Raw genomic sequence first — 288,358 nt, 5'->3', positions numbered from 1 at the left:
TCATCCTACTGAGGAACGCCACTTAAGCTCAAGACTTTGGCGCAGGGAAGGGATTCGGCCAGGATTACCTCCTGGCGTGAGCTTGCAGATCGAAACGGCATTCTGAGAGTCTACAACAGCCTACAGAGAGCAGTGGTATTTTCACTCACCTGACCGTCTTGAAATGAAAGACCCCCATTTCCAACGTGCATGTGCAGACGAACGGAACTTTGCCATGGATTACATTCCTGCACGATGCACACTGGGATCAGTAGTTCGTGATGTGCGGTCACGTGATGGACCTATTTAATTCTGCTTGCACATACCTGGGCGCTTGTATTCCAGTCTGGGAAAAAGGCATGACGCCGAAACGTTGACTCATGGGAGCAGGCGCTTTTGAACTCAGAATTGAAATAAAGCACGTTTCCTGCATTGGGCCTCACATTGTTTTTCCCGCCGTGATGGTATCTAGGGGGCCACCCTGTGCTCCTTCGTGAGGCCGCCCTGTAGGGTCATAAGCTCCAGTAACAGGGAACGCTTGTTGCGAGTTTGCAAAAAAAAAAAAAATATATATATATATATATATATATATATATATATATATATATATATATATATATATATATATTTGTTATCTACTGGCAGTTGCCAGTAGATAGTTATAGTTAAAACATTTTTCCGTAGGAAATTCGCAACATTCTATTTGGAATAACTTTGACACCGGTTGATGAATCTTCGCGAAATTTTCAAAACTTATGGTCAGCTCCTGTCCGCTCCTATCCTAAAAGTTTCACGGTGATTCGTCAGGCAGGGGCCGATAAAAAACGTTTTCCCTATGCAATTTCCCATAGGACCTTTAGCCGCAGCTACAGCCCGAACTGCTGAACGGAATTACACCAAATAAGGCAAAGAGGTAGTCCTTAGTTCAGACTCGCGCCTTTTGCTTAAATGGTGTAAATCCGTTCAGTAGTTCCTGAGAAAATGACATTTAAAAGTATATATATTTCTATGGCCTCTGAGGGTCTGCATACCCTATGCGCAGCCTAAGCGCACCCTGCCCTGCACGAGCTGTATTCTAATTGGCTGTCAACACTCCAAATTAGGAAGTGTTGGCAGCCATCTTGTGTCTCGGTCGGTAGAACCGAGGCACAAGGAACCTGTAAAACAAACGTGCAAAACGTGAAAAAAGGGCAGGGTAGAAACACCCTGACCCCTTAGGCCTGCTCAGGGGGTCCCACAACTTCTTTTTTTTTTTTTTAAATCTGCAAAATCCACGTAGAATGCGCCGATCTTGCCGATAAAAAAAACCCCAAGTGCGGGCTCCCGCGCTTCTTTGGTAATTGGCCCCCAGGGGCAATAGTTATGTGGAGGGGGCCCCCGCACCCCAGAGACCGCCACCCCCGGGGCTTTATTTAATTATGAGGGGGGCTCTCAAGCCCCCCATCCCCGGGACCACCACCCCCGGGGCTTATTTCAATTGTGTGGGGGGCTTATTAATATTAGTTGGGGGGGTTCTCAGGCCCTCCCAGCCCCAGGGACTGCCACCCCCGGGGCTTGTTAATATTCATTGGGGGGACTCTCGGGCCCCCTCAGCCCCGGGAACTGCCACCCCCGGGGCTTCTACTTCTTTGTTGGGGGGCTCTCAGGCCCCCGCAGCCCCAGGGACCGCCACCCCCGGGGTTTAAAAAAATGAATGGCGGGGGGCTCACGGCCTCCCGCGGCCCCGGAGACCACCACTACCCGTGGCATTTTTTAAATTAAAAAAACATGTGTGGGGGGCTTGAGCCCCCCCACACGCCCTGGAGACCGCCACTTCCCCGGGGCACTACGTTTATAATGTGGGGGTCCATAGTCCCAGTGACCACCACCCCCCGGGGCTTTTCAAATGATGGGAGGGGGGCTGCACGGCCCCCACTCCTGGAGCCCTTGATGGCCCTGGGTACCGCCACCCTCCAGGGCCGGCTCCTGCAGTGTCCCGGGTGCCCACCCCTAGGACAATGCTATTTGCAATGACAGGGCGGGAGCCTCGGGGCTCCCACCCTGTCATTGCAAACTTGCTCTCCCTTCTAAATAACAAAGCAGATTGCTTTTCTACATGGGGAGCATCATGTTTGCTGCTCCCCATGTGGAAAAGCAATGCCGTCTCCCACTGGGGGAAAAAGCCTAAAAGAAAAGTATTGAGCATTAGAAAAAATCATGCGCCAGGAAACAGCGAAGTGGTGGGAGTCCAAATCGTTACAAAACTATTTGGATGTTGGACGTATCCCTAGGAGGTTGCGAAATATGATAGCGCCTAGGTGTGACACCCCCAACCCCCTGATGATGGCTGAATGGGCTTAATGTAACTTGGATTCTTCCCGGAGGCTAGTAGAGATACTGGTGAAATATGCTGACATCGACTGGGGGGGATCTTCTAATTAAGATTGAGGCCCTAAATGATTAACTCAAGCGCTAAGTGACCCACAATAACAAAAAACTAAATTGAGTGAAGAGATGATGCTTAGGCTCCAAAAGGAGGAAGACAAGATTAAACAACGTAAAACCTATAAATTTAGGAAGGACAAACAGGACTACGATAATGGGCAGATATTTACATTGGCCCGTAAATATGATACATTTCGCAATGCCACAGCCAGTAAACGTCACCAAGAAGGGAGTCACCCAGCACAAATGTTGCCTGAACAGGCAGCGCCATCAACCTCAGATCTGAGCTCCGCGGTCCAAAGTGAGTCGGACGTAGAGGGCAGGGATGATCAGCAAAAGCACAATAAAATCAGGCTCACAATGGGGGAAGAACTTGAGTACCTGAGACGGAGTAGGAGAGAAACCCTATGTCCAAGAAGTCAACCGGCAAAAAACGGCACACAAGGAGCAGGAGGGAAAGAAGGAGGGCAGCCAAACAACATAGGGAGCAAGCTGGGAGGACGGGGACGGGGATCATGGAGAAACAAACAGACTAATTAATGGTGATACCCTCCCTCAGCCCTGTGAATGCTAACACAATTATCAACTTGGCGCAAATAAGTCTAACCGCAGCTGAGGAACAATTGATCACTTTGGGGTTAACATGCTGTCCCGAATCAGATTTTAATTACACCCAAACACTGGCAGATGTATACTATTCATTAGAAAGCTAAAACTCCGCAAGTTCCATAAACTCCAACCACAAACCCGGATGGGATTGAGGCCTGTCACTGACGCGACCGGCACATCTAATTTAGTAGTGGGGGACTATGAACTACTAACAGATCTACAGACACTGGACAATGGAACTCAGCCCTCTCAATATTCTAGCTACTCAAGCCAGCAGGGGATGGGCACGGAAGGATTTCCAAGATAGCCAGCCCAGGGATCTGGTGCGATGAGTTGGAAGAAACCAGATACCCCTTTTAAAAATAAGTCTAAATTCACGCCAGTTACAGTGAGAGGCTCAGTTGACGCTTTTAATGAATTGGTGTGGCTCAGGTAAAGAAACTCAACGTGACAATCAACAAAGAGAAAAGAAAAATTACTAATCATGAAAGAATGTACAGACAGAGGCTAAACTTAAAAAGGAAGGAAATACAGTAATCAGAAATTCAGACAAAGGGAGAACATAGTGCTATGGACCCTAACCGATTAAATGACGGAAGCTTATAGTCGATTAAACAATATTGAATGTTATCGTAAAAGCACCCCTCTTGAATTCAAAACTATGCAGGACCAGCTGCACACTAAATTCTTGGCATGGAAAAGCTTGGGTCTTCTTAATCTGGAAGAATTTAAGTTTTAAAAAAAAGATCACCTCAAAAATCCCTGTCATCTACTTCATCCTGAAGGTAGATAAGAACATTGAGAGGTCACCTGGTAGGCCCATTATTTCAGCCGGTGATGGGCCCTTAGAGAACTTATCTAGGTATATAGACTTCTTCTTACAAGAAGACGTTCATAGCTTGGAGTCATACATACAAGATACCAGTGACTTCATATGCAAGATCCGTAATGTGGTATGGCAAGAAGGATATCATTTAATTATCTTAGATGTGTTCTCCCTTTATACCTGTATTAGAAATTGTGACAATATGAAGGCGGTGGAGCATTTTTTATCCGGAAGACCCATCGAGTACATGCAGCACAACAGAATGTTAATGGATATGTTGGTTTTTTGTTTGTAAAACAATTACTTTTTATTCAAAAAGTAGATGTTCCAGCAAGTGCAGGGTGTGGTTATGGGGTCCACTTTCTCCCCTAGCTACGCCTGTATGTTTATGGGCTGGTGGGAGGAGCTGGTCCTAAGGAAGAAATATGATCTAATTTATAGTGGGAAGGTGGTGTCCTGGTTATGATACATTGATGATTTGATTATTGTATGGAATGGAACTGTGACGGAAGCTAAAGAATTCATTGACCAAATCAATGTAAATAATGTTAATCTTACATTTACATCTTGTATAAGTGATCAGAGTGTTTCATTCTTAGATGTAAAGGTCACAGTAGCCAATAATACCATAACCACTTCCCTATTCCGAAAAGAGACAGCTGGCAATACCCTGTTACATGCATCTAGTACGCATCCCCCTCATTTAATTCAGAGCATCCCCTATGGGGAGATGCTGCGGTTACGCAGGATTTGCAGTAATACCTCAGATCTGGAAAAACACCAATCTGAAAGCAAGATACGTTTTCTGCAGAGGGGATACAGCGCAAAAACCATTGATATAGCTATTCGCAAACAGAGGGCCTTAGCCAGGGAAGATCTGTTGCTAAATAAAGGCATGTCTCAAAAAAACTTGGGATGCAAGTCTTACAGCCTCCACTGAACCAGTAAGACTCATCTTGTCATTCTCCAGACAGGAACAGCAATTGCGCAAAATCATCCAGAGCAATTGGCCTATAGTCAAGGAAGACACTATCATGTGCAGCTCCCTTCCTAGATTTCCCTCAATCACATATAGGAAATCAGTTTCCATGGGCAATGTTCTGGTAAAAAGCAGTCCAGAACATAAGGAAGGGGAAGGTTGGTTAACTGCGAGGAAGGGGTTCTTCAAATGTTCCAATTGCAAAGCCAGTGAATATGGAAGCAACAGAACCTCGTATTTGACTGCTTTCAGTGACAAGCCTCAAATGATTAAATACCATCTTACATGTAGAACTGACTTTGCGGTGTATGCCTTAGAATGCAGCTACAAGCTGGCATATATCGGGAGCACCAAGCTATGAGCACACAAAAGGGTTCTACAGCATATTAGGGCAATCACAAACAATGACCCTAATTACCCGGTAGCCAGACATTTCAAAGAACACCACAATAGTAATTTAAAACATCTGAGGTATTACGTCATTTACACTGTTCCAATACAAAGAGAGGCGGAGACAGAGAAGGGAAGCTAAGACCCTTAGAGACTCACTATATCCTCGAGCTCGACACCAAACAACCAGGGGGGCTCAACATCCGCGAGGACTTGTATACATATCTTTGAATAGTGAGGCCCTCTTCCCTATGAAGCAACATGATGAGAACAACCAGTTTTAATTACATAGAATTTATTATATTACTAGATGTCACTCGCCATTTGGTCATAAATGGTATAAGGAATATGTCCCAAAACTTTGCACCTTTTCTTCAATGAAATGTTTTGATATGAGTTTTAGAATGGAACAACATACTTTTAAACATTCAGGTTTTTGTACACGGTTTTAGGACACATGAATTATATTGATAGATTGTATATGTTTTTATTTATTAATTAATTATTTACATATTTAAAAGAATATATTTATGATTGTGGGAATCATTTGTCTCAAAACTATAAAAACCTTTAGGGATCAGACTCCATGAAAAACTCAGTTTTGCACAAGCTGTCGTTTGCACATGTTTCTGTATGCCAGAATAGTAATACTAAATGATAATGTATTCACATTGTACTATTTGCAGGCAATAGTTATGATGTCTTCTATTTTTTGCACTAGCACTTTACAATGGAGGCACTGGTGGGCATGGTTACAATATAAGTTAAAATTTAGGGCACTTCACTAATCATTATATTTTCTTCCTTTTTTGTTTTTTCTCCCCTTTTGTTTGCTTTATTGATTATGCTGGTCTTTACATAGTTCAGATAGAGGCAATTGAGAATATACCATTTGAGCTAGAAATTTTTACCTCAAAAGAACAAAATACTAAATTGGATTGCTCAGAAAGAAATGCTATGCATTAATTTTATTTCAAATAATATATAACACAAATGTATTTTTTTTTATAAAAGATATTTTTATTGTTTTGTTCAAAGGAAGAGGGGAAGGGAAAAGGGGAGAGAAACATAAAAGAAAAGAAAAGGCGACAACCCCGCCACAAATCCCACACAGGGGAGTAAAATATTCCGCAAAGAAAAGTGCTGATGGCCATCCACAGTGGTACATGCTACATCAGTTAAGGTCCGACACTATACTCGTGCCTTCTCAATTGCCCACATAAGAATAAAAGTCTGTCCAGGAGCAATAAGGGATGGGCATCCGAAGTCATCGTAGGACCAGACCCCAAGCTAAGTAGAGTCGCAACAATGAACAGTAACAACACCCCAACTAGGCCTCCCCCCACCCCCACCCCACCCGGTGGTGACGACACAGCCACCCTCCCACCATATCCGGAGGGAGGACACACAAAGCAATCATACTTGAAATAAATGCAAGGCACGAAGCGTGGGTGGACAGACCGCCGACGGCAAGCCAGATGACAAAAAGCGGACCAGCGGGCCCCATCGAAAGCGGAAATTTTTAAAGTCTCCCAGGAAGATGTCCGACATCCTCTCCATGCTCAGAAGGCCCCACAACCTCGAGTGCCACAGCGATATAGCCGGCGCGTGCGGCTTCTTCCATGCCGCTGCCAGGGTAAGCTTAGCCGCCCCAAGACACAGCCACTGAATACGCTTGTCAGCTTTAGTCTGGTGTTCCAACAATGGATCCCGAAGGCCCAGTAGAACATGAGCCGCCGAGTCCGAGATCGGGTATCCCAAGATCTCTTTGATGTGGGAGAGTATTTCCGACCAGAAGGGGCGAATGATCGGGCAATCCCACCAAATATGGTGGAAGTCGCCCAGCAGGCCACACCCTCTCCAACATCGGTCCGACGATGCCGGGAATATCCGATGGAGCCTGGAGGGATACAGGTACCAATCATACATCGTTTTCAGGTGAGCCTCCCGAAGGCTAACGGAATGGTTGAGCGCCACCACATCTCTCCAGAGGTGTTTCCATTCCGTATCAGAAATATCCCGTTCCAGAATGCTCTCCCACCGCTCCATGTATCGAGGGCGAGGGGCAACCGCCGTGCGCAAGAGCAAGCTATACAAAAACGAAATCGCCCCCCGCATCGTCGAGGTGTGAAGCAAGAAGGATTCGAAGAGAGAGAGTGGACGAGTGGCAGCTTCACGCACCCCCTCTGATGTCGCCCAGTGAAGGAGCTGGGCATGGCGGTAGCACTCTGTAGGCAAAAGACCATAGTCACGCATACAGTTCTGGAAGGTGAAGGGCACGTTCCCATGAAACAAGTGCGTAAGTGCCCGACAGCCCCCCTCACGCCACAGTTGGTAGGGGCCCTCCTGGGCGGCCGGCGGGAAGGCCGGGTTAAAGTGAATGGGGGTGAAGGGGGACGGGAAGGTGGTCCAGCGATCGTCCCCAGACACCGTATCCCACACCTTCAGGACCGTGCTAGTGGGAGTGCTAATGTAAGCATTCTTAGGTCGGTCTATCTTAGGCTTCCAGACCAGGTCCCAGATCGACCTACCCGCCACTGCCCGATCCATATGTAGCCAGTGCTTCTCCGAAAGCTGTTGCGTCCACTCCACTATCACCCGTAACTGTGCGGCCTTGTAATACAGCAGCATGTCCGGGAGCCCAACTCCCCCCTCCCCTCTCGGTCGACGAAGCGTCGTGAAGGGTACCCGAGCCCGGCCACCCTGCCAAACAAACTTCAGAACCATCGTCTTCAGGCGGCGGAAGAAGTCCGCGTCTAAGGGAATAGGTAGGGCCTGAAAAAGGTAAAGAAACTTGGGGAGGAGGACCATTTTAAGTGCATGAATCCGACCGAGCCATGAAAGGTATTTCGGTTTCCACCGGTCAAGGTCAGTGCGCACCGAAGCTAGCAAGGGGGGGAAATTCGCTGCAAAGAGGGAGCCCACAGATGGTGTGAGGCGCACCCCCAGGTACATTATGGATGAGGGGGCCCAAGACAAGGCCGTCAGCAGGCGCAGCCGATCCTCCTCAGCTGAGGAAAGGGTTTGGTTCAAAATCTGCGACTTATCCAAGTTAACCCGGAATCCCGCCACCGCCTCGAACCGAGACAGCTCCTCGTGGACAGGTGGTAGGGACTGGGCAGGGTCACCCAAAGATAGAAGGACATCGTCCGCAAAGAGAGATATCTTATGTTGCTCCCCCGTGAAGGGTATGCCCTTGATGCGGTCGTTCTCCCGAATCGCCAGTGCCAGAGGCTCAATACTCAAAGCGAAGAGGAGAGGGGAGAGAGGGCATCCCTGTCTCGTACCTCGCGAATGGAGGAACGCAGCCGACCGATGTCCGTTAACCAACACCCGCGAGGTCGGTTGATGGAAATTCGCCCGAAGCATCGTAAGAAATTGGTGGGAGAAGCCAAAAGCAGCCAGGGTGCGGAATAAAAAGCCCCAATCGACTCGGTCAAAGGCCTTCTCCGCATCCAGACCAACCAGTACAGCAGGTAACCGGAACCTAGAAGCCTTTTCGATCAGGTGAATCACCCTCCGCAAGTTGTCGTGAGTCTGGCGCCCCTTAATGAAGCCGGACTGGTCCGGGTGTATAATGGCCGGCATCAAGTCTTGCAACCGGCGGGCGATGAGAGAGGAGTACAGCTTGGCATCCACATTCAATAAGGCTATAGGGCGGTATGAAGTACAGCTGGAGGGATCCTTCCCCTGTTTGGGGAGCACAGAGATCAGGGCCTCAGCCATAGTGCCCGTGGTTTTCCCGTCCGTCGCCATACTATTGAAAAGGGAGACCAGGCAATCGACAAGTTCCGAGGCAAATGTCTGATAAAAGTAGGCTGTGTACCCATCAGGCCCAGGGGCTTTATTAGGTTTCAGTGCCTTGATCGCCATCAGGACTTCCTCCCTAGTAAAGGGAGCAGTAAGCTGGTCATTGCTATCAGCAGAGACCCGCGGGAGGGGAAGGCCAGACAGAAAGGCGTCCTGCGCCTCCGCATCTAGGGAATCGCATTTATAAAGCGACTCGTAGAACCGTCCAAAAACATCCGCCTTATCCCCATCCCGATGATGAACCGTACCTCCCGGATCCCGGATTCCCCCTATATAGTCCTTCTCCCTTTTTTCTCGGAGTTGGCGGGCCAAGTGGCGGCCCACTTTGTTCCCCTGAGCGTACGACCCCCGACATAAACGCAGGAGGGTAAGTTCAGAGCGGTTGGAATAATGTGCCTTCAACTTCCCCCTGACCGCCGACAGAGGCCGGAGGGTCATGCGCGAAGGGTTCAGTTTGTGGGCCCGCTCAAGTTTTTCAAGCTCAGCCTCCAAGGATTCCCGCTCCGCTCTACGGAGGCGGTTAAGAGCCGCGTTGAGCCCAATGCAGGTACCCCGTAGCGAGGCCTTACAAGCATCCCAGGTGTTGAACACCGAAGTGTCCGAGGCCGGGTTAAGCAAGAAGAACTCCCTGATAGCTTTCCTGAGCTCCTTACAGGATGCCTCATCGCGCACCACAGCTGCCGGAAAGTACCACTTCCGATACCCATCCCCCCCCACCAACCACTGAAGCTGGAGCGTCATGAGGCCATGATCTGAGACGGAGAGGGGAAAAATTGTAGAAGACCGGACATCTCCCCGAAGGGCCTGACTCACAAAAACATAGTCAATGCGCGAGTAGGTGTGGTGCACATGAGAAAAAAACGTGTAGTCCCTGGATTGCGTGTTAACAACCCGCCAACCATCCACAAGACCCAACTCCACCATCCTTTGTTTAGTTACAGCAGAGAAAACACCAGAGTCTGTCCTCTGGGAACGGGAGCTGTCCAAAGCCTGATCCCACACCATATTAAAGTCCCCCATGACCACCAGGTGACCCTCCACGAAGGCCCCCACTGTATCCAATAGACCCTGAAGAAAATTATTCTGCTGTGCATTCGGTACATACACTACCACAAACGTACACAGGCGTCCATGAAGCAGTCCCTTAACCATCAACCATCTACCCTCCTTATCGCTCTGCACTCCCAGAGGTTGGAATTGAACGGAAGACCTAAATAAAAGCGCCACCCCCCTGTGCTTGGTAGAAGCGGAGGACCTGTATATGAGGGGAAACTGCCTATGCCGGAGCCGGAGCTCATCCTTACGGGCCAGATGGGTCTCCTGGAGCCCAACCACATCCAAGTGGTGATCCAAAAGATATTTCCACAACTTCAGGCGCTTCTGCGGGGAGTTAAGGCCCTTCACATTCCAAGTGCCCAGGCTAACAGGCATGGGAGCAGATCAAGTCCCCCAGCTCTCCAGCAGCGCAACCCAGCCGGTCCCCCCCTCCCTGGAGCCCCCCCCCTCGGGTACCACCCAGGTTCGGGAAGCCTCTCCCCCCTTCACAGTGCTGGCCCCACCCGCACTCTGCCCCGCTCACGTCCCTGGACCAGCAACCAACCCGCAAGTCCCGACACAAAAGAACCATCGCCAACCACAGCCAACAGGAGCAGCCCATCAGGTCAGTCCACATACATACAGTCAAACATTCGTCGTCACCACCCCTCCCCTCCCCTGCCCAACACCCCCCCAACCCACCCCAACCTGGTCCCCCCCTACCCACCCATTCCCCAACATCCCAAAACACCCAAACAGTAAGGCCCAAAATGAGCAAATCCCGGAGAAAATTCCCCAAGGGGCGTAGTTGGAGACCCAAAATCGAGTCTCCCAAGGCCAGAGAACGGGGTGTCTTCTCGAAAAGTACATACATAACCCCGTTACCTGTAAGGGCGTGCCCCTCCGGCACCACAGCATGCGGCATGAAGATCAGGGCGCCCCAGAGCTCTGCTGCGACGGTGTGAGCGTGGCCGAGGCCACAGAAGCCACTGCATTACCCCGCTCCTGGAGGCTAGTCGTGCGGTCGGGCCTCCTGCTATTCTCCGGGCCCACTCTATGCCAGGACGAGGAACGGCGTCGTCTCCGCGGTGAGGGGCTCCGACGCTCGGGAGTCGGGGTCTCTTCCCCAATCCCCAACAGTTCTTTCGCCTCTCGGAGGGAGCGAACCTGGGCCAACCTGTTCTGCCAACGGAAGATAATTCTGAAAGGGTGGCCCCAAGAGTAGGAGATATTGTGCTCACGGAGGTAGGTAGTGATGGGACGGAACTCGCGCCTCTTCTGGAGCGTCGTTGCGGCCAGGTCCTGGTAGAGCTGAGGCCGATGGTCCCTAAACTGCAGTGAGGGGATATCACGCGCCTTCCTCAGGATCCTCTCCTTGACTTGGAAGTCGTGGACGCATACCAGGATATCAGGTGGGGGTCCCCCGTTCCGTCTGGGTAGGCCCACCCTATGGACCCGGTCCATTCGAATCTCCGTCACGTCTTCCTCGCCCAAAACCTGAAGTAGGAGAGCCTGCACATATCCACGGAGATCCCCCGCCTCACCGTCCCAGGGGACCGCCCGAATGCGGATGTTGTTCCGGCGGGAACGGTTCTCCAGGTCTTCAGCATGGGCCTGCAAGTCTATATTTTGTTCCATCAGGCGGAGCACGTCCTGCTGCAGCAAGTGTACATCGTTGGCCATAGTGAGATCGTGATCCTCCAAGGTGGCGACCCTCTCCCCGATGCCGTCGACATCCCGCCGCACCTCGCGTAGATCCGACGTAAGCTGTGAGCGAAGCTCCGATATATCTTCTTTGATGGAGGAAAAGAGTTCCTTCATAAAGGCCTTAGTAGCCGGAGCCTCATCATCAGACCTCCCCGACGACGAGCTCTGGCCCGGGGAAGCCGGGGCCTGGGAGTTCCTGATAGCCCCCTCTTTCACAGTCTTCCCCTTGCGAGAATGGTTGGGCATCGTCGCTCCAAAGCGCTGCACCCAGGGGCCGGAAGAGCGTCCCTCAGATGGATGGTGGGCAGGCGAAGCAAACCACAGGGACACCAGGTGCCGCGCAATGCCGCAGGTTCCAGTGGCAATCTTAGTGTCCAATGCCCCTAGGCGTCCGCGGAGGGGGACGGGCGGTGGCGCCAAAGAAGCCGGTGTGATGGGCCCTCAGTCTCTCCTACCAGCGAATGACCACCACCCAAGGCGCCGCACACAGGGCCAGCCGCCCTCCACCAGCTGCACACCAGGTCCGCTACACCACCGGGAGTCCGGCCGCCAGAGAGGCCCACCACCAGGGGGACACCTCGGAAATCAAAGAGGCAGTGGGCGACGGGACTGCAGCTCACCCGCAGCTCTCCTCGTGGCTGCACCCACACGTGGACCCTCTTCCAGTCTGCTCCCGGCGCTCATGCCGTATGGCTCTCCCCCGCTCTGCCGCCATCCACAGCACACCTCTCGTGGGGGGGGGTGGGGGTTTAGGACGCCCCAGCCGCAGTAGCGAATCAGCCACAGAGGCGAAGGCCGGGACCCAGGTCTAGGCCTCGATCCCCGGCCTCGAGTAGACCGCCGGCCACCCACACACCCCGGCCGCCGCGGCCGCAGTCCCCGCCTCCTCCCGAGGCTCCAGATTCGGCGCCGGACCGGCGTCCGCCCGTGACTCAGGGATCCGGAAGGCTTCCGCCGGGCAGTGCAGGCGCCCACCCCTCACCACAGCCGCCGGGCTGCGCCGAAGTGTCTCCGGCCGCGCCGAGTCGCCTCCCGCCTCAAGGCGGCGTCCAGGCCGGAGCGCCGTGCAGGGCCGGGGGTCAGGCAGCTCCGCAGCCTCAATGCCGCGTCTCCCGGGACCAGGGCGCTCAAGAGTCCGTCCAACGCAGGTTCCCACTCCAGGGAGCTCGGGGAGCTATTTCCCTGCGAGAGAGACTCCGGGAGCTGCCGCTACACAACTCTAAGCAGGGCCAGGCGCCGGAGGGGACACACAACACGTCCTACTCCGCCGCCATCTTGGCCACGCCCCCCACAAATGTATTTTAACATTGTATAAGTGTATGCATTGAGGCACAAAATTACTGAGTATGTTTTCTATGTTCAGTACCAAGTAATTGCACTGTCACTTTAAAAAGGAGGTTACACAAGGCAATGTTGTCATGTGACCAAGACAGGGATCTGCTGAAACGCGTCATGGTGACTCGTGGTGTGTTGAAATAAATATAATTGCACCAAACCTGGGTCTACGCTCGTTTGTTTTGAAGAAGACAGCAACGCGAGTTTTGTGGCATATATATATATATATATATTGCACCAAATCCTTCATATATTTTCTGAAAGAACGTAGCCCAAACTCCATATGCGTGTAAGTTTTTTTTAACTTAGACTTATTTGCATATAGCTGGGTCTGAACTGAGGTGCCGAAGTGAGATAAAGAACGATGATGGATTCAACCCAGATCTGTGACTGGGATGAGTGTTTAAAAAGTTTCAGCGCTCTGTCCATCATCTCCTTGTGTTTGCTTTGTTCACCCTAAGTTGGCAAGGTATGCACGGCCATGGGTCCCTTGCTCACTTTGCCACTGGACACAACCTATCCTGGCTGAAGAAGGGTGTTACCTCGAAACTGGTCCCATGATGCTTGTTTCTGGTTCACGACCTGGCTTGGCAGTTCTGGCTGGACTGTTCCCATGAAGTACAGGGTCAGGACTGATTTGCATATGGCTGGGTCTGAACTGAGGTGGCCAAGTGAGATAAATAATGATGATGGATTCAACCCAGATCTGTGACGGGAGTTGAGTGTGTCTGAAAAGTTTCAGCACTCCATCCATCATCTTCTTGTGTTTGCTTTGTTTGCCCTAAGTTGGCAGGGTATGCTCAAACATGGGTCCCTTGCTCACTTTGTCACTGGATTTAATCTAGCCTGGCTGAAGAGGGATGTTACCCTGAAACCGGTCCCAAGATGCTTTTTTCCGGTTCAGGGAAGAGCTGTCTTGACAGTTCGGGCTGGACTGTTCCCATGAGGCACAGGGTCAAGACTGATTTGCATATAGCTGGGTCTGAACGGAGGTGGCAAAGTGAGCTAAAGAAAGATGATGATTCAACCGAGATCTGTGACTGGGGTTAAGTGACTGAAAAGTTTCAGTGCTCTGTCCATCATCTCCTTGTGTTTGCTTTGTTCGCCCTAAGTTGGCAGGGTATGCCCAGACGTGGGTCCCTTGCTCACTTTGTCACTGGATTCAAGCTAGCCTGACTGATGAGGGCTGTTAGGCCGGAACCAATCCTAGGATGCGTGCTTCTGGTCCAGGAAAGACATGGCTTGACAGTTCGGGCTGTACTGTTCCCATGAGGCAAAGGGTCAACAATGATTTGCATTTGGCTGGGTCTAAACTGAGGTGGCAAAGTGAGCTAAAGAACGATGATGGATTCAACCCGGAACTGTGATGGGAGGTGAGTGAAAAGTTTCAGCAATCCGTCTGTCATCTCCTTGTGTTTGCTTTGTTTGCCCTAAGTTGGCAGGGTATGCTCAAACGTCGGTCCCTTGCTCACTTTGCCACTGGATTCAAGGTAGCCTGTCTGAAGAGGGGTGTTACCCTAAAACCGGTCCCAGGATGCTTGTTTCTGGTTGAGGGAAGAACTGGCTTGGCAGTTTGGGCTGGACTGTTCCCATGAGGCACAGGACCAAGACTGATTTGCATACAGCTAGTTCCCAACTGAGGTGGCAAACTGAGCTAACGGACGATGATGGATTCAACCCAGATCTGTGACTGAGGGTGAGTATCTGAAAAGTTTCAGCGCTCCGTCCATCATTTCCTTGTGTTTGGTTTGCTCGCCCTAAGTTGGCAGGGCATGCCTAGACGTCGGTCCCTTGCTCACTATGCCACTGGATTGAAGGTAGCCTGGCTGAAGAGGGGTGTTACTCCAAAACAGGTCCCAGGATGCTTGTTTTCAGTTCAGGGAGAACCTGGCTTGGCAGTTGTGACTGGACTGTTCCCATGAGGCACAGGGCAAGACTGATTTATAGCTGGGTCTGAACGGAGGTGGCAAAGTGAGCTAAAGAATGATGATGGATTCAACCCAGATCTGTGACTGGGGGAGAGTGTCTGAAAAGTACACAATCAAGTAAATACCGGCAACTGAGATTCAATCATATGCCTAACTAAAAGGTCAAACAATAAATACAACAGTGACCCCCCAAAAACAAATAATTGAAATACAAATATATAAAGATTTTATTACACAAGATAAATACCATTCAATACATAGATATCAGATCATATGGTTAATTCTTTTTAAAAAAAAATACAAAACTCATGTCATCAATGAAGTCCCAGAAAACAACTCCATATATTCCTTTCATACATCATACATCCCTCAGACATTCCAGGTTAGGAACGATTCCAAAACCATGTTGGGGTCTCTGTCCAATCAATGTGGAGTATACAGGGAGGTAAATGTTGCTGCAGCATGGGTCAGTGATTTGGGGGCAGGCTGTGTGCATAGTAGCAACATAGCATGGTGGTAGCCTGAAAAGAAATAAGGACTTCTGGCTCATCAACAAGATTACAACACCGGAGCCCTATAGAAGTAGCAGTATTGCAACAGTATTGGCTGGTCTCCTCACACACATGTTGATTGTATCTGCTTTAGTCTGTTCAGTCTTTCTTATAATTCCATAAACATATCTAGCTTGAATATCTGAATACTGGCATCTCCCTTCATTTGAAAGCTTTGGGTTGTTTATCAGTCTTATCCTGGGAAGTAAGAATTGGTTCCTTGCCAGTTTCGTGCTTTCTTCTAAACTGTATCACCCTGTATGAACTTCTTTGGCTTTCAGTGCTGTATAACACACAAGTAGCAAATCTCCTAATGTCGTCTACAGCAAAACATCTCTACCTAGGAAAACTACAGACTACAAAGGAAGTAACTCAGCTGCCCAAATTAGAGTGTATTAATGATCATCTAAGACACAGTTTGATCAAATATGTGCACTGAGCACTTGTTTATTGCCAGTGGCACTTCTCACTAGGCCATTATTTCCCCATATTTGTTGTATCAGTAGCCAATATGGAGTCAGACAACTTAAATCCGACTTTTAGCTTGCTGTCACAGTTAGGGCGCAATGTGCTCAAGATTAAATAACCCCTAACTTATCTGAAAACACAGTAAAAAACTTCAAACAAAAACGACTCAAGTAGAACCCTGAAATGCTCATTTTTTTATACCTACTTCTGACCCAATATAGGAATGGTGGTTACTGATTTTACCTTCTTCACCAATAAAAGAGCACAATGGAGGAGAGCCATTGCCTTAACACTCCAGATTAACACATCCAGGAAGAACTGCAAGCCCTTCTAACACCTATAACCCCTCTCCCCGGTCTTCATGGTCAAAGCTACCATCTCCCTCTACAACAATGGAATTTTCTCATCCATTCATTTTGGCTGATAACCAAGATCTTTTTGACACAATATTCATGAGGATCAAAAAGACGATGTCGAGTGATGTCCCCATCACCTCCAAAAGCCTACGTCTCCCCTTCTGCTCCTTGAAGGAAACTAAGGCATCTCCCAGACCTTCCTCCACTATGCCACACATCTATCATCATGACCTCTATCTTCATAACACCGGATCTGTCGCTGATGACCCCATAGCACCCACTCCAGGAAAGGTCTCTTTCCCTTCCCCGTTAATCCAACTATCAGATACATTGAAAATTCTCCAATCTTGAACAGGAAAACTCAACCCTATTGCAATCCCATTGCCGGACCCCAGAGGGTTACTGACCACCTATCTGATCCCAACATCCACTACTTCATCTGTCTCTATTAACAGTGTTTTGCCATCAGTGCCAAAGCTATCCAGACTATTCCCTCCAACCCACTTAGAGAACCAAGTCAAAACTACGGAACCTTAAACAGGTACAACTACTTCATGTTCCCACTTCTCACTGTGAAGCTTTTGAAACCAGAGCTCATCTAAGGTCTATGCTTCTCAACTGCATGTCAGTGGTTAAACATGCAGCTGACATTGCAGATCTCATTCTCACACAGACCTCCTCACCTAGCTTGGACATCCTAGTCCCCCCTACTATGACATCATCAGGCTGTATAGATCTGTAAAAGCAGGGGAAGGCATGCATTTACGGCTGCACTCTCGCCCTGAAAGAACTGAAAACTAGGCCAATGCCGTGAATTACTAGGTATCAAAATTTGTAGCAATAACAATTTAGGGGCCGATTAGGATCGCGGTTTTCCCGCATCCTCCGGGCCGGCGGAAGCCACCGCCGGCCCGGAGGATGCGGGAAAACCGCTGGGGAGGCACAAAAGACCCACCGCCAAATTAGGATGGCGGTGGGTCTCAAAATCGGTCCGCAGCATTTCCGCCGTGGTCGCCTTCCGACCGCGGCGGAAAAGCTCTAACATGGCTGGCGGTGTCTATCAGACACCGCCAGCCATATTAGGATGGCGGAAAACAGATGCCTTTCCGCTGCGATTCTCCGCCGTGGAAAGGCATACGGTGAATTCTTTGGGGGCCCGTTGCGGGCCCCCATGGTGAGTGGGGGTGGGGGTGCACATGGGGGTACCTATGGTACCCCCCCTGCATTTGCGTGCACGAAGCAGCAGGCACCGCGCGGTGCCTGCCGCTTTGTGCATGCAAATGCTAAGCATGCATATTTAACCTTGCGGCGGGTGCTTCTTGAAGCAGCACCCGCCGCAATGTTAAATATTGAGGATGTGACCGCCAGGCTGGCGGTCACATCCTAATTGCACTGGAGGGACCGCCGCTGCCCCTGCGGACGGTCCCTCCTCCTCTAGGGTGGCGGACGGACGCAGGTCCGTCCGCCATCCTAATGAGCCCCATAGTTTACAAACTCCACATGATTTACCACCTCCTGGGATTTACTTACTTTTTATTGAACAAATACTAGAGACATTTTCCTCTAACTACGATAAATATACCAATCCAATCTTCCTCTGGGATTTCACCATATGCTAGAATGTCTCTAATGGCCCCATATTGAACACATTGAAGGCCTTCCTCATTGACCTCAACTTTACTCAGTTTTGTAAAGGCCCAACACACCTCAAAGGCTCCTCCCTCGATCTAATCATATCTAAGGACAACACCATCTATCTTGAATCTATAACCCCCTGTGACTGGTCGGACCACCACCTAATCTCCTTCCTAATCTTGGAGAAGGTGTTAATAAGAAAAGCCAAGCTCTTCAACTCAGACAATGGTCCAGAAATTTGAGAAATATTAACCCTTACAATCTAATCTCTACTTGCAACATTGCAACACCATCCTGATGCCTCCCATTAAAATGACCAATGTTAATTATCCTACTGGACACTGCATCCAATCCATGACATACATTTTGGATACAAACGCTTCTAATTAGCTAAAAAGAATAATGTGCCAACAATGCAAACCCTACGTCATGGACAGCTTCAATAAGGAAATGTGCAAATTAAGGCTTGCAGAAATATGGAGAAGCTCTCCCTTAACCACACACCTTAAGCGCCTACGTTTGGCAAGATGCTCATACAAAACTTCCAAAGCAGAATATTTTAGGACACAAATAGACAATGCCAAAAACAGACCCAGAAAACTCTTTGAAATCATCAAACAACAAATGGCATGCAACTCTAACCTACATTCAACTGACAATGGATCCTTGCCAAGTGGCAAGGATTTCTCCTCCTATTTCATTGGAAAGACAAGAAGAATTGAAACTGATCTACACTGTGATTCACAGCTTCTAGTAACGCTAGACTAGCCTTGGCTCCTACCTGTTCAGCACCAGGATAGTTCCCCTCCCTGTGGCTACACCACTAAAAACAATGCCTTCAAAATCCCAGATAAAGCAGCTTTAATCAAAATACTAACTACAATAAACCCCTCCAACCATTTCATTGATCCTCTGCCCACCAATCTCATCACACAGCTCAGCCCTTCCTTACTCTCTCTTTGGACCAAGGTTATCAATGCGCCTCTCGCACAGGGTATTGTTGTGTAGTTCCTAGGACCCACCCCAGGACCTGCGCCTTTTGGATGACTTAAACTGAGGACTTGGTGTGCAGAAAGGCTCTGGAAACCCCCACAGGATGAGTCAGATGTTATACCAGCAGGCTCTACGGGTCTACTACTGTGTTCTACAGTAGTGTGTGTAGTTTCTGGCAACCATTAAACATGACAACCCTGATTCCTCAGGTATCACGGAAAACAATACAGTATCTTTCGCTCAGTCACTCGTGCTTAATTTTCTCTGAATACACATAGATTGACAATTGGAACGGTTTTATTAATTATTTATTGATCAAGCATCAGTCTAGTGTGAAACATATTTGCTGCGACAATTAAAATACAGGAGCAGACAAATGTGATCACTGGCACCAATATCATAAATAGTAAATACATTTCTACCATAGTGCTAATAAGATGAATATAAACAGATTATATAAAACAATAGCATTGGCGTACTCCTACTATGCATAGTCTACCTAAATGTACCTAGCTCAGATATGAAGGTGAAACATGTTTATGTAAATGCCAGGATAGATACAAATGGAGGCAAGAAACCCCTGGGGAAGTACTAACCCCTCACCTGATGGTTCTGAATGAAGGACCCAGTCTCTGCATCGAGGATGGCACCCCGCAAGAGATGTCAGGTCCCTGCCTGTCGAAGGATCTGCCTGCAGAGTCTTGGTCCAACCTGGAAACAATTCTCCTCTGTTCTGTAAGGGGGGGACAGGGTATTTTATACTAAAGAGGTCACTCCAGGGTTTCTTCTAGAATTGGTATGTTTTTAAAACGTTTGCTAATTCACTGCTAATCCTTTTTCTAAACAAACATGATAATGCACAACTGGCTGTTGGTCATGGATGAAAAAAGTGGTGACCCTTATACAGAATAAGTCTGCTGTGCCTGGGGACTTGTTTATGCACGTCAAGAATATGGATTAAGGAGGAGGAGCCGAGACTGCGGCCAAAATGGCCGCATAGACGCCCAGCTCCGCCGCTCGCCCTCGCCTCCAGCAACATCCTGTTCATTATCCTGCACCCCAGCCGTGGTCCCGTGCAGCGGAACTGTGGTGGAGCCCGACCGTGTGACTCCGGTCCACGTACTGCCCCGAACGACCGAGAATCGTCGTCCTGAAGTTTCTGGCCTTCGCTCTGGTGTGAGCCGGGACCTTGGGTTGCGTCACAGCCGCCCCGCAATGGATAAACAACGGCCTTGATCGACCATGATGGTCCGGTGCCCCGAGTGGTGAAACCGAAACTACTTTTTGCCGTAGCCCCTGCACAGGGCGCGGCACCGGACCACTGATCTCTGCCACACATGTTTCCGGCCGGTACCTTTGGCTTTGGGTAGGGTACTCCGTGAGGCAGATTTGCTTGCCCGGACCGGACTTTGGCCGAAATGCGGTGAGAGGCGCGTGGCGCCGTGTTCGTGTGAGGGCTTGAGTGTGACTCTTTCCAACTCCTTCACAAACCGTACACTGTTTGTTGGAGCCGGACCGCCGCTGAGACGGGTTTTTTGTGTTTTCTGAGATCCGAGGTCTTGGAACACTGGCAGAGAGGAAATGGCGTTTACAGTGAAAGATGTTTGGCTGGCTCTTCGTGACTGGCGCATTGACCTGCAAGGTCTGTGGATGGATGTGCATACCTCGCAGTTAACCGCCTCTCCTGCTACGGAACGTTTGGGCGCGGCTGTATGCACTGAGGACTGTGAGCCCGAATTCACCCTGGTTGTTGCAGCTGAGGACTTCCAGGCGTGTGTGATTCTGGATGACGGGACCAGGGAGCGCAATGATCGAGACTGTGCCATTGTTACTCCTCTTGCTCTCCTACCGGCTGATTTGTTTTCTGACTACCATCGCCCTGCCTTACTGCGGAAGATTGCTATATCCCTGGGGAACGCTCCTGAGTTCTTACTATGGTCTTTGTTATGGACCTGTGTGGCACCATCTGGTATTGTCGATCTATTGTTACTACCCGCGCTTGCTTTGGGAGGATTGTTGACTTTCTCTCGGACTGGTCAGGGCTGACCACGGCCTGTGTACGACCCCTTTTCTGTGAACTTGGTGCCGCGGCGGAACTTTGTTTGCACTGGAGACCTTGGGTGGCTGGGATGACTGTACATTAATGCCCACGTTCCTTCTTAGTGGGCTTACGCTTTTTGGGGGTGGGGGTGAGTAAGGGGCTGGAGCTACGGCCCTCCTCCGTTATTTCCTACTTTTGGGGTTCTTCTTGGGGCGACAGGCATGCCTATGGGGGGGGGTGGGCCGTGGCCTTCCGCCGGTATGCAGGGTGGGGGGATGGGATGTGTTTTATGTTCTTTTGTGTTTCTATGGCCCTCTTTCTTTCTTTTCTTATCGCGTTTCTACTCTTCCTTTTTCTATCTACCTTATAGTTGGAGTTGGGGGTTTGGGTTCCTTGGGAGGATCATTGTTTGTGCCCCTTTACGCTACGAAATCTTGTTAACATTGCTTGCTTCATGAGTGGGTCACTGTGGCTCGGTGGATTTGTTCTCAGACTTATGTTTCCTATTGCTCTCCCATTGGTACGTTTAATTGAAGGCTCATATCCTGTCAAGTAGATAGCTCTGTAAATGATATTGTGATATTGCTTTTCGTTTGATCCTTCAACTTTATTATAAATTGGACTCCTCATGCATCCTGTACCACTGTGAACAATTTTGGTCGCTTATCCTGATTTAATGCTGCCAGCCTGGCTTGTGACCGCAGTGTAGCTATCCTTTAATACATGATATTTTGATATTTGATGTTATTGTATGGTGGCCTTTTGGCCCTTCCTTGCTTGCACGTGATGTATTCTTGAGGTTTCCTAATAAAAATATTTCAACAAAAAAAGAATATGGATTAAGATAGGGTACCAAGAGCCTGATGTCTGAGAGACAGAAGTAAGCTACTAGGTAAATGGTCACCTGTGGTAAAACCATTATGTCATGTGGATGGGACAACATGTATGTAATTGGTATGTACATGATGGGACTATCCTAAAGGATATTACAGTATGTTTCCAGACAGCTTAAAGATAGTTCAGGACACCAAGGTTCCAAAAAGAACAAATGCGCACCGATCAACATTTCCAATTACTGCCCAATCACCAACTTCCTGATTCTAGCAAAGTTATTGGAGAAATATGTACACCTTCAACTCTTCACTCACATTGAGCAATTTCAATTCCTAGATCACCGCCAATCTGGATACAAAACTGGTCATAGCACTGTAACAGCTCTAACACATATTGTCAATGATGCCTTGAGAATGCTGGACCTAAAAAAACCCTGCCTGCTTATACTACTTGATCTCTTCTCTGCATTCAATTCGGTAAAACATGATAATATGATTGACCTTCTTGAGAAGAGGATGGGGCTATCTGGTTCCATACCAAAGTGGCTTATGTCATTCCTTCACTGTTGATTACAGGGAATCAAGGTAAATCAAAACCTATCTGACACCACATCAATCATGAATGGTGTTCCTCAAGGATTCATGCTCTCACCCACTCTATTCAACCTGCTCATGGAAACTTTTACTGAACTTCTCAAGATCTCAAACGTTGTCTACCATATGTACTGTGACGATACACAAATATACATGAAAATGTCCTCACCTGAAGACATTAAACTTCTCAGCTGTACCCTACTCAAAACACAAAAATGGTTGACCTGCAATCATCTCAAGCGTAACACGATCAAACCTAATTCCTTCTGATCGCTCCTCACAATCACTCTGACCCTGTAGAAGAATGACTCAAACAACTCACTACTCTAAACTGCACCCTAGACGTGATTGATTCCACTAGATCACTAGGTATAACACTGAACAAATACCTGAATATGTAAGATCATATCAGTGTCACAACCAGGGGACCCAATTACCAACTAAACCACTGTGGAAAAGTAAACTCTTCATGCCCACGGATGGCTTTCAGCTAGCAGTACAATCCTTGGTCATCTCCCGCTTAGATTATGGTAGCTCTATATTGGCAGGTCTACCCAAAGTAAGACTGGCCTCTTTACCGGTGACGTTGATCTCAGCTGCTAGGTACATCACTGAATCCAGGAGATTCAACCACATTACTCCAAACCTCATCCATTATAATTGGTGCCCATTTAAAGCTAGAATCCAGTTGAAGATAGCATGAATGACACATAAGGCTCTTCACTACAACACACCTGTCTCCCTGACCAAACATCTTGAACTATCTAGGGGTAGTCTCTCCTCAAGGAACGCTAACTTCCTACTGCTGAAGCCACAGAAGTTCAATAAAAAGATGACTTACAGCTGCTCCTTCTCCGATAGTGTCCCAAGGATATGGCGCGCACTACCACCACAAGCTAGGATAAACTCCTCCTCTTCATTTAAAAAAGTAAAAAAGCTTCTGTTGAATGGACTCCTCCACTACTTACACTTAATCACTGTACTTGATCATTTACCTGTACACTCCTTTTGGATCATGGATGTGTTTTCCTGTATTTGCTTTTTGTGTTTGCAATACTCCCTTCACTTTCCTCCAAGTATTTGTACCTTGTATGTATGATCTGACTGCTTTATGTACAGTGCTCTGATACCTGGCTGGGTCATGTGTGTGCTTAAAAGTACCCTGCAAATAAATAAATAAATAAATAAGTAGCACTATGGCATGTAGGTTAACCAAGTAACTTAACAACACTCTCAACTCCCAGTGCCAGGGTGGCATAGCAACATCTAACTGCCCAAACAAAGAACATAGTATCCTATCAGATGGGGTCTCCATGCATTATACCATGATGTGAACCAGAGTACTGTGATTTAAAAGGGGGTGTTAGAAAACCAATCAAAGTTGCAGATGCTTGGTGTTAGAAATGGGATTCCTAGTTGCCTGAGGTATGCACCCAGGCGAGGCAGGAACCACTACTGTAGTCAGGGTAAGCTAAATACACACTAAATGTTAACCTGTGCTCACCCACTGGCAGCTTGGCAAAGCGCAATCATGAATGGTGTTCCTCAAGGATTCATGCTCTCACCCACTCTATTCAACCTGCTCATGGAAACTTTTACTGAACTTCTCAAGATCTCAAACGTCGTCTACCATATGTACTGTGACGATACACAAATATACATGAAAATGTCCTCACCTGAAGACATTAAACTTCTCAACTGTACCCTACTCAAAACACAAAAATGGTTGACCTGCAATCATCTCAAGCGTAACACGATCAAACCTAATTCCTTCTGATCGCTCCTCACAATCACTCTGACCTTGTAGAAGAATGACTCAAACAACTCACTACTCTAAACTGCACCCTAGACGTGATCGATTCCACTAGATCACTAGGTATAACACTGAACAAATACCTGAATATGTAAGATCATATCAGTGTCACAACCAGGGGACCCAATTACCAACTAAATATACTGTGGAAAATTAAACTCTTCATGCCCACGGATGGCTTTCAGCTAGCAGTACAATCCTTGGACATCTCCCGCTTAGATTATGGTAGCTCTATATTGGCAGGCCTACCCAAAGTAAGACTGGCCCCTTTACCGGTCACGTTGATCTCAGCTGCTAGGTACATCACTGAATCCAGGAGATTCGACCACATTACCCCAAACCTCATCCATTATAATTGGTGCCCATTTAAAGCTAGAATCAAGTTGAAGATAGCATGAATGACACATAAGGTTCTTCACTACAACACACCTGTCTCCCTGACCAAACATCTTGAACTATCTAGGGGTAGTCACTCCTCAAGAAACGCTAACTTCCTACTGCTGAAGCCACAGAAGTTCAATAAAAAGATGACTTACAGCTGCTCCTTCTCCGATAGTGTCCCAAGGATATGGCGCGCACTACCACCACAAGCTAGGATAAACTCCTCCTCTTCATTTAAAAAAGTAAAAAAGCTTCTGCTGAATGGACTCCTCCACTACTTACACTTAATCACTGTGCTTGATCATTTACCTGTACACTCCTTTTGGATCATGGATGTGTTTTCCTGTATTTGCTTTTTGTGTTTGCAATACTCCCTTCACTTTCTTCCATGTATTTGTACCTTGTATGTATGATCTGACTGCTTTATGTACAGTGCTCTGATACCTGGATGGGTCATGTTTGTGCTTAAAAGTACCCTGCAAATAAATAAATAAATAAGTAGCACTATGGCATGTAGGTTAACCAAGTAACTTAACAACACTCTCAACTCCCCGTGCCAGGGTGGCATAGCAACATCTAACTGCCCAAACAAAGAACATAGTATCCTATCGGATGGGGTCTCCATGCATTATACCATGATGTGAACCAGAGTACTGTGATTTAAAAGGGGGTGTTAGAAAACCAATCAAAGTTGCAGATGCTTGGTGTTAGAAATGGGATTCCTAGTTGCCTGAGGTATGCACCCAGGCCAGGCAGGAACCACTACTGTAGTCAGGGTAAGCTAAATACACACTAAATGTTAACCTGTGCTCACCCACTGGCAGCTTGGCAAAGCGCAGTCAGGCTTATTTAAAGAGGCACAATGTAAAGTATTTGTGCAACACACACACATATACACTGTAACACAATGAATACACCACAAAAAGACTTGTCACATGTTTATAACAATAGAGAATATGTACCTGAGCAAACTGAGACCAACATTACAAATGTACTATCAGTAGTTGAGATATGAATATTTAAAGAATAAATTCAAAAACAGTGCTTAGAAGTCACTAGCAGTCAAAAGGTTACTTGAGGTCACTAAGGTCCGGTGCAAATCCAAAGTTCAGGCCAATCATGATAGCGGACCCATGCTGGGCTTGCTGAGAAAGAACCTTGGATGGAGCAAATAGTCAACAGTGATGGCACGGTTTGTCAATCTTTTCCTCGCAGTCTGTTAGCTGCGTCATCGTCGAGCTTCCTTGAGGTGAAGGTAATGTGTTGTTGTCATGCTGCTCAGAGTGTTGTCATCGAGCCATGCAGGCTGTAGAACTGCTGTCGAACAGCCTCTGCATCAGCATCAAAGAGCAATGCGTCAATTCCGATTGGCACAAAGGTGATGATGCGTCGGTTTTGTAGCAAAACAGCGGCTGATCCCACTTCTGAGGGTGGGACTTGGAGGGGGCACCTCAGGAAAGGGTAGGACTCATAGAAAGCAGAGTCCAGTAGCACCAGCAGAATTGTAGGAAGTCTTTTGTGTCCCTGAAACTTCAGAAAACATGAAGCAAGCCAGTAAGCCCTTGGCGATCACTTGGAGGGAAGGCAGAGTCCAGCACTCTTTCGGCAGAGTCAGGAAACAGGAGGCAGCAGGGCAACAAGCAGGTAAGCAGTCCTTCCAGAAAAGCAGTCCAGTTGAGGTATTTAAGAAGCACAGGAGTCCCTCTTACAGAGATTCACTTCAAGATCCAGAAGCGTCTGATTTTAGTGGGTCAGAGACCTTGTACTTATATCCAAAAGTGCCTTTGATGTAGGGGGTCTCTTCAATCCAACTCTCTGATGTGCACAAGGATCCTTTTCAACCCAGTTCTCTCTGCCATATGATCTGGGGGTGGGCTAGATCGGTGCTTTGTGTGTGGACAGGACACTTCCTACTGAAATGTAAGTGTCAGCCCCTCCCATTCCTCCCAGCCCAGGTAGACCCATTAGAATTCAGATGAATGAAAATGAGTGATCAGAATGCAGATTAGCCTCACCTTCCTGTGTTTATTGCTGTCTAGAGGGACTGCACAAAGTGTACCTGTCACCTACCCCAGCCGTGTATTGGAGACAGGATGTCAGGCTCATAGAGCAGTAATTACAGAGAAATGTCCACTTTCCAAAAGTGGCATTTCTAAAACAGTATTGTTAGGTCCAACTTCACAAGTAAGGAATATTTATTGCTACATTTCCAAAGATATGAAACATAAAAAAGCTACTCCCCTCTGATCAGGAATTATAGTTTAAAAGTGCATTAAGGAATTTATTTATTTTATTTATTAATTAAGCTTTTAAAGCGCGACAGCTACCCGAAAGGGTTTCCCGGCGCTGAGATCATGCAACTAGCAGAAGATAGAGAGAAGCCACTCAGTTATTGATTAAAAAGCCAGGTTTTGATGGCCTTGCAAAAGCGAGTGTAGCAGTCCTCTGAGCGAATATCATAAGGGAGGGAGTTCCATAGCTTGGGCCCCAAATAGGCGAAAAATCTTCCGTCCATTCGGGAAAGTCTGAACTTAGGAACAGTAAAAAGAATTTGGGAGGAGGAACGAAGAGAACGGGCAGGAGAATAAAAATTTACCAAGGTTTGCAAGTAACTAGGAGCAAACTTTCTCCTGATCTTATGCATGTAACTGAGCGCCTTGAATTTCACTCGACTGTCCACCCTCAGCCAGTGAAGGTCACGAAGGTGACACGATATATGATCAATTCTGCGACAGCCACTGAGAAGGCGCGTCGCGGCATTCTGCACAAATTGGAGGCGTCGAATAACTGCCTTGGTCGCCCCCAGGTAGAGTATGTTGCCATAATCCAACCGAGATGTGACCAAGGCATTCACCACAGATCTCTGGATGTCACTGGGCAGCATCCATAAGATCTTTTTCAGCCAGCGCATAATGGTAAAGCAGGTAGACGAGACCTTGTTGGCCTGACAATACATTGTCAGACCCCTGTCAATAATCACTCCCAGATTTCGCACATGCTCCGCCGGGGAAGGAAGCAGGCCTAGCTCTGCAGGCCAGTGCCTGGAGGTCCAGAGGTCTGGCTTGTGCCCGAGGACAAGGACTTCTGTCTTCCCTCCATTCAGGAATTCCCGATGCTAGCCTATGAGAATGGTAGGCCTCACAGTAGTGAAAAACAAAATAGGCTGTTTGTCACTACCAGGCCATGCAAAACATAAAGTGCCTGTCCAACCCTTTACTTACATAGCACCCTGCCCTTAGGGCAGGGGTCTTCAATCTGTGGCGTGCGACCCCCAGGGGCTCGTGGGGTCCTCGGAAGGGGGTCGCAGATTGTCAGTTTGCCTTAGTGGCATCGGGCTGATTGAGGGTGCTCACGGTGGAGGCCTAATTCACACCGAGGGGTGAAAAACAACAAAGCCTCATTAACAAGTAAAAGGTCTTTTAAAGACCTGTGAAGTACTCGGGTGCGACTTTGTGTGTGTCCCTGAAGCTGTTTCAGCCCGGCTCACATACATGAGGAGGGGAAGGGATGGGGGGGCAGGGGAGGGTGGCTGGGGAAGGAGGCTGTAGCTCTTTGAGTTCTATGGACGTTGCGCGCCTGGAGCTGTGGGTCCCGCCTGTAAAGCACAAAGCACGAACCCTCATACCTGGCGCCTGTGCGGGAGAAATGTGCCTGAGAGTCTGTTCTTCAGGTGAGATGTTGTTACAGCCTGTCCGCCCCCCGCCCCCAGAAGGGAGGCACAGAGATGCCCTCCCATGGGAGAGGAAGAAGAAGGAAGAATACGCAGAGAGATACTGACCCCCCCCCCCCCCGCTCCACCCCCATGAGAGAGGCACAGAAAAGGTGGGTGAATGAATGGATGAAAGGGTGGATGGATGAAGGATGGATGTATGGATGGATAAAAGGTTGCATGGATCATGATGGATGGATGTGTGAAAAGGTGGGTGGATGAATGATGGGTGAATGGGTGTATGAAAGTTTGGATGAAATGAAATGAAATGAAAGGGGTTTTGTTGAGCGCGACTGCTGCCCTTAGACGTCCAAGCGCTAACAGAAAGGAAAGGGAATTGAGAAGAGTAGCTGGGGGTTAGTTAGTTGCTGAAAAGGAGTGTTTTAAGCTCCTTGCGAAAGGATAACAGATTGGGGTTCGATCTAAGGTATAGGGGGAGGGAGTTCCACAGCTTGGCGGCGTTGAGCGTGAAGGACCTTCCTCCTGCTCTTGACCTCTTGATCCGGGGGGCTACCGCTAGGAATGCGTGAGTGGATCAAAGTTGTTTGCCGGGGCAGTAGGGGGAGAGCCGGGAGTGGTTGATTTTGGGGCCGGTTCTCCAGAAGGCTTGGTGGGATATGCACATGGCTTTAAATTGTATTCTCTCCCTGACAGGAAGCCAGTGTAGGGTCCTCAGCCCGGATACCACTGATACTCTGCGTGGAATCTGCAGCAGCGTGCGTGCAGCGCAGTTCTGGGTCCGCTGAAGTTTTTGCAGCACGTATTCCGGTGCCCCTAAGTAAAGGGCATTGTTGAAATCAAGTCGGGATTGGATTAGGCCTTGTATGACAATTTGCTTGGCTTCGAAGGGCAGGAGTGGGAGGATTTTTTTCAGCATCCTGATGATCCCGAAAAAGGTTGCAGATGTTTTTGTGGCTTGGGTGTTGAGGGTTAAGGATTTGTCCAGCCAGACCCCTAAGCTTTTGATATTGTCTTTCGGAATTGGGGGAGTGCCCAAACTGATGGGCCATAGGTGGTCGATGGTGGACAGAGCTGGAGGGCCAAGCAACATGAGCTCGGTTTTATCGCCGTTAAGTTTAAGAGAAGATGCCGTCATCCATCTCCTGACCTCTTCCATACCGGTCGTTAGGTTGGCCTGTGCCGGCTCACTGTTCTTCTGTGCGAGTGAGACCACTAGCTGAGTATCATCTGCATATGTGATGATCTTAATGCCATATGGACGGATGATCTCAGCCAGCGGTCTCATGTACACGTTGAACAGCGTGGGGCTTAGTGAAGAGCCTTGCGGTACCCCACAGTCCAACGGTTTACTTTCGGAGATAGCATCTCCGTCAAAGACTTGAAAAGTTCTTTCGCTCAGGAAGGATCTTAGCCAGGCCAGAGCGTCTCCCGACACTCCTAGATCGAGAAGTCGACACAGCAAGGTTTTATGGCATACCGTGTCGAACGCGGCGCTTAGATCGAGGAGGATGACTGCCACTGATCCCCCTCGATCCAGGATCCGCCTGGTTTCTTCTGTCACGGCCAGCAAAGCTGTTTCCGTCCCATGTTTGGGGCGGAACCCTGTTTGTGAGGCATCGAGTAGATGGTTAGACTCGAGAAACCTTGTGAGATGGAGATTAATGTGTCTCTCCAGGATCTTGCTCACCCACAGCAGAAGTGAGATGGGGCGGTAGTTGTTATGGTTTTTGGGGTCCAGGTTGGGTTTTTTCAGGAGTGTCCTCACCATAGCCTGCTTCCATGTTGGAGGCACATTTCCTTTTATCAGGGAGTTGTTAAGCAGCTCCATGAGAGTAGGAAAAATAACTTTACTGGTGGCGGTCATAGTGCTGGGTGGAGCAGGGTCATTTGGGGAGCCTGACTTTACCTGTAATGTCAGGGTTTCCACTGACTCTAGGTTTACTAGGGGGAAGTGGTCCAGAGCTATTCGAGGGTGGTACTCCGCCTTAGTAGGGAGCTGAAGTTCAACCATGGAGGCTTCCAAGGTTGGGGCTGCAAATGTTACATAGATTTTGTTTATTTTCTGATAGAAAAATTACGCTAGGTCATTACAGCGCGCGATGGGGTTATCATTTGGGGCTACGGGAGGGGGCAACTTTGTGAGGGTTTTTACTATTTGATAAATCTCTCTCGGTTTAGATCTTGCCTTCATAATTTCTTCCACTAAAATAGGAGGATTGTGCCGTTTTTATTTCAGTTTTGTAGGCTATAATGGCTTTCCCGTACGTGGTTTTGTCTGCGGTGGCATACCCCAGACGCCACTTCCTCTCAAGTTTCCTGCAGATTCGTTTTTTCGCTCTGAGTTCATCTGAGTACCAAGGGGCTGTTTTCCAAGGTCTCTTTAAGGTGATTTTGCGAGTGGGGAGTATGGAGTCAATGGACTTCCGGATCCAATTGTCGAATTCCCTGCTGTCTGACGAGGGATTCTGGGAGAATGAGGGTCTTGAGTTTGCTAGGGACTTGGGGCCCGATGTAGGTCGGTCGGTAACGGCCGAAAATCGGTATTTTCGGCCGTTTCCGACCGGTATTCAGTAATCGGTATGTAGGGACACATTATTTTACAGATTCGGTAAATTTACCGATCGGTAAATTTACCGAATCTGTAAAATACCGAATCGGTATTTATACCTATTCGGTATTTTTGATATGTAGGTGGGACTCTTCTGAGTCCCACAAGCCTTACAGAATCGGTATTTTACCATGAAATCCAACTTCATGGTAAAAAACCGATTCCGGTGTGCATGCACATGTGTGCATGCACACCTGTGCCATATGACAGGCAGACCTGCCCTTAGGGCAGGTATGCCTGCCACATGGCCCCCGAATCTTTTTTGGGGGTGCTAGAGGGTGTCAAAGTGACACCCCCTGCACCCTTGTCAAAATCGGTATTTACCGATTCGGTAAATACCGACCGGTAATGCCCCATTCATTCCTATGGGCTTCAAAGCCCATAGGAATGAATGGGCCATTACCGGTCGGTATTTACCGAATCGGTAAATACCGATTTTTACCGATTCGGTAGCAGGAACATCTGGATGTTCCCACATCTCAACCCCTTAGATTTACCGATTTTTAATTACCGAATCGGTATGATTCGGTAATTTAAAATCGGTAAATCTATTTTACCTACATCTGGGCTCTAGTCCACTGTTCTAGTGGGAGCCTAGACCAATTTCTCATAGTGGGAGCCTAGACCAATTTCTCATTTTTCATGAGCAGGGAGTGCAGGATACAGATTTGTATGTAGACCAGGTAAGAGGGATTAGAAAGTGATCGGACCATGGAAGAGGGGTGATGGGGCCTACCCTAAGGTAGTTGCAGTTGCTGAATACAGTGTGATGTATTCCTATAGGTTCTGAATCGATCCCCCTATTCCTGACCCTATTCTGGTTAGCAAACTAACAAGTTAACTAAGTAATCAGCCCATGAGGCAGAAAACCCCCATGATGCAGATACCGTTATCTGACGCAGTCACACTACGGCACAGGAACGTGTTATCTGATTAGGTCATAACGCTTGCGATCTAATTAGACAAGCGATATTCCTCCAGCCCCTGATAAGGCATACGGAGTTCTCATAACAAATCAAACCTATGACAACCTGGGCAAAACCCTGCGGCCATTGTTTTGATTTCACCGAGAACTTCAGCAAAAGAATGTGCTAACGAGCAAGTCGTATGACATCCTTATTGACGTATCTATGTCCATCCTTACGTCAATCTCGGCACCTTAAAGGTATAAATATTACCGATCTTGCCCTATGCAAACACACGCGTGGTGACGAGACGGAGCAGCCATACTTGCCGAAGCCCAAAAGCAGAGCAGACCCCGCTGGCAGCAGCCCCGCCTTTCTGACGCGCTGAGAACGAGAAGCTGCTTTCTCCTGCCGAGAAACCAAGCACCGGCGCTTCCGGGTAGCCCTCGCAGGCAGCCTGGAATATCGAGACCAGAGAAAGAGATACCATTCCTCATTCATCCTAACTTCCAGGTACAGAACTGAATAACCCCTCACAGAGAATTCTTAAGTTATTTCACTTGGCAAAAACAAACTTAACTTAAACTGTAACTTTCTATTCCCGCCCTCGTATTAGACTTAGGTCAGGTACACGGGGTAGGCGTATCTAGAAACACCAGTTGAGTACGTTTAGTCAAATGTATATGTGTATGTAATATATTTTATTCATTTTAAACATCTTATGGCTTAGAAACCATATCAATGTTTTTACAGTATTATTTTATACTGCTGCTTTTAATGTATGCACTTTACTTAACTATAAGTATTGCAATAATATCGATCCATTTCTCTTGTATGAGAAAAGAGACTGATCAATAAATAACACCTTTTTATTGAACACGCCCGTCTCTTCCTTTTCTCTACAATCTGATGAGACTAAGAATGCACGTACTGACTGAGTAAAATAAATTGCCTTTTGTTCACACGACTCTCGAGATTTACTCTTGATTAGGGGAGAGCACAGTTGTCATGTTCTATGGTTGTCAGAAACTAAATCCCTTCTTGTCTAATCAGGGAAGTTTATTCTTTCCTGAACATTCGAGAAAGTTTCTAGTGAACTCTGAGCTAAGCTGGCAAACCCAAAACTTTAAGTCTAATATCGGCAGTAGTAGACCTAGTTAACGTCTGGTCTAGGCCTTTACTATTGTAGGTATTATTCCAATGCGCAGAGCCTATTGGGATGATAGGAACTACACTACATGGCGCCCAACGCGTTTGGAAAGGGCGATAAAACTAACGTAAGACATTTAGAGTAACTCAGTCGTGCTTTCTCACTCAGACCCCTTTTCCCACAATACTCCAAAGACGTCTGGAGTGGGTGAAAGGTAATATCCGCCAAACCTCGCAGGAGGAAACTCCTATGTATGGTACTTGGTTTAGTCAACGTTGAAGGATAAAAACAGTTCCAAAATATTGTGCATCTAATCTTTGTTTCCATAAGAAACCTGATCTACAAACAAACAAAATAACCTTTTGGACAGTAAAATGTCAGACAATGAGGAAGAAAGAGAGGCAGTTAGATTAGCAACTGAACTCGCAGCAGCTGATGCTACCATGCAAGACGCAGACCCGGATATAATACTCATCCCGGTCATCAAAAGGAAATCTATAACCATAAAACTTATAGAAAATGGACTGACACCTAGAGGTGGCACAGTCATATTCGTAATTGAGGCACACGAATATCGGCAGACAGAGGTATACTATTCATGGATACATTTTCCAGCAGCAAATGCTGTAACAAAGTACTTCCACTATTACAAAATAGAGGAACCTCCTAATGAGTACACTCCTTTCGAGGAGGTGGAAGTACCACTCAAATTTCAAGAGCATTTGCTCTTATTTGATGGCGCCCTAAAACATAACAATCACATCACCAGGCTCGGTCCTTTAGGAAGACCAGGAGCAACGTGGCCGGTCCTAGCCGGATACACACCACATCCAGACATCAATGGGATGTCTGCAGCAGAGCTGTTAACACAGCTAAAACAATTAACAAAAATACATAGACAATTAGTCCAGTATGTGATGCGGACTTCAACAATTCAGCCAGCGATTAAACTTCCACAGCTGACCCCTCACCAGGGGAACACAAATAAAATTACACCACAGAACATCCAATCCTGCCTAGGTAAAGTACCGACTAAACGGGAACAAATACCATTCTGGTTGGCGCAGAAAATCACCCAAATAGAGGCGGTGTTTCCAGACACCACCCCGCTAGAAAAGCACAGGATTCTGACTATCTGTCTCCCAATGGGAATCGCACCACACATAGAGGACTGTGACACTTGGGGTACAGTCTTTGCTTCCATCTACACAAAAACGCACGGTGTTCCATCCATTTCGGTAATACCAGATGTGCTAAAACAAATTCAAGACGAATACGGTCCAGAACCCGCTTTAACTCTTGGTATGAAATTACTAAAAGACTTCAAGCAGGTCTCGGCTATATTATTAGCCAACATAAAGGGAGAAGCAGCAAACGTGGCGATCCGCCAGAGGTTAAAAGAGACAGATATAGCAGACCAACCAGCTGAAATTGCCAGAATCATAGAAAAATCCTATGAGGAACTAGGTAGAGATAGTTTAGGTGGAATACCAGTAAAACCGCAACTAATTGAAAGTCCTGAAAAAATATTTTTTACTAATAATTCAACATTACCAAAAAAGAACTGGGATGGAAACAAACAATCCAATCCTAAAGAAAAGAAATTCCAGTCCAGAGGAAGGTCTCCTAGGCGAAGAGAAAAATCTCCGAACCAAAGACACAGGTCACCCCAGAGTGACCCCTCTGGGAAAAGATATAACCTTAGAAATAGGGATAATATAAAAAAGCCTGATAGATATCAAGACATTGATACGCGTCCCTCTCAATCTTTTCAGACTTCCTCGCAGAAATCGGAAAGAAGAGGACGATCAGAACAAAGAGAAGAGCACGCCAAGTCCAAAGACAAGGAACCTGCTCAGCTAAAAAAGAAATTACAATTTCCAAAAAAGAAGGTAGCCAGTATCAAGGTAGTTAACAATGCCGAGAATACTGAGGACACAACTGAAAAACGGGGAATGGGCTCAGACAATGCTAGACAGCGCAGCAGAAGTGAGCATAGCTCGCAAAGTCCTTATGAATCATCTGGAGACAGTGGACACGAATGAATATCTTCAAGTGGAAACTGCGGACACCAGAGTTAGCAAACCTCACAAAATATACGAAATAACATTGCGTATAGAGGGGGATAAGACTAGAAAAATAAGGGGACTATTTTGGGATAATCTCTCCAAGGGCTATGATATCCTTCTAGCTGAAAAAGACTGGCCACCAGAGTTTGTCAGGGAGTGCCCTCATGGCGAAGAAGTAATTATGCCTGCCTTCTCAAATCATATCCCAATTCATAAAAAATACACACTTGCCAGAAAGTGGGCAGTAGCTCTAGCTCCTGCTTTATATAAAAATCACGTGGGATGGGATGAGGACTCTCCTCCTCACAAAATCCAGTTAAAATCACAACCAACTGCACAAAGGCAGTACCCAATTAAGCAAGAAGCTAAAAAACAGGTAAATAAAATACTAGATCAGCTAGAATACCAGGGGGTGATTGAAACTTGCACCTCACAAATGAACAACCCTTTGTTTCCGGTCTCCAAACCAGACAATTCATATCGTCTAGTTTTGGATTACCGACACCTTAACACATGTTGCAAAACTTTTGCAGTGCAAAATTCACACAGTGCTGCACTAATGAATAACATAGTGCGCAAAAAATACAAAACAACCTTAGACATCTCCAATGGATTCTTTTGTCAAAACATAGCACCAGAGAGCAGATATTTAACTGCGTTCTCAATAAATGGCACTCAAAAACAATTCTGTCGGTTAGCCCAGGGGTACAAGAACAGCCCGGGGGTATTCTCAGCGAGAGTAACAGAATTACTACAACTATATGATGATGAAGCATTATCTTATGTCGATGACATTTACTTAACAGATGATGACTTGGAGACTCACTTGAAGACAGTGAACACCATAATACTTGGGTTCGCAGCAGAGGGTTACAAATTCAACTTTAAAAAATCCAGAATTGCCCATCTGACAGTCCTATTCTTAGGATATGAGTTATCAAGTGAAGGCAAAAGCCTGGCTGACAATTTCCTAGAGAAATGCGCCGTAATCCAAGCACCTAGAACACTAAAAAACCTACAGTCGATTCTAGGCTTCCTAAATTTCGGAAGAACATACATTGCAAATTACGCAGAAAGGGTCAAACCCCTTTATGATCTGATAAAACCAGATTTTAAAAGATCCAATTGGACTCAAATACACACAGAAATTTTGAGATCCCTACAAACAGACATGCTAATTAAAACAAAATTAGAAACACGTGATAACACACGCAATCTTGTGATTCGAGTCATCCCAGGAAGATGCGGATTCACATACCTGACCTCTAATGAGGGAGAAAAGGTACCAATTGCATTCAAATCACACTTGTACACAGAAGCTGAACAAAATTTCAGCAACAAAGAAAAAATTGTTCATGCAGTTCAAACCGCAATAGCTAGAGAAAAAGATCAAGCTGACGGTAGACATATCACAGTCAGAACAGCTGAATCAGCCTTTGAGGCACTAACAACACCGTGTAATTTACCAACAACAACATTGAATCCGGAATGGATACAATGGGTGAATTCAATTACAACGGACAAGGTATACTACTACTTTGATCCAGAACTAAAGGAATTGAAAAATCTAGAATATGAAAAAACATTCCCTCTGCCTATCGACATTCTGCCTTTACGACATTACGCCTGTGTAATTTATACAGACGGACATGCTCAACCCCCCGTTTGGGGAGAACAGGCATACAACCCAACATGTGGGATTACAAAAGAAGTGTGGCGCGGAGGTAAACTAAAACCACTATTAACAAAAACACACTCAGTAGAAACTAATTCAGAACAACAAACTGAAATATTAGCATTGAAAATGGCGCTAGATAATGCGGATCGCGAATTCCCGACACTTATAGTGTCAGATTCATATTACTGCGTCAAATCATATAACAAGGATTTGCAGACATGGATTCAAAACGGTTACAAAGATGACACAGATGCACCAATAAAGCAGAAACTGCTCTGGGAACAAATAGCTCTTTTACAAAAAGAACTACCAAAGACTCACGTGACACACTCACTGAGTCATCAGCGTGATGGCGTTCACGTTGCAGGGAATTCATTGGCTGAAACAGCCACAGCGGCAGCAACTAAAATGGCTCCCGTAGTTCGAAAAAAGCGTACATTAAAATACATTGACGGTGAAACAGTGCTGGCGGTGAAAACGTCATCAAAAGGCGACTGCTCAGCGTTACCGATCAACTATCCACTCAATTATACATACATAATCGATGCAAACTCCGTCCCTTTTGCTCGAATCCCTGGAGTGGGGGATAGAGTGATTCCAAACATGGACAGGAGAAACTTGTTAATCGCAGACGCACATATGGGCGAGGGTCTCAGACACCTCAAACTAAAAGATTCTCTGGAAGAATTACAATCACGGTACTGGTGGCCAGGCATGAGCCTGCGTCACACCATGTTTGTAAAAAACTGCCCAAACTGCAACAGAGATCGCAGTGGGGAGAGAAACAGTTTAATACCTCGCCGTTTTGCTCCAGAAAAAATCAAGAGTAAAAAGGAAGGGTTGCGATTAACATATACAGGCTAGTTTCCACTTATAATGTAGATCCTCAGCACTCGGCTGACGTCCGGACTGTTATACAAAGATTTGCGAGTCTAAATGGCATATACGCTAAGAGCATGCTACGTTTGACCATTGTTTTCACTCTAGCCCTCCAGCCTGAGGGGAAACATGACCAAATGAGCATAGCCCAGCGGGAATCTTCTCACTTCCTTCCTGAGGGTACGGGATGGTGTAAACAAAAAACCAAGGCATAAAGCAATCTATAACAGAAAGGATATTAGGTTCGGGAGCTGGGTGGGTCAAACATCTAATAAGTGTCCAACGTAGTCTAAATAACTTGCCAAGAAATTCTCTGAAGGGATTCAGTCCGTACGAATTATTATTCGGAACTAGGATGTTGATCTCTGACCTTGACAGTCAGACTTCAGTGGTGAAAGAAAAAAGCTTTGATATCAAAGACCGTTTGGCTATTTTGCAGGACTTAAACAAAACAAGAAAAGACCTGAGCAACATAAAGTTGAAACAACAGCCAACAACCACTGAAGAACCACCACCTGTCCCACGACCTGTCTGGATTCCAAAAGTCGGGGATCTAGTCAGAGAAAAGATCGCGGTAAAGAAGGAATTTGGGCCTTCTTACAGAAAAGCAGTTCCTGTCTTGTCTGTCAACGGGACAAGATCAGTTGTACTACCGCCACTTGCTGGAGAAAAGGAGAACCAAGTTGTATCCATCGACCTGGTAAAACCACAATCATGTGGCCAATAACAAACAGTAGGCCAAGTGGACTCCCAATAAGTAGCAGAACACCAAGGTTTGCTACCAGTACAGAGGTCCTAACGAAGAGGCTCATCACATTTGAAACGCCTACAGAAGAACAACAAGGACTATGCAACAATGCAATAGAACTCAGACCTCTGAAAACCCAAATAAAAACATTTAGCAGAGACACACCAATTTATAGTGAAGTACCAGGTGAACATGCAAGAAACAGAAATCCTGAAGCAATTGGAACAATTGACAGAACTGCATCCGGCTACTTCATAAACTTCGATGATTCCTCTGAAGGCTTCAGTGAATCAAAGACACAGCCATCATCAAAAACCTTTAAAGATAAAGCTAAAGAACTTTTGAAACAACTGAAAGAAACATATCTGATTTTCCCATGGATTGAATTTTGGGTGGGTTTTGGTGCATTTATCCTCATACTTTGGCTCATCATGGTACTAACTTTGGGACGCTTCATTGAGGGAAAATATGCTAAAATGGACACAGCAAGTCAGAAAATCAACTTGATCCTCAAACCACACACATCTTCACACATCGAGAAAAGAGAACTTTCTTCAGTCAACTTCACAGCCAATCCTATACCGGGTGGGGTAGCATGGGACAACACTGACTATGAAATTTATGGTCCGGTCGAAATCCTGAAATATCCACACCAAATTAAGATCTCCTTGAGTGACTTTGCAAAACCAAGCTCATTTGCTGATGATTGGGACTTCGAAAGCATTAATAATATGATGTCTGACTTAGTAATGTCTGCTAAATTTACCAAACATGATTATTTGCAGGGTTCTACCAATTATGATAGTATGTACTGTTATAACCACTATGGTAAACATTTTCTACATAAATCTGCACAACCTAGAAATGTTTTAAATTATAATCAATGGGAACATTGTGCAACACCTCCAAAGGGAAGCTCAAGAACCGTTTACGACAAATACTCATATTTTTCAGGGTTTAACACAAGTAATGCTGAAACATTTTATTTTAAATTATCAAACAAGACAGGGACAAAAACCATGATAACCAACACAAAATTGATATATTCTGACTCATTTTTTGAAAAAATGAATACTTTTGGTTTTGATTATTGGGACAAAAATGTTGAATTGAAAAGTGTTTGGGGTACAAAAGATTGGCAAGTACAGGGTATAGAAGCTTTGTTTAGAGCCTGCATGATCCCAGAACAAATGATATTTTTAAATGACACTGTTCAACAAACCACCTGTCTTGGCCTAGCCAAAATCAAAGATTTAAATAAACCGTCTATTCCAAAGCCAACAATGTTTAGCAACACTTCTACAGATGAAGAGATAGACGTAAACAATATATTAAACCAAAACAGAACACATCCTGATTGGAAACAATGGTTGATCTGGCCCACAGATACTAATAACTGTCAAGACAGATTCCTGAACAAAACACAGGGGTTCAAAATGACCAGGCCAGACCCTAGATATCCCCAAAGACATCACCCAGGGATAATAACAACCTACAGTGTGGGCAAATTATGCCTTCAATGGCTACAAACTTCCACACTGGCAGAAATTAAGCAACACCTAACTTTACTTACTGATGGTGCTGACTTGCGTGATTTCATAATGGGACCACGCAAACAGCATCAAAAACGTTTCATAGCCGCCTCTGTATATGCAGCATACAATGAGGCCTGGAAGGTTACTCAAATTGAGACAGCAGAGAGAATACGGGAAATTGACCGTATTAATTTGGAAAAATCACTTTCTGTAGTGGACAATGGGTTAATGACTCTGTCCTCCAGAATTTTTTCTTTGGACAGCATTGTGTCTTCAGCAATCGACATATTATCGCAGGACTTACTGTTATTACAACACGGTCAGTCTCAATTGCGTTCTATTGTACAGCTTGGCTGGACGTTACAAAATCTGCGTTCAGGCTATGTGCCTTGGCGTTTAATCAACACAACGTCACTATTCCAAATCTTTAACCTTACTGATAGACAAATCAGTATGGCGCAAAGGGGTGCTGATTATACAATCTTGAGCATTGAAAAACTAGAAAGATTACCAGTGACAATGTCAGAACGACCTGTCAGTGAATGGATAATACATGGGATAATTAATATTCCAATCTCAACCTTCAGGTTTCAATACTGCCAAAAATATATACAGGCTGGCATGTACGAGAAATTGGGAAAGGGGTACATTAAAACAACATGGAACCTGCCCTATTCACATGCATGTGTCAGTAATAAAGGACAGAAAGTGTTTCTTAGTGGCAACAATTGTGCGATGTCACTAAGTGGCACACTTCTGTGTAACGGAATTAGTTTGCATGGAGCCTGTGAAGGGAATTCATACAACCTTTCATGTCACCAGCAAGGCGCACCTGCAACAGAAATAGAACCATTCTTTCAAAGACTCTATAATGGGAGTTACATTCTAATTGTAGATCGCAGATGTTGTAGTCTTATGCCCGGGACTCCTTATCTCGTAACTACGACTGCGAAGGTCAAGTGCTGTGGACGCTCATTGTTCCCCAGCTCCTTTCCAGACAGGGAGGCAAGGGCATGGCCCAATTTGAAAATTACTTCTATTCGAATAGATACTTTAAGCAGAATGAAAACAGTGCTTCTTCAGACGCCTACCAGGCTCACGTCATCAAAAGAAACATATGATCTACAAGTCGCAAGGACGACTGCAGAGATACATTCATTGTTATCAACTAATTCCCCCATACATTTCGCAGAAATCCTGAATGAAATCTTAAATATTTCTGATACCAATGGGGTCTCAAAGGTATTTAAGACAGTATTTTCGATGGCATGAACACCATTCAAAGCCATACTGGGTATTTTTCCAGATTTCGTCCATTCGATTTTTGGTAGACTTCCCCTGATCTTGGGACTAATTGCAGGAATACTATTCTTGGTCCTTATTTTTCGTTATGGCAACCCATGTCACAGACAAAACTCTTGCGACAAGGGAAGAAACAATCCTAGCCATTGGATACCGGGACCGGATATCAAAAATCCTGGGACTCTCCCGGCTTAGAGACCTGAACATGACTTGGTTTCTATCATTTCGACCAATGTGGCAAAGATGTGTTTTACCTGTATTAAGGTGTCTGCTATGCGGAGAAGAATGCGTGTTAGACACCTGTCTGACGCTACAATCGGATGCGCCAATGGATGCAGAAACATTGTTGAGCCCGATCAAGGTTCATGCTTTGTGCTGCCCTCAAAGGCTACCAATCCTGATGACGGCATTCGTGGAAGCTTCACCACTACGATTGATGGGTAGTGAAGTTCAAGATGAAAGCAGCATCGATCAGGTACGACCTTCTGTCAGCAATGCGAATCAGAATGTCAATGGAAACAATCATGCGCACGAATGCATGATTACACCTATTTCCGAGTTAGTGGAACTTTCCCAGGAAGCTGTTGACAGCTTTTTCGAAAGCCTGAATGATATGATGTTCTCTCCAGAGCAGAAATAGAGATTTTTGAGCAAGCTCGCACATGGCGTCCCCTGAATTCGGCCTTCAACTTTAAAAATAAAGTCACATGAACAATTTTCCCTCCAGTTCACGGACAGCAAGTTTTTCAGCAGCCCCAAAATATTTTTGCATATTTTTCGGGACACTATCTTCTGCTTAAAGTAAGGACTATTCTTAAAGAACTAAGGTTTCTAAATTTTAGATAGCTTATAGACATAGCTTATAGACATTAGCTGCCCGCTGGTATGTTCATAAATATTTTAAATATTTTATTCTGTGATGGAATGGTCTCGAACTTTTTTTCTGTATTAAGAGCCATTTCATATGTAAATTCTCATATACCAAATAGCAATAATGTATACAATTGCGTGATTACCTTAGCATTATTATACAGCTTGAGTGCATACAATACATATGATTGCAACTTTTCCGTATATTTGAAAATTTCAAAATGCATTTATGTATTTTGGGGTGGTAAGGTATACACTATACTCTATAGTATGTTGTACTATGTTATACTATGCATAGATTAGTAAATATGACCATAGTTAGCGTGGAGTGGGTGTGATGTATTCCTATAGGTTCTGAATCGATCCCCCTATTCCTGACCCTATTCTGGTTAGCAAACTAACAAGTTAACTAAGTAATCAGCCCATGAGGCAGAAAACCCCCATGATGCAGATACCGTTATCTGACGCAGTCACACTACGGCACAGGAACGTGTTATCTGATTAGGTCATAACGCTTGCGATCTAATTAGACAAGCGATATTCCTCCAGCCCCTGATAAGGCATACGGAGTTCTCATAACAAATCAAACCTATGACAACCTGGGCAAAACCCTGCGACCATTGTTTTGATTTCACCGAGAACTTCAGCAAAAGAATGTGCTAACGAGCAAGTCGTATGACATCCTTATTGACGTATCTATGTCCATCCTTACGTCAATCTCGGCACCTTAAAGGTATAAATATTACCGATCTTGCCCTATGCAAACACACGCGTGGTGACGAGACGGAGCAGCCATACTTGCCGAAGCCCAAAAGCAGAGCAGACCCCGCTGGCAGCAGCCCCGCCTTTCTGACGCGCTGAGAACGAGAAGCTGCTTTCTCCTGCCGAGAAACCAAGCACCGGCGCTTCCGGGTAGCCCTCGCAGGCAGCCTGGAATATCGAGACCAGAGAAAGAGATACCATTCCTCATTCATCCTAACTTCCAGGTACAGAACTGAATAACCCCTCACAGAGAATTCTTAAGTTATTTCACTTGGCAAAAACAAACTTAACTTAAACTGTAACTTTCTATTCCCGCCCTCGTATTAGACTTAGGTCAGGTACACGGGGTAGGCGTATCTAGAAACACCAGTTGAGTACGTTTAGTCAAATGTATATGTGTATGTAATATATTTTATTCATTTTAAACATCTTATGGCTTAGAAACCATATCAATGTTTTTACAGTATTATTTTATACTGCTGCTTTTAATGTATGCACTTTACTTAACTATAAGTATTGCAATAATATCGATCCATTTCTCTTGTATGAGAAAAGAGACTGATCAATAAATAACACCTTTTTATTGAACACGCCCGTCTCTTCCTTTTCTCTACAATCTGATGAGACTAAGAATGCACGTACTGACTGAGTAAAATAAATTGCCTTTTGTTCACACGACTCTCGAGATTTACTCTTGATTAGGGGAGAGCAAAGTTGTCATGTTCTATGGTTGTCAGAAACGAAATCCCTTCTTGTCTAATCAGGGAAGTTTATTCTTTCCTGAACATTCGAGAAAGTTTCTAGTGAACTCTGAGCTAAGCTGGCAAACCCAAAACTTTAAGTCTAATATCGGCAGTAGTAGACCTAGTTAACGTCTGGTCTAGGCCTTTACTATTGTAGGTATTATTCCAATGCGCAGAGCCTATTGGGATGATAGGAACTACACTACAACAGGGTCCAGCAGATGCCCTTTGTTATGCGTGGGGGCTCGTACTAGTTGCTGGATGGATGAAGGATGAATGTATGGATGTAAGGATGAAAGGGTGAATGGATGAAGGATGGATGGATGGATATGTGAAAAGGTGGGTGGATGAATGATGAGTGGATGGATGGATGAAGGATGTATGGATGGATGGAAGGAAGGATGAAACGGTAGATGGATGAAGGATGGATGTATGGATGGATAAAAGGTTGCATGGATGAATGATGGATGGATGGATGGATGTGTGGAAAAAGTGGGTGGATGAATGATGGATGAATGGATGGATGAAAGGGTGGATAGATAAAGGATGTATGTATGGATGGAAGGAAGGATGAAACGGTAGATTGATGAAGGATGGATGTATGGATGGATAAAAGGTTGCATGGATGAATGATGGATGGATGTGTGAAAAGGTGGGTGGTTGAATGATGGGTGAATGGATGGATGAAAGGGTGGATAGATGAAGGATGTATGGATGGATGGAGGAAGGATGAAACGGTAGATGGATGAAGGATGGATGTGTGGATGGATAAAAGGTTGCATGGATCTTGATGGATGGATGGTAGTGTGAAAAGGTGGGTGGATGAATGATGGGTGGATGGATGGATGAAAGGGTGGGTGAATGAAGGATGGATGTATGGATGAAAGGGTGGATAGATGAAGGATGGATGTATGGATGGAAGGATGAAAGGGTGGATGGATGAAGGATGGATGTATGGATGGAAGGATGAAAGGGTGGATGGATTAAGGATGTATGTATGGATGAAAGGGTGGATGGATGAAGGATGGATGTATGGATGGAAGGATGAAAGGGTGGATGGATGGATGGATGGATAAAAGGCTGCATGGATGAATGATGGATGGATGTGTGAAAAGGTAGGTGGATGAATGATGGATGGATGGAAGGGTGGATTTTTAAAGGATGGATGTAAGGATGAAAGGGTGGATGGATGAAGGATGGATGTATGGATTGAAGGATGAAAGGGTGGATGGATGGATGGATGTGTGAAAGTGTGGGTAGGGGTAGCTGTCCCCTCACTTGCACATAATTGCTTTGCTCACCGCTGCTTAGCGGGCCCGGTTCTGGGGGTTTTGGGAGCTCAGCCTCGATCATTGTTTGGGCGCCATCTTGGGAGGGGTAGTGACGCTTTCCCAGCGCCATATTGAGCGTCCTAGTGGGGCGGTTCTCACCTCACCTGGCGGCCCTACTTAAGGCGGTCTGTTTTGTTGTTCTGCCCTACCAGGTTTCATTCGTCCTGCTTGGCAGCTTGGCACTGCATTTAGCGCTGTGTGCGAAACACGCTTGTTTTTAATTACCCGTTTTTCCATTTATTTTATTTTTGTTTCTTTTTGCCCCTGTTTTAGTGGGGTAGCCGTCCCCTCACTTGCACATAATTGCTTTGCTCACCGCTGCTTAGCGGGCCCGGTTCTGGGGGTTTTGGGAGCCCCTGTGAGGACACCCCGAGTAACATCGAAGCGGGTTTCTGCCCCTTGGTTTACGGAAGCACTGTCAGCTTCTGGCCGGCAGTGCAAGGTGGCTGAGAGGGCGTGGCGCTCACATTATGACCCGGCGGCCAGGCTGGTTTAAAGGACCGCGATTAAAACATACCATCGCAATATCCTCCTTGAGAAAAAGGGTTATTTTGCCTGGAGGATAGAGGCTGCCTCAAATTCTTGCAAGGAGATTTTCACCATCGTGAGGGAGTTTACGACTCCACGGTCTAATTTAACCCAGGCCGTGCCCACCGAGTCATGGGTTTCTGCTCTTGCGAATTTCTTCACGGCTAAGATAATGTTGATTCAGGACTCCTTTCCCTCAAGGATGGTTGAAGCGTGCCCCAGCTTCATGGATGGGCCAGTTCCATCGGCTCCCTTGGAGTCCATCTTGGCCGATTTTCCGCCTATTTCAGCTGCGTCGTCATTGGCACTTATGGCCAATCTTAAATCTGGGTCGCCTCTTGACCCATGCCCTGACAAATTTTTGGCGAAAATGGCGGCGGTGGTAAATCCTTTGGCAAATCCACTTCTGAATCTCTCTCTGTGTGAGGGGGTGGTCCCGCAGGCTTGGAAGCAGGCAATGGTGAACCCCCTCCTCAAGAAGCCTGGCCTAGACCCTGAGGCGTTGGCCAATTACAGGCCAATCTCTCTCCTTCCTGCGCTGGCTAAAATTGTGGAGAAGCACGTGCATACCGTGCTCTCTGGCTTTCTGGAAACCAACGATCTGCTTCATCCCACTCAATCTGGCTTCCGCCCCAATTTAAGCACCGAGACGGCGCTTTTGGAGGTGTCTGAAGCCATTAGGGAGGTACTGGATTCAGGAGGTAAAGCTATGGTTGTCATGCTTGATTTGTCGGCGGCCTTTGACACCGTCCCCCACGAGGGTCTCCTCGTCAGACTTCATGAGATCGGTCTGAGGGGGACGGTGTTCAGCTGGTTTAGATGATTCTTAGCGGGCCGTCGACAAACGGTCTGGGCCTCCTCATGCTCTGCCTTGATGCCGCCTTTGGGAGTCGGAGTCCCGCAGGGCTCTGTGCTGAGTCCGACTCTTTTTAACATCTTTATGACTCCATTGGCGGCACTGGCGGAGTCCTTGGGGGCCCAGATCGTATCCTATGCCGATGATACCCAGCTCCTCTTTACGTGTGGGAAAGGAGAGGAGTTTGACGGAGAGAGTATTCGTGAGTGCCTTGGGGCTATTTTCAATTGGTTCCAGCTGAACAGCCTCAAATGCAACTCAGACAAGTCTGAGGTACTCTTTTTTGGTTGTACTTCTGATACTGATTGGCAGGAATGGTGGCCGATTAATATGTTCCCTCCTGCACATTCGTCCCAGCAGGCAAAAAATCTGGGAATTAAGATCGACAATGGTCTGACGTTGAGATCTCAGATCCTCGGTCTTACGGGAACATGTTTTGGCCTCCTGAAGATGCTCCGGAAGTTTCTTCCTTTGCTTTCAGAAGAGCACAGGAGGATCACTGTGCAGGCCTTAATTGGCTCCAGATTGGACTATTCCAACGCCCTATATCTGGGCCTACCAGAGTATCTACTACAGCGCCTTCAGGTGGTGCAGAATTCGGCTGCTCGGGCCATTTTTGGCCTTCACAGGCGAGCCAGAGTGTCCGGCCTCTTGCAGTCGCTTCACTGGCTGCCTATCCGGAAGCGGATAGTTTTCAAGGCGTTGACACTGGCTCATAAGGCTCTTTATGCCTCGGGCGCGAAATATCTGCAACGGAGGCTTACCTTTTATCGCCCGGCCCGATCTCTGCGATCCGAATCTCTCTTCCTTGCGGTGGTGCCTCGAGTAAAAAGGGCCCGCGTAGGGGGTCGCTCCTTCAAGCTGAAGGCATCGCAGCTTTGAAATGCTTTGCCATTGGCTCTACGTAGCATTTCTAATTTGCTGACCTTTAGGAAGGGCCTCAAAACTTGGCTCTTTGCCCCTTAGCATGTTCCCTCCTTTGTTTTGTTGTTCTTCTTTTATCCCACTGTGTTATGTTTTTATGCTTACAAGCTGCCAATAAAAAGACCCCGGGACACTCCAATGGAGTAGCCGTGCGCTATAGAAATCAAAAATAACATAACATAACATAACATATGGATGGATGGATGTGATGAGGTCTAACAGGCGCATTTATGGTTGTCAATAGTTGTTGATGATGAGGAGTACCAGTTTCTAGAAACTTTTGTTGGAAGGGGGTCCTTAAGCCTAAAATGGTTTTACAAGGGGGTCTCTGCATCAAAAAGTTTGAAGACCTCTGCCTTAGAGTTACGTAGAGCCTACCTTAGGGGGTGACTTAAATGTAGTAAAAGGGAGAGGTGTGGTGCTGTGGCCAGAGCAACTGACTCCAGAGCGCGGGGTTCATGGTTCAGTCCCCAGTCCCAGCGATACCTCAGCCCAGCATCATGTGACTCTGGGCAGTGGCTCACCTAATCTCCCCGATGGCTCCCAGTGCTTTGAAACCCTTAAGGGGTGATATGTTTGCACTTTACAAATTGGAATTATTATCATAAAAAGGGAGTTTAAGGCCTGGAAAGCTGTTTTAAATACCACATTGAATGTGGCTGTAAATGCACACACTAGCACACTAGTGGCAGCCCTGTAAGAGAGGTATGAAAGGCTACTTGTGCAATTGGCACAATCAGTGTTGCAGCCCACTAGCAGCAGTTGAATTACAGGACCTGGTTATATGGTATACCAATTTACAAGGGACTTACCAGTACAACAAATATGCCAAGCAGGTATACACCAATGCCATTATGTTTAGGGGAGAAGCACATGCACTTTAGAACTAGTTAGCAGTGGTAAAGGCCAACAAAAAGAATCAGCAAAATGTAGAGACAAAAAGGCAAAAAGTGAAGGGGCAGACCACCCTAACGATACACGGTCTAACACTTGGCAACAGTGTGATTTAAGGAATCAAATGTTAAAGATGAAGACATCTGGGTGCGACTCTCCGAGCACCACACCATGATTATGTTAAGCAATGGCATCAGCACCATGTCGGCGGCAGTGCCTCCTGTGCCCGGGAGTGATCGACCTCCTACATGTGTCTGGTGTTCTAGCCAGAGGGGATTCATATTGCCGTTTCTCTACCCAGTCTCAGGCATCTGCATGTTCCGTGAAGAAGTAGCTTCTGTGGTTTGCTGTTACTTTTAGCTAAGCTAGGAACAACAGCGAGTAAGCTAGGACGGAGGAGTGCAGTTTGTTCCTCACCCCTAGGAATGATGTCCTGCGGCGCTGGACTTCCAGCGTGAAGTCCAGGAAGGTAAGTATGCATACATTGTCAAATGTAAGTGGTTTGGCCAATGAGCAGCCTGCGGGATGGTTCCCTTGTCATAGAAGCTCATGATTATGGCCACCATAGGCCGCAGCTCTGCTTTGGTGGGGGGACATTCTCCAGTATGAAGGCGGATGACAGTCCTGTTGGAAACACTGCCATGGATAGCCAGTTTTTGAAGAAATTGATGGGGTCCAGGCCCTCCGCACCCTGTGAGAAGCCCACAATGTAGATATTATTGCAGTGGGGTCTGCCTTCCACATCCTCCACCCTGTCCCGTAGGGCATGTAGTCTGGCCGAAAGGTCCTGGACCTTCCCCTCAAGGTCTGCCATGGCTGGTTGCAAAGTTTGTAGGCCGGTCTCAGTTTGTGTGACTCGGGTTGAAAGCATTCACTGATGATCGCGCAGCAGGCTTAATTCAACTACCACTGCATCCACTGAACTACTGTGGTCATGCCTAGTGCCAGCCATGGAGGCCAGGATCTTCTCAAGTTTTGTGTCTGTGGGTTCTGGGGGGGGGTTGTGGTCACTGTCGACATGTCGGCCTGTACTGACTCATGGCTGCCTCCCCCAATGTCCAGACACACCAAGGGTCGATTTTCTCCATTGCCCCAGTGCCCCATGAACTGCACAATTCTGCATGCTGAGCAGTCTTATTTTTGAGGGCTAAGGAAGGGCAGAAAGCATGACGAGTGGAGTCTGTGGGTAAGGCAGTAATCTGACTGTAGAAGGTAGAAATGTTGTACAGTCAAGACTCTGCTGGAGGGCCTACGTTTTTGCTTTGCGGAGGAAATTGGAATCACTTCCGGCTCGAGAAAGGAGATCGAGAAAGGAGCTCCGGGGCTGAGGACCACAATTGTACAAATATTCCTAGTTAGCACTAACATCCATCGAAACCTTGGAACATTGGAATAGCAAAATTGAATAAGAGCATTAAAGATTGAAGGAAAACATTGAAAATAACTAGTTTACTGTTGAACTGAAGGAAATAGTCCCAGATCAGAAATGGCTGACTAAATGCAGATCAGGCTGGATCAGAGTATCATTCAAGAGAGCCTTGTATGGATCGAGGCTGCAGTAAGAACAGCATGAGTCTTGGTACCCGGAATTGCCCAAGCTGGCAGCAAATAGCATTGCTGGCTGGGAGGGCCTAGTTTATTGCAGCCAAATTGGAGGAGTAAGTAGCTACAGCAGCTTGCCGGATTGGTGGTTGGTCTCCTGGTCTGAGAGGTAGCCTGGTTTAATTAACCACACAGGAGAGAAGTCGGCATCCTGCTCTCCCTGCTGTTCTGCTGCTGCGTGGCAAAGGGAGAGCCACACCAGTTTCTTGAGGAAGCCTGGCCGCCGCCTTCTCCCGCCACCTCTAAGTGAATAGAGTGGTGCTGATCCCCATGTGTAGGCCCTGAGTTGGCAGCCACATTCTCTCGCCACCTCCCTGTGGTAGAATGGTGCCGATACGCACAGAGACATCATCCTAAAACTGAAGCATGATCCACTCGCCTATTGGAGGAGAGGGGTGCTCACGAGACTCCAGTGATGATGAACTAAATATTTTCATCTCACCCCTCATTTGTTTTTGTTTTTTTGTAGCCAAAGTACTCTTTAAGTAATTCTTTAGTTAGACCTACTCAGTGAATGTACCTTATTAATTTCATGTGTATGTATTAATTTACATATTCTTAGGGTTCCCTTAGCTCTGGGCTAATTTTTGAAGCTAGGACCAGGTCGCATGTTGGCTTTATCTTTAGTTTGATTGCACCGGCCATCTTTTTCTCCACTTTGACATTCAGTACCAAAATGGCGGATGCCCGAGTAATTATTGAACAATAGCAATGGAGAGAGGACCACTTTGCTGGAAAACTGTAGTCAAAGTACTCTTTAAGTAATTCTTTAGTTAGACCTACTCAGTGAATGTACCTTATTTAATGGTCATTAGTGGTTTCATATAAGTAGTTGGAAGCAAGTGCTTCTATCGGAGAGCCTATTCGGGCTCACAGTATTGGAAGATTATACTAGACATTGGGAGCCTTGTGAATCCCTATTGAGTCGCAGGATCCCTCATGTCATCTACTATAATCTTTTCACAGGGTGGTGTTAATCCCTCAGGATGGCGGCCTCGAACAACTAGACTGCATGCCTATTTTGCCTCCGACTGGTCAATTCAGAAATGTTGTTTTTGTTCTCAGCTCATTTTTAATACATATATAGACATATGTGAATATAAGCTGGGGAACTGATAAGCAGGAACTCAGGTATGCAATGGTAACAACTTGACATTGTATGTAACATCAGCCAGGGTGGTTTCTGGAGTTGGATTGCCATTTGACTACTCAGTGCTTGCTTTAGTGCTGCCCTGCAAGTCATTTAACTGGACCATTTTACGAATAGCGATAAACCACGATGTGCACCACATCATTAATTATTCTTACTATTATTGTTACGCTAATTTGCATCCATTTTGCTCTATAACCCATATCTATTGCACCTGAGCTTACTATAGCTATATAGATATCTCATCACTTGTCAGAAGCAGGCGGGTAGCATTCGATGTCCCAGTAAGTTATTTTGACAACTCGCACTCTGTATATTTACTCATTAGGATGATATACCAATAATTATTACTACCCATCGAGTGATTATAAAAAGTGTATAAATATGTGTGGAACAGTTTGAAGTCAGCAGGAAGTAGTTCCTACATTATACTATACCCCTCTAACCTATCTAAGAACACGGCCAGAAACCTTAAACACACATTACTTCAGGAAAACCCAGAAACACTGATCTCCGTTCCATCCTTCAACATAAAAAAGGCATTATTGGAAATGATCTGATTATCTCCATGAGAAAAATTGCAAAATGGGGCATTGCCATGTCCAATATGTACAACATCCCAAAAATAAGAAATATCCCATATGATACTAAGCTTTCGGTCATCCCCTCACAAATCTTAAGAGCTGAATTAAAAATAACTACCTATTTGAATGGTATCATACTTATACGAGCATCCAATAATGTAAAGAAATTTGATGACTATTTTCCACCCTAAAGGATCAAGGGGCAGATTTATGTTAACTGGCGCATCCCCAGGGATGCGCCAGTTAACATGCGCCACAGTGCGCCACAGCTCCGCCACCCATGGTGCGCCGCATTTATGATGCGGCGCACCATGGGGCAAAAACGGCACAGATGCGTGACGCATCTGTGCCGTAAAGGTGACGCCTTGCTGGAGTTGCGTCGCAAGCGCGACGCAGCTCCAGCAAGGCTCGGGGGTGCCCCATCTCCACAATGCTGCGTCAAGACCTACGCCTGCTTCAAGCAGGCGCAGGCTTTTGACGCAGCATTGGCCTGAAAGTGACTGAGTGAAATCTTATAGATTTCACTCAGCCACTTTTGCGAGGCGCACCTTCCCCGGAACGCCCACCCTGCGCCGGAACGCCCACAAGCGGCGCAGGGCTTTACAACGTGACGCATCTGCCTAGATGCGTCACGTTGTAAATCGTTCGTAGGGATGCGCCACGTTTACGCTGCCTTGCGTGACGCAACAGCGGCGTAAACGTGGCGCAAGTGCCTCATAAATCTGCCCCCAAGTATCTAACAACTCCTTCACAAGGCCCAAAATCACACTCTTACACAAGTGAACTTACAGGTTAGCAGGCTCTCGACTAGGGCACATCTCTTGATCTCAGGAGACTCTCAGCAGTAAAACCCTACCCCAAAGAACACAGGCATTCAAGATACTAGTCCACCGTATATAGGAGATAAATCGATACTCCGTGCCAATATCTACTCGACACCAATTCCCCTGGGAAGGTTTGACCCTTTTGCACCCGGGTACATTCACGCTCACTCCGTGGCCACATGGTAGGTATCCCATAGCAGCAAAATGGGGAAATGGAATTAGCCCTTCATCTAGACATCATACTACAGCATTATCAACATTATCAGCACCTATACAAAATACTCATTGTTCAAAGACGACAACTAGATCTCCTGATAACCAGAGCTCTATGCAGATTACTCTCAATAGATTCTCATTCACCCTAGTGAATGGAGAAAGAACAAACATTAAAAAAAGACGCCAATAATAATCACTTGGATCTAGATGTCTCATGCAAAGCACACACTGATCATGTGTACACGTCCCATCAATATCCATCTACACATAGGGAAATCAAAATACTTAATTCGCAAAGTGCCAGGTTATGGCATGACATTAAAAACGCTCTACACGAAATGAGGAAAATATTCACTCTAAAATTAAACTTATTCAAGAATCAGTACATGATCTTCAACTCAAGCTAAAATGGACATCCATGCCTCAAACAAATAGACAAATAGACAAAATCGACGACTCAAACACCCTAATTATCTATCAGAAGATGAAACTAAGGCCTTACTTCTGTCCTATGAGTCTGCATCCACTGTCCCCATCACTAGATACAATGAAGTTAGATCTGTCCCAATCAATGCAAATAGAGGTACTCTGCCCAATAATAGGTAGCTCAACCTTAATAATTTGAAAAAAGTGCATATATCCTCCAGCATTCAAGACAAAAATCCTGGAAAGACAATGAAACTGCTAAACTTACTACCAATCAACTGCCGATTGTCAGTGAAACTTGCCTCGAACATTGCTGACCTCATCATTAGTCATGACGTCAACATTACAATCCTAACTGAACATTATCATACCAAATCATCTTCCCCTTGCATGGATTTATTGGTTCCTCCCAACTAAAACATTGTGAGACTAGACACACTAACCAAAAGAGGGGAAGGTATAGCATGCATACATCACTCTGATCTCTCAGTTACCCAACTACACACTGACCCTCTTGACTTGTGAATACATTAGAGCTTCTAGAAGAACTGTAGATAATCAATAAAGCAAAGTGCATGCAGTCTACCATCCTCTAGGTACCAATGCCCTTTTCATAGACTAGTTAATGGAGATCATTACTGAAAATTCTTCCCCTCACTCCAACAATATATTCTTATGTGACCTTAATCTACATTGGGATGATCTTAATGATAAACAAGCCTGCACACTGCGACACACTCCAAAGGCTCTAAATTAGCTTGGATTATCTCGAGAGGCAAGGCTGTTAAAATAGGCTTAATTGATCCATGCGATTGGTCAGATCACCACGTCACAATTTTTCAAATATCTGTCATGAAAAAGAAAAATGCTAAGTGTCAAACTTAAACAGTAGGTATGAGACAATAGAGACTTAAATATTGAGCAACTAGTAGCACTTTGTGGAAAGGATCTACACCCGCCTAATAACATGGTAAACTTTACCGACCTTAAGGAACATTATAATTAAATGATGTTGAATATAATTAATATTTTCTCTCTGATAAAAGGTAAAAGAATATCAGATAAAGATTAAAAAAACTTGATTTAATTGGTCGCTAAATGAAGAAGGGCGAAATCTGAGACTAGTTGAAAGGAAGTGGAGGCAGCACCTATCTTCCCTCCCGTTAAAACTCATTAGAAAGACTAGAAACGATTACAACAAAAGTATTCTTAGATCCAAAAAATCATTCTTTAGAACTGAACTGGATAATGCTAAAAACAGACCTCATAAACTTTTCAAAATAATAAAGCCTTAAGCTAATAAACCGTCCCAATCCATGCAAGAATCAATAAAATCTCAACTGAGCTGTGAGGAATTCTCATCTTTCTATACAACCAAATCCAACTCATTGTAAAGTAGGCTCAGTCTGGCCGCAGATAACCTCACTGGCCCATTGCCATGGAAAAATGATGAACTCATACAAGCCTCACAGATTAAGCCATGAAATAAAACACACTGGTCGGCCTACAAAATATATGACCTTAATGATATATCCAAAATTCTCCTGACATTAAAACCTAATAAGCACTACAATGATCCTGTACCCTCAAAATGCTTGACGATAGTCACTCAAATCGCTGTCCCCCTATGGACAATGAAAATCAATGCTTCTCTGTCTCAAGGTTCCATTCTAGACTGCCTAAAAACAGTCCTCCCCATCATTAAACAAGCATTTGCAATGCAATAGGTCGCGCATTAGGAAAGTTTGAGCTATTGGTATTGTAAATGACACATTTTGTATTTATGTGTTGGTTTTGAAAATAGCTAAATTAATAGCTTTGTCATTTACAATGCCAATAGTTTTAACTTTCGCAAATGTGACACCTATAGCATTTGTAATGCAATATGTGTTGTATTTACATGACTTAGATGTATTGATATTACAAATAACAATGGCTTTTATTTTTTTTTAATTAATACTTAAATAAAAGTTATTGTAATTTATAATGACAATAGCCTAAACTTTTGTAAATAACGTTTGTGAAGATTATGTTCAATGTATTTTATTGTGATGAAACTCCAAGAACAGAAGTGAAATAGTAACATCTTTTTGTGACATTTGTAATAAAGCTTGAAACATTGAGAGAACATATTTGTATCAGTTGTTGTTGAATGATTGCACAGATTGATGCTCTGGTGGCGCTGAGTGATGTTGTGATGGCGACGAATGATGCTGTGGCGTTCAGTGATGCTGTGGTAGCGCATAGTGATGTTGTGGTGCCCCTGAGAGATGCTGTGGTGGTGCTGAGTGATGCTGTGGTGATGCAATAGATAGATAGAGTGAGTGCGATAGATAGATAGAGTGAGGACGATAGATAGATAGAAGGAGGGCGATAGATAGATAGAGTGAGGGCGATAGATAGATAGATAGACAGATAGATAGATAGATAGATAGATAGATAGATAGATAGATAGATAGATAGATAGATAGATAGATAGATAGATAGATAGATAGATAGATAGATAGATAGAGTGAGGGTGATAGATAGATAGACAGATATATATTGTGAGGGGGATCGATAGATAGATAGATAGATAGATAGATAGATAGATAGATAGATAGATAGATAGATAGATAGATAGATAGATAGATAGATAGATAGATAGATAGATAGATAGATAGATAGATAGATAGATAGATAGATAGATAGAGTGATGGCGATGGATAGAGTGAGTGCGATAGATAGACAGAGTGAGGGCGATAGATGTTTAGACGGATAGATAGAGTGAGGGCGATAGATATAGTGATGTCGATTGATTGATAGATAGAGTTAGGTTGATAAATAGAGTGAGGGCGATAGAAAGATAGATAGATAGATAGATAGATAGATAGATAGATAGATAGATAGATAGATAGATAGATAGATAGATAGATAGATAGATAGATAGATAGATAGATAGATAGATAGATAGATAGATAGATAGATAGATAGATAGAGTGAGGGTGATAGATAGATAGAGGTGTAGAGAGAGAGGTGGAGAGAGGGGTGTAGAGAGAGAGGGGTGTGTAGAGAGAGAGAGAGAGGTGTAGAGAGAGAGAGGGGTGTAGAGAGAGGGGTGTAGAGAGAGGGGTGTAGACAGAGGGGTGTAGAGAGAGGGGTGTAGAGAGAGAGAGGGGTGTAAAGAGAGAGGGGTGTAGAGAGAGGGGTGTAGAGAGAGGGGTGTAGAGAGAGAGGGGTGTAGAGAGAGATGGGTGTGTAGAGAGAGAGGGGTGTAGAGAGAGAGGGGTGTAGAGAGAGAGGTGTAGAGAGAGAGTGGTAGAGAGATAGAGGGGTGTTTAGAGAGAGAGAGAGGTGTAGAGAGAGAGGGGTGTAGAGAGAGAGGGGTGTAGAGAGAGAGGAGTGTGTGATGTGATGGCGACGAGTGATGCTGTGGTAGCGCATAGTGATGTTGTGGTGCCCCTGAGAGATGCTGTGGTGGTGCTGAGTGATGCTGTGGTGATGCGATAGATAGAGTGATTGAGTGCGATAGATAGGTAGAGTGAGGGCGATAGATAGATAGAGGGAGGGCGATAGAGGGAGGGCGATAGATAGATAGAGGGAGGGCGATAGATAGATAGATAGATAGATAGATAGATAGATAGATAGATAGATAGATAGATAGATAGATAGATAGATAGATAGATAGATAGATAGATAGATAGATAGATAGATAGATAGATAGATAGATAGATAGATAGATAGAGTGATGGTGATTGATAGAGTGAGTGCGATAGATAGACAGAGTGAGGGCGATAGAGTGGGGGCGATTGATAGATAGAGTTAGGGCGATAGATAATTAGATGGAGGGCGATAGATAGATAGATAAAGTGAGGGCGATAGATAGATAGAGGTGTAGAGAGAGAGGTAGAGAGAGGGGTGTAGAGAGAGAGAGAGGTGTAGAGAGAGAGAGGGGTGTAGAGAGAGGGGTGTAGAGAGAGGGGTGTAGAGAGATGGGTGTAGAGAGAGGGGGGTGTAGTGGGAGAGGGGTGTAGAGAGAGGGGTGTAGAGAGAGAGAGGGGTGTAGAGAGAGTGGGGTAGAGAGAGAGGGGGTGTAGAGAGAGAGGGGTGTAGAGAGAGAGGGGTGTGTAGAGAGAGGGGCGTAGAGAGAGAGAGGGGTGTAGAGAGAGAGGGGTGTAGAGAGAGGTGTAGAGAGAGAGGGGTGTGTAGAGAGAGAGAGAGGTGTAGAGAGAGAGGGGTGTAGAAAGAGAGGAGCTTAGAGAGAGAGGTGTAGAGAGAGAGGGGTGTAGAGAGAGAGGGATGTAGAGAGAGGGGTGTAGAGAGAGAGGGATGTAGAGAGAGGGGTGTAGAGAGAGAGGGATGTAGAGAGAGAGAGGTGTGTATTGAGAGAGGGGTGTATAGAGAGATGGGTGTAGAGAGAGAGAGGGGTGTAGAGAGAAAGGGTGTAAAGAGAGGGGTGTGTAGAGAGAGAGAGGTGTAGAGAGAGAGGGGGTGTAGAGAGAGAGGGGTGTGTAGAGCGAGAGGTGTAGAGAGAGGAGTGTAGAGAGAGAGAGGTGAAGAGAGAGAGGGGTGTAGAGAGAGGGGTGTAGAGAGAGTTTGTTCTCCTACTCTCCGCTGCTGTTCCTTCTGTTATCGAATTACAACAATCCATTACTCAGTGAATATTGTTCTGTGTTACACAATTCTACATTGTGCTAATAAGTTCTCCATTCGTAAAAAAATATAGTCACATCTCGAATCTGCTACCATTAGATTAATAAAAGAAAAAAATGATATTTTTGTTGAACGATTACAATATGGTTTTGCTTAGACAACTCAGCGTTTGAAAAAGAGCGTTGAATCTTGAATTCAAAAGTGTGTCAGCTGGCTACTTAAGTACCTGTTAGTTGCTTGATATGCAACAGTTTCAATATTTCAAAGTTTTTTTGTGGCTGTGTGCATCTTAGACTTAAAACGTCTTTGCCCACACCGATTGAACGCAAAATGCGCCTTTAATAGTACACTCCAGAACACGGGTCGTTTCTCAATACATTCACGACCCTTAGGGCAACCCATGGCATCGGGGAAGTAAGTCCCTCTTTCCATTTCAAATTGTTTACTTCAACTTGCAGTCACTCAGATCGTTTACAATTTACAGATGTTTCTGTAGATTTTTCATGCTACGCATGACTCTTCCACAGAGCATGCACTGAACTGAACCTCTAGATGTCTAGATGATGTCAGGTCATGAGTGGCTGTTTATCAAAGGCCCCCATTAAGCGAGGCAAAAGAAAAGGCGTGTTTCATCAAGGGGTGCAGATTGCATGCTCATGCAATTATTGGCCTCTCAGAGCTATGTTCGATTGTGTGACACAGCGCGAGTCCGTTGCACGTGTTGTTAGTCTTTGTGTGTGTGCGAGGGCATAGTGAAGGGGTGACACAGGTAAGAGTCTGAAAAAGGTCCGAGTGATCAGACGGTGATGAAGAATAGGGAGCTGACGTGTGAAATATGCAGTGGCGCATTTCAGCAAAATAAGGATGCAACAGAAAGAGAGAATGCATGGAAAGAAGGAAGAACTGGAGTGAATGTTTAACTCCTAATTTGCCTCTTCCACAGAACTGTAAAATTCAGTGTAACTGGAACATCTTCTATTCTTGTTATTCACAACGTTGTGACTGGTGCTACTCATTCTATGATACTGACAGTAAGCATTGGTAAAGTCAATAGATCTGGCTTGTGTTAGGTGCATGCCATTGCTGTGCGATATATCTGATGCAATTAAAGAAAACTCCGGTACTAAATCGTGATCACGGGGCGCTCTGTCTCAAGGACAGGATTTTGGCTCAAATGTTTTAAGCTTTTTGGAAAGTAATTCTTGCTAGGCTTTTTTTAGCCAGGCCCCTTTTGGACACCCAGCCCCCACCTTTTTGATCCCTCTTAAAGCACTCAGAATGGTGGGGGGGGGGGGCAGAGATCACCTAGAATTCTAAAAATACGTCTGTGGAAGAAGCCTTTACTTGTACATTTCTGGCTGGGCTTTATGTTGAGCAGGGTGCATGCAGCTGGGGGCCAGCACTGGCAGTGATTGCACACTGGCATCACAATGTCTCTGCGAAGCATTATATTACGGTTGGTAACTTTAGAAAAACGAAGCACTACTTACTCACCACATACCATGGCCCCTCCGGTCTCGTACAAAAAGCAAAAGCGATAAATGCACTTGTTGAATCAAAATAAGGGATTAGGAGCGTGGCATATTGTAGCCCGGTTTTAGTGTTTTGCGAGCTGCGCCTAAGAAAAGAAATGCACATAGTTGCCATTGTTGATTATGAAGGGAGGCATGTCACGCTGCTTAGTAAAAAAATGATCAAATATAAAAAAAGAGAGTTTAGCGAGCCAAAGTTGAAGCACTAGATAAAACAAGCTTTGCGGCTAGGTAACAGTAACGTGCTATTGTTTCAGATAAAGAACAGCTTTAAAAACATGAGATACATCGTCTTCCGGGGCAGAGCTCGTTTATAGTATACTTCAAACTACGAAATCCCGGAATTTCCTAAATTTTTAATGATGAACAATGCATGGGAACATCTTGTAATGTTGGGACAGAATCAATCACGTGACAAGAAAAGCTTTTCAGGGCTTGAGAAAACAGTCTAACTTGCCTCAAAACAGTCTCGAGGGTAATACGGATTTGTCGAGTCCCTACATTTTAGGGAAATGCAGTATATTATTAAACTTGAAAACTCAGGTTTTTTGTTTTTGAGTGTAGTAAAATGGGGAGACGCCTGCCCTGTGGCTTTTAAAGGTCGCTGCACAGACGTGTGGAGAGGACACTGTCCTCAAGTCGCAGGAGGAACAAGTCACTGCGAACACGCTGTGTAGCCAATGAATTAGATGTCTGCCCACAAGGCTGTAGTCAGCAGCCTGTGACGATCCCGGGAGGAGACAAGCGCAGCTGCGAAAGTGCCGTGGAGCAAAGCCAGAAACGGTGGGGGAGCGGATTCCTTTGAAGTCTGATGCCGAGTCTCACAGGCTGCCAAATGGTGTGCGATGTGCACACGCCCGGCGCACATGCACTGTAGGCAATCCGCCTAGTGGGAGCATTTATTAAAGCCCCTACTTAATTCTCGCAAAGCATTGCTAACGCAATGGCTATAGCGTGACCTAAAAATAAACAGGGAACCCTCCTGACCCAAATAACTTTCACCAATATTTCCCTATTAGCCAAATTACTAGAGAAATGTATACAACAACTGAGCCAACACATTGCTAAATTTAATCTACTAGAAGGTTGCCAATCCGGGTTCAGATCAGATCACAGTACGGAAAGAGGAATACTACATACAATGGATGATGCCCTACTGGCAGTGGATCACACAATGAAACATGTCTATTAGTTCTTCTTGATCTGTCATCTGCTTTTGACACTGTAAATCATGAAAATGTGCTAGCCCATATAGAAAACAGGATGGGGTTATTGGAAATTGTGCTAAAAATTGTTTAAATCTTTCTTGCATAATAGAACTCAAAGGTTTAAGGATAGCCAGGAGCTATCATCACTGACCCCTAATACGATTGGGGTTCCGCAAGATTCAACACTATTACCATCTCTATTTAAGCTATATGTTGAACTGCAATGGACTAAACTTGTCAATGCTCTAAATTGTACCCCGGTCCTAGTGGACTCAACCAAATTGCTAGGAATTACTCTGGACAAGAATCTAAACATGCAGACCCACATCAACTCCATGGCAAAGTGTGCCCGCTTTCACCTGAGCTAGCTAAAAAAACTGAAAACACTCATCACACTCTCAGACCTTAAATTGGCAGTTCAATCCTTAGTCATCTTGAGGATTGAATATGGTTTTACAGTACTCATTGGATTACCCATGATCTCTACAGCTCCCATCAAAACATGTCTCATTACAGATTCTACAAAATGTGAGCAAATCTCTCCACATCTTAAGGCTCTAAACTGACTGCTGTATGAGGCCGGAGTACAACTTAAACTGCCATGTATTACTCACAAAGTGCTCCAGTGCAAAACACAGAAGCACAGAAAATTGAGATATCTGGAGGAGACAGATCTTCTTGTAGCACCAGGGACCTGGTGCTGAAACTTCCTATCATTCAGAAGAAGAAAACCTATGACAGAAGATCCTCCGGAACTGCCCCAACAATCTGGAACTCACTTCATCCAAACATTAGAAGAATTCCGTCCACTTCAGTATTCAAGGGAGGTGCAAAGATCTTTCTAACAAGCAAATTGCTATCATTATTAACTGCAGTTCACATACATCACTATTAGATAGCAAATGTGTTTGCTAGACCCTCTGGGCTAGGAAAAGTTCTCTCCAGAATGATTCATAGGTGTATCATAGCACACCTTTCCACCGGTCTGTCTGGGAGTTATTTCAAAGTGATCAGGCAGATGCTTATGCCCCAGGAGGTGTCACGTTACAGATAGGGACATTGTTCACATCGCTAAGTTAACATCATCCCAGCAAACATGATGCGGCTTTTGCACTTGTTACTACATGCCTTTGTTTTTGCAAGACTCTGTTTGTGCTTTTCACATGAGAACCGTCTGCTTGGTTCGTACTCTGACTGTTCCTGCAGTTAAGTCTGAACACTGTGAGCAAGGTCGACAAACAATGCCCTTTGTTATTATGTTCTGGTCAGTCCCTAGCACCTTGACAAAACATAATAACACAGCTGCTGTTGGAAACTCGTGCTTTGAAATTATGGGGAGCCATGTTTAGGTAACAAACAGTTTACAGGGAGAAAAACCATCCGGTTCCCATGATGTAGATATACCATCTAGGCGCTAAGGTATGGGGTCTGCTGACTAAGCCCAGAGATCTTCCATTATATAATAAAGCTTCTTCTTACCATGGGGAGGGTGTTTAGGCTGTATAGTCCTTTCATCCACTGTCTTTAAATGATGACATCTCTCTTTATGATATATAGCCTTGCTGCAATGTTAACTGTTTTAAGTTTATGCATTTTCCTGCTGGTTGTGGCTCGTATACTGCGTTTTAGATCACAATAGTTAAAATAAACATTTTAAACTATATTCGTGTTTCAGTCCGTTCTTGTTGTGGACATGTACGAGAGAGTGTGCGAAAAGGTGTGTCTTGTTACCGCGATTCCTGGGAGATCCGACAGTGTTGTGTTCTGGGGTGTCTAATCATTTACTTGTTTAGGAGAGCGAGTGAGAAACTATAGCTAGTTGGTCCTGGATTTGTGGGTACTAAGGTGGTGGGAAGGCTTTGCCCATATACACTGAGGTCCCATATTTCTTCTCATAGTTCTGTGTATGTGCAGAATCCCTGTAACAACGACTCTAAAGTATATTCATTCAGACATTACCAATTATTTCTACCTTCCTATACTCAGTCAGACTACGTTGTGTGTATTGGATAGAATTGTTTTATTAGTTGTATTCATTTTCATTGCGTAATTATGCCTCCTTATCTTGTTGTTAGCAACTGTTGATACAATGTAAAGGCCACTGATACCCAACAGGTCATGTTTGCGCTATAGAAAACACTGAATAAATAAATAAAAAATCCACTGGGACACCTCCTCTCCCAGGTCATCTCACGAATGTCCCCTATAGCCTGGATGGCATGAGCAGTCACGTGGAGGGAAGTGTGGCTTTGAGGGTCCAGTTTATGCAGCCCGCTCGTAAGTAGACAATTCACTGAGGAAGTTTCCCCCACACCCCTGTATCTCTCCCTCTGTGTCAGTCAGTGGAGGGGAGGCAGGTCACCAGCTGGAGAAGGGAATCAAGCAGGGGAGGCCATTGGGGACCTTTTATCACCTTCCTAGGGCTGTGCAAGGTATAGGCCACTCTCTCTGCGGCCTACTTAAATCTACCGGGACCTGCACAGCCACCAGAGGCACACTGCCACAGTGGCAAGCCATGCCCTGTTGTTTGGGGTTTCCACACCATACCTCCACCAGGTGGGGCTCCCCAGCAACATGTGCACACCCAGCACCAGGCATCAGTGCCCGCAGGAGCGGGTCAATTGAGCACTGTCACTCCTGATGTGGGCTGCAGGACTCTCCTTCTGTCTGTTGTGGCAGTGACAGGTTCTGTAAGTTGCTCGGGCACTAAGCATTACCCAGTGCTGTCTCTCAGCTTTTGGGGGGCACGGGGTGAGGGATCTGCGCCTTTGTTCCGTCAGATGGGTCCCGATCAAATGTCGCCCAGTGGAAACGAGTTAAGGCACGTTCGCCATCTTGCCCTGACTCGGCAGACAGCTTTTATCTATATCAAACCCATCACAGTCACCAAATCTACATTGAGTAAGGAAGCTGATATGAGTAGAAAAGTTGGTACTGTAAACATTGTTTACTCTATTGAGGGAGTTTATTCTGTACCACACTGTTGGCAGACAGTGAAACTCTAATGAGAGGTACACCACAGAGTATTAACAAGCATTAAAAATGTAATAGGTCTCACCTTTCATTAAGTTAAAGCCATTTGCTTTGCTATACAATACCATTAGCAAAGCAAATGGCTTTACATTAATCAAAGGCGAGACCTATTGCATTTTTAATGCTTGTTCTTTATGCATTGGTCACCCCGAGTGGGACGTGGGTTACGTGCTCTCCATGCCACTGGATTCAGAAAAGTCACCCCGAAACCGGGCCAATCATGCTTGTTACAGGTCCAGGGACCTGGCAGTTCGAGCTGGACTGTTCCCATTGAAGCAGGGTCAAGACTGATTTGCATATGGTCCAAACTGGGGTGGAGTGGTGAGCAAAAGAATGATGCATTTAACCAAGATCTCTGACTGGGGGTGAAGGCTCGATTTGTTCAGCATTCCTGCATCAATTGTTCTTTTTGCTGCAGGTACCACAGCTCTCTTTTAAAACTCACACCTTTGGCTTCCTGCCGTTAAATCCACGCCGGCCTCTTTAGTGACTGGTCTGAGACGTATTCTTTGGCTAAATTATAGGCTTGGGCGGAGCCTGGCTCAGTAACTGGACCGCATTGTGCAATCTTTTTCATTAGCATTTGAGACCATCACGTTGTGCAAAGGCGTGTGATAGAGTGACCAGCAGGAAAACAAGCACATTTCAAATATTTATTACAGATTCTGTGTCAGAGGAACCTCACGTGGAATGGGGCGGCTAGAAGGACTCTCTGCAACTGATGACACCTTGTTCTGGTAGGCACGGGGTTCTGGGCACTGTGATTTGCCTAGAATCACAGGATGCTGAGACGAGGCTCAAGCCCGGTTCCCCAGCTCCAATCAGCAGCTCGCCGGCCCTGTGTACAGATCGAATGGTGTCTCAGAAGGGGGTGTGCGAGGCTCGTGGGGAGGACTCCTGTCAAGAGGGATAGCATTTCAGGGACACGTCAAGGCTCAATGCTCGGGTGTAGCAACGATGATCTGCGGGGGGTGCTCATGCAACACAATGACTGCTACACGAGGAATTCAAGGCAATCCAGGGACTAAGTTATAACTAACGCGGACTAGGTCCTTAAACAGTAATTCACCTCCAAGCAGTTCTCCGCTCTAATACGACCTACGCTGATGTTGCCTTGCTATTCAGCCTTGCCACCCCCCCTCCGCAGCCCCAGGGAGACCACGGCCATTCTCTGGTTTATCTCCGCTTTTCCTCTTCTCCCAATGACATCCCTTCCCTCCGCCACTCCCCTGCCGCTCTTGCCACCTTCTCTCAACGGTCCCGCTCTCTAAGCCACTGACACGTCCCCAACTTACCCCCAGGATGTCTCAGTATCCAAATATCATCGTCATTGCGCCGACGGATTGACTCAATATCTAGGTTCTAGCGCCTAGGGGTGGCAGATGTCCTGCTTTGCAAGTGGGAGCCCGAGGGAGGTGCAAGCAATTGGCAGCGGAAGCCTTATGACAGCTTTTTTTTCCCACTCAAGTTAAACTCGGAACTCAGGTGGAGGGACGGACTGGATGGAAGAAGAAAGATTGTTGGCTGTGTTTGGGAGTGGGGCAGCGGTACCTGTGTGTCGGGGAGGGGTAGGACGGGGCGGGCAGGGGTCCAGGGGCCCAGTCGCAGAGGAGCTGGGGAGTCATGGAGGAAATAATATGCGTTCTGACAAACAGCTAATTGATTTGAACAGTTAATATTAGGATACAATGAAGAATCGTTCGCAGATTTACAATGAAGAATTTACATGATAGATTACCTGTAATCAGTAGAAACAAGCGCTCGCCAGGATTTTTGCATCACGCTTACATGCGGCGGAGCTTGTCTTTATGGGGCCATGTGTTTGAAACACATGGCCCCGTAAAGATAAGAAACCTTTTGCGGCAGAAGGAAGACAGACAAGCCCGTCCAAGTGGGCCGTCTGTAAATGAGAAAAGTCCACGTCACTAAAAGCTCTTTCCCAATGGCTGGCCACCGTTTAGCATAAACAGTGACGCCGGCCAATGGGAAAGAGGGGCGGGGCTTAAAGCCCTTTACTGAAAGCCCTCTAAAACATTAAGGGGCTTATTTAAAAGCCCCTTGTGCCACTTTTGCGTCATGTTTAACATGGGAAAGGTGACGTAGGGTTGGCGCAAGGGGCTTGTAAATAAGCCCCTTAATCTCACCAGCGAGACTGTGCATGTGCGCAACCCACGCCAGCCGAGACCTAAAAGAGTATGTATAACACAAGGCAAAAAAGACACTATTCGCTTGAAGTAACCAATGTCTGAAGGTGCTAAAGGTCAAAGTACCTGCAGCCTTCATACTGTGATGAAAACTTTACAGCAAAATACTTAAACATACTGGACACAAGTCGTCCGCTGTCATCTGCACATAGAGTTACTCTTCAGTACAAAGATATATAACATGTTCAATACCTCTACATACCTATGATTTATTAGAAGCATGTGCCTACTGTAAACACTTTTGCCTATTAGCTGGACACAGGTTGTACAAAATTGGGTAGAAATGAAATATGATAGTTACCTGCCACTGTATAAACTATACAACAAACTAACAAATTCATTGGATGATGTCATCAGTGATGTCATTTGAGATGTCATAGAACATGTCATGAGTATTGTAATAAATGAGGTCATAAGCAGTGCATGGCAGCGGTTCATGTTATACTTAGCTATGTATATATATGTGTATGGGTATATATGTATATGATACTGGGACCAGAATAGTTCAGCTGACGTGTTACCTTCTCAAGTATAGCATGAAGAGTTCAGTTTGCATTGGAGGGGGCCTTGAAGATGTGAAGAGAAGGTTTCAAGTGTGAAGAGCAGGTCAAGTGTTATGGACAGTTGCTGTTGTAGTGTGAAGAGCTGATTGTCGCTTTTGGCATTGCTGTAGTGAAAAGTGCAGATCTCATGTTGTCAGTCATCACAGATGAGCGGCTGTTAGCGTGAAGAGCAGGTCTCAGTGGAGCTTAGCAAAGGCGGTCTTTGCTGACAACAGAGTTTTGACACAAACAGGCCCGTTTGGGGTCACAAGGTCTCCATACCTCAGGATGTTTAGCTTTTACTTCAGGAGGAGCTCTCAATAATGCCAGCCAAGGGCTCAGAAGCTGGGGGACACCTCTTTGGGATTAGGACTCACTCCAGCAGAAGACAACAGCAGTGCTCAGGCAGGTCCAGACAGGTCAGGCAGGTCCTGTTGCAGCTGGGCAGTTGCAGTAAAGCCCCTAGAAGCTTGTTTTGCCCCTGTGGCTCACACAGGAGGTCAGCCAACTGACCCTTGGAGTCACACTGGGCAGCCTGAGATCAAGGCTGATCAAGGCAAGCAGGTCTAATCTTCATTCTTTAGACAGCAGGGTAGCTGATCAAACAGAAGAGCAGAGGTTCTTCTGAATGTTCTACAGGTCCAGGAGTGTTCGTATCCCACATTTATACCTCGTGCCAGCCTTTGTGTAAGGGGACTCCCTTGCCTACTCCAAAAACTGGTCCTGGCCAGTTCTTCCCCTTTCCCTGGTCTTGGCTCTAAGCTGTCTAGGGCAACAAATGCAAGGGTACTTCTGGTGTCAGGTTCCTTTGTATTTGCTGAGAGTAAGGTCCTTTGAATAATCAGGGCAGAGTTCAACTCCTCCCATGCCATCCTGCCAGGAAGATCCACTCTCCTCTACACCAGGCCCCATTGTTCACCTTCCTGTTGAGGGAACAATTAACATGCCCAAGCACCTGGTCACTTCTAGAAAGGCCTCAGAAATTTGGGCAGGAACATGCCAACTTTCAAAATTATAATAAAAAATCTGACTTTATCATTAAAGATGATTTAATATTACAGTTCAGTTAAGTATAAACGTCATTTCTCTACCGGATTCTAATCTGATATCAGCACTTATCAATCGAAATAAGGTAACTCAGTGTTAGCCTTAGGGAGAGATAGGCCATACAGCAGTTCAAAAATGATTTTAGGAGTTTTTCGCTGTCAGGACATGTAAAACTTAAACACACATGTTCTACCTTTTGAATACCATGTGCTCTGCCCTATGAGCCTTTAGGCCCTACCTTATAATGGATTATTAATATTAAAAAGTAAGGCTTAGGACTGGAAAAAGATATATTTTGCCAGATCAAAATTGCACTTTAACACTGCACTACAGGCCAGAGACATGTTTTAAAATGCCACTTAAGTAGGTGGCACAAGGAGTGCTGCAGACCACTAGAAGCATTTAATTTACAGACCCTAGGTACATGTAGTAACATATACTATGGACTTAAAAGTAAATTACACTTTTAGCAATCACGTGTTGGACAATTTTTCCATGTTTTCATATGGAGAGGAAAAGAGCGCAAAGAAACCTAAAATCCAACAACAATGAGTTCAGCAAAGGAAGGCATAGGAAGGCAAACATCTAGCGTGGCCCTGCAGAAAGGGCTCGATCCAATACCTCACCTGGAGTATAACCTCTTTATTTGTATATATTCACTTTTCACTTTCTAGAGAACTACTTTTATCTTTTTGCTTAGGTAGTCTACGACAGTGCAGATATTTTCCAACTGCCTCCCTCATTTGATTACCTCACCCATGCTCTGTGTTGATCTATCTCATTAGTCTTCTAATCTCCCCCTGCATCATCTTGCTCTCACCCTTGTGTTTATCTTTGCTCTGTGTTGTTCTCTCTCTTATGTGCTTCTCCCCACCCTCCTTGTTGCTCCCTCTGCCTTGCACTTTTCCCTAACTTCTCCCACCCGCTTCTCTAACCCACTCCTCTGTTGGACCCTCCTGCTGACCTAAATCCTTCTTAGGTCTCGCCTATTATATCCTGCAGGGATAAATAGGCGAGATTATAGTAAGCGGAAAAGAAAAGTCTACCTAGAGTGAGGATCGCGTACAGTTCATGTGAGCTATGCGCATGCACAGAGCCAGCCGCATCACACACCACCATTTGCCTGTGCCTCGGCATCGGACTTCAAAGGCTGCCTCTCCCCCGCCCCCCCCCCGAGTGCACATCGTACACCACCATTTGTCTGAGCCTTGGCATCAGACTTCAAAGGAATGCGCTCCCGCTCCCCCGCAACCGCCACAGCAGTGCCAAAAGCTTGTTTTTTTTGCATCCATTTCACGGGGGAAGCCGTGTTTTGTTCGGCGTTCTCTGCTCCTTTCTCGTTTTCATTTGTGGATGAAAGTGAAAGCCTACCGTGTTTGTTTATAGTAGCCTTGCTCCTCAAATGCTGTTGCTGTGTTGCCATCTCTCTAGGGACACTCAGCTTGAAAACACTCAACTTGCTAGCTGCAATGCTACATCCGCTATGCTTTGCCTCTAGACACGTTGAACCCTCGCAGACTGTGCTGTGCTGACTCTGCCCCTCCTGATTCTGAAACTGACCAACGCAGTCATGACACAGTCTCTTCTCTCTGTCTTATGATGTCTGCCCTGCCACCATTTACTTCGGCCCTCATCCTCACACATCCTCACCCTCACACACCCTCACACCCTCTCACCCTCACACTCCATCACACACCTTCACTCACCCTCACACCCTCACCCACCCTCACACACCCTCACACCCTCACCCTTACACCCTCACCCTCACCCTCACAACCCTCTCACCCTCGCTCACCCTCACCACATCACACCTCCACACACCCTCATCCTCACAACCCCTCACCCTCACACCCCCTCACCCTCACCCCCTCACCCTCACCCTCACACACCTCCTCACCCTCACACACCCTCACTCTCACACCCCATCACCCTCACACCCCCTCATCCTCACCCTCACACACCCTCACCCTCACTCACCCTCTAACCCTCACACACCCTCTCACCCTCACACACCCTCTCACCCTCACACACCCTCATCCTCACATCCCCTCACCCTCACATCTCCTCACCCTCACATCCCCTCTCCCTCCCTCACACCCTCACACCCCCTCACTCTCACACACCCTCATCCTCACACCCCCTCACCCTCACACCCCTCACCCTCACTCACCCTCTCACCCACCCTCACCCACCCACTCACCCTCACCCACCCTCTCACCCTTACACACTATTTCACCCTCACACACCCTCTCACCCTCACACCTCACACACCCTCTCACCCACCCTCACCCTCACACCCCTCACCCTCACTCACCCTCTCACCCACCCTCACCCACCCACTCACCCTCACCCACCCTCTCACCCTTACACACCCTTTCACCCTCACACACCCTCTCACCCTCACACACCCTCTCACCCACCCTCACCCTCACACCCCCTCACCCTCACACCCCCTCAACCTCACACCCCCTCACACCCTCACATACCCCCTCACCCTCACACACCCCCTCACCCTCACACACCCCTTCACCCTCACACCCCCTCACCCACACACCCCTCACATCCCCACTCACCCTCACACCCCCACATGCCCTCCTCTCACACCCTTCATACCCCCTCACTCTCACACCCCTCACCCTCACACCCCCTCACACACCCTTACCCTCACACACCCTCACCCTCACACACCCTCACTCACTCTCTCACCCTCACACACCCTCTCACCCTCACACACCCTCTCACCCTCACACACCCTCTCACACTCACACCCTCTCACTCACCCTTTCACCCTCACACACCCTCTCACCCTCACACACCCCTCACCCTCACACCCCCTCACCCTCACACACCCTCACACGCCCTCACCCTCACACACACCCTCACACACCTTCTCAACCTCGCACACCCTCACCTTCACACCCCCTCACCCTCACACACCCTCACCCTCACACACCCTCACCCTCACATGTTATGTTATGTTATGTTATAGGTGCTTATATAGCGCGCAGCTGCCCCGGCTAAGGGGCGTCCCGGCGTTTTAATGAGCAGGAAAAACGGCTACTGCAGAAGTGGACATGCGGCTATAACATAACAGAGAGATCAACAGATGAGGTGGGTTTTGATAGCCTTTCTGAATGGCAAGAGGTCCTGTAGGCTCCAAATCTGGAGTGGCAGGGCATTCCATAGTTTCGCTGCGAGATAGCGGAAGGAGCGTCCACCCTTTCGCACGCAATTTATTCGAGGAATCACAACTAGGTGCTGACCTTCTGAGCGTAACGCGCGCCTGGGGATATAGGGGGTCAGCAAGGAACAGAGCATGGAGGGAGATGCAGAGTACAATATTTTAAATGCCAGACAGAGGGTCTTGAATTGAATGCTCTTGTCCACGGGCAGCCAGTGAAGTTTGGTCAAGGTGCTAGAGACCGACTGGGAGCGGGGGAGCCCTGTCAAGGCTCTTGCCGCCACGTTTTGGACTCGTTGCAGTCTTCCTACCTCTGCCTGGTTAGCTCCCAAAAGTAGGGAGCTCGCATAGTCAAGTAGAGATAGAATGGAGGACTGAACTATGAGCTGGCGAGTAGGGGGATCAAAAAGTTTTAGGCTCGGCTTCAGGTTCCGAAGGATCCCAAAACAAGTAGCGGCAACCTTTTTAGTGTGGGTAATAAAATTAAGCGACGAGTCTAGCCAGACTCCAAGGTTTTTTACCTCACTCTTGGGTTCAGGAGGGGTTCCGAGCATATCAGGCCACCATTTCACTCCCCAGGCTGAGACATCCTTTCCTACAAGTAAGACCTCAGTCTTATTGGCATTAAGCTGTAGGTAATTAGATGTCATCCAGTTGGTAACTGCGGACAAGCCAAGTTTGAACTTGGATTCGTTCAGCCCAGAATCTTCCCTCCGCACTGCCACATCCCCTCACCCTCACACACTCTCACCCTCACCCCCGTCACCCTCACCCCATCACCTTCACCCTCCCTCACCATCACACCCTCACACCCTCACCCTCACACCCCCTCACCCTCACAACCCCACCCCCCCCTCACACACCCTCACACCCCCTCACCCTCACACCCCACACCCTCACACCAATCACCCTCACACACCCCCTCACCCTCACACACCCTCACCCTCACACACCCTAACCCTCACTCCCCCACACCCTCACCCCCCTTCACCCTCACACACCCTCACACCCCTCACGCTCACACCCCCTCACCCTCACACCCCCTCACCCTCACACCCTGCACCCCTCACCCTCACACCCTCACACACCCCCACACACCCTCACCCTCACACCCCCTCACCCTCACACACCCTCACACACCCTCAGTCACCCTCACACCCCTCACCCACTCACCCTCACACACCCTCACTCACCATCACACCCCCTCACCGTCACACCCCCTCACCCTCACACACCCTCACCCCCTCACCCTCACACACCCTCACCCCCTCTCACCCTCCCACACCCTCACTCACCCTCACACCCTCACCCTCACACACCCTCACACCCCCTCACCCTCACATCCCTCACACCCTCACCCTCACACCCTCTTCCCCTCACACACCCTCACCCTCACACCCCCTCACCCTCACACCCCCTCACCCTCACTCACCCTCACTCATCCTCACACACACCCTCACCAGCATAGCTTAACCAAACATAGCATAGCATAACAAAACAAAGCATAGGATAGCAAAACAAAACATAGCATAACAAAACAAAACAAAACATAGCATAGCAAAACACAACAAAGCATAGCATAGCATAACAAAATACAACAAAACATAGCATAGCATAACAATACATAGCATCACAAAACAAAGCATAGCATAACATAAAGCATAGCAAAACAAAACATAGCACAGTAGAACAAAACATAGCATAGCATAACAAAACACAACAAAACATAGCAGAACAAAACATAGCATAACATAAAAAAACATAGCATAACATAACATAAAACAAAGCATAGCATAACAAAATATAGCAAAACAATACAAAACATAGCATAGCATAACAAAACACAACAAAACATAGCATACATAACAAAACACAACAAAACATAGCATAGCATAACAAAACACAACATAGCATAGCATAACAAAACAAAGATTAGCATAGCATAACAAAACATAGCATAACAAAGCATAGCATAGCAAAGCAAAACATAGCATAACAAACCATAGCATAGCAAAACAAAGCATAGCATAATAAAACACAACAAAACATAGCGTAGCATAACAAAACATAGCATAGCATCACAAAGCATAGCATAGCAAAACACAACAAAACATAGCATAGCATCACAAAGCATAGCATAGCAAAACATAGCATAGCATAGCATAACAAAACACAACAAAACATAGCATAGCATAACAAATCAAAGCATAGGATAGCAAAACAAAACATAGTATAGCATAACAAAACATAGCATAACATAACAAAACATAGCATAACAAAACATAGCATCACAAAACAAAGCATAGCATAACATAACAAAGCATAGCAAAACAAAACATAGCACAGTAGAACAAAACATAGCATAGCATAACAAAACAAAACAAAGCATAGCACAGCAAAAGAAAACATATAATAGCATAGCAAAACATAGCATACCAAACACATCAAAACATAGCATTGCATAACAAAACATAGCATAGCAAAACGGGAAACATCCTTTACAACACAACTTTTACCATGCAGTGCCTTTACGACGCAACCATTACAACGCATGTCATTACAACGCATTGCACTGGGGGGCGCTCTACGATAGGGAATAGATTTCATTTACTATCCAACACCTTCCCTACTATCCACGGGGACTGGAGTTGGAATAGTAAATTAAACTATTCACTATCCAGCACCCCTAAGCGCTATGCGTTGTAACAGCATGCGTTGTAAAAACTGCGTCGTAACAGCATGCATGGTAAAAGCATGCGTTGTAATGTCATACATCCTAGCGAAACAAAGCATAGCATAATAAAACACAACAAAACATAGCATAGCATAACAAAACATAGCATAGCATAACAAAGCATAGCATAGCAAAACATAGTATAGCATAGCAAAACATAGCATAGCATAACAAAACAAAACATAGGATAGCAAAACAAAACATAGCATAGCATACAGCATCACTCCGCCCCACCACAGCATCACTCAGGGGCACCACAACATCACTATGTGCTACCACAGCAGCACTGAACGCCACAGCATCACTCGTTCGCCATCACATCACTCAGCGCCACCAGAGCATCAATCTGTGCAACCATTCAACAACACCTGGTTCAAATATGTCCTCTCAATGTTTCAAGCTTTATTACAAATGTAACAAAAAGATGTTAATATTTCACTTCTGTTCTTGGATTTTCGTCAAAATAAAATACACTGAACATAATCTTCATCAAAGTTATTTACAAAACTTTAAGCTATTGCCATTATAAATTACAATAACTTTTATTTAAGTATTAATTATTGGAAAAAAATGAAAATTCATTGTTATTTGTAAAATCAATACATGTAAGTCATGTAAATACAACACATATTGCATTACAAATGCTATAGGTGTCACATTTGCGAAAGTTATAACTATTGGCATTGTAAATGACAAAGCTATTATTTTCGCTATTTTCAAAAACAAAACATAAATAAAAAAATTGTCATTTACAATACCAATAGCTCAAACTTTCCTAATGCGAGACCTATTGCATTGCAAATGCTTGTTATTTTGAGGCACTGTGCTTAACTGTACCCCCACTGCCTGGGTCCCTTGTACCTGTACTGATTTTTGCAGCGACTGCGGCTGCAGAAGAGATGGCAGGGGCTCGTTATGCCCAGGATCCTGCTTGTTGCCGGTCTCCTCTGTAAAGACGGTCCTCTCCAGGGCGCAGGAGGCTTGCCCAGTGCTTCCGCTGCCAGTTTCAACCCAGAGGAGACCGCGAGCCGCTGCTCTACGGCCCCTCCTAAGTTCCAGAGAGGCAATCTCCCAGTGCTACGCAGGAGCAGGGGCCGTATAAACCAAGACTCCAAAACACAGCCCCAAGGGAGACGAAGAACAAGAGGAACACTGGGGAACTTCAGGAAAAGGTAAAAGGAAGAGAAGCGCTTTAGCCAGAAGGCTTCAGGGCAGTTTTACAAAGGGGAAAAACGCAGAGCAGTGAGTTCTAGAATCGCCTCATTAGGGACAGACACGGGAGCCTCCAGATGCAAGCAGCTGCTCATCTTGCAGCCGCCATGTTCTCCCCGGCATGCCTACCCTCCTATTCTTGTCGCACTTGGAAATCAGGCTGATTAACAGCTAAATACTCCGCTCTTTAGCCTTCTGCAGATGTAGGTGAAAACATTCAGTATGTGTATCATCTCATTCTTTGCGGTTAAAGTTCCTCTCAACCCTGTCACACTTTGGGCCATGCATGTAGTCCTTTTGCACTCAAAAAAGCTCTGATTCATGGATTTGAGCAGTTTGTGGCCGCAGAAATGCTTTTTATCAGGTCTGAATCCCAATTGCAATTTGGTAACACAATCCCGAATCACAATTTGAGTTTGCGACCAAATACTGATTCATTATTTGGAAGGACTCTGTTTGGTACATTCTTTTCAAATATTGAATTGGAATGTTGGGAATTAACCCGTTTGCGGCTGCCGCGGTTTCGCGGCAGTGCGGCAGTTGCGACGGCAGCACTGGGGAGGTAGTGCTGCCGTCGGCCAATGGTCGACGGCAGCATGGAAGGTGTTAATGTTTTGTGACTGAAATCCTGTTGTGAAACATTAATGCTTTACTGACTACAAACATTTGTAGCAACTCATTCGCAAATGGGTAGGGAACCCATAGGGACACATTCCTATTTGTGAATATTGACAAAAACATTTTTTAAGAGTAGGCAGCGGTTCTCTATTACATAAACTTTTGATTTTCTTTTAAAATGCATCCTGTTTTCCTTTAAAACAAATGGCTTCATTTAGGAGCAATCACATCCGTGGGCGTCTGCTGAACTCAGCAGCACACAAACCTTGTGATTGCAGCTATTCATAGTGGGTTGGAATTTGTGATCTACCCCATTAATGTTTATGAGGTAGGACAAACTGCAACCCAGTAGGATTCTTCATTTTGCTAACTGACCTATTAGTACATAGGATGCAAAATAGCACACTAAATGCAAAAATATTGGTGGCAATTTCTGAGCAGTAGTTTGCAACAAGTACTTCATACATCAGGCCCTAAGTTCCTAATTTACATACCATTAACTGCCTATTTTAAAATCTATCAGAATAAGCAATTAGCAGAGATAGGCCCGATGCCCTTTTAATTATTTTTATTCTATGAAACAGTGCCCTTTGAAAACAATAATAAATGAGAAATTAAATGATCAGTTTTCATGAAAATGTGTTCACAACTCAATAACAATTATTCAGAAATAAAAGTTCAACTCAGATTAAATTCTATGAATACATTTGAGCAGACCTAATTATGTTGAGAGGAAAAAAAGGACATTAAACAAACATACATTTTATGTTTGTCACTCAAACCTTAATGATTACCATGTGTAACCTAAAAGGGCATAACTAGAATAGAAACTCAAGATAATTATAATAAGACAATTGTCTACAATGAAACATCACAAATGTAATACTGAGAAAAGCTCTGGAGATCATGTTCTTGAAGTCTGAAATATATACAATTATAGATGCATAATAGTGAATGATGGTATTGTTTTTCACTGTGAGGTTCAGAGTGACATCAAAAAGACAAGGGAACAGCTTAAGTTGTCTATGATGTCACTGTGAAAATGATCCCTGTAATTCACGTTTTACCTAGCTATAAGTTTATGTTATTTATGTCCCCAAAATAATCTCCCCCTACTTTCTACAACTATTCAGGGGCAGAGGAGTAATAGGCGAGTCAAACAAAACACAGCCCCTGCTCCTGGTTCCCTAAATACATGGCCTCCTGCCATCCACCAACACAATTGTCTGTGCCTTCCATTCCCTCTCCTGCAGAAGCTGTGCTCCATGCCTCACTGCATCACAGTCTCTTAGAGAGCCCAGCCAGAACAGCCTAGAAATCCTTTATGATGTAGCAACAAGCTTAGGTATCAAGGTCTGTTGTCCACTGTACTACGTCATAGCAGTGAATAATTTGATTTGGAATCTAGTCATTCAGACTAATGGCAGGTTTTTTGTGTTTTAACTCTCTTGATTTCTACTTCTCTGGCATGTATAGAGCCTCTGCCTCTGAGGCGCACCCAAAGGCCTGCGCTGCCTCTCTTCCCATGTCTTTCTATTGCAGCCAGCAAGAGGTGTTGTTGCACCATAACTTGGCTGGGTGCAGTGAAACGTTTGTTCAACTGCAGCCATTTTTTTTGTGTTACAGCAGCTGTCACTGCTAAACATGAGCTGGATTGGGGGGTTCCTCATCCCAAAGCATGGGCTGTAAATGCCAGTTTTTAATTGTGTGGTGACAAAATCTGCACCACACTCACTTTTCATACACCCGTGGTCGATAAAATGATTTCTAAGAAAAGGGAAGAATAAACTTCTTTAGTGTTAAACTTTTATTCCACACCAGAGATGTGCTTCAGACTGCTTTGGACAATGACCTAGGACCTAAATAGGGCTTCATGGGAATTTAAATCTACTGTTATTAGTGTGGAATTAACAAAAAGATATTGGCCCTGCTTATCCTGTCTCTTGACATGATCCTCGCTACAGAGAGACAGACCCTTGATTCAAACTGTGTAGCATGTACTAAATGCTACCTTTCTCATTACTCTAGCAGTGTATGCCAGAACTGCACATTTCTTTCTATTGATGGCTTAAACAATGTATGCACTCCTGCAGGAACATCTTTATCCTTTATGTTATTATATATATATATATATATATATATATATATATGTTTTTGAAATCTCCCGCCCTTCTTTCAGCGCTCCCGTCAAGGAAAAAACGGGAAACGGACTCCGTAGCAGTTTGTGGTTCAGCAGGTCTTTATTTCAATAGCCACCACCGTCAGACGCGTTTCGGGTAACAAGTACACTTGTTCACTCACAGAAACGCTGTCCGCTAACATTTTTATAGATATGCTGTGTGTTTTTTTTGTGAGGATGATGTATCTCCCCCCAGTCACATGATGGTGATAGACATGGGAGAAATACTATGCACATTTAACCAAGCTAGTCTTACAAAACAAAACGACCTAGGTTACATGCAAAGTTGATCATTGTATTAATATTTCTAAAAACACAGTATGGTTCGACATGTAAAGTGCATTGTACAGCGCTAAAATGCCAGATTTGCAAATACCATTCGACCCGAACAAAGTTCATTAATTATCGGGTCATGCTAAAAAACATTCCAGCAAATATAAGTATTTGTTTAAAAGCATACCCTAAAACCATCAATGATGTATACATATATAAATATATATTACAAAAATAGAAATATAAGTATAGATCTATGTAGACTGGTAATGGTATAATAATTAAAATCTGTAAAGGCATTTTTATGATTATGCATAACATGACATAAATACTGGATTAAATTCTACTACACTACTGTGCCTCTATGTTCTACAACTTGTCAAAGGGGAAGATGTATACCCCTGAAATTCGAAGGTAGCATGTATTAATATCCTATAAGGCCATCAGTGCAGTGCCCTAGCTGGTTTTGATAATAAGTGCATATAAGATAAATATATATATATATTACCTACTGTCTGTCGCCAATAGGTGGTTATAGTTCGGACCTATTTTTCATAGGAAATCCGCAACATTCTATTTGGAATAACTTTGGCACCGGTTGATGAATCTTCGCGAAATGTTCAAAATTGGTGAAGCGCTCTGGTCCGCTCCTATCCTGAAAGGGTTGGTGTGATTCGTGAAGCGGGGGCAGAGAAAAAAGGGGGTCCCAAAACGTGTTTTCCCCATGCAATTTTCCATAGGAACCGTTCATTGCGGCTACAGCCCGAACGATTGAACGGAATTATATCAAATTTGGCAAAGAGGTAGTCCTCGGCTCAGACTCGTGTATTTTGCTGAAATGGTGTGATTACGTTTATTCGTTTCTGAGAAAATTACAAATAAAAGTACATATATATCTATGGCCTCGGTGGATGCGCGTATTTGCGCGCACACTAAGCGCACCGTCCTGATTACGTGCTGAATGCTAATTGGCTGTCAAGTGGTTGTCAACTTTCGAAACCAGGACGTGTTGGCAGCCATTTTGTGCCTCGGTAGAAGCGAGGGTCTAGAAATTAGTGGAACAAGTATTCAAAATGTATAAAGGGGGCAGGTACGAAATATTTTGACCCTCTAGACCTGCTCACTGAATTCCACAGGGATCCCTAGGGCCCCCCAAAAAGTTTTTTTAATTTTTTTTAAATGGAGAAATGTGCGCTGGGTGCATGGATCCGCCGTAAAAAAAAATTAAAAAGAAGCGCGGGCACCTGTGCTTGTTTAAAAATTACCTACCTGGGATGGTCAAATCTCAGGGTCTAAAATATTACATTTGATTGTGGTCCAAAGGTCAAAGGTCCGTCTAAGCCCCGGGGATTACCTACCTACGGGGATTTTTATATTTTGGGAGGGGGGGCACGTGGTCTCCGTTCTGGAGCAGTGGAAAGCCTTGGGGAAACCCCCCACAGAAGCGAGACACTGCTGTTTGCTATGGCAGGGCGGGAGTCGAGGTTCTCGCTGTGTCATAGCAAACTTGAGGGCATAATAAGAAGCGCCATTTCACCGCACTTTTTTTTAAAAAGCCAAAACTGCGGTGAAAATGATATTGCCCTATTTACTAGGTAACGCAAAGATGCCTTAATACATGTTAGCAGCCAGTTTGCTAAGGGGTCGCCTCGTATCGCCAATGAGTTGCAATGAAGATGTTCTTAGTGGGAAGGTAGGTGTTTCTATGAGAATATAAAAAGGAAGAGGGAGGTATGACAACAGCGTTGTATTTACAAGGCGGCCCTGGATTTGAGGACCGATAGGGAAACTCTCGCTAATTGCGGTTTATGTCGGATCCTAACATGTGTTCTGAAGTAGACTTAAACATGTTTAATATGCTAGGTGGATTGATATGTTAAGTGCACAGTCTTATATTAACAAGGTTTTCACTTGTGAACATGAATTTTCGCTGTATTTCTCGCAATATTGGGGCATATTTACAAGGACAGCATTAAAATTATCGTCGCTTTAGCGTTAGGAAAGGGTCGTTAAATTTGTTGTGGTTTCCTGGAAGCGTAAGCAGAGTGGGCTGGACTAACATATGCCAGTGCTGCGCGAGGCTCTGAACCATGATTCCGGAGCTATGGATGTGGTTCCGTCGTTATCTATATGAGAAATCAACTGATTCTGGTGTCCGTGTTGTAGTGCTGACATCACCCGGGTCTTAAACACAAATGTGTTATTATATCTGTAAAGTACCATAGCATGGCCAACATGGAAGGTACGGGGTATAACTGACCCTATATTCATCCATTGTTGCACACATAAAAGAGGGTGGACATGACGTATTTCTGCGAATATGAATGTTTATTGTACATTCAGTGGAGTGTTGTAGCTGTAGTAATACTGGGCTATGAAAGCTTTAGGATGTAGTTTTGAAGGGCAGCTAATATATATACGTATGTGGTCATTCAGGTACACTGTCGAACTTGGTGCTGGAAATCAGTGTTCGAGCCTCTGAGTCGTGTCCACATCCTGTTATTGAAGAGAAATGACGTAATCTACGCCTGCTTGAAAATGTACTGTAAATACGGTGCTCATGTAAATTGCTGGTATAGTTTTAGGTCGACTTACCGCTATATAAATATGCACACACTCCCTTTTTTCTCTGCAATCACTATTTTCTATTCAAATCTTTTTTAAAGTGTTGCCCCAAATTCTTATTAATATAAGAGGGCATGATTTACTTTCAGATAAAGTAGAATAGAAGTGCTACTACAAACACTCCCTCACTACTTCATCTTTCTTTTTTGTTTTTTGTACATTTCTTTTCAATTACTCTTTATGAAAAAATTGACATTAATACTTTTTAACATGTTTACTTCTTGCAACGATAAACGTCCAGTTCTTCATGAGTGAAAATAGTTCACAATACTACACAATATACATACTGATAAACCCATTTTCACTCTAGAAGAAAAAGAGAATTACTTGATTTTTTTTTTGATTTGTACATATTTCAAACCTTCTGTTTCTGCGTCTTTGTAGTATTTTCAATTTGCGACGATAATACATTAACTGTTCTTACATCATTTCGTTTCTAAAGTACAATTATACTTTTACACACTACATTTAGAAATTATAATAATATACTTGCATTAGAACAATATATAAAGCATAAACTTATACTATTAATTTACCTCTCTTTAAAATTGTTTCCATCTTCCGTCAACATTCATTCGACTCCTCTGGAGGGAGCATAATGTTTTATATATTACAATGTATACATTAACTTTATTTTCCCTCTGAGGAAATGGATGATAAACTGAAGATGAATCAGACGATTGTAAACTTTATCTTGCTCGTAGTTTGGCCACCCATAATTAAATCACAGAATAGAAAGTAATCATCCTACGGGTGTGGTTTATATACTTTTTGGTTATTGAAGTCACTATGGAACCAATTTAGTGCTCCTCCATTTTTTGGCACGTTTTTCAGTTGACATGTGCTCACATTTCTACTGTTTAACTTGCGTACGTGTTTTTGTAAAAGGGAAACTTGTTAAACAGTTTTAGTTTTGTTTTATATCCTCATACGTATTTGCTCCTTTTTTTAAAATTCTTTCTCTCTTTTATTATATGAGTATTAAAATAAATATCTTTGTATTTATTTTTTAAAACAAGTATATTTATCGGTTACTGTGTACAGTTTCTGTCCACAATTTTAATACACTTCCCCATCCAAAACCCCTATTATCCTTATTTTTTTTAAAAAAAGGTGCTATTCGTTTTTTAAAAATTTATTTGAGTATTAAAATAAATACATTATTGTTGATGTGCGAGTTCCTTCCCTTATACACAGTTGATTCTCACATCCAAGAACATCTGGAGGTACCTGGTGGGCTAGTTAGCCCCCAGAGACCCACAGGATTGAGGAGGAATTAATTCTCTAACTTAAAATGCGCCACAGGGCGTGTTTGCAGACATTTTACCTCAGGCCACGTCCCCCTCTTTCTCCACTGTACCCCGTTGTGGGTTTTAAGTTGGGGAATTCATTCTGTTTCAATACTGATGGTCCCTGAGGGCCAAATAGCCCAATAGGTATCTCCAGTATGCGCCAGGGAGCTGCGTTGCAGATAGGTGTTCAGAGGCCTCAGCCCTTTTTACACCTCTCTGCAACACAGCTCTGTGGCGCTTATTGGAGGTACCTGGTGGGCTACTTTGACCCTAGGAACCCTCTAAATCAGCCAAACTACGAATTCCGATGTACTCACCGGTTATCAGGAGATACCTCAGTGATGTATCTTTGAGCCCAGTACTGATCCTGAAAAGTAATTCTAACCGTACTTACCAGTAACTTGAATTTCCTTCTATAGGCTAACATTGACTGGTTTTACTTGGAAATTCTTCAAAGTGTGGAGTTTTCGAACTTTAAAATATTCACCTAAAATCATTCAAACAACGGATTCCGATTTACTCACCTGTTATCAGGAGAGAACCCAGTGCTGCAACTTTTAGCTCAGCACTGACCCTGAAAAGTAATTCTAAGCATACTTACCAGTAACTTGTAAGTTTCCAAGCGTCGGTTTTCACAAACTACAAATATTCCTTCAAAATCGCCTGTATAACTTTAACACATTTTTTAACTGTTTACAGGAGATGCACCAGTGCTAGATCAGGATCCACCACTGAGTAAGAAAAAGTAACGATAACACTGCTTACTTGTTAAGTGAATTTTGTTCCATAGGATAACATTGGTGATTCTATGCGAATAAGTTTCTAAGTGTCAACTTTTAAAATACAATAATATTCCTTAAAAATCACTACTGTAACCAAAACGATTTTACTCAACTGTTTACAGGAGATGTCCCAGGAATGAATCTAGGATCCAGTCCTGTGGTTACAAAAGTAATCCATAAAGTATCTAATTGCATTTAACTAGAAATTCCCATTGAGCTCAATGTTGCATTGTGTTTGAAATTGTGTTGCCCATTGCAACAACTGTAACTACTGTACTTAAAAGTCTATTGCCTATTTGTAAAGTATTTAAACTAAAGTAATTCGTTCTGAGAAAGTATATTTTGTAATGTAATGTATAATGTGATTATAATGTAATTAAAAAAATAAAATATCTAAAAATAAATAGTTTAAAAAAGTGTATTAAATCAGTATAAAAAATAAATATAACAATTAATACATTTACAAAACCTTTGAAATTCACTGAAAATCCATAGGTTTCAGACATGTTATAGTTAGGAATCAGCATTTAAAAAACCTTAGAAATTCACGGAAAAAAACATAGGTTTTAGGGGTGTTATAGTTAGCTGGACATTTCACTCATACAAAACCATTGAAATTCCTATGTTATAGTTACTTCGGCTAACTATAACTCGCGCACCCGCAATGCACTGCTGATGATGTCACATATTACATCATTGATGACATGGTCAGTGACATCACTGATGACATCATTGATAACATCTCAAATGACATCACTGATGACATCACTGATGACATCATACATGTGACAATTAGATACATCTTATCATACACTAGTATAACCTTTCATCACTCACTGTAAAATAAAGAGTACCATATTTGAATCAATTGACACAGCAATACAAGTATCTAAAAACCAACTCAGTGATTCCTATATCAACACACACATTTAATCAGTTACTTATAGATTCACTCATACATGCTAACAAAGATCAATAGAACACTATCAAATATACTTATACACCTATATCGACAGAACACACTAGCACACATCCTATTCACCTATGCAGTCATCCTACTCACTTTTGCAAACAATGTATCATATTTACATTTACTCAGCTACACACTTATACAAATAGCACTTTATTTATTCATATAGATAGTAACTCATACTTAGTGTGTTATGAAATCACTATTACAAGTATACAGTTCGATATACAGTCACTCATGCAATCAATGAGTCTTATGTATACTTATTTATATACAACAACTGTCACATACAAATGCCTTTTATTTTTCTAGTTTGTTAGATATGTACCATTGAGAGATATATTTGGTCATCACCACACCCATAAAGATATTCACTCACCCAAACAATGGTTTCCACATGCAGTCATAACCTCATATACCCACTGAATCAACTATTCACACATCTTTGGGCAGTCACTCACACCCCACCAAACCACACACACATTCACTCTCCCATACAAATACTCAGTTAACTAATCAATAACTAATATAGACTTTCACATAGCTAGTAACCAACTGGTGCAGCAATTTACACAACAACTGACAAAGTTATACCGATATTCACACAGTTTAGTCACTATCCAGTATATTTAGTGACACACTATAAATTGGTCAAGTAAACAGTCAATCACACGGCTACTAAATTCTCCATTCAGATATTTATATTTATGTATCCACTCGTTCTTCCATTCAGATTGCTATGTATATAAGACATATTTAAATAAAGAACCAAACCACTTTCCCTGGATGATGTCATCAGTGATGTCATTTGAGATGTCATCAGTGATGTCATTTGAGACGTCATCAGTGATGTCACTGACCATGTCATGAATTATGTAATATGTGACATCATTAGCAGTGGATTGCGGGCGCGCGAGTTATAGTTAGCAGAACTAACTATAACAAAGGAATTTCAATGGTTTTGTATGAGTGAAATGTCCAACTAACTATAACACCCATAAAACCTATGGTTTTGTCAGTGAATATATATATATATATATTTTTTTTTCCGCTCCAATTCCCTCCCCGTCACGGAAAGGATGGTCGCACTCACAGGGTAAAGTTTAAATTATTTATTGCACAGAACGCGTTTCGGCGTGAACGCCTTCCTCTTGCTGTGAACGCTGTGAAACACAATAAGCGCCATTTTATTTACAGAGCGCCTCGGCGTTACTCACCACCCATCATAAAAATAGGACTACGCCTCGAACTATTACACACAGTATCGGCGCCATGATGGAACTTGCAATAATCTCACTGTTTATCAAATTAAGCATTCGATATAATTCATATTCATTGTGTCAAATAGAGTTACATTATTTACAAACTTAGATCTGATCAGAAAATTAATTTGGTACATCTCATACCAAAACATCATTGTTTTACAATTTATCTAGATTGACAGATCATCAAATTAACAAATGACACATTATTTAGCCGTGTATCGGCCTATGTTCCTATATATTATGTCTCCTTTACTTAGCCCATTTGCATTGCGCCTAAATACCCTGTCTTTCTTACTTGTAGTCAAATGTACTCTGATCAAAGAAACAGCTTATCTACTTCTTTCTTTCTGATGCCAAGACTGTTTACATTTCACTCTTACAACACGAGATTCGAAATAACACTACCCTAGATGTATGGAAAGTTCCTCTTCAGTGTTTAGACCTAAAGCTCTGAGGGTCTGTAAGTCGATGATGTAACGAGATTTAAGTCTCCTCAGTTTTAATTCTCGGACGCTCCCTCTTTCATCAATTGGAATGTGATCAATACAAAAGAACTTCAGTTGACTTCTATCACTGTTGTGATGTTGACTAAAGTGCCATGCTACTGGATATGAGCTATCTAGGTTCTCGATAGCCCTAGCATGTTCCAAGATTCTTCGTTTAGTTTGGTGAATTGTACTGCCTATGTACCATTTCATACATGGGCACACCAAACAATTAACACAATACGGAGTGTTACATGTAAGGAATTTATTGATTTTCCTTACTTCATTAGTATTGGGTTTTTTAAAGGTCAGAACCTTGGAGCTATTCTTGCATGCTTTGCATTTTGAGCATGGAAAGAATCCAGTGGTAGTGCTAATTCTTTGTATAAAAGGGAACGCAGTGTAGTGGCTTTTGGTCAAAGAGTCTTTCATTGACCTACTCCGTCTAAACGTGATCTGTGGGTAATCTGATATAGTCTTCCCTATCACTGAATCGTTCTTCAGGATATGCCAGTTACGGCACAACATTTTCCGTAGTACCCCTGCTTCTCCTGAGAAGGTAGTTATGAATCTACAAGTTTCATCATCTTGTTCTTTCTTTTTCTCCTTCTCTTTTAGTAGGCATCTCCTAGGAATCTTCTCTACTTTAGTCAGGGTTTTCTCTAGAAGCTCTAAATTGTAGCCTCTTTTTGTGAATCTATCAATTGATTCTACAGCAGCTTTCATAAAGTCTTCCTCAGTTGTGCTATTTCTCTTAATGCGTAATAGCTCGCCATAGGGTATGCTGTTTCTTAAGTTTTTTGAATGGCTACTGGTGGCTTCTAGAATAATATTCCCTGCCGTCTCCTTTCTAAAGAGTGCTGTGCATATTTTTCCATCTTTTATAAACACTCTCAGATCTAAGAAAGAGACCTCTTGTTTACTCATGTGTCCACTAAATCTGAGATTTAAGGAGTTTCTATTTAGCTCACTGATGTAAAGTTCTGCTTCCTGTTGCGTCCCTTTCCATAAAATGAACAGATCATCGATGTATCTGTGCCATGATACAATGCTATTGGCCATATGTGTCCGCCCAGGCCACCTGCTTCTCCCACCAGCCTACGAATAAATTCGCATAGCTGGGGGCGAAGCAGGTGCCCATTGCTGTCCCCCGTATTTGGCGGTAGTACTGCTTATTAAAAAGGAAAATGTTATTTGTCAAGCAGAAATGGGCAGATTCTAAAAGCATTTCATTGTGTTCTAAGTATTGCAGTGCTCGCTCTTTAAGAAAATGCCTAACAGCTTGTAGTCCTTTTTCATGTTCTATCACTGTATATAAGCTTGTAATGTCCAGTACGATCATCAGCATATCCTCCTCCCATGAAATGTCCATTATATTCTGAATAAAGTGGGTAGAGTCTCTAGTGTAAGATGGCAAAGTTTTCACAAAGTCAGATAAAAAGTGATCTACGAACTGAGACATTGCTTCAGTCAGACAACCAATCGAAGAAACAATGGGACGCCCTGGTGATCTTTTTGTCTACTTATGAATTTTAGGTAAAGGGTAAAATGTTGCCGTCACCGGGTATGGGCATTTAAGAAAGTTGAATTCATCATTATTGATCATATTTTTGTCCGCCCATTTCTGGATCAGGTCGTGATACAATTGGATGCTCTTTACATATTCATCCTTTGAAATCTTCTGATAACACTCAGTATCCATAAGTTGGCGCATTGCCTCTTTGACATAGTATTCCCGAGTCGGCAGAACAATGTTACCCCCCTTGTCCGAGGGTTTACATATTATTTGTGTATCGTTCTGTAAGTTCTGCAATGCTTTTTGTTGATTTTTTGTCAGGTTATATTTCATAGTTTGTGTTGGTGTCTGTCTCAACGTTAGTAGATCAGATTTAACTGCTTCTTCAAAGACGTCTATTGAATCAGGAAGAGAAGTTGGCATATAGGTTGACTTGGGTTTAAATTTTGTCTTTACCGATTTTTGAGTTATGCCATAACTTCTTGCTTCCAATATGTTCACAGATGCAGGTTGTGAGCTTGTTGGTTCTTGACTTTCAAGTATTTGTAATGTTTGAAGGTCTTCTCCAACTAGTGGTGCAGTTTCCACTAATGTATTCTCCGCTATATATATATCCATCAAACAGGAAAGCCCCAAACGGAGTGAATGCCACAGCAAGTCAATTTCGCTCACTCTCTTTAATTTCATTAGTTGACAACTTTGCAGAAAGGCAGTCTTCCTAAACACTGGCATCCATCAATTACGCCAGACGCGCTTCAGAATTAAACCGTCCCTTCTTCAGTGGCGCTGGATTGTCAGGAATCAGAGCACAGAAATATTGCGCACTTTTAATTGTATTCATCTGCCCCAGTGGGCGTGGCCGCCACTGCGGCCTTCTGGTTTTGGAAGTGCATTAAATTAATCCTCAGTGGGTCTGCTCGTTCTTCCTGTAATAAATCATGTCTCTCACCCCAGTGGGTTGACGCTCAGTCCTGGCAGGGGCCTGCCCCTGCTCCACAGCTGCCAACGTGAGCACAAGCTCGCACCACCCTGCAAGGTGCAAAGCTTGTCTTCCTCCCGTGTGTGTCAGCACCCCGAGGAGCTAGCACGGGCCCGCCGACCCGCAGTGGGCGTCACTCCACGGCTGAGCCACAGCCGAATCTATCTATCAAACATATATATATATATATATATCAAGCCAGGGGATCATCAAGCCAGACTCTGACACCGCTATTCAAAAAGCTTTATTGTTACGTTTTCAGGGCTGTAGCACATTTGGGCAGGATCCTCAGCCTTGTTCACATAGTGAACCGACATGCTGCAATTGCTTTTATGTTAATGCAAACAGCCTGTCACATGATGTCATGGACATAGACAACATACTTTCGAATACACATACTTTGTTCTTTGTTGATCTGGTTTCATTATTTCTTTCATCATACCTGCTTTCATTATTTACACATATTAGCAATTATTGTCATTCATATATATACCTTTCTTTTCAATTTTTTTAAGTTTGTGATATTTTTTAATTTTTAGTGGGTTTTGTGTATGATTATACCAATGTCTAGATGTATACCTTATGTGTAAACTAAGTGCACATTTATGTCAAACGAAACCCTATGTGTATAACTAATCTTTATGTACCTCATCCTAGAGCCCACTCCTGTATCTACGTCAATTACTTCTATGGGTATAAAGTTTATTTGCCTGGTATCTTGCGTCTAAAGTGCCAGTGCTCACATTGTTAATAAGGGTGTCAAAACTATTGCCTCAAAGGGGCCTAATCCTAAAATCAAATTACTCACATAAAAGATTTTCTCCACCATTGTGATAAATTGCATAAAACCTTAAAATAGTATACAGGCATATATAGGTCAAGACCTCCAACAATGATATACACACACCATATACCATATGCAAAAATGAATCATGCTGCATTCCAGAGGGCCTCAATTTCATGTAGATTCAATTGGCATCAGCAACTACATAAAAACGCTCCCTCCCAATGCATTTCAACCATTATGGTCTTGTTCACGGCAGCTGAATCTGTTTACAACTAACACTATATTCTCTCACACCCTTGATATCCATAGGTATACTGGTACTTGTAGTCTCATTAATGTTAACCTTGAAGTCATTGCTGGAAATGCTCAATTATGCATCTTTTTTAAAAGTGTACTAATTATCTTTACAGAAAGGAGTGCCAGCATTAGTTCTTATGGCATAATGCTGATATACTTTGCTGAGCATTCCTCCCCATTTTAACTCCTTCTGAATTACTTTAAGCTGGTCTTGAGTATGGTTTAAATTATTCCACTAGCAATTCTTTTACTTTCAGAAATGGTACATCACATGTTACCAGTCCTTCTCACTCTGCACTAGTAATTGCCAGTTATGCCACAGTGATATGTGGAGCCCCCGGACCCCGTACAGTCATGAGTATGCATCGATATGAAAGGCTATTCAGTCGGTCCGCACTGCTCGTTTCTGACTAGTATTTTGCCTCTTTCTGCTTGTTTTTTACCTTTATTCTGCATTTTATGCTCTTTTTTACCTTTATTCTGCCCCTTTCTGCTCATTTCTGACCTTTATACTGCCTCTTTCAGCTCTTTGTGTTTTTTTCTTATCTCAATTATGCCTCTTTCTACTCGTTTCTGACTTTTATGCTGCCTCTTTCTGCTCATTTCTCACCTTTATTTTGCCACTTTCTGCTCGTTTCTCATCTTTTTTTGCCTCTTTCTGCGTGGATTGTGGGAGCCCTGAGGCTGCTGCTGTGATCTCCATGCTGCACACTAAATGCCTTGGGAGAGCTCCAGGTTACCCAGGGGACATAGCCGGGCCCAAGGAGATGGAGTCCCAGGGGCCAAAATGTACTGCACAGCCCCCCTACCCCCATTGAATTTTGGCCAGGTCCCGGGAAATGAGGTCCCTGGGCTGAAATAGGCCCAGGGAAGGGGGCTGTGCAGCCACCCTTCCAGTTACAAAAGAGGACGAAACAGAGGGCAGAAAAACAAGCGGGCAGAAAAATAATCAGAAAAGGCAAAACAGAGGACAGAAAAACTAGCAGGTAAGGCAAAACAGAGGGCAAAACAATGAGCAGGAAAGGCAAAACAGAGTTCAGAAAAACAAGCAGGAAAGGCAGAACAGAGGACAGAAAAACAAGCAGAAAAGGTAAAACAGACCAGAGAGGGCAAAACAGAGAGCACTCAGACACTCAGGCACCCACTCACAGAACCCAATGAGACACTCACACACCCACTAACAGACCCACTCAGAGACTCATGCACCCACTCACAGACCCACTCAGACTCATGCACCCACTCAAAGATCCACTCAGAGACTCATGTACTCACACACAGACTCACTCTGACAGTCACACATCCACTCATAAAGCCACTTAAACACACACTCACCCACTGACAGACCCACTGAGGCACTCACACACCCACTGACAGACCCACTCAGACACTCTAACACCCACTCACAGACCTACTGAGATACATATGCACTCAATCACACACTCACTATCAAAGATTAGTGGTTACAGTTAGGAAATACAATTAAAAAAAACAAAGGTTACAGGGATGTTATAGTTAGGAAACAACATTAAAAATAAACCTCAGAAATTTGCTGAAAAATACAAAGGTTACAGGGGCATTATAGTTAGGCTCAGATTTCACTCATACAAAACCAGTGAAATTCAGCAGTTAACTGAGCTAACTATAACTTACCCCCGCAATGTACTGCTTATGACCTCACATTTTACATCACTCATGACATGGTGAGTGACATCCCTGATGACATCGCAAATAAAATCTCTGAGGAAATCATCCACAGAAGCACTCACTGTCAGATTAACCATGCGTTCTTACCTTGAATCTGCACAGTTGAGTTTCGCAGAGACGTTATGGACCAACTTCCCAGTACCCTACCTTATAACCTGTGTATTGATGATTCACTAAGGATATGTGATAGGGTTCAGGGAGGAGGGCCGGATACTGGATGCTTGAGGACTCTTATTTGTCGACCTGCGAGGCAACAAGAACTAGTGTTCAGTATTTTACTTCTACTCTGATTAGTATTTAATTATTCCCGAAAGAAACTACTCGCTCATCTGCGTATTGCTAAATATACATACCTGGAATCTAAAGATGTTTGGCATAGCGTCCAGGTGTTCTTGTTGTAGTGGATGAAGGTCTGTAATCGTTTTGTATGGTGTATTTTACTTCACTAGGCTCATCTATGTTGATTGTACTGCAACAAGAAATATCAGACAATTAGGGCTAGACACATGATAATACTAACAAGTGTTATTTATCGCTTCTTTCTATAATACTTACTAATCTGACCTTTTTTCAGCAAGTAGAAGAAACACAACTTCTACCAAGTCTTTGTACAAATATTAAAACATAAATACTCAAATAGCACTTTTAATAATTTGCTCTGAACAAGGAGTCGGCATGAATGCACAGTTCTTCAGTAATTCTACAAATTACCAAAAACAGTTTTTTTCCCAAAATTAGTCTGTGTTCTTGGTAAACACTATTGTTCCAAATTGTAATTTCTTTCTTGCAATGGGCGCCCAAAAATTAAGTATTGCACTTAGCTTTTCCTTGTTGTCTTTCTCTCCTGGTTCACATTCTAAAGGAAGCCGGAATGCAGGATTGTCTAAGAAGACCGCCAGATCAGCTGTCAGGTAAGACTCCTTGAATGCAGCGTGGAGCGTCACTAGATACCAGCACTGAGAAGATGGTTCACTGGTTAGAGGAGGCAGACCTGGAAGCAGAGGTCAGCCCGGGACCAGGGTTCAATTCCCGGCTCGGCGGGGTCTTGAGTCCTAAAATGTCCATGGTCTCGACAATTCTCGCTCCGGTGCCTACTCGATTCACGGGTTCACACTCTGCGACTCTGGGCAATAGCTTGCTTAATCTCCACAACGGCCCCTCGCGGCGGGATGCCTGGCTTTCACCTTGCGGATACCCTGCCGGGGTTATCTCACAGGGGAATACCAGGACGGGTTCCCTAAGCAAGCGCTTAGAAACCGCTTGGTGATTTTGCGCTATATAAATTCCTGTACATTTACACTGAATACAACCGGAAGGCTGTGTAACTTCCAGGATTGGGTATGGTTTTAATTAGTCTAGCCACACCCAATATGGCTGCCAAGCTGACGCGCGTATAGCGTAGCACTGCATGGGCAAAGCTAATTTCCAACCTGCAGAGCTCTGGAGTAGATGTGTCAGATCTGATCGTTGTTGTGCTCTGTGAGTGTCTTACCTTTTTCTTTAAATGTGTCCCTTCCTTGAATATAATTACAAATACGTGTCACCAATACAAATCAAGCATGCATACATATACCAAAGCGCACGTAAACTGAGCTCTCAATAGTTCGAAATGGACGCATTCAGCACATAACAATTATCGTGACAAAAACTCTTCAAGTGCCTAGTACAAAACATTCACAGCACACATTATCATAATGCTATTTTACATAAACCGGTCGTGCTGGTTGCATGGGAAAGTGGTGTTTTTTTTATTTGGATATTCGATTGAAGGGAGTAATATGAATCCTTTGATTCATGCATTCCTGGCACTGCCCTACTGTCTAGATTAGCACTGTTTAGATGGGCAATCATGACACTCACACACCCACTCACACCCCTATACAACTTTACATGCACCCCCTCATACAACCACATAACCACTCACATGCCCATTCACAGACCCATACAACTACACACACAACCACTCACTCATCCATAGAACCACTCACATGCCCAGTCATTCATTCAACCACTTGCACAACCACTCACCACTCATACAGCTACTCACACAGCCACACACTCACCCTTACAGATACTCTCACACCCGCTCACTCACCCACACAGCATCTTAACACAGCCACTCACACATCCATACAAGTCCTCACACATTCACTCTCTCACCCATACATCTGTTCATACAGACTCACTCTACAATACAGCCATTCACACACCAACTCACTTAAACAAACACCCACCCAAACAGCCACTAACTCACCCATACAGCCACTTACACAGCCAGTCACTCACTCATGCAGCCATTTACACACCCACTCACTCACCCATACAGTCACTTATACACCCACTCACACACCAACTCACTCACCCATACAGCCACTGACACACCCATTCACTCACCAATACAGCCACTCACTCACCCACACAGATACTCACACACCTTCTTATGCACCCCCTACAACCATCCAAACACACACTCACACACACCCATACAGGCATTCAGACATCCACTCACACACAGATACACACAGTCACACAGCCACTTATATAATATATGTCTGAAATAGTATCACTCATTAGTAATAAAGGAAGTATACTATGTTAACTTTTGTAGTACCTTGGTAGATATGTTAACACTAATAAACTTTTAGATGATGTCATTTGAGATGTCATCAGTGATGTCATGAGTGATGTCACTAACCATGTCATCAGTGATGTAATATGTGAGGTCATAAGCATTTCATTGTGGGGGTGTAAGTTATAGTTAGCTCAGCTAACTATAACTCTTGAATTTAATTGGTTTTGTAATACTATAGAAAATCAGCAGTTATAGTTACCTGAGCTAACTATAACTTATGCCCCCTGCAATGCACTGCTTATGAACCTCAGATATTACATCACTCGTGACATGGTCAGTGACATCACTCATTACACTATTCTTCGGGGCCCGGCAAATTGATGCAGGGTGTCCTGGACCCACATAAGGCACCCAGTGTGCTCCGTTGGGGGCTGCAGGGGAGCATCAATCACCCCAATGTCCATGCTGGTATGGTTTCTATGCAAGCCCTTCACTTTTCTGGAGACCTCTGAAGTTGTTCTGGACCACCATCCAACATGCCGCTTCTGGTATGGACAGCTCCGTAAACACAACCTGGGCACTTCTTCTCATGGCTGCCACATTTTGCTCTTTTTACTCAGTTCTGGTAAGCAGATGACCATTTCTTGTACTTTAATGGCTTTGTAAGCGTCTCCTTGTACTGACTAACACCTGGTTGATGTCTGCCTCATTTCGGATCGCAGCGTTGTCACTCCACTCTTTAATTCGGCACTCTGGGCTATTTGTTGAACTTATTACAGGTGGTTCAGAACGCGCCAGCCAGGCTTCTCCTTGGCATTGGTGCCAGAAACAGCATGAGACAACATCTGGGAGTGCTTCACTGGCTGCCCATAGCAGAACGGGTGAAATTAAAATCCTTAGTTATAGCTCATCACGCTCTTCATGCCCTGGGACCAATCTTCCTCCAAAAACGTTTCTCCTTTTACATTCTGCCAAGATTACTCCGCTCTATGCACCATCATTTGGCCAATATCCTTCGGTTCCAATTGCAGAGGACGGGGTGGCTCACTTGCTTCTCGTTGGCCTGGAACTCGCTGCCGTTTGCCCTTCATAGCGTTCAGGACCCAACTGTTTTAAAAAAAAAAATTAAAACATTCCTTTTCAATTAATCTGGCCCTTTCTATCTCTCAAGGTTCGCGCCGGGACACTCTTGCAGTTTCTGCGCGCGTTACAAATGGAAATAACATAACATGATGTATGACTTTAGGTTTCATAGTAGCGCATTGCCTCTCTTTATGGCCTTTCAAGCAGGTTCTTGGCCAATGATGTGAGGGGTCCTCAGTGAAGCTTTCATTAACTTCAAATGCTTTACACAGGCTGGAGTGTGCTTTGACTCCACATATGCCAAGAGTCAACTCAGCACTCCGAGTGAGAGACACGTGGCATGCACGAGCAGTGTGCTAGAGCAAGGCAAACTCTGTGTGAGAGCACTGTAGATCTTTGGGTGACTATCTCGTCAGCAGTTTTAGCTTCATCCCCAGTCTGGGTACCCGCTTAAAGAATGACACACTCAGAGCTTAGTAAAACACATCTTTATTCTTCCTCATGTAAATGCTAACTCAACATTCTAACGCTGTATTCACTTCACTACGCTCTAACGCTTACATCACAGTTGTACGGATCACAACAAGAGCCAAAAGTGTTCCGTCACTGCTAACTCAAATGACACTACACTGAACACTGTACATGTTGATGTTACTAAAATCCTAGGAGTCCATGCTTAATTTGCCAACCCCGAAAGAATGGAATGCTGACTTTGTCATGCAGGGATTCAAAGTCGTAACCCAAAAAAAAACGAATTGCCACAAGAGCAAGTGCTTAGTATATTTACTGGTCCATCTTCATGGCTTTCATATAAACAAATATGTAGTGAAAATGGTACTGTATTGTAAGTGCAATGAATACAAGCTTGTGGAGCAGTCAAATAGCAGCCATTTGTGGTATCGGGAACTGATAAAAGAAATAATGGTTGTAGTCCACAAAATGAAAAGAAGTGAGACTTGCAGACGGTGGCAAGTGATTTTCATTTTGAGTTCATGAGTCCATATATAACAGTTGAGCGGTTAAAGAGCATAGGGCAGGCTTGAGAGTCTGTGGACACTACTTGAAACAGCGCCTTGAGACCCTACGGGTGAGTAGTGCGCTCTATAAATGACCTGATTGATTGATTGATTGAATGTGAAGGAGATTCAAGAAAAACGGGACGTCATAAGAGGCGCTGCAAACAGAGCAGAATAACAAAGGAGAGGTTTGCTCAGTTTATAATCTCTAGTATTCCGAGATCAATTGGGAGGTGGTGTTATGGTTCAAATATGAAAGTCATTGACACTTCCTGTAGTGACCTGATGTACCTATTACACTAGTGATTAGTGGCGATCTCAACAGCAGCAACTAGTAGCAACCTGTGGTACTGTGCCTTCAGGAGAGAAAGTTTTGCTATTTACCGAATGGATTATTTTGTTTCACTGATTAGGGTGTCATTAAAAAAAGTGGCACATACGATGTAATAATTTCTCTCTAACTACACAATGGGAAATTGCTATTATCTATAAATGTTATTACTTTTAACCAAACAACCTAACCCACGCCGCTACCTTCTTGAGCAATATGAAGATTTTCGGGTTATAAAAATCATCTATTAAAATGGAAACAAGCAGTCAATCCAATGGGCGGCACACCTAGAGCCACCTAGTATATTCACTGCTGGAACTCTGAATGTTTCCTACAAAATCAAATAAAAACTCACACATGTAAATTACGAGAACAAAGTCACACTTTTTGGTTAAAAATAATCGTAATAGAAAGGTAGGACCTTTTCAAGAAAAAGCTGATTTAAAGAGTGGCACATATTGCAGACTCTCAGTGGAGCAGATTTTAGGATCAAATCTTTTTATTAGCATCAACAGCAATCTTTGTTTTACACAGCATGCTGCCTGCAACCGAGAATGGGCAGGCCGCATAATTATGCAAAGTGTGTCAAGAGCAGGGGAAGCACAGTAAATCGCATATAACCAGTGCTTTAAATGGGCCGGTACTGTCCGGTACGGAGTACTGGTAATTTTTAGGTCTCGCCTGAGCCAGTGCATGTGCTGCTCTGGCGAGACATTTAGGGCCAGATGTAGGTAATTTCAATTTACCGATTCTTGAATACCGACTCATACCGAATCGGTATTTCAGAATCGGAAAATGGTATGAAGATACAAAATCGGTAAAATTTACCGATTCGGAATGACTCGGTATTTGAGTTCGGTATATACCGAATCGGTAAATTACGATTTGGTAAAATCCGAGTCGGTAAAATCCATTCATTCCTATGGGCCTCCCGGCCCATAGGAATGAATGGGTTTTACCGAATCGGAATTTACCGATTCGGTAAATACCGATTCGGTAAATACAGAGTCGGCAGTATGAAATTCGACATGTGAGCCTGCCAACCAATCAGGGACACCCTACACACCCCACAACCAAGGCCCAGAGAATCCAACCAATCAGAATGAAGCAGCCCTCCCCAGTACCTGGGAGTGGCCACACCCATGCAGGTGCACACCAACTGAACAAACATTTGAGCTGAGGTGAGAGGAGCTGAGCATCCAGAGCCAAGCACTGCAGCAGGATGGAGTCTCAGGAAGGGCAAAAGGAAGGTGGGGAGCGCAAAAGAAAGATAAAGTTCAGTCCAGAAGAACTACAGGTGGCTGTTGAAGAAATAGTGAGTCACTTCCACCAAATATTCGGGAAACAGTCTCTGCATGTAGCAGAGTGTGTGAAGAGGAACATATGGCTTGGCATACAGGGCAAAGTCAATGCCATTGGTGTGACCCACCGGGAGATAGAGGACATCAAAAAGCGTTGGTATGATATGTGCATCATAACCAAAAAGAAGATTGCTGCGCAGAAAAAGGATGCTGGTGTGACAGGAGGTGGCAGGAGCATAGCACCAAAACTGACAGAGATGGAGGAGCTTGTCGAAACCACCATGGAGCCAGAATGCATCCATGGGATTGGAGACCTGGACAGTACAGCAAAAGCTACTAAGAAACAAGGTAAGATGCATGTACCCCAATCCACAAACAATTACCTGAAACCCTTCCCCACTGTGTTGAATCCTTACACTGCAGAACAGATCTTACTTGGGGCCAGCAATGCATCATGGTAGACGTAGTCCTGAGTACACACATGCAATGCATACACCACAAGACTCAGCAAGGCATGCCACACACATCACCAAACACACAATGTACACTGTGCAAAGGTGTGTAAACAATTTATTTAAGAACTACACACAGATGAACAACAACATTGACCCTATCTCAATTTGTTTACACAGGAGAGTCCTCACGCACTCCAGCAACAGCAAGGGAGGAGAGGGCACCAGCAGCTAAGAGAAGGGAAAAAGAGAAAGAAGGCACAAGTCACAGCACTGTGGAAGGAGGCAACACCACCACCCAGGAAGCCTCATCACCAGAGCGAGCCTCTACACCTGTCCCGCTATCACCTCTGTTATTCGGATCTCCTGATTTGTTAAGCACACCGCCTACACCCAGAGCTAAGTCCAGGTCGTCCATGTAGGGAAGGGCAAGTAGGCCTGATGTGCCCCCTCAGAGGATCCTGCAATCCTCTGATTCGGAGGATGAGGATGTTGCACAGCAAACAATAGCACCTGTGGCTGACAAGGCTACACCACTGACTCCAGCAGGCCCAGTGCGCACCAGTGTCCTAGGCAGGAGGGCACGTGAGGGTGGCGAAGGCCAGGAAGGTGGGAGCGTATTCTGTGGCCTGGAGGCCACAATGGTCAAGGTACAGCGCGTGCAGGCCAAGGCACTGTTGGCCGTGCATAGGCAGGTGCGCTGCATGAACAAGAAAATGACCAACATGGACAAGGGAATAAGCCACATAGCATGCAGTTTGGAAGCAATATCAAAGGGGATAACAGACATCTCCACCTACATGGGTGTACTGTCCGATAAGTTGGACAGAGATCACATACAGCGGCGCAGGGAGCGGCAATATATGCGGCAGCAGTCAAAGTCTATTAACAGATTTGCTACAGCAACTTCACTACTTTGCCGACGCTCAATATCCATGCAGGATGCAATTGTGCACTGCTGCACAGACTTGACACAGGGCATGGGAAGGGTGACCTCTGCGATGGAGCAGATGCTAACCACTAACACAGGCAATGCTGGTGACACGGGTATGGAGGAGACAGAGGGGTCAACCAGCAGGAGTGGCTCAAGCACACCTGTACCAGAGGTGCGCCGGAGCGTCAGGCGCAGCCATGCTGAGTCAGGCCCCAGCAGAGATACTGAAACCCAGGCACATCAATCCCGCAATGTAGTGCATGGGCGTAAACACTGAACAATGCCAAAGATCCACAGGACTGCACACAGTGACGGCAACTGAGCACAAGCAGTCATGGACATAGACAATGATGGGCAATGGCTTTTCCTATTAAATGATGATGTAGTGAATACTAAACTACACTCGTCAAACACTGTACCTATCTATGTGTCATACATTACCTAGAAATATCGACGTGTAATTTCTGTCCGTCTCAATCTTCCATCTGTTGCTGCTGGTCCTGTTGCTTGGGGGTCTGCATGTTCTTGGTCATCATCGATGTCCTCGTGATGTGTCACCTCCACCTCTGTGATTTCTTTGGTGGCAAGATTGTGCAACATGGCACAGGTTACTATTATCTTGCAACACTGGATGGGGGTGTACTGTAGGGCACCTCCACTCTTGTGGAGGCAACGGAACCTGCTCTTGAGGAGTCCAAATGTTCGCTCCACTACGTTGCGAGTTGACCTGTGTGCCACATTGTAACGCCTTTCGCCTCTGTTAGTGGGGTTGAGGTACGGTGTGAGCACAAAGGAACGCAGGGCATATGCACTATCGCCTAGGAGGGAATGAGAGGTCGATGAGTTACATACACTTAACACATACATCTGCCATTCATTTCAGGGTGTGTTACACTTATTTACCTAGCAGATATCCATCTCCAAAACCTCCTGCAACAAGCCGTGTGTATATTCTGCTGTTCTGGAATATGTAGGAGTCATGCGTGCTCCCAGGAAATTTGGCCACTGTGTCTGTGATGATGTTGCCAGCATTGCATATCACCTGCACATTGATGGAGTGCGTTGACTTACGATTTCTGTAGATGTGTTCTGTGGCTGCAGGTGGGCATAGTGGAATGTGTGTGCCATCTATGCAGCCTATCACATGCGGGAAGTGTGCCAGTCCATAGACGTCAGTTTTTGTTTTAGCAAGTCCTGCAGGTGTGTCAGGGAACCGGATGTAATGGTCCATTCTCTGCGCCATGGCATCCAGGAACTCCCTGAAAAAACGGGACGGACAGCTCTGGGACACACCACCCACTGCGGCAATCACACTCTGGTAGCTCCCAGAGGCAAGCAGGTGTATGCTACAGAGCACCTGCACATGGGGTGGGATGGCGTGGGCCCTGGGTGTTGGGTGATCCAGGTATGGGTGGAGGTCCCTAATTAAGTCCATGATGGTTCTAGGGTGTAGCCTGTACCTCTGAAGTATCTCTGGCTCAGTCAATTGGAACAGGGTGATCCTCTGCCTGTACACCTGCTCCTCCCTTCTCCATACCCTCTCACCTGCAGCCTGTAGCCTTTGCCGCCTCGCAATCACATAGAATGCCGCCATTCTTGCAACACTGTTGCATTTTGGGCTCTTTTATATAGACTGCACCTGGTTACCACCTGCTTTCAGTCCATGGTAAATACCGACTCTTAAATACCGATTTTCTTGGAATTCGGTATTTTTGGCCTTTCCTACATCTCGATGGGCATTATTTCCGATTTCTTATTTTCCGATTCGGTAAATAAGAACTCGGTAAATAAGGAATCGGTAAATACCGATTCGGAAGATATGGACTCGGTAATTACCGATTCTGACTTTTACCGATTCATATTTACCGAATCGGTACATTTTTGACACCTACATCTCCTTTTCCAAATACCGGTCGGAAACGGCCGATTTTACCGATTTTCGGCCGTTACTGACCGGTATTTGCCTACCTATATCGGGCCCTTAGTGAGTGGGCTTTTGAAAATGCTACCACACGCTTTTGCTTGTGGCGGCCTAGAGCTTGCTGTTACACGCACAAGTGTGTGTGCCTCGCTCCGCCTCTCCATCTTGCGCTTTAACGCTCCTCCCCCTCCCCCACCACAGAGCAGGTCTCGGGCCACGCGTCTTTTTTCCGCTTGTTTTGGCTTACCGCACTCCCACTTTCCGCTCTTTTACCTTTACTGCATTTCTATTCCCTCCCTTCACTCCTTCGCACGCCCCCTTTTCGCTCTTTTCCCTTTACTTCATTTCTATTCCCTCCCTTCACTCCTTCTTCTTTCCCACATCTCCTTCCTCTTCCTTCAACTCCTTTCCCATCCTTCGCCTCCTGCGTCTTCTCTCGTATTTCTTTCCTTCATCTAGTCCTCTTTCCCTCGCCTCTCTTCCCTTGCCTTTCTTAGGCTCCACCCGCCGCCTCGTTCACTCAGCTCAGAGCCTTGGACAGTCTATGGCGCGGGCCTCCCTCACAGGGTCCGACCTCCCGGCTCATGGTAGGGTTGTTCCACTCATCTTGAAAACCCACTTGCACTTTAATCTGTGATATTTGAACTAACACCTCGTGGAGTTGGGGCTAATGCATCCTGGGTATCGAAAGAGGGTGGAGTGTAGACGTTGTCCTACTCTGGGATGCTATTTGTTTAGATCCAGATAATGCATTTAAAGGTAATATTTTATTTTGATATTTCACTAAACCAAGATGGGCCTCTTGTACCGTTCCAAAGAGGAATGGGACATTAGCTTTGCCTCCAAATATATTCTTCTAAATGTGCAAAAAAGTACATTTAACCACTGTAAAGCTTATATTCTTAATTAGCCTACACCCAAGTGGAATCTCCATGGTGTTTGAGGCGTCTGGGCTAAGGTGTGCACATGGCATTGCCATCATCATGTCTGCAGCAGGGTCATTGCATGGGCAGGTAGACTCCAAGGTTGTCTCTCGTATCTGTTAGTTCATTTAGATAGGTTTATTTTGATACTCGATGTCTGTTAATATATAGAAAGTGTTTTTTTTTGCATCATCCTATAAAAAACAGACTAAACTTCGGCTAATCATGCTGATCAGATCCTAGTCAGAAAGCTGCAATTCGGATTGATATTAGAAAAAAAAACTGTTACTAAATGAACGGAAATCCAGAAAAGTCTTTTTTCCATAAAAATCCCTCTTTCAATGACATGACTGAAGCTGTAGATTCCACATTTTTTAGGTCAAGCCTAGACTGCGCATGCACTGTCCGCAAGACATGTATGTTCTATGGGCTTTTGGCATGACCATTGACTGCCATTTGTTGTTTTCTGTGGCATTCTGAAATGCTTTCTTTTTAGTGGACTTTCACGTTTAATTGTCCCTCCTTTGTGTGGCTCATTTCCTCCCATGGCGACTTCACTAAGCGATCCTTCTGTTTGGCCATTACCCGTTCAGGTTCCTCCTGGTCAGTCATCACAAAGTGGCTAACTACACAGGTCAGAAGTGGAAGGGCGAGATTTTGATCGATACCTTATCACTATTGATCTAAACCCCGATCTGGTCGACTGAACCTTTGTTGCCTGTCATTGAAGGAAGAAAGTGCCTCTCTTACCAAGTTAGTTCACCCAATAAAGGACTCCGCTCCAAAAGATCACAAACAACTTCTAGCTTTCAAAAGTTTATTGTAAGGTTAGGATAAGCTGCAAATACAGGCATCTCAGAATGAGATTCACGAGATACACAGGTCCAACTATATACATGTGCTCTCTGAAAGCCCTCAGACGAGCAACGGAAATTACCAGCACAAGTTCTAAGAATAATAAAGCTATCAGCATTGACGCATATTGAGATCTCTCCTTCATTTAAGTTGGAGGAAAAACACACAGGTTAGGCTGTCCCTACCCTGCTCTAGATGGTATCCCTACTTAACCAAGTCTCAACCTAACAAAAGGTGTCAGCAGTGAATGACCCCCAAGGGAAGTCACTCACTCTTAGTCTCTTGGTGAAAACCTATAGTTCTCCAGTCATGACCCCTCTCTGCCTACCCATCCGCTCTCTAAAGGGTCCTCAGGCATCTGCTCTAACTCCACCCAGGGGTGCTGTCCCTAATACAAAACAGTCAACAACATTTGAGACGCCCCTCGTGAGACGCCCCTCACGTGGTGTAGCTTCTGGCTTTTTCCATGCTGCTTTGTATTGGGCCTCATACGTTGGAGTTGACCTTGCTTCTCAGACTCTTCTCCGGCCCGCTGATACCCCTTAAAACATTCCGGAACCCTCCTCCATGTCTGGGCCGTCTTCTGAACAGACCTCTATTCATTTTATTAATAATCGGATCCTCCCTTTTCTCTTGCAGACAGACATCTGCAGCCAAGATCCCAACTCTCATAGACTTCCAACAAGTTTCGCAACATTTCTCGGCCCAGACATGTACGTGTAAATCAATGTTAAAACATTTCAGGCCTACAGCATTTCTCATAATGATTATAGCATTCAACTTCTTCATTAATTAAAGCATGTTAATACTCTTATTCTACATTCAGTAAACACATCTATACATCATGGCCCATTAATGCAATGACCAAAACATTAGTGCAATCTATGTCGTGAAAAGAAACACCTTCTAGCTCTGGCCCTGAGGCCTACCACATTCTGCGTTTAACCACATGCCATCTTACATTTTAGCAGCTACACGACATGGATTCAGGAATAATCACATCTAATAAAATCATATAGTGTCACACATTTCTGTATTAGTTCCATTTCTACTTAAATCTCTACATTAGCTATACATTCAGAATATAATTGCAGATACTACTAGCACTCATGGCATTTCTCCTCATGATTTGTGCTTACTACAGGTAAGTGTGATGCACTCATACATTTAGGTCAGTTTGCGCTCTCTCAGTTTCCCCCTTTTGATGACCTCTCGGGGTCATCACTAACATTTAAACTGCAGTTATTGCTAGCATAACTTGTCTCTGCGTTTCCAGAGCCCTCAGACTCCTGTACTGATTATCTTGTATGGCAGCCAATCTCTGCAGCTGCTCTCTTTGGGCCCTTTCTGACCTTCTTGCTCTGTACCATTTGAATACCCTCACCAATCCCCACAGTATGATCCCACAGATCAATATTATGATGATAGGTTTTAGTATATACCACACAAAGCTTTTGCCTAAGGTGGAGATCCACCCTCCAACTTCACTCATTCCGTGGCCCACCTTTTCCCAGACATTTTCTCTACTCAAGTCTTCGATCTCCTTGTGAATATCAGTTATGTTCCTAATAACTTTCTCAAGGGGCTTTGAATTGTCTGGAATGTAGGTACAACATTCCTGGACCTTCAAAGCCTTACAGACTCCGCCCTCTTTTGCTAGTAGGACGTCTAACGCAAGACGGTTCTGAAGAACCATAGCCCTTATCGATTGCATCTCTCCTTCTACCAGCATTAAGGACTGAGCAGTGCTGGCAGACAACCTGTCGACGACTGTTGCCAGTCGTCTAATTTTAACATCATTAAGGATTAGTCCCAAAAGAGGGAACATAGCTCCAAAGACATCTCCAACCATTTCTGCATCTCCTATATCTCTCCTTCCCCTCGATGATGTCTTGCCCTCGATGATCTCTAAGTCTTGTGCATGATATATTTTGGGGAATCATAGTTGGAGAAATAGTATTCAAAACTATCTCTCCCATAAAATATACTAAGCAATAAGCTACATGTAATGCCATATGTCAGCGGGAGGTGATGATATCTAATGCCTTCATCTACAGACGCCGGCAATTGCATGCAGACGTAACAGTCCTTAACCTCCATGGCATCCACGTATTCATATAAGAGTTTAGCATAAGCATTTGACCTAAAGTCTCCTTGGGACTCATCTACGTGTAACCTGCGGGCTTCTGCAGCTAATAACGCTTTCTCTTGAGTGTTTTCCCTTTTCTCACCAGCAACAGTGGGTGTAAGCGTTTCTACATATTTCACATCAGTTACCTTCGCCTCTTCCTCATGTCCCTTTACATAAGAAATTGTTACCACTAAAGCTATTAATATTATCACTCCTACTATTAGTGTACCTATTATACATTTAGCTCTGCGGTTCTGGGTGCCGGCTTCCATTTCGTCAGACAATATGGCTCTCTCTTATCTTGGCACAAAGTTCCTTTCTTCTCGTTCCTTTACAGTCTCTTTTTACTCCTTTTGTCTTTAGAATCCACACAACTGGAAGCTGACAACCTTCTTCGCAATGGTCCTTTAACAGTTCAATAAAGACAACCCTAGCCCTTCTCCATCAACTCAAGGGAAGTTCCCTAATATTCTCTGCTTCCTGGGCGCTAGGTAATCTTCTTTTTTTTTTTCTGCTCGCTTTATTTACAAAGTCCTTTAAGCATCTACTATCAAGTTTGTGCCTGCAGCTTCGATAGCAAAGTTCAGTATTTCCAAACGAAGATTGTGCTCTTCATGGGCTGTTATCGTTGTACCAAAGTCGGGGAATTGCAATTCTGAAAGAAACATGTGTTTTAACTTGCTGAGGCGGGGAGGTCTGGGGAGCATGAATGTTAGTGACCCTTCTTGTTCGACTCCGGGTACCAACAGTCGTATTTCCACGGTGACGATGGGCTCAGAACTGGACACCACCACCGCTCGAATCCTCCCTGTCTCCTGTTTCAAAGACATTTGTCGCCAGATATGTCCACTCAGGTGTGGAGTATCTTCTGCTAGGCACACGCACTCTTCTTGACCTTCTTCGGTCCGGTGCTTCAGCGCCCTGAACACCTTCTTCCGGGTCTGAGTCCTCTGATATCGGAGGAAGGGTTATCTCTGGAGTTGACCTCAGGCTAGAGCTCTTTCTTTGCGGCCAATTAGCTTCTCCACGTGCCCTTCTACTCCTTCTCCTTCTTGTCTGTTCTCGCTCTCTGTCAGACCTGTCAGTGTCTGACTCGTACTCCCAGCTACTTTCTCCTTCTGTAGCGTCGTCTGTTTCGCTGTTGTACTGACCGTCCTCAGCTTGGTCAGACTCGTTCCCTGTTTCCGCTGGCACCTCTACAGCTTGGCTAGCCCCCTCTATGGCTTCTCGGTCCTCTGCTGGACGTCTATCCGAGAGAGGAGCTGTTTCTTCCCGAGGTGCTGGAACCCTTCGCGTATGTGACGCGTGGATCCAATTGGGCAGGCCTCCCACCTTCACAGCCGTATTCGCGATCAGGATGATCTGGAAGGGCCCACGCCAACGAACATCCAAGCAGCTTCTTCTCACATGTTTTTTCACCAGGACCCAGTCCCCAGGGTACAGGTCATGGCACGGGCCCTGGCACGATGGAACCTCGGCAGCCTGCACCTGAAGGGACACAGAATGAATGGCGTCAGACAGCCCCTTACAATAGTCCAGGATCATATCATCTGTGATATTTAACAGTGCAGTAGTTGGGATAGATGGCAGCCTCATTGCTCTCCCCATTAACACCTCATGTGGTGACAACCCCGTTCTTCTGTCTGGGGTACTACGGAGGCTCATGAGGACCAATGGCAGGGCGTCAGGCCAACTCAGGGTCGTTGAGGAACACACTTTTGCAATTCTGGCTTTGATCGTGCCATTGATCTGCTCCACAATTCCTGAGGCTTCTGGTCGGTAACTGCAATGCAATTTCTGATCTATGTTCAGAGCCGCACAAATCATCTTCACAAGCTCGCTGTTGAAGTGCGTTCCCCTATCTGATTCCAAAGAGGCCGGCACCCCGAAGCGCGGAATGAGTTCCCTAAGCAGTAACTTGGCCACTGTGAGGGTGTCGCACCTACGTGTAGGGTATGCCTCAACCCATCTGGAGAATACACAAACAACCACCAGGACATAGCGGAGGCGGTTGCACCTCGGCATTTCAATGAAATCTATCTGCATTCGATTGAATGGACCTCCAGACCTTCCTATGTGACTCAGTGCAACTGGTGTTCTTTTCCCTACGTTCAGCTGCTGACAGGTCACACAACGCTGGCACACTGCTTCTGCTGCTATTCTAAACTTAGGATTGTACCAAGTCTGTCTAAACACTCTCAGCATAGCGTCTCTCCCTAGGTGTACGGGACCATGTATGTGTCTGGCCATTGGGCTCACCATCTCATTGGGCAACACTGCTCTGCCATCTGCTGAGACCCAAAAATGGGACTCACCCACTACACATCCTGCCTTTTCCCATGTTTCTTTTTCAAAATCAGGAGCATTTTCTTGCATGTTTGCCAGTTCGTCCCAAGTATCAACAGTTTCCAATATCATGGCTAATTCAGTCCTTACATTTATTCCACCCACTTCCACCTCTGTGAAAGAGTACCCTTGTTCTGCGCAATACCGCGCGACTTCGTCGGCATATCTATTGCCTTTCGAGACGAAGTCCTCATTTCTGGTATGTGCGGTGCACTTTACAACTGCGATACCTGCTGGACATTGCAACGCCTCTAACAACAGGCGCACAAACTCTCCATTGCGAATGGGAGAGCCTGAAGAGGTCATGAACCCTCTTTGAGACCATAACTGCCCGTAATCATGAACCACCCCATAACCATATTGGCTGTCGGTGTATATGGTGACTCGAATTTGATTGCTTGCCAAGCAAGCACGTGTCAAGGCAATAATCTCGGCTACCTGAGCGGAGTGTACTCCTTCCAGGCACCCAGCTTCCACAACTCCAGTAATTGTACAAACAGCGTAAGCTGCTCTCAACTGCCCAACTTCGTCTCTTACACATGAGCCATCGACAAAGAAAATTTCGTCTGGGTCGGTCAGTGGCTCATCTACGATGTCGGGTCTGGGTTTGGTGCATAGTTCAGTCACATCGAGGCAGTCATGGTCTGTACATTCATCATCATCCTCGATATCATTTGGGAGTGGCATCAAGGTGGCAGGGTTCAAAACAGAGCATCTCCTGAGGGTCACATTCTCTGCAGCAAGAATAACTTGCTCATAGCGCGTGAGCCTGCTGTTGGTCAGATGCTGTGTTTTGGTCCTGGTCATCAACAGTTCAACAGAATGGGGCACGCACACCTCTAACGGGTGCCCCATGACGATATTTTCACATCTCTCAATGCTGACACCCGTTGCAGCAACGGATTTGAGACATCCGGGCAACGCTGCGGCTACTGGGTCTAAAGTAGCCGAGAAATAAGCAACTGGTCTACGGGCATTCCCATGGATTTGGACTAACACAGACAACGCGCAACCTTCTCTCTCACAACAGTAAAGCAAAAATGGTTTATTGTAATCAGGCATTCCCAATGCCGGAGCACGACACAGGTCCTCTCGCAGCTGTAGGAATGCCATCAAACAGTCTTTGTCCCATGGTACCGGATCGCTCACCTCCTTATGCGTCAGTTTTTGCAAGGGCTTTGCTTTCAGTGAAAAGTTCGCGATCCACTGTCGGCAATAACCCACCATCCCTAAGAACATCCTGACCTCTCTCTGTGTCTTAGGCGCATTCATTTTCATGATCGCCTCTATCCTGTCTGGTGACACCTTTCGTTTGCCTTTCTCTATTCTGTGTCCCAAGTACTGCACTTCTGTCAGGCAGTACTGCAACTTTCCCGGGGACACCTTGTGCCCATTGGCAGCTAGGTGATTTAACAAAGCAATGGAGTCCTCCCTGCAAGCTTCTTCTGTTTCTGACGCCACGAGGAGGTCGTCTATGTACTGGACCAGAACTGACTTCTGGGGCAGCACTAGACTTTCAAGATTTTTCTTCAAAAGCTGGTTAAAGATCGATGGGCTCTCTGTATACCCCTGAGGAATACGACACCATGTTAGGACGCGACCTTCCAGCTTAAATGCGAAAAGAAAATGGCTTTCTTCGTCCAGAGGGATCGAAAAGAAAGCCTGACAAAGATCAATCACAGTGAACCACTCAGCTTGGAATGGAATCTGAAACAGTATCACTGATGGATTCGGTACCACTGGACAACACGAAACGACTATGTTATTAATCTTTCGAAGGTCCTGCACTATCCGGAATTTCCCATTTGGTTTCTGCAGACCCATAATCGGGGAGTTGCATGGACTACCCACGATTTCTTTCAGTATTCCCTGTTTAATCATGGACTCGATCACGGGTTTTATGCCTGCAATCGTTTCTGGAGTCAATTTATATTGGGGTGTTCTTGGGAACTCAGCATGCGGTTTCACTACAATTTTCACTGGGTCCACCCCTTTGACCAATCCAATCTCTTCCCCAGTGAAGTCCCATACTTCTGGTGCCACTGTCTCTCTCAAGTCCCAGGGGAGCTCATCTACTGTCAAAGTAGGGTACAGCTCCACGCATATTCTTGAGTTTGCAACTTTGAAGTCTGCGTCATCATCATTGGTCAATACCTCCACTCCCTGAGGTGTACAGTATATTGTACAATTCAATTTACACAACAGGTCTCTGCCTAGCAGACACACAGGACTTGAATCGCAAACCACAAACTGGTGCTCATCGCTGTACTTCCCTATTTTCACCTGTACCGGTTCTGTCAATTGGCTGGTTATTCTCCTGTTTGCGACCCCCACCACTTGTATGGTCTCTCCAGACATGGGCAGGTCTGGAACTGCAGCTGATCTGATCGTGGATCTAGTGGCTCCTGTGTCCACCAGAAATGTCGTGGGGCACCCTGCTACTTCTGCTTCGACATAGGGTCCCCTCTGGTCCACCTCCAAGGCTGCCCCGAGGGTGCAGTCTTCTCTTTCCACTCTCTGTCCGGTTAATGGGTCCACATAATAGCACTCTTCTCCTTCTACAAACAGGGGCATCTGTCTATAGGTCTTACCCATATTCCCTACTCGGGGAGGTTGCGGGAACTGGGCTCGGGGAGGAGCCCCCCCCCCTTTGAGCACCTTTCCCTGGTATGGCGTCACCCCTCTCGTAGGCGCGCTCTGGACCTCTTCCTCCTCTTCCTCTTGTTCTCCTATCTCTACATTGTAGGGACACTCGCGTTTCCAATGCCCCACCTCGTTACACTGGTGGCACCTAGTCGTTTTCTTCAGGGCAGCTATGTCTATTCTGGGTCTAAAGGTGGACCTCTCCTCATTGCCCTTGTTCTGATTGTACTGCTTCTTTCCTCCTGTACCTGTTCCTTGCTGCTGTTGCTGCTGTCCCCCCTTCCCTGCTGCCTGCATCTGTACCACCATCAATTTTTCTTTTAGTTTCTTAGCCTTGGAGTCTATCTCATCACAGCAGTACCTGGCATATCTCAGTATTTCGTCTAGGGGTCTATTTTGCCAACAAATCAAGTGTTGCTGAATCATTAAACTAATATCCGGTCTCAGTCCCAGGACGAACTTGGACACAAATTGCCCTATGTCTTTTGGATCCATTACATCCAAGCCGCTATACTGTTTAAACGCCTTCAGCAATCTCTCATAATATTCGTGGACTGTCTCTTTGGGTTCCTGTCTGGTTCGGTCTATTTTGACCCAATCTATGTCTTGCATTGGCACTTTCTCTTTCAGCCAAGTCATCACTCTCTCGAATTTTGCCATCACAATCTCGGACGGCCCATTAGTCTTAGCATCTCTCTCCGGCTCCGTTGTGGGCCACTCAGCGCTAACCTTGCATGCTGTCCACAGATCTCCTGGTACTACAATGTCAAACAGCGTGTTCAGATCTATCCATAGGACCTTTGAGATTTTTACAAATCTCTCAACTTGCTTGTACCACTCCACTGGGCTTTCCCGCAATTTGGGGAAGGAGGTGGTAAAAGCAGCTAAATCTCCCCTACTCCAAGGGACATGCACATAATTCCCATTTGCGACTTCACGCAAAGGGTATGCTTCTATTCCCTGCAGCCTTCCTGGTGTCGTACCAAGCGTGCTCCTCCTGACGGTCCCTTTCTTGGACCACCTCTCTTCCCACTTATCTAGTGCCCTCCATGTCCTTATTCCAGTGATCAGTTCCCTTATGTGCGTTTTCAGCCCGATCGTTCTCCTCTCATCTAGGTCTCGATCTGTATAATGTAGCCTGTGGTTACCCTGTAATGCTTTGGTTCTTGACAGGTCCACCATATATTTGCCTGCTAGTTCGACTAACTTCTCATGGATTGCTCTCGCTTTTCGAGTGATGTCCTTTGCCATATACAGTATTTCATCCTGCTCATACATTTCCAGTCTTTCTAAAGGCAGGGTACCATCTATCATGTCATCCAGGTCTGACCTTAAGCTGGCGACATCGAGTCTCTTAGCTTTTATCTCAGCTCGCAATATGTCTTTCGAAGGGGGCTCACTGGTCTCCCTACCATCCCAACTCCGAGCTCTACGTTTGGGCTCGGGAGAGTTAATGAGTGCTCTCCCTTGCTCCCATCTCTCCAGGTCCCATGCTCGGCCATCCGATCTTGGAAGGTGATGGAACACAGGCCTGTTACCCCCACTCTTGCTCTGCCCACTCTCTCCTGCTTCTCTCCTTTCACCGTACTCCTCCCTGTTATTTTCCCTCTGGTCGCTACTCTCCCTTTGCCTAGTATCGCTCAGTATCCGATACGATCCTTCCTGGTTCCCTATATTCCCTGGGCTGCGCTCGTTTCCGTCATCACAGGGACTATGGTGCGACCTCTCACAACTCCCATTCAGTTCTCTGGTGCCGGGCACACAGTGGGTACACTTAAAGCTGTTTCTGTACTCTTGCGTTCTCCTCTCCCCTTCACTGAGTATTGGGCGCGCCACCCCTCCACTCCCGGGGCCCCCGTTTTCCAGGTCCGTTCTATCTCCACTCCGGGCCCAATGGGTGACTCCCCTACTATCTCTCTCTCTCCAGTCCCACTCCGGGCTGCTCTCCCCAGCCCCGCAGTGAGTCCGAGCTCTGCTGTCCTGACTTTCCCTTTCAGCTTCTGCAGCTATGATGCTCTTGTGAGCCTCCACTGCCTCATCCCACTTCTTCATGTACTCATTTAGCTCTTGAAAGGATTTTCGTCCAGATCCCCTCAGATCCACTGGCCATCTAGGGCCCCCGGGATCCCCTCCTGGGTCCCCTGCTGTGTGCATCGGGGTGCTCCACTCTCTGGGTATCGGCATCTGACTTGGGGAATTGATCGTATCGTTCCTCCTTGCCGTCTCTGCTCTTTCTCTGTCCTTCCGTACCCGTTCTTCCCCTCTTGCTCTCTCTGGGTCATATATCGATACTATAGGACCTATGGTAACAGGTACCTGTAGTGCAGCTGGTAATCCGTAGGATGTGGCGCACTCCGTTTCCGGCGCTCTTTGTACCACAAACCTCCCGACTACCTGTTGCACCTGACTAGGCTGGGACAGCTCTTTCTTTGCCTCAGGATCCCACTCTGAACTGGGAAGCGGTCCATGCTCTCCTGCATTGCCCCCCTTTTCTCTTTCACTATGCTCGACCTCTCCCCCTGCTCTATTATACGGGGGTGGCCTGTCTGTCAATAATCTGTTTATCAGGCTGTCCTCTGTTTCGCTCTCATCATCTTCTTCTAGGGGGCTTTTATTTCCGGGCACCTCTAACACTGGGTACAGTTTATTTACTTCCATGTTATGCACTCTCCATCTTTTAGCATCCGCATCCCACCTGGCATCCTGCACTGCCCTTACCGATCGTTTCACCCTTTCTTGTCGTCTGTTCATATTTTTTTCATGCGCTGCCCTAATCCATGCATCAAGGGCTTCAAACTGGGTCGGTCTAGGCAAGGGTCTCATTGAGGTCATGACTGATTTTAATCGATGTAACACCTCTAATCTGAACGTCCCGTACTTCGGGAACGTCAGTTCCTCATTTCCTTCCGTAATCTTACTCCACTCTGATATCCAAAGGATCGTATGCAGCCCAACATTCACTGCCATGTAACGAGCCGGCGTACCCTCCGGCGGGGCTTCTTCCCCTTCATCCGATCCCCGCTTCTCTTTTTTTAACGCCGCTCTCAGCCATTTAAAACACTTCATAATTATGCGCACAATATCCAGCCTCGCTACTCTGTTTACTTCCTGATGACAATCCACCAATCCTGTCGCGGCTTTGCTAACTTGGCCTATCGCAGCGCGGTCTTTCTCCGGTCGGCCAATCCCAGCTCGACACTTTCTGACGTCTTTGCTAGCTGGCCTATCACAGCGCGGTCTTTCTCCGGTCAGCCAATCACTGCGCGACACTTCCTGACGTCACTTTTCTCCGCTTCGCAGCAGCACCCCTCCTTTCTCAACTCGTCTCCCGGTCATGCATGCGTCCCATTCATACACCGAAAAATGACTACTTCCGACCAAGCGGTCACTTCCCTCGACTGTACGTCCACAGTCTATATGTAATTGTCAACACAACTGACGAAATGTCTATCGTCTCTCTGATAGGTTGCTTACACACACAGTAACCTCCGACCAGCGTCCGTTACTCACGCACTCACTCTTACGTTCCCCCTATCTCGGTCTTTCGGGTGATCAATGGTACCTCATGACCCCCTTCACACTAGTTGACAATTACTCTGGGTGTCCGATACACCCGAACCACTTAAGCTCTCCTTGAACTTAAGATTTCCACCGGTTGCGCGCGCTCACAACCTGTTCCACAGTCACTCTACAGACATTCAACTCCGCCAGACATTACAACATAGATACAATACAAAAACACCGCAATCTAACACGCATGACCCTTTATACTCACTCTCGACCGATACTGCTGCTTTTTCTGTCTCACGTCATCCGGATCTTCTTCGGCGGGCGGTTCTTCCGATCATCGATCTCTAGGGGCCTTGGGGTAAGCTAACCTGGCCTAGGTCACCGTCCTCAAGAAGGCAACCATCCTCTGCTACCAACTGGAAGGGCGAGATTTTGATCGATACCTTATCACTATTGATCTAAACCCCGATCTGGTCGACTGAACCTTTGTTGCCTGTCATTGAAGGAAGAAAGTGCCTCTCTTACCAAGTTAGTTCACCCAATAAAGGACTCCGCTCCAAAAGATCACAAACAACTTCTAGCTTTCAAAAGTTTATTGTAAGGTTAGGATAAGCTGCAAATACAGGCATCTCAGAATGAGATTCACGAGATACACAGGTCCAACTATATACATGTGCTCTCTGAAAGCCCTCAGACGAGCAACGGAAATTACCAGCACAAGTTCTAAGAATAATAAAGCTATCAGCATTGACGCATATTGAGATCTCTCCTTCATTTAAGTTGGAGGAAAAACACACAGGTTAGGCTGTCCCTACCCTGCTCTAGATGGTATCCCTACTTAACCAAGTCTCAACCTAACAAAAGGTGTCAGCAGTGAATGACCCCCAAGGGAAGTCACTCACTCTTAGTCTCTTGGTGAAAACCTATAGTTCTCCAGTCATGACCCCTCTCTGCCTACCCATCCGCTCTCTAAAGGGTCCTCAGGCATCTGCTCTAACTCCACCCAGGGGTGCTGTCCCTAATACAAAACAGTCAACAACATTTGAGACGCCCCTCGTGAGACGCCCCTCACGTGGTGTAGCTTCTGGCTTTTTCCATGCTGCTTTGTATTGGGCCTCATACGTTGGAGTTGACCTTGCTTCTCAGACTCTTCTCCGGCCCGCTGATACCCCTTAAAACATTCCGGAACCCTCCTCCATGTCTGGGCCGTCTTCTGAACAGACCTCTATTCATTTTATTAATAATCGGATCCTCCCTTTTCTCTTGCAGACAGACATCTGCAGCCAAGATCCCAACTCTCATAGACTTCCAACAAGTTTCGCAACATTTCTCGGCCCAGACATGTACGTGTAAATCAATGTTAAAACATTTCAGGCCTACAGCATTTCTCATAATGATTATAGCATTCAACTTCTTCATTAATTAAAGCATGTTAATACTCTTATTCTACATTCAGTAAACACATCTATACATCATGGCCCATTAATGCAATGACCAAAACATTAGTGCAATCTATGTCGTGAAAAGAAACACCTTCTAGCTCTGGCCCTGAGGCCTACCACATTCTGCGTTTAACCACATGCCATCTTACATTTTAGCAGCTACACGACATGGATTCAGGAATAATCACATCTAATAAAATCATATAGTGTCACACATTTCTGTATTAGTTCCATTTCTACTTAAATCTCTACATTAGCTATACATTCAGAATATAATTGCAGATACTACTAGCACTCATGGCATTTCTCCTCATGATTTGTGCTTACTACAGGTAAGTGTGATGCACTCATACATTTAGGTCAGTTTGCGCTCTCTCAGAAGCACGGTTTAAGTCGATCGATATGCCTGCAGGTGGGCGCTGCACTAACTCACTATTGGTTCGTGATGCGTGTGTACTCACTTTGGAAACGTATTTAGTTATTTTCTAAAGCGCACACGCTTCCCAAAGCATTAGAAAAAAAGATTTATTTCTATTGCTGAAGTAGAGTGAGGACATGTTTATCTTCGGCAAGCATATGTGCAATTTAGAAAAATAACCAAATAAGTTTCCAAAGCGTGTGCACACTCTCTTCCCGAAGCTTTAGAAAAAGATTGGTTTTATAAAGATTATATAGTGTGTGCATCTTTACATGTTGTTTATTTGGGTTGTTTTTAAAACAAAAATCATTGTGCTTGTTTTACACAGGAGGGGCATGTTCCGTCAACAAAAGGCACGTCTCCATCTACATTGGAACTGCAGCACAGAGCTGCGCTATGACTAAATACTTATAAGGTCTTAAAAGTGAGACCGATTGCATTGTAGTCTTTTTGCTATGAATCGATTATTTTGTGTTACTTTATTTATAATTGGTGTAGCGCTGTTTTCTCGATTGGGTGGGCCTCTAGGCGCTCTTATTGACTGAAATTATGTTTTCGGATTGTGGCTCCGTCCCCTATCACAGTTGAGCTGTGAGAAATAGACTTGCAACTTTACTTGTGTGTCTTACTTTTTGCAGCTTATGTTTGCTATGCTAAATCATACGTTACAAAGCTGTTCGTATATATTTGCACACCAGTTTTCTCTTATGGTCAGTATGTTTTCTATAGATCAGGCGTACGAAAGAACACAAAAGAGCTTCATGTGCAGGTCACTCTGAATATTTGGAATGCGTGCACATTGAGGGAGTAAGCAAGCAACTTCTCTTTTCTAAATCTGATATGTTTTTCTGTTCTCCCCTACTTGAAAAAAATGCAAAATATCACTAGTTTACAGAGCGCATTCACTGATATTTAAATTCTGTGATATATGCCACTGTAAATCGTCTTTTTCCGGGTGTAATGTGGACTTGTGACTGATTTGTGGCCTGTGTTCCACTACCACCTTTGACAATTGACTTAGCAATTGTATGGTTCTGGGCATGTCCTGTAATTTTCCTTTTGACATTCATTGTAAATGTGAGTACTGTAAACTTCATGTACCATAGCCTACTGGAACTAACCTCGTTGCATGTACCTACCTTACCTACCGGTTGTATCCTTTCTGGTGTCATGGTGGCCCCTCAATATCTTCTGTTCTTTCTACATTATATCTGAGAGGCTCCTCCTACTCAAATAGTTTTGTTTTCATTGTAAAGCACTGTGCTGCTTCAAGAAGTTACGTCAGCAATAAGGGGGACTTTCAACCAGTCCTGATTTTTTTTCTTCAGCAAGAGCAATAAGCATGTTGGGACTATTTACTGTTACCTTCATAACTGCTTAATTTGATCGAGTGGGGCCCACCAGTACTGATTTCTAGGTACCAGCTCTTATTTTTCCCCTCACAGACTTTGATCTTGAGCAGCAGAGAGACAAGCATTGGATTGGCCAAAAGGTCTTGCTTTTGGGACCTTATAAATGTTTAGCCATGCAACAGTTGATGTTGTTGCCCCTCATATCAGTTAGTCAGTGACCCCTCTGCTCCTTCGGTGCCTGGGGGATCTGGGAGCAGCCTTAAAATGAGCAGGTATGCCGGACAAGTAAATTCCTTGAATTCTGTGGAAAGAATTGAGATAAATGGGGCCCATATTTTGGCATACAAAGAGCCACTGTCTGTATTCAGAGTTGCTATCAGTGTTCCAGGAGGCCAGAATCACCCAGAGCGCTGCGTTTAGAGCAAGGGTATCTGTTTTCCTCAGGAGGAGCGAAGTGGAATGTCAGTGCATTAGGGAGCTGTAGGATTGTGTAGGCTGGGAATCGGGGGATTGTGGTATTAAAAGCAGTGTCAATGTCATCTAGGATCTGCTCCCAATATCTAATCAGTTTTGGGCCGTGCCAGACAAGCTGGAGCTGTGTCCCTGGGTTTCCACAGCCATGCCAGCAGTTCCCAGTGCACTGATCGTTCCACTTCTGGTTGCGGACAGGAGTGTAGTACCATTAAGAAATTACCTTGTATGCCGTTTCTGTGTGCCCCGAGGTGTGCGACGTGTGGTGGGTTCTGTAATAGATGTCCTCCCATTCTTTGTCCGATAGGGTTTTACCTAGATCCATTTCTCACTGGATCTGCCGTGAGTCCTGTGGTGCCTGGCTGTCTTAGTCAGGTGGAGATATATCTCTTTGATTAGCTTCATATCATCTGCTTTGAGAAACAGACATTTTTCAAATCGAGTCATCGGCCAGCCAGCCTCGGTATAACCTTTAGGTCTACGCAGCCAATGCCACATTTGTGTGTGAGTGAATCGGTCCATCTCTAATAGGGAATAGTCAGCTTTGAGTTGGTCAAATGCGATTAGACCTTTCTGATCAAAAGGGACAGCTTACCCTACGGTCAATTTCTTCGGATCCATAGAAATTGTAAATGGCATAAAGACTACTTTAAGGAAGCAGCCCTCCTTTCACAAAAATTGATCACCAGAGGCTATCCGAAACAAAATGTTTCCCGTGCATCTAAAAGGGCATGGTACTGCCACAGGGAAGTCCTACTCTCCCCTTCACCCTAAACGGATCAATTCATGCATCCCTTTTGTCTCCACATACAGCCCTTCTAGCAACTTGGTCAGCAGGGTCATAAAAAGAAACTGGTCAATACTATGGACCCTTGCACCATTTAAAGAACCTCCCTTGTTCTCCTACAAAAGGGGTAACAACATTGCAGACAAACTGGTCCACGCTATCACCTGGCCCAAAATTAAGAAGAAGAATCAAACAGTCATCTCACTGTGGGGACTACCGCCGGTCCTTGATCACTATAAATGCCAATCTTGTACAGCATGTAACTTCACCTACAACACAAAGGAATTTGTTAACGCACGACATACATACAAACTGAACAATTTCACCAACTGTCGTACATCTAATGTCATCTACGCCATACGATGCCCTTGTGATCTGTTATACATAGGCCAAACCACCCAGATGGTTAAGCAGCGTATCCTCCAACACCAAAGCCGCATTAGATGTAATGTTGGAACAGCACGCCTGGTCAGCCATTACAAAGAAAAAAAATCACTCTGAAACAGACTTGACCTGGCTGGTGACTGACCACCCCAGGCTTCCACTCAGGGGCGGTAATCTACAGTTGTTATTGAACAAATGCGAATATAGCTGGATTGCACGCTGTAATTCTGTTGAAAACGGGCTCAACACCCTTGATGAATGGAACAAGGTCATCACAGCCACATGAACCCTCCTCCCATCTCTGGACTACCTTACCCTTTCGATTTAGGACCTACCACACTGAGCTCATAAGTTGGTACCTAATATCCTGCTGTAACATGTTGCTATTACTTGATTACACCATGCATTAACACTTGATTATGTTACCTTCAGAACCCGTTTTCTGTCTGTGCAATACCTTTGATGTTATAATTTATTTGATGGGCTTCCATTAGCTACGTGGATTGACTCTATTTGCCCTTATAATTTAATGCATTTTATTTTATTTAATCTTTGTAAATTGTATTTGGATTGCCATTATGTGGCATCCACACCATTAGCTGACTGACTGCCATTGCACTCTGTGTCCCTCATCGACCGAATTGGCAGTACTATCAGGATGTTGCCACCGTAGCCACATGCTAAATTGGGCTGTGCTTTGTATTCTAATTGTTTCCCTACATTGACTGTGTTCACGTTCTCCCGCCGTTACATTAATGCCGTGTGGTTGTCACTACCTTTAATTTATGTTATGTGCACCTGCTGAGTACCATAAATTTTATTATGGCAATTGTTGCTATTATTTCTTTCATGTTGGATTTATCCGAGTACACCCTCGAACCTGGAATGCAAGGAGCTTTTCTTTCCTTTACTAACGCTCCTTGGTCCCCCCAGGGTGCCTAACTGACGCTATCCTTTCCCCTGTCTAGTCAAATCAAATCAAATCAGCTTTGTTCGGTGCATGTAAAAATCAGTATAAAGGCCCTGTCTAGTCTTCCCGCCCCTCGTGACTCTTGTCACGTGACCGATCACCGGGTCGTTTTCTACCTCACTCCCATTCACCCCGTTGGATCTGGACGCTTCACTCGTCTTCCTGCAGCACAGAGATTTCGTTCCTCTGCTACAACGATTTAGTCCCCCTGCCATCGCGCTGCGTATTCAATAGACATCGTCCTGACTACGTTTCACAAGTAAGTGCTCATCATACCCAGCCTCTCCACCCCATGCGATCGATTACCCAGAGGTCAGGATTGACTCTTTTCCTCATGCCTTCTTTCAGAATTATCCTCCACGCCCATTAACTGGGCTGATTCTGGATTCCTTCCAAGGCTCCTCCCTGATCCCTTTTACATTGCCACCACGCTCTTGGACTAAAAACCTGGGTAACTCTACATTCTTATACACACACTGTCCCCTTTAGCACCTGTTGCTTACCTAATATCCCTACAACTCTCTTACCCTGTCTATTTCCCAACAGACTTCACAAGCCTCTCTGAAGAGTTGCAGATCTTGAAAATTTTGTGACCCCCTACACCCACTTTGTACTCTCTTTACTAGTTAATTTCTACTTTTCTCAATTTTCTCCTTACCTTCGCTCCCTTGTCCCCTCGGACCACTCATGTTTTGATCCATTCTCCCCTCCATTTTCCCATAGAGCACTACCCTCAAATTAATGTCCATTGTCCTGATGAAGACCTGCAATCATTCAGGTTGAATAACCGTTGACTATCCAGCCTAGAACACAGGCACTACTGTGGTCAAATTCAATTATCTGACTATCTTGTACATAAAGACTGTATATAATCTGCATATTTTTTGACCACCTTAATTTTACCTATTCTTGCCGTTCACACTGTTTTTCAAACCCTTATGTCACTGCGCCTTGCGCCTTCCACCTTCACTAGCACACCAAGTGCTCACCTTGTTTGTTATGGTCATTGTATAATTATGTACTGGAGTGCTTCTTAACTACTTTTGGAATTATAGTTTAATTTACTTTACCCTACCCTTACGTTGTGGACTCCCTTCTTTTGTCCCCCTTCCCAATTGTGATTTATTTTACCGTTTTGAATTGTCCTTTTTTAATATTCTCCAGTGGAGACATTGTTTTTTAGTTGCAGACTGAGCCCGGTCTCACCTGGGTTAAGGGGCCTTACTCCTGTTGATTTTTATTCTTTCCTGATCAAAAAGGCATCCCATGCGTTTACATCCAACTTCAATCCAGCATCTAAAATTACTGAGCATCATGCCCGGTGGGAAGTCTGGATTTGCAAATAGGGGTGTCATGGGCGATGGAAATGAGGTGAGTCCTGCAGTGGTTGCTACCCTATACTAAACTTTGAAAGTCAGACTTGTCACAGGTGAGCAGTAGAGGCCCCAGGACCTATGGTGCCAGGGCAGCCATACGGCTCTCCATATATGGGAGCCCACCACTATTTGGTCCATAAAAACCCAATGCTCCTCTGTGAGAGGACGGTTCCACTCCACTAGATACTGTGGTTGGGCTGCTTGGCAGTAGCGCAAAAGTATGAGTATCGTCAGACCCCTGTACTGTTTCGCAAACTGCAAGAGTTGTCTCTGCAGCCAGGGCTTTTTACCTCCTGCATGAAATTATCAATGTATTTTTGGAGTGTGCAAATCATACTGGGCGGCAGGATTAGGGGGAGCGTCTGGAATACATAGGAAGCGAAGGGGAAGACTATTGTTACGGCAGGGTACGCTCAGTGTTGGGGGCTATGCTAAGGTTTAGGATTTGGGATTTTTGCATGTTTACTCGGAAGCCCGAGATCACCCTGAAGTGTCAAAGCTGTTGTATAATCGTGGGGAGAGAGGTCAAAGGCTGCATTATCGAAAGCATGACATTGTCTGCGTATAATCTTATCAGGTGACGGTCTGTGCCAAATGGAATTCCCACTGCCTTAGGATTGCCCCTCCCTCTCTGTACTAAAGGCTCCTTATAGAGTGCAAAAAGAAGCAGGGAGAATGCCCATCCATGTCTTGTACCCCGTTGGATAGAAAACCCATAATCTACCTGATGCCATTCACCCAAACCCCTACACGGGAGCACTGTAGATGCTCCAAATCCATCACCGAAATGGTTGGCTATGTCAAACGATTTAAGAGTCTCGAAGAGGTAAGGCCAGTGTACTCTGTCAAATGCCTTTTTTGCATGAATGGCTAACAGTAAGGCCTCTTTGTGCGACTGGTGTACTTTATCTATGATTTTTATATATATATTTTTTTTTTGTTTGAATATTTTTATTGAGATATCAACACAATTAAATGCAATACAGAGGAATAGTTTGAGGAGGGTAAAAGAAAGATTCGGTGTGCGAGATATATCAATTGAACCTGTACAGCTATAACATTATACAGTACGAGCCTCACATGCCTTTGCTGTTGATATTGTGAAGGAAAAACAATACATAAATCATAAAACAGTTCCTCGTGGTGTTTCATACTGAAGAGTGTTGCCTGTCTCCACAGAGCCACGGATCATCCGCTAAAGGGGAGATGGCGTTTAATAACTGGAGAGATGCCATATGTCATGAGGTGGTGGTTCACCACGTGAGATAAGTGAGTGCCCCACGGGATGACATTGGGGCAGTTCAGTGCTCAGGTCTATTGGAAATGCAGTGTAGCTCACTTATGTGTGTCGGTGGGGACCCAGCATCATTCACATATGGGGGCCCGTCTCGTCTCTTTCCATGGCAATTAGGCCCTTTTTGCGAAGCGTCTCCTCACAGTAAGGCATGCGTTCCGCAGTCCACCAGAGGAGCAGCCGCATTGCTCGTGTCACGATGTATTGTGACCAGTTGTATTGTTGCATCTAATAAGGAAAGTTTAAAAAACATTGCCAACTTGGCTAACTGGGGGGGAGAACATGTTCATGTGTGTCTTCGTATGCAGGTCTTTGGTCTCATAGACGGGGGAAGTGTCGCTGGTGTGGGTGGTTGTGTCTGCAGCGTGATCACAGCGGGGCATCGGTTGCCGGTGGCGTGCACGGGGGATAGGGCAGGTTCGTTAGCCGGTGATATGCAAGCGTTACTCCGGGACATGTGTGTGTGGTGCCGTTATCCTTCGAGGCTCGGTTTCCTTCCCTCAGGTGTAATAGTGCCTCCCACATCCGCTATTACAATGGTGTACTATTCATTTGACAGCTATGTGAGTCCCTGATCAAGGCATGCCTGTCGGAACGATTTGAGTACATCATCCCAGGGCGTTGCTATTGGTATGGCTCTCAGTCTCCCTGTCTCCTCTCTGTGTAAGGTTGTGCTCTCTGCTGCTGCCTAGTTATTAAGGGAGGTGCACCAATATTGGAGTTGTGGCGGGTCTCTACTCTTCCAGTGTTTGGTAATAAGTCGCTTGGCAGTGATTAACCCGAGGTCCCAAAATCTGGTGTTAACCTTGGTCTGTTTCGTTCGTTTAAACAGTCCTAGCAGACAGGCCTCCCAAGTGTGTGGCAGTTCCGCGCCGGTCCCCTTCGTCAATAAAGACGTAATGCCCTGCCAGTATGTGTGGAGTCTAGGACAGATCCTGAACATGTGTAGGATGTCCGCATTCATCAGTGAGCAGCGTGGGCATGCGGACGTGTCTAATGCGAAATACTGATTAATTTTGTCTGGGGACAAGTAGGCCCTATGGACGATATAGAACTGTATAATTTTAAAACGCGAGTTGCGTGGGATGTGAGTGGGTCCCTCTAGAATTTTCTCCCATTCCTTGTCTGTCCAATCTCTTTCCCTATCAGCTGCCCACTTATCTCTCAGTGGTTGAAGGGAACAGGTTGTGTGTGGCAATAACGCTTGCGCTAGCCAATGTATCACGTGTGACCCGCGTCCCATGATATGCAAATACTGCACCAGCAAATGCATCTGAGGTTCCTCAGTCATGTCTCCCCAGATTTTCGTGTATGTACGTATCAGGGATGCATGTAATAGGAACTGTCCTGCTGGCAGACCTGTGTCTGCCGCTAACCTGTCAAACGGGAGGAGGGTGCCCTCCGCATAGAGATCTGCAATCGTATCTATCCCGACTTGTCCCCACCGTTCTAGCATGGGCTCTGGTACGATCCCACCATCTCTAGGAGTGCCCAACAGTGGGAGTGCAGGGGCATAAGATGTCACCACTCAAGTGAGTCATAAGCTACGCATGTAACACTGAAATGCCACTTCCAGGTGCAGCTGTGTCGGGTGAGGAGGCTTGGCCAGGGGATGAAACAATGTGAGCACTTGTGTGTGGGTCAGAGTCGAGGCATCGGAAGTCGTGTCCCTCAGGTTATCTCCACCCATCCAGCCAACCACCCATTGTAACTGCGCTGCCAGGTAGTAGAGTTCTTGGTTGGGAACTGCTAGTCCTCCTAGTGCCACCTGTGCGTAGAGTTTCGCCAGTGCCACTCTCGGTCTACCGGTATTCCAAATGAGTGCTCTAATCATGGTTTCCAGTTCTCGAAAGATGCGGTTTGGGACGTATACAGGTATATTGGAATAGTAGTACAGTAGCCTAGGTAGTATGATCATTTTCGTGAGGGTCACTCTGCTAGGGACGTTGAGGGGGAGCGTCTTCCAGAAGTCTATTTGCGCCTGTAGGGAAGAGATGGCTCTGACCAGATTACCCTCCAACACATCTGCAGGGGATCGGTAGATGTGTATGCCTAAGTACCGGAATGTGGTAGCGTGCCAGGTCAGTTGCGTACCGCCAAGTTGCACTTCGCACTCTTGCATGTCTGGGCTGTAGGAATATACCCCGGATTTACCCCAATTGACTCTAAGCCCCGAAAGGGCTGCGAAGGCGTCCAGAGTGTCTGTGAGGACTTGTGGTACTTGTGTGAGGTCCTTACTATACAGAAGTAGGTCATCTGCATATAGCGAGACCGCATGGGTTCCATCTATCAAGGGGATGCCCCAGATCTCGCTCTGACTCCTCAGCAGTTCCGCCAGTGGTTCCATCGCTAGGGAAAAAAGCAAAGGCGACAGAGGGCAACCCTGCCTCGTGCCCCTCCCAACTCTGATGGCCGTGGACAATAGGGCGCCGGTGCGAACTCGCACTGTGGGCGTTTGGTACAGTAGGCTAACCATGTCCATGAAGGCAACCCCCAGCTCATATTTCTACATCACCGCCCGAAGGTAAGGCCATTCTACTGAATCAAATGCCTTTTCCAAATCAAGCACTAAGCATCCTGACCGCGGCCATCGCTGCACTGCGTATTCTTGCACTCTGAATAGACGACGGATATTGTATGAGGTGTTCCTTTTGGGCACAAACCCGTTCTGGTCGTCATGTACCAGCTCGGGTACGAGGGGGCCTAGTCTCTGCGCTAGGGTGGACGCTAGGATTTTATAATCTGTATTTAGAAGAGCAAGGGGTCGGTACACCCTAGTTGCTTCCCATCTCTGCCAGGTTTTAGGAGGGAGACCAGGGTTGCCTCATTGAGCGTGGGTGGGAGCGAGGAATCCTCTATTGCCCTCTCGTACATTCGGATTAGCTCCGGGATCAGCAAGTCCGAGTAGGCCTTGTAGAACTCCGCCGGCAGTCCGTCCGGGCTTGGGGACTTGCCATTGGAGAGCGCAGTGATGACTACACGAAGCTCCTCTGGCGTTATGGGGGCTGCCAGGTCTTCTCGTTGGGCGTCTCGCAGTACCGGCAATGGTATGCGCGTCAGATAGTCGGTTATGTCTAGAGTGGAAGCTCATAGGTAGGAGCAGTACAGTGCGTTATAATGAGTGATGAATGCATCATGTATTTCGTTTTGTGTGTATAGTATGTCGCCCTCTCCATTTTGTATCGCCGTCACTGGTGTCATTCGGTCCTCCCTGCTGATTAGCCAGGCCAATAGTTTGCCATGCTTATCACCCTTACTGTGTGTGCGGGTCGAATGGGCCGCATAGTTAAGGCAGCGTAGCCTTTCTAGCAATCGCTCGTGTTCTGCCCGAGCCTCCAATACGTCCCCTCCATGTCCCGCGTCCATCGTTAGCTCTTTATGTATGAGGTCTGTTTCAACCCTGACCAGATCTTTTTCCAGTTGCCTCCTTAAATTCACTTGTGTGCCTAGACAATGGCCCCTTATCACGACCGTAAAAGCGTCCCATTCTATCTGGGGAGTGGACGCCGTGTCAGTGTTGTCTTCAAAGTAATTAACTATTTGTGCGAATAAGGAATCGCGGAAGGGGGCATCGAGCAACAGATCGGGCTGCAGCCTCCAGGTGGGTACAGAGGGGTGTATGTGTGCCCATGTGAGGTCTAAAATATGCGGATTATGGTCAGAATGCGTGCGACCCATATAGTAAGTGTCAGTCACTTGTGGTAGCAAATCAGCAGACAGCATGTATCTGTCCAACCGCACATGTAGATCGTGCGCGCCTGAATAGTAGGAGTATATCCGGGCATCCAGGTTGCGACACCGCCATGCGTCACAGAGATTCCATTGCGTGGCCCAGGCAGCGAAGGCTTTCATAGATCCCAGCACAGGGGCGCTTGGTAAGGGCGGGAAGGAGCGATCCAGTGTGGCGTCTAAGACGCAATTGTAATCACCTCCCAATATCCATGGGAGGCCATGCCATGGGGATAAAATGGTAGAGAGGTTCGTGAGGAACCCCTGCTGGTCTGTATTAGGGGCATATAATGACGCTAGCACTACAGGGTGCCCATCTAGCCTTCCTCTCACCACCACCAGTCTTCCCGCCTTGTCAATGTAGGAATGTTCCATCTCGAAGGGGGTTCCCAGTCTCACCCATATAAGTGCGCCCCTGGCATAGGAGGAATAACCTGTAGCGTATAGCTGACCGCGCCATCTACGGCGCAGTGTGCGTACCTCTGTGTCATTTAAGTGCGTCTCTTGTAGGAGTGCAATCTGGACTCGGTGTCTCTTCAGATAAGCGTAAATTTGGTATCTACGTGAAGGTGTGTGTATACCACGCACATTCCATGTGCAAAGTTTAATCGCTGCCATTAAGTCCGTTCAAGTAATCCCCGCCCCCCACCAGTCCAACATCTCCAGCCCCGCTGCAAAAGCTCCGCCTCCCAATGGTCCCCACATTCGCACATTTAGAAGACAATCATGAGTGCCTGCATTGAAGACAGAGGGATACAATAAAACAATAAACGTCTCAACTAGCGCTGCTAAACTTGAATAACAGGCATGGGGAACAATACCAAAAGGTCAACTGCGAAACGCGCAGGCGTCCAAACACTCTATCGAGACAGTCAACATTAAGTCTAGGGGGGTGCCTGCCTGCTGAGCAGGGTTAGCGTGTCCTAACCAATAGTCAGATGTGAGTATGTGCTCACCCTCCCGGGGGAGTAGATGGTGGGCACAGCTAGCCCAGCAGTGTGCCAAATGGAGATCGTGGCAGCGCGACGGCCCACGCTGCTCCTGCCCCCGGGATATGTTAGCCGGCTGCAGCGATGTCGCAGTTCTGTGAGGTTCGTTATACCAGGGAAGCTGGTCGGCCAGGACCCGCCGACCAATGCAGTCACGTGTTCCGGCAGTCCCAACGTCCGCCAGCAGCCTTACAATCTGGGGCAGTACTCACTGCGTCTTCTGTTCAGCATCCTGTTGTTCCAGTGGTGGCACCCTGCGTGCCGTCCCGGTGCCGACAGTCCGCCGGGGCCAGACACAGCCGGTCGCAGAGGCCCCCTTCATTGGGCGCCCCGGTCTGGCCCGGAGGAAGAAAGAAGGGGGGGAAGAGGTGGCGCAGGCACTCAACCAAACAGGTCCGCCGTCTGCGGTGTGACGTCTGGAAGGTCCGATGATATCTGAGAGTCCGGTAGCCCATAAATTGCCTCGTCATCGCTAGGCAGGGCCTGAGGGCTGGTCGCAGGGATAGAGTGTGGAGGTGGCGAGGCACTCATTTCCACGACCATACTTAGGGCATCCTGCTGCTTCTGTTGCATTACATCCTCTGGTGGTCCGGTTCGCGGCTGCGCTTGTTCACCCATGGCCAGCGTTGATCTATTGCGGCGTCTCCGTCTCTGGCCTCTGTTCCTCTTCGCTTGAAAGCTTTCTGAGTTTCTCCTTGGGGCCTTGTCCGTGCCGCTGTCCAACCAATCTTCCACCTCCTCCGGCCTGGTGAAGAAATACGTCTTGTCATGCGCCACCACTCGGAGCTTTGCCGGGAACAGGAGAGAGTATTTGAGGCCAGTCTGGCGAAGGCGCTGTTTCACAGCTAGGAAAGAATGTCTTTGGCGCTGTACCTGCACCGTATAGTCAGGAAAAAACATGATTGTTGCGTTTTCTATTTGGATGTTGTGTAGTTTGCGCGCTTCCCGTAGGACTGTGTCCCGGTCTCTATAGTTCAGTATGCGGAGGAGGAGCGGTCGCGGGTTGGAGCCCGTTTGGAGGGGCCTCGTCGGAACTCGGTGTGCCCGTTCCACCACGAAGTGGGGTGACAATGATCCCTCAGGGAGCAGAGTGCGCAGCCAGTCTTCGACACGTGTCGCAGGATCATTCCCTTCCCATTTTTCCGGCACCCCCACTATTCTCACGTTATTTCGTCGCGCCCGCCCTTCCGTATCCTCCGCCCTGTCCTCCAGGAACTCCACTCTGTTGAGGAGGTCTTTCACTATTTTATCAGATTGGGTGATCCGGGGCTCGAGGTCCGACACCGAGCTCTCAAGGGTGGTGGTGCGCTCCGCAAGTTTTTTGTGGTCCGCTCGTAAATGTGTTAGGTCAATGGCGACTCCATCTATTCTCGATTCCAGCGATATGCGTGTGGATTGCACAGATTCTTCCAGCCTTTCCATGGCTGCCAGCACTGTATCAAGTTTGGACGTTATTTGATCAGTCTCTGCCAGCTTGGGGAGTTTGTCCATCTTTCCTCGCGGCTGCACTCCACCGGAGCCCGTGCGTGTCCTGGTGCCTCCAGACATGGGCGGCGTCGCGGTCGTGTGTGCTATGTTCGTGGGCAAGGTGATCCGTAATGTACCTGGACAGTGTCCCAGCCTCAGCGAGCGTGGTTAGGGGATCGCTCACAGGCGGTGGGGTGTGGGAGCTCTGATGTCGCCTGGAGTGAGTGGTGCAGCGCCACATGGCAGTTTGGGAGCAGCTGGACGTGTCCTGGCGCACGTGGGCAGCCCCGCCACACTCAAGTAGCGTCCACCAGTTATTCCCCGGCCAGTTCGCCGGTCTGCGACGTTTGCTGGCACACCGGTCCCTCCCAATCAAGTCTCCCTATGGTGCTGCGTTACTCGCCACTGCGCCACAATTAGCCTCAGGCTGTCGCCTCTTCCTGGTCTCCACGTCTCTGTGTTCCTCCAATGTCCTCAGCCTTCCGATCTGGTTCGGCCACTAGGTAGGCTCCAATCGTCGCACAGCACTGGCCCCTATGTGGGTATTTCCGGCGCAGCGGTCGGTCTCGGCCTCCAGCCTCCCTCGGTCCCAGCCGCAGCCCCCCGCCACAATTAACTGTCGCACTTCCAGCGGCGGGCCTCCGGGGGGGTTTACTCACGGGTCCAGGGTCCTGCGCTGTTATCTCCTGGGCGTTGCGCGCCGGGGCCCCGATGTCAGCGTCCAGCCGGTGGTGAGTGTCTCCGGTGCTCGGTGCGTCACGCCAGAAGCACTCCTGCGACACCCCTCTCTTGCTGCCCGGCCAGGGAAGAAGTAGGGACCGCACAGAGCGACTCAGGCGCCCCCCAGGAGATCTGGTGTTGGGGTCCGGGTAGTGCATTCAATCACCGCCACCTCCGCCGCCATTAGCTGCAGGCCTCGCCCCGCGGCCTTGTCCTCCGCCTCAGTCCTCGGGGTCGCGTGGCTTGCCACGCCGATGCGGCGCGCAGCAGTGCGGCCACGGTCCGTCGGGACGTCTGGTGCGGAACGGAAGCACCGAGCGGCACCGTTTTTTTTCAGGGTGGCAGTCTGCTGGTCCGAGTCGCGTTTCCCGGAGAGTGGGTCAGCTGTTCCCAGAATTTAGCGGAGAAATCGCCCGGTGTAGGGGAGCTCACGCCGGAGCTCTACCCGAGCACGTCCGTTCCCGCTGTGTGCATAGCCACGCCCCCCCCTGGTGTACTTTAGAAGACAGATGAACTTTGTGTTAGCGCTGCACTGGCGGGGGGGAATAAACCTGGCTTGGTCCAGGTTGATAAGTCCTGGCATAAGGGGGTTAAAGTGATGGGCTAACAAGCTGGCGAATAGCTTTGCATCAGTATTTAATAGTGAGATGGGTCGATATGAGCTACATCGCTTTGGATCTTTCCCTTGCTTGGGTATGACCGATATAGAGGCTTCTAGCATAGATTACATTAAAGAGCCTGTTTCGGCAAAGGAATTTAAAAGTTGAGTAAGTATTGGGTGAGTTCTGGGCAAAAGGTCTTATAAGATGCTGCACTGAACCCATCGGGCCAGGTGATTTTAGAGGTTTCAGTCGGGTGATCGCTGAGATCACTTTTTCCACGTGGATGGGTTTATCTAGGGCTTCGGTTTCTGCTAAAGGGAGAGGTATAATTGCAGCGCCACCAAGGTATGCCTGGTAGTCTGCGGATGTGCTTCTTTCCATAGAGTAGAGTTTTGCGTAATAGGCCTAGAATGCGGCAGCGATGCTAACACGTCTTTCACCTCCGTCCCGAGTTCTGACTGGAGAGATTCTATTGAATTTTCATATTGTTTGCTAAGAAGACAGCATGCAAGCATGCAGCCCCCCTTCTTGCCCCCTAGATAAAATGTATGTTTGAGACATAGCATAGCATATTCAGCCCTGTCTAGGTCAAAGCACTTCAATTGAAGACGCTCTCTCTCCAGCTCTCTCCAGACCTGGGGCACGCAGTTACGCTTGTGAATGCTTTCTAGTTCTAGGACTCTCTTCTCAAGTGCCTCCCTCTTGTCCCGCCGTACTCTATTCTTGTTCACCACTTGCCCAATAAGTTCTCCCCGGGCTACCAGTTTCAGGGCGTCCCTCTCCAAAGAAAGTGCAGAGTAGCCCGTGTCATTAAGAGTCAGGTATTCCTGCAAGGTTTTCTGGAGTGCCAGGACCGTAGCCGGAGAGTGTAACACCATCTTGTGAAGATGCCAGAATGATGGGTGTGTGGGAGAGGGGGGCGTTTGGAGGGTTAGAGTGACGTGTGCATGGTCGGACAGTTTGCGGGGTTTGAAATTATCAAGTTGAACATATCTCTTATGGTCCGCCGAGTAAAAAGTATAGTCTCTCTCTCCCCAGGGTGTAGAGAGCTCCACACGTCCCGTAAGCCGCCTTCAGTCAGCCAGTCCAGGCCCTCAGGAGAGAAAGCCCCAGCTTGACCTGACCTATGTCTCGAATGGTCCAGGGCTGCGTACTTCACAAAACTGAATTCTCCACCAACAATTACGGCTGCAGCTAGCGAATGGAGAACCCTGGTGAGGGAGTCAGTTAAAATTGATTCTTGACACCCGTTCAGTGCATAGATCGATGACAGTGTGAGATGGAACGTGCCTATCAGTAAGCAGAGGGCCAAAATATGTTCCTTGATCTCTGCTACTGGTCCCAAGACCGACCCAGGAAAGTGTTTAGAGAAGAGAATATCCACCCACCTCTTTTCACCTTCCCCGATGACCAGAACTGCTGTGGAAATCATTTGGATTGCATTCTTCGATGTCTATGGGGAGCAGGATTCCGTCTTGAATCAGACATATGTCCTCCTGGAGTTTTCAAACAAAGAGAGGACAGCCTACCTCTTTGTGGGGTTGTTAAGGCCTCGAACATTGAGGCTGAATATCTTAATCTCCAGGGTGAGTGAAAGAGGAAAGCCTGCTAGGGACTGTGCATCTAGTCTGCCATGGATGCCCTTGGGAGCCAGTCAGCAGAATGCGGCCAGGATAATTCCCTTGGTTGTGAATTACATGCATAGGAAGGCTTGCCGGAAGGAGATTCCCTCAAACTAACCCTGGACCCCAACAAAAAGAAAAAAAGAACAAGCATTTGGATTCAATAAAGTGGGATAAAGTCCATTGAGATGGAGAACAAGAACAAAGGGGGGCTGACCCCAGTCATGTGTGTCTACTGTTGGGTATAGGCCCCTCCATGCTCATCCCTGCCCTCCCAGTACCATCAACCTTAATGAAGTGTCTAAACGATACCTCATGAGAAAGGGCCAGCTTTGTCCATTACTTCACTGGAGAGAGAGCGAAGGACCACCAACCTTTCCTTAGCAATGGTCTCTGTGCTGTGGTTTCCTGGCAGGGATTTGTGGCGTGGCCTGTGGCAGTTTCTGCCATGCGGTCGGTCACGTGTGGAGGAAAGGCGGGAGTCTTGTTCCTTAAGCTTCAGATTCAGGACCTTGAATGCTTTAGCCAGGGAACGTATCTGGTAGGGTTTGCCCTCCGTAGTGCTACTGGCTGGGCAAGGACTGAGCAGTAGAAAGGTGCGTCCGTTCACACCACCATCTTGGCCATGCGCTCCAATGATTTTAAAGAGATTTCTGTGAAAATCAGTTATGAAACAACCAATGTACTAACCTGTTAAAGGGAAACCAATCAGAAGAACAAATGTAAAAAGTACCCAAGGAACAGATTGTACCTCGCCTTGGATATGCATGTTGATAAACATTCGTAGTTCCTGTTTAATAGAATTACTTTAATCACAGACAATGGATTGCCAGTGGGAGAGTAATGTGAGTACGTAAACATCTCTCTCAATGATGTAATTGTGCAACTCAGAAGTCTTCTATAGTCAGTTCGCGTCGACCACCACTAAACATTAATTTTGAGAAGAAACTGGAATATATTGGGACAGCACCATAGCTGAAACCCGCAAAATGCAGTACTTTAGAAAAACACTGTGATTTATTTAATCACTTCAGTTATTGAAAGCCCTTTAACACAGATCAGCCTCATATTTAATTCTATGATACAAATTCATGTATTGAATTAATTTCACCACAAACTAGGGAGGCTGGATCAAACGTGCATGACATTGTGGGTACGTAAATCTTTCTATGCTCAAGGTCATGTGACAAGGTCTGGCATTTCCATATGCAGTGCAGGAATGTCCCACAGTTGTAAAGTCAGATGCTCTGTGCTTCATAATCGTGGAATATGAGAGATGTAAGATTCAGAGCGTCTCACATGCACGTGTGGGCCACAGAGAAGCCTGTGTTGACTGGGGGTGTACTGTCCAAGTAAAATATCACACACACACTAATTTCTAAATATGATTTTTGAGTTACAAACACATAAATCAAATGGTATATATAGTGTTGCACACACTTATAGGCAGGGGCATACAAACAAAAATAACCAAAATCTTAATAAGAATAATGGAAGGACTCATACATAAAAATCAACATATACACAAACATGCATATATGAGTCCTTGCTTGCATGAACTCTCACATAAATAAATAGCACCACCTCTACACAAAACTAAACACACATGCATACATACACAATACCACAGATAGAAAAACACACACACAGACATAGACAGTGATGTCCATAAATGATACCTCTTCACTTACTCTCAGTTGGAAAGTGTCACTCTTCATTGGTTCATCTTCACCCTTCAAATAAGCAAAATACCTCTCATGTACTTCAGTGGGATCAGCCGCTGTTAGAAATTGGGTTACTGGTTGACTGGAAGTGAGACCTGGTCAAACAGCAACCACAATCCTAGTCAGGGCAAAGCACAAGCAAATGCCAATTTAACCTGTGCTCTATCCCATGGTAGCTTGGCACAGAGCAGTTACGCGTAACTTAGAGGGAATGTGTAAAGTATTTGTGCAACACTTAAAACAGTAAAACAATGAAAACTCCCCACAAAAAGATACAACACCAGCTCTGGAAAATAGAGCTTAATTTATTAAATAAAGCAAGACCAGAACAACAAACATCGAATCAGTAGAACCGGAGTTATAAATCTTTTAGGAATAACTTGCTCTCTAGCTCCTAAAAGCATAAACCACCAACTCATGTTTCTGGCTGTGCTGCACCAGGTCTAAGTCAAATGTTCATATCAACTACGATGGAGCGTGGGTCGAGCACAGTCACAGATATGTCCTGACGAAGATTTACCTTCTAAAATTCTGTGCCAGGAGTCCTGTTCATGTTGGAGAGGGTCACCGGGAGCAAGGTGAGCGTCTTGGGCAGCAGTCTGCATGGTTCAAATTATGAAGCTATGAGTTGGTGCTTCCTTTCAAGCTGACAATGCTGCTGTGCAAAGATATGGGCTTGTGGCCGCTCAAGCTGATTTTCCGGATGAGCAGCACAGTTCCAGCATGAACTGGCCTGTTTGTGGTTACAAATAGATTGGATTTAAGAGCTCAAGAGCCACATCAAGGGTCCAGGACCTGAGGGGCACCTCTTGGGGTCAGTAACTTGCTGAAACTTGGTTCAGGAGCTGTTGGGAAGCCTGTTCTGTTCCTGAGACTAAAATCAGTAGGCCAGCAGACTATCTGTCATACCACGATTACTCAGGACTTGTTAGCTGCCTGAATGCTCTGCCTCCAGGGCCCCCCTGAAAGCTGCGATAGTGCAGCTCATTGGAGTGGCCAGGCGAGGGAAAGGGTGTTGGGGGTGGGGTGGGAGGCCTAAAAGGAAAAACAACAGATTTGTGATTCATTCTTCTACTCTATCTCTTCCTTTAATACTTTTATGTCCCTTGCCCTAAATAATTACCTGACCCTTCCTTGTGACTTCCTGGGTAGTCTAGGTAGCTCTTGATTATAACATGATAGATATGAACAATAGTACACAAGATAATGAACATTGTGCAAAAATACAAAAGACTAACAAGTATATGGTTATAGAAATATTGCTTCTGCAACACAGTAAGAAACCTACCAGGTCTAGCTCTGTGGATGTCTTGAGCTGACCTTGATAGGTTATCTGTAAAATATGAATTAGCTGTTGATCAGGCCGTTTGTGTAATGCAGGCTTGTCTTTTTCCGCTGACCCTACCATAGACATCCATCACAGGTCTAATATCCAATAAACACAATAGGCAAGGCCTGCCTCACAACATGTATACAAATTTGTAGATATGTCATAGTATTTCCACAAATTACTCGTCTGTAAGTGAGTTTTGCACCACTCACTCTTACCACCCTGAGATTGGACCAATCTTGAACCCGACAATGTTACAAACAGGAACTTCTTGGGACATCAGGTTTCATGTTGCGAAGGTTTTTCTTCCCATTTCATTCCAGCCTGTAAGGTAGTCCTCTGATGCAGCAGACAGCAGGAGCAGTGACCATGGACACGCCCCGACAAGCGCCGAAGCCGAAATAGAACCGCAACTGCATTCGCTCATCTGTGGAAGGAATAGTGAGCACGCTGCTAAGGGTGAGGCTTGTCTTTATACTGGAACCGCTCCCAACATGGCCACCATGATCATAAGTTCTGGAAACTGTAGTCCCAATGCCGTTTAACGCGTTGTGCTCCTGCAAAGAAAGATGCACTTCAAAGCTACAGGCATGCCTTTGGAGTGCACAGAAGCCCTGCCTTCCCTGCCCTGGTTCCAGACTAACGACAGAAGAGGCAGCATTTGTGTGGAGAGAGGACAAAGCCTATTCAGATGAAAGTGGGGCTTGGCCCAGCTCCTCCCTTCCATCCTGCCAGTGATGGCCCATCTAGTCACACCTAAGCTCCCATTGTGTATGGCTTTCTAGGAGGAATTCACAAAGCTGAACTGCCAACTACACCCAGTCATGTAACCAGAGACTGTCTAAAAGTGGCATTTTCAGAATTGCAATTTAAAATCTGACATCACCGTGAATTGTGATTTTAAAATTGGATTCCACAGACACCAAACAAGAACTGAGGAGTCTCTTCCAATTTGGAATTTACACTTATAAAAAGTAATTATGGCAACTCCAAAGTTATTCATCTGGCCAGAAAGTGACTTTACTGGTTTTCCTACCAAAACCGTCTTTAAAAGAAGAAGCCATTGGCACAGGAAATGACAAATCTTCATCCTGCACATCTCCCCTCTCCCAGGACCTACTTAATGGCAACTGCAAGATTGACTCTCAGTGGACAAGCCAAAGGTGAGCCAAAGGCAAGCCTGCTAGGAGTCCTTGTCCGATCACTGCCCAGTGATACTCTGCAGCACTCCTTAAGTCGCTAGACCCCAGATGCTTTTCCACCAACTGCTGCCATGCCGTGACTCACACCACAGTAGAACCTTTCACCTGTACCCACTGACAGTTCACCTAACAATTCTGATCAATGTCCTCAACAACCTCTCCCAACACACATGCCACAGAAGCACCAACAACGTCTACACCCCCACCCTACACCACACATCACACCTAACCTGCACGTCAACAGCAACTCGCATGCATGCTTCTCAACACACAGTCAACAAACACACAACTAAATATGATACTTGCTGAGTAGTGACTCGCCTGATATCCTTTTTTGTTACAAAGAACTTGATCAACCACTTATCAACTCCATACATTGCTATGGGAAACCCAGAGGGCTTCAAGATCTCTCTACAGGATCAGCTTCAAAAGCCAGGAGGACTCGCTATCATCTAAAAGGAATCCATCAAATCCACAACATCCACAGAGAACACCACCCCATTCATGGAACACCTGCACTTCAAGCTGCAGATCTCAGAAAACTTCCCTCTGAATGGAACCTTCACCTACCAACCACCCGGACCATGAGCCACCTTTACCAACCGCATCACAAAATTATCACTCCGCTTACCATCAACTCCAGAGCCTACATTATCCTTGGTGACCTCAACTTTCACCTAAAATACTGAAACAATCCCTGCTCCACAGCATTCCTCAAAAGCTTGAGCCACATCGAACTTACCCAGCTCATCCCAGAACCAGCACACACTGCAGGACACACACTGGACCCCATTGTGACCACAAGTCACAGCATCAAATGCAACTCCACCACTCCACTCACATGGACTGACCGCTCTATCATCCACTTCCAAATCAACTCACCTCAAGTCAGCAACCCTACCAGGTTCAGCATTCCAAGCCTCAGCTGTGGCAAAATTACAGAAGCAGACTGGCTCAGCGCCTTAAGTACAGATCAGTCTAGCCCCACAGACAACCTTGACAAGGACATGAACAACTTTAACAACTGGATAAAGACCTGCGTGGACTCCTCCACATCCATTAAACCCAACAAGCATAGTAGCGGGAAGAGGTATGGTGCAGCGGCCAGAGCAGCGGACTCTGGAGTGCAGGGCTCACGGTATGATCCCCGGTGGCAGCTCAGCTCAGCATAATGTAACTCTGGGCAATAGCTTACTTAATCCCCCCTCCCCTCCCTACATAGCCCCCGAGTGCCTTGAAGCCCTTAAGGGGGTGATAAAGTTTGCGCTTTACAAAATAAAATAGATCATACAAGCAGACCAGCTTGTACACAGAAGACCTCAAAGTCACCAAACGACACGATAAACAGCTAGAAAAGAAATTGATAGCTTGCCATGAACACCAACAGAACTACCTACAAGGATGCACTTAGACGCTATCAGCCGAAAATAAGAGACACCAAGAAAAAAGCACTAGTGGACCACATCGAAGAAAGCTCTAACAGCTTCAAGGAGATCTTCTAGATCATTAAGGATTTCACCTCACCCTCAGCCACTGTCACCAACATCGCAGCCTACCAACCACTCTGAGACAACCTATCCAAATTCTTTCAGAGCAAAATCGCAAACATCTACGGCAATGTTGCACACCAATCCAACCCGAGAGAGCTCGCTACTAACCTACCCACTACCAGCCAAGACACCCACCTGACCGAATGGACAACCCTTACCAGAAACAACACAGCAGCAATCATACAGATCATTCACTCAGGGGCCCCAATGGACCCATGCCCCCACTACAACTACAACCTGGCAACATCAACAATCAGCACCACACTGACGCACATCATTAATACCTCCATTACGTCTGCCACTTTCCCGGATGAATGGAGACTTGCAGAAACCAACGCCCTCCTCAAGAAGCCCACAGCTGACTCGAATCAACTGATCAACTTCCTGCCTATCTCCCTGCCTCCCTATACAGCCAAAGTGATTGAGAAGTCTATCACCCAGCAACTCACAACCCACCTCGAGCTTCACTAGTTTCTAGGCAACATTCAATCGGGTTTCAGAAAGAACCACAGCACGGAAACAGCACTCATCGCTCCCACAATTGACATTCAAATTATCCTGAATTGAGGAGAAACAGTGACCCTCATCCTGCTCAACCTCACTGTAGCTTTCAACACTGTCATTAAATGACTCCACAAGATTGGCATACACTAATCTACTCTCAAATAGATCTGTTCCATCCTCATGGGAAGAACCCAAAGGGTAAAGCTGCCACCCTTCACACGAGAGAACAAGAAATTGATATGCGGAGTCCACCATGGATCATCCCTCAGACCCACCCTTTCCATCATAAACATGACACCGATCACCAAAATCATCACATCAGAAGACATCACCGTCAGCTCTTACACTGATGACACTCAACTCATCCTCTTCCTGACAGACAAAACAACGACCATGAGAAGCAACTTCGCCAACTGCATGACCATGGTAGCAGACTGGTTGCTAACCAACTGCCTGCAAGTCATCTCCGACAAGACGGAAGTACTGATCTTCAGCAAAAAGACCTCTCCTTGGGACTCCACCTGATGGCCCTCTGAGCTGGGGCCAACACTCACACCCACAGACCACACACTAAATCATCTAGGGATCATCGTAGATGAAAAACTCAATATGACAGCTCAAGTTAATGCATCTTTCATATCTTATGCATGCTGCCACAAATCTTCAAATGGTTGCTTCAAAACACCAGACAGAACTTGACGGAAGCACTCATCACCAGCAGGCTGGACTATGGCAATACTTTCTATCCTGGAATCTCCAAACAACTCCCACACAGACTCCAGACCATCCAGAGAACCACTGCAAGACTCACACTCGAACTCCCACGCTGCACCCACATCACGCTGCACCCCAGAAAGCTTCATTAGCTCCACATCCACCAGCGCAGCCAATTCAAACTTCTCAAGCACACATACAAAGCCCTATACAACATAGAACCAGAATACCTGAACAGCCGCAGACACTTTCATCATCCTACCAGACATCTACGCTCTGCCTCACTCTCACTTGCACACATTCCCTGCATCCGCAAAACCAAAACTGGAGGTCGCTCATTCTCCTACATCACACCCGAAACATGGAACAACCTCCCTCAACACATCAGAGCATCCTTTTCACTTCTTGAGTTCCGCAAGAAGCTGAAGACCAGTCTCTTCGTATAAGTACCTTGGGGACTACAAGCCTACACACCTGCGCAAGCGCCTGGATAACCACTCGGGTGATTACTGCACTATACAAACCAATATAACATAACATAACACCCTATGAGAGAGATAGGTCTTGCAGTAGTGAAAAATAAATGTCAAAGTTTTCACCATCAAGACATGTAAAACTTAAAAGTACGTTTCACTTTTTAAATACATTGCACCCTGCACTTGGTGCTGTCCAGGGCCACCCTTATGGGTCAAGTCAAGTCAAGTCAATAGATTTATATAGCGCGCTACATACCCAGAGGGTCTCAAGGCGCTTGAAGAAGGGTGGGGAATTACTTGTCGAATATCCACGTTTTAAGTTGCTTTCTGAATGCTAGGTGGTTCTGAGTAAGGCGAAGGTGAGTGGGAAGTGAGTTCCAGGTTTTAGCTGCCAGATAGGAGAAGGATCTACCTCCCATGGTGGTTTTGTTGATGCGAGGTACAGTGGCAAGGGCTTGGTTGGAGGATCGTAGCTGGCGGGAGGGGGTGTAGAAGGACAGTCGTGTGTTGAGGCATTCGGGTCCGATTTCGTAGAGTGCTTTGTGTGCGTGGGTTAGGAGGCGGAAAGTAATCCTCTTATTGACGGGGAGCCAGTGGAGGTTTTTCAGGTGACCAGAGATGTGTTCTTTACGCGGGATGTCTAATATGAGCCTGGCTGAAGCGTTCTGGATGCGTTGGAGTTTTTTCTGGAGTTTTGCGGTGGTACCAGCGTAGAGGGTGTTTCCGTAGTCCAGGCGGCTCGTGACCAGTGCGTGGGTGACCGTTTTTCTAGTTTCGGTGGGGATCCAGCGAAATGTTTTTTTGAGCATGCGAAGAATATTGAAGCAAGATGAAGAAACGACGTTGACTTGTCTGTTCATCGAGAGTGAGGAATCCAGGATGACGCCCAGGTTCCGTGCGTGGTCCGTCGGGGTGGGTGCTTTTCCAAGGGCCTCTGGCCACCAAGAGTCATCCCAGGCGGAGGGGGAGGTGCCCAGGATGAGGACTTCTGTTTTGTCTGAGTTCAGTTTCAGACGGCTGTGCTTCATCCATTCGGCTACTTCTTTCATTCCTTCATGCAGGTTGGTTTTGGCAGTGTTAGGGTCTCTGGTGAGTGATAGGATCAGTTGAGTGTCATCGGCGTAGGAGATGATGTTGAGGTTTTGTTGGCGTGCGATGACCGCGAGGGGGCTCATGTATACGTTGAAGAGGGTGGGGCTGAGTGAAGATCCTTGTGGTACGCCGCAGATGACTTCAGTGGCCTCTGACTTGAATGGTGGAAGGCGGACTCTCTGGGTTCTTCCGGTGAGGAACGAGGTGATCCATTCCAGTGCTTTTCCTTGGATTCCGACGTTTTTGAGGCGCTGTAAGAGGGTGCTATGACAGACTGTGTCGAAGGCTGCGGAGAGGTCGAGGAGGATGAGGGCGACTGTGTCTCCATTGTCCAGTAGAGTTCGAATGTCGTCTGTTGCTGCGATGAGGGCGGTTTCAGTGCTGTGTTTGGCTCGGAAGCCGGACTGTGAGGAGTCGAGGGATTTGTTGGTTTCGAGGAAGGCGGCGAGCTGGTTGTTGACCGCTTTCTCGATGACTTTGGCCGGGAATGGAAGGAGTGAGATAGGGCGGTAGTTTTTGAGTTCGGTGGGGTCAGCTGTGGGTTTCTTCAGGAGGGCGCTGAGTTCGGCATGTTTCCAGCTTTCCGGGAAGGTTGCGGAGTTGAGGGAGCAGTTGATGACGTCTCGGAGGTGCGGTGCTATAATGGAGTCTGCTTTGTTAAAGATGTGGTGAGGGCATGGGTCTGTGGGGGATCCTGAATGGATAGAGTTCATCAGACGGATGGTGTCCTCAGTGGAGATTGGGTTCCAGTCATTGAGGATGTTCAAGGGGGGTGGGGGTCCTGCAGAGGGTTGGGTGGGTTGGTCTTCGGGTCGGTTGTCGAAGCTGTTGTGGATGTCTGCAATTTTGTTGTGGAAGAATGAAGCTAGGGAGTCGCAGAGGGCTTGAGATGGGGTGATGTCGTTGGAGTTGGCTGAGGGGTTGGTAAATTCCTTGACGATGTTGAATAATTCCTTGCTGTTGTGGGCGTTGCTATCTAGTCGGTCCTTGAAAGCGGCTTTCTTGGCATTCCGGATCAGTTGGTGGTGTATGCGGATGGCGTTTTTGAAGGCGTCCTTGGTGCTGGTATTTGGGTCTTTTTTCCAGGCCTTCTCAAGGGAGCGACAGAGTTTCTTGGATTTCTTAAGATCATCGTTGAACCAGGAGGCCTTCTTGCTGCCTAGTTTGATTTGTCGTTTTTTCAGTGGTGCTAGGATGTCGGCGTTGTTGGATAGCCATTGGGTGAGGTTAGTGGCTGCTTGGTCGGGGTTTGAGGAGTGGGCTGGGGGGTTTTGAAGAAGCGATGAGGAGATCTGGTCGATGGTGATTTTGTTCCAGTTTCTTCGCAGAGTGGGTTGGGGGTGGTTGTTGGAGGTGGACTTGTTGTAGGTAAAGTGAACGCAGCTGTGGTCAGTCCAAAGGAGAGCTGTGGTGTGGCTGAAGGAGACATGTTTGCTGGAGGTGAAGATAGGGTCGAGTGTGTGACCTGCGATGTGGGTGGGGGTAGTGACAAGTTGTTTAAGTCCGAGGTTGGCGAGGTTGTCCAAAAGGGTGGTGGTGTTGCGGTCGTTGTTCTTTTCAAGGTGAAAGTTGAGGTCTCCCAAAAGGATGTAATCCTCGGAGGGGAGCGCGTGTGGAGTGATGAAGTCCGTGATGTCTTCACTAAATTGTGCGCGGGGTCCAGGTGGCCTGTAGAGGAGGGTGCCTCTGAGTGTGGTCTTGTGGTCGATGTGGATCTGGAAGTGAAGGTGTTCAGTGTTGGCGAGATTGACGTCTGAGCTGGTTGAGATGCGGATGGATTTCTTATGGACGATAGCGATGCCTCCTCCTGTTTGGCCGGTGCGGTCCTTGCGAATGATCTTATAGCTTTCCGGGATGGCAATGGTGATGTCTGGGGCTGATGTGGCGTTCATCCATGTTTCAGTTAGGAAGGCGACGTCCGGAGAGATGGTGTCTAGTAGATTCCAGAGGTCGATGGCGTGCCTGTGGACCGAGCGGGTGTTGAGCAGGATGCATTGTAGGTGGTTGGGGACGGATAACTGTTTTGTGTACGAGGATGAGGAGTTGTTCTTGGAGCCGTCGAACTTGCAGGAGTTGCAGGAGAAGGGACCATGGGTGTGTCCAGGAGAGGCTAGGACGCAGTTGGGGGAACGGCCGGGATTAAGGGCTAGGAGGGTGGTGGCAGTGTAAGTAATGCGGGTGGGGTGGGCATTACGAGGGCCAGGGGGTCTAGCGCTGGGCGCGGTCCAGGCGCGGACGGGCGTAGACGGGCTTACCTTTGGCGCACCTTCGGCGTGGCCGTAGCGCGTTGGGACATTAGGCATAAATGAAGTTATGAGGGGGCGGAGCGTGGGAGGGGCAGCAGGGAGGCGGTAGTGTGGCTGAGGGGCGGGCCAGGGGAAATCAACAACAACAAAATGGAGGGTCAGAGGGAAAGGCAGTCAGGGGCAGCAAACACAGAAATACAACGAGTGAGCAGCACAATCAGAGCAAATGCGCTGTGTAAATGGAACACAATGACAAACTATCGAGTGAGCAGTGCTCTATAATCAAATGCACAGATAAGCCTACAATTATTCCAATAGCCTGAGCGAGGTCGCGCTGAATGAGGCAGATAGTAGCAGTGGCGCTATGCGTGTGAGGCGCTATAATTCAAAGGAAGCAGCAGTCCTGTGCAAAGCGCGCTATAACGATACCAGGGAGAGTTACAGCTGATGAGCAGGAGGAGCGTGGTGGAGCGACCGTTCTGAAGCAGGTCCAGGTGGTCACAGTTAGGCTGGGAGAGAGGAAGGCTCGATGGACGTGGGTGGGCGGGGCAGCAGGGAGGCGGCAGTGTGGCTGAGGGGCGGGCCAGGGGAAATCAACAACAACAAAATGGAGGGTCAGAGGGAAAGGCAGTCAGGGGCAGCAAACACAGAAATACAACGAGTGAGCAGCACAATCAGAGCAAATGCGCTGTGTAAATGGAACACAATGACAAACTATCGAGTGAGCAGTGCTCTATAATCAAATGCACAGATAAGCCTACAATTATTCCAATAGCCTGAGCGAGGTCGCGCTGAATGAGGCAGATAGTAGCAGTGGCGCTATGCGTGTGAGGCGCTATAATTCAAAGGAAGCAGCAGTCCTGTGCAAAGCGCGCTATAACGATACCAGGGAGAGTTACAGCTGATGAGCAGGAGGAGCGTGGTGGAGCGACCGTTCTGAAGCAGGTCCAGGTGGTCACTAATATGCATTAAAAAGGAAAATTTGGACCAGGGAAAAGGTTTATTTTGCCAGGTCGACATGGCAGGTTAAAACTGCACACACAGGCTCTGCAATGCCATGTCTGAGACATGTTTAAAGGGCTGCTTATGTTAGTGGCACAATCAGTGCTGCAGGCCCAAAAGTAGCATTTAGTTTACAGGCCCTGGACACATGTAGTGCACTTTACTAGGGACTTATAAGTAAATTATAGATGCCAATAGGGTATAAGCCAATGTTACCATGCTTTAGGGAAAGCGCACAAGCACTTTAGAACAGCTTAGCAGTGATAAATTGTGCAGCGTCCTAAACCCAGAAAAAAAAGTTAGCAAAAACAGGAGGTCTGGAGGCATAAAGTCAGGGGGAAACCACGCCAAGGAAGCCAGGTCAAACACCCACCCTAAAAACCTTTTTCTCCCTCCAAAAACTGTTTCACTCTATACTCATTTGAATGTCATCACCCTCCAAAAATTGCCTCACAGAGTCCTCAAAGATTGACAAATATGCATAAATGTAAATATGCGGAAGAACAAAAATATATTTTTACACCAATACTCTGGCTACTTTATATGGAGAAGTGATAACAGGAGATCAATAACATACATTCACTGGAACATGTCCATTTGACTCTACAACGTCAGCAAAGCTTCATAAGGTGTGTTAAAATAACGATTACGTTTTAGTTATTATAATGCTGATGGATTTTTTTCAGGAGTATAAAACAATACAAATAAAACCATATATAATGAATCTATGCCCTCCAAAGGATTAGCTTCTCAAAATAAAAACGTATCCACTTTTTTGAAGTTGTCTGTCTCCTGTATCAGTTAAGGGGCACATTCAAGTGTATCTGGTCTGATTATGATTCTCTGGTATCCTTAGATGGAGGGGTGTTCTGAGAGCATCATGAACCTTTATCAATGGCCTCAGGTACTGCAGCCTGCTACAGCAAGCTCCTGTATCTAACCAGAGGACCTCTAGTGAAGGTTGAAGGTACTGCAGCCTGCGACAACAAGCACATGAGTCTAACTTGAGGATCCCCTAAGAAAAGCTTAAAGCACCGCAGTCTGCCACAGCAAGTGATTGTGTCTAACTTAAGAGACCTCTACTATAGGCCTAACATACGACAGCCTTTTTTACAAATGACTTCTCTCTAATTCAAGGGACCTCTACTAATGCCCCAAGGTACTTTAGCCTGCATCAGGACGTTTTAAAAGCATGAAGGCCGCTGCTTCTTTAAAATCAAGTGAGACCATTTGGCTTTGCCAAGGCACGTTTTCATTTCCGGATCAGATTGCAGCAGCTGTGGTGTGGCTGCAATAATTAATTTGTAACCCTTGCCCTCCAACAGACTGTTTAAAGTGGTGGGAAACCAAGTACACACTTTCAGAAGCCAAAGTCAACAATTGCCAATTGTTACAACAAAACCATAGACACGCATTTTGACAACAACATCTCAGAAAAAAAAATGTAGAAGACAGAAGGTTTTGCGAACACACCATTGAGATGCATTTGTGCATCTATTTGATCTTTATTGATAACCTTGCATGCGGGCAGACTCATGGGTGTGGCACGTTTGCACTTAGGATAGAAATGTTCTTTGGGTTATCTCTTGACTCCTCCAACATCTTGCACGCAGTGTGGATTCTCTGCCTGCGGACCTTTAACCTAGGCCTACCGCGCAGCAGCAGGAAAGACACATAGGAATTCTGTTCTAGGTCCCGTCCACCTCCTGTCAACCCTTCCTATGGACTTTGCAGCCTAAACAAATGTATTTCCATTCGTTATCTTTCCAGCTTGCAGACTTAGCACTAACCATCAATCATGAGTGAGTGTCAAGACACAAGAAACAGAGAAAGTTTTCACTAGCACTAGCCCCTGCACAAAGTGCAAGGACTGGAACATCCTGAGGCAACCAGTCAACTACTAAGAGATGTATTCCTAATCCATCAAAAATATTAACAAATTAATTGTCACGCCCTGTGTACTTCTGAAAGCATTGAAAAGCACACTTTTCATTAGTATAGGGTATATGTCTTTCTCCAAGCTTCAATAAATCACTAATATTGTACAAGCGACCCCTCCCTGCACATTAGGAAAATGATGGAAGATTTGTTCCCAGAATTGCTTCCCTTTGGTTTGCGTCACAAACTTCTGACACAGCCTGTAATGTAGAAAAAAACATTAACTGAACACAGTTTAGTGCACTACTAATTCACTCGTTGTCACAGAAATGGGGGTTCTACTTTTCATAGACTCATGTTACTCTGAAATGCAACTTCAATCTGCATTGTGGCAATGTTTCCGTCTTTCCTCTGGTGAACATAACATTGGCCATTTCGGCCCAATCCTGGGGGGAGGTTTGAACCTTTTTTTTTTTTTTTTTAGTTTAGAATGCTTTTTTGAGATGAAATACGAAGTAGAACATCAGTATACATTGTACAAGCAGAGGTCAAAAAGTAACATTACTAGAAAACGGAGGTTAGAACCTTTTCAATTGGAAATCCCAAAGATTGCGTACTTGCTTGCCAGTTAGTATTTATCTTTACTCTCCTTTTTCAGCTTTCACATAGTTTTCTGCAAAACAGATTACAGCTTTGATGAAGCATTCTTACACTTAACGATTACACTTGTACAATTTTACAATCGTTATCATAAGAAACAAGGGGGCATATTATCAAGGGTGTTTATCTCCGCTTTTTTGGCTTTAAAAGCCAAGAAAGCGGAGATAAAATTATCTCCCTATTACCTAGCTGTCGCTAACACCAGTTAGCGACAGCTAGTAGGAGATAGCGACCATCTTGGGCCCCACTTTGCATGTCAGTGATATTTATCACTAATGACATGCAAAGTGGGCGTGCCAAGATGTTAGCGACTGGAAACAGTCGCTAACATCGCTATCTCCTATTACCAACTTTTGGAGATATTCGCGCTAAGCGCGAATATCCCCAAAAGCTAACACCTGCCCCTGAGCAGTTCTTAGCCATGTTATCCAATGGGAGGTGGATAACATGGCTAAGAGCATTAGCTCGATAATGCATGAATATCGCTGACTTTTCAGCGATATTCATGCATTGCGGACGTTTTTTATCGCATTTGCGATAAACCTTAGTAATACCAAGGTTTATCTGCGGTAAAAATCGCCGCAGCTTAGCGGTAAAATTTTCTCTCTAACCAAGCAATAGCGATAATTATCGCTATTGCTTGGTAATATGCCCCAAGAGTCGTATAATTGTGAGGACATATAAAGCTAGATATATATGTTAATATGTACAAATGATTCTGAACATTTTGGAATCCATAATAAGCTGGGGGTATGACAATGTGGCAATGCCTCAGAATGATCTTATACAATCTATTACTGGGTGCCATATTTATGAAAGGATTTAGCCAAGGCACAATACAAGAAACTACCCTTTCCTTATGCAAATTGTAGCACTCAAGTATGTATAAGAATTAAGTATATTCTAGTGCAGGGGTCGCCAACGGTTCACTCAGGAACTGCAGGTAGCTCGAAAGTGCTTTTTTTTTTCCCGGAGTTTTATATAGCGCGAACTAGAACCGAACCGAATCAGTTATCAGAGCGCTTTACATAGCACCAGTTACGTTACATGAGGACACACTTTCATTTTTTAGGCACGGGGAGATTAAGTGATTTGCCCAGAATCACAGGGGTTTTTTGGCGTCGTTACCGAGACTCGAACCCAGATCCCCAGGTCCGAGGTCGAGCGCCTTAGCCGTTAGGCCAACCCCTCTTGGCGTCGTTACCGAGACTCGAACCCAGATCCCCAGGTCCGAGGTCGAGCGCCTTAGCCGTTAGGCCAACCCCTCTCCCCCTTTAGAAACAGTTCCCTGAATTGCAGTCCAGCACAATATGTGCATTACCGCAGTGGGCAATATCGCAGTCACATTGCAAAGAAACTCCACATTTACTTGGATAAAGCACTTATTTTTCAATAATTTGGTATGATTGGACCTGCAAACTTTTCCCTACGGGAGCAGCAAACTGTCCCAGTGGAACTAAACTTTGTTCTTCCGCCCCATGCCCACTGCATGTGTGCCACAATAGCATAATTCTCTGGGTGGGCAAGGTGGGGCACTGGACATTGGGTGGCCACCAATGGTTCCGAGGGGGTAGGGTGCCCACAATCATTCACACACATGTTCACACTTCTGCCCTGTCTCTGTGTGTCTCATCCAGAGTGTCACAGGACAGGAAGCCAGCTACAACCTCCTGCCAAAACTCCGCATTTAATTTTCTGTGCTGTTCCCTTGACTCTTTAGTCCACAGTGCAGCCTCTTCTGCCACAGCCCCCCACGTTCCCACCTCCATCCACCATCTACTGTGAGGTTAGCCATGTGGTGATTTCCAGTGGCATGCTATGTCTTTATGTGTTATTCCCAGGGCCAGGTCTAGAAACCTATCACCCACTTTTTTCCTCTGGCTGCCTTTTATACAAGCTAAGGGATCACTGCAGGTCTGTCGCTATCGGTGCCCATAAGAGCTCTATGAATGGGCATTCCTATACGATATGTAAAAAGCCTGCATCAGCAGAGCTCACTGAGGGTAGCTCCTGACAGTTACCCTGGTTCCGAATGTGGTGTTAGAAATGTACAATGCAGGTAGTTGAATTGGGTAACTTTTAACCTTGTGTTGCAGGTGAACGTATATGAGTGCTCTAGAATTTGGTCCCATTCCTTTCCCACAAAGGCCCTACCAAGCAGGTTCTCCCATTTATACCTCAGAGGCAGTAAGTCATCTACTTTCATGGCGATTACCATTTTATAACAGCCAGGAGAGCAGGTAATGCCCCCTGCCAAAGGTCAGCATAGTCTGCAGTAACTCATGGAAGGGGTTTCAGGGTCCAGGGCACCATACAACCGCCGCACTTAAGCAACCAGTGAATCATAAGTCAAAAATTGAGTGCCCGGGAGGCCGCCATCAGTCTCCAGTTCTTCCAGAGTTCGAAAGGAGCTGTTAGAGTAACAGTCCGCAAGACTCTCCACATCGACTGCAGTCCACCACTCCAATCATTGGTTGGGAAGAATCCTCCTCTAGCCTCTGGGAGCCCCACCAGTGATATCTCCGGTGACTAGAGTGGAGCCAATCCTACTCGGCAACAAGCACTGCTTAGCATCTAAGTGCTATATGCAGAAGTCGGGCCCAGTGCTTGGGGCTGAAACTAAAACTGTTTGTACTGCGGAGCCCGAGTACCCTTGGCCGCTGCCCGGTGGAACTGTCCCATGCAGCTATAGCAGAGTCTGGTTCTGGGTCACCCCACTGGCCATCACCTACCCAGGCGGACATCGGACGTTGTTTTTCACGGTTCTCCATGGTTTTATCTGTCTCTCTCTTTGACTACTTCAACTGCTTTATTTCCCCTGGAGTACTTTCCCCCTTCAGACAGATCTATCTGACTTTGTCTGCTTTCCTCTCCCCTGTTTACCTTTCCCCCACTACCCTCAATTCCCCATATGACGTGTGTCTTGGATATGCTACGCGCTAATTTCTTGTATTATTGTGTAAGCTCACGTTTTTCTCCCAAGCATTTACTGGTAACTGCAACCATAACTGTAACTAATGTAACCATGTAACAATGTTCTGATGCAATGTCCTATCTTATGTAAAGCACTGTGATACCTCCAAGTCTAGCCAGCGCTTTATAAAACTTCCCAAATAAAAAAATTAAATTAAATAAAATCTGCCCCCAGCAGTATTCCCACCAGCACCCCTTCATTTGTGGCATGCTATTAAATCTCCCAGCTCAGCCGTATTAAGCCCTGCCACTCAGCTGGCAACCCACTGCAGCTGTGCTGCAAAGTAATAAAGTTCAAAGTTCGGTACCCCCAGTTCCTCTCTAGCAGTCAGCCCTGAAGCATACAGAGGGACACCCGGTTATGCTGTCTGTCCCTGATCAGTTCCTGGAGTAAGACATTGTTATTGGTTTTTGTTGTGCACACAGATACTCCAGCTAAGGAGCGTCCTGGCGCATTGACAAGGGAGCGCATAAAAAACATAACACAGCTAAAAGAAAACCAGAAAGGACCACTCTAAATACATGACACAGACTGGGGGTTGAAGACTAAAACAGGAATGTTTTCAAGGCTTTCCTAAAAGCCATAAGATCCTCTAGCAGGTGCAATTCCACCGGGAGGGAGTTCCAAGCTGATGCCGCCTTTACACCAAATGAGCGGCCGCCCATGCGGCAGAACCTGTATCTGGGGACTACAACCAGGGCCTGGCCCTGGGAGCGAAGAGTGCGAGTAGGGACATAAAGGGAGAGGGAGCCAGACAAGATTTCAGGGCCCATGCCTCTCAAGATCTTAAAAGCGAGGCAGAGTATCTTAAAAAGAATACGCTTCCGTATTGGGAGCCAGTGTAGGGAGCGAAGAACATTCGCGACCGAACAAAATTTAGGGAGGCCGACAATCGCCCTGGCTGCGGCATTTTGTACCCGTTGTAATCGAGTAAGCTCGGCCTGATTGGTCCCGGCGAGAAGAGAACTCGCGTAATCCAGGCGAGAGATGACAGTGGCCTGGATTACAAGCTGTCTGGCTGGGGCATCAAAGTATCTGAGAACAGGTCTTAAGCCTCTCAACAGACCAAAGCAGCAAGCCGCTGTTCTTTTAGTGTGCCCTACGAAAGTCAGACCCGAGTCTATCCACACTCCCAGATTTTTCAGCTCCAAAACCGGCGCCGGGGATGGTCCCAGCTCAGATGGCCACCATTGGTCACCCCAGAGTTCTGCTCCCCTGCCGACAACCATAACCTCTGTTTTAGTGGCATTCAACTGGAGACAGTTCCCTGTCAACCAGCTAGCCATCGCCTTCAATCCATCCTGAAACCTGGGGGCATCCACTTCCGCATCCCCGCTGAGAGTAACCGCCAGCTGTGTGTCGTCGGCATATGAGACCAAGGTTAGGCCCCACTGCCTAGCGACATCAGCTAGCGGTCTCACGTAGAGATTAAACAACGTGGGACTCAGCGAGGATCCCTGTGGAACCCCCATGGCCAGTGGTTGGAAGTTGGACTTGAAGGGAGGGATGGAAACATAGAAGGAACGGTCGCCAAGGTAGGAGCGGAACCATTGCAGAGCCTGTCCACCGACACCTATCTCCTCGAGCCGATGCAGGAGGATGCTGTGAGAGACTGTGTCGAAGGCGGCGCTGAGATCTAACAGTATCAGCGCCGCCGTCTGTCCAGCATCCAACACCGCATGGAGATGTTCCACCATCACAAGGAGAGCGGTCTCCGTGCTGTGCCCAGCACGGAAGCCGTTTTGTGTGGGGTCGAGGACATTGGTTCATGTGAGGTACTCAGACAGGGCGAGATTGACATGGGCCTCTGTTATCTTCGCCGGCCAAGGCAGCAGCGAGATGGGACGATAGTTCTCGGGCATAGAAGGGTCCAGGGAAGGCTTTTTGAGGATGGGAGACACCACCGCCTGCTTCCACTTAGTTGGAACCACCCCTGTCTCCAAAGATAGGTTGACCAGGGAACACACCGCAGTGCGCCCCATAAAGGCCTGCTCTCTAAACAGAGCGGGCCTAACTGGATCAGATGGAGAGCCAGATTTAACTCGCAAAGCGAGTTTGTCAAACCCATCTAAGGGAAGAGGGGGAAAGGAGAGCAGGGTGATAGCGAGTGGCGTCACATTAGAACTTCCCAAGTCAATCCCTGTGTTAGGGAATGCCCGATAGATTGTTTGGACTTTCCCCAGGAAATACGCAGCCAGGGATTCACATTAATGGCTTTGAGCCAAGCCCTCTGCTCCTAAATGGGTAGATTTGCAAAGTAATAGAGGACTCTGAGCAGCATGACCATTTTTGTCAGAGCCACTCGAGCCATGATGGGAAGCTTTAGAATCCTCCAAAATCCTACCGTATCTTGGAGAGCCCAGAGGACTCTCCTAAGGTTGCCCTGTTGTATATCATTGTCTGTATGATAGATCCACACCCACTGATATTTAAGTGTTCTCAGCTCGCACTTGAGACCAATATTGAACACTACCTTTGGGTAGACAGGGAAAGCACTCCATTTTTTCCAATTCGGTCGAGGACCAGAGACACGGCCAAACTCCTAGAGTCAAGCCCCATGAAATACCTGTGCTCACGCCCCTTAAGAAGAGGAACATATCATCTGCATAAAGAAAGACTACATGTTCCCTACGAAGTAGTGGGAGCCCCCGACTCCTCTACTGTATGAAACATACAAATGACTCAACTGCAAGTGCAAACAGCATGGGGGATAAGGGTCAGCCCTGCTGCGTACCATGGTGGCCCAAAAGGAGTCTGAGATACACCTACCAGTGCGCACCCGTGCAACCGCGTCCGGGTATAACAGCGCAATTCATAAAGCCTATCCCTCTACCAGAATGATCTGAGTCATAAATGCCTGAAGGTAATTCTACTCCAATAATTCAAATGCCTTCCTTATGGCCACCTAGAACACCAGCGCCTCTGGGAAGTGTTTTACATCATTGTCTAAGGATCCGTAGAGTCAACTAATATTGTGTGGCATGTTGCTGTTAGGCATAAATCCATTTTGGCCTTTGTGCACCAGGGCCACCGGATGAGCTGAAGTCTGTTTGCCAGGACCTTACTAAGGATGTTATAGTTCATGTTGATCATCGACTAGGGGTGACACACCATTGCTTCCAGGGCATCCCTCGTAGGTGTAAGGATAGAGACTATGAGAGCCTCCGTCGTTGTCTCCGGAAGTCACCCACTATCCAACACCCATACATCTCAGACTACCACATGGTCAAATAGGCAGCACATGCCTGATCAAATTCGTCCGGTAGGCCATCTGTCCTAGGCTTCTTGCCCACCGGTAGGTCCATTACAGCTGCTCTATTTACCGGTTCCTCGATAGGGCACCCAGGGCCTCTGCCATACCTAAAAACATGTCGCCCTGTCTCCACTCTAAATTTACTAAATCACATGGAGAATGGTCACTTTGCAGGTCTAACTCTATCAATCACGCAGTACTTGTGAAAACTGGACCAGAAAACAAACTGCAGCTCTAGTCTGAGGCATCATAAAATCCTCCATATTTCCTGGCAGTAGATGTGTGCAGGTCAAATCTTCCATTAACTCTATTGCTGAGGTTGCCTTCCCCTCCTCCCTTTCTGTTATCCCTACAAACCTAGGATTTTACCCTCTAGAATGATTCTTGTGATCTTCCAGCTGTAGTTTCATAGAGGCAAGTTCATTTTGTAAGGTAGATTTTGCTTTAAGCAATACATTGTGGGTATCTTCAAGATCTGAAATTCTGGAGATTGCACCTACCTGCATTGTACCAAACAACTCAATGTTTTTTCCATCTCCATTATCCACATACCTGTATTTTGGGCCAAAGAAATTTGAGAAGCTTTGACTTCCTGCACATCTGCCAGAATCTTTAACAATAATGATTCAAACTTTACCTCTGCTAAAACAACTTTCCATCCCCTCAGCCGCCAGTTGCGCTAATGAAGAATGGACTTCATTCAGTTATCACAATGTTTTCAACCTCCACCTCCACAATGGGTCTTACATTTAGCTGAGGAGTGTGGGGGAGCTCATAACTGATCTAACCGGGTATTTAGTATATCTTATACCACTGAGATACCACCTTCTTTATTAGCCAAACCATTGCCCATATTTGAAAGCTAACTGAAAGCGGTGAGGACTTAGCCCCATTACAAAAAACCTGAAAACGTTGAACAGCTACAGCTTCAACAGAAGATTGCTTTGCGGGGAACACCATCACTGAATTTAGTGCTGTTGAATAACCTGGCCCCTTTTTGGCCGCTATCATGAGTTATCTCCAGACTCCCACCTCTCACATCCCCAAGAAATGAATCTTCTGGAGGGGGGCTACCACCTAATTTAACTAAGGCCATCAATAATGAATGCATATTGCCATGCAAAATTCCCCCATCTTGAGAGTCTCCAATGCACTGCTGAGAAACATTATTAACCAAAAGCTCAGGTACTGGGGGAGAACTGTCTGATATCTCAGCCCTTTCCTTTTCAGCATATACAATGGTGCTAATGGGCTGGCTTCTTCCCTGCTAAAGGTTGGATCTTCTCCCTCAGATGAGGACCCAGAATTTTCTGTAGAGTACCCCATGTGGATACCGTTTTAAGTCTCAGCATACTTCAAGCCAACCGTGCTTATGCATGAGTGTTGGCTAACTGCATATTAAGTTATGGGAGACATCAGCAAGCGAATACTGTATCTTACCCGAGTACAACGATGGCATCTTCTGGCTCCCCAGAGGACTGCGGCAGACAGCGTCTCCTCTGCTCAATCACTTCTGCCAGTAATACTGGAGTCACTCTGCTCCAGTAGCCCAGCAGGCTTATTTATTTTTGGGAGAGTTTAAAAGGGCTTTCTCCCAACTATTTTGGTACCCAAGCTACAGTATAAGCCTCACAAGCATGTGGGTGTCAGGTGGTGAAAATCTTTGAAGGGCCAGAGTGGGTTAAAACAAAGCTCAAAGCCTGTCCTTAGCCCCTGCTTTTCGTCAGTGTGCCTGCTCGCAACCCAAAACCAGCTTACATGCTCCAGCTGGCTGCTAAACACTGTGCACGGAGACCCATGTTGGGAAGAGTGGAGTCAGCGCATTTTACACGACTAGACTGTGCTTTGGACCTGCGACAATAGCCAGAGTGGATTCACTAGATTGTGGGACTGCCAGAGACAGAGTGGAAAAATGCAATAGCTGTGCTTTAATGGCATAGCCAAGTAGAGCAGAGACTTTGCTAGGAGGCTTGGACACAAGCAAATTAGAGAAATGGTTAACATCTATAAGAGTAAATGTATATCTGTGGCCTATTATGGAGCAGGAGTGTGGGGTTATAAGGGTGCTGGACAATTACAGCAGGTTGAAAGGAAGGTTTTGTGGAGATTGTTGGCTGTGCCTCAATCTATCCTTCCTTTTATGTGCCATTCAGAGATTGGACTGACTCCTTTGAGAGCTAAGATAAAGCTGGAACCTCTTCTATTTTGGCTTAAAATTTAGGGAAATCCGGGAGTGCAATTATCAAGAGTTGTACAAGGGAGATTGTTTTGCTTTGGATAATGCATATGCTATCCCTTGGTATAGCTATGTTAGGATGGGATTCTCAGAGTTAGGCTTGTCGCAACTGTTTGGGAATGCTACGGATATAAATGCAAACGCTATTTCACATGTGAAGGAAGTTTTTCAGGTAAGGCAGGGTAGGTACCACCAGATGAACTTTGATCAATTTTGTGCATGTGCTAATTATAACTTAACTCAATTAAATTCTCACATGAGCAGGAGCCCTATCTTCTCTGGTTTTATAATATGAAACCAATGTTTTATTTCACAAAGTTTCAATTCATTTTGTTGCACTCTTTGGTAGTATTTCCCAAGGATGCAGCTTGGGGCCCATTGCTGTCAAGATGTCCACGTGACAATGTCACCCAACAAAGTACAATGAACTTTATTTTATTTTGTCATTTATATTCCTATGCAAAAAAAACGTTCTTTGTTTCACATTTTACACCTTTCCAAGATTAAAACTCATAAGGAGGCCTTTGCATTTTTGCAAAAGTTGAATAAAATGAAGCTCTGTGTTGAAAATGCTTAGGCTATATCATTTGTCGCACATGAATTTCCTCATTCCCTCATGCACACACCAGGCGGCCTATTGTGCATCTTTTCACCCTTCCACACTATCAGATACGGATGCAAGCAATCATGTACCCTCAACCTCTACACATTCCATCAGACTTGCAAGCATTCCATCAGACACCCGCACATACCATCAGATACCCAGCATGCAAAAGTTCATCCACACATACATATGTGGGTGTAACTCAACAATAATGCTGGCCGTGGTACCTAAGCAGAAATCTGGAAAGCATAACCTGCCATGATGACAGTAATGCAACAGAAATCTAGCAGTTTTGAGAGCCATTCTCCCCAGGTAGTGTGTCGCAGCATGAATATCAGTGGATGAAATTAGTGACATCCATGCCATTTACAAAGCTGTAAGTACTCCAACCTCCATCCCTCTTTCTTTTGCAAAATCCAGAAAAACAAAAACACATGCATTATTGCAAGACCACTTTGAATGACTGCAAAGAGACACTCAACACAAAGTATACAAATGTGCAAATTATGGGCACAGCTGTACGTTTATTGTGAGCATTGCATTGCAAATATGTGCACTAGCTACAAAGGTATCCAACAATCATAAGCGCGAGAAAGTTTGATAGAGCCATGCAACATAGCACTCAAAAGCACATGATCCGCCCTCTAAATAAAACTGATTGATATAGCAAAGTTGTGGCAGGTGTAGTGCATACTTACCTCTCTAGTATGTACTTCCTAAGGCCGCTTTTGTTCCCTTCTTGCTCCACTCTTAATGTTTGGATTGATTATGTATTCTAGTGTCTTTTTTCACCCCAGTTACTGTCAATGCTTTTCCACTCTGGGTGTTGTTCTCCACAACTTGTTGCAGGTCTCCTATTCTCTCTGCCTTTACAAGATGACTGCTTGTTTTCCAACGTGTCTTTCCTCTTGTGTGACAGTCAGAGATGTTGGTGGGTGGAAACTGCTCATTCTCCTGTGCTACCTCCTTTCAGTACATTGCATGCACCTGAAGTAGAATCAGCATTTGCTGGAATCCGCGTGACAGGGTGAAAGTAAAAGTCTTTGCAGAATCACCAAAGCCACAAGCGTCTGAACTCTGAGCTGGGCTTACATAACGTATCACGTGACCAATGAGACAAGAACCAGTCAACTAACTGAAGTTGCCGATAGATTTTCAAAAAAATGCTTGGCATTTTTAGTTTTTAAAGTGTGAGCAATTAATTTTATACTATTAGGTAGCAGTTTTTTGCAAGCTCAGCAGAGATGTTCAGAAGCTTTTGGGAGAGTTCTGAACATTGCCATGGGCATGTGGGGTACAGTCTTTGCCACAGAAGAGTTACTAGACTGTTTCTAGATTGAAACGGCCTTCCGAGGAGGAGACATATAGTGTTGCTCTGGCAACTAAGGGCACTGCAGATCACCCCCCAGTCCCATATATTTTCACAGCCACTTCTTCATAATAGCCTACACAGACAAGATGACTACTTTATTGATGTATTCATATTGTGACATTGCCATCCTCAGCCTCCCATTTATGACGGAGAATAAAATTCTCTCTGTGTTTCCTGCTGCGCCTCCCTGGCTCCACCTACGCTTATGAAAGGACCGAGAGTATACTATATACCTTTTGCAAACCAGCGTAACGTAGTAGATGTTTTTAGAAGAGATGTGCAGCCTAATTCACTCATTTCCCCACATAATGTCATATAGATGTAATCATTGGCATGTTGTTTATAACTAAATATTTCGGGGAGAAGCAAGGAATATGTTTAGAGCCAAATACCTTATGTATCGCACCTGGTTCTTATGTAAAGCGCTCTGACACCTTCGCGTAATGTTCGTGCTATATAAAATCGCAATAAATAAACAAATAAATAAATAAATAAATAACTAAGTAAATAAATAAATAAAAGAAACTTCTCCCACTAGAGGGCTTAGATGAGGGTTGGTCTGATCAGCCGAACACTTTCATTTTCAGCCGCAGGCTAATTAGATCAGCCTGTGACACTTCTAGGGTCAAAAATATTGGACATATACTTTTAACTTATAAATGTCCTGGTAATACTGGTAAAAAAAGTGGTTCAAAGTGGAGCAAACTTTGCTTTTTACACCCAGGGAGCTGCATGTCATAGGTTGGGGCCCCCATGTCATAATTGGTCTGGGAAGGGGGGTAGCACGCTCCCTTGCCTTTTTGCATGATAAATAAATACAGGCTTAGCCCCGGGATATGGGGTCCCCGGGGCAGAAATGGGCCTTGGGAGGGGGTCCACTTAAATGAAGCTTAATGAGTCTGGTTCTTTCTATAGATTCATCCTTTATCATGATGCTTCTAGGGAGATAACTTTCTTTAATATATTACCTTCATGATGCACATGCTGGTTTCTTTTTAATTGTATGATGCACTTATATTGTTATTTATATTTTGTTGTTTTCTGTTTATTTATCCCACAGGAGAAAAGGAAGGGACCCACCCTTCGTCGTCTGATAACATACACAGGTTCCCTACCATTTTCTTCAGAGGCACAACCGGTTGGGACGTTTTCTCAGATAAGATGATGCATGTTTTACAGAGTTTCATATGAGATTTGTGGAAACGTTTATCATTTTTTTTTAGCTTTATTGTATGTTACACATTGTGTGTCTCAGATCTATTCGGGAGTATCTGGTTGCGCCTGGTCGGGCATTGGCCCAGCATTGTCTTTGATTTTTCTGGTACAACTGACGTACACCATATACATATGGGAATTTACCTCAATTGGGGAATTCTGCCCCGTGGTAATCTGTCAGGAACCACCTTTTACCTTGGGATAATTACTATGGGCACTGGCCCTGTATTAATGACATTTCTTTAGATAACACACTTGTGTATAATAGCCGAGGACACTAGTCCTACTACTAAACGTTAGTTCGTGATTGTGACACTCACATGGAGGTTCCTTACGTGCTATTTGTGCATATATATTCTAGGAGCATTCTGAGATCCCGCACGTCTATGGCACATTGGGTCCACATGACTTTTTACTTTTTTCTTTCTAATAATTTTTTTCTCTATCTAACTTTATTGTCCCACACTGGGGAATTAACAAGTTACGATGCCATCAAGTGTCAGTGGCTCTAGGGGTAATGAACTACGATTTTATACCACATTTGTATATTGATGAATTCTGTTACTATAAATTATCCAAATAGTGTTTGGGAGAATATATGATTTAAACATTTCTGTTTTGCTAAAAATCTTAAATTTTTACTTGTGTGTTCATAACCTGAGGCGACAAATACCCACATACCATATCAATTACAAGATGGCTGACATGTATGTGCTGAATATAGACATGTATTGGAGTCCTTTGTTCATTTCGAAACTCTGTATATATGTCATTCACAATGTATGGTTTTCTACGTGTGAGGAAGGCTGCAGGTCAGCCGAAACGTGTTACTGCTACAGTGCTCAATAGGGGAGGAGTGAGAGGTAAGGCATGGGAGTGGCTCAAATCATTCCTCACTGGCCGCAGTTTCCAGGTTGCTCAAGGACAGCTCAGGTCTAATGAAATAAAACTCAAACAGGGAGTCCCACAAGGCTCCAGTCTCAGCCCCACCTTATTTAACCTGTATGTGGCTCCGGTTGGAGCACTTACAGACAAATTTGGGGTTGAGACAATAGCGTACGCCGACGACACACAATTGATTGTGTTGTTGACGCAACCAGAAGGGCAATGTGCGGCCAATTTCAAGAGCTGCATGCAGGAACTCGCCAAGTGGATGGCGGAAAACTGCCTCCGTCTTAAGGGAAACAAGACAGAGGTACTGATCATAGGCAAATCCCCATCAGTATGGACCTCAGCGTGGTGGCCGGACGAGTTGGGTGAACTGCCCACTCCCAGCAATCTAGTAAAAAATCTAGGGGTCTGGTTGGATAAAAATTTAACCTTTGACCACCAGACCAAACTAGTGGCAGGCACCTGTTTTCATACACTTCGGGTCCTTAGGAAAACACTGGACCTTATGCCCACGCCGGTGCGCCAGACCCTAGTCCATGCCTTGATAACATCCAGGCTGGACTATGGAAACGTTCTGTACCTAGGAGCCAGCGAAAAATGCGTTTCTAGACTGCAACACATACAAAACGCGGCGGCCCGCTTGATTCTTCAACTACCCAGAATGGCATCATCACAAAAAGCCCTGAGAACACTCCACTGGCTCCCTGTCCGGGAACGGGTGAAGTTCAAAGCCCTCTGTATGGGACATAGGATCCTTCAGGGGAAAGGTCCCAGGTACCTGAACAATTATCTCAAGCGGTATGAACCAACACGCCAACTTAGATCAACTGGCGTGGGGCTGGTACAGGTCCCGAAGGTAAAAAGAGCAAGAATGGGGGGAAAATCCTTCAGAGCCTTGACTGCTAGGCTATGGAACAAGCTGCCAGAAAAGCTGCGTTTGGAAAACGCGGAGCTTACATTCGCAAAGAATTGAAAACATTCCTATTTCCCCAAGCTCCAATGCATTAAATGGGCCCTCTCTCCATATTCAGTACCAAAGGCACAATGGGAAACAACAGCAGCTAATAGCGCGGGGACACACCCGCTGGTGTAACCAAGCGCTTTATAAAATTTATAATAAATAAATAAATACGAGGAGCCATTAAATCCTAATTTTTGAGCATATCATGTTGTGGTGTGGCCTGAGAGTGTGTTATTCCTGTTAAGGGGTTTGGGTATATATATATATATATATATATATATATATATATATATATATATATATATATATATATATATAAAACCAAAGGAGTTGCCCCACTGAAGCAGTCACACACGAGGGGGGTAACCACACAGCTGCCTCAGGCGGTTGTAACACAGCGCTCCTGCTGCGCTTCCACTTGTAAAGCCAAACGCGTTTCGAGTTGAAAAACCCTTGATCACTGGCAGGCAATTCAATACAATAGTGCACGGACTCAGCAGTTCGTTTTCAGGACGTGATTTATTGTAATTGCAAGCCCCGCCCATGTGGGCGTTCACAGTTCGCATGGCATTCTGGCTATGATAGTCCTTCCATGTTATGCCGGGATTGAGTCCCATTCAAAAAACCCCAGTGGGTCACTGCATTGTCCGTAATGTCCAGGGCACCATTGTTACAATAGTTCAACTAAAATAGTAAAGGAAGCGGTAGACAGGTTTGCTGCAGTGCGGCCAATATCTACCTGTGGCTCCGGTCCCTCTCGTTTCATGACAAGTTCACCTGTGCGGGACTCGAGAATCCGCCATCCACGGCGGCGGGACTGCTTCGCGGCTGGACAAGCCTCTATACAAAAAACCAAAGGAGTTGCCCCACTGAAGCAGTCACACACAAGGGGGGTAACCACACAGCTGCCACAGGCGGTTGCAACACAGCGCTCCTGCTGCGCTTCCACTTGTAAAGCCAAACGCGTTTCGAGTTAAAAAACCCTTGATCACTGGCAGGCAATTCAATACAATAGTGCACGGACTCAGCAGATCGTTTTCAGGACGTGATTTATTGTAATTGCAAGCCCCGCCCATGTGGGCGTTCACAGTTCGCATGGCATTCTGGTTATGATAGTCCTTCCATGTTATGACGGGCTTGAGTCCCATTCAAAAAACCCCAGTGGGTCACTGCATTGTCACTATGCGCACCTTTCAGGAGAGAAGGGGGCCTGACCTCTGGACAATATTGGTGGCTGCACTGCTTCTTCCGCATTTGTGCAACAGCCAGTGATCAAGAGCGAGTTAGCGCTCGAAACGCGTTTGGCAGCTTTGAAAAATGGAAGCGCGAGAGCAAGCTGGGGTGGCCACTCCCGGAGGCTGTGTGCAGTGACCCCTTTCCGTGTGATGTCTCCTTTGGGCAACCTTTGTTTCTAGATATATATATATAGTCCCCATCGCGCACTAAAGAGGCGTGTGGGGAAGTCATGGAAATAATTCAAGGTTCGAGATGACATCCAGCCTACGAATACCAGGGAACCTTGCAGGATTAATTGGGAACGCCCACTGAAGGAAGCAAAAGGATTCAGCTGTGTTCGAGAGGCGAGATATGCTGATGTCTGTCAGCCATTTCCCTCGAAGAAGGCAGAGTGTAAATGCCGAAATGCATTGGGACAAATAACTTGTTTGAAATACCTTGAATAAATATCAAATTCATCCGTGAAGGAGTGCGACTCAATTTCTACTGTGGGGGAAGGTTTGTGATGTAAAAACGGCTTTGTCCAGCCGTGGAGCAACGCACCTCTAAAAGAGCGCCATACCTGCCCGCAAAGGATGTTCGTGACAAACCAGCGGTAAGCTTTAGGGCAGCGGCTGCCACCAGGCACTGGAGCCTGGTTTGAGTCCCCATCGCGCACTAAAGAGGCGTGTGGGGAAGTCATGGAAATAATTCAAGGTTCGAGATGACACCCAGCCTACGAATACCAGGGAACCTTGCAGGATTAATTGGGAACGCCCACTGAAGGAAGCAAAAGGATTCAGCTGTGTTCGAGAGGCGAGATATGCTGATGTCTGTCAACCATTTCCCCCGAAGAAGGCAGAGTGTAAATGCCGAAATGCATTGGGACAAATAACTTGTTTGAAATACCTTGAATAAATATCAAATTCATCCGTGAAGGAGTGCGACTCAATTTCTCCTGTGGGGGAAGGTTTGTGATGTAAAAACGGCTTTGTCCAGCCGTGGAACAACGCACCTCTAAAAGAGCGCCATACCTGCCCGCAAAGGACGTTCGTGACAAACCAGCGGTAAGCTTTAGGGCAGCGGCTGCCACCAGGCACTGGAGCCTGGTTTGAGTCCCCATCGCGCACTAAAGAGGCGTGTGGGGAAGTCATGGAAATAATTCAAGGTTCGAGATGACATCCAGCCTACGAATACCAGGGAACCTTGCAGGATTAATTGGGAACGCCCACTGAAGGAAGCAAAAGGATTCAGCTGTGTTCGAGAGGCGAGATATGCTGATGTCTGTCAACCATTTCCCCCGAAGAAGGCAGAGTGTAAATGCCGAAATGCATTGGGACAAATAACTTGTTTGAAATACCTTGAATAAATATCAAATTCATCGGTGAAGGAGTGCGACTCAATTTCTCCTGTGGATGAAGGTTTGTGATGTAAAAACGGCTTTGTCCAGCCGTGGAGCAACGCACCTCTAAAAGAGCGCCATACCTTCCCGCAAAGGACGTTCGTGACAAACCAGCGGTAAGCTTTAGGGCAGCGATTGCCACCAGGCACTGGAGCCTGGTTTGAGTCCCCATCGCGCACTAAAGAGGCGTGTGGGGAAGTCATGGAAATAATTCAAGGTTCGAGATGACATCCAGCCTACGAATACCAGGGAACCTTGCAGGATTCATTGGGAACGCCCACTGAAGGAAGCAAAAGGATTCAGCTGTGTTCCAGAGGCGAGATATGCTGATGTCTGTCAACCATTTCCCCCGAAGAAGGCAGAGTGTAAATGCCGAAATGCATTGGGACAAAGAACTTGTTTGAAATACCTTGAATAAATATCAAATTCATCCGTGAAGGAGTGCGACTCAATTTCTCCTGTGGGGGAAGGTTTGCGATGTAAAAACGGCTTTGTCCAGCCGTGGGGCAACGCACCTCTAAAAGAGCGCCATACCTGCTCGCAAAGGACGTTCGTGACAAACCAGCGGTAAGCTTTAGGGCAGCGGCTGCCACCAGGCACTGGAGCCTGGTTTGAGTCCCCATCGCGCACTAAAGAGGCGTGCGGGGAAGTCATGGAAATAATTCAAGGTTCGAGATGACATCCAGCCTACGAATACCAGGGAACCTTGCAGGATTAATTGGGAACGCCCCCTGAAGGAAGCAAAAGGATTCAGCTGTGTTCGAGAGGCAAGATATGCTGATGTCTGTCAACCATTTCCCCCGAAGAAGGCAGAGTGTAAATGCCGAAATGCATTGGGACAAATAACTTGTTTGAAATACCTTGAATAAATATCAAATTCATCCGTGAAGGAGTGCGACTCAATTTCTCCTGTGGGGGAAGGTTTGTGATGTAAAAACGGCTTTGTCCAGCCGTGGAGCAACGCACCTCTAAAAGAGCGCCATACCTGCCCGCAAAGGACGTTCGTGACAAACCAGCGGTAAGCTTTAGGGCAGCGGCTGCCACCAGGCACTGGAGCCTGGTTTGAGTCCCCATCGCGCACTAAAGAGGCGTGTGGGGAAGTCATGGAAATAATTCAAGGTTCGAGATGACATCCAGCCTACGAATACCAGGGAACCTTGCAGGATTAATTGGGAACGCCCACTGAAGGAAGCAAAAGGAATCAGCTGTGTTCGAGAGGCGAGATATGCTGATGTCTGTCAACCATTTCCCCCGAAGAAGGAAGAGTGTAAATGCCGAAATGCATTGGGACAAATAACTTGTTTGAAATACCTTGAATAAATATCAAATACATCCGTGAAGGAGTGCGACTCAATTTCTCCTGTGGGGGAAGGTTTGTGATGTAAAAACGGCTTTGTCCAGCCGTGGAGCAACGCACCTCTAAAAGAGCGCCATACCTGCCCGCAAAGGACGTTCGTGACAAACCAGCGGTAAGCTTTAGGGCAGCGGCTGCCACCAGGCACTGGAGCCTGGTTTGAGTCCCCATCGCGCAGTAAAGAGGCGTGTGGGGAAGTCATGGAAATAATTCAAGGTTCGAGATGACATCCAGCCTACGAATACCAGGGAACCTTGCAGGATTAATTGTGAACGCCCACTGAAGGAAGCAAAAGAATTCAGCTGTGTTCAAGAGGCGAGATATGCTGATGTCTGTCAACCATTTCCCCCGAAGAAGGCAGATTGTAAATGCCGAAATGCATTGGGACAAATAACTTGTTTGAAATACCTTGAATAAATATCAAATTCATCCGTGAAGGAGTGCGACTCAATTTCTCCTGTGGGGGAAGGTTTGTGATGTAAAAACGGCTTTGTCCAGCCGTGGAGCAACGCACCTCTAAAAGAGCGCCATACCTGCCCGCAAAGGACGTTCGTGACAAACCAGCAGTAAGCTTTAGGGCAGCGGCTGCCACCAGGCACTGGAGCCTGGTTTGAGTCCCCATCGCGCACTAAAGAGGCATGTGGGGAAGTCATGGAAATAATTCAAGGTTCGAGATGACATTCAGCCTACGAATACCAGGGAACCTTGCAGGATTAATTGGGAACGCCCACTGAAGGAAGCAAAAGGATTCAGCTGTGTTCGAGAGGCGAGATATGCTGATGTCTGTCAACCATTTCCCCCGAAGAAGGCAGAGTGTAAATGCCGAAATGCATTGGGACAAATAACTTGTTTGAAATACCTTGAATAAATATCAAATTCATCCGTGAAGGAGTGCGACTCAATTTCTCCTGTGGGGGAAGGTTTGTGATGTAAAAACGGCTTTGTCCAGCCGTGGAGCAACGCACCTCTAAAAGAGCACCATACTTGCCCGCAAAGGACGTTCGTGACAAACCAGCGGTAAGCTTTAGGGCAGCGGCTGCCACCAGGCACTGGAGCCTGGTTTGAGTCCCCATCGCGCACTAAAGAGGCGTGTGGGGAAGTCATGGAAATAATTCAAGGTTCGAGATGACATCCAGCCTACGAATACCAGGGAACCTTGCAGGATTAATTGGGAACGCCCACTGAAGGAAGCAAAAGGAATCAGCTGTGTTCGAGAGGCGAGATATGCTGATGTCTGTCAACCATTTCCCCCGAAGAAGGAAGAGTGTAAATGCCGAAATGCATTGGGACAAATAACTTGTTTGAAATACCTTGAATAAATATCAAATACATCCGTGAAGGAGTGCGACTCAATTTCTCCTGTGGGGGAAGGTTTGTGATGTAAAAACGGCTTTGTCCAGCCGTGGAGCAACGCACCTCTAAAAGAGCGCCATACCTGCCCGCAAAGGACGTTCGTGACAAACCAGCGGTAAGCTTTAGGGCAGCGGCTGCCACCAGGCACTGGAGCCTGGTTTGAGTCCCCATCGCGCACTAAAGAGGCATGTGGGGAAGTCATGGAAATAATTCAAGGTTCGAGATGACATCCAGCCTACGAATACCAGGGAACCTTGCAGGATTAATTGGGAACGCCCACTGAAGGAAGCAAAAGGAATCAGCTGTGTTCGAGAGGCGAGATATGCTGATGTCTGTCAACCATTTCCCCCGAAGAAGGAAGAGTGTAAATGCCGAAATGCATTGGGACAAATAACTTGTTTGAAATACCTTGAATAAATATCAAATACATCCGTGAAGGAGTGCGACTCAATTTCTCCTGTGGGGGAAGGTTTGTGATGTAAAAACGGCTTTGTCCAGCCGTGGAGCAACGCACCTCTAAAAGAGCGCCATACCTGCCCGCAAAGGACGTTCGTGACAAACCAGCAGTAAGCTTTAGGGCAGCGGCTGCCACCAGGCACTGGAGCCTGGTTTGAGTCCCCATCGCGCACTAAAGAGGCATGTGGGGAAGTCATGGAAATAATTCAAGGTTCGAGATGACATTCAGCCTACGAATACCAGGGAACCTTGCAGGATTAATTGGGAACGCCCACTGAAGGAAGCAAAAGGATTCAGCTGTGTTCGAGAGGCGAGATATGCTGATGTCTGTCAACCATTTCCCCCGAAGAAGGCAGAGTGTAAATGCCGAAATGCATTGGGACAAATAACTTGTTTGAAATACCTTGAATAAATATCAAATTCATCCGTGAAGGAGTGCGACTCAATTTCTCCTGTGGGGGAAGGTTTGTGATGTAAAAACGGCTTTGTCCAGCCGTGGAGCAACGCACCTCTAAAAGAGCACCATACTTGCCCGCAAAGGACGTTCGTGACAAACCAGCGGTAAGCTTTAGGGCAGCGGCTGCCACCAGGCACTGAAGCCTGGTTTGAGTCCCCATCGCGCACTAAAGAGGCGTGTGGGGAAGTCATGGAAATAATTCAAGGTTCGAGATGACATCCAGCCTACGAATACCAGGGAACCTTGCAGGATTAATTGGGAACGCCCACTGAAGGAAGCAAAAGGATTCAGCTGTGTTCGAGAGGCGAGATATGCTGATGTCTGTCAACCATTTCCCCCGAAGAAGGCAGAGTGTAAATGCCGAAATGCATTGGGACAAATAACTTGTTTGAAATACCTTGAATAAATATCAAATTCATCCGTGAAGGAGTGCGACTCAATTTCTCCTGTGGGGGAAGGTCTGTGATATATATATATATACACACACACGTACATGCACATAACACATATATATAAATATATATACACTCACATGTATTTATATTACAAAACGATAAAAAGTCACAGCACGCTCTCAGTTGCGAGTTTGTAGCAGGTTTATTTTCCAATGTTACGCGTTTCGAGAGACAGAGCTCCCTTGATCACACACCAACTCGCAACTGAGAGCGCGCTGTGATACAAATTGCCGGCTGTGGCTCTACCTGCCCCTGCGCGCCACTAGACAAAGGGCGGATTTCCCGGGAGGAGCTACAACTTGGAAAATACACACACAAACACACATATATACATATATATTTGAAATCTAACAAACCACTACCTAGGGGTATGGAGGGAGTAATCCTGGGAGTCCGCAGGGTAGGCTGGATAGGACAGAGTAGGAAACGAGTGGAAGGGGACTGCGTGGTAGTTAATTTCCAAGATAATAGAGTAGCACAAACAATTTCTAACCTGAATCAACATATGGGTGGCCTTGGCATTAGCGTGGTGGACCTGTCCTACTTCTACCCCCGCCCCCCTACGAATCACACCAGTCCAGTAATTGGGGAAACAAACTATAGCTCTAGCGACCGTCCATGGCACTCGGTGGGACCCCAGTTCTACCCCCAGGCAGTATGGCCAGGATCGATCTGGGGTACAACAGGGTATTGACTTGAAGATCCCCGTGGGCTGGTCCCTGGGGTCTCTAAAGTGAGAAGGGCTACTAATTCTACTGAAAGGCTGACTAGCTTGCCCCCCCCACCCGCTACACCTGCAGTAAATATTGTCTGGAGCGACTCCGAGGGTGGGCAGGTTACCAACAGTGTGGGCGATGGCCCATTTGTCCCGCTTGGGGGCGTTGCTGACTGCGAAGTTGAATCCAGTCGCATCCCAGTTGTAACGGACCCAGCCTTTAGGGTTTTCAGCTGGAACGTGGCTGGATTAGCTAGAAAGCTTGCCCTGCCTGACTGGAATGCTCTCGTGGAGGAGCACTCGATATGCATCTTCCAGGAGACGTGGAGTAGGGAGCCCATCCATAAGGCCGGATACTCCTCTTACTCCATTCCAGCTGTCTACCCAGAAGCAGGGAGGGGACGCCCCTCTGGCGGTCTTCTCGTCTGAGTGGCTGCTTCATTAATCTGTAGGGTAGAGGTCCACCAGACCAACAGCCCTGACCTCCTCAATATCATACTGAAAGATGTCCGGGGTCGTCCCATTCTGAATATTTTTAACATCTATGCACGGGGCACAAAGGGAGGTAGACAGTCGCCCACAATTGCCCACTTGGAGGGCTTGTTAAGGACAACTCCCTATAAGTCATGTACCTTAGTTGCAGGCGATCTAAATTGCACGTTCAAGCCATTGGGCTCGGACGACACTTTGGATTTGGAGGAGGCGGACCAGAGAAGAGGGATCCCAGCCTTAGAACTAACCCCGATTAAGAGGTGGACCGAAGTGGTGCTTCAAATTAACACCCTTAGTGTGGAGTTTGATCTGAGGGCACTCTATGGGAGGTCACGATCAGACAGGGCTGGTGTCCACACATACAACAGGCCTAATCACACATCGAGAATTGATTACATCTTGCTCGACGTGTGCCTATGGCCCTTGGTGAGGGACATGGTAATTATTCCGTCCGTAGAGAGCGATCACAACTTGCTCTCGCTGACCTTGACTCCCTGGTGGTCAGTTAGTAGAGGGGGTCCCTTGTCTATTGTCACTGCCATCTCTGGGGACTCAACTGTTTCACATTGTGGCAGGCGGTTGAAGTGGCCAAAGCTTAAGCTCTCTTTCGAGAAGGTCGAGGCAATAACGCTACTCCTGGCTGCAGCCCAATGTGATTTGGTTGACTCAGAGGGAGGCCCGGTGGGGGTGTCAGGGAAATTCTGCGACCTGACCAAGGCCATAAGTAATTTGTTTATTCTACCAACGAGACATAAGGGGGCTAAAACAAGGCCTTTGAGAAGACAGGGATGGTATACCCACAACTGCAGGGTAAGGAAGAAAATGTTGGTGGGTGCAGTCAAGTCAAAATCCCAAACTAGGATTAGGGAGGCCCGGAAGCTCTACTCCCAGAGTCTACTAATAGCAAAAAAAGAATGGGAGGATAAGTTTTGGGAGGACCTATTAGCTGCCAGCAAAGGAAAAGATGCCAGGGGCTTCTGGAACCTGGTGGGTTCTAGGAGTCGTCCCGACGACACACTGAGGACTTGTCCCATCCCGTCCCAGACCTGGTCCAATCATTTTGGGGCTTTATACTCCCCGGTAGAAGGGCCCCTTAATGAACCTTTTGTACCCTCCTCCTTAGGTTGGAATGGAAATACTGACCCTTTCACCGTTCGGGAGGTAGTAAATGTAATAAAGTTCGTGGTACCCTTGAAAGCAGCCGGCCCAGATGGGCTTCCGGGGGACTTACTTAGAGCATACCCGTCCGAATGGGCCACCCTGATCTCCACCCTTCTGAATGCCATCATGGAAGGTGGACCTGTCCCAGAATCTTGGAAGGGGGCGGAGGTGGTCCCCATATTCAAAAAGGGATGTCGGGAGAACCCAGGGAATTACAGGCCAATAAGTCTGATTGACTCAACACAAAAAGTGGCGGGGAAGATGATTTTAGGGAGGATACTCCACTGGGTGGATGAAAACTATATGCTATCGGACTTCCAGGCAGGATTCCGCTCAGGAACGGGCACTATAGAACAAGTCTTTAGACTTATGCTTCTGCACTGGAAGGTGGTGGAACTGGGTAAGGGCAGTCTCTATTTGGCCTTCATCGACCTAAAGACTGCCTTCGATCTGGTTCCAAGGGAGGAACTTTGGAGGGTTCTCCAGGGCCTTGGGATCCCTCCCTACATGCTGTCGCTCCTGATAAAACTCCACACTGACAACTTTGCCCAGGTGAGGTGGGGCCAGAGTGGGGAAACGACCGAAAGGATCCCGGTGTGTAGGGGCGTCCGCCAGGGCTGTGTGCTGGCTCCCACCCTATTTTCCCTATACGTAAATGGTGTGGTAGAGCATCTGCTTCAAGAACCTGCGGATGCACCCTCCCTGGGGGGCGTACGGATCCCCACATTATTGTTTGCGGACGACACCCTCCTCATCGCCAAGACTCCACAGGGTCTCCAGAAGCTTTTGACCCGATTCCAGGACTTCTGTTTGGTAAGGAGATTGGTGATCAATGTGGACAAAACAAAATATCTGATCATGCATCCACCACGGAAACTAGGATGCCCTCCAGTTTTTAACTCTACCCCGCTTGAGAAAGTTTCCGAATTTGATTATCTGGGAATACGCCTGTGTGACACTATGAGCTGGACGTCACATATCAACAAGATGGTCCTCAGCCACAAAAGGGTAGGGGGTGCGTTGCTAAAGGAGTATCATGCCTCATCTAAAGAGTCTGTGGCACCGGCAATAGAGATTTATAAAGCAAAAGGAGTCACCTCCGCACTTTATGGGGCAGAGTTATGGGGCTTTTTTAATCTGGAGTCCCTATCCAAGTCAGAGAGCAAATTTTTGAAAGACTTACTTGCTCTCCCCTCGAGTACTCCTACAGTCCCGATTTGTTTAGACGTGGGCTGTAAGACAATTAAGGACCAGGCTCGTCTCCGGCCGTTGCTACTATGGGCTCGTTTGTGGAGGGTGCCAGAGCTAAAATCTTATGCTGACGGGCTGTCTGAGGTGATGGAAATGGGGGGCTGGCATAAGATCAAGTGGCTGAGGGAGATAAAAAACCTTCTGGGGGAGTTGGGCTTGGGAGACTGTTGGACCACAAAATCTGCCCCACCCAAGGTTATCCTGAAAAAATTGTATTGGGACTGGGCTTCCTCCCAACTTATTGGTAACCCACGTCACTGCAATTCGACCGCAGCATTTCTTAGAATCAAGGACGTGGTGGCCTACGAACCCTACCTGGATTTGATCACCATGCCAGTTGATAGGGCTCTTTACATCAAGTTCAGAATAGGCACTCTCCCGATTGGGGACCTTATATCCCGATGGAAATCGCCAGTGCAGCTTTCGCCCTTTTGTGCTTTCTTCCCTAAAAGGCCTGAGACGGTGGCACATATCCTTTTTGAGTGCCCAGACTATATCCGTCCAAGGAGGTGCTGGCTCAAACCCCTATTCAAACGCCTTGGGACACGCGAACATTTGGTAGCGCTACGTATTTTGTTAACAGACACATCTCCTCCTATAGTGTGTGGTATCTCAAAATTTTTTAAATGGTCGTGGATACTTCGCAGAAACAGACTGTCTATTTCAATTTAATCTAGTTTTATCTAATTTATTTCATGCATAAAATGGCATTTTTATTTGTTCTTAACTTGCGAGACACTTGTATTGTTTATTTGCAGTTTCCTACTATTTGTAATGCTTTTAAGATACAATTGTTTATCGAAATAAAGCTTTTCAACAACAACAATATATATACACACACACCGACAAACACACACATACGGGTCTGTACCTTGTATAAAGATACAACTATATATAATGTTTATATGAGTATATTTAAATATGTAAGTATGTCTAGACAATGTATGTATTATTTTTATTATTTTTTGTATTTAAAAAAATATAAACCTAAACAAACAAATCCTTACATCTCTAGCCTTGTTGTCGCCTATTTGACTCATCACAAAGATTCTGACTAAAATTGACTCCTAAATATGCTTTCCATGCTTTCTCTCTTTCTATCCCATTCTTCCAACTAACAGGTGCATATGTCCACTACTCCGGATAACATCTCACATCTTGCCTTTACTAATACTCTTCAATTAATCTGTTCATTTTCAAAATAGAATAAATGCATGATATCTCAAATTTATAACACAACTAATCCTAAAAGGAAAATGAAGTACATATTACTAATCCTCTACTGTGGGTTCTGGAATAGCACGCTACTCACCATAAAGCTCTTCAATGCCTCTTCAGGTGCACTAAGCGCTATATAAACCCAATTTATAATTACAATGTCTAATCCTAGACTTTTGTTCAATTGATTAATGCATTCTGGGTGCTGTAGTCTTGGTTCCCCTGCATTGAACTAATTAGACTAACATACCTGAAATCCTTGGTAGGTGTAGGTGTAAAGTTCAGGATTGGAGACAGTGGCTGTAATGACTTGTAGTTAAGTGGCCGCCCTACCCCTGGACATAAGCTAAATCATCCTTCTCTAGAACAGAAACCACGTGCTTTTTAAGGGCCTGTACTGCTGAGTCTTTGATGAACTGACAATAGCAATAGAAAGAATTTCCAGATCAGTTTAAAAGTGAAAATGGTAGTCTCTCACTTGAACGGTACGATTTTGATTATCTGATCCCACAATAAGCAAAAATGTGTGTGTTGTTAGCGTCTTGCCGCGACCTTTTCCTTCCTACTCCCATCTGTTCCTTTGATTAATTTGCCCCAGGAGCTTCAGAAAAATGCTTCTAGCCTAGCGTCTATGCTAAAGGAGACAAAGCCACGATTGGTGATTCACAGACAGCGACTTTCGAAGGCCAAATTAATCATTTGCAGAGTTTTGGCCTCGCTCCATGCTAACCCCCTGAAGACACCCTAAATCACCAGGTTACCGAAGTCGGGTTTACTACTAAAGTTAAGCTATTCCAAAGAGATGACTAAATAACAACATCAGATAAAACAACAAAGCAACAAAATACAAAACGGTTGGTTTTCTTCGTCATTAACTTGAATAATCATAGACAAATTAGATTTTCTTTACCCAAGCAATAAAGCCCACGTTTCAAAGTCAGTAACCAAACCACGTATCCTTGAAGTTAACAAAAAAGGACAAACGCAAGTAAGGCTACAATCATGTTGCCTGAAAATGTTTACATTGCATTTACTGTGATGCAGCACTGTAAGCGAGCACATCACTATATCTAAAACCTGTTCGCCGACATTTTTTAAGACTCTCAGACGTCCCTCCTGCCGGGCTGCGGGGACTTTTAATGGACACAAATGTTGCTTCACTGCAGGGATTTCGAGCTAAATACCTGCCCTCCTGTCTTTTCCATTCCGAGCACTGTTAATTAATTAAGACATCCCGCGCAGCAATCACAAGTGTTTTTCTTTACCCGGCCTTTGCTTGCTTTACACTGGAGGAAAACACAACTGACAGGCCGGATCCAAAATCAATCATTGAAATTGACATCGTGCTGCCAACAAATCAATTTGCCCTTTGGCCCTTTTGCGCCTCGATATCAAACATCCTCCCAGCGTGAGAGGGATCCGTCTGGATCCTTATATATTTATCGGTTACTAATCCATAAACTGCCATCCTTACCAGTGAAGAAACAAATGCAACAGAGGGGATGGCTGTGGGAGAAATTCGCAATTGCCTACAGGTACTTTCATCTTCCAAGAGGGCTCCGGAAAAATCAATTTTGGAAGGAAATCGTTTTTTGAACTCACAACCCGTGGGCAGGCAACTACCCCCACCCACACTCCCTTGGGATCTCCAGTTTATGCCTCTGCTTGGCTTCTCTTGCGCATGACGTCTTACTTAGAATAGATGTGTCGTTCCCTTCCTCACTCTGTGCAAAATATACCATAGTTCCTCGCATCCCCCCACTTGAACAAATACCCCGAGGAATTTGCACTCACGTAGCCCACATCAGATCTTTTAGCAAAATGTCCCCTACCATCTCAAAATGTAGTGAGTGGGTCTAAGATTCCCTCATCTGGTAACGCTTTGAAATCAGCAGAGGGTGGCTGTGTCTCTCAACCGCTCACTGCAGGGGTCTGCTCTCCTCCCCACCTACCTCTTGGTACCCATGTGCCAATCACCGCATGAAGTGAGCACCCCACAGCCCTCCGGTGTTTATCTTCCGGGCTACTTGCATCCGGTGAAGCCAAATGCTATCCATGCTGCCCCCCACGGGGCGGGCGGTGGGCGATGAGTCAATTAGTTTAACAGCTGTCCCCGAAAAGTCCCCCAAATAACACGCATTTTCTATCTAATTCAGATCGATTTTTTCACGCACACAATAACAACGCTATTGATTTTTAATTAACTTCACACCGAATCGCATGTTTCACTCACAGCCTTTGATTAGGTATCAAAACAAAGAGTAAAGATGGATGTCTACGTTTATTATGGCACGAAATCACTGATGCCAGCTCAATTTTAGTTTAGTTTGAACAAGGAAGCGCAGCCAAAGGACAAATGGCACTTCCACCTTTTGGCAGCGTGACCTTGCTGAAAATCAAACACAACTACTAACCTTGCCCTCAGTTTTCGTAGCATCTTCCTGTTTCTTTCATTCCCAGCTTATCACATCTGACGTTTGCCAGAGGGGTATTTTTTATTTTTTTCATTTTACACATGTGCCATGTCGATTTGTGTAATTTTGTTTAATGTGCCAATGGCCCTGGCTTGGCACGTGTGCTTTAAGGCACTCATCTTCAAAAATTGATTTATATGTAACCAAAAGGCCATTAGATAAATGCAACAAATGGAGCGAAATCACCCATTTGCTCGAGTAATTCTAATTGAGGACCGCAACGACTATTCGGCTGAAAGGTCGTCAGCCCTGCTCATAGAGCAATTAATAGTAGGAAACGCTGCAGCGCTCCAGGAACTCCCATGACAACTGGCAATAGATTAGGTTGGGGGCAAGACAAGTTGAACATTGAAAGAAGGGGAAGGGATGCATATAGAGAAGTGAGATGACAGGTGAAGTTAGGTCTGCCATTATGTTTCAGAACAAAATCTCAGATATTTGTGCAGCACTGAAAATATGAATGGAATTGGAAACAGTATTTTAACATGAATTGTGTAAAATCTAAAATCTGGTATATTTCTTCTAAACTTTAATAACCATTATCTATCTATCTATCTATCTATCTATCTATCTATCTATCTATCTATCTATCTATCTATCTATCTATCTATCTATCTATCTATCTATCTATCTATCTATCTATCTATCTATCTATCTATCTATCTATCTATCTATCTATCTATCTGTCTGTCTACTATCTATTTATCTATCTACCTCTCTCTCTCTCTCTCTCTATATATATATATTACCTACTGGCGGTCGCCAGTAGGTATATATAGTTAGGATTTTTTCTCTATGGGATTTTTGAAAATTCTATGTCTAATAACTTTGGCGTTTGTGGACGGAATTGGCTGAAATTTTCAGGAAAATGGCACATTTTGTTTCTGAGCAGCCCTTGAAAATTTGGGGGGGGTTCGTCAAGGGGGGCCGAGAAAAAAGGGGGGTCCCAAAACGTGTTTTTAACATTGAGTTTTCCATAGGGCGGTTGGCCTCACTTTTAGCCCGAACGGCTGAATGGATTTGCACGAAACTTGGCAAAATTGTAGGGACTGGTAGCCCGATGTGCCTTTGCTAGGTCTCAATATATGTGCTTCAGTGGATTTTGAGAAATTAACATTCAAAAAAAGATATATATCTGTAACAGCGGACCGGGCAGCGCTCCGGTTCGCGGACTTTTCGCGGTACGGAGCTTTGTGAAGCGAAGCTGATTGGTTCTCCGGCGTCTGTGAACATTCCAAACAGTCCGTAGCGGCCGCCATCTTGTCTCTCGGTAGGATCGAGAGACAAGAGGAGGCCAAAGCGAAGGGGCAAATGACCATAAGGGGGCATAGTAGATCCTCGCTGACCCCCAAGGTTTGATGTGGAGGTTTTAAAAGGGCCCCGCGGGGCAAAAAAAAAAAATTATAATAATAATCGAACGGCTGAATGGATTTGCACGAAACTTGGTAAAATATTAGGGACTGGTAGCCCGATGTGCCTTTGCTAGGTCTCAATATATGTGCTCCAGTGGATTTTGAGAAATTAACGTTCAAAAAAAGATATATATCTGTAACAGCGCTCCGCTTCGCGTAACGGAGGTTTGCGAAGCTGATTGGTTCTCCGGCGTCTGTAAACATTGCAAACAGTCCGTAGCGGCCGCCATCTTGTCTCTCGGTAGGATCGAGAGACAAGAGGAGGCCAAAGCGAAGGGGCAAATGACCATAAGGGGGCATAGTAGATCCTCCTTGACCTCTTAGGTTTGATGTGGAGGTTTTAAAAGGGCCCCGCGGGGCAAAAATAATAATAATAATAATAATCGAACGGCTGAATGGATTTGCACGAAACTTGGCAAAATTGTAGGGACTGGTAGCTCGATGTGCCTTTGCTAGGTCTCAATATATGTGCTTCAGTGGATTTTGAGAAATTAACGTTCAAAAACAAGATATATATCTGTAACAGCGCTCCGCTTCGCGGAGATAAAATTATCTCTGTATTACCTAGCTGTTGCTAACACCAGTTAGCGACGGCTAGTAGGAGATAGCGACCATCTTGGGCCCCACTTTGCATGTGAGTGATATTTATCACTAATGACATGCAAAGTGGGCATGCCAAGATGTTAGCGACTGGAAACAGTCGCTAACATCGCTATCTCCTATTACCAACTTTTGGAAATATTCGCGATAAGCGCGAATATCTCCAAAAGCTACCACCTGCCCTGAGCAGTTCTTAGCCATGTTATCCAATGGGAGGTGGATAACATGGCTAAGAGCATTAGCTCGGTAATGCATGAATATCGCTGAGTTTTCAGCGATATTAATGCATTGCGGTCGTTTTTTATCGTATTTGCGATAAACCTTGATAATAGCAAGGTTTATCTGCGATAATTTCTGAAGATGCTTAGCGGTAAAAAATTCGTTGCTAAGCATCGTTAGGGATAAATATCGCTTAACTTTGGTAATATGCCCCAACGTCTGTTAACGTTCGATTCGAAGGAAATCAGGAAGTGTTGAAAAACATTGTCTGCGCCATCTTGCCTTTTTTCAAATGCCACACTTTTGTCGTGCACGGCAGTCATTTTAGATGCCTTGACCAGACCCACTCTCTGCACGCTGTCGATCCTTAGCATGGCTCCCCACCCTCGCAAGCATCTCCCCCAGGCAGTGGTCACCCCCGCTCTCTGTCTTATGCATGGGTAATAAACCACCCCCCATCTGCGCTGCTCTTCCCTGAGAATCACACCCTGTGCCCGCCCGACACCTCCCTTTCGCCCTATTCACTACCGCACCCTCTGACACTCCTTTTCCTCTGTGTCCGATTGTCCAGGCCGGTCCTAGGGTATCAGCTAGCCCTGCAGATGTAGTTTATGGCCCCAGCTGTAAAGAATCACCCCTCTTCAAAGGAGTTATAGTAGATCAAGGCCCACACTCGATGAGATCCGTCACAGCAGACGCGTTCCTATTATCTGAAAACCATCCTGTATTGTGATTGGGGAGGGGACCGAGCCTGAAGCGGAAGATTCCAGGGATGACTCTTTGTACATCAAAGTTTTTACAATTATGTGTCACATTAAAAATATATAGCACTCCAACAAAGTAGTAAGATTATAAAACTTTAATAACTTATAAATATATACAAGAAAACAAAAACAGTAATAACATATAAACATTTTTAGGGAAAAACAACGAAGTAGCGGTCGGCTGTGCGAATAGTCCCAACGCAGCACAACGTCCAGATTTCACTGATTTCGGAATCCGGCGTGGGGCGTCGCGGGGGGTGGGTCATCAGTAGCAAACTGTTGTGCGAATAGTTCCAAGGCAGCAGAACGATGGCACCAAGGTGATGTCCAGTAAGTTGCCGCACTGGTTTTGGTATCCTACAATGCTGCTCCGAATAACGGCGTGGGGCGCCCCGGGGGAGGCGGCGTGAACGGGCCTCTCCAGGTGGAGTCTCGTCTGTTGTAGTGGGGCGCCCCTTTACCGTTTCAGTTGCCATTCCGTCCGCTTTTGGTCCACTGTGTCAAAAGCCGCAATTCAGCTGAGTTGCGCCCACTCTTGCGGTGCAGCGATAGGCGGCTGTCACAGGATTCTCAAAATGGCGGCAGGCTGTTTCCTTTTTGGGCCTGGTCCACTGAAATGGCCCTGGGACACCTTGGAAATCGGACGCTTGTCTGCTAGGTCTTGGACCCCATTCTCGAAAGCGTCCCCTCCGCCTTGAGGATTCATCAAAAGTTTTGGGGGCCCCCGACTCCTGCAGGCTTCTGGTGGGGAGCGGCTGCCATGATTGCTCGCGGAATGACTACGACGGAGCCACGAGATGGTGGTGCTTTCATGGTGACGCCAGCTTCAGTCTGAAACATCCAGAAACAAGGTGGGGCTTTCATCGTTTGGGGAAAAAAAAAAGTTTTCATCCAATGAAAAGTGTTGTTTTTAGGTCATATGATCAAGCCTTCCATCATTAGGAAACCAAAAGTAAAATGAACCAATGAAAAGTTTTATAAACAAGTCACATGACCTGTTATGCGGCATAGGGTATAAAATGCGGAGAAAATACGTTGGCACGTGAGGCGGCGTCAGTAGCGGACCGATGTGCGAATAGGCCGAAGGCAACACAACGCGCCAAGATCCGGATGGCACCGAGGTGGTGTCCAGCAAGTTGCAGCACTGGTGTGGCCATCCTACAATGCTGAAAGTCGGCGTGGGGCGCCCTGTTGGCCTGTGAGTTCGCGTCAGTAGCGGACCGATGTGCGAATAGGCCGAAGGCAGCACAACGCGCCAAGATCCGGATGGCACCGAGGTGGTGTCTAGTAAGGTGCACTGGTGTGGCCATCCTACAATGTTGAAAGTCGGCGTGGGGCGCCCCGTTGGCCTGTGAGATGGCGTCAGTAGCGGACCGATGTGCGAATGGGGCCAAAGGCAGCGCAACAATGTTTTCTGAATAGAAGACACCACAAGGCGCTGAGATGCCAAGATCCGGATGGCACCGAGGTGGTGTCTAGCAAGTTGTGGCACTGGTGTGGCCATCCTACAATGGTAAAAGTCGGCGTGGGGCGCCCTGTTGGCCTGTGAGATGGCGTCAGTAGCGGACCGATGTGCGAATGGGGCCAAAGGCAGCGCAACAATATTTTCTGACTAGAAGACACCACAAGGCGCTGAGATGCCAAGATCCGGATGGCACCGAGGTGGTGTCTAGCAAGTTGCCGCACTGGTGTGGCCATCCTACAATGTTGAAAGTCGGCGTGGGGCGCCCCGTTGGCCTGTGAGATGGCGTCAGTAGCGGACCGATGTGCGAATGGGGCCAAAGGCAGCGCAACAATATTTTCTGAATAGAAGACACCACAAGGCGCTGAGATGCCAAGATCCGGATGGCACCGAGGTGGTGTCTAGCAAGTTGTGGCACTGGTGTGGCCATCCTACAATGGTAAAAGTCGGCGTGGGGCGCCCTGTTGGCCTGTGAGATGGTGTCAGTAGCGGACCGATGTGCGAATGGGGCCAAAGGCAGCGCAACAATATTTTCTGTATGGAAGATACCACTAGGCGTTGAGATGCGAAGATCCGGATGGCACCGAGGTGATGTCTAGCAAGTTGCTGTACTGGTGTGGTCATCCTACAATGCTGAAACTCGGCGTGGGGCGCCCCATTAGCCTGTGAGATGGCGTCAGTAGCGGACCGATGTGCGAATGGGGCCAAAGGCAGCGCAACAATATTTTCTGAAGAGAAGACACCAAAAGGCGCTGAGATTCGGTTACCACCGAGGTGATGTCTAGCAAGTTGCCGCACTGGTGTGGCCATCCTACAATACTGCTCCGAATAACGGCATGGGGTGCCCGAAGGGGGGGGGGAGGCGGCGTGAACGGGCCTTCCTAGGTGGAGGCTCGTCTGCTGTAGTGGGGCGCCCCTTTACCGTTTCAGTTGCCATTCAGCTGAGTTTCGGCTGCTCTTGATGCTACAGCGACAGGCGGCTGCAACAGGACTCTCAAAATGGCGGCTTGTTCTTTGGATTTGGGCCTGGTCTACTAAAATGGCCCTGGGACACTTTAGAACTCGGACGCTCGATTTTTTTTTCCCTTTCCTGTACATGCAAAAAAATGTAAATGCCCGGTACGTTACACGCTTCATCTGCCACGATGTACTCTCCAGAGGAACCGAAAAAAAATATAGTTATGGTAACTATACCATGCATCGTCATATGGAGAGGTGGCACCAATTAATTATAGTGCTGCATAAAAGAGAGATTTGGAGGAGAACCCCCGACCTGCCAGTACATTCATCAAAGAAGTGGCACTGACAGCATCAGAGGCAAGGGAAATGGTCCCAAATATTTAGAACTTTGGAAAGATTAAAATGACATGTTTAGATTGTGGCAAATTAATTTCATGTGGACAGATGAGTGTTACTCTAATAAATACAGCATATGAACATCATCATAGTCGATGGTTGGTAGAGACATTTTGACTATATCCTGGACCTGCCCGTCCTCGCCCAAAATGGCGCCGGAATAAATGGGACTCGTAACTCCTTGTTGTGTACTGGTTGCAGAACCTTGAAATCACGAGATACGTATGCAGTTTTGAAGCATATGGCGGGCGGGGACGAGAATTGATTGAATATTTCCACATCCCTATTGATATTAAGTTCTGATGTGTTATTGATTACTGTACTATTGAAAGTTCGAATTAACGTCACCCATGGTACTTGCCCGCAAATGTATATCTAGATAATTTTATTGTAACTGGCCCTGTCGTATTTTAATTATAAAATGTACGTCCACCGATTCCGCAACTGTTAGACACCTTAGTTCTTGCAACCTAATGGCCCGCCCGTTACGTTCCTCTACAGGGTAAATGTCTACTCATCATATACGATTACAGTTTGCTCCGAGGCCGGCCCACGTGGTTATAGGCTCGTATTTGTATAATGAAATTTTCACAATAAAGGTTTTTAAAAGAAAACATGGTAGCAGTATATACATTGGTAAAGTTTTTAATAATAGTCACTGTTTTAGAATCATTAAAAGGCAAGTGAAATAAAGCAGACCAATTACATGAAGGGTAAAAGGTATAATACGCAGGAACGCAGTAAAGATAAATGGTCAAGGGCTGTTGTGTTTTCTACTCCTGCAACATAAAGTGATCGATAAGAATCTCATTTTCAGGCGTATCGGCGACTAAGACAGCAGGTCGACCCTCTTTTGCTCAACGGCTCCGTCATGGGACGAAGAAACGCTCTTTTTCTCGAAAAAAGAATATATTTTACTTGCAGGACAGTTGTAAATTTTCCGGGAAAGTACATTAGCCTGGAACATTATAACATATATTTAAGAAAAAATAATGTTCGCAAGTAATAAAAAGCGTAATTTTTAGGTCATATGACCAAGCCTTTCATCATTAGAATAAGAAAAGTAAAATGAACCAATGAAAAGTTTTATTAACAAGTCACATGACTTGTTATGCTTACGTTACGCGCTGCGCGTCGCGCCCCGGATGACTTCCGGATGCGCTAACGCGGCGCGTCATATGACGCATTACGCGACAACGCAGGTCCAGAATATAGTCAAAATGTCTCCACCAACCAGCGGTCGGAACACAACCCCTTTCAGCAGGCTAAATAGTTCTGTTAAATGACAACAGAAGGGACAGGCAACAAGAACCATCAGTCAAAGAGGGGAGGGCTAGTTCTTCTCTACCGGGTTACATTGGGGCGCTACCGAAACTGATCGAATTGGTAGTCTACAGTGTTTCTGGATGTTTCAGACTGAAGCTGGGGTTAGCATGAGAGCAGCACCATTTCGTAGCTCCGTCGTGGCCATTCCGCAACCAATGATGGCAGCCGCTCTTTATCGTTATTTTGGGCGGGGTGGGTGGCGGAGCCGAGCTGTTTTGCAGCCATCATTGTGTGGAGTTCTGTTCATCTCACTAGTTTTGTATTTGTCATGAGGGGTTGTTCCTAATGTTTCTATTTTAGCGAGGTCAAAAAGAGATCCCATTAGTGGCCTACTGATTTTGCTCGATTCCTTTTCTTTTTTTTTACACGATTTTTCGTTATCTGCAAAGACTAAACAGAGTATTGCGACTCTGTGTCTGTTTGTAAATAGAGAATGAACCAAAGAGAACCAATTCTAAAACAGTAAATGCTTGGATAACAATCAATCAAATGGAGAGAGAAGCAGGCACGACGTATTACAACGGGGGCAAAGGCCTGCGTTAACTACCTTTCACTATCTGCAAAGAGAGAGTACTCCTAATAGAAATGAGGGGGGGCACCATTCAAAGCAGATCAGTGTGCATAAACACGAAAATGTTTTCACTTACCACGTACTTGACATTCGACAGCTTATGATATTTGCTATTAAAAAACCATTGAAATTCACTGAAAAAACCATAGGTTATAGACCATATATAGTTAGGAATTAGCATTTACAAAACCTTGAAAATTCACTGAAAAAACCATAGGTTATAGACCATATATAGTTAGGAATTAGCATTTAAAAAACCTTATTTTACTCACACAAAACCATTGAAATTCCATATATAGTTAGTTGCACTAACTATATATCGCGCACCCGCAATCCACTGCTGATGATGTCACATATTACATCATTCATGACATGGTCAGTGACATCACTGATGACATCACTGATGACATCTCAAATGACATCACTGATGACATCACTGATGACATCTCATTTGACATCAATGACCACATCACTGATGATATCATTCATGTGACAATACAATGCATCTCCTCACATTTTAATATAACCTCTGTTTCACCCAGTGTTAAATACAGAGTATAATTTTTGAAACCATTGACACACCAATACTAGTTACTACATACGCACTCACTGATTTCTACGTCTACACACACATTCACTCATTCACCCATACAATCATTCATACATACAATCACTCATCTTTACAACACTATCATATGCACTCATACACCTATACAGACACTCACACTCTGCCACTCATCCATGGAGTTACTCACACACCTAGTCAGTCCTGTAAAGAATCAATCACACTTCCATTTTCTTGTCTATACAGTTAAACATAGAGCACCTTACATTTTCAAACATATACTAACACATACTTACTTTCTTATACAATCATTGATACACGTACACATTGATCTGCAGAGAGTCACACACCTCCCAGCCAGCCACACACACACTCAGTCTCCCATACAAATACTTGGACAATCAATCAATAACCCATATAGTTAATCATATAGCTACTGATCAACACATGCAGCAGTTTACAGAACAACAGACATAATGATGCACAAATTAAGACAGTTTAGTCACTAACCCATGCACTCAGTGAGACACATTTAATCACTCACTCATACATTCAGTCATGCACCTACTAAATCCTTCGTCCAGACACTTATACATCTACTCATTCTTCAATATGTAAAACATATTTAAACTTTACAGAAACACACAGTCACTGGATGATGTCATCAGTGATGTCATCAGTGATGTCATTTGAGATGTCATCAGTGATGTCATCAGTGATGTCACTGACCATGTCATGAATGATGTAATATGTGACATCATCAGCAGTGGATTGCGGGTGCGCGATATATAGTTAGTGCAACTAACTATATATGGAATTTCAATGGTTTTGTGTGAGTAAAATAAGGTTTTTTAAATGCTAATTCCTAACTATATATGGTCTATAACCTATGTTTTTTTCAGTGAATATATATATATATAACATTTTGGTCCGGACAAATAGGAAATTCAGGTGCTACATTGCTATGTTTGCACGTTTTGTATTTAAACATATTTATTCCTTTTATACAATTTGAGTTTTTAGAGAACACATTACAAGTGCAAAAATATATATACAATGTCCCATGATTGATTTTAGCCGTCTTTTAGATATTAGGGTAGATTTTATCCATATGTCTTTTAGATAGCTGGTTTTAGTCATGTCACCGATATCCTTTTATATTAGGTTTGTGCTTACAATGTGGTTTTAATTCATCTTTTACTTCACCATCAATTAAGGTGCTGTGTAAATGAATTAATTTTGATATATTGCCAATCACATCAAGTACTGGATGAATTAATATGAAATTGTCCCTCTGATATCATATACCCCCTCCTGATCTATCTGTCGTAACATTGGATAATGAATTGAACCAGTATATTTATTAATTGTAAATTAATATTTATTCGTAGTTTTATCATTTTTTATAAGCATGAGTCACTTTAGTTGTATTGCACTACTGCACTAGGCCACTTTAGTATTATCATTGAAGGGGACCCTTCTTTGAACGATAGACAATGATTTGTCCATAGTGTTAAGTGACTCAAACAAGGCTTATATATGTATGTATATTTCCTGTGCAGTTCTATTATAATTTACAATGATTATTATGTAGTTTCATTATTTTTTGAAAGAATAGAACTTTTTAGTTTCTTTTTAGAAAAATTTATAGTTTATGCATGTTATGGTGAGCATGTGTTAATTTTTGAATTTAAAACGCATGTTAAATGGACACAGGTTCAATGAATTATGTTTTGGAATAGGGAACTAGCATTTAAGCTGGTAGTACAAATGTGATTGAAACAAGCTATTATTGTTGTCCAAACATAACTATTAGTAATTGAAGTGATTTATAAATTGTCTTTTGCACAAACAAGCTATCGTATTTATAGAGATAGAAGTGAGAAACTGCATTTGACTTTTTTAACAGTATTTATACTGAAAGTATTTTCTCTATGTCCATCTAGACATGTGATGCACTTGCACTTTAAAATGGGCTGAGCATATTGCATTGTCATGTGACCAAGGCCGCAGGGACGGTCGAAACGCGTCTTGACTAGCTGTTTATTTGGGAAATAAACTGTATGCTGCAACAAAGTTGGTTCATGCCTTGTATTTCACCTGAGGGGTGGAGCGCTGCGAGGTATTGCAGATATATATATATGTATATATATATATATATATATAGCAACAAACCGAACTACCACCTTCTGCCGCACCTCGTGTCTCGGGTTCCACTCGTGCGGTAGTGAGCCGCTAATATTTTCAAACACACGGCGTCTCGCTGTTGCATTGCCAAATATGAGTGCACTCCTGGGTCTTTAATAAAGCATTAATGTATTGACAAGTAGCCAGCACTGACAGACGCGTTTCGGCACTTCGCCTTCCTCAATGTCAGTTTAAATCACAGACATAATTCATTTGAAATCCTTCATATCAGCGTAAACACGGAGTGCATTTTGCAAACATAAAAGAAGGCGAGGTAAATATAACTAAACATTTCAAAATGACGGCGGCCATCTTTCAATGTGAAACTTAGGTATGTCAGCAGGGTAATATACATTTGTATGTGCTTTGTCACATTGATATACAACCTGCTACTTTCTATATGCATGCAGAATTGTCACTGTGACACTTCACTTTAGGTGTCCACGAGGAATACACAATGCAATGCACTGCAAAATAAACATAAAAGGCAAGGAGGGTGTAATGGGCCACAAATAAACATGCATAAAAGTCAATACTTCACATGTTAAGCAATCTAGAATATTATCGTGTTAGAAGATCACAATTCAATCAATTAAGAATAATCATTGTTAACACAACTGCTAGTAGTCATTACGCTTTAATGCCCCCTCTATATAACTCAGTCACAATATCGTACAATCATGCCCTGAACGGGCAACCTTTTGCCCCGTCGGCCTAATACATGGCCACGTGGAGCATCACTTGCTGACAATATTCATCTAACACAGTTTCAGATGAATACCAATAAACTGTTGGATTCACAATGCAGTCTAGTGGAAGCAAAACCTTTAGCCTATTACTGGCCTAGATGTACCCACATTTCCTCTTCATCATTCATCCCATGAGAAACTTTTGTGTCCAACTGAATAGTATAGTTAGACTCCAGAATCCGCAACTTTCTGGTTCTGTCACCCACTCTTTCTTCTTTCTGCACTTGATCAAAGCAGAAGACTTTGAGTAAGCTGCAATTGCTTTTGTGTACTAGTTCAAAATGTCGGGCGACCGGATAGCTCTGATCCTTATTTTCCATCACCTGCATGTGCTCAACTATTCTATTTTTTGCGGGATGTTTTGTACTCCCAATTTATCTTTTTGGGCAGGGACATTGCAGACAATAGACTGTAAATTCCAAATTGCAATTCAATAATTTATTGATTTTCAGAATTGCTTCCCTGCCATTGCCTTGTGTCTTGAATTCAAATGTTGTCTTACTGTTCTTTCATGCCTTACATCTAAGACACGGAAAAAAACCTGCTATAGGATCCTTTCTTCTAGGGGTTGCCCTATAGTGACTATAAACTAGTTGATCCTTTAAAGAGATGCTTCAGTCGCCAGTAGGTAGTTATAGCTAGGATGTAGTCTCCATGGTTTTTTTTATTTGCCAATAACTTTGGCGTTGTTTGACAAATCTTCGCGTAGTTTTCAAAACTAGTTTGACAATCACCTCAGCTGCTGTTTTGAACATTTTGAGATGGTCCATCAAGCGAGGGCTGAGAAAAAGGGGGGTCCCAAAAAGCTTTTACTCCATATTAATTTCCATAGGAAACTTTAGACACGTCTACTGCTGAGTGGAATTACACCAGAAAGGTAGCTCTTGGTCCTGAAAACACTCTTTTTGTGAAATGGTGCAAATTCGTTCAGTAGTTGTTGTGAAATGTAAAGATTTCCTATGATCTACAATTGAAGCCGCAGTCGATCCACAGCGCCTCTCGATCTCGTACTTGAGATCTGATTGTCTGCAAACACTTCAAACCAGGAAGTATTGGCAGCCATCTTGTGACTCAGTTGAACCGTGTTACAAGAAAAAAGATTTAAAAAAAGAAAAGGGGGCAGGGTGAAACATTCGAATCCCCCAGGGCCCAAAAATCTTTTCTAAAACATTTTTGGTGGGAGTCGCGTTGTATTCGCAACTCCCAACGGAAATGAAAAAACAATGACAAGCGGGCGCCCGCTTCATTTAATTAGGACCCTGGGTGGGCCAGGCCCCTAGGAAATTTTCAAATATATGAGTGGGTGCACAGGGCCCCCCTCCTTGGGCTATTCAGAGTCCCGGGTACCGCCACCTCCCCAGGGCAGTCATATAATTACATGCGGGGGAGTCTTCTGGCTCCCCCGCTGCCCCAGGAGCTGGCCCCTCCCTGGGGCAGAGATGAAATGAAAAAAGAATGCAGAGGAGGCCAAAGGCCCCCCGCACCCCTGGGTACTGCCACCTCCCTGGGGCAAAAACATAAACATGAAGGGGGTCAGTTGCAGACTCCAGTCCCCAAGTACCACCACTTCCCCGGGCTTACTTAAGAAGAGAGGGGGGCCGTGACGTGGAGCCTTACATGGCCCTGGGGACAGCCACCCCTTCTGGGTCAGCTCTTATAATGTCCCAGGGTGCCCACCCCAGGACATTGCAGTTTGCTATGGCATGGCTATGGCAATGCAAGAGCACCTCATGGCAAACTCAACTCTGCAAAATTGCTCTTGCTTGCTGAAAGCAGAGCAGTTTCTGTTTCCCTGCTTGCTTCACAGTGCGATGGGTCTCCAGGTCCAAAAATGGGAAAGGGGGCCATGAGCCCCCCCATCCTAAACAATTGTAAAGAAAAAAAACAGAAAGTTGCCGGAGGGCCCCATCCCCTTTCTCTACCACTCTGTAAACACGCCTTCTGGTGTGCTGCTGTTGGGGGAATGAAGCCCCCTTTGCTGGTGAGGGTCCTTAGGGGCCAAACAAGGTCCCCTGTTACCTCCAGTAAGCCCTAAACAGTGGGATTGCTGAGGGGTGGTCGGAGGACATGCCCTGTGTCTCCACCTCTCTGCAAAGGCACCTCTGTACACACTGCTGGTGGGGTTATGAGGTCCACTCTCCTCCTGAGGGCCTCAGGACTAAAGTGGACTTCTACCACCAACCAGGAGTGCATCAGTTTGCACGATTGATAGAGTGGTGGAGAACGGGGGCATGAACTCAGACCACCTCTCAGGAATCCAGCTGTGTGGGTCTCCCTGGAGGAAACAGGAGGGCTAGATGGCCCCCAAGGATCCTCAAGAGCCAAGGGGAATTCATCCACTAACTAGTAGAGCACCAGGTGGCACTTTTGCAGAGTGTTGGAGGAAGGGGATGGACCCACTTAAAACCTCTTGGCTTACCCACTGTGTGGGACTTGCTGGAGGTAACAGGAGGGGTGGTTGGCACCCAAGGACCCTCAATATCCAAGGGGTTCTCATCACCCTACTAGTCGTGCCCCAGGAGGTGCGTTTGCATAGTGGTGGAGAAAGAGGGCATGGCCTCCTACCAAGTCTCAACAATTCCACTGTGTGGGACTTACTAGAGGTAACAGGAGGGGTAAGTGGCCCCCAAGGACGTCGTTGCAGCCCAACTACCCCTTCTGTTATCTCCCGTAAGTCCCACACAGTGGGATTGCTAAGAGGTCTTTGGAGGCCACCCACCCTTTCTCCACCACTCTGCAAATGTGACAACTAGTTAAAAAACCATAGAAATTCAAAGAGAAAATCAAAGGTTACAGGCCAATTATAGTTAGGAATTAGCATTGAAAAAACCTTAGAAATTCACTGAAAAAAACAAAAGTTAAAGGGTCGTTATACTTAGCATACAGAATTGAAAAACCTTAGAAAATCACTGAAAGAATCCAAAGGTTACAGGGATGTTATATTTAGTCTGACATTTCACTTTTACAAATCATGTGAAATTCAGTAGTTATTGTTGCCTGAGTTAACTATAACTTACGCCCCCACAATGCACTGCTTATGACCTCACATACTACATTACTCTTGAGGTGTGACACAACAGCCAGGGTGCCTGACTCCGGACCACAAGGTTCACGGTTTTATCCCCTGCGGCAGGTCAGCCCAGCACCATGTGACTCTGGGCAATAGCTCACTTAATCTTCCCAAGGGCCCCCAGCGCTGGGAAATCACTTCGGAGGTAGCTGTGCGCTTTACAAATTCAAGGTTATTATTATGGTCAGTGATATTCACTGATGGCATCATCTATTTCTAAATGTTTCAGAGTGTTAAACATATATACTAAGATACTACAAAAGTTAAATTACTATACTTTTGCATTACTAATGAGTGAAATTATTTCTAACATGTATTATGTGAGTGACTGTATGTTTCAATGTGTGAGTGACTCTATTACAAGTTACAAGCCTATACTTAAAAATACTGGCCACGTCAGTAAGTGTTCTCTATAAAAAAAATGAAATATAGCACAACAAAATACTGGCCAGGTGGCAAACGTAGGAGACATTGTACATCATGGAGAGGAGGGGGCAAGTAGGAAACACCCAGTGAGAAGATGTAAGAGACTTGGGGAGAGAGTAAGCAAGCAGTAGGAGTAAGAGGGGCAGATCCAGCAAGATAAATTAAGAGGCTGGGTAGAGATGAGAGGCAAGTCTTCTTTCTTCTTTGAAATACTTTATTTAGACAATCAGTCCATTAAAGTGCAAAGTACAAGAAATAGAGAATTATGCAAGCATAAATTGGTTAAAGTTAAATGCAAGCAAATACCCAGCATCTCATTGTGCTTTACAATCATGTCATATAGAGTGCAAAACAGGTAACCTCCTAACATACTAACTAAAATATTACAAGCTAGTGCCATAGACATTTAACATTGAGGTTGTGCTGAGATGAAGCTTGGACCTTGCTGCACATGTACGTTCCAAAAGCTTTTTACAGTCACATGAGACTTGTGTGTCTTAACGTAAGCTAATCTGTTTGCATATTTAACTGAGCAACATTACAATGTAATACTTCTGAGGTTAAAATGAATAGCATTTCCTTACAACTGGTACATCTGTAAAGTAAAACAAGGATGTCTAAATTTAAGGGTTATTACTGAAGTGTAAAGTTATAAAATGCCAGTAGCTAAGGACATTGAAATACTAAATATTCACTAGAGATATTCTAAAGATGATATCACAAGCTGACTCTAAGCTATGAGTTTCTTAATCAGCAGGATAAGTAAGGTTTGTCAAGGGTCATCAGAATCCATTAAAAAACTCAAATAAATCCATATAAAAATGTCTACATTCAACTAGCAGCCCTTCCCTTTTATTACCACAATGACTAGAATTAGGTAGGCAGCGACTATGCAAGGACAGAAGGAGCTATCTAAACAGCTGATGTTAATCAGCACTCTAGAGTCCACAGAGCTCAATCACAATCGCTGCTTACCTACTCAGAGAACCTAGGATTGAAAATCATGCAATAAAAATCTTTAAAAGTTATGTCCCTATAAGCAGTCAAATATAATATATTGATGCTGTAGATGTGGTTGCTGGCCAGTTGATAATCTCCTATGAGATGCCGATTGAGGCGGCAACCAACTACTAGCTGCATAGCTGCAAAGCTGCATAATATGTGTCTTGACCTTTTTTTACTAGGGCTGAAGCTCAAAAGAGGATTAGGACTGTGGCTGTTGAGAGGGAAGTCAAGAAAGGAGAGGAGATGTGGATGTAAAGGTATTGAACAAGCAAAATACAGTAAGAGCCTAGCTGTGGGAAAAGGGCAAAGTTGAGTGTAAGTGTTAGATACGGTGCTAAATCATCCTGCATTTTGCAGGTTGGTCCTGCAATCATTACACCTGTTGCTCTGTTTGCACTGCCATTGTCCTGCCTTTTCAGTTCCCCCCTACTTTTAACCCTCCTATAGGACAAGGGAATGTCTGACAAAATATCGAAATCAAAAATATCGAAATACAAAAATATCGGGACAAAAATATCGAAGTCAAAAATATAGGAATCCTATCCCTAACAAGGTAAGTACAAAAATATCGAAAAAATAATATCGTAGTACAAAAATATCGTATTTAAAAATATCGTTTTTTTAAATGTATTAATAATAATGTAAAAATAATTATAAAATACATATAATGTTACAAATATTAAATAAAAATATTAAAACATAATTACAAATTTAAAACTAATACATATACATTTAAAATAAATTAAAAACTTAATAATGTAATGTAATTTTATATTTTTTAATTTCATTTAATTGATTTAATTTAAATTAATTTTATTTTTACCCTGTACGACTGTACCCCAAAAACCCAAAACTGACCCTGAACCCTAAAAATACCCCTTTACCCAAAAACCCAAAACTGACCCTGAACCCTAAAAATACCCCTTCACCCATGAACTGAAAACTGACCCTGAACCCTAAAAATACCCCTTTACCCATGAACTGAAAACTGACCCAGAACCCTAAAAATACCCCTTTACCCAAAAACTGAAAACTGACCCTGAACCCTAAAAATACCCCTTTACCCATGAACTGAAAACTGACCCATAACCCTAAAAATACCCCTTTACCCAAAAACTGAAAACTGACCCTGAACCCTAAAAATACCCCTTTACCCAAAAACTGAAAACTGACCCTAAACCCTAAAAATACACCTTTACCCAAAAACTGAAAACTGACCCTGAACCCTAAAAATACCCCTTTACCCATGAACTGAAAACTGACCCTGAACCCTAAAAATACCCCTTTACCCAAAAACTGAAAACTGACCCTAAACCCTAAAAATACACCTTTACCCAAAAACTGAAAACTGACCCTGAACCCTAAAAATACCCCTTTACCCATGAACTGAAAACTGACCCAGAACCCTAAAAATACCCCTTTACCCAAAAACTGAAAACTGACCCTAAACCCTAAAAATACCCCTTTACCCAAAAACTGAAAACTGACCCTGAACCCTAAAAATACCCCTTTACCCATGAACTGAAAACTGACCCTGAACCCTAAAAATACCCCTTTACCCATGAACTGAAAACTGACCCTGAACCCTAAAAATACCCCTGTACCCATGAACTGAAAACTGACCCTGAACCCTAAAAATACCCCTGTACCCAAAATTAATTAATATTATTTAATTACCAATTAATTATTAATTAACAATAACAATAAAGTAAATATATTAGCACATTTGCTGTAATTAATTTAATTTAATAATTAATATTATTTTGCACAATTAATTAATTAAGAATAACAATAAATTATATATAAAAAAATTACTATAATTAATGTAATTAAATAATTAATAATAATTAATTACCAACTAATTAATAATTATAAATATGTAAAAATTATAATAATTAATTAACTAATTAATAGAAATTAATGACCAATTAATTATTAATTAAAATATGTACAAACATATATCAATTAATTAATTATTATTAAATTACTTCCCACCCTATTCCCCTATAAACCCATAACCCGCTACAGAACATATTTATCTATTAATAAATTAATTAAAAATAATTAAAAATTAATTCTCAATTAATTAATTAATAATTCCTACTAATTAATAATTAATTTAACATAATTAAATTACTTCCCACCCTATTCCCCTATAAACCCACAACCCGCTACAGTAGTAAAAGACAATATTTAATAAAATAACATTAAAAATAAATAATAAAACATAATAAATACAATATAATATACACTAAATTTATTTAAAACTTGATATTAGTAACATCAAAGTTATTAATTTCGATATTATTAACATCGATATTTACAACTTCGATATTACTGATATCATGCCAATATCGATATTTAGACAGTCGATATTACTTACCTTCGATATTTTTGTATCTCGATATTTAAACTTCGATATTTTGTCTTTCCGATATTTTATTTTCGATATTTTTTCTGTGTACCAGGACAAGGAACTTTCACTCTTTCAGACCTAATAGGCTGTGAAATAGGTACCTTTTGGTGGCTGGTGCAGAGGATAGGCAGTACAGAGGCAACCATACACAATGCGATTTCAGGAGCAGGTTCCACTATACTAATGCAAATCCAGACAATTACTAATAAACAGCCCTGAATGCCTGACTGAAAAACATGTTGTTGGTCTGGACTACGACTTATGTATTGTCACATCCATGGACAGAGGCTCAGGGAGAGTATGATCTGCCCAGGATCATGAGATTGTCACACATTGCTCTTTGTGGCAGCAGCCTTACATTTACCACCATATTACATTTTCATGAATATAACAGAAATGAGCACTTCTCCACTCCCCCAGGTAATATTTGGACCTATTCGGCCTATGTTTTTTTAACCAAACACTTGCTAGCAACTTTTATAATAATTCTAAATGCTCCCAATCTTGCCAAAAAAGGAGCAGAGGAATAAGTTCAACATATGATTTCACACGAATACACAATTTGCCCAAATGGGAGGCTGTGAATAAAAACAGTGCCTCCTCATTCCACTTTTTCATCTAGCTCACTAGTCCCCAATTGGAGAGGGAGTGATTCTGATGGCAAGGCCAATGGGCTGCCCTTTCCAGGAAAATATCACTGTATCATGGACCTAGCCCAGCTTTAGAATACATTGTTTTGGGACAGGACACCGGCCACACCTGACTTGCCTTGCCTACCTGGCCTACACCCAGCTGCCCTGTTCTGCAAGTCCTCCCGCCGCCGCTTTTACCACACTAGCGGACGCTGACTGGAGGACTCGCTATCCCGTCATCCTTTGCGGCGGCGCACCCTGACGCCGTCACCAGAGCGCCCGGAGGCGCATTAAAGATCTTACAGCCCCGGTGGAAGCGGGCTCTCCTTACTTGTTTTGGGACAGGACACCGGCCACACCTGACTTGCCTTGCCTACCTGGCCTACACCCAGCTGCCCTGTTCTGCAAGTCCTCCCGCTGCCGCTTTTACCACACTAGCGGTCGCTGAGTGGAGGACTCACTCTCCCGGCATCCTTTGTGGCGGCGCACCCTGACGCCGTCACCAGAGCGCCCGGAGGCGCATTAAAGATCTTACAGCCCCGGTGGAAGCGGGCTCTTCTTACTTGTATTGGGACAGGACACCGGCCACACCTGACTTGCCTTGCCTACCTGGCCTACACCCAGCTGCCCTGTTCTGCGAGTCCTCCCGCCACCGCTTTTACCACACTAGCGGCCGCTGAGTGGAGGACTCGCTATTCCGGCATCCTTTGCGGCGGTGCACCCTGACGCCGTCACCAGAGCGCCCGGAGGTGCATTAAAGATCTTACAGCCCCCACGTGGCGGGAACGCGCGCGGGACAGCGCGGGGCTAAGCCCGGGCAAAGGTCAGGCCCTCTTAGGCCCTCAGAGGCCCGAGGAGACTGGGCTGGGCCAGATACCTTGGTTGTTAACTTGTCTGAGGACTACGGAACTGTAAGCAACCCTCCTTTCTCGTAGTCTATTTTTACCCTTTTCCTTGGGAGTCCTTGACATTGTCTAAGAGTATAATCATCACTCCTTAACTGTGGATTCCATCGAGGTTTCTTTAGTCGGCACCAGCTAATTGCACATATTTGGAGCATTGCATTTTGATTGAATATAGCCTTTGCCTACCTCACCTATTTTCTACATGCTCCAAAAATAGCCTTATTAGAATATAGCTCTCTTATTTTTTGTGAACCCTGACATCCGCAGCTCACAAAAATGAAACGCGAAACTAGAAGCAAGGCTGCGGCAGGAGGGACAAAGTTGACGGGAATACTTGACGATTTTATAGTACGCACAAATTCATTGATAGATCAAGGAATTGTGCTCATGGAGAGAAGGGTATCTCAAGATCTAGCGTTTGCTAAGAGGTCGTCAATGGGCCACATTGCCGCGGCACGTAGCCCTGAAAACACCTTAAGTAAATCTATTTCCTTGCAGACACACGTGGAGGTCCATAATATCGCCTGTACCCAGCCTGCTCTTCAAGATTTGATCTCCCATGATCCTCAGGCTCTGGCACCTTCGGGAAATATTATGACTGCAGTACAATTAGATACCCAGGTTGAGAGTAGCAACAGTCAAATGAGAGGGAAAAGGGAGGGGGCAATCCCTAAAAATAAGCGTATTAACAATAACAACTCCACTACCAAGAAGGTAAAAGCAGCGAATGCGGGGGATATTAGTGATGATAGTAGTAAAGAGGCAGCAAGGGAAATTCTTGGGGATGAGTCAGGGAAAGAAGAGGTTGGCCCTAAAACCATGCCCATGATCATGTTAGATGATACCACCCTAGATGACACATTAGCTGACATATTTTCTAATAGTACCACAGCTAATAGCACAGGTACAAGAGCAGAAAGGGAAGATCCTCTAATATGTACTTTGACGATATTAATTAAATCCTTACTCATTTCCCTAGAAGAGAGGCTTCATGGGATAGAAACCCAACTCCATGAATTGCAGAAGGATATAAAAGCACAGTACACTAGCCAGGTAAAAAGAGCAGCCCATGCAACTTTACCGGCTAATAAACCCCAGACACTTAATAAATGTGTAGCGGAAGGGAAAAAAATATTATCTAAAACCCCCTTGCTAAATGTCACTTGCACTGAAGCAAGTAAAGCCGGTGCCAAATCCACTCGGGCAATCGAGGCAATCACAAACAAACCAGCTGGCCCCAATGTACCCACTCAAAATCCAGACAAAGCTCAAAAAGACATGACTGAAAAACGTAGAAGCATCAACTTACCATCAGAAGTATGCCCCTACGTGGTTGTCTTGACTGGGGTTCCAGAATTGGCTTCTCAAATTACGGAACCCTTTTGGTCACTTAGAAATAAGGTGCTCCATTGGTTAAACTTCAATCATCCTTTACCACCAGCAATAACTAGTAAAATCTTAATGGTTGTGAGGGTTCCCTGGGTGGGTTACAATATAAAAAGATCTCAGGGGGATTGTGTGGTTGTAACCTTTGAAGACCCTCGAACAGTGGATCATATCTGCCGGGGGGTATCTAGAAACCTTGGATCAACGATTGTGGCTAGACCCCTGTCCTACTTCTATATGCCAGTAGAGCAACCAGACAACAGATGGAGTTGGACTAGGGAATCCAACTATGCCAGGGGAGGGAAGGGGCATGAAATGTATAGGGATTCCAACGATAATAGCTGGGGAGGGGGTGGAGAAGATGGATGGACTCAAATACAACGAAGGGCGGGGAGAACCCATCATGGTGGCCGTCAGCACTGCGGAGAATGGTTGGGCCCACAGTTTGCTCCACCCTTTATCCCCTGCTACAATCGGTTTAGCGAATTGGAGGCTGTCGACTGACGCCCAGAGCGTGAAGAGGCCCTACAGTCTTCCCCTTTTTTATCCATTCCCTCAAATCCATCTGATAGTAGCTTACTACAGGAAATGCCTGATATGACCGTAAGAAGCTCAAGTGATAAGAGGGCCCTACATGACAATGAAATCATAAATTTGACAAAAATTTTGGTGGGGGAGACTAATATATGCAAAAAGGGAGTAGGTCGTAAGAGTAATCAGATCTCTGTGTCCACAAAAACCCATGGTAAAACTACATCTGAAAAATATGGGAAGGAAATGGGACATGCCGTCATGGATGAGGCAGCAGTGGCTGAGAATAAAGAAATCTGCAGCCTGATGTTTTGGAACGTGGCAGGTTTAAAACAGAAAATCATTAATCCCTCCTGGGAAACTGTCACAAATAGTCTGGATATCTTGGCTTTGCAAGAAACTTGGACCATTGATCCTATACATCTAAACGGCTATAAAACTTACTGTACGCCGGCAGTGGGGGGAGCATACGGGAGACCTAAGGGTGGTTTAATCACATACCATTTCTACTCCAAATGTAGTTTTTATCATAAAATGGTGATAGATACTAGGAGGGGAGCTAGTGTCATTATCATAAATTTTTATAATAATATCCCAAGTAATGCGATCCAGGATATTTTGAAAATGTTAAGTAACGATTTACAATGTGAAATAGATAGTAAGGAGAAGGAAGTAATGATTTTGGGGGGGGGGGGTGGGGGGGGGGTTTAACTGTCCACTTTGCAAAAAGGGCTAAAAAGGCATTTGTGGTTTAATGTTATAGCAGGACATTAACCTCACACATTTTGATCATACTTTAACCGGGGATCTGTTAAATGAGATATTATTTAATTATGATTTGGGATACGCAAATGAAATGGCCCATCGACCAACACCATTTGCCCCGACCTTTATTGGCAGGGGAGCATCGACTACTATTGATTTTAGTATCTGCTCAAATAGTTATGGCCATAGCATTAGTAGCTTCAAGATTCTTGACTCACCAATGAGTGATCATCTCCCACAAATACTTGAGATTGATATCCCATTTGTGGTATGGCAAAATGACCAGCCCCCTACGCAGGCAGCCCCGGATGTGACGCTGGGGAGGCAAAATGGGTACACACTCAAGTGGAGTAAGGTGGTTCCAGAGGAATTCCTAGCTAAGCTGGTGAATACCTGTACAGATAGCTTCAGAATTTGCCTAGATGAAGACTCCAAGAGTGAACACATAATAGAACATTTTAATATTATAGCATCCACTATTAAAGAGAGTCCGATAGTGGAGTCAAGGAATGGGCCTAAGAATAGTAGAAGATGGTTTGATAAGGCATGCACCAAGGCCCTCACTGAGCTTAAACACGCCATCCACCGGGTGCCCCGGGACCCCTCTTTAATAAGAGACCTACGGAAACGCTACAATTTGGCATTGATCAACAGGAAGAATGCCATAAAGAGGGTGGCTTGGGAAGAACTATGTGCAGATTCACAATCTAAAGATACATCTGCTTTTTGGAGGGCGGTAAATGCCCCCTTCCTTTATGATAATACCAAAGCTCGCATGGAAATTGCGATTAATGAAGATGACTGGGTCGCACATTTCTCCATTCTCTACATGTGCTTAGAGGATACTCCCGAAATAGGACCCAACCTAATGCACGAGAAAGGGGACGATGCACAAAAACTGGTGGTAACTCTGCCTGAAGTTTTATTGAGTCTGAAAACTACAAAGGGTGGAAAGGCGGCAAGCCCAGATGGGATCCCAGCAGATCTGTATAAAGCCAATAGTGACATCTGGGGCCCCATGCTGGTACAGCTTTTTAACGAAGGATTAGTGAGGGGTCTGAGTCCATCATGGTTTACATCGATCATTGTTCCTATCTACAAGAAGGGAGATAGGCAAAATTGTGCATGTTATAGGCCAATATCCCTACTCGACTCATCTATAAAGATCCTTGGTAGAGTTATTTTAACTAAATTACAAAACTGGGCAGAGGATAATGGGGTAATAAGTGATCTACAATTCGGATTCCAAAAGGGCATAGGAACCATTGTGCAGGGCCTAAATGTATTTATTGTTCAGCAGAAGTACATAACAATAAAAAGGGAGCGTTTATATTTCACATTTGTCGATCTCACATCGGCTTTTGATTGTGTGTCTCACAATAAATTATGGGAACTGCTGCTAAGGCTGGGCGTGGAAGAACCGATCATTCGCTTCCTGAGGGAATTGTATTCAGGGGCCACTGCTACTGTTCGCTATGGAAAAGGGGGGGAATGTATTAGATCATTTGGGATAGGGCGCGGAGTACGCCAGGGGTGCGTCCTGGCGCCTTTTTTATTCCTTATCTATATAAATGTCCTGGAGCCTTGTCTCCTACAAGAGTGCAGGGATATGCCTATGGTTGGTAAAAGATCTATCCCTGCACTCTTGTATGCAGACGACGCTGTTTTAATGGCTCGTACCCCCATGGCCCTGCAAAACCTGATAACATCCTTTAATAAGTTCATGCTCAGTTTGGATTTAAAAATCAACTGTAGCAAAACCTTTTCCATGAGTTGTGGAACACGAACAAAGAAGCAAATGAAAACGATGTTCATAAATAACGCTTCCTTAGAAAATACGTCCACCTTTCCGTATCTAGGCATCCTTTTTCATGAGACTGGTTCCTGGACAAGTGCGGTAAAGGCAAAACTCTCTTGTTCTCGAAGACAACAATGGCCTTAAAGAGTTTCATTAAAAAACTGGGAAAGAAACCGATAAGGGAAATTATAACTATTTATAATGCAACATGTTTATTGGTGGGTTTGTATGGATCGGGACTCTGGGGGTATGCCAACAAAATCAATTCAACTAGTTGAAAATACGTTTATGCGGTATATTCTGTCCATACCCGAAAGTATTGCGACCTTTATCTGTCACGCGGAGCTGGGGCAGCCGTATATCTCAGATATAATTAGAACCCAGCCCATTCTCCTGTGGCATAGGGTATGGACTATAAATGAGTGTGTAGTAAATCGTGCCATACTCTAGGATGTGTTAAAACTTGAAAATGTTAATGGTCTAAAGTGGTTAAATTATGTTAAAACTTTTTTGACAGAAATTGACTGTCCACAATACTATGAGGACCCACCTACAATGGTACACATATCCAGAAAATTGCTGAAAAAACTGTGCATGGAATACCTGAGGGAAAAAAGATTGTCAGAGGAAACAAAGAAAAAGACGGTTTGCTCACATCAGCTGATATTAACCGGAGATAAATTACAGCCATACCTAAGCCTTCCGATGTCCAATTATGATAGATTTCTCCTTACACGTTTTAGACTTAATATTGTTGTTAGGTTACTGACCTTCCCAGAAATGACCTCTTGGTCGAATGAATTGTGTATGTGCCCATGTGATGAATTGTCTTTGCAATCCGATATTCATGTTTTATTTTTTTGTAAATTTACACTTTGCCTCACAGGAAATGTATTGTCCCTATCCTCAAAGAGATGAATTTAAATAGATGTTGCCCAGCGTTTTTTGAATTACAAAGAATGACACTGTTTTTATTGTTGCATCACTATCAGAATTTTTTAAACATGTTTTTAAACTACGAAAATCGATCTGTATGGATGAATTTTAATTGTTCTTTTAGGGAAAAATTGTGTCTCCTTCTCCTTAGACAAAAACTATTTTATTATTCACTGTAAATGGAATCTTAATTGTTGCTTTTATGGTTATTGCCTTTTTAACCGAATAAAGTAATTTTTGAATTTGAATTTGAATACATTGTTTATTTTCAGCCTATTTCCTTGGGTAATGTGGCAAAAGGTGGTAATTGGGCAGTATGCCTGGTAGATATTTGTATTTATCTTTCTCACTTCAAAGTTAGAATGTCATTGCATTTGGATACCGGGGTTGTTCATTTTGTAAACTTGTCTCTCATAAGTGACAATAGTGAACAGTGAAGGTTTACTGCCGGAGATGGTAAAGGCATTACAATTCCAATATGATATGACATAATAAACATACTCAATATGCCCCAGCTGTGGCCAAGCTATAATTGTTTTAAGATGGCCTGATTTAGAGGAGGGGGTATTTAGAATTAAACCACAAAAACAGGAATTTGTTTCTTACATCACAGCCCCTCGATCCCAATAAATGTTTTCTGAATTCCCCACTGTTAGTAATGGTGGTCTGTAGTTGGCAGTGGCTTGTACCCTGTCCAAATAGGGACCCCTATTCTAGTCAGGGTAAGGGGTTTACAGAGCTAAGATAGCTAAGTCAGAAAGGAACTGAAGACTTGGCTTTTTAAGGCATAACTTATGTTATACTTTTAATTCTTTTAATACTTTTACACTTTTTTATCTCACGACTGGCAGGATGTTAGATGACAAGTGCCTAAAAGCCTTAGGGTATCAGCTGCACTATACAAATAAATAAATAAATGGTTAAACCTGGCCTCCACCTACAAGGTGGTCCAAGTACACAACCTTACTCTGCCATATCTGGCACTTAGTGGCCTTGATAGTGAGAACTGCTTTCTGCAGAGCCTCTAAAACATTCTTCAGGTGGACCAGGTGATCCTCCCAGGTGGAGCTAAAGACAGCTATATCATCAAGATATGCTGCACTATAGGCTTCCAGGCCTGTAAGGACTTTATTTAATAGCTTTTGGAATGTGGCAGATGCATTCTTCAAACAAAGGTCATCACAATAAATTGATAATACCCACTAGGGGTTGAGAATGCTGTTTTGGGTTTGGCATCCTCAGCTAGTCTGATTTGCCAGTATCCAGAAGTGAGGTCAAATGTGCTCAAGAACTTGGCTGAGGCCAAAGTGTCAATGAGTTCATCTGCCCTAGGAATAGTGTGAGCATCAGTCCTAGTGACTGCATTGAGCACCCTGTAGTTCACACAAACCCTCATTTCTCTCTTACCACCCTGTGTATGAGGTTTGGGTACCAGGACTACTGGACTAGCCCAAGGGCTATCCGAGGGTTCAATTACTTCCAATTCCAGCATCTTTTGGACCTCAGTCCTGATGCAATATCTGACATGGTCAGGCTGCCTATAAATCTTATTTCTAACAGGCAGGCTTTCACCTGTGTCCACTTCATGAGTACACCAGGTGTTCTGACTAGGACTGAAAGAGAACATATGCCCATATTGATGGAGGACCTTCCTGCAATCAACCTGTTGCAGCTCAGTGAGGCTGCCTGCCAAAGCTACACCATCAACTGACCCATCATGAGGGTTTTGCTAGAGGAGATCAGGGAGAGGGTTAATCTCTTCCTCCTGTCCCTCATCAGTAGCCATGTGCAAGTCCATGTCTGCCCTGTCCATGTAGGGGTTGAGCCTGTTTACATGGAGCACCATGTCAGGGCTCCTGGGAGTTCCAAGATCCACCAAGTAGGTGACCTCTCCCTTCTGCTCAAGAATAGTATGGGGTTCACTCCACTTATCTTGAAGGGCTGCTGGGGCCCGCAGGCTCCAACACAAATACTTTCTGTCCTGGCTGGTAAACAGTCAGTACAGCCTTTTGGTCATGCCAAACATTTTACATTTCTTGACTTGCCTCACGGATTTTGCTGGCCTTCTTCATGTACTCAGCCATCCTGGAGCAGAGACCAAGTACATAGTCCACAATGTCTTGCTTAGGTGGTTTGAGAGGTAACTGCCATCCCTCCTTCACTACACATAGCGAACCCCTAACTGGATGCCCAAACAGAAGTTCAAAAGATCTGTAGCGAACCCCCTTCTGTGGCATCTCTCTGTAGGCAAGGAAAAGGCAGGTCAACAGGACATCCCATTTTCGCCTAGTCTTTTCTGGGTGGCCCATGATCATGCCCTTGTGGGTTTTATTGAATCTCTCAACTAACCCATTGTATTGTGGGTGATAGGGTGTGGTGAACCTGTAGTTCACACCACAATCCTTCCACATAGAAGTAATATCACTTGACATCAAGTTTGTAACTCTGTCAGTTAAGACCGCTTTAGGGAAACCAACTCGGGAACAAATTCCCAGGAGGGCCCTGGCCACCACAGGGGCTATAGTGGTTCTAAGGGGTATAGCCTTTGGATACCTGGTGGCATGGTCCACTACCACTAGAATATAACTGTGCCCAGATACAGTTGAAGGGTTCATGGAACCAATTATGTCAATCCCCACCCTTTCAAAGGGAGCCCCCACCACAGGTCATGGTATGAGGGGGGGCTTTGTAGTACAACCTGACTTACCACTGGCTTGACAGGTGGTACAGGAGTGACAACTCCTTGGTGTCCTCTGACGTGTGAGGCCAGTGAAAGTGAGGGACACGACTTTCCCAAGTCTTACTTTGGCCTAGGTTTCCTGCTAAGGAAATGTCATGTGCCAAGGTGAGTAGGAAGCCCCTAGACTTCAGAGGTATGGCCAACCTCCTGGTGGCACCAGGCTTGGGTTCTCTACCCTCTGAGTAAAGGAGTCCCTCATCTCAATAGATCCTGTGGGATCCACTAACATTTCCAGCATCCTCAGTAGCAGATTGCTGTCTGAGGGGTTTAAGACTGGGGCAGGTTTGCTGCTCCTGACTCAGATCTGCCCTGTCCCAAAAAACTCAACATGATCAGGTTCCAGCTCATCTGGGGCAGTTCCTTCACAGGGACTGAGATCATCTCCCTCAAGAGACTGATCTTCTCTCTGAGCCTGGCGGAAGACACAGCTTTACCCCTCATGCTCCTTCTCTTGGAAGGCACCTGGTCTATATTTTCAGAATCCAGGGCCTGTTCAGTAGACATCAGTTTGGACTGGGACCTGGTCAAAGCAAACACATCTACTGAGATGCCCAGCATTGCTGCATGAGACCTCAGATCCACTTCAGCCCAGGCTGAAGTTTCCAAATCATTGCTCAACAAGCATCCTACTGGAATTTCTAAGCTAACCAAAACTTTCTTTGGGCCAGTTACACCTCCTCAGCTGAAATTAACAACTGCCAAGGAATGATCAGCCCTGACATTGGTAGCATTTTCCCTGGTTACTGGGGCTGACAAATAGTGTGGAAATATCCATGCCACCATCACAGACAAGTACAGCCTGAGCTGGAGTTCTAACTAGGCCAGAACCCATCTCAGAGCCCAAGGGTAACCCTACTATTCCCTAGTTCTCTGTACCAACACTTGAAACTGTACTGGGGGAGAAGTTCCCTTATGGGCAATGGTGGTTGGAGTTGAATCCTTGGCATTTGGACAATTGGCAGCTTTTGTCCATTGGGTATTTTCCTTACCTAAGTAACACCAAGGTTTCTTTTTGACTTTACCATTTTTGGACTGTGCCCCCCCCCCACCCCCCAGATGTAGGCTTTTGGGGCCCTGATGAAGACTTTTGATCTTTACCCTTGTCCCCACCCTTATCTGAGATTTTAGCATCTTGCTTCTTTTGCTGACCACCAGTGTTCTGTTTTTTCTGCTTCACCCTGGGTCTGACCAACTTATCTCCCTTCTTTCCCAATTCTTGGAGATAAGTCAAATCAGAGTCAACCAGGTGTTGATGCAACAACTGATTTTGTCAATTATTAAGGATCTTCTCCCTCATAATAGAATTATGCAATCCTGTAAAATCATTCACTTTGCTGCAAAGCAACCAGCCTTCCAGAGCCTTATTGGCACTGTCCACAAAGTCTACCCAGTCCTGATTCGGTGCCTTCTGGGTGTCTCTGAACTTAATCCTGTATGGATCAGTAATTAAGCCAACCCCCTCAATGAGAGCACTCCTCAGGACTGAATATTTGTCAGCATCCTCTTCTCTAACAGGGATGAGCATATCTCTATCTTTGTCAGCAAAGGAGAGCCACAAGACAGCTGCCCACTGCTCCTGAGGGACCCTTTGTACCTTACAGGCCCTCTCTAAAGCAGCTATCTATTTATGGATGTCATCCCCAGCATGGCAGGGAGGGACAATCGTGCTCAGGTTCCTATTATTAAAGGAATGTTCCTTAAACCTAGGGACACTGTTGCTGCCACCATAGCCCTCTGGACTTCTAGGGACTCTTTATCAAGGGCCAATTGCTCTTGCCTGAGCTTAAGCTTAGCTTTCTCAAGCTCAAGAAATTGGTATTCCCTGTCATAACAGTGGTCCCTCTTGCTAGATATAGAGGTTCCTACAAACTGTCCTGAGTGATGTGATTCTGCAGAGGGAGATCTAGATCTCCATCGTAAACTCTGCACTTTCCCAGGAGGGGTGAAGAGGGGGCCATGTTGTTCTTCTTCAGCATCTCCCTGAAGATCTGAGTTGTCCAGGTGAGAACTATCTTGTTCCTCCTGGCTAGGGTTTGAGTCTAGGACATAAAGGTGTCACCTTCTGACCTGGCATTCCCTATCCCACCCCCTGTGCCCTGTTCATCTGACCCAGGGGTCTTCCTAAGGTCATCTAACAGTAACCCCTCAATGAGACATTAAGTGTTGACACTTCTCCCTGTCTTCAGCTTTCTAGAGGCACACAGGGCTTTCAATACTTGGAATGAAATCTCACTGTCTGTAGAAGGCAGAGAATCACTGGTGGCTTGTCCTTTAGTAGACATACTAAGTGTGGCCTGTGCACCTACCTAACCCAGTGGGAAACTAAACTATCTTTGGTTGGAGAAAGGTTGTGCTAGGCCCTTAATTTACCCAACCCCAAGCTCAGTGGAACTTACTTATCCAAGCTAGTACTATATGTACCTAGTACCTAGTGGTTTTCAGTTAATCAATACAAAGATTTATCTGGTAAAACAATGCAGGCTTGAATCCCAACTGCTGCACACCAATGTGAGAAGTTGGCCTGGTATATGATGTCCACTAATTAAAGTGGGCACCTTGCACCAGTCCAAACAACCCTTATGGTGATTTAAGAGGTCAAAGATAACCTTAGAAAGCTATCCAAGTGGCTGCTGTGGAGAGCAGCTTTCAGGCTTAGCCTTGAAGGAATGTTAGCAGCTTGTTTTTACCAGAATGCATCCTCAATGTAATGGTTAAATGAAAGGAGAACCACGCAGTAGTTATCAATATATGTATTTATTATTATAACTCACCTTAAATACCTCACAGTATCTGCTACAAGCAGATAAACATAGGCACACAATACTGTATCACAGAAACAAACGTAAGTAGCACTAATACACAGTGGGCTCCAGTGGGAGACCAAACCACATACTAAAACAGTGGTATAAGAACCACGACTCGCGTCAAGACAATGTCTAAAGGTTGTAGAATTACTGGGACCCCAAGAACCCACCCAAGGTGAGTAAGTAGGGACCCCACGGAAGACGGGTGCAGTATGGGAACACGACTGCGTGCTGCATGCAATTCAATGGGAGAGTCACAGTTGCAGTTTTAGTGTTTAACCCCTTCACTGTGGCGGCTATTCCGCCACAGTGCTAAGGGGGCGGGGCGGCCCCGCGGTGAGCTGTGCTTGTGATGAAACGGTTCCGTCACGGCCCCGCCCGCCCAATAGAACGTTCAGCGCAGGCACGGAATTCGCGCCGCGCAGGCGCGGCAAGCGGGCCGTGACGGAACCGTTCCGTCACAAGCACAGCTCACCCGAGGCTTGTGACGGAACGGTTCCGTCACAAGCATACAAGGGGTTAAGGACCCTTCTCAGTGGATTATGAAGAAACCCTTTGAAACATAGAAGGTAGGAGAGCCACCCCACCCGTGGGTACCATAGTACCAGAGTTACCTATCCCAGGGAAGCGGGGTGCTTAGGGTCGAAGTGGCGTCGTTCTCAGTGAGAGTCGTCAAAGAAAGGCCACTGCTGGAAAGAAGAAAAGTGTCAGGTGGAACCCACATATGGATTCTTGAAGGAAGGAACCTTAAAGCAGAGGGGACAGAGTCTGGGTCACTCAGGAGTCACCAGGTGCTCAGCAGATGAATACCTACTGATGTCGGGTGCTTCAGGTGTGAAGATGGAGACATTGACTCTGCAGCCACGGGGACCAGGAGACATCAAGAACAACCAGAAGCTTGATATGAGCTGTCCCACGAAGGGCGGACACACGCCCACAGCTCGGACACACGCACGAAGAGTGCTGAGGGGTCGGTGTCCGGCTGGAGCACCAACAAGCCTTGGCAGCAGCAACCCACGAAGAAGGTCGACCAGCACATCTAGTACAACTGATATCTAGAGTCAGCAAGCAAAAGAAGCAAAGGTTGTTCATCACTAAAAGACAGAGAGGGCATATTTATTCGTTCATTGCATGAGCTTTCTATGGGTGCAAGCACTGTGATTTACTTTAATGGAGACAGAATGGCTAGGCCTATCTCCCTCGGACGGGTTCTGTTTACTTTTCCTCACCGGGCAGGCAGATAACTGTTAAGCAAAATATACTGTCTTGGCAACCCTTACTGGGCTTCTTGCGGCTGAGCTAGAAGTATGCGAGGTCAGAGGGACGTAACTGCAGCTTCAGTGTGTCAGGAGTCATGTAAACATTAATTCAGGGTTCAGTACGATATTTATTAGAGGTGTACAATGCAAAATGCAAATACATGGGCCTTATGCTAACTTAACCTTTGGGAGACTTGATGACTGGCATTTCTAATGCAGGACATGATTGCAGGGGCCTAGTGATTCAGGCCACTACGGGAAATATGCATGGGTGACATGCACATGCATGTAACATAGGGTATATGTAGAGGACATATTTGATCAGGCAAAATATCATTTTCCTCATTACGGTCTGGCCCAGCAAGGACCAGGAGACTCACCACAGCAAGGGGAGTCTGGGTAGGCCTGGAGTAACCAGGAGAGCCCAAGAAAATCAGTGTTGTCCCTCAAATGGACCCACAAGCCGAAGGCACAGGCGTCGCAAGGGGACCTCTAGCAGTTTTGCAAAGTCACAGCTTTCAGGGCACGGAATATAAGGAGGGCAAATTCCTTTGTACAAAATGTGTGCAGAGGTTGGATCTATCAATAGCCCAATGCACGTAGTTGGGGAACACCAACAAGCATAAGCAATTGCAAAAGTATGTGGTGCACAGGGGTTCAGATTATGCTGTCCCACTAGGGATACTGGCCTCAAACTTGGGGAGAGGGCAGTTCAACCTCAAGGAACATAGGAACCCACCACCTGTGTTGCTGGAACCTTCAGAGTCTGTAGGAGGTCAGGATCAGCAGACTGGTCAGTTGCATTACGGTGCCTGCCAATGCAGGGGAGTGACTCCTTCACCCCAAGGGAAATACTTCAGATGTCCTTGATGCTCCACAGGTCCTGCACAGAGCCTGTATGGTGCACGGGCAAAGATAATACTTTGGACGGAGAGGCATCTTCCAGCATCTAGGATTCCCTCACAACGTCCAGGCAGCTATCTCCCATGTCCTATGAATTTTATTACGCTACTGGCTTATAACACGGCTCACCTTTAACAACTATAACAAGACCACAGTGAATTAAGAACTCTGCTGCTAGATTACTATGTGTAAAGCCACAAGTGCTTATTTCTCCTGCCTTGAGGTCCCCACATTGATTAGCAATTGTCAGAAGATCCACCTTCAATCTGCTTTGCATCACTCACAAAGCAATATGTGGCAAAAGACCATCTTTCATCAGGCTAAAAATGACTAAGTACATACAACAAAAGGAACCTCTGCTCTAAACAGGCACATGTCTCAAAATCTGTCCAAGCAGTCAAACTATGAAATGTATTACCCGCAAACATAAGATCTACTGACAACCAACCCAACTACTGGTGATTTGTCTCTTCCCTGCATGAAGGGCACACGAGTTGTTGTTACTTTAGTGCTTGATTACAGTTACTTGATATGGCCATAACTGGTAAATTTCAGTGGTTTGTTTAATTTAAAATGGTACATTTTAACTGACATTTTCTCCTAAATATAACGCTGCTTTAACCTTTGTTTTTTTCAGTGAATTGCTGTGATTTTTCTAATGCAAAGTAAGATATTAGTTATTACATCCCTAACTATAATGTCACTTTAACCTTTTTTTTATTTCACTAGATTTCTAGGTTTTTCAAAAAAAGGAAATTCATAATTCATAACCATATGTAACATCAACTCTGCACCGAAAGCTGTGCGCAGCATGAGTTTGGCAGCCAATCCCTGGACGTGCACGGCCTTCTGCTGTGCGTGCAGTGTGCCGCAGGGCCTGGCTTGAGCCAGACCCTGTCTCCAACCCCTCTCTGGTAGCCATCCCCATGTCACACATGCCCTTCAGCCAGGCCAGGCATAGGTTTGTCCACAGACTAGCCCCCACACCCAACTCCCCCCTCTGCTCTTGCGAAATGAACAGGGGGAGTGAGTCAAGAGCTTGGGTGGCATTTTAAGTAAGGCAGAGCTACTGACTTTGGCAAGGGATCAGAAAACCAAAATATAAAAAGTGGGCCGTTTGGATTTATGAAGGAATCAGGATATCAAGATATATAAAGCACATGTATTGTCTTTGTTAAAAAATGACCACAAATTACAATGAAATGTATAATTGAATAATGCACACAATGCAATCCATACTAATATTATAAAGAGAGAGCCCAAACCTTTGAGGCGGGTAACCTCAGTAACCACAGCACCAATCACAACACCCAATACAGCGTTGGAAAGGGCAGTTGCATAAGAAGGACATAGGCTATGCAGATGGATAAAAAAATGTATAAAAAAATTGCAAAAAACTACATGATCCAGAAGGCTGAGTGCCAAAATAACATCAAACAGGAAATGATGTAATAATGTGACTCACTATATCGAGACTGGGAGCCTGGAGCCAAATTAATCGTGAACAAGGGATATGCTACCCCGAAATGCGTAGATTTGTGCCTGCCTGCTTGAGAAACTCCATGCTGTGAGGATTAAATACAAAGCACATAAGTGAAGACAAACGCGAGTTCGTCCAGTTTTTCTCCCAGCTGGGGGAATTGGTTGTGGATTTAAATGCGGCGTGGTCTGCAAATTCTGGCGAAAAGGAACCGAGGGGTATCAATATATATATATATATATATTTTTTTTTTTGCGCAAAAGGAGCGGCACACCCAGGATATTTTTCAAAGCTTTTTAATTAGAGCTTCACCCCACCAACGCGTTTCAGCCTCCACAGGCTTTGCTCACGGTCAGTTAGTCCTTCTGCTCTTTTTCTATTTATACTGGCCTATCTTAGCCTTTAGGTGGCATTATGGGATACGTAGTTTTTACAAAGTTTCACAAAATTATTTTTTAAAAGAAAGACTGGTGTATATCACATTTTTTCGTTTAGGTAAACAAGCGCTACATATTTAAATCATATGGGCGAGTTACAGTTCTCAGAGTTCATTAGTGGAACAGTTCCTAATTGATTTTCAAAGTTTATCGGGTATAGTACCCTGTTGTGTTTGAAAAGTCTAAACTGGTATTGGTAACAGTCACTCTAAATGTACATGCAGGTCCTCCCCAAAGTTCATTCCTCTCGGCATTTTTGTACGTAAACGTATGATTAGGCGGGACTCCATTTGTCTCAGTTTACGAACTGTGTCACCGCCTCTTTCCGTTTTCGTAAGCATTTTCAATCCATAAAACCTCATAGATCTCCAATCACCATTTTGGCATGCATTTACATGTTTTGACGTTGCATAGAGCATATTTTTGTTCTTAACCGCTCTGATGTGCTCCAAGATTCTTTTTTTCAACATACAGGTCGTACTGCCTATATATTTACTGCCACATTTACATTCGATGACATATACAACGTTTTTTGATGTGCATGTGATCTGTTGGTCAATGTACATTATTTTGCCGTTGGGTTCCTCAATGCATTTCTTACTGGTTCCAATTTTACATGCCTTGCAGCTGGAACAGGGTTTAAAACCCTTTCGTTGGTTTGTCAGCCAATCTGTTTGTGTCTTTACTTGAAAGTGGCTATTCACCAGGGAGTCTTGAAGAGACTTATTTTTCCTATAAGTTATTTGCGGTTGCTTTCCTACTAGCTGTCCTATATCTGGATCCCCCGATATAAGATGCCAGTATTTCTTCATTTTGTTGGCGATCATTCCACTTTCTTTATTATATGTGGTTATGAATCTTGGTGGGTCCTTGTCCACTGCTTTTTTTGATTTTTCCACAGTAATTCTGTTCTTGTTTTTTGGTCAACCTTCTTTTTACAGTTTTTTAGGACTCGGTCCTCATATCCTCTCGATTTGAATCTCATCTTGCTTTCATTTATTTTTATTTCTGCATCATCAGATTTGGAGCAGTTTCTTTTAAGTCTGATATATTCCCCATAAGGGATACTTTTCATGAGTGCTTTTGGATGAAAGCTAGTGCCATGTAGCACACTATTAGTGGCTGTCTTTTTGCGGAACAGAGTCGATTCTAATTTGCCATCTGCAATGTATATCTCTATGTCAAGAAAGGCAATTTTTTTGGTACTTGTTGTGCACGTAAATTGTAGACCTACTGTATTTTCATTCAGTTTCGAAAAGTAACTTCGAAAATCAGGGTCAGATCCATGCCAGATTATAAACAGGTCATCTATATACCGGACCCACAAGATGATCCGATTAAGTTCCAATTGATTGTCTGGGTTCCACGCAATTGTTTTTTCCCACCATCCCATGGTGGTGTTGGCATAGTTAGGAGAAAACGAAATGCCCATGGCAGTGCCACATTCCTGTTTGTATAACTCTTGATTGAATAAGAAGACGTTGTTTGATAAGCAGATGTGAATCATTTTTAGAAGCATATTTGTGTGTTGCAGGGTTGAGATGCTTCGCTGTTTCAAGAAGTACTGGCATGCTTCCATACCTACATCGTGTCTGATTGATGTATAAAGAGAGACTACATCTATTGTAACTAACAAGTATTGTTCATTCCATGTTATATCTTGAACTGTTCGTAAGAACTGTCCTGTGTCCTTGATGTAGGAGGGCATACTTTGGGCAATTGGGGCCAAGAAGGTGTCCACATATTTAGACAAGTTTTCGTATATAGAGCTGCAGGAGGAGACAATTGGTCTTCCTGGAGGATCTATTAATGTCTTGTGTATTTTCGGTAGAAAATATATGCAGGGCATCGTTGGAAAGTCAATATCTAAAAATTTCATCTCCTCGTTACTAAGTAATCCTTTCTGGTGCCACTCATTCAAATAATCCTTCAGTTCTTTTAACATTCTGGCACTTGGATTATTTGTAAGTTTAGAATAGTTTTGCTGTTCATTCAATTGTCTCATGGCTTCCCTCATGTAGTCAGTGGTTTCCATTATTACAATATTTCCCCCCTTGTCTGCGGGTTTAATTGTAATTTTGCCATTATCCATGAGAGATTTGAGTGCTTTCCTTTCCTCAGTTGTTAGATTTTCCCTGCTGCTGTTTCTTGTTTTCTGTAGTTTATCCAGCTCTTCATTAATGGCATCCGAAAATAAATCAATTTTATTTCCAGGTGATAGGATGGGATAACATCGGGACTTCCTTTTTAATCCAGTATCTGGTCTTTCATTTGTTCTAATATCCATTTGCTCCAATATTTGAGCATCCGAGAGATCTGTATTTTCCTGATCAAACATCCTTTCAAAAGTTTCTCTTATGTCAGGTAGTTGTTCTATCGTGGTTGTTGTTCCCATTTCCTCATTGATATTGTTTGAGTTCTCACCATTTTGAATTAAGGGTTTATTTACATGTATTTTGGCCAATTTTAATTTCCGGACAAATTTATAGAGGTCGATTTTGGTTTGCGTGTAGTCAAAATGAGATTCAGGGCAGAACGATAGTCCTTTGTTGAGTACCCTTTTTTCATTATCAGATAGCTGGTAGGTGGACAGATTGACAATTAAATTCACTATTTCCTGTTGCGGAGGGGATATTGCCTTCTTGCGGTGCTTTGATCTACGGGTTTTTCTGGTACTGGTGTGGGAGATTGTTGTACTAGTACCGGTCTTCCCCGGCCTCTTCTTTGAAATGGTCTTCTTCCCCTTCATCCGCCACGTGAGATACTTTTTTCTAAGTTCATCAGCGTTATTTCTTCTAAAACAGACAAGTTTTTTGTCTGGGGTGTTTGACGTGTTGTTCCATCCTCACTTACGTCTGATTCACTCGCACTTGAAGGTGCTTTATATGCTGGATAGTTCTTTTTCAAATTGTCATATCGTCTGGCAAATGTCAAGATTCTACCGCACAGATAGTCTTGTTCATCTCGTTTGAACTTACGTTCTTTCCTTTCCTCAACTTCCTTCTCATACATGTCTAGTCTTTTCTCCATTTCTTGTCTTAATTTGGTGATTTCGTCCTGATTTGTTTCACTTTGTAGTTTGTCCTCTGCTTCTTTAATCCTGATCGTTAATTCATCAAGATCTATTTTTGCGTGTTTAATTAGGATTCTCATCATATTGAGTGAGCAAATGGTGTTGTTTTCCATCCATTCTAATATCAACTCCTTCTTTGTGTCTGGGTGTGTCGGCATAGTAAAAATTCGTAAGCCTCGTGGAATACGTTTGACCTCCACATAATTTTCAAGCGCTATTATCTCCCAGCTTTTGTTGATTTCTTTTTTATAAAGTCGCTCCAACAGATTGATTTGTTGTTTGAGCGTTGTATTGTTTTTGTCTGGTATTGCGGCGTTTTCATCTGCCCTAATCATTGTTGCCCCAGATTTGAACATCGTAGACGCTTTAGAGGCGCGTTTTGCTGCTCGCGCTTCCATTGCTCTGTCAGTTTTACACCATTAACATCAAGGGTGAGTTGCTTCTGCTCTGTGTTATTGCTTTGTATCCTGGTCCGGTGAATAATTGTCAGCCGTTCGTTCAGTCAACTCCCGGCGTCTCTAAACAGTTACTCAACTCGGCCGCTTCGATTCCCGCTATTTGAACTAAAGTTTGTTCCGTGCACTAACCTCTCCTGAGATGAGTTGCATTTGTCCCGAACAGCTACACAGCCAGCCCGCCGTCTCGCTGCGCGGTTCCTCTGCATCGGGCGCTTCTCTCTGCACAATATTCCAGACACAAAGTGATCCAGCAGATAGTGAGAGCGCTCAACAGCGTGTGCTGCGCTCAGGGGTGGAATCCAGACCCTTAAATAATTTTTTTGCGCAAAAGGAGCGGCACACCCAGGATATTTTTCAAAGCTTTTTAATTAGAGCTTCACCCCACCAACGCGTTTCAGCCTCCACAGGCTTTGCTCACGGTCAATTAGTCCTTCTGCTCTTTTTCTATTTATAATGCCACCTGTCATTTGAGATGTCATCAGTGATGTCATCAGTGATGTCACTGACCATGTCATGAATGATGTAATATGTGACATGATCAGTAGTGGATTGCGGGTGCGCGATATATAGTTAGTGCAACTAACTATATATGGAATTTCAATGGTTTTGTGTGAGTAAAATAAGGTTTTGTAAATGCTAATTCCTAACTATATATGGTCTATAACCCATGGTTTTTTCAGTGAATTTTCAAGGTTTTGTAAATGCTAATTCCTAACTATATATGGTCTATAACCTTTGTTATTCCCAAACAATAGAAAACAGATAATGCAGACCCTTTGCCTGAATTTTGGATTGATTGAAATTTGTATCCGTCACACCTGCCCTTTTTCCAGAATTGTTAGAAAATGGTCGACCGTAGCTTAAGGTATCTGTTGAATGTAAGGTGTGGTATTTTGTCCCATAAAATACGACTAATTGAGAAACAAATACACAAAGAGGGAACTCGAATTTAGAGACAAACAAAATGAAACATTTTTTTGCATCATAAGAAGGGGAGGATATGTTACACAGAAAAATAATGCGAAAGGGATAGCCAAGATCTGTTGTATCACACGTTCCTGCAGCTAGTCTGATACATGATAAGTAGACGCTTTTTCGTGTTTGCGCGCGCTGACATGCTCTGAATGCTGTATCCCCTCCCCTTTCTTTTCTCCTCTGTAGGTTACATCAGAGTTCCGACTGAAGAATGGAGTGGACATGGACCGCACCGTGCTCCATGTAGGGAAAGACATAGACAAGCGCTGTGAGATATTGCATGGAGTGCAGACCATCACTGGGAGCGTGAAAGATTGTATGGTATGAATGTGCGCATGGGCCCTGATTTGTACGGTTTGAATGAGTATGTGTGGCGCACGACTGGGTCAATAAAAGAATGCTTTTTGTATGACTGAGGCGGTGATCGAACGGTTAATGGAATGAGAAAAATAAGCCCGAACATGGTATCAGCATGTGAAGGACGAAAAACAATATAGCACTTTCCTTACTTAGGAACGACTCTCTCTGGATCTAGTGAATGGGAGAGTAGCCTACACCAGAAACTTGAAGGGTTATTTCAGTACGACGAACCCGACCCCAACCGATATCCCAAATGTACACCCAAAATAATGCGCACCAGTAAGTCAATTTATGTGCTGACTAAATAAGAGAAGTTAGCTCGGCTCCGCCGCCCACCCCGCCCAAAATAACGACAAACCCTATGCAAATATTATAAATATATACAACACACCAGCAAAGTAACACGGTAAAACATTTTATTAAATAACTATTTACATGGCAGCCTGCTGCAACATCGAACCAAATGCATGACGCTGTTCCTGTCGAGGTAGCATAGGTGGCGGCCTAGGGGTGGAGGACCGTTGTGCAAATAGCCCGGGGGTGACACCACGCGCAAAGGCCCGTCCCCGCGGTCAGCTGCAGCAGGGCGAGCCTTAGCGTTTCACTCCCCGGTCAGCTGCACCATGACTGCCATTGGCGTTCCACTCGGTTGGATAGCCAGGGACCCGCTCCGGTGGCCGGGGTGAAGAAGTGTGGCTCACTGGTTAGAGGAGGCAGACCTGGAAGCAGAGGTCATCCTGGGACCAGGGTTCAATTCCCGGCTCGGCGGGGTCTTGAGTCCTAAAATGTCCATGGACTCGACAATTCTCGCTCCGGTGCCTACTCGATTCACGGGTTCACACTCTGCGACTCTGGGCAATAGCTTGCTTAATCTCCACAACGGCCCCTCGCGGCGGGATGCCTGGCTTTCACCTTGCGGATACCCTGCCAGGGTTATCTCACAGGGGAATACCAGGACGGGTTCCCTAAGCAAGCGCTTAGAGACCGCGTGGTGATTTGCGCTATATAAATTCCTGTACATTTACCTTTACAAGAGCGGCTGTTGCTGCGGAACGCTCAAAATGGCGGCCGACTCCCCGGATTTGGGCCTGGTCCACTAGAACGACTCTGGTCTACCCTGGAACTCGAATGGACTGTGGCAGAGCGTCCAAAATCCAGAAAAAACACCACTGCCAACTCTTCAATAACTTCCATCACCCAGCACCGCATTTCCAAAGGAACAGCATAGCAAGCTTTCGTGGCCTTTAGAGTTTTCGGAAGCAGTTTCCCAAGACCATCACTGCAGCCATTGCAATCCAACAGAGGAACTTTTCCCAAGATCGGCATATTAACAGGGCTGCTGGTGTAATCGGGGCTCTTGCAGCCATTCAACTTAATTGAAGCTTTCACAATGACAAACCGCCCACTGAACTTCGTGCCATGACATTTACTTATAACATTCTGCTGGATCTTCGCCGAACTGAAGTCTACAAATGCAAAGCATTTCATTCTGCTTGCCTGCTCGGACATGAGCCCCACTCTTGAAGACGTCCTCTCAGTTTTAAAGGTTCTACGAGAGTCGTTGGCCCTCGACTCCCGCGGGCTTCCGATGGCGGCAACCGCCACTGTTGCTCGACTATCCCCCATGGATATACCGCTGCCATGGGTGTCCGCCGCCTTATCCACATCTGGTGCCGTGAGGGAGGCTGATTCAGTGCATCGGCGGAGGGATACGCCTGCTGTCCCGCTCTCCGGAAGTGGCCACAACATTGTCACAGGATGGTAGTGCTCTCATGCTGACGCCAGTTTTTGTCCGAATTACTAAGAAACACTGTAGACTGCCAACTTGATCAGCTCCGGTGGGACCTCAGCGTGACCCGGTAGAGAAGATTTTGCCTCCCTCGCCTTTGAGTCATGGTTCATGCTGCCTGTTCTTTCTGTTGGCGCTAACGAACTTTTTGAACTGCCGAAAGGGATTCTGGTCCTGCCGCTACTTATTGGAGACATTGAACTATACTCTGGACCTGCCTGGCCTTGACCAAAATGGCGCCAGTATGGGAGCGACTTGCAACTCCTTATGTCGTTCTAGTTACTTATTCCAAAACAATAGAGGAAGTATAGAGGTGTTGACAGAATCACCCTCCAATTCGATATGTATAAACAATGGGATTCTATCAATGTGTGGTGGTTTTAATTTTTAATTTTTATTTTTACATGTGGGTGGTGAGAATAATAAACTCTCTCTTAGGATGGTAAAGATGAGAGCACAATGTGCTTGTTAAAATACCCCTCACACACTAAAAAAATCCTTTAGTGTCATGCTTCATCATGGGGGTCTTCCCGTCCCTCTACGGGGCGGGGCGTGCTACGACCTGACGAACTACGCGGGAGCACTTTGAATGTGACAGAGGCTATGTGACAGTGCAAGGTGAGTGATGTCAGTGAAGTGTAGGGACCTATTTATGTGTGGGTGTTAAAAAGACTAAATATTCCCTGGCTGGTGGAAAAAAACGATTTATTCACTTCCCTAGCTGGGAACGTTAAGAAGGGGGTTTTGAGGTAGAGCGATTAGCTAGCTACCTGGTCTACATGTTTCGTAAGCAGTCCCCTACTGCTTACTCATCAGGACCTTCTAATGGCCCCTACTAGAAAATGCTCGGTTTCTAAATGTAATATGCCTACAGTCCTAAAAACTAGCAGCAAAAATCAGCTGGTAGTTTTAGCTTCCGGGCATGAGCTGGCCCTAGGGAAGCGAGATAAAATTTATCAAAAATTGGACCTTATTGCGGTCTCTGTAAAGAAAATGGGAAAAAGGGGAGAGAGAAAAACACCAGATTTATACAATTGTATATATAATCTGTCATTCAGCACAAATTATTGACAGTGCCACTGGTCTCACTATATGTCCATATTAGCCCGTCTGATAAAGAATATACTTAAGACTTTATGAACAGAGAAAAGGTACATTCTACCATCCCCTGGTTGTTCGTTTGCACTTGCTGACCGAACATCGTGTAGCCCCATACAATTAGGGCTGGCTTGTGTCAACACACACACAATCATAACTCAATGCACACATCAGCATCACACAGGGTTAAAATACGAGGGCCCTGATTCTTTCGAGAGGAATGTTCAATTCGAAAGGTGTTATTCAGAACAGTCATTTAAAATCACCATAGGACACACAAAAGTTTTTGATACATACTACTTTGGCACACGTTATGTGCCCCATGAGCTGACAGACGGTAGGTGTTCCCCACGGTAATCTGCAAGAGAAAGCCGCGCCCTTAGCGTAAAATACACAAACCGAAATAGTTCGTTTTTAATCATTAGCTTATGTCTCGTGGACCAAGTGTTTAAAGACTCATGGTCAAAGTCTATTACTCACAATTTCCGCATAAGTTCAATGTCTTACTCCTACCCGTTCTGCCGCTCTGAAGAATAATAGGGTCTTGTGTTCGGCAATCATATAAACTCTGCGTTGCGCTGTCGTCACGTTTGATGTGTGATGACAAGACTAGCACGCTGACCTAAGATGGCCGCCGTTAGTGGAACGACGGATGGTGCATTAACGGAAGTCTTTCTTCCGTGTTTACTCTTTGAAAAAGATCATATGCCTCAAAATATTTATTTTTATTTGCTATCACTCCGTGATTATTATTACAATTTCTAAATATTCAATTATGTCTGGTTTATGGAATTAGTTTGGGTAATGATTCTGACGGTGTCTGAGGTTGCTGACACTAGTATGAAGTCAATACATACAGCGGACTATTTCAGGGGCTGAGTAACAATGTAGAAAAATAAAGAGGCTCATACCCAAGTGCTCCGAACTTATATATTGTGACCAGTGACTATTTGTACCTGCAACAATACTGTCACGAGAAATGTTTCGTTATTGCATGGTATTCATAGACATGGTGATGTCGCTCAAGGGGAGGTGACATTTCCCATGCTGCATGAGGAGCTGTGCTCCCTAAACGAGACAGAAGAACTATCTTTGATATTTATCTGTAATCTGTACGCTTAATCAAAAGCAGGTGTCGCCCCTATTGGGGCTCTCATGAAGTGGCCAAAGTTATTAGTAAAAAAAGGGGGGGGTACCTGTCAGTGGGGGATAGGTATGCATGATCTACAGCTGGCCCCAAGGTATTTCATCGTTCAGCCCATGCTTATTAGATTGGACACGAAAAACCCACCTTTGTTCTTTTTCCAGTAGGTGTTTCTCATTGTCAATCTGCTCTATCACAGTCCAGGTAATGTCCTCAGGTTTATGCCTACTTTCAAGGAAGTGGTTGGTTAATTTTGTACTTGACTTCCTGCATTTAATTGTGCTCTTATACTCACCTATTCTTGTCTTTACGGCCCTGCTCGTCATGCCGACGTATTCAAGGTTGCAGGGGCAGGTGATTAGGTATACAACATTGGAGCTATTGCAGTTACTGAAGCTTCTCTGCTCCCATTTTGTCCCATTGTTAAAAGTTAGTGTCTTAGTCTTTTTGGTAAGGCAACACACCCTGCATCCACCACATGGGTAGTGTCCTTGTACAAAACTGGAGTTACCTTGGGCATTAACCTTATTTTCCTTAGGTCTGGTGTGTACCAGTATATCTCTCACACTCTGCGCTCTTTTGTGCGAAAACATGGGTTTCGGAATCTGAAGACCTCCGCTGTTAAGAATCTTCCAATTCTTGTTGATGATCTTGGTTACTTGATCAGAACTTGTGTTATACGTGGTAACACATATGGGTCTCTGCTTTTCCACTTTTTTTGCTTTATCTTCGAGGAGACTCTCTCTGCAGTTGTTCCTGGCTCTTTTGTATGCTTTATCAATGATCCTCTGAGGGTAGTTTCTAGTTTGTAGTTTCTTCCGTAAATCGTTGGACTGTGATTTAAAATTGGCAATTTCGGTGCAATTCCTGCGGAGGCGCAGGAACTGTCCGTAGGGTAGATTGTCCCTCAGATGTCTAGGATGAAAGCTTTGGTACATCAATAGACAGTTCTTGGAAGTGCTCTTAAAGTGTGTTGTTGTCATCAATCTGCCATTTTTCGGGAAAATGTTTAGATCAAGAAATACCAGATTGTTATTGGTAGTGACACTGGTGAATTTCAGGAACTCGTCTTGGAAGTTGAGCCACGTAAGGAACTGTTGAGCGGTCTTTTCATCTCCATCCCAGATGATAAGGATATCATCGATGTACCTTTTCCAGATCATGATGTTATTTCTGAATGGGTTATTAGAGTTCAATATCCTAGTTTCCTCAAGATGGTGCACATAGAGACCAGCTATGCTTGGAGCAAATGTGCTCCCCATGCTGGTCCCATGTTTTTGGAGGTATAGGGTGCCGTTATGTTAAAAAAAGTTCTCCTTTAGTGCCAAAGAGCAACATTCCATAACCACATTTCGTGGGGTTTGATACTCCCAGTCGTCTTCGAAGAGAACATCTTCGATTATTGCCAGGGTTTCATTGTGTGGCAGGCTGGTGTAAAGACTCTCTACGTCACAGCTAATTAACAACTGTGTATTCGGATCAAATGGCACGTCTTCGAGTAAATTCAGCACATCTTTGGTGTCTCTAAGGTAGGTAGATGTCCTCTGTATCATAGGTCTTAGAAATGCATCCGCAAATCTGGAAACTGGTTCAAGAACCGACCCGATCCCCGATACGATTGGTCTTCCCGGGGGGTTCTCCAGGTTCTTGTGGATCTTCGGTAGGATGTACAGGTAAGGAGTTCTCGGGTTCTTTTGACATAGAAACTCCCCTTCTTTTCTGGTGATCCAATTATGAGACAGTGCCTCCTCTACCATCGTTTTGATTTTGATTATTATTCTCTCGGTGGGGTCCGTCCGTAGGACCTCATAGTTTCTTTCATCTTGTAGTAATCTTGTGCACTCCTTATCGTATAGTTCTTTGTTTAGTAACACAGTTGCAGCCCCCTTGTCCGCTGGTTTTATTACCACTTCTTTGTTGTTGCTCAATTCTCGAAGTGCTTGTCGCTCTTCATTGGAGATGTTTTGGAAGACTCGTTTCTGCATTGGGTTAAGTTCTTCAAGATCCTTCATAACCGCTTTTTCGAAGGTCAGGAGTTCAATAGGGAGTGTGTTGTTCATAGGGGTGAAGGTAGATTTTGGCTTAAGTCCCGTATCTCCTTGTTCGGTATTATCCTTCTTATCTTTAAAGAAGATCTGGAGTTTCAGCCTTCTTATAAATTCCTGAATTTCTTTGCAGAGGTGGAATTTATCCATGTTGGCAGTGGGGACATATCCTAAGCCTTTCTCTAGTACTCTTTTCTGCGATTCAGATAGCTCCGTGCCGGTAAGATTTACCACTAGGCTCATTTCTGATTCTTGGACGCACCTGTCATACTCCTGGTTGACACTCTCGGGGTTCCTTCCTCCTCGATGTTCCAATGTACGGAGGTGCCTCTCCGGTTCCTCCCCTTGTTTTGTCCTTGGCGTGCGCCTAAAAAAGAAGCCGATTGGTCAAAATAGCCATAATCTTGTTGGTATCCCCATTGTGGGAAAGGGCCATTTGGATGTTGAAAGGGCGGTGGGCCATACTGTTGTTGGGGGTACATCATAGGCTGCGGGTAGCTGTTCCATCCCCGCATGCCACGGTGGTTGGGTCGTCGGAAATTTCTTCGTGTGCCCTGGTATCTGGGGCTTTTATTGCCACTAGAATTAGAGCTGTTAGATCCAGCATCTGATGAATCATCATTAGAAATATTATCACTCGATGGTTTGTAATTGTCTTTTATATAAGGGTAGATCTTCTCTTTTGTCCACCTACTGGTGTCTTTTTTTAGTTTCTCATATTTACTTTCTTTGAGAGTTATTTCAAAGTCATTTAATGTCTTGTTTAGTTCGTCAAGATACTTCTTAAGATTGGCCGGAGATTCATAGTTCTTGAGACGTATCTCTATTGTTTGTATCTCCCCTTTTAAATCAGTTGCTAATCTGCTTGCCGTCTTGATGATAAGTACGATCCAATCTCGTGTGCATCTCCACGAGATTTGGGACCAATCGATTTTAAAAGTTTTATCTTCAAGAAATATAAATGGTTCATTCCGAACTACAAGGCCTGATGGAGCAGTATTGACCTTCCAGTACTCAGACATTAATAACCCATGGATAGCAGTTTTTATCTGAGTTCTCCTTAGTTCCTCCCGTTCATCCCAGTCACTATTTTTTGTGGAGGGGCACCCGGAGTTGAGTCCTTCAAAAGTCCCTAGAGTGGCCATTAGATTAGAAATTTCGTCCTCAGTGAATGCGAGGCCTAGATCGGCCATTCTTTACCAAGAAATCGGGGATCCCTCTATCTTCCCTGCGTTAGATACCGTGAAATGCAGAATCACAAAGTGGTGTGGAGAAACGAATCCTAGTCGACTTCCGCAGCTGCACGCTGCCAATAATTCCAAAACAATAGAGGAAGTATAGAGGTGTTGACAGAATCACCCTCCAATTCGATATGTATAAACAATGAGATTCTATCAATGTGTGGTGGTTTTAATTTTTAATTTTTATTTTTACATGTGGGTGGTGAGAATAATAAACTCTCTCTTAGGATGGTAAAGATGAGAGCACAATGTGCTTGTTAAAATACCCCTCACACACTAAAAAAATCCTTTAGTGTCATGCTTCATCATGGGGGTCTTCCCGTCCCTCTACGGGGCGGGGCGTGCTACGACCTGACGAACTACGCGGGAGCACTTTGAATGTGACAGAGGCTATGTGACAGTGCAAGGTGAGTGATGTCAGTGAAGTGTAGGGACCTATTTATGTATATATATATATGTATCCATACTAATATTATAAAGAGAGAGCCCAAACCTTTGAGGCGGGTAATCGCAGTAACCACAGCACCAATCACAACACCCAATACAGCGTTGGAAAGGGCAGTTGCAGCAGAAGGACTTAGGCTATGCAGACGGCCACCATATACATTTAAAAGGTAAAAGAACCGTGCTAGCAAAGTAGACCCTTGTGGGCGTGTCTGCGTTCTGCTGTGGGCATGAGCTGGGGGCGTGACAAACGCTGGGGGCGTGTGGCACGTTCTGCTCTTCATGCCATGTGAGTCGTAATTGTGCCGCATCAAGGGGCACGCTGGGGGCAGGACACGCTGGGGCCGTGACAAACGCTGTGGGCGTGTGTCCGCCCTTCATGCCATGTGAAGCACCAATTACGCAATTGCGCCGCATCAAGGGGCATGCTGGGGGCGTGAGAAACGCTGGGGGCGTGTGCTACGTTCCGCACTTCATGCCATCTGGGTCGTACATTAATCAGATCGTCTAATGTGGCCGTGTGATGGGGGCGTCATAAAGGCGTTCACCTCGAAGCGTGGTAAGCAACCATTCGCAAGACTCCCTTGGGGGACTGCCCGTTGTCTCACACATACTGGGGGTGCCGAATGCAGTGTGTGCCTTGGCCTGGGTGCATCTGAAAGGGCCGAACGCAGTTTGTGGCTTGGCCTAGGTGCGTCTAAAAAGCACTCGGGCCGAGGTGCGTCGGTGTGGGTCATAAAAAAATAAGAACAGCGGGAAACAATCATTCAAGACTCACACAATTCTAATTGTTAGACGGTCCCCGCTGGCCCTCAAGCGGGGGCACACGCGACTGAGCGTGTCTGCGGGGACAATTACTGCAGCCTCTCATGCGCGCTGTTACTGAACTATCACATTAAACCAAATTACACGCGCCTGCAAACATCAGCCAGGGCTGTAGCCGGGCTCAGGCGGCGGATCACCACACTAATTACATGCGCCTGCTAACATGAACCAGGGCTGCAGCTGGGCCTCAAGTGGGGGGACACGTGCCTGCTATCATCAACCAGGGCTGCAGCTGGGCCTCAAGCGGGGGAACATGCGAATGACCGTATCTGAATACACACATTACACACATTCTGTTTCATACCCGGACAACGTCGGGACGGGCTGCTAGTGTTTAATAAAAGTGATTGATAAAAAATGTATTAAAGTTTAATTAAAAAAAACACCAACACATCTTTGAGTCTATAGAACCCACCACAGTGGGCTCTGCACTTCAGCTGAAGAGCATAGAGCTCCACTTAGGACTGCTTTAAAATACATATGTTAAGCTCTCCTCCAGTCATGGATTTAATTACCTAGAAGATTGACTGTTTCTTTTTGTTTAATATTACACTCCCTGCAGCCCCCCAAAACATTGAACACATTCTTGGTGGTGCCTCTGCCCCTTCTAGGGACATCACCAAGTTCCTAAAAAAAGAGCCCTCAGGGCATTATAGGACGCACCTTGAAGCAGCAGGGAATAATAAATTAGCGGCTCCTGCAGCTCACTGATTATTCCATTTGTGCATTTAATTTTTATTTTGGTGTCCTGTGCCCACCCAGGACACCAAGGTACTTATTTTTTGTTGTGCAGTGTGGGGGCACCCCAGGGCCTCTGTGGCCCCCCATCTCTTCTGCAAGTAGGTGCTGACGAAAGCCGGCAATTCTTTTGTTTTATTTATTGGGGAGAGGATGTGCAGCCCCTGTTTCCTGAATCTTTACAGGTCCCGGGGACCCTATCCCCAGGGCAATTTTTAATTTTAATGGGAGGGGGACATGCAGCTTCCCTCCCTGAGCCTGTACAGGAGCCCAAACCCCTTAGGTCTGTATGCACTTTTAAGGGGAGAGGCTTGCTTGGCTCCCCACCCTGAGGCATCACAGGCCCTAGTAATACAGAAATTACAGTCAAACACAGCCCTTTTTGCAAGTTCATATCATGCAGAGAGCTGGTCATCAGTAAAATTGCAGTTATGATCTACTAAAGGCTAGAATGAATGAATAATGAATAAAACATTTCTTAGGCGCGTAGCTACCCGAAGGTATCCCAGTGCTGATAGCAGTACATTCAAAGAACTCCGAGCGGCATTAGGGAAAGAGTAAGGTTTTAAGCATTTTCCAGAAGGTCAGATGGTTGGCCTCAAGACGAAAATGGGAGGGGGGAGCGGGGAGGGAGTTAAATAGCCTGGAGGCAGTATAGGAAAAAAGACAGAATCCACTTCTTGACTTTCTTATTTTAGGGACTGCGGCCAGATGATGATTGTCCGAGCGCAGGTTTATGGTGATTGACATTGGCAAATGCTGCACTGAGATCCAGGAGAATAATAGCAGCACAGCCTCGGTCATCTAAAATTTTCCTAGATTCTTCCACCACCGCCAGGAGGGCGATTTCAGTACCTTGTTGGGGACTGAATCCAGACAGTGAAGGATGAAGGTAGCTGTGGCACTCCAAGAATACAGAGAGAGCCGAGTTAACATGCTTCTCGGTAATCTTACTGATCCCTGGCAGTAGTGACATAGGACGGTAGTTCCCCAGAAGATCAGTGTCAAGATTGGTTTTTTTTAACAGCGCTTTTATCATGGCGCATTTCCAAGGGGGGGAACAACTCCCTTAAAAAAATAGGCGTTAATCAATTCCTGTATAACTTGGGACACTGTTTAAAAGACTTGATTCATGATGGTGGGTGGAACTGAGTCTGTAGGAGAGTTGGATTTTAATCGGTCTAAGATACTTCATAGTGATATCAGATTCAGTGGAGGGATTTCCTCCAATGAGTTTCCAAAAGTTTGAGATCCACCATCCAATGGAGGTAAGTTCTGCTGGGTCGCCGGCTGGGGGAAAGAGGTGTAGATTTCTTGAATGTTCTTAAGAAAAAACTCTGCCAGTCTGTTGCAGTGAAAAGAAGCATCATCAGACACAGCAGGAGGAGAAGACGGTGTAAGGAGAGTTTTTGCAATGCGAAAGATTTTTCGGGGGGAATTAGATGCCAGCGTAATTCTCTCTTCGTAATATAAAGCTTGAGCAGATTTAATTTCTTCTGTATCAGTTTTAATCGCATCCTTATATTTAATTTTATTGAGAGGGGAGAAGTCCTTTCTCCATATTCTCTCCAGTTTTTTGCAGGTTTGCTTAAGCTCATGGAGCTTAGGGGAGTACCAAGCAGTTCGGTTACATCCAACTTTATTACAAATCCATTTTTTAGGGAGGATAAGATCTAACGATGATTCAAACGATTAATTAATCTTGTCATTGGCTCTGATGGGATTCGGGATTGGTGTTGGTATGGTGTTTTTGAGGGTTGACACCCAAAATTCTACTGGAGGGTTGGACCATAAACGTAACTGTCTTCTGGCCGTCGCGGACGGAATGAAGGAAGCCTGATGAACCCAAGTGAAGGGAATCAGGAAATGGTCTGACCAGGGCACCGGTATAGTGTCCTTAACCAGTAGATCCTCCATATTCAAGAAAATGGGGTCAAGTAGATGGTCTTTCGAGTAACTGAAAGCAATAACTTTTTGTTTAAATCAGAACGCCCCAAGGACATCAACCAGCTCGCAGGTGGGTGAGTGCGAGAGGTCATCAAAATGAAAGTTAAAATCCCCTGAATAATGTAAATTTGGGGAGTGAGCTGGGTCGGTTGGCTGCCACATTAGGGAGGGCCTTACAGAATTGTCCATAGGAGCCTGGGGGTCGATAAATTAAAATCCCATAAAGAGTGCAAACATGAGAAAGACCAATTGCAAATAGGAGCGTCTCACAATCAGGTAAAGGGTCTGCAGAGGTGTGGCAATTTTATTTGGTTTAGACGGCAGACTAGCAAGTATTGTGGCCTATAACAAAATGTGTGGACCTGTAGACCAAGGGTGTGTGGCGCTAAGTTATAGGGGCTTTAATCAGGGTGATTGGCATCAGTTCTTATTGAAGCTTCTGCAGTGTCGGGTAAATCTGTGTTTCTCTGTCGAAGATAGTCAGTAAAGGGTTCTCAAATATCTTTAGAGTGATATCATAATTACATGATTTCCCAGAATATAAACAATTGTTTGTGGCAGTAAGACACATCTTCATGTCAGGCATGAACCGTCGAGCCTGGTCCTTGCCCCAGTGCATTGCGACCCTGCATTTAGATAACAAAAGTAGCATGGCTGTGAGTCTGTGGTGGATATTCGGTATCTCTTTTACGTATCCTAGTAAGCCAATCACAGGATTAAGAGGGAGTGGTGCGCCAGTAATATCACATATTGTATTGAAAATCTTGCACCAGTAAGTGGCGACTTTAGGGCAATTCCATGTAAGATGTATAACGGTGTCTTCCGGTGCATGGCACCGTAAACAGTGGGGGTCGGGAGATAATCCCATGTTGAATAGTTGTGTTGGTGTGTGGCATAATCGATGTATGGATTTGAAGTCTATGATATGTAGCTGATAGTAGGCAATACGATTTCTAGATGGGCACAGCAGAATGCCCATTGGGTATCCAACAAATGGGTGTCAAGGTCGGAGTTCCAAGCTTCACGAGCCTTCGGAAGGAGGATTGGAGAGGTGTTTTGCATGTGTGTGTAGAGATGTGTTTTCAATTTGCGCTGTGATGAACTAGTATATATGTATTACAATGCAGTAAGGGTCGGCATTGGGGCAGGAAAATTTGTGTGAAGCGTGCAGCATGTTGCTTGCATTTGGAAATATAAGACAGTTTCCAAAGGCATGGGGTGGATGTGTGGGGAAAGGAAATGGTCACACATCAGGGTACTACCCGCAAAGGTTTTTTACGCCCATTGTAGTTGTACGTCTCATACCTCCTTTGCCCAGTAGTGGAGGGAGCATGGGGTGATTGGCAAGAGAAATTGAAGAAGCATTCAGAATAGAAATACTGGCATGTTTCCTGAGCCCATCCCATTCCCTGTGTATGCCTTCCACAGTGTTAATCTCAGTCTAGGAGTCTTATAAGGCAGAAACAGTGCTGTTGTGATTGGCCGGGGAAGGTTTTGTCGCGCTCTATGTTAAATGAGGTGGAATGGTGTGTGGTGGAGACAGTAATGCAAGAAATGGGCCTGAGTGCACAAAGCTTAAAGCTGCATGTCTGGTGCGCCTAGACTCCCTATGAGTGTGACAGTGTAAGCAGCTCATAAGAGGCCCGAGGCTGTCCCCCTCCTAAATCAATAATATCATACTGGATCATAAGCTTTTGAAGAAGCTAATGGTGAGTGGGAGTGGAATATTTCTGAACAGGTAGAGGAACTTAAGGAGTATGATAAATTTTGCTATTGCAATATGGCAAGCTACAGATAACAGGATCCTGAACCATGCTGGAACCCGATCTTCCGGCCAGTCAACTGTGCCATCATAGTTGGCTTGCCATACTTCCTCTGGGTCTTTGCTGAGCCCTATTTCTAAGTATTTCATCGGGCCAGTTACCAATTTCAAAGAATATTCTGTAAGAAAGGGCAGGGTGGTGCCTGTTAATGGAAAGAAGACTAACTTGGACCAGTTTATTTGAATACCGGAGTACCCCCTGAACCGCACAACGTCTCTTGTCTTTGAGGCCAAATGTGACCTGGTATCACATGTATAAAGGGTGATGTCAGTTGTGCATAATTATATCACTAACCCCCTGGACGTGAAGTATATGCACCTGTCAGTGTGTTGCTGCTAGGGGCTCTATGGCAATGGTGAATAACAGTGGCAAGAGTGGGCACACTTGAAGCATGCCACGTGTAATTGGAAGTGGTTCAGAGATAAGGCCATTAAGCCGCATGTGGGCCATGAGGAGAGTATATAGGAGATGGACCTGCTTGATTAACTGAGAGCTTAGGCCCAGTCGCTGATATAGTGGGAAAAAGTATGCTCATTCTAGTGAATTGTATGCCTTAGTGGCATCCAGAAGCACAGCTCATGCTGCTCACTCGGTTGTAAGTGGTGAATAACTGCAACAATGATGCAAACTTTTGTGATGTAGATTGGCCTGGAATACATCTCGATTGGTCTGGACTCATGATCAGTGGCAGCATAGGCAGCAGGCCATTTACCTGCACCTTTGTAAATATATTATTGTCTATGTTTATTAAGGACAAAGTGCGATAAGAGTCACATTGTTCGGGTAGTTTGTCGGGCTTGTCGGGACTGATCGAGTGTCCGGTAGGCGATTTCCAGCAGCCCCAGCCTGGTGTTGAACCTCTGCCTCCCGCAGGTGAGGGGCGGGACGACCCGTATTGACCTCCCCCACCCGCCCGGCGCCACCGTCTGGGCGAGTCCCCGGCTTGGGCCTGACCCGGCGACAGGCGCAAAATCCCAGAGCCGATTTCCCTGGACTTGCCCCACTTTGAGGCTCCCGGTCTCGCTCCACGGCTGACGGCCTACCACTGACCCTGACCCGGTGGGGCTTGACTGAGAGGGGTGGCTGTAGTAGGGGGGCCGGCCGAGCGTTGTGGGGGGACTCCCTGAGGCCTGGTGGGGCGCTCCTCTTCCTCTCCGCCCCCACAACTCCTACATACCTCGGCTGGACAGACTGCTCGAGGCCCCGTGTAGCCCCCCGTGCTCGGCCTGACTGGACGCCTCCTGCTGGCCTGCACTCAGCCTGCTGCACCCACAACAGGGATATACCTGCTTCACTGCTCCTCGCCGACTCCTTGCTCCACGTGGCCACCGCTAGTCAGAAGTTGCAGCCCCCTCCTCAGCCACAGCTTTGCGGATGAGGGCCACGCTCATTCGCCCACCCCAGTGAGGGGTTCTTCTTCCCCCCCCCCCCTTCTATTTTCATCCGGATTGCCTCCGTACCTCCCCCGCTGGATCCTTGGGCGGGGACCGTCACGACGATGACCTCCAACAAAGGTACCCGACCTTCCAACCAAAGGCAAATCAATAAACTCTCGTGGGGCTCCAGGGGGGAGCCCAAAGAGGTGCCTCCAGATGCCACCCTCAAGACGCCAACCCCCCCTCCGCAAGGAAAGTCCTCCCCCACTTTGGACGACGTTATGGAAGCGATCGCGGGGGTCCGCTCTTCACTCGAGACCCGGATTGATTCAGTGAACGTGGAGGTGACGCTGCTACGTGCCGACCTTCGAAAAATGGACTCCAAGGTGAAAGACATTGAGGTTAAGACTCTTGCTCTAGTCGATGACACCGCCACGTTACAGCAACAGGTGGCCCATCTGCAGAAACAGCAACGCCAGATGGAGGTGCTCCTGGATGACTATGAGGGGCGCGCCAGGCGCAACAACCTCCGCATCCTTGGTGTTCCAGAGCGCCTTGAGGAGCCGGCCGCGGACCTCTTTGTGGAGAAATTGGTCCTCCAACACCTCCAACCGAAGAATCTTTCCAACTATTTCTCTATAGAACGGGCCCACAGAGTTCCTGGAGGCCAACCGAAGCCGGGCGCTCCTCCCCGCCCCATCGTGGCCCGTGTCTTCAACTTCCGAGACCGGGATGTCATCCTTCAGACAGCGCGTGCGGGACCGCCTTTGCGAATAGACAATGCACACATCATGATCTTTCCAGATTTCACCGTGAAGGTGCAGGCCCGTCGACGCAGCTTCCTGGAGGTGAAGAAGGCCCTCCGGACACAATCCATCAAGTATGCTATGCTGTTCCCCGCGAAGCTCCGTGTTGCGGCGGAGGGTAAGACCTGGTTTTTCGAATCTCCTGCTGATGTCTGTGATTGGCTCGAGGGATGGCGACAATCGAACTCCACTCATCCCAGACGCGGGGGGTCCACTGATCGCTCCGTCGAGGAGGCGCCTCCGGAAAGTCAAGACCTGTTCGCGGACAATGTGCAGGACGAATAACGCCGAACAACCCAAGTTGAATTGACCAGCTCAGCCGCTCATATACGCGCTGCTATGCTTTCCACTCTGGCGGACCGGCTCCGCTATCAGATAGACGGCATATCTCAGACCATCTTCATCAGGGACTCATTGAATTGAAGCACAATTTGCTTCCTGCCTCGTCCAAGTTTTGACTGCTGTGTATCCTTTATGGGTTTTTCCTTCCCTGGGTCCACATGCCCGTTGTTGTTGCTCGACCTAGTCATGTTACTGTTGAATTCTTCCTATTGATGGGAGGGTCTCCCTCTTAGAGCCCACAATGACGGAGAACACTTGGCCCCGGGGGTCGCTCCGCAGATACTGTGCGGTGGGGGTTGGAAAGCCTGCGATCTCTGGACTTGGTTATGTATGTTACCTCCCCCTTTAGAGTGGTCTGCTGAACGCCCTATGATAGATAGCCACCTTGAGACCCCGGGCACGGGACCGGTTCCCGTCTAACTTTGCTCAATGACATCTACTATGTGAATGCTTTTGTTTCTGTTAATTCGCGTTACTAAGACGGCTTGGGGTATGGAGATGTGACGGCAGTTATATCAGTTATAATGCTCCACAACTTATTATGGTTGGTTGTTTGAAGTACTAGTCTGCACTGAGTGTCCGCATTTGGAATCCGGTAGCACATCCTATATTCGTGACGGAAAATATTATGCGTTACAACTTACTATGGTTGTTTGTTTGAACTATTACTTGGCACCGTCTGTCCATATAGGGATTCCGGTAGCACATTCTATATGCGTAATTGTCAACCTTCACTTATAATTAGGTCAGCCATTACTCGTGGTGATCCTTTTGCTCCATATTCCACGGCCCGCATCTCCAGCCCTCTTTACTACTTATGATTATGCCTTGAAAAAGTCCTTGTGTAGGACGAAACACGTGTTGGTGATCTCTGATGATCTCTACTTGTTGCTGGAAATACCTGTTTAATTGAAAGAATAAAGATTGAAGGAAAAAAACAAATAAGTGGACTATACATTTTTGGAATCCCTGTCTTGATAAAAACACATGCTGATATCCTTAAACAACTCTAGAACCAATAGAGTCTGATATAGAAAAATTTTCTTTGAGATTGGCAGGGCCTTCAACTTATGCCCTAATTGTTATGATTATTTGTTCACAGGAGTGCTGATATGATTTCTCAAAACTTTGTCTAAATTTTGTGTGTACCACTTTGTGTACACTAGTGGCACCTCAAGGTGGTAGGTGCTTTGAGATATTCTGGCACCCTATTTGGGTTATTTGTGAGATAAACATATACATTGTGTACGTAATTTTGGAGATATTACAAGTGTGTGTAGAGTGTGTGCGGACGTTTCCCTTTTAGGGAACACTACCACCAGTCCTTTTTTTATTGTTTTGTGTATAGCTTTAGTTTCTGTTAATTGTTTACTCGCACTAGATAACCTTATCCTGGTATTTGGCCGACGAGGGCACCCCTGGCTCTCCACACTCCTCTCTAATGTTCGGGGGGGCGACAGGCACTCTGCCTAGTTGGGGAGTGGATAGTTCTAAGTCCGCGGGCAGGGACGCAGGGTGGGGGGGAAGTTGGGGGGGTGACAGCAGGGGGGGAGGGACGGGGAGGGATTGGGAATGTTGGGAAGTTGAAGTCGAGACTTTTCTGGTCTCTGTTCTTGTTCATGCTTATTCATTGCAGAGGATTCTGGATTGTAGAGCGCGACGTGCTGCGCGCCGCGACCCCACATGTTACTTCTGGCGAGTTTTCGCCATTAGACCCACTTCGTGGCTACCCTACACCGTCACGATCTGCCTATTGCACACGCTTCGGCCCTGCCGGGCCCCCACTGGATTCTGGGGTGACACACTCCCCTGGAACTCCTCTCTCTGGTCGATATCCTGTCCACCACACACTGTTAATCCGTACTTATTCTCACTTGTATAAGCCGCCATGATGCCCTCCCCGATGACGTCCCTGACCATTATGACGTGGAACGTTAATGGTCTCGGCAATAAGATAAAAAGGGGGGTGGTAATGCAATTTCTTAAACGTCACTCTCCAGACCTGGTCCTCCTCCAAGAGACCCATCTCATGGGTAATACGTGCCGGGCACTGAACCGGGGCGGTTACAAATTACTGATACATGCAGGTTTCACCTCCGGATCCAGAGGCACGGGTATTCTTGTGCGCAGGAGTGTGGCCCTGACATGCATAAAGACGCGGGCTGATCCCCTTGGTCGATATGCTGCGATAGAGGCCATCTGGGAAGGCAAACCACTGAATATTGTCTCTTTCTACGCCCCTCCGGCCCTAGGTACTGATGCGCTCCGGACCATACAACACCTGATGCTAGATCTTCCGCAGGGGCCCCTGCTCATTGGGGGGGATTTCAATATGACTATGAACGATGCCGTGGATAGACACCCTCACCGTCCCTCACACAAGTCCTGCTCAGACCTCTCCACCTTTGCGCATTCGATGGGGCTCGTGGACCTTTGGCGCCGCTCCCACCCTCATGCATCTTACTACACGCACTCTTCCAACGCTCACAATAGCAGCTCACGTATAGATCATTTCTTCGCACCCACTACTGATTTACAATTCTTCCGTCATCCGGAGGGGCTCCCCAGAGGGATCTCCGACCACTCCCCCCTCACGATCCAGTTCACACATCACCGCCCGAGAGCGCGGGGTCTCAATATAATCACGCCCTGGCTTTTGAAAATCCCTGACATACACGATAGCCTGCTTGCACACACCGAATACTACTTCGCCGAGAATGTGGGATCTGTACCTTCGGCCACGACACTATGGCAGGCGTACAAAGCAGTAATCAAGGGTTCAGCGCTGGCCCTTAAGAATGGTTACCTCCGTAAACAAAATGAACACTTGGTGCATGTAGAAGCAGACTTACTTCACCTGGAATCCCTCCACAACGTGCACCCCACTGAAGAGGTGTTGGCTCGCCTGCAAGCGACACAACTGGAGTATAGGGCTCTGGAACTTGAAAAGGCGCAAGCCAAACTCCTCAAAACCCGCCACCGGGTTTACGAGCTGGGGGACAGAGCGGGTAAGATGCTCGCTTGGCTTGAAAAACGGGAGCAAGGCTCCCGTTGGATTCCGGAATTGACCCTTCCAGACCAATCTACTGTCACGGACCCGAGCGACATAGCAGAGGCTTTTGCCACCCACTTTTTGAGGAGGTCTACACCGCCAGAGCCCACTATGGTGCCGAGGAATCTAACCTACTCTTAGCCGAAATGAGCCTCCCCGCTCTCTCGGAATCCGAAATGCAGGAGCTCGAAGCGGACCTCACCACGGAAGAAGTCCGAAACGCCCTATTCTCTGTTAACTCCGGCAAGGCAATGGGCCCCAACGGCGTCCCTATTGAGTTCCTTAAGGGCATGGCGGGCGAGATCCTCCCGCATCTTAAAGCGATGTTTGAAGACAGCTGTGACGTAGGCTGCTTGCTGCAAGACCAGCGATTGGCCTCGATCGTGGTTATCCGTAAGCCTAATAAGCCGGCTTCTGACTGCAGCTCATACCGCCCTATCTCTCTCATTAACGCTGAAGTAAAGGTCCTTGCCAAGCTCCTAGCCACTAGACTCATGACCGTTCTCCCCGCCTTGATACACGAAGATCAATCGGGCTTCCTCCCGGGTTGCAACACGGCGCTCAATCTCCGCCATGTCCATAATGTCATGAGTAGGATACCACACCTTCGGGAAGACGCGGTTATCCTCTCCCTCGACGCCACACTTGCCTTCGATTCTATCGAATGGTCCTACCTCTTTGAAATACTCCCACGTTTTGGTTTTGGCCCTAAATTTATACGGTGGGTTCGGTTACTATACACCGATCTTTGGGGTCAGGTCTATGTCAATGGTCATACATCCAGGCGCTTTCCCCTTCACAGAGGTACTAGGCAAGGGTGCCCGCTGTCTCCTTTGTTGTTCACCCTCACTCTGGAGCCCCTAGCTCATTAGATTAGAACTGATAATTCTATCCGAGGCCTCCGATGGAGTGCTGATATAGTCGATAAGATTTCGCTATACGCAGACGACATCCTAGTATATCTCTCCTCCCCCCGGTCCTCCCTTAATAGCCTACTGCACGTGATTACTAACTTCGGCAAATACTCGGGCTTCTCCGTTAATTGGTCGAAATCAGTACTTTATGTTCTCCATGGTCCGCCCCCCCCTCTCCCGAGAGGCTACTCTGTTGAAATTGCCCAGAATGGTTTCAAGTATCTGGGGATTTTTGTCACCCCCGATCCCCGACTTTTTCATGACCACAATCTTAAAGGCCCACTTCAGAGACTCCATACAGACGTCTCCCATTGGAGGTCGCTTCCCCTCTCTCTCCCCGGTAGAGCTGCCCTATTTAAAATGCTTGCACTACCTCGGTTCCTCTATGCTCTACAAAACTGTCCGTTTCCAATACCGGACTCCTACTTTAATTCTATTGATGGTGGCTCCCCCCGCATCGCCCTCATCTCTCTTACGCAAGGATGGTATGACGGGGGTATCGCCCTCCCCAACATCCGTCTCTACTACTGGGCAACCCAATTGGTCGCCACCAATTCGTGGCTCTACAGCACGCCTACAAACCCTGCCTTCCACTTGGAGAAATACCAGACAAGCTGCGGTGGGTACCTCGAGGCTCTATACGGCAAACACTCCCGTACTCGCTATATAGGCCCGATGTCCCACACGCTGACCGTATGGCACCGTTCGAACAAGCGACTCGGATGGTCTGACACCCTCACGCTCTCCACACCACTCTGGACCACATACAAACTGGGCACCCTATGTCACTGTAGTGGCTTTGATAAATGGGACACAATAGGCATTTCCACTATTGGCGACCTACTCCATAAGGGCAAACTACTGACATTCAAAGACCTCCAGGACACATACCACCTGGCGAACTCTGAGACCTTCCGCTACCTCCAAATTAGACACGCTATACTCACCAACATCCCAGACCTCGCCTCCCTTCCACAATCCTCGCCCCTTGAGGATAGACTCTTGTCCGAACCCCTACAAGCTAAGGCGATTTCTTACACGTATCGTAAATTGTGCAATAACATGCCAAATTCTTTCAACCTCCTCCGGGCTAAGTGGCAGACTGACGTTGGCGATATGGAAGATGCAGAATGGCAGTCAGCTTTGATGTCCCCACGAGAGTCAGCCATTAATCATAAAATCCGCTTGATACAATTGAAAATACTACACAGGACTTACATGTCGGGTCCCCTCTTAGCCAAAATAGGCCGACGTCCGTCTGACCTTTGCCTCCGTCAATGTGGCTCAACGGGCACTTTCTATCATGTCTTGTGGGAATGCCCGGCAGTCCAAGACCTTTGGCGCCGTGCGGCTCTGAAAATGTCAGATGCCCTTGGGAAACCGGTCCCCCTGTCTCCCAAATGCGCGCTTCTTACTATATGGGACCCCACAGACCTCACTGCGTTAGAACAGCGCTGGGTCAACCTTAGCTTCCTTCTCATAAAGCGTGAGATAGCCATGCAGTGGGGCTCACCACACAAACCACTCCTGATCCGGTGGGTGGCTGCGATGGATGTAAGCATGGTGTCAGAAAAATCAGTTTATAAAACTAGAGGTTGTCCCGGAGTCTGGGATAAGAAATGGGGGTGATGGAATACCTATAGGGGCGACTTATGTACCTCTCCGACGGCGGATATGGCTATGGCCAGGCAGGTCCACCCTCGGTGAATGTGATACTGGTTGCTACCGTGCTGTGTGTGCTCTGTGACGATGAATGCTGAATGCAATGGCTCGTATACTCGTTTCCTCTGCTTCGATTTGTTATGTTTGTTTGCAATGAAAATACCATAGACCTTTGGACTATCCGGTAAATGATTTTGACTATTCAGTGCACGCCTAGCTACCACGCCGCCGAACCTCCGGGATGTCGGCTGAATGGCTGTGTTGCTCGGTCTATCCTACTAAGTACCTGCATGTACCGCAGCTGGCCCTCGGGGTTGTAGGCTCTCTGCTGTGTCACTTTGAACTATGCAATAAAGGTCTTAAAAAAATAAATAAAAAAATACTGAATAATGACTGTCCGTATTTCTTCCCTGAATGCGGTGTCTCGCAGCGTGCCTGGTGGCTAACGGCAAGTGAAAACTTGGGGTAGAGTTTGAAGTACCTGGAATGGCCCACCCACCTCGATCCCTTGGGAGAGTCAAGAATTTTAAAGCCCTCCGGGGACGTTGAACAGCCCACAAAAAAATGAGAAGTCATCTGATTTAGGAATTTGAACCCTAAAAAACTACAAAATTCTAGGAAGACTAATCATTTTGATCACATTGCTTCTCCCTATCAATGTAAGTTTTAAGTTGTTCATTCAAGCAAAGTCGACTGTAAACTTAACAAGTAATGGACCTAGGTTTGTATCCACAATCTTCTCCACGTCCGCTGTTATATCTACCACTATATCTCACCTTTAGAGCTAGCCGACAGGCATTAAGCTGCACTGAGCTATTTCTCACAATTTGGGTTTTACTTTGATTGAGTAGATATCCTGACATATGTCCAAAGCAGGTTGCCTCCCTTTCAATTTCTCAGAGGGCATCCGTGGGGTTTGGGGTGGTAATTGGTAAATCATCAGCATATGCTAGAATCTTCGTGTCCACCCCTTTGTTATGCATAGCTGCGATCCTATTATTCTGTTCGATCTTCCTAATTAGAGGGTCGATGTACAGGGCAAACAGCAAGGGAGAGCAAGGACAGCCCTGTAGAGTTCCTCGGCAGATTGTGGTCGGGTGGGCCATTCCTCCCTTTGCAACAACTCTAGCAACTGGATTTCGGTACATCATCTGGATGGCCTTAATAAAGCCTCTGCCTAAGCCATTCCTATCTAATATAACCCATAAAAAGGGCCAGGAGACCCTATCAAAGGCTTTCTTTGCGTTTAACAGAATTAACGCCATAGGGTCTCCGGCATGCTTGGAGGCATCAAATAATGCAATTGTCTGCCGAATATGGTCAGGCTTTCTACGGCCGGGAACAAAAACATGCTGGGTGGGAGAAAGCAACCTCTTAATCACCCTTGCCAAACGGTTAGCTAGGATTTTAGCATATATCTTTATATCACTGTTGATATAGCTCATTGATAGGTTTATCCTTCTTTGGGAATACCACTATGTTGGCCAACCTCCAAGAATCTGGGGCCTCCCCCCCATGATTGGGCACTTGTAAAAATCTCCCTCATAACCTCATTTAACTAGGGGTAAAAGATTCTATAAAATTCCCCTGGGATTGAGTCAGTTCCAACCGCTTTCCCTGACGGTAGTGAATTAATTGCCCCCCTTACTTCGTCTTCTGAGATCGAAGCCTCAAGAAGCTCTTTCTCCTCCAAATTTGCCCCTCCATAAGGCAAACCCGTGAGATATCCAGGTCATTCTTTATCCTCATAGCAGGTATCCTTCATATATAGTTGCTGGTAAAACCTCTGAAATGAAGAGTGCACCTCTGTGGGTTCAGAGAGTAGGCCAACAATAGGATCCCTTATTTCAGAAATATCCCCCTGAACAGTCCTCTCTCTTGTGCGCTGAGCAAGTAACTGCCCCACCCTTTCGTTATTTTCATATACTTTGCTAGGCCAGACAATATATATTTCCCTGCTGTCTTTCTGGCCGAGAGATTACTTATTGCAGATTTCCCCACTGCGACTCTGGCTTGTGCTTTATCAAGGCCCCCCTGCTGCAATTGTCGCAACCAATTGTCTTTTAGCCTCTGATAATTCCTCATATAGATCTTGTACTAATTTCTTATCCGCCCACTGCGCCACCCATCCATATGTAGATGTCCCCCCCCTTATCCCAACTTTAAGGGTATCCCATACTATATTAGGTCAGGCACTCCCTTTGTTTTCCACAACAAACCTAGGAATTCAGATCTTCATATGTTGGATATATCCTTTATCAAAGAGCAACGCCCTGTCAAAAGACCAACGTGCAACAGGGGGAGGGTTAGCCTGTATAGCTACTTCAAGAACGAGTGGGTTGTGGTCGGTCATAACCTTGGGATATTTGTAAATCTGACCAATCTGTGCAATCGCCGGGTAAACAAAAAAATAATCAAGTCTAACATGAAGTTGATGTGGGGTGGAAAAAAGCTATAGCCAGGGTCTCCAGATTTTTGTGCAGCCAAAATATCCAATAATCTGTGGAGCGCACATAAATGTGCTAAAGACTTAAACACTTTAGGTTTGCGGTCTTGGTATGATCTTTCCCCAAGTTGACCCCCTTGAGATTTGATATTTATATTAGAATCTCCACAAACTATTAGGGGTAATGGCCACCCAACTAGCTTGGTGTTCAGTAACTCAATCAAATCCGGATCATCCAGCATTAAGCTATACACCGAGCACAAAGTAAACAAACACTCACTCATACAGCATTGGGTAAAGGCCCATCTCCCCATTGTGTCTTAGCTTGATCGTGGGAACTTGGCTCTCCCTTTCCGAGTCATAATGGCCACCCCCAGTGTTCGTGTCCCTTGTGAAGTGCTGGCAATTAATTGATAGCCGGCCAGCTCTGTGACCTCCCACCGACTTGCCTCTACGTCTGTCTCTTGGAGGCACACAATACCGGCCTTTAAATATTGGACATCCTCAGTAATTCTACGTTTTTTCTGGGGGTTGTGTAAACCGCAAATATTAACAGAGCAATCCTTACCTTACCCATTCACTCAAGTGTTCGTTTCCATTGTACCCATTGAACCCATTCCATGTCTTTAGCATTACCTTCACCTTTAAAAATGAAAAAAAAATCTTTGGATCCAACCCACCCTTCCCACCCCAACCCCCCTGAGCTGGGCAAAATAGGTCCAAAGACCCTTGTCATGCCTCCTGCATCCTGCTGTCGCCCTTTGCTGCCCCTCACTCCCCCCCAAAAAAAGAAAAGAAAAACTAGAAAACGAAATGAGAGTCCAAGCAACAGGGAATCTGTATAGACATAGCTGCTATTAGAGCTAAGTCCAGGAAAGCTATAGAATCTACGGGTCCTATTCTCTATTTCCCTCCACCCGATATTTCCTGCAGGAACTCTTGAGCCTGGATTTCTGAGGAGAACACCCTGAGCACCCCCTTATGGATAACCTTCAAACGAGCGGGGCTCATTAAGTACACTTCAAGTTTCAAGTTTATTGTTTGATTAATTAAAATCATTACAAAAACCCCCCTAGAGAAATGGAATACATCTGCACAAGCGAATAAGATTATCATGCAATAAAAAAGATCGAAAGGCATCACTATTTTGTCTTACAAAAATTACATGTCTATAAAATTCAATTGTTAAAAATAGTACTTTAACAGTTTTAAAACTCGAGTAACAAAAGTTTTTTTTTTTTTAAATATGTACCCCCTAAAAAAGGGTGTGGGGTGATTTTACATGAGTTTGTATTTAGTCTTCCTCAGCTTGCAATAGGAAACTATTGGCAAGGTTCATGAATTTGACTCCTCGGCAAGCCAGGATACACGATGAGCCCTCCAACCAGCGTATAACTGCTTGCCTACTGGACCGGATGTTCAGTTTGTTAATGATGGCTTTCAGGTACTGTCTCTTTTGGCTTAGGATGGCTGGACAGGGGCATAGCAAGTGGATTAGGGTTTCTTTTTTAAATCCACATAGTCGATAGGATTCTGAACTAAAAACTGCTTTCCATGAGGGGTATAGGTCCTTGGAGTCATGCACGCCCATTCTAAACTTTAAAAAACACGTTTTTAGATAAGAGCTGAAATGGGCAGCTAAATAAGCTTGTGGCTTTGAGAACCTGTACAATTTTATAACTGTCCATCCGTGCCGCCGCTTGGTAAGCGCCATTGTATCCTCCAGTAAAGATTTCTTTTTGGCCGCGACATTTACTATTTTGTTGAAGGATCCTCTATCCATTGCAATGTCCCATGCTGGTTGCAATTCCATCTCAAACAGAGAGGTACTCAGGAAGGTCCCCCAGAAGTTTGGCGTTTCCTGCTCCCTCTGAGACTTAATTTCGTCCCAGCATAGACTGTTCAGAGTGCCCGAGTCGGAGGAGCGGAGAGTATGGCAAAATTTTATTTATTTTATTTTTATGAGTTACTCATTCCCCTGTATTTCTGATGCTGGAGACCAAATTCCAGTCTGACCTAGGCAGGCGAGGCACATTTCGGCAGATCAAAAACAGCTTTGTAAATTTTTGACTGTAACTCGTTCTGTAGGTGCGAGTCTTTGCCACACCAAGGGACCAAACTGGGTTGGATTTGAGCGGCCATTACTTTTAGCAAGTGGGAATAGTTCGGGCAATCCAATTTTTTATGTATTAATCTATAGGCGTAGAGCAGTGATTGGGCCTTAGCTTTGAGGGCCAGTTTATGTTCTTTATGAATTGTACCCTGCCCGATTGTTACGCCCAAGTATTTGTATGAACTTTTTTCTTCAACGTTAGCCCCATTGACCATCCATTTGAACTTTAATTTACTGCTATCAACTAGGCGGACGATTTTTGTTTTCTCCTTATTTATCTCCAGCTGTTCATTGTCCAAATAGGATACCAGATTGTTTATTGATCTCTGTAACCCCACTGGGGTTTGGCTCAGCAAGACTATGTCGTCCGCATATTGGAGGATTGCAACCGGCTCGTTGGCTAATTTCGGGGGGTGACAGTCTGGTTTTTCAATGTATGGTGCTATGTCAGATAAGTACAGGTTAAAAAGGCTGGGGGCCAGAACACAGCCTTGTTTCAGTCCGTTTTGAGTGTGAATACTTGCGGTAGTACTCAATCCATTTCCCAGCTTGACTCTTGCCCAAGTATCCGTATACAAAGTGATAATGGCATTGAGCAGTACGTTTGGCAAGCCCCATCTGTTGAGTTTTTTCCATAGGTGACTCCTGCTCACTCTGTCGAATGCGGATTTAATGTCCACAAAACAGGCAACAGGCGGAGTTTCCTTCTTTGCGCTTGTTCCTTCAAAAGTGCTGGAGTTGCGAGGTTGGATAGAGTACCCATACCTTGCCTAAATCCTGTCTGGAATTTGGGAATGATGTTTTTTTCCTCCATCCAACCTTGAAACTGGATTAGCAGGCATGAAGCATACAATTTTGCTTCGACGTCAATCAGTGAGATTAGTCTGTAGTTTACCGGCTTACAATGATCTCCCTTTTTGAATATGGGGTGGATGATGGTCCCCCTCCAGGTAGCCGGGATGTTGGACTTCGAATAAATCTCATTGAAGACTGCGGTGAGGATGGAAGACCACATCTCTGGGTTATTCCTAAAAATTGCATTCTGTATGCCGTTTGGGCCGGCCGCTCCCTGAGACTTTAGTTTCATCTGAGACCACTTAACTCTTTCACGTTTGTCAGGGAGTTTGGCTCATTGATGAAAGAATTCGATTGAGATGTAATGTCTTCTGCAGAGACCGGAGTGGATGAGGCTTGGACTTCCTTATGTTCATGGTCTGGCCCATGAGGTAATTGTTCGGGACCCATCGTAGATTTGTTAAACAGAGTTTTCACATGGGCAATCCATATATCAGCACCAATTCCTGCCTCTTGCTGCAGTGTTGGACCAGATGTTAATGTGTTTACTATGCCCCAGAAATCGCTGCTGTTGGATCTTTTACTGGCAGATAATAGTTGAAGCCAAATGGACACTTTATGCGCTGTTTTTGCTCTTTCCAGGTTCCTCCTGTACGTGCGCCTTAGTGCGTGCAACTTTGTTTTTTCTTGTTTTGAACCCTTTTCTCCAACTCGAGCTAGGCGTCGCACTTCTCTCGCGATCTCTCTTTTTTGCATTTTGAGATCTAGGTTGAACCACGGATCCCTTCCGGTGACTTTTGTTGAAATCCGTCCCGTGGTAACTGGGAAATTTAAGACCAAAAACTCGGCCAATCGCTCCCAGTGGATTACGTGAGCATGTTCTGGTGCGGGGCCTTGGATTTCTTTAAAAGCCTTGACTTTCTCCTGAATGGATTGTGAGGCCACTCCTCGCCATTTTAGTTTACGAAGATTGAATGTTTCTGGCGGCTGCATGATGGTATTGTACTTTTGAGCGATTTTTGTTTTGTTCTTCAAGGTCCGAGTCAACGGAAGAAGGTCACTTTCAGCTTGTGGGATAATTCTAAAGTTGTTGATTTGTGGAAGCAGGTTATTGCTGATTATTATGAAGTCTCTTGTTGAGGCGACCTTTAAGCTCAGACATGTTGCCGCGGCTGGAGAATCTCCCGGGGCTTTACCGTTCATGATTGTCATGTCGAGTGCTGCTAGTTTACAAACAAGCTCGGTCGCACCCTGGGAGGATTTACTGTTTCTTCCCCGTTCAGTCGTTAGAAGATTGCTGTTAAAGTCGCCTGAGATCACTATTTGGGTATTCACGTGGCTTTTCTGCAATGACTTTAATAACTTTATTAGGGTTAGATGTTTACCCTTCTGCTTTTTTCTCTCCGGGTGGATGTAACCGTTGATTAAAAGGAGTTGTCTGGTTGGTTCCTTGCTGCTTACCTTGATTACTTAGATCCAATTTGCCCCCGTGTCTAGTTCTTCCGTTGCCCAGTTCAATTTTTGCGTGATGAAAGTTGATAAGCCCCCTCTCAGATGGCCATAATTTGAATGTCTTTCTGCCAGGCAGTGATGTTCAATTAAACCAGGTATTGAGCTTGCCCCCATGTTCCATGTTTCTTGGAGCATGATTATTTGTTGTTGCATAAGGAATGATACGGTTTCTTGGTCTTGTCCCATGTCCCTGAAGCCGTGCACGTTCCACGAACAGAGCGAGATGTCGGTTATTTGGGCATCTTCCATCGCCAATGTTGTACTTTTTCTTACTGGGTTAGGAATGCTTATTGTTCAAGGTTCTTGGGATCCAGGACCAGTCCTTGAATTCCTGTAGGCTTCCCCTGGTATTAGCAGGGGATGTATGACGTTACAACGCATACTTTTACCACGCATACCTTTACAACGCGGTTTTTACCACGCATACCTTTACAACGCATAGCGCTTAGAGGTGCTGGATAGTGGTAAGTATAATTTTCTATTCCAACTCCAGTCCCCGTGGACACTAGGGAAGGTGTTGGATAGAAAATTAAACTTATTCCCTATCCTAGAGCGCCCCCCAGCGCAATGCGTTGTAAAGGTTTGCGTTGTAATGCCAGTGTTGTAATGGTATTGCGTGGTAAAAAATGCGTGGTAAAGGTTGTACACCATTAGCAGGAAATTCGCTTTTGGGGTGCCTATTCTTACACGCGAGAGCTACCGGTGAATTGGAGCACGCACCACGTATGCATGTGGGCTGGTGAGTTCCTGGGCTTTTCTCTTCGTTTAGTTTTTTAAGAAAGGGATATGGATACCTTGGGCTTTGATGTGCCTTAAGCCTGATACCCCATGCCCCAAATCTTCCACTCGTAGCTATAATTTTGTCCACCAAATCCTTGGACGACCAAGTTGTCAGAGACTCCTCCACACCCCTCCCAATTGTTTCCTTGAATTCCACCGAAATTAGGTCACACGAACGGATTCCTTTTAATTCAGGGATTTCGTGGAAGAGTCTTAAAAGGTTTCCCCCATTTAGTGTATCATGGGTGCCTTTTGACGAATATTCCGGGATGAAAGACAATTTCCGTTCACACTCATCGAATTCGACTTGCTTTTCGTATGAAGAGGGTACGGGTTCCTTTCTTCCACCGATTGGTGTTGAGATTAGCGGGATATTTTGACCACTTTCTTGTTCATGCTCTGCCGTATATGTGGTTGGCACCTCTAGCCTAGCGTTTGGTGTTCCTGATGATATTTGGGCCACATTCCCTGTTCGTGGCTCCACTTGTTCCTGGTTAAGAAGCTTACAGTGGCGATCCTCTCCCCTTATTATTACAGTGATGAATTTGGGGAGGTTGAATAACGTTAGAGCATCCAACATATTTGCCGAAGGTTGATTATGCTTTTCTACGTCAGGCCCCTTGTTTGTTAGTGCTTGTTGAAGTGCACATTGTTGAATACCTGCTATTTTGATGCTCCTTGGGTTTCTATTTCCCATTGATTGCCTATTTTTTCTGTGTGCTGCTTCACCCTTTTCCTTGTCAGATGATGTTATTTTACTTTGTTGCTGCACGACCGGGGTTACATTTTTGATTGCTTTGTCCTCTAATGGTGGGCTTCCGGCGCCTTGATTGGTTTGAGGGGAAGTTTGAGGTTTGGCAGTATGACTAAGGCCCTGACTCTTTGAGAATGAGATCTGGATGCAGTGGGCTTGGTCACTTTCAAGGGTTCCAGCCTCGGGCAAGGAGGGTAGTGTTTTTTTCCTTTCCACGGGTGGTTTTGCTGCAAAGAGTAGAAATAATTTGACCAGGGCAGGGCTAGATTGTTTGTTATATTTAAGCCTAGCCTTCCTCGCATGCTTTCTTTCCCATTTTGTAGGTTTGCCTCCCACCATTGCTGTTGGCTGTAGGACCACTAGTTGTTCTTCGCTTTGATTTAGTTTTGTCACAAATTCTAATTTTGTTGGTACTTCGTTGGTATTTTTTGGTCCCTCGTTGTTGGCTTTGAGGAGATGATCAATTGGCTCTTGAGCGACAGGTTTTTGAGATAGTTCATTGCAGTGGTTATTGAAAGAATGTTTTGCTGCCCCTAGAACGTCTTTTATAGGTTCCGGAAAGGTTGCCAGTTTCTCAATTATTGGGCCGCAGTAGCATGAGGCTAGTTGAATATATTTGTCTCTTTGCTGGTCCAGGGTTTCTCTTGTTGTTAATAACGATGTTATTAAATCTAATTTTGTATTTACTCCAGAAATGTGAGTGGCAATGAGGTTAATAAGGTCGATTTGCACATCTATTTTATCTGACTGAAAGTTTAGTACTTTTATAGATTGTTCAAGGGTATGGATTAGTGTTTGAGCCCATTGCATGTTGTAGTTGTCTTCGGTGTGCTGCGCCGGGGCGACCAACCCAGAGCTTGACCCATTTCCAGAGGAGATGGTTATGGTTGATGAGAGAATTGGTTGCTTGATTGTTATAGGGCTATGACTAGCCTCCTGTAGCTCTGTATACTGAACTTCTTGTTTTCCCTGAGGGCTTAGGTGAGTCTACGAAACCAATTTGGCTCTTCTTTGTAGGGTTCTTTCCCTTGGGCTGGGGGTTAGATGATCCTTTTCCTGTCCCATTCCTTCTAATGATTTCAGAATTTCAATCAGATTCGCCTTGCTTATATTGGAGAACGATTTGCTGGTTGGCACTTCCTTTGAAGCGGCGCTTGCTGCCGATTTGACTAAGTCCATTTTTTTCTCCTTTGACCATCTTGTATTTACTCGGCACTCTTCCTTGGCTCCAAGAGGAGATTTACCGGCGTTGAGATTTGCGGCAGGTGTTAAGTCGTTTAGTGCCGGTGTTGATCCTTCTAGGCGGCAGTTGTGTTTTCCACACTCTCTGCTTGCCCCCATGGGGGTCTCTGACTCCAAAGGTTCCACGGAATCTCCAATGTTAATTGTTTTTGTTTTTGTTCTGAGTCCTTTGAAACCTTCTGTAGTCGCTTCGGGTTTTGTTTTAAGGGTTGATACTGTAATTTCTGGTGTGATCTGATGCACCTGAGCTATTACTGACACTAGTTTCCTGACATCTGTATGAGCCAACCTGTTCTCCGACAATGGTTCATTAGATGGAGCAATGGCCGATGTTCCTGGGGTGCCCGGGAGGGAAGCTTGTGATTTAGCTGGCTGCATTGGGCTTGGTAGCATGGCAGATTCCTTTAATGGGGCGTACATTGCCGCCAAAGGGTCTTTTAGGAAAAATAATTTTTGAATCCCTGTTTGGTTGTTCGGTGTTGGCTTTGTCTTTGTTGTTGGGCTGGGAACTGAAACCAACCTCTCCCTTTGGCCCACACCGTTTTCAATGTTATTTGTTTGGGAATCCTCCTCTTCTAATGGTTTGAGTTTGTTTTTGTTTTTATTTCCTTATTTTCCTAGTGGTCTTTCTGTCGTCCCCTGGTGGATGGTTCCTGATCGCATCTGTGCGAAGCCCTGATGCTATATTCTTGAAGACTTCTTGAGGGCTCGTTGAACTCTGTAGAGGTTATTGGGTTTGAGGGCCGGCGGATGACCGGACTTGGGGCAGGGCGTGCTCAGCCGACCCCCCGGCCCCCGCCATTCACTGCCGTTCTGTTCTGGTTGCAAACCGCACTGCCACACCACCTAATAGGCCTCCCACGCCTCCAACGCCTCCAAAACGCCTTGCTTTGCTAGGCTTGCTGACGTCGGGCTAGCACACCAACAGGGTGGCTCGCAAGCAGGGAGTGAGCTGAGGCCTGAGACCTCGGAGATCTTGGCACTTCTGGGGGGCACTTCTGGGGGATTTTCTGGGGTTCCTTTCACTGTTCCTAGCGACCTTCCCCCTGCCCCTGCCCTCCTTGCTTTCGCAGTTGCAAGAAGAGCGCTGTGGCTCTGTTACTTACTTTATCTTGCTTTCTCCTGAGCCTTGACTGCTCCTGCAGCAAATCAGGAAGCCGCAGCTCCAGCGGTGGTGCAGAAATATGCGGAAATGTAGCTGTAAAGCTTGGGACTTTTGAAGCAGCTCTGGAACAGCAGCCATCAGCCATCAGCCGTCAACCGTCAAGGAAGAAAGGATGGGCTGTCTAGGAAGGGGGGGGAGAGGAGGCGTCAGCGAGCCCCCAGCCTGGTGGCGTTTCGGACAACAAGCTGCGACTGTTCGGCTGTGCAATGCCGCTGAAGTACAAAGCGTGCCACAGTGGTGCGGCGGGTCGGCGGGTCGGGCGGTGTTCACTATTTGCTGCCCGGTGCTCGGCAACCCTCAACCAACCGCAACACGCCACTACAGGACTCTGTTAGCTAGTTAAATCTTTGGTAGGCCACCTCTGCCTCTGTGACAAAGAGGAGCGGCAGCATGCAGCAACCTCCAGCGCGGCTTGCGGTGATTCACTGTGTGGCCCCTCCCCAATCTGTGATCTCGGCAATCGGCAAGCAGTCCACAGCGTCCACAACACTGTAATGTCTCTTAGGAACGTGCGTCCTCCCCTGTAGGCCAGTTTTAGAGCCTGTCACTCAGTGCACATAAAATGCACCCTACGGGCGTCAGAATTCCCACACAACTACTCAGAGCTTTCACTCTGAGTGTCTGACAAAATTGCAGGCTTTTAACCTGAACAGACCCTCCTGCACAAAGGCGTGATTCTCTCCAGGGGTTGGTGGGGGCACAAGCAAAGGCACACTTCATAACCTAGTTTCTGAAATGGAGTAATTAATTGTCTCAGCCACCCCTTTCTCTCTACTGTTTTATGGCAGAAATCTGGCCTGATAAAGTAAGTATGTCCCTCAGTTGAGCGTCTAGCATTGGGTCTGGCCTTATCAAAAACTGCCTGCCTCTGAAGGAAGTTGCTGAAGAAGATCAGAATGGCCCTGGGTTTCTCATTTTGATCACTCTGTCCTCTTTTCTTCTTCAACATGAGTGGAAATCGGTGCACTCTCTGCACCTCCGAGTCTAGTACCAGTAGGCCAGTTCCGGAAAGGCCCCCTTCAGCAGCCGCAAGACGAACCCTCGAATGCCTTCTCCTGCATTTTCTGCTATACCTAGTAGCCTTAGGTTATTCCACCACTGGCGGTTCTCAAAATCCTCCATCTTCCACATGACATCTGTCATTCTAACCTCATTCATGGTTGCTTGTTGTCCATTAGTCTCAGCTCCGGCCTCAAGTACCACTATCCGTTCTTTGAGGTCCTTAGTACGTTCTGCGATCTCAGTGCATGCCCTATTCACTTTCCTTATGGCTCCCTGTAATTTCTTTGTTGCCAGATGAGCCCATTTATGTTCTTACCACACTTCGATTTACATTTGTTTGAGGGTGGAGTAAAATAAATCCCATTGAGGGGGAGGATTCAGCGGCATTATTAGATTCTGGGAATAACTTGGCCACTTCAAACTGAATTCCATCTTCTCCCAACTCTTTAGCCTCTGACCCGAGATGGATAGCTGAATAATCCCATTTCATGTGTCAGGATCTACTGTAGTCTGATTCAGAGCCCTTTACTTCAAGAGTCTTCCCCCAATACTCTTCTGCATTTTCAGAGCAGAAGTGCTTTCTGAGTAGCAGGTTCAACCATAGAGCTGTCCATATCCTCTCCATAATTATCCAGATCCGTGTCGCACAATTTGCTGCCGTTAGAGAATTCTATATCATCGCGAGGGAATAAAACTTTTCCCCTTCAGGTGATCCAACTGCTTTAAGGCCTGTCGAAGTATTGCTAAATTCTATTGACCCTATGGGATCCCCCATATCAAGCTTCACTTCTTGCCTCCCTGAGGTCAATTGTTCTAGGCAAATTTTATCTGCCCACCCCCGGCAACACAGTAATCCTGCAACAAGCTCTGAGCATTCATCTCATTATCAGCACGTTCAAGAAGTGACTCAGCCTGTGTCTTTATACTTACGCTTTGTAGCAGATCATGGTCACCACCGCATGCTTGTTCTCTCTGCGGCTTAGTATTTGCCCCTTCTCTGTCAGTTGTCTGTTTGGTGCCGGCTGGTCCGCGTCCGGCAAACATGTCAGGAACTGTCGGTTGCTTTGATTTTCCCGCTGCCTCCGTACGACGCTGCTCACAAGTTTGACGCTTGGCGCTTGTCTCCTCCTCCTTCTTGTTACTCGCAGGGGAGTAGCGTCTTCTCCTTTGCGGCCGGCCAGTGTCTTCTGAGAAGGAAGTGGTCCACGCGATCTCCCAGTTACACCCGCTGCACCGGGCACAGTCCGATCCTTGGGAAGTTTAGATTGCTTGGGAGGCATCCTGTACCGATGCGTGCAGCAACACCCACTCACTCGTACGCCGAGGAACTTGTGAAAGATGTGAGCCAGCAGGTATGTGGGTTGGCAATTTCACAGAAGCGTCTCGTAGTGTGCACACACACTGCGCCAATTCTGGTATCTTGTTTCATTGTGTAGTTTTCTTTAAACCATTTTGTAGCTTAGAGGGAGCGGGAGCGGCACCTGCAGCAGTCACGCAGCCGCCATCTTGCCTCTGACTTTCATGAGAAGCCCAAAGGTAAGTATCTCCGAACATTATGATTCTCAATACTTTAGATGTTGTGGAGTTGAGCACAGCAAATAGCTAAGTACTGAGTTGCATGTTATTTATGATAAATGTTTTTTAAATGTTTTTCAATGTAGCTTCTTTAAGGTGGGTTGGAAAATGGGTAAAAGGAACGATGTATGGCAGGTGCACATGTTCCTGCGCCCTCTGTTTCTCTTATATCCTTTTTTCGTATAATGTTTCACTGACAAGGTGAAGAACTTAAGCAAAATTAAAGGTCTAAATTGAGCTCAAACTTTTCCTTTGCAAAAAGTGTTTTAGCAGTGTTTGACACATTCAATTCTTCACAGTAATTGCTGGTAATTGTGAATCGAGTGTTTCTTTTTTATTCTTAGAATGTGCTACACATTACCCTGACACAGCTGGAATAAAAATTGCTTCACTTTATTAATATTATGAAGAACATAAAGTTTGATTTAATTGCAAGTATGAATATCCTATAGCAATTTAATAGATATAATGGATTATTAATAAAACCAGTTAAACAAATCTGATTTATTGACATTATGCAGAGCTTCTGGTAATATTTTCTCTTCGACATTTAGCTTATAGGGCAGGAACTGTAAATTCCTTCACCTTGGCACAAACCCAGACCACTCATAAGAAAATTGCGATTGTTCCTGGAATTCTCGTGCAATAATGGCAACAGTAGGTGTAAAAATCTAGCTAAGGGACATGAGCCTGCTAATTTGTTAACCTGAAATAGCTGCAGCAGAGAACTAACTGTCTTTTACGTACGCAGCATAATTATCCTTCAAAACCATATTTTGACTGAGATTCTGTTTGCATTTCTCGTGAAACCAGACCTGTTTGAAGGCTCTGCGTGTCATGGAACACCTGGCTACCTACAATGGAGTGTGATATCCCAAGTGTATCCAAAAGAATGACAACATCTGACAAAAAGCAACCCCATCTTGCTACGTTTACATTCCGGAACTTGGCTCCATCTGTCAGTGGCTAGTTATATATTTCTGAGAAAAATGTTCAGACCAAAGCGAGGACAAAAATACCACAGTTTAAACTGAATTTTAAAGTGACTTAATTAAAGATAGAAAAGAGCGTAGTCATTCTCTCTTTGAAAAATGCTATGTACTTGCAACCAATTCACAGAACTAACTTAAGACAAAATCCTAAACTAACTACTTTTGGTTTTAAAGTAGTAAAGTTAGGATTTTGACTTAAGTTTGACTTAAGACAAACTAAGACAAACTGAAGACATATTTAAGACAGACTTAAGACAAAATCCTAACTTAAGTCTGTCTTAAGTCTGTCTTAAGTCAAACTTGAGACAAAATCCCAACCTTACTACAACTAAATGCCTTCTGTGAATACCAAAAGTAGTAAGTTTAGGATTTTGTCTTAAGTTAGTTCTGTGAATCAGGCCCAAGATTCCTTTCTTCATTTTTTGTCCATTTCGCCAAGCTGAACCTATTTTCTTTTAAAAGGTGGTAGTGGGTTGAGGGCATTTGAACCATATGGGAATGTAGCATTTGCAGTAGGGGGATTAACTGATAGTGTCTGAAGACTTTTAGTTATTAAAGAAAACACTATTTTCTTCTGTATATTTATTCATAAATCATACGCTACCATTTTATATTAATACCGGAAAATAAACTACCTACGGCAGAGTAGTAGTAAGGAGAGTAAATAAAAATACATACAATGTTGTAGGCATATTTCAAAATGTAATTACCATCAAATTCTAATGTCTGCACTAATAGAAATCTAAAACATTACTTGTAAAGGCTCTACAGTTAATGTTTTAATATAGATGTCATCTTTAAAACTTAAGACGTGCAGCAAAAATAAAACGTAGCAAATCTAAGGGCCTGATTTAGATCTTGGCAGATTTGGAAGTTCCTGATGGGTTGGCGATCTTGGTGGCAGAGAACTGATGAGAGCGACCGTGGCGGTGAGTAGACAGGTAAGTAACATTTGATTTTTTATGTGAAACATATATGGTGTGTATGTGTACATATTTGTTTGTAGGATATGTGTAGTGAATATTAGGTATACATATTGCCTCGCACCCCACCAACATACACACACCATGCAATGTATACCCAGATACATCACTGACACCTAACTTCGATTCCGTCAAAATAGGGTGCCGGTCTGTCACGGTGCAGCAGGATGGGGTGACCTGGGGGGGAAGGTGAAGAGGACCAAACCACATTCAGTACTCCTAAAAAAGGTGAGTTTTCAACCCTTTTTGTCCCATTCTACCGACTCAAAGTAGGGGAGATTCCCATTGGAATTCCTTTAGAAACAGCCCACATCCAAATACTGACAGCGGGAATCTGGCCTCTTCTGTCTGCAGCCCATCCCTCTGTCGGGGGTTGGAAGCTAGTTGGCGGGAGAGCAGTGGTCTGTCCTCCAATTGAAATCCAACATCGTAATGGGGCGGGCTGTCCATCTATCTATCTATCTATCTATCTATTTATCTATCTATCTATCTATCTATCTATCTATCTATCTATCTATCTATCTATCTATCTATCTATCTATCTATCTATCTATCTATCTATCTATCTATCTGTCGGTCGGTCTGTCTGTCTGTCTGTCTGTCTGTCTCTCTAGATACATACATCTATATTGACTAAAAAAACACGCTTTAAAGGGAACGTTATAGTTTGGTGAAAATGTCAGTTGAAACATACCATTTTCAATTAACAAAACCACTGTATATTCACCAGTTATAGTTATCTCAGGTAGCTCTAAAGTAACTATAACTCGTATCCTCACCAAGGACTGCTAATTACCTCCAATATTACATACTTTGTGACATTCTAAGAAATCATTGATAACATGACTGCAAAATCTGAAGTGCCCTTCAGTAACTATGACTCAGGACACGTAATGCATGGTGTTCTAATCATGAATGTAATTTCAGATGTTGCATTGATGGTATCAATTATATTATAGAACTTTATGAATGATGTAAAATAGGATGTAATTAACAGTGCACAGCAAGTACATTAATCCAGATGTTTTGTGGTTCATTCCGGTAGCCCATACCTTGTGGCTTTTGTGTATGGGATGCCTGAACTACCTGAATGAACCTCAAAACATATGCAATTATTTTCCCGGACAGTAAAGAAGAAATTGGAGTTGTTTGGATGTAATGCACAAAAACATGTTCCGCAAAAAGCAAACGCTATGCTTCACCACAGGAATCTCATATTAACCTTCAAGCATGATGGTAAAGGGGTGGTCATTTAGATCTGCTTTGCAATTGCAGGACCTGGATGCCTTACTATCACTTAAGCCTCCATAAATGTGTGTATTTACCAAAGCATTCCAGAGAAAAACCTAAGACCACCAGTCAAAGCGTAAAAATAAATCTATAAATAAGTGGTTGGAAAGAAAAGAATACGTATTTTGTATCCCCTTGATATGTTGTGGTGGTAACTGAAGAGAGCTGTGCATAAATAAATATTCTCAATAATCACTGAACGTATGCAGTTTTGTAAGAAGGAGTGGGCCAGAATTCTTTCCAGGCAATGCGACTGACTGGTAAACTCATAAAGGAAATATTTAGTTACATTTATTGCTCCGATAGTGTGCTCCATATATTACAAAGTCAAGTAGTCCACTTATTTTTTCATGCAAAGTTATGGAATTTGGATGATTTTTGGTTTAATATATAATGACAAAGTTAAATTTCAGTGTTGTGTTTGTTACATGCAATTAGAATTATCTGCTTTTAGGACATTCTACGATCTAGATGAAAGTCATGTGTATAAAAGTATGTAAAACCAGAGGTAGTGTAGGTTTCACAAGATATATATATATGCACTGCTGATTACTTCACATATTACATAATTCATGACATGGCCAGTGACATCACTGATGACAACTCAAATGACATCACTGATGACGCCCCTAATGACATCATCCAGTGGCTGTCTGTTTCTGTAAAGTTTAAATATGTGTTATATATAAATATATATATATATATATATATATATATATATATATATATATATATATATATATATATATATATATATATATATGCCAATGTGTATTTAAGAATGAGTGGGTGTATGATTGTCTGAATGGATGATTTAGTAGGTATGTGACTGACTGTATAAGTGAGTGATTAAACGTGTCCTATTGAATGCATGAGTTAGTGACTAAACTGTGTGAATGTCTGTATCAGTCTGTTAGTTGGTGTGTAAGTGGCTGCATGGGTTGGTGAGTAGCTACATGAGTATCTATATGGGTTATTGATTGGTAGTCCGAGCATCTATATGGGTGCCTGAGTGGGAGTGTGGGACTCTGTGTATAGATGTGTGAGTGGATGATTCTCTGGGTGTATGGGTTATATGGGTGGGTGAGTGTGTGTATGGGTGTGTTGGTAGGTGAATGGATCTCTCAGTGGTACACGTGTGAGTAACTACATAAGTGAAAGGCAGTATATGAGTGTTGGAGTATATAAATGATTATATGTGTGAGTGAGTGATTGTGAGAATGGCTGTACGGATGAGTGTGTGCTTGTCTCAGTGATTGTATAAGAGACTAAGTATGTGTTAGTATCTGTATGAATAAGTGAGGTGGTGTGGGTATAACTCTATAGGTAAGTAAATGGGAGTGTGATTGATTCTTTGTATGACTGACTAGGTGTGTGAGTAACCCTATGGATGAGTGGCGGTGTGTAAGTGTCTGTATAGGTATAAGAGTGCATATGCTAGTGCTGTGTTGATGAGTGACTGCATGTATGAGTGACTGTAAAGTTGAATGAGTGGATGTGTGTGTAGACCTAGGAATCAGTGAGTGGATATGTAGTAAGTAGTATTGGTGTGCCTATGGTTTTGAAAATGATAGTCTGCATTTTAGAGTGGGTGCATCAAAAGTTATATTAGGGTGTGAGGAGGTGTATCAGATTATCACGTGGATGATATCATCAGTGATGTCATTTGAGATGTCATCAGTGATGTCACTGACCATGTCCTGAATAATGTAATATGTGATGTCATCAGCAGTGCATTGCGGGGGAGCAAATTATAGTTAGCTCAACTAACTATAACGGCTGAACTTCTCTGGTTTTGTACGAGGGGAATGTCCAAATAACTATAACGTCCCTGAAACCTGTATTTTTTATCAGTGAATTGCTATGGCTTTTTAAAAGTTAATTTCTAGCTATAACGTCCCTGAAACCTATGGTTTTTTCAGTGAATTTCAAAGGTTTTTTAAATGTTAATTTCTAACTATAACGTCCCTGAAACCTATGGTTTTTTCACGTGAATTTCGAAGGTTTTTTCCAAGCTAATTTCTAACTATTCCTACAGAGGTGGCACATGTGCAGAAAGAGGAAGAAAAGCGCAGAAAGAAGCAAGAGAAATGCAGAAAGAGGCAACAGAAGTCCAGAAAGACAAAGAAAGGTGCAGAAAGAAGCAAGAGATATGCAAAACGAACCAACAGAAGTGCGGAAAGAGGCCTTGTTGCAAAGTCATCCTGTGGCCCCAACTTTTTTCTGACTGGTACTGGTGGTAACTGACTAACCAGGCCCAGATCCAGTACTATCCTGAAAGACACTTTGAATACAGTGAAAACACCTACAAACACTAGGATTAGGCCTGGGTGGTGAACTTCGCTCCGTTCGAGGAGTTTGCAGAGTTTTCTGCACTCCGCACTCCGCAAAGCTCATGAAGTGCAGAAAACTCAGCTTCGCGAGGTGCAGCAGAGTAAATTGGCGAGCGCGAACAGCAAATTTGCGAGCGGGAGCTACCGCTCGGGTAGAATTTCTACCCGAGCTGCAGGAATACCAGCACAAACTGCAGTTCGCACTGTACTCCACCACTCGTGAAACTTTGCTAGCTTTTTTTTGTAATTTCGCGGAGGCCCATGTAGCAAAACTCTGTGAACTACGCCCAGGCATAACTAGGATACACTATGGGTTGGGGTACCCCTGTGATGACATGACCTCCCCTGTAAGGCCCTAGTACATAATAGAGCAGGGGATTAAAACTACTTCTAAGTCAGAGATGCAGAAAGAGGCAAGAGAAGTGCAGAAAGAAACAACATAGGTACCGAAAGAGGAAAGAGAGGTGCAGAAACAGGAAATAAAGGTACAGAAAGAAGGAACAGGGGTGCAGAAAGAGGCAAGAGGGATATAGAAATTTACAACAGAGGCACAGAAAGAAGCAAGAGCAGTGCAGAAAGAAGCAAGAGAAGTGCAGAAAGAAGCAAAACAGGTGGAGAAATAGGGACGAGGGTGCAGAAAGAGGTGAGAGGGATACAGAAATTTGCAAAAGTGGTGCAGAAACAAGCAAGAGAAGTACAAAAAGAGGCAGGTGAGGTGCAGAAAGAAGCAACAGAGGTGCAAAAAGACACAAGATGGGTGCAGCTAGAGGTAGGAGAGGTGCACAAGGTGGCAAGAGAGATACAGAAAGAGGCAGAAGGGGTGTAGAAAGAAGGAAGAGAAGTGCAGAAAGAGGCAAGAGAATTGGCGAAATAAGCAACAGAGGTGTAGAAAGAAGCTAGAGAACTGCAGAAAGAGACAAGCGAGGTGCAGAAAAAAGCATGAGCAGTGCAGAAAGAAACAACAGAGGTGCAGAAAGACGCACAACGGGTGCATCAAGAGGTAGGAGAGGTGCACAAAGGGGCAAGAGAGACACAGAAAGAGGCAAGAGGGGTGCAGAAAGGAAGAAAAGGGCAGAAAGAAGTAACAGAGGTGCTGAAAGAAGCATGAAAGGTGCAGAAAGAGCAAGAGACGTACTGAAAGAGGCAAGGAAGATACAGAAAGAGGCACGAGATTTGCACGAACAAGTAAGAGCGGTGCAGAAAGAGGCAAGAGGGGTACAGAGAGAAGCAAGTGAGGTGCAGAAAGAGGCAAGAGAGGTACAGAATGAGGCAAGTGAGGTGCAGAAACAGGCAAGAGAAGTGCAGAAAGAGTCAAGAGAATTGCTAAAAGAAGCGACAGAGGTGTAGAAAGAAGCATGAGAAGTGCAGAAAGAGGTAACAGTGGTGCAGAAAAAAGCAAGACAGGTGTAGAAAGAAGCATGGGAAATGCAGAATCAAGCAACAGGGGGCAGAAAGAGGCAAGAGAAGTGCAGAAAGAAGCCACAGAGGTGCAGAAGAAGGTAGGAGAATTTCACAAAGAGGCAAGAGAGTTGCAGAAACAGGCAAAAGCGGTACAGAAAGAGGGAACAGAGGTGCAGACAGAGGCAAGAGAAATGCAAAACAGGTAAAAGTGATGCAGAAATTTGCAAGAGACGTACAGAAATAAGCAAGAGCAGTGCCAATGAACCAACAGAGATGCAAAAAGAGGCAAGTGAGGTACAGAAGGAAACAAGAGAACTGTAGAAAGATGCAAGAGAGTTGCAGAAACATGCAAAAGGGGTGCAGAAAGAGGAAACAGGTGGGCAGACCGAGGCTAGAGTGTTGTAGAAAGAGGAAGAGGGATGCAGAAAAAGGCAAGAGGGATGCAGAAATGTGGAACAAAGGTGCAGAAGAAGCCAGAGCAGTGCAGAAAGAACCAACAGAGGAGCAGAAAGTGGCAAGAGGGGTACATAAAGAGGCAATTGAAGTACAGAATGAAGAAAAAGAGGTGCAGAAAGAACCAACAGAGGTGGAAAAAGAGGCAAGAGGGGTGCAGAAAGGGGTAGGAGAGGTACACAAAGAGGCAAGAGGGATACAGAGAGAATCAGGAGGGGTGCAGAAAGGAAGAGAACTGCAGAAAGACGCAACAGAGGTGCTGAAAGAGGCACAAAGGGTGCAGAAGGAGACAAGACAGGTGAAGAAAGAAGGAACAGAGGTACAGAAAGAGGCAAGAGAGTTGCACAAATAGGGACGAGGGGTACAGAAACAGGCAAAAGGGGTACAAAAATAAGCAAGTGAGGTGCAGAAAGAGGCAAGAGTTGCAGAAAGAGGCAAGAGAGTTACAGAAAGAGGCAAGTGAAGTACATAAAGAGGCAAGAGAACTGCAGAATGAGGCAATAGAGGTGCAGAAGGAAGCAAGAGTGGCTTGCACACCATTAGTACCATTTTAACAACCACATTTAGCAATAAGTAACAGATGACCATTCTAGGTTTGCAAAGGGCCTCCCAACATGCTGTAACACTTGTCTCTGCATTTTTGGTAATGTTTGAGCCGTTTGAGCTAGAAACAAGGCTTTTTTTGTTCAAATCTTGAGATTAGGCAGCTGGTGATGAATTATGTGGCTAATGCGGAAAATGCATATTTGTGCGAAAGTCGGTGCAGCCAAACAGTTGCATAATTCCAATGGCCCTGCGCATACCTCTGACTAGGTTCAGAAGTGCTCCTCAGTGATTCTTTCTTTTTTTGTCTCATTCAGTTCATAGTTGATCTTCTATGGAAACGAGGAAAACAAAAGTTGACATTACCACTCCACAACACAGACTACCATACCTCATAATTACTCTCCATAACACATAATCCCACTCTACATAAATATTATAGGAAAAAAATTCCTATAATAGAAATACCACATACTTTCTAGCCATTTAATTTCACTGCACAATTTGATATATAATTCCACTACACACAATGTACATCCACTCCACTCCGAAAAACATTTAAAAAGATTGCATTTACATTGCCAATAGTTCTAACTCTTGCAAATGCAAAACCTATAACATTGCAAACACTTCTTTAACTAGTAGTCGTGTTTGCAGATTTGTGGAGAAAGGGTGTTGGGCCTCCGACCAGTGCTCAGGAATTCTACTCTGTAGGACTTACAGGAGGTACCAGGAGGGCTTCTTGACCCCAGAGTCCCTCAGGAGTAAATTGGACTTCTTTCCCCCATCCCGTACTCTGCCAGGAGGCGCGTTTGCAAAGTGATGGGGAAAGGGGGGCATGGCCTTGGGAAACGTCTTAGCAATACCACTGTGTGGGACTTACTGGAGGTAACAAGTGGGGTAGTTGGCACCCAAGGACATCCTTGGGGGTCAACTACTCCTCCTATTACCTCCAGTAAGTCCCACACAGCAGGATTGATAAATTGTCATAGCAGGCCACGCCCACTTTCCCGACCACTCTGCAAATGCATTTCCTGGCGCACTCTTGAATGGGGATTGAAGACCCCTTTGCTGCTGGGGGTCCTTAGGGATACAAAAGGGGATGATGGACGGAGCGTTTGAGCAAATCAAACACTCACCCCCAGTCAACTGATCTGGGTTTAATCCATCACCATTCTTCAGCTCACTCAGCCACCCCAGTTCAGACATGGCCATATGCAAATCAGTCTGACCCTGTGCCTCATGGGAACAGTCCAGCCCGAACTGACAAGCCATGTCTTCCCTGGACCAGAAACAAGCATCCTGGGACCGGTTTCGGATTCATAATCCTCATCAGCCAGGCTATCTTGAATCCAGTGGCCAAGTGAGCAAGGGACTCACGTCTGAGCATACCCTGCCATCCTAGGGTGAACAAAGCGATACAAAAGGGGATGATGGACGGAGCGTTTGAGCAAATCAAACACTCACCCCCAGTCAACTGATCTGGGTTTAATCCATCACCATTCTTTAGCTCACTCAGCCACCCCAGTTCAGAGGGGCCAGCAAGCCTACTTGATGCCTCCAGTATGTCCCAGATAGTGGGATTGCTGAAAGCTGGACACAGGCCACACCCCCTTTCTCCACCACTCTGCAAACACCCCTCCTGGTGCGTTCTAAGTTGGGGGATTAAGTCCCCTTGAATACTGAGGGTCCCTGGGTGTCAACTAGCCCAATTTCTACCTCCTGTAAGCCGCATTCAGCTAGATTGCTAAGTGTGCTCAAAGGCCACGCCCCCTTTTTACACAACTCTGCAAATGCGATTAGTGGTGCACAGCTGCTTGGAGGATGAAGTCCACTTGTTTCCTGAGGTCCTCACCAGCAGTGCGCCAAGAGGCGCGTTTGCAGAGTGGGTCCTAGTCTCCCTGTGCCACTGGAATCAAGCTATCCTGGATGATGAGGGGTGAAACCCCGAACCGATCCTATGATGATTGTTTCCGGTCCAGGGAGAACCTGGCTTGGCAGTTCGGGCCGGACTGTTCCCATGAGACACAGGGTCAAGACCGATTTGCATATGGCCAGGTTTAAACTGGGGTGGCATGGTCAGCAAAAGAATGATGGATTTAACCCAGATCTCTTGAATGGAGGTGAATGTTTTGATTTGTTCTGCATTTTGTCCATCAATTGTGTGTCTTTTGCTTGCTCACCCTAAGTGCGCCAGGTGTGCCCAGACGTGGGTCCTGGGCTCCCTGTACCACTGGAATCAAGCTATCCTGGATGATGAGGGGAGAAACCCCAAAACCGATCCTAGGATGCTTGTTTCCTGTCCAGGGATGACCTGGCTTGGCAGTTCGGGCTGGACTGTTCCCATGAAGCACAGGGCCCAGACCGATTTGCATATGGCCAGGTCTGAACTGGTGTGGCATTGTGAGCAAAAGAATGATGGATTTAACCCAGATTTCTTCACTGGGAGTGAATGTTTTGATTTGTTCTGAATTCCGTCCAACAATTGTGTGTCCTTTGCTTTCTCACCCTAAGTGTGCCGGGTATACCCAGACATGGGTCCCGGACTCACTGTACCACTGGAATCAAGCTATCCTGGAGGATGAGGGGTGAAACCCTGAAACTGATCCTAAGATGCTTGTTTCCGGTCCAGGGATGACCTGGCGTGGCAGTTTGGGCTGGACTGTTCCCATGAGGCACAGGGTCAAGTCTGATTTGCATATGGCCAGGTCTAAACTGGGTGGCATGGTGAGGAAAAGAATGATAGATTTAACCCAGATCACTTGACTGGGGCTGAATGCTTTGACTTGTTTTGCATTCCTCCATCAATTGTGTGTCTTTTGCTTTTTTGGCCGAGGTGCCCAGACATGGGTCCAGGGCTCACTGTGCTACTGGAAACAAGCTATCCTGGCTGACGAAGGGTAAAACCCTGAAAACTGTCCTAGGATGCTTGTTTTTGGTCAAGGGAGGACCTGGCTTGGCACTTCAGGCTTGACTGTTCCCATGACGCACAGGGTCAAGACTGATTTGCATATGGCCAGGTCTAAACTGGGATGGCATGGTGAGCAAAAGAATGATGGAGTTAACCCAGAACTCTTGACTGGGGGTAAATGTTTTGATTTGTTCTGCATTCCGTTCATAAATTGTGTGTCTTTTGCCATTGAAATATGATGGGCGGATGTGGCTGGCTGATATAATGGGTCCAATGGTGGTGGGACCACCACAGACGAACTGTTGGTGGCTGTCCCACCATCATCCTAATCAGGCCCTCAGTACCAAAACATGAGTTTAAAACATGTTTTTAAACAAGAATGTGCATAATAATCTGTGTAGCTTAGAATTAATGTTTTTTACTTAATTGTTTTGGATGTGCTGGCGGCCATTAAATGAGATTAGTGAAGGTTCCTAGATTTTGAAAGGTTAGGTCAGGGGCAGATCCTTTGAGGTGGCACCGGCTAAATTGTGGAACAGTCTCCCTTGGGAAATTAGGCAAATCAGGGAGCTCCTCCCCTTCAGAAAAAGTGGAAAAACCTGGCTGTTCTCCAAGACTTAGTGGCCACTTAGTGGCCGGCCCCTGCTTCCTCTCTCCCCCTTGAGCTGATTTAGCGCCAGGATGCCTGCTAGGTGATAGTGCACTTTATAAATTGAATAAATAAATTAATAAATAAATTAGTTTCCTCATTGCTTCCAGTGATTTTCTCTATGTGGTAAACTTTTGGGAATTCAAAATAGTAACTCCTGTACCAATGATCAGGCAATTTAAAATAAGCTTTTTTCCCACAAATGTAATAAATTCCAGGGAATACTGGTTCAGTTCCATCCTTGAACCCCAACCCCCAATAACTTTGAAATTGTGTTCACATTCACTGGTACCAATGAATATATTGTTATAATAATCTGTTTTCTCTCTATGGAGACAGTTTCCCTTTCTTTTCGAAATCCAGCAACATAGCAGCTTGAGTCTTGCCATTAGAGGTAAACTCTTTATTTTCTGCCCATTTAGGAATCTTTTGCTTATGATCAGTGGCTTTTCTATGCAAATCCGGTCTCCTTTTCTCAACTAAATCTAAAAACAGCTTTTCTTTCTCTTGTAATGTGCATGTTAGATTTTCTTTGTGAGCCTTAGCTATATCTATTGATCCTACTGTTAGAAAATAATCTCCCATAAAGTGTGTAGAGTCTCTAGCACTAGAAATGCGATTTAAATTTCTACCTAAAGGAACTTCAGAAAAGACTACAATAAAATTAGAATAATAATATTGTAATTTTCCAGTTCTATAAAACAGTCTAGCTAAAATACTACATGAAATACCATACGTCAGAGGTAAATGATGGTAAGTGACCCCTTCAGCTACTGATGCGGGCAACTTCATGCACACGTAGCAATCACTAATTTCCATAGCTTCTACATATTGTACTAACAGAGTAGCAAATACATTTAAATGAGTTCTATTTCTAGCTCTTCTATAATGTAAATCTCCCTCATCTGGTGCTTCTAAATCTTCTGCAGGTTGCTTAAGATTAACTGCTTTCTCATGTTTATGTATATCTATTGTCTTAGGTGAATCTACTTGCTCCGGGTATATTAGTGTTATTTTGCATTTCTTTGCTCATTAGGTAAGCTATTGCTAATGTCAATCCAAACCATACTATAACTAACATTACTATACTGCATGTACATATTCTACAGCATGTCTTTAAACAATTTCTTTTCGGTCTTCATTATAATCGCCCATTTTCGACTACGAAGATTTTATCCCCTCTTTGTAACTTTTCACAGACTTTCAACCTGTGGTTCTTTTCTCAAGTTGGTCTCACTTCTTCATCATTCTGATCAACAACCAGTTTGTCATCACTTAGTTCTAGATTCTTGAAATCTTCAAGTATGACATATGTTCACTCAGGTCCTTTAAACTTGTTATTCAGTCTTTTCAAATGTGGACTTTTCCTTCTGGGTTGCTCTGTGAATGGTCCAGCTTGGCTTGATATTTTGTTTACTTGCTCTGGTTCTTCATTTATGGTTTTAAGGTGACATTTCAGTCTTTTGACAAAACCAGGCCACTTATCTCCCTGTCCTTGTCTTTCAACTGGCACTGTGCTTTGACTTTCTTCATATGCTCTTTTATTTTCGTTCTGTTGTGGTACTACTTGCTCTCTGTCAACTTCTGAATTCCTCTCTAACTGACTAGGTCCAAGGCTTACTTTGGTTTCTTCTGCCTGGATACTAATCTGGCCTTGTACAGGAGTTTGCTGTATTTGACTTTGACTTTGTTCGCCTTCTTCATTCTGAACATGTTTTTCTACCCCTATGTGGTCCTGCTCAGGTCTTTGGAATTCTTGATTGTCTTCTGCCTGAGCTTTCGCCCTAATACCTATCTTTCCCACCTCAGACTCTGGAGTACTGGCTGGATTTTCAAATGTCTGAGTACACCAAATATCCCTATCTGGTACTCCTCAGAATCACTTTTGACTTGGATTTCTATAATCTGAGTATCTTCTTCTATTCCTGTCTCATCTTCACTATCACTCTGTCTATCTAGATAGGTTTGACTTCTGGTTCTCACATAATCTGCAGGTATGTTGACTACTGAAATCCATTCACCCTGACTGGTGCTCGGTTGTTTTTCATCAACTACTTTGAAATCAACTTCTTGAGACCCCTCAGTTGCACAACCTTCAGCTCCTACGTCATCAGGTTCAGTCACCCTTTTGGTGTGACTCGCGTGGATCCAGTTTGGAATTCCTCTGCACTTTACAGCTGTGGTAGTAACCGATATCACTTGATGTGGCTCTCCCCACCTTGGTGCTAGGCAAGATTCATGAGTATGTTCTTTTTATCATTACCCAGTCACCTGGATTCAGGTCATGTGCTGGAGTTGATTGTCTGGCGACAGCGTCTTCCCCGACCTGGTGAGAGATAGAACGCACTTGGTCAGCCAGTTCTTTGCAGTACTCGAGCACTAAAACATCAGCTATATTTATCAGCTTGTGTCCTGGGACCCATGCCTGCCTCATTGCTCTTCCCATGAGTATCTCATGGGGACTCAAGCCTGTGTTTCTGTCTGGAATGCTTCTGAGTCCCATCAAACCAAGAGGTAAAGCATCAGGCCACTCCAATCGGGTAGATTCATACATCTTTCCCAATCAAGACTTGATTGTGCCATTCAGTTGTTCTACCACTCCAGAAGCCTTTGGGCGGTATGCACAGTGCAGTTTTTGCTCAATTTGGAATGCTTCACATATCAGACGAATTATTTCATTATTAAAATGAGTCCCTCGTTCTGATTCAATTGTTACTGGAAAACCGAAACGTGGTATGAGTTCCCTTAGGCGTAACTTAGCTACAGTGATGCTAACAATTCTGCGTGTGGGGTAGGCTTCCACCCATTTTGAAAACAGGCAGACAATGACAAGGACGTACTTCAGTCCTCGGCAAGGGGGTAATTGAATGAAATCAATCAGTCGTATGAAGGAAAATTCTGCCTTTCCCATCTTTCCTGGCAACACTACAGTACTCTTACCAAGATTCATTCTTTGGCATGTTATACACCTCTGGCAAAGACTCTCTGCTACATTCCTGAACCTCGAGTTGAACCAGCGGTGTCTGAACTGTCTAATAATTGCGTCTCTACCTACGTGTGTACTTCCATGATACATCCTAGCCATAGGAGCAAGCATACAATCTGGTAACACAGGTCTCCCATCAAGGTAAACAATAACACCATCCCCAGCCCTTATCTGACATCCTATTTTCTCCCACTCTTCCTTTTCTTTCATTTTGCAAATCTTTCATGCACAACCCCGTAACCATACTGACTGTCAGTGTATATGGTTACTCTAAAATGTTTCCCCAATTTGCAGGCTCTTGTCAATGCAACTAATTCAGCTACTTGTGCAGACTTGACTCCAGGTAAATAGGATGCTTCCAGTGGACCCCACAAAGTACACATAGCATGAGCAGCTCTTAATCCTCCTTCCTCATGTCTCATGCATGAGCCATCCACAAACAGCTCATATTCAAATGTCAACAATGGCTCTTCTCTTATTTCTGGTCGGGGCTTAGTACTGTATTCTGTGAGGTCAATGCAATCATGCTCGACTTCCCCTTTCACTTCTGTGAAGTGTGAATCAGGTAACAGTGTGGCTGGATTGAAGACAGTACACCTGGCAATAGTCACATTCCCTGCACCCAGAAGAATATGCTCATACTTAGTCAGCCGACTATGAGTCAAATACTGAGTGTGTGTTCTGGTTAACAGAATCACCACTGAGTCTGCTCTTTTTGTTGTCATTTGTATCAGAGGTTTAGCCAGGACTGCAAATCCCACAATCCACTGTCTGCAGTAACCTACAACTCCAAGAAACATTCTGATTTCTTTCTGTGTCTGAGGTGGACTCATGTTTCTGATTATTTTAATTCTTTCAGAGGTAACTCGTCTGACACCTCTTTCTATCTGGTGCCCCAGATTCTTTGCCTCCCAATTTGTGGTATTCACTTTGTAATTTGGTTGGCTCCCAGAATCTGGCGTAGGTGCAAGTAGTAACTGGTTCTGTATTACCTGTTGCTGTGGCTTCCTTGACACCCCATTCTTCATCTATGGATTCAAATTATCGTTTTGTACAGGATTATTCACTACAGCCTTACACTCGTTTACCCAATGCCCCAATTTTACGCACCCATGACATGGAAATTTCTTCTTGGTCTCCTCCCTGTTCATTCTACCTCTTGGTTTACCCCCAGTAACATCTCCTTGGTTCTGATTATTGTTCAATTGGTTTAACTGAAGTTGCTGTTGTTCTGCTAATTTTAGTTGTGCCCACATTACCTTTTCTTCTAAATTCTTTGGTTTATTTTCAATTTCATCCCCACAATATTTTGCATACATAAGTATCTCATCTATCGGCTTGGCCTGCCAACAGATTTTATGATCTTTAATCATTTGCAAAATTTCTGGTTTTAACCCTGACAGAAATTGATAAATGAAATGGGTCATGTCTTTCGTATATCAGTGCTTTCCAAACCACTGTACTGCTTAAATACCTGTAAAAGGCGTTCATAATATGCATGTACTGATTCATCCTTATTTTGGGCAGTCCCGTCTATACTTGTCTAGTCAGTTTCCTTTGGGGGTGCCTTTCCTTTTTAAGTAGAGTATTACTTGATTATATTTCTTCATGACTTCATTTGACGGCGCTCCTGTCTTCGGGTCTCTAGGGTACTCATCATTAGGCCAATCAACCGCTATTTTACATTCTGTCCGTAAATCCACAGGAACTACAATGTCAAATAACCCATCTAAATCTTTTAGCAGTACTCTTGAAACTTTTACAAATCTCTCAACTTGTCTGTACCACTCTACAGATTTCTCTCTGAGTTTCGGGAAATCATTCTTAAATGATAAAATATCTTGTCGGGACCATGGGACATGCACATAACCTCCTCCAGGCACTTCTCTCATCGGGCACAACCTTTCCACTTTTTCTGGTTCTTTTAGTAAATATTCATTTGCAGTAATTTTCACTTGCGCCTCCTCCTTTTTCTTTGCCCATCTAGCTTTCCATTTGTCTAAATCACCCCACTTCTGCAACAACGATAGTAACTCCTTGATCAACACGTTACGTCCAGACACATTCATGTTTTCTAAATCTTTGTCAGAAAATTCAGGTCGGTAAGGTTTCTGTAAAACTTTAGATTTCCCAATATCAATTCCCATTTCAGCAGCCAAATTCATTAATTTTTCATGAAATATTTTAGTATTGCGAGCGATACTTCGGCATATAAACAACAATTCATATTCATTGAGAGTGTTTAACCTATCTAAACCCATGTTTCCAGCCATCATTTATTCTAAATCAACTCTTAATTTAAAAATATCCAATACCTTCGGCTGTGATTTTGGTTTTTCTATTTCCTGGGACCATCTCTCTATTTCTTCTGGGGTTCCTAGAGTAGCACTTCTTGTACCTGAGGATGTTTCCATCTGTACCTCTTTAGAAGTTCCAGGAGTGTTTTTCCTGATGGAATCATCCACCGGTTCCCTTATAGGTAAATACATCAGGGAAATCACTGACTCGCATTCACTTGCTTGATCATCAACTATCAAGGGTTCTTTTCTAGGTTGTGCTACAGGTGTAGTCAAAACAGGAGGTTTAGGACAGGACTGTTTCTCTCCACCTATGGTTACCGGAATGGTCAAGGCTTCAGGACTCATATTTAACTGTGAAATTTTCTGAATTAATTCACTTCTTTGTTTATTTATGGCTTCTTGTTCACCTTCCTGTAATACTTTTTCTAACGAAGTTTCATGCACTACTTGCGGAACCAAAGGTAGATTTAAGAACGGGGCGCTAAGGTTAACTCTATTTGCTTCTTCATGGTAAGGTGGCAGACTTTTCATTAACAAATCCTGCAAATAGTCATCATCTGATTGACCACTAATCATTACATTTTTCGTTTTCTCTGTGCATTTACTTCCTGACGCTTCCTCTAAAGTCCATACAGGATATAATCCTTCTACTAACATAGACTGTCTCCATTTCTTCATTTGTTTATCTCTTGTCTCTTTTGGAAATCTGGGATAAAATGTACTCCAATTTCTGTTGCTTCTGGCTCTATCTTGCTTGAAAGCCTCGGTCTGCCATTCCTCTAATGAGTTAATCTAGGTCTAGGATCTAATTCATTCATGCGTGTTGTCAGATTGTACAGAACTCTACCATTAAAGGTACCATGTTCTGGAAATGCTAAAACACCATCATCTTTTGTGTACTTTGTCCAATTCTCTAACCACACACAGGTGTGGTAGCCCCTTTCTACCATCATGTATGATGCAGGCATATTTGGTGGACGAATAATAATCCCTTCTCTTGTTCTAATCGTTTTGTTCTTTTTAAAGAAATTCTTAATTCTTTTAAATAACAACATTTTCCACTCTCCTCCGTACATGATATAAGGTCTTCCCCTTATGTACTGCTCTCGCGCGAAACCTAAGTACCTCCTATCGGGTCTATTTCCTATAACTGTTGGATCTAGATGCCACATATACTCTACGCCAATAACTTTAATATGCAGCTACACTCAATTGTTTACTAAATGCTTCACCAATACCAGCGCGTTTCTTATTTTCGAGAACCAATCAGTGATTTGAATTAAAATTAGTTTTGACTAATGATTGCGCTGCTTTTCTCGTGAGACAAGTCCCCACGCTCCTGCACTCACCCCTCCTTTACAATTACCTCAGCTACACACCCGCTGTCTCAATCAATACCAGCGTGGCTCAGAGTGACTTCAACGCAGCTCAGCAACTGACTCCCTCTTTTACAAGGTAATACGAGAACTTATTTCTTTTCACCTTAAATGTAATATTTATTAATTAACAACGTAAAAACATTTGCCACTGTGCCTAAGTGACTAAATTCAAAGGAATGAATAATTTCTCTTACTGCGAGCAGATCCCTTCCGTCTACTCTTCATACACTGCGAGTAGAACTCTTCACACAAGCATTAGAGAACCTGTTACTCCTTCGGGCTTAACCTTTCTAGGTGATATAAGACCAAAGTTTCACCAGCGAACTCCTTTGCTATCATTTATACAGAAAATTCCCTAATCAGTGCTTCCAGTTTTACCTAACCATGCCCTTACTTCCTGAGGCAAGTGATCTCAATGCAAAGTGGCTTCCATTTACCACCCGCTATTCTGCCCCCGGGGATTCCAAAACAAACATAGAACAATACAAACAGGTTTTGGTTAATACATAAAATCAATGCAATTTAAAAAATAATCAATACACGACTAACTACCTATCTTAACTAAACCCTAACCACACTACAGCTACCAAAAATACTGATAGAGCGCGGGTTCACCTGCGCAGAATTTTACCATACTCACCTGGGCACATAAACACATACACACTTTGAACAGGTAATCCTACGCTTTAAACCAGTAAAAATTACTTTTAGGACCTATACCTTGTTTTACCAATCCTTGTCACCGGTACCTGGAGTCCCAAGGGATCAAGGGAGTTATAATAATAGCAGTATGTAATCATTTTCACTCATAAATAACCACAGACTCGGAAAAAAAAGGAACGCTTTATCAAAAAAAAAATTAAATGTCAATGTCCATACTAAATTAGTCAAGGCTTGATCAATCAAGAATAATATCAAAGCAAGATGATGTGAGAGTATCATGAAACGTTCTTTAAACATTGAAATATAGGAAGGGTAAGAAAAGGGAAACAGCACAATGACATATCCTTACGACTTTTATATTTACCTAAAATGGTGTGAAGACCAACCCTGGCCACGGGCTGGGATAAAGGACAGGACCCCCAAAAATGCAGTTGCCAGCAGGATAGTACAGACGCAGACCAGAATCAGGATAAGTACGAACCAAATTGGATCAGGACAGGACCATCGCAGGTCAGGACTGGCACCCACAGCTAAAGTGCAACGCCAGCGTCACACCCCTCTCTGCAGCTAACAGTCGGACCCCGATTGGGTTAACAAATCTTCTCCCCCAGGAACCCCGATTGGGTTATCGAACTCCTTCCCAGAACCCCGATTGGGTTAACGAATCTTCTGACAGAGTGCTCCGCCAGCACCTCTGCTCTCGATCGCCTATTGAGTGCGTTCGGTCAGTGACAGGTCAGCTATTCGGACAAGTCGGACAATCTAACTAGCTAAGCCTACCTTAGTTATACCATTTTCCAGGGCAGTGTACCACCCCCCAATGTTGCAAATGTGTGAATTCCCTCAATTTGATTGGTCAAAAGGTGAGGAGAGGTCATCACACCATACCAGTTATGAGGTATTGCTCTTCAATATTCATATTCATGTTCCCTCCCAATATTTTATTTTCCCATGCACTTTTATTCCACCCGGCAGTGAATGTATCAATAAGAACGACAATGTAATATAACATTTCAATTCAGCTTCCTATCCAAGTGTCAAGAGGTAAGATTCCCAGGAACATCTTCTAGCAAGTCCGGATTTGGCCGGGTTTCAATGTCACTGCATCAGGAATTTGAGCTTCTCTGCACAGGCGCAGTTCCTCTAAAGATGGAGTTTAGAAGTACAGGTCTGGCCCAAAATACAATACATGCAAAAGTAGGAAAGAAATAGCTTTAGAACAAGAAATAAATGAATGCACTGTATACCACTTATCTCTACTCTACTATTCCCATTACTTTAATTTAACTAAAGCATTAAGGATTATGCAGAACGAACAATTTAATAGGAGCAGCAATGCAAGCATTAGCATGTGAAAACACAGAGCAGCCATCTTTAGTTCTAACGCGCAGATGCAAGAATTTCCCACCAAGCAGTAAGTACTTCAATGTCACTTGAGTATGACAGATGCATGCACAGAAAAGTTCCCGCGATGCGGCGCCCATTTTAGGTTAATCGAGCTACGGTTAGTAAAAGCACATAGAAAAGCTTCCCCTAGATACCAGAAATGTCGTGTTTTGCCTTGTTAATAAGACTAAACATGTTTATTAGTATATTACAGTTTATTTCGAGAAGGCTGAGTCCAGGCAAGGCGCTTTACGTGTGAATCCTTGCTCCATCAATGCACAGGGAAGTTAAATAGGCCAAACAAGGAGTTCCAATTGTAGAGCACCTTATTTAATACTGTTCAGCAATGGTACAATGCATAGAGTTGTAAAGTCAACAAACTTATACAGGACAAATATGGGGAATCCATAACACATGATGGTATTCCTAACAATGGACTCCTCTAATTTATGCCCTGTCGATGATAAGAATATATTCTGTGTTCCTCCATTTCTTTTATCTAGGACTGACCCACAGTTCTCTTTGGGGGAATATCTTATTTAAGAAGCTAAAAGGAGGTGTGCATGTTGCATTATAGTAATATCATAGTGCTGTAGATGGTCAAATTCTGTTGATGTTGAGGAGAGGGGCATATGATGTCAGTTGCCACAGAAGTTCACAGTAATTCTGTTATAAATCAGACAGAAGATTTCTGCTTTCTGGCATTTCTGAAACATATGTAGTTTGATCTACTCTGAGCTTTGATCCCTACCATCAGGTCTCTATTCAGTGCATTTCAACACCCAATGATATGCCTCCTTATTTGAGCCATTTGATAGATCATTATGTATTAAGATTCAGATCTGAACAAGTGTGTATTGGGTCTGTAATGTGATGCTCATTTTTTATATGTATTGTGGTGCTTCGCCCAAGGTGGGTGTTGTACTTGTGCCAGGTCTGTACTGTGCTTATAATGTGACTTAGGTGGGTTCTCTCTTGTGTCAGTTGTTTGCTGGCTGGAGAGGGAGCACCATCCATAGTATTTAATGTCTTAAATAAATACCTATTTCAACCTTCATGGTCTGATGAAGTTTACTTTTCAAGACTGGCTGTTATAATCTATGTATATAGCTCCAGTCCTTCCTCCACCCCTTCCCTCTTAGCTGCAGTGGTCTCTCCCTTGGAACTTTGAGAGAGAGCCTATTTGGAATGCTGATGCTTGGTGAATTGTACCACAGTTGCTCTGGCGAGCTGAAGATGTTTATTGCTCAATACTGAATAAAGCTTTGAACCTACTCTGCATATGCCAATTACTTTGGTGGGCTTGTGCAAAGAACTTTGAATGTGACACTTTACATCGGCCAAAAGCCAATGGAGTGCTTTCAAGATCAGTTTTGCTTGTGAAGCTATGCATCCACAAGTTCAAACCCAGTCTGTCTGCTTGAGTTTGAAGCTTTTGTAGCTTCTAAATATACGACTGTTTTAGTCCCATATAATGAAAATTAATACAGTTGATGCATTACTTTACTAATGCCTTAGAAGTGCTCGCAGGCAGAAAGCAATCTTTTTGCAGATTCATCCCATACCCGGTTCATATTTACTGACTGAAATCCAGGGCAGAATTGAGCAGGAATTTTGACTAGCTACCCACATTATTTGGATAATTAAAACTTCTACCTCATATTGAAACTTTCAATGATTTTTTATTTGAATCAATTTTGGAAAATGTCCCACAGGGACCCTGTGAAACACCTGCATAAACATCCATTCCCTATGGACTTTACACCTGCAAAAGTATGTACCAGGTATGAAATAATTATGAGCACCCCTGCCCCAAGGAATTTAGGGGCATATTAGCAAGAACCTCGTTAAAATTAACGCTGTTTTAGCGGCAGGAAACTCCCGCTAAAACGGCGTAATGGGCTCGCTAAAATGTGTTATAGAATTCCAATAGAAGCCCAAGTTAGGTGTGCAGGACATCTAGGTTCTTGCTAATATGTCCCCTTGAGAGCTCAATAAAGGCAATAAAAGAATGCACAGTGCTGTCATCTTTCCCTCCACCTTGATACCATTTTTGTTAAGTACTGATGCTCTGAAAGCAGCCAGCCAGTGAACCCTTACAATATGAGGCTATGGACAATGATCTTAAAATAGGTACTTTCAGTCATTTTTGGAAAAACGTGAATACAATTATTGCAACTGAAATGCTCCTAAACAGACTGAATAGTGTATACAAGTTAGGTCCAGATAAAGGAGTTGTTTTGTGATATAGATTTTGGTGTTTGAATGTATATTTGGTTCATAACTAGTTTTCTTGTCCATTCAATAATATTGTTTCGATCCCTGTGAATTGTTTTAATAATCTGTTACTTTATTGTATACATTTTATGTATCAATAATCAAGTAAGTAATCTAAATGAGAGTGCTTGAAGTGCGTACTAATAAATGTGATATTGGACGGAGTCCTAATGTTCCCATAATGAGAAGTTCCTTTGGACTACTAATACTTACTAAGATGCTGGTTGTTATGACCACACACTCTTCAAAAGCCTACATCTCTTGCTGAAGATGTAACATTGTTTGTTTAAATTACTTGTTTGACATTGACGTGAGTTTACTTGGTCATGCCTGTCTGAATGAATCAGAAATGTATGATTTCTGGTGAGTTGGAGATGCAAGAACAGCTCCATTTAAAGAATTAATAGTCCTAACTTAAAAAAAAAATACATAAACTTGAAAGTATGTTATACAGGTTTAGCCAGGACTACCTGAAACTCTTTGCAGGTCTCGAGTTACGCTGAGGCATCTCTGTACAATGTTGAAAGAAATTGAAAACAGTTCTGTTCTTAATTCATTTTGGATATTGTGTAGTTATTTGGATTTTATATTGATGAAAACCTTGCTAAGTCTATTATGTTCTCAATTATTATAGATATTTTTCCAGATAATGCTTTATTTCTCAAGAGACAATTCCATGCTCACTTAATTTTTTTTCAAATTAAAATACTTTTATTAGAATACATTTCTATCTCTGATAGTCTTGACTAATCTACAATAGAATCCCCTTGCACAGACGGTTGGTAAATCTTGTCCATACTCTTCTCCTTTTCCAAATATTGCAAAGATCAAAGCAGCCTGCCTCTTCGCAAATTAAAAAAGAAAGGGATGGCATTATTATTTCTGTTTCTTCTTCTTAGAGATCATCTTGTGCTTGTGTAGGGGTTGTCTGAGGATTAAGACTGGAAAGGTTATGTTCAAGTGCAAATGTCATATTATGTTCTCTTGCATTGCACATTTTTACCTTTTCCGTAGTCTTGTATTGCCTTCAGAGTCTGTGCACCCTTTATGGTCCTAGTATTCACATTAACACAGGTAAAGGTGGGCTCTGAACATTGCATTTTGTTGTGTTCATTATTGATTAATAATGAATTATATTGGATGGTGGTTGGCTGACATAGAACTGACTAATGTATTTATTTAGTAATGGCCCATGCTGGATAGTGGAGTGCTAGATTTAGTTATGACCCCCCCCCCCATACATTCCAATTTGGCTGACTGAGTACATGATTGTCAAGACTGACCTCAATCAAACCCAACACACCACAAGGTTGAAAAAAGAAAAATGTCAAACTATAGTACTGAAAAGTAACCTTCCTTAAAGAAGAGTGTTTTAAAAGTCTTTGAATCTGGTTCCCTACTCAGCTGATTGAAAAGGCCATTTGACAGTTTTGGACTCAAATGGCATTAGGACAATTTGTAAAGAATACGTTTTTCTGAACAGAACTGACTTTTATCACTAATTTATGATGTTTCATCTGCCTATAAAAGGTTCATTTTAATAAAAAGGATAACTCCTCAATCACTTTAAGAAGCATGTTTCTTCAATTGTTGTTGTGAATGATTAATGGGTATTGTAATTTATGATCTAGGTAAATCAATTAATTATTGCATCCTGGGAGGGTACAAGATTATTTGTGTCCTCCATAATGAAAGGTGAACAAGCACTGACAAAGCCAATAGGTGTGGCTTGCATTTTTAGTCTTGATTAAAACTAACAAATCACGTCAGACTGAAACAAAAATACAACAAATGTTTACTGCGTACAATGAATCTATGAGATGTAAATTAGGGCCTCTTGCATGGTAAAGCAAGCACTTCACTAGAAGCGGAATGAGACACCACACAGTCAACAGCATGCGGTGAAAGAGAAATAGCCCTAAAGGTGCAGTGAAAGCACACTCTATGTATATTTCAAGGGATTGTTAAAAATAGGTCATGCAGACAGCTATGCTGTCTAGCCAGAACGAAAAGGAGTATGGGCCATTAGGACCCAGCAGTCATATTGACTCTTTTAGAGACAATATGACTGCTGGGTCCACTTTTTCATAGCGTTTTAAACATACCACTTAATATGGGTGAAGGGTTTGCATAATTTTTTGTAGAAAATGTTTGTAGGTACAGGGTTCATAGTAAATTGGTGGTAAAAGTTTCTCTAGCTCCTGGTTTGAGTCTAATTTGGTATGCTCCAATCTATGTTTGAGTGGAGTTGTATTGCTCGATTCTCTGTTGCTCAGTTCTTCGTACGGTTTCTGGTAATTTAGTATCTAGTGCTTTTGTTTTATGCCACAGTTCTCTCCTGGATGTATACCACAATTATTCATTAATCAATGTACAACATTTGCTATTAAGTACTGTGTTTACTAAGGTAGAGCCGGCCCTGGACTCGCTTCTAAGGTCTGTGTATTACATTCAGTAAGAGTGTGTGTTTGAGTATGTGTGCTTTCATACTTTTCAGTTACATGATGAAAATAGGTAAACATTTACAAAGGGGGAGGGTGAAGACATAGGGAATGTAAGGGAAGAGAGACAGAAGAATATCAGTATTTTGAAGAGTCCCAGGAATAGGGCTGTCTAGAGTCCTAATTGTACTCCTTCCCATCCTCCAATAGTCCGGCTGCCACTGTACATCTCCCTTTCTACTGGTGCACATGTCCCCAGTTTGTTTCAATGCTATTGTTGTGACTGAGTCCCTCAACAAAACTGGTTGAATTCCAGGACTGAGTTAGCCAATTAATGGACTCTCTCCAAGTCCTCAATGCCCCAATCAGTTTATCTGTGGTGTTTCTGCCTCCAGTCCTGCCCACTGTATGACTTCTGTTCTCCATTTTTTGACTTAAGGTACCTTTTATGTCCTTACATTGCATAATGAGGTATCTCTTGGCTATTAGCAGTGCTGAACCTAAGAATTTCTTAGCAGTTTTACCCTTTTGAAGGTCTGGCCATATAACATAATAGGGTGCATTCTGGTGTCAGCCGATGAGTCCTCATCATAAACTCCGCTACATTTCCCAGTATCTCCTGCCAGTATTTTGCAATTGCTTGGCAGGACCGCATCATATGGAGTAAGTGTGTTGTACGAAGGGGATATATTTTCTTTAGTTTAACAAAGTGTGAGGGAGGTAGGTCCTCTGAAGGACTTTCCATGGGACCTTAGAGGCATAAAAATTAATGAGTTAAGGTTCAGTATGCACCCGTTATTTCTATATTCAAGTTGTGTTCATTTATCTCAGAGTGGCCTCCCAAGCCTGTCTTTATTTTGTTTATTATAGCTCTGTGCAGTATATTTATTTGGCAATGGGACTGGAACCAAGCTATACCTGGCTGAAGAGCTCTAACTAGGGTGAAACAGGTCCTAGGTTGCTTGTCTACGGGTCCAGGAAGGACATGGCATTGCGGTTCGGGCTGGATTGTTCTCACGAGGAGCAGGGTCAAGACTGATTTGCATATGGCTGGGTCCAAACTGAGGGGGCATGGTAGGTGAGAAGCAATGGATTTGGATGCAGCCAGAGCGAATGCCAGTCGCTGAGATTAATTGAACCATTCCATCCACCATCTTGTTATTTTTGCATTTCACACCCTAAGTGCACAGGGTATGCCCAGATGTGGATTCTGGGCTCACTGTGCCACTGAAATCAAGCTATACCTGGCTAAAGAGTCTTATCTAGGGCAAAACCGTTCATAGGCTGCCTGTGTTCCGGTTCAGGAAGGAACTGGCCTGGCAGTGCTGACTGGATTGTTCTCATGAGGAACAGGTTCAAGATTGATTTGTATATGGTTAAGTCCAAACTGAAGTTGCATGGTGGGCGAAAAACAACAGTGTGTGTTGTGGCCCGAGTGATTGCTAATGACTGAGATTAATCCAATCATTCCATCTACCACCTTGTTGTTTTTGCATTTCATGCCCTAAGTGTGCTGTGTATGAACAGGCATGGGTCTCGGTCTCACTGTGCCCCTGGAACAAAGCTATACCTGGCAGAAGAGCCCTAACTAGGGTGAAACCAGTCCTATGTTGCTTGTGTTCCAGTTTAGGGAGAACCTGGCCTGGCAGTTTGGGCTGGATTGTTCCCATGAGCAGGGCCAAGACTGATTTTCATATGGCGGGGTCCAAACCAACGTAGCATGGTGGGTGAAATATGATGGAATGGGATGCGGCCCCTTGTGATTGCCAGTGGCTGAGATTTATTGAAGCATTCTACCCTTCACTTTGTTGTTTTTGCATTTTTATGCCCTAAGTGCGGTGGGTATGCCCAGACGTGAGTTCTGGGCTCACTGTGCCATTTGAACCAAGCTATCCTTGCTGAAAAGTCTTAACTAGAGCAAAACCAGTCCTAGCTGGCTTGTTTTCCAGTTCAAGGATGACCTGGCCTGGCAGTTCGGGCTGGACTGTTCCCATAAGGAGCTGGGTCAGGACTGATTTGCATATGGCTGGATCCACACTGAGGTGTGATGGTGGGTGAAAAATGATGGACTGGGATGTGGCACGAATGATTGGTAATGGCTGAGATCAATTCAAGCATTCCATCCATCACCTTGTCGTCTGTGTATTTTTACTTGACAGCTACTGTTTTCCATGGTCAGGGTATGCTCTAGCAATTGGAAAGTGTTAGGTTCTTTCCCAAGTCCACCTAAGAGGTTCTTAAGTGAGCTAATAATGTTGGCGTAGGTCAGGCATTCCTTTGTTGTGTGTCAGTTCTATGATATCCTTCAGTCTATCACGGTCATATGGATCCCTATCTCCGCGAATATTTACCTTTGTTCAATTATTTACCTTTCCAGTACTCCCCTAAGTTACCCAATTAGTACAATTTTAGAGTCACATTCTCCCAGGTTTGTGCATCATATACATTGCAATTGGGCAGCTCAATAATAGGATTCATGGCCGGGTACTCCAAAGGCCCCATCCATGGTCAGTAGTGTCAATCTCTGCAAGGCTACTCTGCGCCTTTTGCCATTCCATAACAATTCCGTAATCTTTCAATTTAGGTTCTTAAGCAGTTTGGGAGGGAGCTGCACAGACAGGTTTACAAAATAGTACAAAAGATGCAAGAGAACTATCATCTTGGAGTGTTGTAAATCAATCTAGGACCCTAGTGTAATTTTACTGATTCATGCCCTTATATAGGTATGGTTCATTTGATCCTTATATAGGCATAGAAATCATCTCCATATTTAGTCTGAGCCTATGCAGCCCAAATACAGCATGGCTACTTCTAAGTTCCAAGATTCTACAACGATTTCTTAGAGAAACCTGCCTTCAGAAGCTCGGGACTTCCCCTTGCCTGTATGCTAATTTATCTAGGAAATCAAGGAGTTTTCTAGGGATTGAATCCCTATATGACGTTATTAAGTCCAATCACACGTCAATCTCGGCACCTTCATAGTATACATATGCCCAGATTTGCCCAGACAAACACACAGTGTTTTGGAGCAGATGGACTTACTACTTGCCCGACGCCCTGCAGCAGCAAGTGCCGAAGGAAGCCGACCCTCCAGCTGACGCACTGAGAGACACTGTCTTTTCTCCAGCCGAGAAATCCAGCTCCAGTGTTTCCGGTTTACCCTTGCGGGTTGCTGGGAAATCGAGTTCCGAGAGAAAGATACAAGACCTCCTTCATTCTAAACCGAAGGTACGGAGCTGATTAAACTCTTAGAGAATTCCTTATCAGACTCTTGGCAGAGAATTACTAAACTTAAGCTACTCCTTAATTACTCCCTCCTGCGTACTAGACTTAGGTTAGGTACACCGGGGTAGGCTTATTTTAGAAGCACCAGTTGAGTACTTTTAGCCATCTTTTATCATTGTATGTATTTTATACGTTTTAAGCAACTTATGGCTTAGAAACCATATCATGCTTTTACAGTACTACGTTATAATACTGTTCGTATTATACGCATTGTACTTTATAACCAGTATTACGATTGTAGCAGTATATTTCTTATGCTTGAGAGATAAGGCTGTTCAATAAATACTTTTATTGAAAACGCCCGTCTTTTCCTTTTCTCAGCAACTCTGGTGAAACAAAGCATGCACGAATGACTGTGTGAAATAACTATCTATTGTTTCCGCGACTCTAGAGATACGTTTCATTCTGGGGAAACAAAGTTGTCATGTTATACGGTTGTCAGAAACTAATCCCTTCTTGTTTATTCGAGAAAGTTTCTAGTGACCTCTGAGCTAGCTGGCACTCACAATTAAGTTTAATAGACTAGGTAGAGATCTAGTTGACCTCAGTCCTACGTCTAATCTACAGGGTTTATTATTCCAATACGCAGAGCCCATTGGGAACGTAGGAACAACACTACATGGTGCCCAACGCTTGGTAAGGCGATAATTTAACGCTAGATACCAGAATAACTCAGTTGTGCTTTTCACACAGACCCCTTTTTCCGTAAAAAACTCCAAAAGACATCTGGAGTGGGTTAAAGGATAACATCCGCTAAAACTAAGTAGGATGAGAATCCTATATATTAGTTTCTAGTTTATTCAACGTTGAAGGATACAGTGTTCCAAAATATTATGCACCTAATCTTTGTTTCCTTGAAACTTGTTCTGCAAAACTTCAGTCCGTAAAATAATAATTACTGACGAAGAATTAGCCGAAGCTACAGCTCAAGCACTCTTAGAGGCGAGAAATCGCCTACAGAATGACCCGGATGTCATAATCATCCCGGTAAATGTAAGAAAAATAATAACTTATAAACTCATAAATAATGGAGTTCCATCAACTGGTGGTAAAGTAATATTTGTTATAGAGGCACATGAATATCGCAGACAGAGGTATTCTATTCATGGATTCATTTCCCCCCCAGCAGATAGTGTTACACACGAGTTTCACTACTACAAGATAGAGGAACATCCACTGGAATATGTTCCTTACGAGGACATTGAAATTCCATTAACTTACCAAGAGCATGCGCTCTGGTTTAAAGGCGCCCTAAAACATCAAAATCACATTACCAGGCTTGGTCCACTAGGTAGACCAGGAGCCATATGGCCGGTATTAGCCAGCTATACACCTCATCCTGACATAGAACATATGTCAGATCGAGAACTATTAGACCAGTTAAACCAACTGATTAAGATTCAGACAGTTGGTACAATATGTCATGAGGACTTTAACAGTCCAACCAACTGTAAGAATCACACAGCACACCCCTCATCAGGGGAACACAAACAAAATAACACCACAGACTATACAATCAGTCATCAGTAAATTGGCTGCTAAAAGGGAACAAATTCCGTTTTGGTTAGCAGAAAAAATTACTTAAATAGAGGCAGTATTTCCTGATGCTACACCTCATGAGAAACACAGAATTCTGACAATCTGTTTACCAATGGGGATAGCACCACATGTGGAGGACTGCGACACTTGGGGTACAGTCTTTGCTTCAATCTATGCAAAAACACATGGTGTTCCATCTATGACGGTAATACCAGAAGTTCTGGGTCATATTCAAAATGAATACGGTCCAGAACCGGCCTTAAATCTAGGTATGAAATTACTAAAAGATTTCAAGCAGGTCTCGGCTATACTATTAGCCAACATTAGGGGTGAAGCGGCATAGGTGGCTATCCACCAGAGGTTAAGAGAAACAGATGTAGCAGACCAGCCATTTGAGCTGGCGAGAATTATTGAAAAATCCTATGAAGAACTAGGTAGAGATAGTTTGGGTGCAAAACCAGTAAAACCACAACTAACAGAAAAACCTGAAAAGGTGTTTATCAAAAATAATCTCACCACTCCTAAAAAGAAGTGGGAAACTGCTAAAAAGACACTTCCTAAAGAGAAGTATTCTCAACTAGAGGAATATCTCCCCAACAAGGAGATAGGTCTCCCCGACCGGAGCCCTCTGAGAAAAGATATAACCTTAGAAATAGGGATAACTTAAGAAAACCTGATAGATATCAAGACACTGATACACGCTCCTCTCGTCCCTTTCAGACTTCCTCGCAGAAATTAGAAATAAGAGGACGATCAGAACAAAAAGAACGCGTGAAGTCCAAAGACGAAGAGCACGTTCCAAAAAATAAGAAAACTCAATTTTCCAAAAAGAAGGTAGCGAGTGTAAGAATCAAACATGCCGAGGATCTTGAGGACACAACTCAAGAACGGGGAGTGGGCCCAGATAATGCTAGACAGCGCAGCAGAACTAACCATAATTCGCAGGATCCTGATGGATCATCTGGAGACAGTGGACTTGAATGACTGCATTCAAGTTGAAACTGCCGACACCAGGGTTAGCGTACCTCACAAGTTATATGAAGTAACACTCCGGATGGAGGGGGAAATAACTAGGAAAATAAAGGCACTCTTTTGGGAGAAGCTTTCAAAGGGTAATAACATTCTTCTAGCTGAACAAGACTGGCCACCTGAGTTTGTCAGGGAGTGCCCACATGGCGAAGAAATAATTATGCCAGCCTTCTCAAATCATATTCCTATTCACAAAAAATACACATATGCCAGAAAATTGGCAGTGGCCCAGGCTCCAGCATTATATAAAAATCATGTGGGATGGGATGAGGACTCTCCTCACCATAAAATCCAGTTAAAAAATCAACCTACTGCACAAAGACTGTATCCAGTTAAGCAAGAAGCGAAAAAACAGGTCAGGGAGATTTTAAATCAACTTGAATACCAGTGGGTGATTGAAACGTGCACCTCATCAATGAACAATCCTTTGTTTACTGTATCCAAACCAGAAAATACATAACGTCTAGTTTTGGATTACAGACACTTGCAGTACAAAATGCGCACAGCGCAGCCTTAATGAATAGCATTGTGCATAAAAAATATAAAACCACATTAGATATTTCAAATGTTTTTTTCTGTCAAAACATTGCACCTGAAAGCAGGCACCTGACCGCTTTCTCAATAATGGGGACACAAAGACACTTCTGTCGTTTGCCCCAGGGATTCAAGAATAGTCCAGGGTTATTTTCAGAAAGGGTAACAGAGTTGCTACAAATGTACGATGATGAGGCATTATCATATGTCGATGACATCTATCTTACAGATGATGATTTGGACGTGCACTTGAAAAGAGTGAACACCATAATACTAGGGTTCGCTTCAGAAGGGTACAAATTCAATTTTAAGAAATCACGGATTGCCACCTCAACGTCCTCTTCTTAGGATACGAGTTATCAAGTGAAGGCAAAAGCCTGGCGGCAAACTTTCTAGAGAAATGTGCGCTGCTCCAAGCTCTAAAAACGCTGAAAAACTTACAGTCTATTGTAGGTTTCCTGAAGTTTGGAAGAACTTATGTTCTAAATTATGCGGAAAGGGTTAAACCTCTCTACGAACTGATCAAACCTGATTTCAAACCAACAAATTGGACTCAGAAACACACAGAAATTTTGCGTTCAGTGCAAACAGACATGTTAGCAAAAACATACTTAGGGGCTGCCTAGGGGGGAATTTGGACCCTTGCGACCAGCAACCCTACCTGATCTTTCCTGCTTCTGTCTCCCCCCGCTGTCGCAGCCTGTGACATCCCGGCGCGGCCGCCGAGCGGGGGAGACTACGATCCCCAGCGTCCTTTGCGGCAGGAAGCCGCCTGATCCCGTTTACGCGCCTGGAGGCGCCATAAATTGAATCTACAGCCCCTGTGGAGCGGGCTGCCTAGGGGGGAATTTGGACCCTTGCGACCAGCAACCCTACCTGATCTTTCCTGCTTCTGTCTCCCCCCGCTGTCGCAGCCTGTGACATCCCGGCGCGGCCGCCGAGCGGGGGAGACTACGATCCCCAGCGTCCTTTGCGGCAGGAAGCCGCCTGATCCCGTTTCCGCGCCTGGAGGCGCCATAAATTGAATCTACAGCCCCACATCGCGGGACGCGCGCGGGACTGCGCCGGGCTAAGCCCGGGCAAAGGGCGGGCCCTCTGTAGCCCTCCGAGGCCTGAGGAGGGCGGGACGGGCCACCCCACCTGGTCCCAGCACAGAGGGAGGTACCGTGCCCTAACATTATTTGTAATTCTGCCTTTATTACAATCACGATGTCAATATGGGAGGAACTCAACGCCCTGTGCGGTACTAAGTATTCCCCTGATCTTAAAACCCCCCCAGCTGTGGATTCCTTTTGTCTTAACCCAAACGGCTCCGTTGATAAAGTCCATAACCAAGAAAATGCCGCGCCCCTGGGTTCCTACAATAGATGGAAGCATGACATTGATACTAATTTTGGGAACAATAGAAGTATACCATCAATTGCCAATTCAATAGCATTTATCGAGGACCCGGCCGCGGACAAACTTGAGGATCCTCCTTTGACTCTCAACATGACTTTATTGGTCAGTATTGAGCAACTGCTGGTTGCTACCATCTCCCCCTTGGTCACTAAGATGAATGATTTAGGGGATAGGCTGACCAATATTGAGTCAGTTATAAGAAAGCTCCCGCCTCCAGCTACTATCATGGACACATGCGTCTGTCCTAACCCTACCACCGCCCCCGAAACCTATAAATTTGGCGTTGGGGGCACCCAAATACTGCCATTATGCACACCCACTCAAAGAGGCCCCAAAGTATTTGTCAAACCTGCACCAAAAACCCATACAGTGGCTAGATCCACCGTGGTAAGAATGCCACATATCAACCTGCCCCCTGAGGCCGCCCCGTATGTCTCTGTTCTATCTGGGGTCCCTGCTCTTACTCAGGGAACACGCAAATCTCAGCAGGATTTGCTAAATAAGGCCACCTATTGGCTAAAAAAGAATAGGCCGTTGCCACCGGGGCTAGACGGGGGTATCTTGAGTGTCAGAAGGGTGGGATGGTTGGGGATGCTGCCCAAACGCATTGCTGGGGACCTGGTACTGATTAAATTTAAAAACACCAATGTCGCCACCTTTTTACGAGCTTGCACCCCCAGTGAAAGACAAGGCCCAATCCGCAACTGGGATCTACATGATTTTTACCCGTGCTCCACTCATTTTACATAGGTCAAAATCTTAAGTCTTATCTTTATGGTAACTGAATTCTGTATATTAATTGCTGAATGATGTTTTCTTTACTATGTCTTTGAAATGAAATGTCCATGGTTCTTTTTATTGTTGTATTTTTGTACTGTCGATGCTTTTATGGTTTTTAAAAAAAAATCGAATAAAGCTTAATAATCAAATCAATCATACTTAGAAACACGCTTCAATTCGCGCAATCTTGTAATCCGAATCCTCCCTGGGAGATGCGAATATACGTACCTGACCTTTAATGAAGGTGAGACGGTACCAATAGCTTACAAATCACACTTGTACATACAAGCTGAAATAAAATTCACTTCTACAGAAAAAATTCTGACAGCGGTTCAAACTGCAGTAGCAAAAGAGAGAGCCCTCGCGCAGGGTAAACGCATAATTATCGTTACACCTGTACCTGCATTAGAGGCAGTAACAAAAGCAAGCATTCCCAATGTTAAAGCTTTACGTCCGAGATGGATACAATGGGTTAACTATCTTGCTGCGACAGACGTTGAAGACGTCTTTGACCCAAGTTTAAAAACACAAGAATTCCTACAATATGAATACGAATGTCCAATGCAGATCGAACTTCTACCTCTAGAACATTACGGATTTATAATATATACAGATGGTTCAGCACAGCCTGCCATCGGGGGTAAGCAAGCTTACAGTGCTGCGTGTGCGATTGTTAAAGGACGCTGGCGCGAAGGTAAATTCAGACCTATGGTCACTAAAACTCAATCACTAGGAGACTGTACAGCTCAGCGAGCTGAACTTCAGGCTTTCAAGATGGCGCTTGAGAATGCCGATCGCGAATTCCCCACACTAATAGTGTGCGATTCGTATTACTGCGTTCAATCTTACAATGAATATCTGCAGAACTGGGTTTAAAACGGTTTTAAAGACGCAAAAGGTGGAACAATAAAGCATAAAACGATTTGGGAACAAGTAGTTCTTTTACAAAAAGTACTACAGAAGACTCACGTGACACATACACTGAGTCATCAACGTGATGGCGTTCACGTTGCAGGGAATTCATTAGCTGATGAAGCCACAAAGGCAGCTGTACAAACGGCTTCCGTAGCTGCAATTACTAGGTCAAAAACAAAAATAAAGTAAAAAAACAATCCCTGGAGGAATTAATATATAGGGCTACTTTAACACACGTTCAAACTATATATACCAAAATTAATATTAAGATCACTGGTCACAGACTAGTTTGTAACATTCACCATCTTTTTATTAATAAGCATCTTGGTTAAAATTTCAGTATAAGTACAATTTTACTGAAAACATGAAATATAAAAAATGACATATATAAAAAAGAATTTTGACACACAGATCAATAAATTTAAAAACAACTAGATATTTTCATATTAAACTATACAGTACAGTAAATGCAAAGATACACAGTTTCTAGATTATCAACATACTTTCATCTTTGGAACAGAAAAGAAAGACAAAGGAAAGGAGAAAACCCCACATGCAGGAAAAATACCTAATGTTTTCATAGATAATCTGATTCAACAGCCTATACAGTGATATGCTAGATTCTCCGGTATTACAATAAGCAAAATATCCAGAGTCCTAGGGGCTTGAATTCATTAAGAGACAAAAGGCGTCGACACGTTTCGGTGTATAAGCCCGTGGATATGGCTACACCTTCTTCAGGACAGTTTCATTTGGGGTCATCTGATTCAATTGACAGACATCCTTGCTGTGTGTGAGAAAATTATCAGTCAGTATAAATTTTAGCCTATCTTTTATGTACATGGTTTTCATTGTAAATTGCCCTAAACCTGATAACAGCATTTTGTTCAACATATCCAAACATCCAGATTGACTGCATTCAAATACTACCATCACATCTCTAATTACATGATTTGAATTAAGTCACTTTCATGTGCTCTATTCTAATGTAGTCACTGACCAGTTTTCCTTACATTAAGTTAAGCTACTGACCTTCATTTAGGGATGCTGTTTGGAATTCGCAGTGTAGGTCAATTTTCCATACACCGCCTGGCATGGGATGGGAGCGGTTCAAATTTCGCCCTATTCCAATCTGGTAACATAATTTAATTTAAGTGTATATTAAAGGCTATTCCCCTTGATTCGAAGTATACATTGCATAATGTCAAAATAGTCAAAAGGTTTGGCATTACCGTTTTTATTAATAAGAAGGATTTATCGAATGTTTCTTCCTTCGTTAGTCTGCTTGAAATCTGATTTCCCTTGTTATCAGATATTTCCTCGCTTTATTTCGTGCAGAGCCCTTCAAATTAAAAACAGAGGAACTTTTTGCAGTGTGCCACACATTTACACACCATTCCTAGGTACTGACTCTATCTATCCAGACTATCGTACCTTATTTATTTGGGGGATCACCTTCCCCGTGGTTCACCTTATGTTGCAGCTTCGTCGCTTATCGCTTGATCACGGTGCGTGGATATTAGCGTATATATGCATAAAAAGCGAATCATAATGTTAGCCCCGACCATGCGGGAATAGTAGGTCTAACAGGAGTCGCCTCACTTGAGTCATGTATTCTAGGTCGCCACGTAGCGGGGATTTCTCTTATATTTAACCAAATAATTATCCTGTATTGGTCTCCCCGTATGTTTAGAAGATAGGTTTGAAATACCGTAAAGGTATTTCTTTTTAATGGTCGCGTCTATTTCCCATCATGATTTTTTGGCTATATAGTTAATTTTTTTTTTTTTTAAGCTACCATACTTTCTTTGCCCCTCACTTCTCCTAGGTTCTACTCAACCCCTAGTATTTCTATAAAAAAACGCTATTTTTCTCAAGCATGTGCGAGATGGTGCATGTACGGGGGCGCTGTTCTACTTACGTTACCGGGGCGTGCATGAGTATTTAACGCGTCGGGTTATCTAACATAATGACCCGTATTCTTAGATACTCGCTATTCTGGCAGAGTATCTTACAAATCATGGATGTCCCCGTTTGCAAGTTATTTTCATGTAAGCCCTGATTCTGTTGTTAGTCTAGAATTTGGGGCAGGGGGGTCGTAGCACCATTATTATCCTGCTTACCTATTCAATCTGGAAGCGGCGTTCTCCACGGGTACCTCCGGTCTCGATTTTTCTATTTGGTCGAATAAGTCCTCTTTCGGTGTTTTATATATATGTTTCCCCGGGGTAGATGTGTCACAGCTGTGGGGCATTATTACCATTTCCTTTTTCCGCGCATGCGTAGCGGCGCGATTAGTTTCACGGGAATCGTGGCCATATTGGAAGGGGAAAGTTAACCTTATCCGAAACCTATTTCTCGACGATAATGGCCAAGATGTTGTTTGTATATTATTATATACGGTTGAGATTTAGCGTGTGCTTAAATAGTTTCATTCTCTATCTAGACCATCACTCTCTATTGTGTAGTGTTTCCTTTTCTGTTGCTCATTCCCACACGTGTGTGGTAGAGAGGTACACATACCGTAAACAACGGTGGCCATTTTACAGTGGTTGTTTGCTTTACAGACTTCCATTCTCTTCCCTAATTTTTTTAAAAAGAGGGGGAGCACTGGGGGATTTGTTTAAATTAATGAGCCCCACTCCTCCCTAGTGTTCAATCCGTTTTTTATGGTGTTAAATTTTATTATGTACCACTGTTCTTGTAGTTTACGTCTTTTTGTACTGTTTCCCATCCTAGTCTGTTCTTTTATTTTTTCAAGTATTACCCATTTGATGTCATTTTCACTATGGTTCTTCTCCTGCCAATGGTCTACTAAAGGGGCATTTTCCTTTTGTAACCGAATTGCTGATTTGTGTTCCCCTATTCTGACCCTGAGTTCTCTCCCTGTTTCCCCTATGTAGCCAAGGCCACATGGGCATAGGATCAAGTATACCAGGTTCTTGCTTCTGCAGTTGTTGAGTGTATTGATCTTATGTTTGATATCATTCAGGCAAACTTCTTTCGTTACTAGGCACAGGTCACACACACTACAGGTTCCACACTTATGGTTCCCTGTCGCTTTCGTGCCCATTAGGGTTTTTTGTCCTTCCACTGAGTCCTCTCTATACGTATGTGTTGTATTCTACATCCTATTAAAATGTACTGTGTTCCTTTAAGATGCTAGTCATGATCAGCATCTAGTTTATGATGTCATGTAAATCCAGTGTATGGTGGAATGTTATGTTTTAAGACTGAGAAGACTGTTAAACTAGAAGATGCTGGCAGATGATGAGCTGTGTAGCTGTATTCAAATAAACTACTTCTAACCCAAGTTCCTGCCTCCTGGATTACTGGATTATAACATATTTTTGGCGACAAGGTCCTACACAGCTGAACCCACGCATTCAACCTCAAAATTGTCCAGTATGCTCTGTATCTGAAAAATCACTCAAAATAACAGTTCCACCTCTGTCTCCAATTGAGTGTCCCAACAGTCCTTGGGTCAAAGTAGGCATTGACATTATGGGTCCTTTTGATATTTTGCCATTAGGTTTGAGGTTCATTATAGTTTTAATGGATTATACGTCGAAGTGGCCCGAAATTAAAGTAGTAAAAGAAGTTAGTACTTCCACAGTGATTAAGTTCCTCAAGGAGGTGTTCATGAGAGAAGGTTTTCCTGAATCGATTATCTCCGACAATGGGACTCAGTTTGTTAGTTTGGAGTTTCAGTCGTTTCTCAAATCATGTGGAATTAAACACTTCAAGAGTTCACTTTACTATCCACAAACGAATGGCCTTGTTGAGAGGATGAATCGTGTTATAGGGGACTGTGTCAAGTGGGCTGTGGAGACAAGGCATGATGTCCTTATTTCATTAGAAAGTATGATTTGGTCTTACAGAACAACACCTCACTCTTCCACAAAGATTTCTCCTTTTGAAGTTTTAAGGGGAAGGAAAGCTAATACCAGCTTTAGGCCTAGCTGGATGTCAAAATGGTCTTCCTCTGTTGTTGATCTTAAATCTATCTTAGAAACAGTCAAGTCAAATTCTATAGTGGCTCAAGATAAAGAGAAAAGTTGGTTTGATCAAAAGAAGAACACAAAAATGGTCTCTTTATGTGTGGGGGATTTTATAAGAATAAAGAACTCTACACACGTAAAGAAAGGGAGAAGCAAATACAGTGAACCTATCAAAATAGTGAGAATAAGTGGTAATGCTGTTCAAGTTGAAGGAGGATGTTGGTGGAATGTCTCGAAGGTGGTGAAAGCTAAAACTAAAGAAGTCACTGTTGCTCCTCAACAAGGTGACATACTTACCAAAGGTACGAATTTACCCAGTAGAAAAAGTTCTAGATCTATCAACTTACCTAGTAGGTTTCGCGAATAATAACCTCATGTTTTATTGCTAAGTTTCCTTTAAATTTTTATTTAATTTGTAATTTTCCTTCCTTTGGAAGAAAGGGAGGTATGTTGTATTCTACATCCTATTAAAATGTACTGTGTTCCTTTAAGATGCTAGTCATGATCAGCATCTAGTTTATGATGTCATGTAAATCCAGTGTATGGTGGAATGTTATGTTTTAAGACTGAGAAGACTGTTAAACTAGAAGATGCTGGCAGATGATGAGCTGTGTAGCTGTATTCAAATAAACTACTTCTAACCCAAGTTCCTGCCTCCTGGATTACTGGATTATAACAGTATGTACCAGAGTTGACCTAATATTTTTGTTTTTTCTGTATGCGTAGAGTGGCCTTGGTAGTTTCGTTTCAGTTCCTTCATTTAGAATTTTCCAGTTATGGTTTATAACATTTTTAATTTGATTGGCAATACACGAGAATTGGCTGACCATCACAATTTTGTCCATAGTCAAGTCTTTCTCCTTTTTGTCAAGAAGGCTCTCTCTATCGTAATAGCGTGCTCTTTTTAATGAGTGGCTGATGAGTTTTTTGGGATACCCCCGTTCCATAAACTTTTTTTTGGTGACTACGTCCAATGCGTATCAATGGTACTTCTAAATAATATATTTCTCTTCAAGAAAGATCTTTACATTCAACGTAAAGGGACCAGCATGGGCGCAACTTGCGCCCCTAGCCTGGCGTGTATATATGTGAGTATATTTGAGGAAAAGCATGTATATAATGAAATGAGTCCCTTCTATGAGAATATTAGAAATTGGGTGAGGTTCATAGATGATATTTTTTTCATCTGGTCAGGTACCGAAGAAACGCTAAAAGAGTTTCTAGCGTGGATAAACCTAGGGGATGAAAACCTAAAATTCACTGCTACATACAGTAATAGAAAAGTGGATTTTTTGGACATCAGTATTAAGGTATATAATAATCAACTTGGGGTAGAACTGTTTAAAAAGAAAACTGATCGTAACACGGTCCTCCACTACAACAGCTACCACCCAAAAAGTCAAAAAGATAGCATCCCGTTTGGAGAATTTCTCCGACTTAGAAGGAACTGCACCTCCCTTGATGACTTCTACAGACATGCAGAAGTCACCAAACAAAAGTTTATGGAACGGGGGTATCCCAAAAAACTCATCAGCCACTCATTAAAAAGAGCACGCTATTACGATAGAGAGAGCCTTCTTGACAAAAAGGAGAAAGACTTGACTATGGACAAAATTGTGATGGTCAGCCAATTCTCGTGTATTGCCAATCAAATTAAAAATGTTATAAACCATAACTGGAAAATTCTAAATGAAGGAACTGAAACGAAACTACCAAGGCCACTCTACGCATACAGAAAAAACAAAAATCTTAGGTCAACTCTGGTACATACGTATAGAGAGGACTCAGTGGAAGGACAAAAAACCCTAATGGGCACGAAAGCGACAGGGAACCATAAGTGTGGAACCTGTAGTGTGTGTGACCTGTGCCTAGTAACGAAAGAAGTTTGCCTGAATGATATCAAACATAAGATCAATACACTCAACAACTGCAGAAGCAAGAACCTGGTATACTTGATCCTATGCCCATGTGGCCTTGGCTACATAGGGGAAACAGGGAGAGAACTCAGGGTCAGAATAGGGGAACACAAATCAGCAATTCGGTTACAAAAGGAAAATGCCCCTTTAGTAGACCATTGGCAGGAGAAGAACCATAGTGAAAATGACATCAAATGGGTAATACTTGAAAAAATAAAAGAACAGACTAGGATGGGAAACAGTACAAAAAGACGTAAACTACAAGAACAGTGGTACATAATAAAATGTAACACCATAAAAAACGGATTGAACACTAGGGAGGAGTGGGACTCATTAATTTAAACAAATCCCCCAGTGCTCCCCCTCTTTTTAAAAAAATTAGGGAAGAGAATGGAAGTCTGTAAAGCAAACAACCACTGTAAAATGGCCACCGTTGTTTACGGTATGTGTACCTCTCTACCACACACGTGTGGGAATGAGCAACAGAAAAGGAAACACTACACAATAGAGAGTGATGGTCTAGATAGAGAATGAAACTATTTAAGCACACGCTAAATCTCAACCGTATATAATTATATACAAACAACATCTTGGCCATTATCGTCGAGAAATAGGTTTCGGATAAGGTTAACTTTCCCCTTCCAATATGGCCACGATTCCCGTGAAACTAATCGCGCCGCTACGCATGCGCGGAAAAAGGAAATGGTAATAATGCCCCACAGCTGTGACACATCTACCCCGGGGAAACATATATATAAAACACCAAAAGAGGACTTATTCGACCAAATAGAAAAATCGAGACCGGAGGTACCCGTGGAGAACGCCGCTTCCAGATTGAATAGGTAAGCAGGATAATAATGGCGCTACGATCCCCCTGCCCCAAATTCTAGACTAACAACAGAATCAGGGCTTACATGAAAATAACTTGCAAACGGGGACATCCATGATTTGTAAGATACTCTGCCAGAATAGCGAGTATCTAAGAATACGGGTCATTATGTTAGATAACCCGACGCGTTAAATACTCATGCACGCCCCGGTAGCGTAAGTAGAACAGCGCCCCCGTACATGCACCATCTCGCCCATGCTTGAGAAAAATAGCGTTTTTTTATAGAAATACTAGGGGTTGAGTAGAACCTAGGAGAAGTGAGGGGCAAAGAAAGTATGGTAGCTTAAAAAAAAAAAAAATTAACTATATAGCCAAAAAATCATGATGGGAAATAGACGCGACCATTAAAAAGAAATACCTTTACGGTATTTCAAACCTATCTTCTAAACATACGGGGAGACAAATACAGGATAATTATTTGGTTAAATATAAGAGAAATCCCCGCTACGTGGCGACCTAGAATACATGACTCAAGTGAGGCGACTCCTGTTAGACCTACTATTCCCGCATGGTCGGGGCTAACATTATGATTCGCTTTTTATGCAGATATACGCTAATATCCACGCACCGTGATCAAGCGATAAGCGACGAAGCTGCAACATAAGGCGAACCACGGGGAAGGTTATCCCCCAAATAAATAAGCTACAGATAGTATGGATAGATAGAGTCAGTACCTAGGAATGGTGTGTAAATGTGTGGCACACTGCAAAAAGTTCCTCTGTTTTTAATTTGAAGGGCTCTGCACGAAATAAAGCGAGGAAATATCTGATAACAAGGGAAATCAGATTTCAAGCAGACTAACGAAGGAAGAAACATTCGATAAATCCTTCTTATTAATAAAAACGGTAATGCCAAACCTTTTGACTATTTTGACATTATGCAATGTATACTTCGAATCAAGGGGAATAGCCTTTAATATACACTTAAATTAAATTATGTTACCAGATTGGAATAGGGCGAAATTTGAACCGCTCCCATCCCATGTCAGGCGGTGTATGGAAAATTGACCTACACTGCGAATTCCAAACAGCATCCCTAAATGAAGGTCAGTAGCTTAACTTAATGTAAGGAAAACTGGTCAGTGACTACATTAGAATAGAGCACATGAAAGTGACTTAATTCAAATCATGTAATTAGAGATGTGATGGTAGTATTTGAATGCAGTCAATCTAGATGTTTGGATATGTTGAACAAAATAATGTTATCAGGTTTAGGGCAATTTACAATGAAAACCATGTACATAATAGATAGGCTAAAATGTATACTGACTGATAATTTTCTCACACACAGCAAGGATGTCTGTCAATTGAATCAGA

The sequence above is a fragment of the Lissotriton helveticus genome, chromosome 2_1, assembly GCF_964261635.1.
Source record: "Lissotriton helveticus chromosome 2_1, aLisHel1.1, whole genome shotgun sequence".
Lineage (NCBI taxonomy): Eukaryota > Metazoa > Chordata > Amphibia > Caudata > Salamandridae > Lissotriton > Lissotriton helveticus.
The sequence above is the reverse complement of the archived record's forward strand: the minus strand, read 5'-3'. Positions refer to the sequence as shown.